This window comes from Spea bombifrons, chromosome 2 (genome assembly GCF_027358695.1).
Source record: "Spea bombifrons isolate aSpeBom1 chromosome 2, aSpeBom1.2.pri, whole genome shotgun sequence".
NCBI classification, from domain to species: domain Eukaryota; kingdom Metazoa; phylum Chordata; class Amphibia; order Anura; family Pelobatidae; genus Spea; species Spea bombifrons.
Window position 1 is genome coordinate 19,627,853 of NC_071088.1, and position 288,358 is coordinate 19,916,210.

The following is a 288,358-nucleotide window of genomic DNA, read 5'->3' on the forward strand; positions in this document are numbered from 1 at the left end:
AGCAAGATGTCTGGCTCCCAGGTGTCTTTTATACAGGTAATGAGCTGAGATAAGGAGCTTGTTACCCGTATAAAAGACACCTGTCCACGGAAGCAATCAATCAATCAGATTCCAAACTTTCCACCATGGCCAAGACCAAAGAGCTGTCCAAGGATGTCAGGTACAAGATTGTAGACCTACACAAGGATGGAATGGGCTACAAGACCATCGCCAAGCAGCTTGGTGAGAAGGTGACAACAGTTGGTGCGATTATTCGCAAAAGGAAGAAACACAAAATAACTGTCAATCTCCCTTGGTCTGGGGCTCCATGCAAGATCTCATCTCGTCGAGTTTCAATGATCAGGAGAATGGTGAGGAATCAGCACAGAACTACATGGGAGGATCTTGTCAATGATCTCAAGGCAGCTGGGACCATAGTCACCAAGAAAACAATTGGTAACACACTACGCCATGAAGGACTGAAATCCTGCAGCGCCCGCAAGGTCCCTCTGCTCAAGAAAGCACATGTACAGCCCGTCTGAAGTTTGCAAATGAACATCTGAATGATTCAGAGGAGAACTGGGTGAAAGTGTTGTTGTCAGATGAGACCAAAATCTAGCTATTTGGCATCAACTCAACTCGCCGCGTTTGGAGGAGGAGGAATGCTACCTATGACCCCAAGAACCCAATCCCCACCATCAAACATGGAGGTGAAAACATTATGCTTTGGGGGTGTTTTTCTGCTAAGGGGACAGGACAACATCACCGCCTCAAAGGGACGATGGATGGGGCCATGTACCGTCAAATCTTGGGTGAGAACCTCCTTCCCTCAGCCAGGGCATTGAAAATGGGTGGTGGATGGGTATTCCAGCATTACAATGACCCAAAACACACGGCCAAGGCAACAAAGGAGTGGCTCAAGAAGAAGCACATTAAGGTCCTGGAGTGGCCTAGCCAGTCTCCAGACTCTAATCCCATAGAAAATCTGTGCAGGGAGCTGAAGGTTTAAGTTGCCAAACGTCAGCCTCGACACCTTAATGACTTGGAGAGGATCTGCAAAGAGGAGTGGGACAAAATCCCTCCTGAGATGTGCGCAAACCTGGTGACCAACTACAAGAAGCGTCGGACCACTGTGATTACCGACAAGGGTTTTGTCACCAAGTACTAAGACATGTTTTGCAAAGGGGTCAAACACTTATTTCACTGAGTAAATTTCTAACTTATTTGAAATGCGTTATTCTGTCTCTCACTGTTCAAATAAACCTACCATTAAAATTATAAACTGATCATGTCTTTGTCAGCGGGCAAACGTACAAAATCAGCAGGGTATCAAATATTTTTTTTCTTCACTCTAGTCATTTTACTAATAATGGGGATAACTTTCTAACAGGACTAACTGCTCCCGGAGATCCAGCATTACTATACAGATGGAAAAAGGAGAAAGAGAGAAGTGATTCAAGTACTAATGACCTGAAATAGAAACAATTGCAGGTGATTATTCAGACATATTCTTTAAAGAGTTATTTTTCCCCTTTTCTGGTTGTTTGACCTGCCTTTGATGTGAAGATCAGCCCTCCAGCACTGCACCTCTGATTTATTGGGCTGTTACAACTCAGACACTGAAATTATCACTCTCTTCAAAGAGCCAGCAAAAAGTGACTGGTAATAGACAATCATCCAAAAACTAATTGTAACTGTTGATAAAACTACATGTTAGATAATCAGATAGTGTTAATAAATTAAAATCAGCCACACAGAGATCATGTTTAATCTGATAAAAGAGCAATTTGTCAGGATATACAATCACACTTTTCAGAACACACTCACTTTTATGCGGAAATGCCATTCCATGAATCAAACGCATATCTATTACTTAGAGGAAATAATAATCATAATACACGTATCATTGTAACTATACTTTTATATAATGAATGATATGTAGTTGTATATAACAACGAGCCAATCAGAGATTCAGACTGGAAAAGAGACCATATGTCGTCATGTACACAGGGTAATTTTCCCAAGTCACAGGTGTGATGACATATTGGCTCTACTACAATGACAAGGACTCCTGTGACAGCATAGAAAGCTATATCTCTTTAATGTGTTTTTTTCTGAAAGGTATATTCTGTGTAAAGTGCTAGTGTTAAATTGAGAAGAATTAAAAAACCCAATGGGAATAATTTATTGGGGGTATCTCCCATTAGGAAATTAAAAAATATTCAACAAATACATCAAAATAAATAAAATAGATACATTTTTAATTAAAAAAATTCAAGAAACAGTTCAAAAAGAAAATAGTCCCAGAATGCTTATCCCAAGTCCTCAATCGTCAACGCATTTCACCAAGTAGAAAAAAGTAGCTTCTTCGGGAGGAGCATAGAGGAAAGAGGAGAGATGAGAAAAAAAAGGGGAGAGATAATGAGAAAGAAAATAGATGGAGAGAAAGGGGAGAGATAATAAGAGGGGGAGATAATGAGAAGTGGGAGTGATAATAAGAAAAGAGAGGTGGGGAGAAAAAGGAGAGAAATAGAGAAATAGGACAGATGAAATAAAAAGACAAGTTCACTTCATTGGTTGATGGCAGACGAGCCCCCTGCTCACTTGTACAGACTGCCGCAACCGGGGGGGCCACTGAGTCGCTCATACCAATAGAGTCACTCGTACGGACCATTAACTCTTGGAGCGTGGAGACCATGGTCTCCCCAGGCCAAGTTCCGCCACCAGGCATTAAAGGGCCATGCGGACGACTCTATTGGTCGCGTGCAGGGGGGTCGTCTGCCATCAACCAATCAAGTGCACCAATTGGTTGATGCCAGAGGAGGCCCCTGCAGGCGACCAATAGAGTCGCCCGCATTGCGGCGAACTTACGGATTTCCGCTCCTGTAGGCTAGATGAGGAAGGGACCAGAGAGATTAGTAAACGTAGACAAAGATTCTTCGTGTTGTGTGTCTTCATCTTCGTATATGTTTTGCCGTCGCCATGTTCATATGTTCGGTATTCGGTCTGAACAAAGAAAACGCACCCTTCACGTTCATTTTCATGTTCGCCCAAATACGAATGCACAAGTCTAATAAATATAACTGTTATCTGCTGAAGTGTTGGACGACCTTTCTTGGTGTTCTGCCACTGTGGCAGCTTTATTGTCCATTGATCAGTCTTATTGAGTCCATTTGGAGAGACAACAGTTTAAGCTTCTCTACCCATTTATGATTTTCATTTTTGCATGTTTAGAACTTTGCAAGCATACCTTCCATTCTCTTATAAGATATACACAACATTTTCTGTACATGTTTTTAAGCAAGATGTATACTCAACATAGTCAACAAGAAAATGACCTAATATGTTATTGCTACAAAACTAAATAAAAACAATGCAACAGCATCCTATGTGCCATGAATATCTGCTAGAGCGGAAAATGGAAAAACGTAAGTTACAGTATACATATTCCATCGGAAGTATACTATTGGCTTACCTAGATTATAATGATTATAATGTCAGTAACATGGAGCATTGAGCTATACTGGTACAGGAGAGGGCCCTGTTCTTGCACAGTCTATAAGTGTTTCTCAGTTACTTTCATTATTCACCCTAACTGCAATGATTTGACTATTTCTGTGTCTTTCTCAAACCTTCGGAGAGACCAAAAAGGGTTCAAAGCATAGCCTGTTGTGGTAGTATAATGAAGGTCATCTACAAAGACTAATTGGTAGTGGCTGACTATATTTAATTGTAATCTGATATATATGGCTAAAATTACTAGTTTGTGGCAGAGAAGGAGTATCTCATCATCTGGTTAGTTAGCCAGCACTGATGAGTGGAAATTGGCTTTCCTTATGTTTTGACTGGCTGGTTCCACCAGCTTCATGTCTTACCAGGAATAAGTAAACCACGGTTTTATGACATTCATCCTTATCGTTCTGCTTAAGCGAACTCCTCTCTATTTCACACAATATCACTTCGTCACCTAGCGCGTAAGCTACTTAATCACACAGACTTTTCTATTAGATGCTGGCTTTACTTGGCTTGCTTAAGAGCCATGAGAAAAATGGCCCTAAGACACGTATAAAACACACGTAAGCTTTGTGGACCTCACACATGCTGTAAGGATCTTAAACCAATCTTCTAGTTATCTTTTTGCCTAAAGAACACGTATCTAAAGGGGGCATTCCATTTTGTCTATAAGTACTACAAACCTAAAAGAATACTTCTATAGTTAACACAACCAGTTGTACATTGGAGCTGCATATTCTCTAATGTTCTAAAAACTTGTGTTATCAATAACTGATGGTGGAACGCCCTATTTTCTGCTGCTTAAACCGGCCCTTAAGTGCAATGTGAAAATTAATTATTTCCATCCATAAAAAAATATGACAACCTATAGTGTGAAAGATCTTTATCCCATTAATTGGGGATATAATGGAACACATAATAATATAAGGGTGCATCATTTTTAAAGTGACCAAAGTTATTGGTGAAGTGTGTTATTCGGGTCCCTCTGGAAAGAAATGCAGACGTTCCAGAAACCCCTAGACAAAGCTGGATGTCAGAATAAATACATGCAAAATATTCACTGTGTCAATCACTTTAAATAAAATATAAATCAAAGTAATGAAAGAGCTCTGTAATGCAGTTACCAGTTCCGAGCATAGACTTTTAGAACCTAAAGCTATCGCTCATGTTTGATAATTTAAACGCTTGCTTATTGTGAATATATTCTAGGTAAATAATAGGAACAGAATAAGAGATTTATTAAGGCAAGAAGTGTGTACGAGAGAGAGTACAGCGATATGCTGCAAGCAATTTGTTTGAAATGTTAATAAAAAGATAATTATTTCCATGGGCTGCTGCCTGTCAAATGACTTCTAATCTGAGCATGATGAGAAATAAAGCCATAAATAATTAGACTGAAAACAGAAAAATAATTAGCCTGGAGCATGTATATATGTTTTTCTTCTAAACCATGACACCCTTACATAAAATATATATGAAATATATCCACAATGAAATTTAAATATATAAACACAGATTCAATTCTTGTTGCTCGAAGAGCATTGTTCTATGAAAACAGAAAGAGTTGATTTCTCAAAATCCATGCTATCCCATTTGGATAAGGAACAAACATCTAAAACAATCCAGCGCTCACATGCTTCCCAGCTTTGGGAAATCAATGGGGCCGCCAAATGAGTGAGAGGGGCCTTGCTAGACCCGCTAGAAAGCTTGATTGAGTGATCACTGGAGTCATCAGGAGGTGAGTGCCTTAAACTTCTGCAGTTGGACAAGAACTGGAGCTCGGGTGCCGGGAGTCATCTAAAACTGCAAAGAAAAGAAAAATAAAGACATTTAACTAAAAAGCCACAATTACTTCCACAAGCTTTGTCACAAACACTAGTGTTGATGTACAGACATCTTGCTTGCTCCTGGATATGAATTAAAGAGACTTTCGTTAGTTTTGTCAGGATTTTATTTTTATCAGTTCTCAGTAAGGTAGTTTTTTTTAATGCATTACGCAATATTTAGAAACACATTTAGTGGGAATTATTTACCATATATTCTGGTGTTAGCACAAACTGATAACTTGGAATCCCTCTTATAAATAAGCATATTTGTTCTTTGGAATGCAATTATGGGGTGTTTTTTCCCTTGGTTGTCTGATATATTAATATATTTTTAAATAAGTATATTTCAGATTGCCCATAATAAGGCAGCCATTACTTTGTGTCTAATGAAACACAATAGGCGGAGTCTTTTTTGTAACTGCTATGATTCCATGGTGAATTTACAACACCTCCACTCAGGAAATACCAATGTATATAAACTGTGGCATATAAATCATATAATGTATAGATTTTATTATCATTACATGTTCTGTATAGGACTTGGGGTTAATCTCGCCCAAGAAGCCTTAATATAGACTTTGAATGTTGCAGAGTTTGTTAAGGGCCCTGTTTGTGTTTGCCTTCATTGGCATGATATCCTGAATCTGTTTGACTACCCCCTGCAACCGGCATAGTTATAACTCAGAACTGTATGTACAGGAGATACACTTAAACTATAATTATTAACAGTCAAAAAACACTAACTTCTTTTTTTTTCACAAATTCATACATCCCCAGGTATAAGAAAAATACGAAACATTTCCTCTACCAAGAATAAGAAACTGAGAGAGTGGTTATGTAAACCTAGTCTTCTCTGTCCCGAGACTAAACAGGTTTTCTGGCTGGGTGATAGACGTAGTTCATTGGTTAATTGCATGTCAATTAGAGATATCCTAAAACGCTTATGGGATTACAGGTTTCAATTTTTTTTTTTACTATTCCTCAACAGAAGAATCAAATAATGTAAAACAACATGGTTAATGGAATTTCTACGCTTCACTTTCAACTATTCCAGTACAGCTTCTATAATAAGACCCGCTCAAGATGATTTGGCTCAGCAACGCGCTGAAATGTGGATACCCTAGATGTCCAAGAGGGGAATCATATAGGAATAGAAAGCTGAATCTAACTTGCATTTTGGATTTCCCTGTTTCAATATTTTTGTTACATATATTCAAAGTTCCCCTATGGAGCTGTCATCTTTTTTTAGAAGATGTATAAATATAATAAGGCTTTTCTATGTCTGATATAGCTGTATAAGTATGTATGTGGAATTATTATTATTTTCTTCTAGACGGGTTAAAGGTCCTGGACAACGAGAAATGCTAAGGGTGCTACAAGCTTAGCAATACACTGCTGGCCCCTCCGGCATTTCTGGTTTTAAGGTGAACACCTAAACAGATTAAGGGGAAAGGCCTGTAATTTGTTGCAAGAGGAGAAACTGCTGTGTAATTTTGCAGATCACTATGTCAAAGCACTTAGTACAGGCGCTTGCATGCTTTCTATGATCTTCTCTGACATAGCTATCAAACCAAAATCAGTCTACCTGCAGGCAGGTAATAAAACGAAAGACACAAGCTACCTGTTGGAGGCTTCATGAGGTACAATAAAAAGATAACTGGTATTTAAAAAGTAGGCAGAGCTTAAAGGGAGTGTCTATGACAGACATTAAAAAACTGTGGAGAACGCGGAACCTTTAAAAGTAGCCCTTGCTTGAGACAGAAGTACGAGATAAACCGACAGGTCTATGGAACACTCAACTACTATGAGCCTTAGTGAGTCAGAATTCTCAGAGGATGAGCAAGAACTGGGAGAGGAGCAGAATGATGACTGCAGACAGTCTCCGGACAAACTCCAGAGTAGAGAAAGTGGTAGTGAATTGGATGATGCCAAACCCAGGAAAAGGACCAGACCTGTTAGGTCCAAAGCTAGAAGGGTAGCAGCCAACGTGAGAGAGAGAAAAAGAATTCTGGACTACAACCAAGCCTTCAATGCACTGAGGCTGACACTAAAGCATGACCTGAGTGGCAAGAGGTTGTCCAAGATTGCTACCTTAAAGAGGGCAATCAATAGGATATCTACTCTCTCTATGTTTCTCCACTCAAGCTCTCAACAGAAATGGTCCTGCAGCCACAGTGAGTGCCACCTTCAATATGATGGGCACAGACAATCCGAGATTAAGGACAGCTGCCCTCAGCCTCCTTTTTTGATGTCAGAACAAATCCATCAAGTTGCGCCACCCATTTCTCCCTATGAAGAAACCAACCATTTCCAGCCGAACCATTCTCCAAATTACTCCAGGCTTTCACCAGAGACTTCTTATTTCCAATGCCAGTATGGGACCCCAGCAGAAGACAATAAAATCCCAAATTGTCCGTACTACATGCATGGGAGTTACAGCATTGGCATCAGAGGAGCTTGCTATCAGAATCGCGTGGACAGTCTTGAGGAATCATATGGTGGACACTTTAAGTCATGGCAGTTTGGTTCTCTGCAAGGACCATCTTACCAGCATTCTCTGCCCATGCACTAACATTACCCCTGTGATATCCGAGAAGAGTTTAATGTGAGTTTGGCAAAGGACTTCTAGGATCTATATGCATTTAACATCACATCCAAGTTAATGTAAAAAGTATGTCTTTGTAAAACTTTATAAAATATGCTGTGTAGCTGTGAACAGTTAGAGCTCAGGGGTAAGAATACTGTATATGACTAATCCCAGACATTGAAGGTATGCCACCAATGCAACTAGTGACAAGAGTAACCATGTTTTTGCTATTTAATTAATCACTTGTCATTTCCAAACACTTATTTTATTACAATTAACCTTTTTGTATATGAAACACCTATGCAAGACAACTTCATAATTCCTTCGAATGACTGATAGATTTGGTGTGTTGAAAGATGGTGGAGCCTCTGATTAGCAGGGATTCAATGAACGCTTTGGAGTTTATTCACTAAAGCTGGCAATGAAGATGCGTCTTCTAATCACTGACTTCCTTATACATTATTACAGCCTAGTGAGCTTGACTGACCCTGCATAACGCATAGTTGAATAAGTGAGATTTATTGAAAGTCACTGATAACTGATAAAATTATGTATTATGCAGTCAGCTCAGTCCCTCTTGCAACCTCACCAGGATTGGCCCTTCATAACCATAAAGAATTAATGAACTGAAACCATAATACTCCTCCCAATTCTCCCCTTAGTGAATAAAACCCTTAGATAATTTGACAGATGTATTGAACTTAACCGAATCTCGACTTTGTGTTAAATGTTTTCTCTGGTTTAATTTCCTGCCTCCGTATTACTGACATTTAGGTACTGTGACATAGTGTGTGTGTCCAGATTAAATATATACCTGAGAAATACATTTATATTGGATGTACAAAATCTGTCTGGCTGAATGTGATGCAATTTTATGTACAGCTACAGTGAGTTGTTCATTAAAGAGCTATCCATACTGGAAGTTTACCGGTTATCAAATTGTCTAAGCATTCATGCTTCAAGAATTACACTTGCATTGTCAACATCTTACAATTATTATTCAGTTTATGCCATGGCTAGCATAGAGGCAATCATAGCAATTGTAAGAATAAGAATACCATGTGTACAATTATTTCTTATACGCCATTAATGATTTTAACCTCTTTTATTGCTCTTGGACAGAAGTACAGAAATAACATTTGTTCATTAATTAAAATAAACCAAATTTAAAAAATGTAAAATGTAAAAATGATTTTGTAATTTTAAAATAAAGATTTTTATGTTCTTTAAACACTGTACTCTGAATTATTCTAAATCTGGAAACACTTAGAAAGTTTGCATTTTCTAGCAGCCACCTGGCTATTACTGTAAATATGCACACATACAGGTGTAAAGAGCTGGCCTAGCCACGGCACATATGGGGCAGTAGCCCAATAGTAGATAAAACTGAAAAAAGTCACATCTCAACTCAGTACAGTTTAATTGTAGGAAAAACTAGAGAAGTCATCATTAAGGGTAAGAACATTGTGTAGCGAGAGCTATCACCTGGCCGAATACTGAATTATGGATGATGTTAACTAGATGTGCTTCTGAGAAGGTGGCAATTGTGTCTACCATATGCATTTATCTGGTAAAGTATGATGCCTTGTCATGTTGGGGCAACTATTTCTTTGGAACCTCTTGTACACCAGCAGAAGATCACAAGTAATCAAGCTTGTTGAGAAGAAATATGATACCTGCGTTGTTACGATGAGAATGGGGTCCAACACAACAACATTATATCAAAACATTGAGCCAGTATAGTGATGTTTACCTCATGCTTGGCTACAAAAATACTTTTAGACTACACAGCTAAACATCTGCTTGGGATTTAACATTAGGGTTGCCATCTTTGCCATTTTTCCCCAGACATGCTTAAATGTTACATGTTGCTGACAGTACATGTAAAGTGCTGGTCAGCAGTATGTTTCATCCATATGCTCACACAATGGAATTAATTAATTAATCATGATGGCTTATATGAGTTCCCCTCTATGATTAATGTAATTGCTTCCTCTAAGGTCTAAGCATATGGATAATGCATACTGCTGACCAATGCACTACCATCAGAAGGTCCTAAAATATAAGTCTGAGTGAAGAGAACAAGGTGGCATCGCTGGTCTAGGATGTGAGATAGTGTTTCTGCACAAATGACCACCTGCCTTCTGTAGAACTTTTATGAGATTATGTCTTATTAAAGAAGCCCACTAGGGAAAGATCCAGAGCGTCTGTCAGTAAGAAAACATTCTACCCCCGCCATTTAAAAAAAACGCTCTGCATCTTTCCCTAGTGGGCATCCTTAATAAGACATAATGTCTTAAATGTTCTACAGAAGGCGGGTGGTCATCTGTGCAGAAACAAAGTCATCATTGCTTCCCTGTGGCTTTGTTATCACATACCATTATATAGCATCAAATATATCATTCCCGAAAGGATAGTATGTGAGATAGCCCAGACATAAAACAGGCCCATGTAGGTGAACATCAGATGTAAATAGCGACATCATTTTGGAAATTACAAATACCCTTAAGCCAATGGCTCTAGATTGTTAATAAGCGTAGCCAAAATAGTGTGTGGTAAAAATAAACATAGAATAGCGCTTTAAATTTCAACGTGTAAATGAAACACTAAATTTAATTTTAACAATTAAATGATAAATTATAAATGTCCGGCTGACTTGTGCGGTTTCTTTTTTGTATTACTATTAAGCAATATCTTCTTTAATGCAAAGTATCACAAATAAGCTTGATACAGAACTATATATATATATATATATATATATATATATATATATTAAACTAATAATGTATATTGTTAATTGTTTCATACTCTTGCTTTGCTTTAATTGTAGTTTCAGAAAAAAATGAAATTAGGCATAGTAACACAGACTGTCACCAAAAAATTAATAAAAAGATACATTAAACCAGTAAAGCACAAAAAAGACTCTGTATTGTTATAACTTTTATTGCCCCATAGTATGTTTTATAGTAAAAAAAAAATCGGACCCCACATTTCCTACCTCCTGGGGAGAGGATGGCCTCCCTCCTCCTGAATGTGTTCTGGCTTCACGGTTTTTAAAGTATTACGAAAAGTGATTTGGTGCCATGTTTTAAAAGCAGTCTTACCACCATAGCAACCACCATAGCAACTGCTGATAAGCCCATTCATTTGGTTGTAATGCCATCACTTTTCAACCTCAGAATCATAGATAACCTCAAAGAGTTTAAATACAGTTAGTTTAAGTATTTTATGAGAATTATCTCAAAAACCGCCAAAGATATCATCACAACACGTAGGCACTTTGTAATGCTTTACCAATTAATGACCTTTTTTAGAAAACAAAAATTTAAATGTGTCTTTTTAAAGAAAAAAAAAATCTGGAAAAAGTCTATTTAACTTTGACACCATATTTTAACGAGTATTCATCAATCTTCATCCAGTGATGACCCACAAGCTATCTCTCTGAGTCACACCTTGTTCAGATAAGTCACCCAAGGATATGAAGGTGAGCAAGTCTTATGCTCCAGTCATTACCTCCAGGGACTATGCAATTATCACACAAGATAAGGCAATACTTTTGCCCATAACCCTTTCACTGCTTGTACTTGCTGTGGGGTGTATCTTCCTGGAACTTAATGGCTGGCCAGAGGGCTTGATTCAAAGCAAAGAATAACCTATTTCTGTCTCAAAGGAAAAACCGATATCAGGTCCGCCCTTCTAGACAGTGGTGGAGACAGAATTCTTGAGTAGCTTTGGAATGAAAGGAATGGAGTCCATTCTCAAAGACGAACCTGAAAAGCGTTAGAGCTCCATGGAGGAGTCATATATTATAGTCAATACATCTGCGTAGGGTTTAAAGGAGACAAGACCTTGCACCACAAGAAAGATCATCTAAAATAGCCTGCGTCAGGTTTGGCAACATATAGAAAGATTAGGGTTGCCAAATTCAAAAAGGAAAAAGTTGCCTCAGCATGGCATATTAGTCACAGTGTCCCAGCTGCATGTTTCGCAGCCGGGCACAGACTGGCCATCTGAAAAAACAAGCAAATCCCCGGTGAGCCAGTGCCAGATGGTGCGGGTCACTTACTATTGATGCCACCCCTTTGTATCATTTATCAGCCACTGGACTTAAAGCACAAGGGCCGGTTTACCTGCCCAGTCCAGCCCTGATCACAGCTTTGGTGCCGTGCACTGCCGTACACTTTTAAAAGTGCAAAAGGGGGAAAAGTGAATCTTAAAAGTGATATTCAGATTCACTGGCTATGCTCCAAATGTCCTGTCCTTTTGATTGAAGAGTGTATCCTTTAGTATAAGACTAGTCTGTTTAAGAGTTTTAGCCTACTAATTGTAGAAGTCTGGCCCTGGCGGTGTTTCTCTGATTAAAAGAAATGTGCCTGATATTGGAGAGTTGCATGGCAATCAGGTCTGAGATTAGTGTGATGTGCGCTTAGCTAACGCTCGGACCGTGACTGTGATACTAGATCACGTGTACTTCTACATCCGTAAGCTTGATATAACGATAGTATAAATTTAATGGAAATGTAGAACATTTATCTTGCTTTATTTTAACCATGCACTCCATATGTTTTTGCCAAAGCAAATGTCAAATACTTTAAGTCTGTATTCAATCACATTGAAATAAGGCACTTTAAAAATACATTCCTGGTAAACATTTAATTTCCTTCAAGCTGCTGAATCATTGAATCCCTGCATTTTGAGCTGAAACTGCTTAAAAAGAAAAAAAAAGTTATTCAGCAATGAAAACTATTCCAATGATAATGCAAAGTCAAAGAAAACGCTTTTATTCATGTTCAAAGATTCAAAAATTAGTTTATAAAATATTTTATTATTTACATTTCTAATCACTTACCCACTTAAGGTCTACATTTGTAACATTTTAAGGTGGCACTGTATTTAACACAGAAAAGCTTTTGTGTTACGAATGTCACAAGTCCTGGTTCTAGTCTAAAAAATAAAGCCCCAATGTACCAGATCCCCTTACCAGAAAAAAACATTTTATGTTTAACTAACCTTGGGCAAATAAAGTATAGCCACGTCTTCTCATTGTAAAAAAACAACAATATTATCATTATGCATTAGAATTGTGCATTTACCAAATTTTAGTAAATTCGTATGAAGCCCTCAAAAAAGAGGCTAGACCCACCCCCCCACGAATTGGACGAAAACAAAGAAAAAAGCTCTAAATTTTCATTCAAAATTTGTGGTTGCACATTCACTTTCACTCTCTCGCATTCTTGTTCAGCCGACCGCTTCTGCATCTTCTTTCTTCTCCCCTCACTTCTCTCTTCCCTATTCTATCTTCAATCTTCAATCCTTAATCTACTATTTTCTTTCTTCGGCCGCATCTCTGCAGACATAACCCAGGGGGAAATATGGCGGCTCTTGCTGTTCACCTGAGGGCTACATGACAGCGCTTGCAGTCACTCGCTCCCCCCCCCCACCATTTTGGCAGAAGTTGCCTGACCAGCCAATATGGCAATCAAGCACAGGTTTGGTGGCAGAGGGGCCTAGTAAACATACCTGGAAACTCCGGGTGAAGCATCGCTTCTCCGGGTCAACACCTGAATCCTTCGGGTCGCGGGAGTGGGGTCTTGACATGCCTCGCTCTCCACCCATTTGCCCTTTAAATGGGGGAACACCCTCAACGTCAGCGGGAACGCCCCAGACGTGAGCGGGAACTTCCATAGACGTCAGCGGGACCACCAATCGTCGTCACGGGACCGCCCACCGTCGTCACAGGACAGTCCTGGCTGCCTCCCGGAAGGGTAGCCGGAGTGAAGAAGTTCTCAGGTATGCTAGTCTACCTTGGCTAGAATACGCCATAGCACTGCTCTATGTGTGTCTGACCCAAATTATACGAAACAAGTTGCCTAATCAGGTCAATGTGCGTGTAATAATATTGTGATATAAATGGCGTCCTGAGGGGAGTAGTTATCACTCCTCCAAAGACATTTGCAATGAGTGCATCCTGTATCGTCAGGAAGTATTTTATAAAAGTTCTTATACTTTCCCCCAGGAGAGGTCCTGTCTATTCACATATGCAAAGTATGATCAATGCGTATCGTTGCATTTGGAAACTGCTCATTCTCATGGCTCATGTTAATGCTGGCAAGGCGACATTCCCTTTAGTTTCACATTCACTATGCACAGCTGTCCACTAGGTGGCGCAACAATCTATGTCTATTGCTTTCACAGCCTCTCCATTCATGGCTAAAGTGAGTTTTTAAAATATTATTCCACCATTGATTACCGTGATAGACTTAGCAGTAACCTTTTCATAAAGATGTTATAAAATGCCCTCACAAATTCACCATCGCCACCTCACATTTGTACTCAGTTACCTACAACTGGCATGTGAGTTAAACAGGTAAGCAACTTTTATATAATAAATATTAAAAAAAAACACAAAAGAATTGGAGTTTCCCAATACCTCATCTTAAGTTAGGGGGTAATGAGAGCTTGTCTGCTACTAACTAGGAGTTCTATTGAACATGTACAAGAAGCATATTGAGGTTTGGTCCCTATCTTCAATAGAAACAGCTGGGGAGGAATTAAAGAGACAGAAGAACCCCAATAACGAAAGAATGTGTGCACCTTGCATGCAGTAAAATACACTGGAGTCCATACAATGAATATTTAAGAGGAAAATTGGGTTTAAGTGCTCCTTTAAATGTTTAATGTTTGCCTCAACAGAAGCTGTGAACGAGTGGCACTATAAGGTAAAAAGATTGAAGTCTTGGAAGATTGGAAAAGCTAGTAAAATTGCGCATTTAAACCCCCTTTAGATATATTTCCATGTACTTTGCACACAATGACTTGTTGACCACCCTCTGTTCAGAGAGATTCTTCCATCATGGGTGATGTTACTTTCCAGCAGCCAATATTACTCTCCACTGCCATTGTACCAACTCTGCTGTAACAGTTATGAGGATTTACTGCTATTGTAGACTCTGACATCGCCACCAGAACCTCAGCAAAAAGTGCATGTCTGTGTGGCATAGCGGGGACTGCAGGTATTTTGCCGATAGAGAGTTGGCAGTTCGTCCAAATACTATGTAGTCAAGGTGAGGAAGCTGAGTTGCCGTTGAGTTTGCAGCTGAGTTGGCAGTAATAAACTACACAACTTACTACAAACTGGAGCCAACACCATATCAACAGCATTTGATCTTTAGTGGATTGAGGCATCTATGTAGAGCATCCAAAACCTTCTTCTTTGCTAATTTATACACCCTAATGCATGCCAGGTACCCATGCCCATGGCACAGACAGGATGCCTAGGGGTTTAGTCCTGGACCCAGCCACATGGGAGAAGCGCACTTCTCGATATCGAGCTCATTACTGTTCGGCTTTAATAAATGAACCCTCCATTAAGACGTACTGGAACGTAGGTAATCAAATAGTGTTTCTTACTGTGACATTAATATAAAATTGATCAAGGCAGCCATTTCAAGGTGAATTTGCCGGCTGGAGCAGATCATGAGCTAAGCCATCAGTCTTTTCTATTCAGTTCTACTAGGCAGCCGACTCTGACATATCCTCATTAGATATTAACCTTACATGGATGGTTATCGGGAATATTTTACGACGAATTCTGACTTATGATATTCTGCTTAGTCTATGTAAGAAAATGAGACATACAGTTATTTATGGGAGAAATGTATCCTATTTTTATTTTTTTTTTACCACCGAGCACATATCTTTACCACTAATCATCTAAAAGATCTCATCAATTTAGCAAACATTGTGAACGTCCACCTTGTAGAAACTTAGCAGGGCAGTGCTGTAAAAGATCATGGTTAAAGCTTTAAGATAGAATGTTACCTGGAAATCAGTTTAATGGAAACGCCAACGCACAATAGCTTCACATGAAACATACTGACACTGTTCTTAATTTGCCTAAATAAGCATCATATATTTCCATGAGATTATGGGTATCTTGGTTTATTAAATTGTCTTTGTATATACAAGCTAAACGAGAGCGACTTATACTGCTTACCCACACCAGACGTAGAAGAAATATCTCACAATTGGGATCATAACACAGCTCAGACATTTAAGAGCCACAATTCAGCCTCTGAGAATTTGTATTACACTGCACATACATCTTTGTTTTAACTATATCCAAATGCTCATTTCCCACCAAGATACAACTTTTAATCATTACTTATCACTGAGTTTAAAACCACACATCTTTTAATATATACATCATCTAACATCAAGTGTATCAATTGTTCCATTACTGATGGTTCTTCCTCTACTCAATATAAAAAACCTTATCCAGGAAGCCCCACGCCCTATACATTTCAGATGGCTGATGTGGAAGCTTGGTCTTGCCAAGAAGCATGTCAACCACACAACTACATATGGTGGAAATGGCAAATTGCAGTCAAGTTGTCCATTCATGGTGCCTTGGATCATCTAACTGGTACTGAGCTAAATGGGGGTCGATCAGCAAGAGCATTCAGGGGGTTTCTTCACTAATAGCTTCACGTTTAGAACTTTGTCAATTTTGCCATAATTTTTTTGCTCAGTGACATGACCCCATGAAAGGCAAATGCACACTGACTTAATGTGGGGGGTTGTATAGGTAGGCAGCTATGGTTAAATGTTATTGTACATGAGTTCAATAGCTATACAGTAATACACATAGTTATAAGTGACATGAAACTATATAATTGCATGAAGAGAAATGAGAACATTTTCCAGATTTCGGTATAGTTTGATTAAAAAAAATATCAACTAATGGGTTCACCTTGATACAGGGTCATTTTAATGCAAGAAATATGGACTACTTCTACTTCTGTGACATTTTATTACACATACTACAAAAATTGGTACAGGTTTTAATTTCCCGGAAATAAATGCAAGAAACTAACTCTGGGTCATATAAGGTAAATATATCTGTCAATGGAAATATTAAAAAGCGTATTAAATTTAGATAGAAATATAGAAATGTTTGAAAGTTGTGTGGCTACAAAGAATGGACTCCTAGTAAGTTGATTGCATAATTGTGTTCATCCAAAGCATGAAGATACAATGTCGCTGTCACGTAAACAGCTCTGTAAAGAAATTGTTTTGCTAAACTTGCATCTAGTTCATATGTGGCATATTCTGGTTTATTCCGACTAAGCCTAGGGTGCTAAGACTTCTCCTTGCGCTGTTACTCAATGGGTTACAAGGGCGATCTCTCAAATCGTCACAATCGTCTGCGGGGTGAAGTGGGACATTTTGACACAATGCATAAGAAAATCTGTGCTCATTTAACGCGTTTTCTGTACAGTCCCTTTTGGTAAATGTGTGAGGAAAGTATCATTAATCTCTTTCACATCAGTGTCCCTGCTAACCCTTTGCATACAGTAACGCATCTCTAAGATGCTCTTTTCCCAGACTCTGTCCTGCACCCAGCGTTAGGCAACATACATGCAAAAAATAACCAGTAAATACCCAGCATGAGCACATTACAGGAAACGGGTTAATGTATCTTTAACGTACATTTTCTTTTTTGTTATCTCAGTACTTTGGGTGCCAAATTGCACGTTTTGTTGATTCTCCTGGCTGCAGTTTATTGTCAGTAAGATGCCGCTGTACACTATATTAATCCACAGCACATTGCAGCGTTTGAAGGAGGGTGTGAACAGCCAAGCATTCGGATATTAAGCAGATAGATTTTATAGTCTGCCGTAAAACGCATGGAGGGGGCATGAAAACTGACATTCTGTACGGTAGAAAAAAAGGCGCGTGCATCAAATGCATGTGAGGAATTATAATGATGGAGAGCAGCTCCTTAGAGATCCTGGAAATGAAACATACGGGTATTATTGATCAGTATATGTCTTGTTAATAATAAGATGACTCTGCAGAAGGGCTGGGAGCGGAATCCCACTGCTAACACCCAGGAGAGTCCCGGCGCTCAGTGTGAAGGCTGCAGTAATCTGCCTGTGTCATCAGACTAGAAAGCAAGTTGGTTTGTCCTGGGAGGACGATTCCACTCCAGAAGGCTTTAGCTGAGTGTGGGGCAGGGCAACAGCAGCACTCTGCAGCAAACCTTCCAAAGAGGCAGAGCTTTCTACGCCGGGTCATGCACCACCCAACTCTCCATTCAGCTCTTCATTAACTATTGCAGCTCTCCGCCGGGTAATAAACACATTACGCAGCTCTGATTACTTCTTAACATCCTCTTACGGTGTTACCTCCATGGAATTTTAGCAGCTCTGAAGCAGAAGTTTGCCACTTATTTCTTCCTGCGATAATCAGCATTAACGAAGCGGACTACTACTGCCATGGCTATTAACACAGATGCACAGTATGAGAAGGCACTGGGGGGATCAGGTAATCCATTGCCTGCAGACTCACATGAGACTGAGAAGCTACTCATATCTGCCTCTGAGATGAAGGAGGAGAATGGCATGAAGAAGTCTTTCTCAGTGACCATGTCCAGTGACAAGTCCATGGGGGACTTAGACCAGAACGGGCACAGCTTGCCCTATAAGTCGGTATCTGCAGGGCAGCTGGAGTCAGCCCCACTCTCACCCTCCAGGGCAAGTCTGGCCAGGGCTTCTTCTACAGCAACCACCAACGCCCCGGACCAGGGCAGGCCCACCGATTATCTCGTCCTGGCTATCTTCTCCTGTTTCTGCCCTGTGTGGCCAGTCAACATAGTGGCTCTGGTTTTCTCTATCATGGTGAGTATTAGGTCACCGTCGGGAATTGCTGTTCTACACTTTTGTTTTCAGTACATAATGGATTATTGCGTCTGTCAATGGTAACATTGTTTCCAACAGAATCAGGCAATGCACTGCAAGGAAGGCTTGATACAATACTGAATGATGCTTTCAGTCACAGGGATAGGCAACAATAATAGAAACAAAGAAATCTAGAATTTGATGGCAGATAAAAACCATTCAGGCCGTCTAGTCTGCCCTTTTCCACATGTACAGAATCAGCTCTTGGTCTTAAGAATCGGGATAGTCATATGCATGTCCTACGCATGTTTAAATTCCCTTACTGTATTAGCCTCTACCACTTCTGCTGGGTAGCTGTTCCACTTAATCATCATACATTCCAGTTGTTGTGGAATATAACTCTTCATTTTCTCAAATCTCAGCATGCTCACCCAGGCATTGCTGATGAGAGTTGTAGCCCGCGGCAGCAGGAGTTGCCAAATTTTGATTATTCCTTGAAGCGATCACTTTACCCCGTTTCAACCCAGAGATACCTGTATTTATATTACATTTTTACTATATGTGTGCCATATTTTTGTTATATACGTGACATGGGAATGTGATGGTATTGTATTCCTATGAATTCATCACCCTTGCTTTTCTGCTTATGTGACGTTTTCTGGTTTATTTAAGAGCATGTGCTGCTTACTGTACAATATTACAAATGCTCTCGCTCCGTTAATGAGATGCAGCCGGATCCAAGCTCCTCCTTACCCATTCCCTGCATCCACTATACTTTTGGCCATCTTGACATGTTAAAGACTGAGCCTGTCTCATTAATCAGAATGATGCACATGGAAGGAGAAAATCTTTGAAGCATGAAAAGCTCTATGTGTTATTGTTAGCTGATTAAATCTCTGCTCTTCTCGTATGAGTTATAGCTTTCATAGGCTGTCCGTAAAATTGGCCACATTCAGACACCCTACTAAAATATTAATTCCGTTACACACAAACGACGTTCCAGAGAATAGAGTTACATTAGTGTGCCTGCCTGCTGAGAATTCTCTCCTATGTACATAGGTTTGTAGAGACATCCTCTATTATCTTATAACCAGTCATCAATCGTATGTCCACCTGTAAATGTATTAAATAAGAACAAAACTGAATCGCTCTTGCTTTGGTATCTGGTTGCAGTGCAATTCTCACAATTCTTAGCCGGCTAGGTGGCCAGTAACCAAAATCCAATGGCTTATTAAAGATTGTTGAATGTACAACTGTCTTGCTTTTGATGAGTATACTGTCAGTTGGCATGTTCACAATATAACTAGAATAGGTTTTATTCCAAAAGTACACAAGTGCATGGCACACATTCCCCGATCTATATGAAGAGACAGTATGTCAGCCGTGACAGGTTTTGCAATATGTGTAGACAGGGGTAACCCCACTGTAGGAAAGTGCGTGAAACAGAGGTCAGCATGAGTGGAAGGAGGGCAAATAAAGCTGACTGTTTAACCAGAAATCCTATGCTCATGAGAGATACAATCCAGGAGCTGAAGCCGACAGGGGTTTTAATGCCCTCATAAAACACTCTTATTGATTCACAGAGAGATCTGGATCAATGCGTGGCTCTAGAATTTACATCAGACCTGCAGGCTTGGTTTTCTTGGATCCATTCATTCCTAGTCTTCTCTTATCCGATACAATGCTGGATATGTAACATTAACAGCAAATCCTGCATACAGCTTCATATGGAAGATGGATTTAGCGAGGTTTTCAGGTTTTCTATGATATTCCACATCATGTTTAGTAAAGCGAATGAGAGGGAGTTTCTTTTACTGTAGAATTTGGTGTACCTCTTATACGTGTATTGAAACATTATCAATATCACCCAGCATATAGTCAATAACGTATTAACAGAAAGGTTCTCTTACGCAGTCGCATTTAACCCTCCTAAATTCCAATTAACATTAATGGCAAAGGATGGGTTCACTGAAACAAATGCCATTCATTCCCACCTAGCAGACGCCAACGATCCGGCTGAGTGACTGAAATGAAGATTATTGAACCTACCTACTACCTACCTTGTAATTTATTTTTTTACTTTCACCAAATCTTCAATCCATTAAGGCTCCCATGGACGTTTTCTCTGCAAAATCTCTTGTGAGAAGAGATCCCTGTGTACTGTGAAAACAATTTGCTTTGAGAGGAAAATCTAAATTATTAAAGCTATTAAAAAATAGAACGGTTTAATGTACACCTTCAAGCTAGGCTGACAGAGGTAACCGTAACACTTTCCGCAGAATACATTTGGAAGGCTTGCTAATGGATTTCTATCCAACCTCATGCCAGTTTCTCACGTGAGAAGTAATGCAACCAGCTATTAAATTATGCAGATTTGTGCTGCAGAGGGTGCTACAAAGTACTGGAAATTATTTAATGTCCCTAACGCAGAGAGGGGTTAAAGAAAGCAATATTGCCTAATATTTGACATAGCAACTGTGACTGCTACTGACTCTTGTCCAGATTCAGAATGATGGCCACTATCACTATATTGGTTGTCTACAGATGTTTTTATGCATCTTTTAGAACTGGGTATGTTTTTATGCATAATTAAGTTAGTAAATTATTGTTTCATATTAATCAAAAATACAGGCGTTACATATTAATATCCCAATATATATACTAAGTGTATACAAAGTTGGCATATAACTAATCCAATCACGTGTTCCATTTTGATCACAGCTGGCGTTTCTAAGAAGTCCCCTCAGCAAAACTTTTAGTTATTTTCTCTTGACGACCCCCACCCAGAAAGCCTAAATCTTAAAAGCTACCTATGGCTGAAATCTTGGTCAATACTTATTTGTCATCAATGATTCCACTAAAATGGATCCACTTCTAAATACATTTTGTGAATGTGAGTGATCTGTTGGTCAACATTTCATGTTTATTTAAATTATGATCTCGTTACATCGCTGTAGATTACGCTGACATTCTTTGTGCAGTTCCATGATTCAAGTGACCGGTTGTATCTCATGTGGTGTCTCCTCTGCGCCAAATTGGCATCCCACTTGTCACTGGCTCACAGAACACCACCAGGTAAATATATGCACAAGACTTTGCCACATTCATGCACACACTGCTTATGACCTTTGACCACTGCCCTGTTTTCTGAACTGGCCCGAAGTGGACCTCTGGCAAACAAGGCAAATGCCTGTTGTGTTGGTGGTTGATGGAGCTGCATACTTACCTTCACTGCTGGTCTTGCCGCAGATCATGTTCTTCATTGTGTGGTCACTGGCTGGATACGTGCGGCCACGTGCTGTGAGACTGTAAAAATGTATGTCATCGGCATACACTGGCCTTAAAGTGCCAGGGCCAATTTACTTACCCAGTTTGGCCCTGCTGCCTGTTCATGACCTGTTGGAACTGTATGACTATTCTCCTGTCTCTGGTGATTTGGTGCTTTGCTTGGACCCTGTGGGTCTTGGGTTAAATTATTACTCTGACTCTGCATCTTGGGCTCCACCACTGGGTGCCCCACACATGTATATACAATAAGCTTGATTTCTGGTAACTTAGTATGAATTCTGCCTTAAACTGCAGTGTACACATTTCATATACAGCAAATGATATATCTCAGTTAATTAATTCCAACCTATGTTCTATTTCAACAGTGAACCAAAATTATAATGCAAAAATTATAAAACTAAAACAAGGTTAGGTGTGGGTGGCTGCAACCATCAGAAACAGCACGTGATCAGGGAAAGTGATTTCAATTGTATTTGGTAACAAATCTAGAGTTATCATCAAAAATATTTATTAACATGACTCTACAGCATCTTCATTGCTGTAAGAATCCCTAAGTCACGGTAGTGATTTCTGTGGCACCTGAGATCTTATTTAGCTTACTGGATATTCACAGTTACCACAAGCATGGCGTAAAACGAGATTGCAGCTAGTTCAGCTTACTTGAGCGTTTGGCTGACATTTTATCCATCCTGGTACTGCATGGGTTGAAATTTCTTGCAAAGGTAGCATATGTTCTTTAAAAATTAATGCAGTGCAAAAGTGCTGGCGTATGCTGGCAGCTATTCCCGTTGTCTAGATTAGAGTAAGTGGCAACAGTACTGTGTGATGCAGATAAGATCATTTGCATATGCTGCCACTAATTATAAATGTACAATGTTATCTTACTATAAATTTACAATGACAGTCCTGTCAATATAATTTAAAGTCTACAAAGGCATCAGAGACCCAACTGTTTATTAGTGTTTTATTGCAGGAAACATGTTGTGGTGTTTAGGAGCATAACTAGAAACCACAGGGCCGCGGTGAAAATATTGTTCTGGGCCGCCCAACTTCACCTAGCAACATGTCTCACAGTGCCACCTTTGCTCCCAAACAGCTTATCAGTGCCACTTTTGTCCCCAAACAGCATGTCTGTGTCATCTTTGCCCCAGACAGCTTGCCTGTGCTGCCTTTGCCCAAACAGAGTGTCAGTGCCCCTAATTAGCATGTCTGTGTCATCTTTGTCCCCAATTTTCAGTGCCCCCAAACAGCTTGTCTGTGCCATCTCTGTCCCCAGACAGCTTGTCAGTGCGCCCAGACAGATTGTCTGGGTCATTTGTATTTCTCAACTGCTTGACAGTGTCCCCAAACAGCTTGTGTGTGCCATCCTTGTCCCCAAACAGCTTGTGTGTGCCATCATTGTCCCTAAACAGCTTGTAAGTGCCCCCAAACAGCCTGCATGGGCCCCTGCTTACACCCTGCGTGAAAGGTCATCAAATCAGCTGTAAATGGGCAGTGTAGCTGTGGGCCTGTTAACAGATGCAACCCCTGCAACGCCAGTTTTTGTTACCTGTGTTTTATTTTAAGCTAAAAGTGCTACACAGGGACCTTCGTCATACTTCTTGTATCCCAATCAAAATATATGTAGACTACAGTACTCATCATATAACAGAACATATTGTGCCTTACCTTTTATTAGCCTGTAAAGTGTTAAGTGAATCTGTATTTAAATATACATACATATATTTCATATACCAGCACTCTGTACTGTGCAGCCGTGTGTACTGTGCTCATTTGCAGACAATACCTTGTGTCTATCTGTGTAAGCCTCCCTAGGCTTGATCTGCCTGTGGCTAATTATGGCACTGGTATGACTCACATACCTACGAAGTCACTGCCTCGGTCCCACTGTCCTCCATCTATGCCCTCTTTTCTAGGCGCTCAGTGCGTTTGCTTGGTATGAGTGTATTAGTGAAAAAAGCAGAACGTGTGTTTAACTATTATATTCTATATATATATAATACATTTTTCTTCTTAGTTATTTATTACATATATTGAGCAAATACTAATGAATTGACGCATCAAATAATGGTAAAAACCTATCCCATAGCCATACCTGGAAGCTTCAACATGGAGCCCTTACTCTTCAGAGGCAGCACCAAAAAGCTTAACTTTGTATGAGGGTGGTAGTGGGAAGTGCTTTCAGTTGGTAGGTGCACTAGAATTCACCACAGACCTTTCAAGCCTACACTTTTTGTTTTATACCCTTAAATATGATCTGGCCTATGGCTGGTGATGGAGAGGAACATTTTTAGGAGACCCTAGAAGATCTGACATTCCCTTGACTTTGGTCTGGGAAGGAAAGAAAAGGGGCTGTATATTATTATTATTATCTTTTATTTATATAGCGACAACAATTTACGCAGCGCTTATATCCCCTCATGGGGACTGCAGCTCAGGAAAAAGAAGATTGAGGACCTGGTTTCCCTGTGGCCTTAACCCACTTGGAGCACAAGCACCTTTTTTTTCTTCCCAGCGCCAGTGGAAGCTCAGTTCACCCCGGGCTTCAAAAGGAAAAAAAACTGCATTTATATAAAATATATTGGTCTTGTTGTAAATTAATAATATCCTAAGAGGGCTTACACACTGATTTTTTAAACTATGTATTATCACACCCAGGGCAGGCTGTGTTCTGCTGTATTGGAGATATGAAATGCATTGCTTTTGTCAGTGTTCTGGTGAGGGTATGATTTTATTGACCGGCCGAGGCAGACTGCACTAGGCAAAAGAAAGTGGCTGCATTTCGTTTTCTTTTTTTTTTTTTTTTTAAATGAGCATATTTAACCTTTATGATACCATAAAGTCTACATACCCAAGTTTCCATACATAGCCAAAGCTCAAGCTTGACAAAGACCCTATGGTTCGAAACATTGCCTGCTTTCACTTAATGGTTTGAATAAATAGTTTCTATACTTCAAACTGCAGTGTTATCAGAATATTTCTTCTTCAACATGTCCCACAGTCTGAATGGAGTCTGTTATTCTGCACCCAGATTTAGCTCAATAGAGGTCACAATAACTTTAAAAAGTCTAAATGAAAATATTTTTTTAATTAAGTACACATTGAAGAATAAAATAACTGTCCTTAGTACTACTTCTAACATGGTATCTAGTTGGAATGTTGCACCAGTTGTATTTATGAAGTGCAATGTATATTTCTGCTTTGTATAGCTGTCAAAGTTGAAAAATATGATTTTTTTGTGGTTGTTTCGATTTATTTATTTCTCCCTAGCCCCTCAACCACCCCCTTAGATCATTTGTTATAGTGCAAGTAGTGTGAGGCTTAGAGTATCGTTGCTACAAAAATGAATTATTATATTGATATTTTTGTTTCAAAATGGATCCATGGAAAGTAGCACCTCTTTCGATCAGGAGGTTGCTTTGTCAATACAAATAGTTACCTAGATACAGCAATACCAAATCAGTTCAGTTAATAAATATGGCATATATTTGGTTTAAAACTGAAATGTATAGTATTACAAAATATTTTTGTTAAGGATTAGGATGTTAAAACTATAGAAGAGATGAAGGTACGGAAATTACTAGTGCAAACTGATTTTTTTAAATATTCATCCACTCATATATTCTAGAAACTTTACACGTGATACCAAAGGCTCACGAGGTTAAAATAAACATTCACACGGCCACACAATATTATACAACAATAGAGGCTTAAAACACTTTGGGATATATTTACTAAAACATGACTTGGCCCAAGTCTGGGAATATTCAGCTTGGATATTCACAGTTTAAGTAGATATCTTGACAGCTTAACCAAGCTGGACCTTGACAGATCACCCGAGTTGAACAGGCCAAATTCAACTGGCTATTAAAAGGGGTAATATGAGTTACCATTTGTTGAATTCAAGAATTGCCTCCCCATTGCAGTCCATGAGCTCGCATCAACACCATAGACTATAAGACTGTCATCAGTAGTAACGGCACACAGGGAACCCATAGGTTCACTGATAAACCCAGATATCGCGATGAAATGTAAAGCTCATCAATTATTGTCCTCCCACCGTGCTGTGTACGGGATGCTGATATATGCAGCTGTGGAGTGCCATGTTCTAAATTATCGTCAATGGTGGTAGAGGTCCAGGTTTCAGATATAACTGGAAGGGCCAACTTTAATTCTAGTGGAACCTTTGTAGTTGGGTCCCTTACATATATCTCTGAGGGACAATGCATGCCCATGCGATTGCATAAACTTACCCTCATTTATCCCAAGAAGGAACTATGAACAAGGTTTACTAAATATTGGTTTTACAGAGATCCCTAAAATCCATGCATTCATATATATATATATATGTGTGTACAGTATATTTTTGTGTGTCTACATTGCGAGAATTAAGAATTTATGTTTACTGTGACCATCTCAGCCAGGCGGTACATTACATCAACTCGGGAAAAAATTATTAAGCACATTAATAATAAATACACTGCCCTTACTCACTCACCTGTATTCAAACACACATTTCAACAAAGCAACAAGTTTTTTTAATACCTGTGCATCATATATACTCGCCCTGACTCAGGAAGAAGCAGAAACAAAAAACATTGGAGCTGCCGGGCCAAACAGGGAAGAAAAAGAAAGTCTTACAGTATAGTATTTTCCATTTTCAATTCAAAGTGTAAAAAACACACTCATAAACAGAGTACTTAAGTGTTCTTTATTACTTCTGTGATGATTTGATTTAGATTCCCAGACTACAGCATAGCAGTGGCCAAATGTATTCAACTTTCCATGTGTCTTCTCTGCCTTCAATCACACCATAACACAAACAGGCAGCCAGGTCACTGAAAGACAATCCGTGGGGGAAGGGGCAGCTATGCATTGGCCCCCCGAGGATGTCTGGGGGGTGCTAGTTCCTGGTAGTCTAACAGGGAGAATTGTGACACAAAGTTAGACGTATTACCCTCCAGTGAGCAAACGGCAAAAGGCCAAGATGCTCAGGAAACCCCATGAGCAGGGCCGGCCCTATAATGGGGCAGACTGGGGCAATTGCCCCAGGCGGCACTTTAGAAGGGGCGGCACTTTGCCGCCCCAAGCGTTTTTTTTTTGAAGCGGAGGAGAGAGAGGGGCGCCGAGTGGTTTTCGCTTACCCGCTCGGCGCCCCTCTCTCTCTCTCCTCTGCGGCGAGTCTCCCTGTTCGGTCTCGGTACCGGTTTGTAATGCAGAGCGCCCGAAGTGACGTGAATTTCCGGCGCTCAGCATTAGAAGCCGGCACCGTGGCAGAGCAGGGAGACTCGCCGCAGGACTGTTTAAATGTAAGTACCGGGGGGGTTAGATGATGGTGTCGGCGAAGTTTAAAATGCCGCCCCCCCCGGCGTCGGCGCGGGAGGGGGGCGGCATTTTAAACTTCGCCCCAGGCGGCGTTAAGTCTTCGGCCGGCCCTGCCCATGAGATTCTAGTTCATCAGCAGTGAGGACTACTCTTAAACCTCCCCTGCTTGAAAGCATTCTAATTGATTTACTACATACCTATATAATGCATAAATATTTGATTACCGTATATTCCGGCGTATAAGACGACTTTTTAACCCCAGAAAATCTTCCCAAAAGTCGGGGGTCGTCTTATACGCCGGGTACTAACCGAGTACCGGGTACTTACCGAGCCGGAGAGTCCCACGAAGCCACGAATCTCTAGGGGAGGGGCGAGTGGAGAAGCCGCCTCCCCTTGGCCGGTCTTCAGGGACGCGCCGAGGTAGGTGCAAGATGGTGATCTCCCCAACTAGCCCTGATCAGCAGGGCTGGTTGGGGAGATCACGACCTCCCTCTAACTAGCCCAACATTACGGAGCTCGAGGTCTGGCACTTCAGACCTCGGCTTCCCTGCTCCCTAAACACTACGCGACGGCTTTTGATGCCGAGCGCGGTGATGACGTCATGTCCCGGGCGCTCGGCATCAATTGCCGGCGCGTAGTGATGAGGGAGCAGTAAAGCAGAGGTCTGAAATGACAGACCTCGCGTTCCCACAACTGGATGGAAGAAAGAAGATAGAAGATGAAAAAGGTAAGAGATGGGGAGAAAGGGGTGTAAGTGCAGTGTATGTGTATATATGTTGGTGTGAGATGGTCAGTGTATGGTCAGGTGTGTGTAAGAGCAGTGTAGGTATTTGTGTGTTTGTAAGCTGGCATGTGTGTGTGTGTATATATATATATATATATATATATACACGTATGTATATATATATATATATATGTATATACACATGTATATATATGTTTGTGTGTGCGTAAAGGCAGGGGTGTGTGGTGAGGGCAGTGTATAAATGTGTGTGTGTGTGTAAAGGCAGGGGTGTGTGGTGAGGGCAGTGTATAAATGTGTGTGTGTGTGTAAAGGCAGGGGTGTGTGGTGAGGGCAGTGTATAAATGTGTATGTATGGGCAGGCGTGTGTGAGTATGTGTATATATATATATATATATATATATATATGTGTGTGTGTGTGTGTGTGTGTGTGTGTAAGGGCACTGTATGTATGTATATGTCTGTATAACAACCAGCCAATCACCGGTAAGGTACATCGCTTGCTGTGATTGGCTGGTTGTTGTATGCTGGGTAGAGGGGTAGTCTTATACGGCAAGTATAGCCCAAACTCTATATTTTAAGTGGAAAAGTTGGGGGTCGTCTTATACGCCCAGTCGTCTTATACGCCGGAATATACGGTATATGCTAAAACGTGTGTTTTTATTCATATGAACTTAAATCTGCTGTTCTTGCGGTTAGCAGAGCTTAAGGACAGGGGGGGGGGGGATAATTTACTTTTTCCATGTAGCATATTTTGTCCCCAGTTATATCCCACATTTAGGGGGCTGGCTACACTTCCCAAAACACAAGGGTATGACAGGAGCCTCTATTTGTATCTGCTGTAAAAGGTAATAAGATAAACGGTAAAAACACACTTAGTTCCTTCCTCTATACGGGCGATAGGAAACATATTACCCAGTCGCTCTCATGTTCATAAATGACAGTAGGCCGAAAACTTGATCAAAAGAATGAAATCCTGTAAAGTGACACCTTTATACAATAAACATACATGTTCATCTTAACATATAGAATATCCTCTTGCATACATGTGCAAGTTACATGCCAATTCCAATAGTATCTTATATGAACACCTTACTCTATGTTATTACAGGTGAAATGATGGGTTTTAAAGGCTATTTGTCTGTTATATTAATATTTTGCCTTTTTTTTACTAGTCACGGAACAGCTTGCAGCAGGGAGACATGGATGGAGCCAGGAGATTAGGACGCCTGGCCAGGCTTCTAAGCGTGGTGTCTATTTTGCTGGGGCTTATTATCATCGTCCTCTGTATCCTCAGCTTTACAGGTAAGTAAAATGGTCTAGTAATACTAGTGTGGGAAAAGAGCTTCTTATAGCAGTCGAGCTGCTTTTGACTACAACTCCCATCATGCTAAATATGTAAATGGATACGGTATGGTTTGAGATGAATTCAGCAGCAGCTGGGAATAATCGTTCAGTCTATTGAAGCATTTGCACCAAACTACCTGGGCGTTGTTGTCCTTCCATTTGGAGGATCCCATGTGTTTAAGATCTTTGTCACTTATTACTGGGCAGGGAGCAGCAGAAATAAGTAGCTTGCAATTCTTGACTTGCGTAGCATAAACTCAATTAAAATAATTAATTTCTAATGATGGTGGTAAAAACCAAAAACTGTGAAAGCATCCACTTCATGGCTATTTGACGAAAACATTGTATTTTCCCTTCAGTGGCCATTCTGTGTTGTGTTATAGATTTCATTTGTGACAATCATAAAAAGACAGTTTATAAGGATGTGGGTCAATCACTGATGTTCAAAAGTTAAAAGCCCCCCTGTAGGGTATTTATCTTTCTCCACATTCTAGATAGAATATAGACATCCTTACACATTGCCTTTTGAAGGTATTATGAGCTGCACTCTGTAGCATAGGTGCTCCTAGGCCACCTCGTAATCCGCTGGCAGTAAATCCTTAACAATATATAAGAGAAGACTTAGTTAACCCGCTGTGGCATCGCGCCCTCTGAAGAAGTTCCCCACAAGATGGTGGTGTGACTGGCAAACATGACTTTAGAATTGATGGATCCCCATTTCTCTGTTTCTTTCTCGCCTAAAATACTAGTCTTGCACCATAGCGTTAGCAAAGGGCTGTTCACATTAAGTCGCATTATCATACGGCAAAGTGGGTGGCAGAAGAGCCGGACACATCCATTCTGTCAACAAATAATTATGAGCTTAATGTAGATAGAATAGGCAAACCCTTTCTCTCACCGGTCATCGCAATCGATATTATGAATGAATGAATATCATTATATGAAAGTGCCTTATTGTTAAGGACAGCCTGTACCATGTGCCCTGTTTCCAGAAAGTTTCTGGGAAATTAAATGCAAATGCGCTTGTGCTATGTTTTAAAAGAATGATGAAAATGCATATCACATAGATTAGTACCTCAGATGTTGAAATGTTCTGCATAAGAATCTAGATCAATAGAAATACAATTTCCGCCGAGCTCTGGAGATGAGGAAATAACTCGTTGTAGATCTTTGGGAAGCGGGGGCTGTAAGAGGCTCCTATACAAAATGAGTGCATACATTACAAAGTATTGATAGAAGCATAACCTGGAGCACATATTTACTGAAAACATAAAGTGTTTAGTGATACAAACCATTGCTAGGTTAAACCCTACCGATGTTATTAATGTTTGTGATATGAAACTATGATTTCTTTATGTTATTGTTTAACAAATATCTGCTGACAACAAAATAAGTCACATATTCTTTAAATTATTTAGGGTATTTAATAAAATAATTATTTATCATAAAATCAAAAGTAATTTCAGTTGACTTAACTTTCCGAGACGGTTACTTAAATCTGTTTAACCTATGCGATAAAATATATCTCATGTTTAGTAACTACAATAAGTAATGCGGGTAAGTGTGCCGCCGTTGACTGACCGCTCATCTCTCCTTTTCAGTTTTCCAATAGATCTTGCAGGTGGGACGGAAGTGAGAAACGGATTCGTCCATGGCCTGCCTTTTCCTTCAGACACTTTCTTGAGCCCTCACCGCAAGAGTATCTTACATTTTGGATCATTGTTGGAGGAAGGAGCAGGCCTTACTCTGCCCAACATCCAAGGGATTGCATGCAGCACTTTATACACCCTTGGGAATTGACACAGGATTTACAGCACACACAAACAAACTCACAACGTGGGAATAACCAGACACCCAGGAGGAGGATTTACAACAAATGGAGGCTGAAGATGGACACTGTATGGGAAGGCGCACTGGGACTGGTATTCAGGTGATGGCACAAGTCCTGTTTTTATTTCCAGCTTTTGTATCAAAGGAATGAACGCTATTGTCTGTATGAAAATAGTATAGCTGAAAACTGCCAAATATAGGGTTACTATTAGAAAAAGACACTGGTGCTCCCACAACATGCTGGGTGGCCTCCCCTGTTTTGGATGATGCTGCTTCCTCGCTGACAAAATGGAACAGGACTTTTAATCTCTATTTTTAGTATTTTTGATGTGTAATTTAAAAAAACCTAACCTTATGCATGTTTGCGTTTCTCTGCCACGCCGATCACCTCTACTTTTCTGCGTATGGTTGGACAGGCAGGCAAGCTGTTTTACGATATGTATAAGGGGTTACGGAAATGGTTAGGCTCTTGCAAATCTTTACAAACAATGATACATGGTGGGTTCATGGCTCGATATTGGAAGGTATTCTTTCTGTAATCTTGAGGGTTTGAGGGGCTACCAGCAGTGCACATAACTGCTACATCTCCAGAGATTCTAATCTGGGTGTCTGCTGGTATACAAACATATTATCACTAAAAAAGGCTTGATCTGAATATTTGCATGGTAAAAAAATGGATTTCCTTATTTAGAGGTGGAATCTTTTGTTGGAACTTTTGGAACCTCAGAGATATCTTCTTCAGATGGGGTGCAATTATCTTTGACTGGTCCAGATATCCATTTTTCTTATTTAGCTACAGAATGTCCAAACACAATTTCAAAAAAGTCATCTTTAATATTTTATCTTTGCATATAACCTACAACTATGTCAAGCTATAACTGTTTATGTTGCCTTTAAACACTGGGTAATAGATGGAGTTTTTACATTTCACCAAAATCTGATTGTATGCAGAAAATATTATACTAAAAAAACCCTCTGGGAGTGAAAAGCATGGTATCTGTAGGTAAACGAAACAGACTTTAGGTCTAAATTTCAGGTGCAGAGAGGAAGGCAGGCGAAGATGCCGAGTGTGGATGAGAAGTTTGGGAATCTCATTCCTGTGCTGTCTCTTAGAACTTACGTTTTGCTCAGCTTTGTTACTAGCGACTCTGGTGGGAATCTGCTGTGCTCAGCTAAATATTTTTCCAAATTTTAGCACTAATGGAATGATTATGGGGAACTGTCACATAAATGAATGCCTCACTATAGGTATTTGTTTTAATATTTTTAGCTATTTTGAATTATATTTCACAGCTCTGATATCACATTTGCCCAATGACATCCTCCCCTATTTCTAATAATCTCCCTAAATGAAAATAAGAATCTTAATTTTAGCCCAAGAAGGAAGTTGTAAAGACCTCCTAGACTCTACCTCCACTGCTGTAGCAGACTATGCATGTATCTCTAGTCCGATCCCTCTTTGGCCCTCTGGGTGCCTCTTTTAAAATTGCTAAAAGCGATTGCAAAAAATACATTTTCTGTTGGTAATGGGGCTGCAGACTGGTTGCTCAGGTGATCATCAACACCTGTCTTTTACTTCCATTGTCGGCTTGAAATGGCTTCATATTATATGGAAACCTATTGTTTACATTTAAATGCAATCAACCAGCAATGGAGGTAAAATAATGATGATGATTAGTCAGTGACCAATCATCAGCATCTTCACAAGTAAATTATTCCGATCCCTGCCTGTAAGCAGAGATTGAAACAGCAAACAGCAGCTTACTGTTACCATGACAACATGTCAAAAATAATAAAGGTCCATGCACACTTTTTAGATCAGCTGGTCAGCATGCAGTAACAATTGTCTGATCTCTCCTTACTTCCAACAATTGTACATTGTGACATAATGAGTGACTCCATCTCCCCATGCGCCTTCTAGCCCCTTCCCCCACAAACAAGTCTATCATTTTTTAAATGTTATTTTTAAATAAAAGAATAGGAACCACAGGTCAGTGAGAATGATGATGTGGCGATTAGAACTGTACCCCCCAAATGTAGGAGCCTACAATAGTTAGCCTATTCGTCAAAACATGCATTTTATGCCTAGATAATGTTTTTATTATAATTATATAAAATACCTAAATCATGTGTATATACCCTGCTGCATTTTGTGTATTATCACCTACACAATCAACGCAAAGCACTGCAATGTTTATAAGAAGAATTTTCAGTTTGGTGTTGGGATGATTACCCAAGCATTTCTAACTCAGAGTATGATGCCAAAGATTATAAAACAATACTCTGTGATTGTATAAAATGACTTTTTACCTGCCAGTTATATCGATTGAACTGAATTGGAGACTTTGTGAATTTTCATATTTGTTTGGACTGACATATAATTTCTTACCTGTAGAAATCTCTTTTTAATTAATCTAGTTTTTAATGTGTTATTATCAGTTTATATATGTTTTCTATTTATGTGAGATGCCCTCTTAGAAGAAGTCAATCAAGTCGAATCCTATCTGAAGGAATATTGGTGGCACCTTTACTTTGTATGCTCTCTTTTCCCAAAATTCTTGGTTCTATGATGGTATTCATATTGCAGTTCAAAAGGTGACTTTTTGGAATTGATCTGGGAATCTGTGCTGTGCCATAGGGACAAGTAAAGCTAATTCACACAGTCCACTGAAATGCTATTAGTGGCTTTACAGAATACTGAACTAAACTGTCATTTCTTGGGTAACCTGGTTTAATATCCAGTTATCCTGATCAGAGGAGTTCAACATTTTGCCAAAGAATACAGTAGCACACGGTTCTTCATTTTGTGTTCATTATTTAACCGATAATATGAGAGAAATCCCAGATCCCAGTTGGAATTTATTGAATTAATGGAGCACTAATCAATTGTGTGTACAGTGAAAATGGATTTAAACTTTGCGCTAGCAGAAATTCAAAGCTCTTGTATAATATGAAAAATTGGAAGGGGGTCTTATTTAAATTCCAAAATCACGAAGGGGAACCATATGCAGATTAAAAGTGCTGCTTTGACCCTTGAGCTCAGCATGCCATCTGTCCGCTATAAACAGGAAACTGGTCTTTGCCAGCGAGAGGAGACATACGCTTGAGACACGGCAGGAATGTATCTATGCCAAAGTGAGGTGCAATGCAGGCAGGGCAGAGTGCCATGCTCGGAGATGCTGCATGGCTACCGTCCAACCCTTGGTAATCAGAGGCATGGCCAATAAACATTTGCATAACACCCTATGTTTCTCCTGTAGCATAGGCAGCTGACTTTCACCCTGTGGTCAAAAGACTTTCTTAGAATCTCTTATCATTCAATGAACAATAGCATGCAAAAATCCCACACTGTCCCCCTCTTGCCAAAACACAAGGGCATAGTAGGAAGGTTCTGTATACGTAGAGGAGGAGGTGAGGGATTGACTGCATTCCATTTTGTATTTTACAGCATGAAAAGAAATAAAGTTGACAATGCATGGGACCAGCGTCGTCAGTCTGATTTTTTTATTCTTCTGTGGGTTGACAACTTCCTGAGATCCTGTTTGGCCTTTGCTTCCCAGATGTCTTTGTAAAATGGGCTTGGCACCTTCACTAGAAAAAGAAAGTACAATGAGGTGGAACAGTCTGGAAGAGGTCCAGGTTTTCAATATATTAGGGGTGAAAAATGATCTGAAACAAGGAGCAGGCTGAGAGAGAGAGAGAGAGAGAACAATTGTAAATCAAACTGGCTTTGCACACATTATTCTTTTCACCTCAGTTAATCAGGCTTGGCCAAGCAGCAATGCGGGGAGTGAAAAGAACACATTAACTCTATGAGCGCAGTAAATTGCTGTGGAGGTAGAATTCCACCACTTTGTTTGTTGTGGATGCAGGCTATAAAAGAACACTAGTATGCAATACTATCACAACGGGGAAGGTACATTAATATGAAGTACTATCACAATTAGCCAGTTCTCTTAATTATCTTCACGCATATTATTTACTATTTATTTTGTTTCCACTTTAAAGGGACACTCCAGCCATCATACGCAACTTAATGCATATGATGATAATACAATAGATCCCTCTTTAAATTGTCATGGTGTCCCTCTTGCAGATGCAAAATGCAGAATCCCTTCCCTCGGCTATTTTCCATGCAGGAAATGTATTTGACCAAACGTGTCTCCATTCACATAACATACTGTACGTAGCACCCAGTCAGCCCCAGCGTTGGCTACAGCTAGCAGTGCTGGTTGTTTGGAGACCCATCAGCATACTCAGAAAATACTCTGACTAATTGCAATGAAGCAGCCAATCATTGACAAGAATATTTGAACCGTAGTGGCTCCAACTTCTAAACCATGTAAGTAAGTGCTTTTTTATGTTTTTGAATAATGCATTGTAAAGTACTCAGGAGTGCTTTAATATGCGTTCTTCTTTAGTGGGGCTCAAGGGCCAGTAACAGGACAGGATTAAGCCTCTTATGTATCTATGATACTATGGAGTCATTATAATCTGAACCCAAAAATACTGCTTCAGAACATTATAATTTACAGTTTGCAACTCAAATGAGTCTTGCCGATAGGTAATGCGCAAGGAGTAGTATGCCAGAACATGGCTGGTACGGTGTGATGGTCCATGAACTGACACACCGTGCCACGGGGATTTACGAAAAGTAGAAGCCCAAAACTCATTGATGTAAAGCAATGCCCATTTCCCACATTACTAGTTTAAGGATATCCTGTCAGACCAACGTGAGAAAGTGATTCAGAAATCCTCGGTCATACAGGGATACCGATAAGGGTGTCTAAATGCACTCCGCAAGGGCCAAATTCAGAATAAATCATTAACGTCTTGTAGGATTATAGTAGTGCTTTCTGGATGGTGTTGGAGTTGAATTTTGCTCTGAAGCACCACAAAAGCACCAACAAGCAGACATCGAGTCGGTGAAAAACCAATGATCCTCCTGAGAGATAACATTCAAGATTGTAAGCCAGCCCGAGAAATATTGACTGCGATCTAATGTCAGACTGAAGAAATGAAACAGCCTGTCCATGCAGCAGGAATACTAGATCAGGGTACAGCGAGGCGTCTTAGCCTAGTGATTATTACTGGAGGAGGGTAATATATATATATATATATATATTATACTGTATATACAAACACACATTACATTAAAAATACATGTTCCTTACGGTCTGTCAACCAGAGGAAAAAACTGTACATATAAACAGTTTGTATGTGTATAGTGACCATATAATCATAGAGCACAACCTCAAAAGAATAAAGTCAGCAAAAAGGCATTGGGGAGACGTAAATGTAAACGATCCACCTGAGGGATAGCATTTAATTAAACAGCCCAAGACAAAATATCTAATTCCTGATCAAAGAAATGGAGCAGCATGTCCATCCTACAGGAATCACGGGTCTAACAGAGACAACAGCCTAGTAAAGACTGCGACTTACTACATTTCCCCTGGTGCTGCACTAAAGGAAAGAAGCAGGCAGCGCTCTGGTCTATTGCATTATTAATAAACTAGCCTGATGTATCGATTAAAAATTCATGGATGGGAAATGGCAGTTTCTTCTTCATCCAATCACTCTCCTCTCACAGATCGTAAGACAGAAAAATTATATTTTTTTATTTTTGTTTTTTATGGTCAACCTATTAGTCCTTTTGTATATTGTATATTGTACATTAACTGTAAAAAGGAAATTGGAGACGCAGCATTTGGATGTCTAATGTAGAATTCATCATGGACCGCGGGTAAGATACCAACAGGATAACAAACCTAAACCCACAGTTACTTCTTGTGAATGCTAATATTTCTATAGCAAACAAAGGTAATCCAGACAGTTTAATACAGATCTTGTCAACGGTGACCTTTGAGTTACTGGTAGCTACCTGGCTATCATTAAGTAGCTTTTGAGTGACCGCCACACGTATCCGGAGGAGGTAGGTGATACGTATATATATTTTATATCACATCTTATATATGACAAACACAGAAAGAAATATAATAAAAAAATAACTTGAAACATAAAATGGTGAATAAGTACAATGTTTAAAATATATTCTTAATGCCTAACATGTAACCTTTTCCCCAATACATTTTCACGGTATAGCTTGAAATTGTTAATTAGCGGTGGCTTTTGTAATATGAAAGGTTGGAGTCCTCCTATTTCATACGATCTCAACATAATGTATCTGTTTTACAGAAACACAACTGAATGATAGAAATGCTCTCCATTTGTTGCAAGCTTCAATGCTTCTACTGGTGTGATTGGCAAATTGGTTAGTAGTGGCTCTCTCCACCTAGTGTATCAGTTTGTCTTGTCATACCCCTTGAATATATGTATTGTATTAAGCGCTGCGTAAACTGTTGGCGCTATATAAATAAAAGATAATAATTATAATAATAGTAGTAGAAAACACAGAGGAACCTTGATAGTATTAAGACAGGAGTAGATTGTCCCAGGGAGCGGCTGCCTTCGGGCATTAAACATTCGGTCGGCCCCACCTGAGAAATGGGTGTCCAGAGGGGGTCATGTAATGCAATTTTATATGATACTGCACTAATGTTGGCAGTAGTTGGCATGGAGTGTGGGCAGGAGTGGAGTCAGGTATGCTGATAAAGTTGGTGAGTGAGAGTAGAAGACGATATAGAATGTAGAGGGCCTGTACTTGCCCCGTGGGCTAAAAGGAGCCAGCACTCCTCTATATAAACACCATTATCACAGACACACAGCCATTACTACGCTAACAGCATTACACAACTTAAATGGTTCAATTTAAATAACAGTTATTGGAACTTACTTTAAACCAATTACAAGATGACACAGTCTGAGATCAGCATTTTATAGAAATGGTGGTATAATGTCCAGTCAGGAGTGGTTGAAACTGCTTTAATAAACTATTTTCAGATCTGATTAAATTCAAAACACTAGGGAATTACGCATTTGTCAAAAACAGTTGATTATAATGGCTTTTTGTTTAAAGGTTTTCTACACTGAAAGGTTCTCGCTTGTAACCGGACCATTCACAGCCTCCATAGTATCACCCTTCTGAGGCAGAGCACTAGGATATGACATCATGTTTCACTACTCAGCAAAGAGGATGGTGGTTGAAGTCTGGCCTATGAGCTTTCTGTGATAATTAAAATAAAATGGTGGGCACACCCTAAAAACACAGAGAGTAGTATATAGTTTTATATATATATATATATATATATATATATCTATATATATATATAGATATATATATATATATATATATCCCAAATCTATGAAGGAGTTTGGAATCTTCTCAGCCCTTCTCACTCTTGTATTACTGAAAGGTGAACGGTGAAACGACCCAGCGCCTCATCCTTCCTATAACTGGTGTATGCAGCACCCTGCAGGGAAGTTCATCCTCGCGAGAGATAAATTCACGCATACGGTTTGCATCTAACTGCTGTCAGCTGAAAACCTACCCTCTGGATAGTATATTAACTGACTGGTAATTCACACAGCAGCACCCAGAGCTTCCCATACTGCCATAGCATTTAATCTGATGCCCTCTGGAATATTAAAGAGGTGTAACTTCTCAAGGAGCTGCTATATAACATACCGGAATTATCTTCAGGAATGGTAACTTTTTTCACTAGAATTCTCAATATGACTGAACAGATAGTGTTATATGTACTGTATAATATAGGAGACTTTGAAGGCCCTCACTATTTTACCCAAGCATTGTACAGGGCCTTCCCTTACTGCAGCAGAAGGACACTGGGGTTGGAAACTCATAATGTATTGTAAAGTGAAACGTGATTCCAGTTTTAAATGCTATATGATATAAAATGTTATCAGAAACTACATTTTGGGAGATTATTTCATACGGTTATTTACTGAACAATTGCATGTCAGGCAGTTCTGGATTCTTTAGAGAAATGTATACTGTAAGCTATGGGTGTTTGGCTGTCTCAATGTGGAGGTCCATATTCTCCATCCTCCAACAGACATCATATGTTAGCGCTCCGTGTCTTAAGGTGAGCAGCATGTCCTTGTTGTAAATGGCTGGTTGGGGAGATCGGATATCTTCCCCGTAACCATCCCGTTGAGCAGCATGCTAGGGGGATGATAGCCCTAAAGGACCATCTGCCTCCCAGTTTTGTGGCAGTAAGACCATCTCCTCCTGGACCTGCTGGTGTAACGTGCGGGCCTTGTGTACATAATTTATTGGCTGATGGTCCTAAAGTGCCAGAATTGTTTTGAATGAATCAAGTCCCCTTATTGTACCATGACCATACAAATGTAAATGGAACCTGGCACATTATATACAGCATCACCATCACAAATCTAGGGTTGCAGGGTAAATATAAGAGTCTGCTCAATACAGCATTCTGATAATAGCCTGATAATAGCCGGATACCACTAAGCACACAGAAAAGGTGACGCCATCCCAAAAACTGCTGTAGGCTCCTAGCTTATGGAAGGTTATTTCCTCTTTTCCACCCATACCCCATCCCATTCACTAGCTCCTGCAATATTCTAGCTTTCTAAACATCTGGTTTTCTATAAACTCTTTTTTTCCACTCACAACTTTACCTTCTACAAACTCTACAGCTGCTCATTTTTATTATATTATTATTATCATTATTATGTAATGATTTCTATGATGATTTCTATAGCACCATCATATTCCACAATGTCATAGTAGCTCACCACTATATTCCCCTGAATGGCAGATACCGTCTGATATTTTAGGAGCAATTGTCCTCAAACATCATCATATCCCAGCTCAGTCTTTCTCTAAGAAAGAGCAAGCAAAGAGATCCTGCTCATAACACCGTGAGGACAACTGCTAAAAATGGAGGGGCAAAGAAGAAGTGAGCAGCCAGGCGCGGATTGGCCATGGGCATTTATCAGTCACTGGCCTTTAAGTGCCAGGACCGATTTCAATAGCCAGTTTGTTCCTGTGAGCAACATAGTACTTTCAAGCTGCCACCAGAGGATTGCCAAAGGCCATAGATCAAGTAGCATCTCTGGGCTCGCTCTGCTCTTCCGTCGCCAATTAACACATTTCGGAAAGCATTTAGTGATTGTTTCCAGAAATTATCTCACTGCTGAGATCAGCAGAACAATAACTTTCGATGATGATGGCTGAATCCAAGTCCGTGTCCTTAAAGTGATCTCATTAAGCTTTTTGTGCACTGTACAGCCTACTGGGTAAGTGCATTTATTCAGTAGAAAAGCACTTGCACTAAAAGTTAACGAGCGGAGTGCCACAGAACTGGACAATGTCTTATTTGCAAGTCGTTCTTCAACATTCACATACTAAAAAGAGTTAAGATATTTCTTAAAAGGTCTGGATGTTTTCTTTTGGAGAGACCTTGGCATTGCACATCATATTTAATAGTGTGCTGAACCTACAGCTCCTGCTGGTAATATCTCCATTAGAATTATTGCTATTGACTGTTTCTTAAGTACAGTCGCTTGATAGATAGTTGCTCAAAACAAGCTGATTTTTATCTTAATGGCCTCTCCGTTGTTGCAATCAGATCAGGTTAACTCAAGAGGGAGGCCTGATATTTCCTCACGAGAACTGAGGCAGCGTCCGGTTATTTATCGACAAGAAGCTGTGTACTCAGCAGTCCCACTATAATCTTTATAAAGCAAAACTATATTCCCTGTTGGTAACTAAACATTAGATCTTCTTCAACTAACCTTAACTAATGGTTTCTGTCAGATTTTTCATTCTGTCATTATATATATTTTAGGTTTGTTGATATAGGAATTATTTCTGATCATTAGGGTATGTATTTCAGACTGTCTCACAAAAGGAGAAAACGTAATATTATTGTCGGGTTGTTTGTCGGCTAAAAGGCCACATATAGGAGGTGTGCATTTTTTTACACTGTAAAAACTGTATGGTGGTAGATTGAGTGGGTATTAGAATAGATTGAGTGGGTATTAGAACAAGCTTTGCGTCTGTGTATTTCTTTACATGCTAATGCATGCATTTTACCCTATTTTATTAATTTTGTGAAATGGCACCGTGTCTTATTCTACCAATAAACATAAAAGATATAAACAAGCATGAAAAGCTTTAAACCAGTACCAATAACATCAGATGTTATTGGACAACACTCATCATCAGACTCAGTGACAGTTTCACTCCAACAATAGCTGGCAAACTGCTAATTGTGCAAGTTATATATAGCGAGTTGAAAATTATGCAATTAGGGATAAAAAAGTTAATGCAAATGGAGGTATTTAGTAGAAGCGGTTTACACGCACCAGTTAACCTTACATCCTTATCCTCATTATTGAAACAGGGATGAGGAAGTTAAATAAGGGAAACATTTAGAAGAGAAAACGTGTTCCCCTATATGTCAGGTCCTAAGGTTTAAAGTTCTTTGAAACAAATTTATATTTTGAACAGCATCAGAAAAGGTCCTTCACAAGGCTACACTGATATCACGCCTGACAAAGTTAGTTTAACTTGAGCCTACGTGTCATTAGCAAGATACAAGTCAGATCTGTCAGCCATCAAAGAGAATCCATATCAAATATGATTGTCACAGGACACCATACGCCTGTCAGGATAAATGAGGATTAATGTCAACTTCTGAGTTTCTTATCCCACTACTTTGTTAATACTTTTAACTATATTCGATTTATAATTAGTTAGTGGCTATTTAACCTCTGCTGAAGTGCACCTTGTTTGGATGAATAAAGTAAAGGGTTGGTATAATCATGAAATTGCTGTCAAGTTGAATGCTACTGGTGGTGAGGGTTTTGGAAGGTATCAGGTCCAGGCCTGGGACGGGATGGCAGCCCCTCCGTTGTTTTAACCTGAAAAGATTGGCCTCTTGGTGCACTTACTTAATGGGTGGGTTGAGGAGATCAGAGTTCTCCCTTGTAACTGTCCCATTTGCACTACAGGAGTCTGTGTAGCACTCCTCTGCCATACCCTGTGTAAGGTGCAGGTCCTTGGTGAGGCAGCTGCCATAGGTCAGACTTCATAGAGCGTCCCCTATAAATACAATCAATCAAATTCTGGGCAGGTTTGGGTTGACTTGGCCTAATGCAAAGCCATAACAATAATTTATCTCACCAGTTCAACCATGCATCATGCAGGGCCAGCTCAGCCTTTTATTGGACCTGGTGCTTTATATTGCAGGCTGAAGCCAGACAGCAGACTTGTTAAGCTCCCTTGCAAGGTTGCGAATAGATCCAGAGTCAGCAAGACACAATGACTTAGCGTAGACACAACAGTTTTGCAGTCTTTTTTCATAACCAATTGCAACTAAAGACAGATTATTTCTAATTTCGCAGTTTAAGCTGTGTATGTAGATATCCATATCAGCAACTTCCGAAGTTCATGATTCCTTATCTTAATAATCATGTGGTGTACAGATGCCATGCACCGATAAGGCAAAATGTAGAAAGTGGCAGTAATATTAAAAGGGATATAGAAGGTAATAAAACTCACAAAATACATGTGCAATAGTTCTGTTTCCAATGACAGTTTAAACAGCAGCCAACAATGGGTCAAAAATGGTTTGGACAAATTTATCAGTTGTTTTTTAGCCCATTCATTTTTAGGCAACAAATTGCAATTCCTGCCCATTAAGTTTAGATGCTCACATTCAGTCTCATTCTCTCTCTCTCTAAGTGTTTCCCTACCTTCTCTGCCGACCACTTCGACTTCTGCCAACCGCTTCCACATCTTCTTGTTCGTCATCTCCTATTCTCTCTCTTTTCTCTTTGTCTGCATTCCTGCAGACATAACCTGGGGGAACTTCCACCAAAATGGCGGTGCTTCCCCTAACATCCTCTCGCCTGATCCTCCAATCGGGTGGGAGGATGTCACCCAAAGTGCTTCAATTTTGTTCACCTTAGGGCAAAACGGCGATGCTTTTGGTGCCCTCTCACCCAATTAGAGGAACAGACATAACCTGACACAAACTTTTGCCAAAATGACTGTGCCCTAAGGTAAACTTCTGCCAAAATCGTGATGCTTCCAGTGACATCCTCCCACCCAATATAAGGATCGGGGAAGATGATGTTACTGGAAGGGCTGACATTTTGGCAAAAGCTTGTGCCAGGTTTTGTCCACTGAGATGCAAACAAAGAGAGTCCCACCAATCAAGTGAGAGGATGTTACCGAAAGCACCGCCATTTTACCCTTAGGTGAACTTCTGCTAAAATCGCAGGGCTTTTGGTGACGTCCTCTTGCCCGATCCCCCAATTGTGGGGAGGACGTTAGAGGCACTGTCATTTTGGCAGAAGGCTGCGCCAGGTTATATCCACAGAGATGTGGACAAAGAGAGAAGATAAAAGAGAGATGAAAGAGAGAAGATGAATGTCACTGAGCTGGATAGCGCGACCGACTACCTCCGCTGACTGGTGCTCCCTTAGCCTGGGACACAGACTCTTTCCCTGGTTTCCCAGTCACTAGCCGATACTCGGTGTAGGGTATAACCAAAATGAAGACTACTTTATTTTATATACATCTGCATGGCATCTAGCTGGGAGAGGAAGGGGTAAATTCGATCAGGGGGATTCTGCAGAAGCAGGTTCTACAGGAGGATTTTGCGTTTGAAAAATGGACCACATGAAAATGTAAAGTGACCCAAGCTATCATATGCATTAAAGTGTTCCTTGTGACCTGGTGCAGGACAGCATTGGTTCAAGTCAAGTTCCAAGGTCAGCTTTCTGGAACCAACACACGATTAAACATTAGAATCATGGCCAAGGACAGCAGCTCCCAGCTTGTGTAATTAAGAAATATAATTAAAATCTATTACCATATTCCCATGAAAATCCCTGGTCATTTTGAATGTTAGTTACCAGTCTGCACCTTTAAATTTTATGTTAATCAGTACGTTTCCTTGTAATGATCTTTACTCTGTATTTACGCATATTAACAATGGTTGGGAAACATGTTGCTGTGTAAACGTGTATAAGAAAGGTAATTGATGGAAAAAGATATGTATCTATCAATCATGTAGGAGGGAAAAGCCAGGTTTAATGGTCTAGGTAGTTATTCGCGCGAGCCCTCTAAGTAGCAGATCTACGGTGCTGACATACATACATTTTTCTTTTTAGTTTTAGCCAATATTATTAATGGAGAGCATGTTTGTAGCATTGCAGCCTCATTAGCGAATGCCTAATGTAGAGGGAATTGCTGCCTCAAGACTTTGTGCGGTTGATTAATGCATCTGAAGGCCAGAGAGTGACACACATCTGGGGGTTTTTATTCGGTAATAGTCTCCTGTCTATGACATTTCACACTTACATGGGAGTTATCAGGTAAAACGCAGCATGATGAATTACTGAAATATATTTGGTTCCTAGTGGTTTGTGGAAAAGACCTATTTTTCTTAATCTAACTGGAATCAGCATTAAGCACTTTGATTAGACCGAGTAACACAAATAAAACAGAATTGCCTTTCTCCTACATCATGGAGATGTTGGTGGATGTCGTGTTAATAGATTCTGGTCACTTGCAGAAGACACCAAGACTAAATATGTATAGTTTGGAGGAAAGGAGAGTGGGGGATGCAACAAAAACATTTACATTTACAATACTTAAAGGGATTTAACAAAAGTACAGGAGGCAAGCTTATCTGAAAGGAGGACCAAAGCCTAACTAGAAAATAATGAAAATAATGCGGCACCAAAGCAATATGCACATTATCTTGGGAAATGGTGAAACACTTCAACATGAATCATGGGTGTAGCATCAACATGTTAGGTGGGCGCTTTTTATTGGACTATGAATCTCACCTGAATTTACGGTAGGATGAATACAGCCAAATACATTGCAGTTTTAATGTGAAAGGGATTTGGGACTGAGGATGCGTTTTATTCCAGTCTCAAGCTAACTCTAAGCATACAGTCACATTTCTTTTAGAAGGGGTTCAAAATAAGAACACAAGTGTTAAAATGGCACATCTATGCCCTGGACCTCAATTCCATTGCATCTGTAGCAAAAATCATAAAAAGTAATTTTGCCATGAGGATTGGTAAGTATTTGGCAACACTTGAGAAGACAACCAAATACATTGCAGCCCACAAATATTTAAATTACATTTGTTCAACTTAATTTAAATCAAAACTTTACAGAGTCTCAGACACTGTGAGAAATGGCAGGCTGAGGCTCAACAAGTCTCTCACAAAAAAAACGTCACTGTGTAACACTACAGCATGTTCAGGGGTGAAAACAAAGCGTGTGACTAATCTGGCAGTCTAGACTTTTATATCTATTTTTGTTTTGCAATACAAGTACGTTTTTTCCCAATTTTGTGTCGATCAGTGGCTAAAAATCCACACTAAATGTGTAATGGTCTAAGATGATGAATACTTATGCAATGTACTGAACTGTAGATACATTCAATAGCAAGTAAAGACCAAAAACATTAATATTTCTAATTTATTATTAAATTACATAACAAAGCTTTCTTTTTTATTACAGACAGAAAATGCAGCAGAAATGGGAAAATAATTACAAGAGCGATAAAATATAATTAGTTTCAATAAGCCATTCGTAAAATAAGAAAAGTGCCATTAGAAGGAGAAGGTTATATACAGGTAGTACTTTAGGTTTGAAAATCCTTTCATCTGGTCAACAATTTACACTGAGATTTTCAAATAAATTGCACTCCTCACATTCTAAAGGGGGGTTTCATACTAAATGGTTTCTGCAGTAAAATCATTTTACTTAGGTTTATAGTATCAGCTGTATTACTGAAGCAGTTGAAGAAAAAAACCCTGGATACCAACAATGAACGCGGTGAAATAACATATTCCCCAATTATTTATTTTTAAAAATGGCGGCGGCATTGGGATTCTCCTCCCGAGGAAGCATTACTTAACAGAAATCAGACTGACCTGAAAGAAATGGACAAGATAACCAGCAGAAGGGGAAGATCCTGCCCAATCAATACAACACTTTGGGGTTATTCACAAAAGGGAAATTTTGAAGGAGAGTTGTGGTTATACGCCTTTATCGCCTCCATTCATCATGAACAGCCAACACCAGCACGTTTCCAGTGTGAAGGGCTGAGAAGTCTGAAGAAATTTAACAGACTTAAATACACATATAACAGAGACTACAGAGCTGCCAAGCTTCTCCGGCAGCAGAAGCTCACTGAGGTTGGACCTGCATGTTGTACAGTAAAGTTAGGGGGTTTAAACTACAACTCCTCTAACTCTCTCTTTAGTGAATAAACCCGATTGTTCTTTTTTTCACCCAAACCTATTTTTTATGTTTATAGCACATTACTTTGCACTATTTTACTGCAGCTCATGCCAGACCAATTCTGCCAAAGTAGTATGTATGTGTAATCTTCATTATGCAGAGTGAACATGTATAATTAGAAACAAGTCTTAAGAGGGACCAAAAAGGCCCTTCCCAAAGCCATTTTTATTTAGGCTACATTGTATTCAGTGTTTGCTGAACATGTAAACTGTAGCTCGGCACGGGATACCAGTCTGTGAATGAACAGTATGGATTTTCACCAGTATACAATTAAGCAAGGAGCAATTATCACCAAAGACCAAATAGGATGTGCGTCTTAAAGCACATATAATAAAAATTGATTTCTCCCACATCCCGATTCAATTTGAACAGCTGTGTAGAAAGCTCTTAAAATTTTCCCTGGCCTTCTCCAGGAACGAACATGTGAAATGTGAAATAAAACTTCATCCCCCGTTACCCAAAGGAAAGCTGAAAGGATTATTGCATGGTCCCAACATTAATGTCATTCTTTTAATTTAACAAAAGACACTCATACATCCAATCATGTTTGAAAAGCATTAATGAATATAAGCAAATAATTTAAAGGTAATTGTGTTACTCACACATTTGGGATAATAGTTCAGAAGGGAATCAGCAGCAGTTGTACTTAATATGGGGGGCAAATTTATATTTACAGAACTGCCAGACAGAAACCTATGGTCCCCTGGCTGAGAATGAATATATTTACTGTTAGAATCATGATAAAAACCTTGGCATTCCAGATGGATAAGTAACTGGGAATAACGAAGGGGTTTTAAACAAATCAGAAATGATGTCATTAAGTCACATTAGTTGAAATGATTTGCAGAACTCTGACAGCGATTAAACCAGATCCGCATCACCAGGTTTTCTAGAACTGACAGAGTTCCTCTCAGAATCTCCAAATACCGAATGGATACATTAAAGAGATAAAGTGTTAAGTATGACTGGCTTGAACATGGATATTTACAGTACTATGGAGACTGCTATTATAAAATGTAAATTCTCTTAAGATATCCCAATCCCTTATCTACAGACGCTGTATGAAGAACTGAAGCTTTCACTTCTCCATCTGTTCTGTTGCTGCTGATCTTCTGGTTTGTAGCAGAGTCTGTGATGTGTCAGTCATCAATGGAAAGCGTACAGTAGCAGCAAGATAGTGCAAATGCCAATAACAGAGCCCAGAATGAGTGAATCCCGACGCTTCCTCAGATTAATCCTTTGGATGAGACTGTTAACAGCAGGAAAACGATCTGTGGGCACAGTTGTTAAGGTTTGTAACACAGTAATGCATGATAACATTACACAGTAGCAGGGAAACCTTTCTGGAGTTTCTATAAAAAGAGTACTATGTAAGAGTACATGGTACAGCAGTGTCAAAAAACAAATCTTGCACATACAAAAGGTGCTGGACTTGCCGTAATTATAACCAATGGAATCCCTGCTCATCAAGTCTACCACTGGAGGTTTGTAAAGTTGCATGGTTAATGCATTATGATACTTATACAATTTACACTTGTAACTCAAGAACACACTCCTATCATGTCCGGGCAGCCAGCACACGCTAGAACCTGGGCATGATAGGAGTGTGATTACAGGCTCCCTATGCCACCCCCCCCCCACACACACACACTCATACATTCCCTTAATCACACATATTGCTAATACACCCTCCCCCAACCCCTTACCTGAACTGCAGATCTCTCACTCGCAGACTACTGCAGGGGCCCTGCTGCTTCCTCTCGAACAACTTTTCTGGCCGTGTCCCCAGGGGAAGAAGGAACGAAGCAGAGTCACGTGATGTACATTCACGTGACTCTGCTGGGTTCCTGCTTTTCTTGGCCAAGATGCTGCTTGCACACTGTGCGACCAACGCGCAGGTAAGCAGCCCAGCCCCTGCGGACGATTATTTTCGGCCATTTTTTATTTCGGCATTTTGCCGATAATGCCATTTTCCGCCACCTATATATTGTGCATCCCTAATACACACACACATATATTTATATATACACACACATACACACACTTTTTTGCTTTGCTTATAGTTCATAAACATAAACCCCTATCTCTTTCAGTATATTTGCAGAGTACCACAGCGGTTTCCTTTTTTTCTTTTCTTCTTCCTAACACATTTAATGCAATGTTCAGCGGCCTTTAGCAGAACATCTCAGATATTTCCATTTCTCCTGGACTCCATTTTAAACCACCCAGACCATCAAATACTCACCTACATATTTTTCCATTTTAGAAAGATCTGCCTTTCGAAAATAGAAATCCTTTGTTTTAGTGTGGTGCAAAGCACGCTGATAGACTTCTACAGTGACATCAGAAATCAGGTTTCCATTTACAAGTACTAAATCTGGCACAGTCTCCTTCATTGTTGACTCTTCTACCAATTGACAAGAAAACACTCTCTGTATTAATTTAGGATGCTCCTACTACTAGTTGATCCATCTGTTTGGTTTGTTCAGTCTACATCAGGGCGATTTAAGTCCCCTATAACAATAATCTCACATTCAACATCTTAGCTATTTCTTTTATATAGTTATACTTATTCTATATATCACAAAAATGCAAAAGGAGAATAATCTAGAATCTAGTCTTGCATAAAGGGCAACCCTCTTGCTTTTCTGCCTTCTCTATCCTTTCTTTATAAAAACCACCCTGATTATTTGCTCATTGTACCAAGTCTGTCACTAAATCCACATTCTCAACAATTACCAAAGTTTGGGTATCTTATTCCGTAAACTGGGGGCATTTGAGCACATCACTCTAAAACTAGTGCTTTCTAACCTGTGTCACACAGATATTTCTTAATTCAATGGTGTAGGGGCAAGTAATGTTATTCTGTAGCATCCCATTGACCCCCTCCAGTAGTTTAAATGCTTGTTAATACAACCATTGGAAAGCTCAATAAAAAAGTATGTTCCTTTGGCAGAAAGATACAATCCATCTTTCGTTATATACTTCCTCTTTAGTGGTTCTGGAAATAAGTCACAATCCCTGTTTTAAATATAAATAAAGCAAATTCCCTAACCATGAATTAAATTCCCTATTTTGCTGCCTCTCACTATCCTATTTCCTACACACAGAGGTTTATCCTTTGAAAAGTATACTGTGGATTCCACTTGCTGGAGTTCCTTACCTAGTTTACTGGAAACATCTGATATCACACTGACCTCCTTACATGACAAATCATTTGTCCCTGAATGCATCCAACTCTCCACCCTGTTTTTAAAACATCTACCGTATTTGCTCAATTATAAGACGACCCTGATTATAAGACGACCCCCCAAAATCTGAATATTAACTTATGGAAAAAAGAAAAAGCCTGAATATAAGATGACCCTGTAGGAAAAAAGTTTTACCAGTAAATGTTAGTTCATGTAAACTATGTGAACAATTGTTTGTTAATAAAAGCTATGATTGAGAAAAATATTTTGTTTTTATTTCCTTTTTTTCAACCTGCCCCCCCAGTTATGCACATCTGCCCCATGCCTTATACCCCATATATGCCACTGTGCCCCATGATATGCCTTTTAACCCTCTAAATGCCACTGTGCCCCATGATATGCCTTTTTACCCCCTATGTGCCACTCTGCCTCCAGAAATGCCTTATACCCCTATATGCCACTCTGGCATTTAGGGGGTTAAAAGGCATATTATGGGGCAGAGTGGCATAAAAGGGAGGTAAAAGGCATTTCAGGAGGCAGAGTGGCATTAAAGGGGTTAAAAGGCATTTCACAGAGCACTCTGCCTCCAGAAATGCCTTACACCCCCCATTTAACACTCCCCCTCCCTCCTCCAAACTTACCGGTGCTTCTGAGTTGGGGGGGGGGGCGCATACCACAGGAGGATCCAGTTCCCTGCATCTGAGTCCCCCGTGCTTAGTCCGGGCTGCGTGTAGAGCTCTACGCGATACAATCGCGTAGAGCTCTACACGCTGCCCGGACTAAGCGCCGGGGACTCAGAAGCACCGGTAAGTTGGAGGGGGGGGCATAACACAGGAGGATGCAGGACCCCTGCATCCTCCTGTGTTATGACCCCCCTCCAACACAGGAGGATCCAGGTCCCCTGCATCGCTGCGGGGGATCTGGATCTTAGTCTCATAATCAGACCTATTTGAGGTCTGATTATAAGACGACCCTGATTATAAGACGAGGGGTATTTTTCAGAGCATTTGCTCTGGAAAAAACCTCGTCTTATATTCGAGCAAATACGGTATATTTCTGTCTCTGTGAGCAGTAGATTGACGATGACACATGACATGGTTTCACCCAACACCAAATGCTTCCTCTCACAGCAGTTTTCTCTTCTTACCTTTTTACCAGTAGATGTAGTCTTGGTTAATTATGTTGCTGGGTATGGGGTCTGAGAACCTCCACATTGGGAAATGTGCTAACATTGAGGCTGGATTCTGAAAGGGCAGCCATTGAACGATGAGCAGACACAGACTGTGGGACATGCTTTAATGTGCATTCTTCCAAAACTTTCCATGAGTTTGAAGCTGCAGCATTGCTGCTGAAGTCCTTGGCCGGGCAATTGTTGGTGCTGACTGGTTGCCTGAAGCAGCTAATCAGCGGCTGGAAAGCTCTCCAACAGAAACTGGAATTCTTTCCACGTATGCGAGTCGGAACAGACCCCCACTAGCAGCTTTTGTTGGGTCAGCACTGGAGCTGACAGGCGCTACGTGTATCATGGGCTCGGAAATGTGCCTGATCTAACATCTGCACAGAAAACATAGTGGGATTCTGCAAAATCTGGGGGGCATAAAATCTTAAAGGGCCGTTACAATATGCATTAGAGTACATAGGACTGCTGGAGTGCCCCTTTAATTATTTTTGAACACGCCTGATTACATTACTCTGTATCTGGACATCCTCCAAGTTTGCTCAAGAGTCAAACTAAAGCAATTATCTATTACAGCGATGATAATACTTTCCGTGCACAAGATATTTCAAGTGCACTCAGTCACAACACCATCAAGGCATCCTTAATAGATAATCATTTCGGGAACTCACCCCACACTTTGCAAACTTCAGGAGACTTCACCACCATTTGTCTAGAAATGGCATGTGTCATCTGGCTGATAGAAGAGGTGTAATACAAACCATAATATAATTATTATACAAATAAAATAGAATTTCAACCCGCATACAAAATCCCGCATCTTTGGGAGAATGTCATCTTCCAAATAACACAGATATATAACATAGAGCCTCAAACATGACAATTACAAGGAAGGATACTGGCCAAGGTGTTCATCCTGCTCTGTATAGATTTAAGTATTCCTCTCTGCGATGTCATATTTTCTTTTGTTGCCATTGCAATACTGCAAAATAAAGAATTGAGAACATACTTAGAATCAATTTGTTCCTTTTGCTACTAAACATTTGTGATGCATTGCTGGCTACTTTTGAAAATCATCACTGTGAAGCATTCTTTGATTTGTATTGAGCCAACTCATATAGCAGGATCATTCGAAACCACAAACTTTCTCACATAAAATCTTTTATATCATTGCTACAAAGACTAAAAAACAAAAGCAAATTAATTAGACATTTAGCAAGCAGGTTACGAGGTCACTCGGCCATTCACTACTCCAACCGAGCAAACTTTATACAGTTGATGCACAACACGTCTTAGGAATTTATTTACTAAACTGTGAGGTTTTGTTAGCTAAAACATATCAAACTGCCAGCCTAATGCCTAATTATTCCAGATTTTGGTAATCAATAAGAAAAACCTTATACCTCCCTGTTATTATTTCGCTATCATGGATATTAGAACAAGCAAGCAGTAAATCATCCCATTCCTCCCTGCCCGTATGTATGTATGTATGTGTGTGTGTGTGTGTGTGTGTGTGTGTGTGTGTGTGTGTATATATATATATATATATATATATATATATATATATATATATATATATATATATATATATATATATATATATATATATATATATATATATATATATATATATATATATATATATGTTACTGTGTGGTGCTGGCAGGGGATTGCTGAGAAAGACAAGGGAATTCCAAGTCGTTTTTTTCTGCAAGGACACAGGAAAAAAAACACGCATGGCGACTGATTTATGTCACTGCAAAGCAGTATTTAATTCTGCATTTTACAACTCTGCTGAGCGCTGGAACAGTAACACCGAGCACGTGCACAGCTGGAGGCAGAGAGTCTGAGCCGACAAACCTAAGCCTTTACAATCGGTTTTCCAAAACATCACTTCTGTGTCGATGAGGACAGGGCTACATGCAGCCCTTCAGGAGATGAAAAGCTTCATTGACACTCAAGTAACTCTTACAGTGCCAGAGAGATAACTGCTACCTGACATGCACTCACCATTCTTTCCAATACTAATTATCCCATCTCAATGGAAACGCCTCAATAAACCACCTTCAGGAGAATCGGTAGTGAAGAAAGGCTTGTTATATTATCAGAAGGAAAAAAAACAGACTTGGGGCTTATCTTCTTGAGTAATGAAAAGACACTCATGTTTTTAATGGTTAACAATCCAAAATATCTTTAACATGTTTGTTTCACGGGGCCCCCCCGTCTCCCATTTTTATAGTACAATAGAAAAGATTGCAACTTTTAACAATATTAAGCGGCCCCGTGTCAATAGATATTAAATCAAAAGATAAATATTGGCGTGGTAGGTTTAATTCTTCATTTCATAATATTTAGAACACCGAATATTCACTGAAACAAAAACATAAAATAGAGACATGACTTTTACTGCAACAAATAAAGGTCTGTTTAATATTCTGTTTATATTGCATACACCTGAAAATAAGAATATAAATAAAATAAAAAATAGGATTTTATCAGAGAGAAAAAGGACAGAAAAGCCCCAAATGTGTCAAGAGTAGACAAGAATGACCTATATGAAAATTCTTCGTGAAGCCTTCTACTGGCCAGCATTTATATGCAATTGAGATGGACGCGTCTTCCTCGTACTCATTACCTTCACAAACATTGAAGATGAACAGGTCTGCCCGGCTGAGATGCAGAGTGCTGCCGCTGTGTTATGCAAAGAATACCCCAGAGACATAATTATCAAACCTCATTAGGAATAGATCCTGGGAGTGAGAGCTTTTAACATCTGAAAAGCACAGCTCAATAAGTGAGAGAGGCAAATGTTAGCAGCTTTCAAGATTTTACATTAGGGAAAGGGATAGCTTTACATTCTGGAAGGGAAAAAAATGTGTAACTTCACATCAAAAAGGAATTAGTGAAGAAAGGGATGTGCTTTGTGCAGTTTGAGAATGGACCAGCGTAGAGAAGCATCCCTAATCAGCTCAGGCTTAGATGGAGCCGGATAACAGCAATGCCCAAAAGGAATTCTTGGATTTTGAAAATATGTTGACTACTCTTTGTTTTTTGAATTATAAGGTTACATACAATGACTTGCTGTTAAATGGTCTTACGACAGATGTCCTCTTCCCTTGAGTCAAAGCCCTGCTGATGATAAATATGGGAGTCGATGGCTCAATCTTTCATCTTTTAAGATGTTAGACACTACGTATATAGAACTTTGTTGACAGATGCAACACAGGCTGCCTTTAAGATTCTAATGCATACGCAGCACAATTGTTGACAACTGAGTGGTGTCAGATAATTCTTGATCTGTACCATAAAAGTCAATTTTTTTTTATTTTGATCTCACTTCAGGGCACCCTGACAGTATAAAGTATCAGAGAAAGAGCATATCTTGTGTTGCACGTGTCAGAGATTAAGCACTCAGTCTACATTCTGGACAGAAAGCAAACTGTGCAACTGGATTAAGAGTTCATTAGTCCCAAAACAGGTTATGCTCCCTTGTGTTTAGCCCATTTGCAACCAATGACTTACGTCACCAGGTACATCATGAAAAGATGCCCCTACAGCACCAATTATGTCAAAAATAGTCACCTGGCACTAAAGCAACAAGTTAACAGCAGATCCCCTGCACTTCTGTGCATGTGTGCACCTCTCCAGCCAATCACAGGCACGGATATTGTCACATGACAAAGGCAGTGCTTAGTAGAAGCATTTCTAAACACTCATCTACAGACACCAGACAAGCCATGGTGCTGCCACAACCACAAGGGATTCTGGGTAGGTGCATGCAAATAAGCTCAACAATGATCACCTTTTGCCTCTATATCCACTTTACACATGGATCCCTTGAGAGTAATTGCCTGCTGTAAAAGACAGCCTTTAGACAAAACTCGGGTTGCAGTAGCCAGATCACCACTGCCTCGCTTCTTCTCGCTGTGACTGGGAGTTTATATTTTGTCATTAGGGTGGTTACTTTTTATTTATTTTTTTGGAAACTTGGAAGTAATGGTTTCCAAAGTTATATATTCACATTTACACTAGCTGTGTGTAGTTTATATACCAGCAAAACTGCCTTAGATATATGATTATATATAGATATCTATAAGATAAATGGTTTTAAAAAGCCCTACTTGTCCCAAAAAGAAAGAGGGAAATAAAGTTTGAAAAAGACATGACAAAAACACAGCGATTTCCCTGGTTCTCGAGTGGGACATTTGAGCCATCACATGCACTATGTATGAGGTCAGAGAATATTAATAAAATCTGTAGGTGTTGTAACAAAGCATGATGCTTTTGTGTGTGTGTTTTGGTGCAAACAGATTTCCCTGGGAGTTTCCTTTGCAGGTTTATGTCGTTACTGGCACTCCTCGGGGGGACTGCTGAGCATCGTTAACATGTTTACTCTCTGGAATAATTAGCAATCTGAACTGTTTGCGTCTTCAAACAAAAAAAAGTTACTCTACCTGTTATAACAAGAGGTTGTGATATGCTATGGAAGGCTTTTAGATCTATAAATCATTTAAGCTATTAGGGAAGCTTCCGCTCACTTATGAGTTTCATGAAGCAAACATTCCCCACAGAGGCAGAAACGTACCAAAAATCCTATATAGCAAGCAATCATCTTTTATTGGTTCATGTGTAATGACTTCTGTACATCCAAACAGAGTTCAATTATACTTTAAACAAAGGAATGCAATAGATCCACAAGTCAAGCTTTGTTATGCTTACTCTGGGTTTATTGCAAAGATATCGGTTTTAATAGCATTTAAATTTAGTGTTTCCAGGATTGCTGTAAAAATGTAATTTTTGTGAACTCTTCCAGGAAAAAGGAGTGTATTTTTGCTAGTACTGGGATGCTGACATCTAGCTGAAACTGGTAATAAGACATTATTTATGTTTTATTGAGCAGAATATATCTTGATGATGGGTCAAACTTAAGCCCACTGTCATAAGATTCTGAGCTCCTCCATGCTCTGTGTGATAGACCAAGGTTTCCCCAACACTCAAATGGGCATAGATGGACTGTTCAGCGAGATTAATCAGCAAGAAAAGTATCTTGCATCTTCCGTGATAATAGCATGATGTATATGTAGCACAATATAGACAGCATGAACATAATTGTCAGTCTGATATAAAGCTGAAATGTCACCCTTAATTTATGGCCTATTATGGAGTAGGAAAGAAGGATATTTAACATGGTTAATTCTTTCATCTTTAAAACTATTACAAAAGTATTCCCTAAAATTATTTGTTTCACTTTCACCCCAAATTTTTTTTCCAAATTATTATTATTTATTGTTTTATATAGCGCCATCAAATCCCGTAGCGCTGGTGAGGAGGGCCCTGCTCAAACGAGCTTACAGTCTAGAGGGATTTAAGGTGTATTACACAATAGGTAAAAGTGCCGTTGTTAGGGATAGACCAGCCACACTAGTATTGCAGGAGAGGGACTAGGAAAGTGAGGGAGGACTTTTTCAAAATAGGAGTAATAGTAGCATGCTTGAAGGACGATGGGACAGATCCAGTAGTGAGGGAGAGGTTGAAGATATGAGTTAGAGTAGGGACAAGGGTAGATGAAAGACTGGGTGAGATGGGAAGGGATGTGGTCAAGGGGGCATGTGGCTGGACAAGAGGAAAGAAGAAGAAGAGCATGTACATTACTCTTCAGTGACAGCAGAGAAATTGGTTAATGTAGTGAAGGGAGAAGAGGTCACTGGGTGGGGGGCGCATAGTCAGAGGGAGGTGACTGTGCAGATATGTCATCTTTGATAGTTTGAATTTTATTATTGAAGAATGTGGCAAAGTCAGATGCATTAAGGTTAGTGTAAGGGGTAGTAGGGTCAAAGAAGGGAACTGAAAGTATTAAAGAGCCGTTTAGGGTTGTGAGACAGGGAGGAGATGAGGGAGGTGAAGTAGGTTTCTTTAGCAAGGCTGAGAGCAGAGTAGTAGGAACGAAGCATTAATTTATAGCGCAGAAAGTCAGACATGGAATGAGACTTTACAGTCGTGTGCCAGGGTTGGAAGCGTGAACATCGTGAGGAGCGAGTAGTAACTGATGCTACATGCTCAAGTGCAGATATGAGAGTGGAGTTATAGACAGAGGTAGCATTGTTAAGGCATGACATGTTTGAGAGAGGAGAGGGAGTAAATTGATTGAGAAGTTCTGAAGGTTAATAGAGCTGAGATGTCTGTTAGGCGGGGTTGGGGTGCAAGGGAGCGAGTATGAGGCAAGATTAGAGAGCAGGAAAGGAAGTGGTGGTCAGAGAGGGGGAATTAGGAATGTTAGTGAGAGAGCACATGCTAGAAAAAATAAGGTCCAGGGTGTTATCATCATGAGTAGGGGAGTTAATATGTTGTTGGAGATCAAATTAGAAGGTAATAGAAAGAAATTTTGAAGCCATGGGACTCAATAGGGTGTCAACTGGGATGATGAAATCCCCAAGGACAACAGAAGGAACATCAGAGGACAGGAAGATAGGAAGCCATGAGAAGTGATCAAGAAAGATGTTAGCCGGGCCAAGGGGGAGATATATAACAGCAATGCATACGGAGATGGGATGAAATAGTCGGATAGCATGGACTTCAAATGAGGAGAAAGAGTGATGGGGCAGAGGGAATAGGTTAAAAAGTACAAGTAGGGGAGAGTAGGAAGCTACCCCTCCACCCTTCTGGTCATCAGATCTGGGAGTGTGAGTGAGGTGTAGGCTACCATAGGAGAGAGCAGCAGGAGAAGCAGCGTTAGAAGAGGTTAGCCAGATTTCAGCTGGAGCGAGAAGGTGTAAGGGACTAGAGGCAAAGTGGTCATGTAGGGCTGTTAGTTTGTTACAGACAGAACGTGCATTCCAGAGTGCAAAGGTAAATGGGGGTTAGGAAGAGCGGCAGGGTACGTGGACAAGATTATTGAGGTTTCTGGAATGTTGACTGGGAGAGGATGAGGAAGAGAGCACCAAAAGGAGACCCAGGGTTTGGGGAGCAAACTAGAAGAAGTAGAAGAGAGAGTGAGAGGAGATAGGACTTGTGTGAGTGGAGAGATTTCTGGGGGTGAGGGGAGGTGGGGGAAAGAGAGCATGTGAAGTTGAGAAGTGCTTGGGATGAGAGAAGGGGAGAAGAGAGTAATGATGGTGACTGAATCTGAATAATAAAATGGTTTTAAAGTGGCATACCATGTAGAAAGCAGAAGAAAAGGCAAAAAAAAGAATGACAAGTCTTACCTTATAGTTTCTTCTATGAGACGATCAGAACTACAGAGATATAAAAATAAATACAAGATATTAATGGGTTTCAGAACAAGCAGTTAACATTTAGACGTCATTAGCAAACTGTAAATGATCTTTAGGTACATTGATACATTTGTTACGCCAATGAATGTAGATATCCATTGCGCGGATACAAACTTAGCCCTATACAATGAACATAGGGACCCTGATACCACTCCGGTTAATCCGAGAATGGCGCACGCTGATCACGTGGTAAACTCAGATACTTCATTTTAGCCTATGCTCTAAAGCATAAGTGGCTGCTTTCTGTATAAAGGCTTTAGCGATACAGAGATCTCGGCAAGTACAAAGACATTATCTCCCACAACTAAAGTTGGTGAAGCAATTTCCCCATCGTACTACTGGGAACATAACGAGCGCGGATAATGTGTTAAGTGTTTCATTATCAGCTGCAGTAACGGCACTCAAGCTGAGTGACACAAACGCTAGCGAACAAGATGGCTACTTTTGGGGAAAAAAATGACACTCCTAATATAAGCAAATATTTACACCCGCAACACAGTTATTTTTTTATAAGGGATCCTAAACATTTTATGTAAGTAGTTATGTGCAACTAATCTAATAAACATCTGCATTTTGATTTATCTAAACACAACAATCAAAAAGGTAATTGCTAAGGAAAAAAGAAAAGTGGTAATAGCATACATTTCACCATTAATCATGTGGGATTTATGCACGTACATAAACACACAATCAATTCAAGGAAGAAGCTAAAGCAGTCATGTTGTATGAGAATTGTGAGCTGGGACAATCCTTGGGGGGGGGGAGTGGTAAGAGAAAAAGGGGTCCAAAATAGGGGAAGACGAGGGATACAGATTAATAAAATCAGGAACATGAATGAAGACAAACTTAATTAATTGTGAAATTAGGACCAATGGATAATTTTGGTCATGAGGTATGGTATCACAGGGGGCTTATAATGGAAGTGAACTACTAATTTCACAATTATTTCCAGAAAGGGTTTGAGTATTGATGAGCAATGGGAATGATGGTTTTTAAAGCTACAATTTATTATAAAAAGCCTTTCTGTAAACAAAAGTAAGCACATGCTGTAAACAAAATAAAGGAGTTGAAAAGACCCTCCTGAGAACGCTGGCTCCACTTGCAGGTTGAATACAGGTTCTGCATTCAGCTATGCAAGTCAATGGAGCCTTCTAATTACAATGTAATTAGTGAAATAAATTAAGTTAACACGGGGGGGGGTGGCCACACATCTAATTTCCAATTAGAAAAATGCACACTTCTCAAATGTGGATTTTTAGCCCCCCAAACAACCCGACAAACCCATGCATGTGGGGTATCACTGTACTCATGAGATGTTGCGGAACACATATTGGGGTGTTGTGTGTGACATATACCAGGAGCTGTAAATTCATATCTAAAGTACAATGTGTGTGGGGAAAAATACACAAATCGTGGATTCAGAAAAACTTAATATAGAGCACATTTAAATATTACAGCACCAATTTAGACAAGACAGAAAGAAAAAAAGAGGGAATGAGCGTATTTGCCCATAATATCTTTATATTTCTAACTTACGTATATGTATTTTTTTCCTTTTGTTTCTATCTTTTGTTTCTTATTGCAAGGACTTAATCACTCCAGGTTTCGAGTAGTTTAACCCATTTGTCCCATAATAATCTTCTTTTGGTAGAGGTTGTAAAAGAATTACTTAACCGTTTCTCCATTGATAGTTGATATGACAGTTGATTTTTATATTGTGTCCATGAACCTAGGTCTGTTGTTTTCCATGAACGAGCGATAATCAGCTTGGCTGCCACCAAACAGTGTATTGCTATGATTTTGGTAGAAGCTACTATTTCATCCCAGTTCACAAGTAAAAGGGCTATCTCTGGGGTGTACCTGATTGTTCTGCCACTTAGATGTTTTATGCTATCAAATGCACGTTTCCAAATTGGCTTGAGTTTTTCTCAACCCCACCATTTTATGTAGGTAGGTGCCCTTAGCTTGGTTACATCTCCAGCACCCTTCTGGATAGTCTGGAAATATGTTATTTAATCTGGCACCATATACCATTTATTAATAACTTTTTATTGTGTCTCGGAACAATTTAGGCAATGGATAGCCTTTGTTGTTAAGTGGAAAGACTTGCCCCATTCTTCTTGAGAAATTTTACAGCCCAATTCCAGTTCCCACTGCGAGACAGCTTTAACGACTACCTGTTTAGCTATAGTCGTAATAACTTTCATCGCTTTAACTAATGGTTTGTTGGTACTATGATAGTTCACAAGTCCTTCTAATAAATTAATGGTATCAGAACTGGTAATAGTACAATGGGTTGTCAAAGCTGGACTGGATCATTTTCAGCCAACTATCCGGCACTTTTAAAAGGTACCATTTGAAATAAATAAGACCATTTGGGAATGATATAGGCTTGAATTGTGTAAATCCTCCCCCACCATGAGATTTCTTCCATTCTTTGCTCTTTTAACCATAAATTTGTTTGTCTTAATAAGCACATAAAATTTGTTTCCATAGTTCTACCCGCTTTGCTGGTTAAATCTATTCCCAGATAGTTTATGCACTTATTTGCCCATTTAAATCTAAATCTATTTTTTCTCTCTTCTCTATGTGTTTTCTTTACATTTAGCGAAATTGTTTTGGACTTGTTTAACTTATAATTGGACACCGCGCTGAATTTATCTATCTCCATCATTAGTTCACCAAGGGAAGCAATTGGTTCTGTCAAGGTGATCATTAGCTTTTATAGATGAGTAAAAGATTTTTCCAGTAAAAGTCTGAAAAAGTCCTTTTTTCAAAAACATTTCACAGTATTTTATACTTTTTTTTTTTAATAGTAAATGATATGATCAAAATAATGACATAAAAAAAGCCCTTCTTGTCCTGAAAAACAATATATAAATTTGTGTGGGTTTAGCAAACAGGAAAAAAAAGAAAATTACAGCTAAACGAGCACCGCAGAAATGTTAAAACAGCCGTTGTCACAAAGGGGTTAAATTCAGCAGAGTAGGTGTCCATCCATTGTTATAAACTTCTGTTAGCCCTTTTTGTTTTGTAAAAGTATGTCTTAACACACTGTTAACGTTATTGTTCATTTTCACTCGTCCTTGTGGTATTAGTAGTGCACTCCATAAATAAATGTATTGTAATAAGTAGAGAAATATTATTGAGATGGTTCATTCCCTCACAGATGGTGGAAACAAAGTGTATGATTCAGCAGTTATCTGCTTAATTGCAATAATATCAAGTGAAGTATGAGATGGAAAGGCCATTATAGCCTAGAAGCAAAGTTGTTTTTCATAGTGTGGGTGCATCAGGTTGAAATTTAGTTTAACCCATTCACTGCTGGAAGACTCACATTAAATGTAGCTAAAGAAGGATTTATGTGGCGAGCTACAGGTGAGCTGCTGTGACATTTCAATTTAGCCGTTCTACAGGGTAGGTATTTCCCAATGAAGCAGCCACATGGACAGGACTTAAAACAACTCATAACTGTAACTCTCTCCAAAGCATTCATCAGATGCACCTAAAGTCGAAGTCCTGGATTTTTTCCCAGACTATCAATCAATTACAAACAAATTTTCTATAGGTTAAATATTGGCTGGACCACCAAATCTCTCCCATACCCAATGGACACTGATAAAAGTATAGACAAACTACACTACCAACACAGCAGACCCTTCCTAACCCATGGATAGCATCTCTATAATAAGACAGACTTGGGTGACTGAGTAACGCAGTATGTCATCACATTGGTTTCACGAGGAAGAGCTCAGCCTATGGTGGGAGGCTGAATGAGGGAGATGCACGGCTGAGGGTGGACGGTCTCTACAGAGAGAGTGAGCATAAGGGGGGAATAAATTATCATTCTGACCACTCTGTCCAAGGTACGGCAGGCTTCATTATCTAGTAATACATTATGCATCTATAACACAGTCGTATGATCAAACACTGACGTTCTGAACAATTGTTCTAAATGTGGAAGTTTTGTTAAAAGGCACAAAAAAAAACTTCAGACGTCTATATAACATACACATACACATAAAACACACACACACACAAAACTGAACTGGGATCTAAAACACGGTCTATTAGTAACATCAGGGTGCAGACTGTTTCATAACCACTGGAAACCAATTAGGGATTTCTTTGCTTAACAACATCGTATGATATACACACACTCTAAAATAACCAGTCTTTATGTTTAACACACCACGTACACGTAATTGGCATTTAAGCAGAAGTTATCAGAGGGAGCAGTGCCTCCGCTGGGCTCGACATTACGGTAGGAGAGCAAAAGATGTCACAGCATCTGCACACGGAGCACTTCATCCCAAATTTCCCCTGACCCAGAGAGTCTGCTAGGATATTACCAACTGTATTTCTGAAATGTACAACTACCGTGACAAACTATTTACAGCTACTGAGTAATAGCACAATTTATTAACGCGACTATCACTCTTCCGAAGGGATTATAATTAAAAGTAACAGTTATAAAGTGAGAAACACAGGAATGTAATCTTTGTTTCCACGTAACCAATTTAAACAAATTATAACCTCCATGAAACAATGAAAAATAAATAAAAAGGAAGCCAATACCGGCTGCATACGTGTTATTTAAACTCCGAGCAGCAGGTGGCCGGACTCTCCCATGTCATTTGCTATGCAGAAGCCCCTTCTGAAAGGCAGTAAAGTAAGCAAAAAGGAGGCATTACTGAAAGTCATTAACATTAACCGCAACAGTCCCAGCTATGCCAGGAACAAGGCTAATGGATTCCCTTACTCTTTGCAAAGTGAAGGATTAACATATCTAACAGCAGCATTAGGAAGGTTTTCAATGGGTACCACAACCTGCACTTAACCTTTGAGTGGGTGAACAGACATTTTCCAAAAGACTTAACCAGATCATCAAAAATATATGCAAAGCTTCACGAACTAAAAGAATGACAATATAGTGGAATATGTTTCCTAGACACTATAGCACAATATCCACTTAACAGCACATTTCAGCAGCTCAACCTACACCACGGGTTTACAGTCTGTGCTTGAGACGCTCCAAGTGCTCCACAGTACAGTGTTTGCCTTAAACAACGGGTGTTATGAGCACAGTAGGTACAACTAGACGTAGAATTGTAGGCTTTGCTATCATCTACAAATGACATTTGGTAGATAATTCCAAACGGCACAGGGGAAGGAGGCTGTTATTGGACAAATATCACGGTGGCCGGGCTACAATGACACGGGTAAAGCCTGTAGAGCTGTATGGGGTCCATACTGCTGCACTCCCCACACAAATAGCTCTTATAGGCCAAACGTTTTAGTGTTGCGTAAATTGTAGGCTATAATATATATTTATACACACATATACACATACAAACATAATACTAATAAAACTGGCTGAGGGGAGATTGTGCCACATTTGAAATCTTAGCAGTATCAATCCTGTTTACATCGGTGTGCGTCAACATAAAAAGACACAAAGGTTCAAAAGCTCTTTTTCTAAAAACAATAAAGCTATTTAGTAATTAAAGACAGTCAGTATTAAAGTTTAATTAAAGGAATGCATTTAACCCTCGTTTCCCCACCTGACATATAAGGACACACATTCATGGAGATATGATTTTAGATACATTTCACAATGAGTCCCGACCTCCAATCTGCTTTGCAGGTTATGAGAAAGGTCCAAGGAAAGGAAACAGGAGAAACATGCTTACGAGATTCTAGCATCATTTTGTGTGGTGAATAGGATATACCGGTAAACTTCTATGCTCTGGGATGTCTTAGAATTGTGGCAGATTGATTTGGGAGTAGGGTAACATCAGCTACACAGATCTGGCATTAAATGAATTCATTAAAACAACATTTTTGTTGCCTAAAAAAAAGCACTTTTTTGTTTTAACTTGCACAGCTTATTTTTGTGTTCTAAAAGTCTCCTCATCCTGTCTTTCTAAGACAGAATTATGGGAATCTTGTAATTTCTTGTCTCAAATAAATATTTGTGTTATTTGGGGTTTTAATGACTAAACATGGAGTTTGAATTAAAGTTTTAATTTCAACTTGCAGATACCGTTACGCATTGCCTCGACAGGCGGAAATAGCATTGTATAATGCAGATTTCCTGAAAGGATTTTCTATGATGGAAGTATGCATTCTGGAAGAGCAGCTCAGTCCGTATTGAAGAAACTTGTTGGGACAGGCATTTCTTAATGTATGGTGTAGATCGTGAGCTAAAATCTAAGAATTCCTTCAAACACACCTGCTAAGAGCAGCTTTAGCAAATAACCCGATATAAGTAAAGATTTTTTTTCTCTCCCTATTTTTTTCTTCTTTTGCCTCTTTTTTTTTTTATTCCCTGCTCCTTTTTTCTCCCACAAAACTATCCAGGCAGCCACTAATGCACACCAACACGCTGCCGGTCACCCCCCTAACACATTAAGTGTCCACTCACCACCTATGTTGCAACACGCCGTCCAGCAGCACCTCACCCCGGCACAGCGCGACAGACAATTCCCACTGTGATAAGGCTATTGTATATGTACGGTTTCCGTTTCCAGTGGTATAGAGATTTCTAATGACATGGATGGGTCTAACCAGTTAAACAATTAATAGGAAAATGATTCAGTTAAGGCATTTCTGTTATGAGCACGAAAATAATTAGCTAAATGTCAACGCAGGGTACACTGAACGCTCTGTGTGACGTAGATGACCAGGACTATAACTGAAAGCGGTAATATGCAAGTAATTTCCTTGAATGTTTAAGGACAGAAGTATGAGAAAAACTGCCCTGCTGTAATGCATAAATCAGGCAGCCAGATTACGCTGTCTGGGAATACAGTTGGGTTCGTTACGCTGCAATATCTTTGGGTGGATAGGTTAGTCAGCATGCAACGGTTTGGGAAATTGCGGCAGCTGGCATCAAATGAACAATTTGAAACACAGAAGGCAGAGAAGCTTGGAGAAATACAGCCAGCTCTCATTTGTCTAGAGCACGGTGCTGGTTTCCTCGAGCATAAAACAATTGCTCAAGATGAAAGGCTTTAGCACACTCCCTTCTGGATTTAGTGATAATGTTTATCATTAGGTAGAAGTTTTCTCTCTAGAGCTTTAAGTTTCATTAGTATACGACTGAAAGGGCTACAGAGATGCCTTGCAGCAGCAAAATTGTTTCATGTTTTAACCTCTTCAGTACCGGAGTTCTTTCGTACCCTAATTACATGTCGGTTCAACCATTATTCCCCTTTTATGTGTATGGTGTACCCAGGTAAACTATATATTGTTTCTTCCAAAGAACAGCAAGAGCTTCCTTTTGATAGCATATTTATTATTCTATATGAGTAATTTATTCAGAACTTGTACTTTCTTATGTAAATGCTCACTAGTTAAATTGAAAGAAAATATACCCAAAATTAAACAGTTCAGGTCTTCTGATTTTGGAAATACCTCTCTTTTATAGAATTGCAATGCTTTTCAAACAGTTATAGGGTACACATTATCAGGAGATCATTGCTAATTGAAAACAGTGTTTACATTTAGTTTGTTGGGTTTATAACTGGGATTTTGAACAAACCACAAAAGCACACATTTGACAATCTGGACACTTGTCATGCAGCAGTTTGACCACCAGTCATTGCCGTGGATATCATTTTGTATCCTTTTCTCACAGGGTGTGTGTTATGGTGTGTTATGTCATACAAACATGTTAAGCTGCATCTCCCGATTACAGAAATATCCCACATGCATAGTTTTTAAGGTTTGTTTTTTCTTTTAAACTAGCAGGACACAACTAATTGATAATTGCTTAGGATCTCACAGCAGGTTATATGGCAATTCAAAATACACCCTTGTGATATATATACACATACAGTTGTGTGAAAATTAAAGTACACCCTCTTCAAATTCTATGATTTTACAGGACCTAACAATCATCTGTTCCATAGCAGGTCTAAAATTGGGTAAATACAACCTCAGATGAACAACAGATGGCATATTATACCTTGTTGAGATTTATTCAACAAAAATAAAACCAAAATGGAGAAGCCATGTGTGCAAAACCAAGTACGCCCTTACTGCTTCTATATAAATTAAGATTCTAAGTAGCACATAGGTGCTGCTAATCAAATGCCCTTGATTAATTGATCGTCAGTAAGTGTGACCACCCTATAAAAGTCAAAGTTTTAGCAGTTTGCTGGTCTGGAGCATTCAGGAGTGTTAACACAATGCCAAGGAGGAAAGACATCAGCAATGATCTTAGAGAAGCAATTGTTGCTGCCCATCAATCTGGGACGTATTATAAGGTCATTTCTAAACAATTTAAAGTTCATCATTCTACAGTGAAAAAGGTTATTCAAAAAAGAAAAACATTCAAGACCGTTCCCAATCTTGCCAGGAGTGGATGTCCCAGCCAATTCACCAAAAGGTCACAGAAATTGCAAAAAACCCAAGAGTTACATCTTAGACTCTGCAACACATGAAATTTTTTAAGTTCATGACAAAGATTGCGCTTTAGACAGTTTTATAAACATCATGGTATTTACATAATAAAATAAGCATTATTTACCACCTTACATGTATAGATACCATAAGGAAAGGTACATCAACTTAAACCATTAAAACAGCCAGTCCATCTAAATCACCATAAAGGGACCTCTCAACTTAACCCTGCACAATTTATAGGCCTATATAAATCATTACCTACTCGTAATGATTTTTGGCCTCATCAGTGTCCCTTTTTATCCCCTATGTGCCTCCATACAGAAAATGCTAGGTAGCTAAACACAGACCCTCATTTAGTTTTCACCCATTTCCTTCAGTCACCGGCCACAAACTTTGTTAAAATATATTAATTAACTCCTGCTACGCCCTGTCAGCAGAATAGTTTGTATTATTTAAATTGAAAACAATTTGGGGACTTTGACATATGCTGTTATAATAGCTGTAGAATAAAACATCCATTTCAGCAAACGCATTTTTAAATAAAAGCTTTCCATCAACATAGGTAAACCTAACCGGTCTGTGTCATCGTCTGTGTCATCGTTTGTCCTGTCAGCAGCATTGGGAAGCTAAATGTTATTCGCTGAAGCAGAAGTAATAAATGGTGAATGGCATGATGAAGGTACAGAAAACAACATAAAAATTGTATTCGTAGGCTGCTCACAATCATTCTTGGTGACTGAAGAAAACAGGTGAGTTTTACCAAAAGGTTATTTTTCTTATATACGCAAAGAAAATACAGACCAAATACACCTGTGTTGGCCACCAGCCCACCATAACCAACGAGCCACCTCGAGGGAGGAGGTCACGGTTAAGTTGGAATGGAGGACAGGCTGAACATAAAATATTGTTATTACCATGACATACTGTGTTTAACTGAAAAGAAAGCCTAGACTCCCTGTGACATATTGTCGGCACTGGTCTGCATGAAACTAAAGATACAGTAGTAGGCAATATAAGCTTGGCAAAACAAGGCAGCGCTGAAATGGAAGGCATAATATGCCCCTTAAAAGATGGGGACATAATATTAATAAAGCATTTAAAGGGACGCCAGTGATGTGTTGATATTATAAGGGGTACTTCTAGCAACAACATAGATCTCTGGGGTCTAAAAGGTTCCTAAGGGATCGCCAGTCTTGTTGCTCCTCTCAAAAGGAGCATTCCAAGATAAATAAAAATACACAATGTAAAAGAAAAAACAAAAATCTCCAATTAACCCATACCCCTACCAGTACAGGTATAAACAAATGCTTCCCATCAATCTAAAATTGAATGGTTTAAAGATAAATAGCTCCTCCAAATCTTAAAAAGGGACAAGCGTAAGAAGTGGTTGAATAAAAAATAGTGGAAAGGGGATGGATATCATTTTATGACCCGGGAAAACACATGTAACGACCCTCAACCTTGCTGCCTTGACCTCCCAACTGGCCAATGGCACCCGTGCACCCTGTAGTAGAAGCACATAGGAAGACCACCCGCTGCACTGAAGGACTCATTCAGTTGTGGCAGCATGCCGTCTTGTTTTATTACAAGTTTGTAGCTGTATCTTATCTTACTTTGGTACTCCACTATTGCTTTTTTTCATTGGATACCATGGGGATTTATAGCAAATGGATTCATTTTTTTGGTTAAAAAAATATATTTATACACATCTTCTTCTCCTCTTGTTATTTCCTACTAAGTGATTGCAGGAAGTGTTTCGAATACCTGAATACATTCTGTTTTCGTCATTCACCCTACCCATTGGCAATAGCAACATATTACTGGTGGAACAGTTAAAGATGTATATTCCACAAAGCAAAAAAAAATAAAAATCATTGTATTCCCAAAATCAATACACTCAAAAGGTTTTCATTTATGGCAGTATAGGGCAGCCAGAACCTATACTTTTCATCCGCGGGTAAGGAGTCTGATAAGGAATCATGGATCAGGTTGATGAGGGAGTGTCAGAGCTATGGATCTACTCGAGTAATTATAGCTACTGGGCATTCGAGTGGGAACAAAAAATGAATTTTTAATGTGCGTCCTGATAATTTAGTATTGAGGATGAAGCTTCAGTAACAATCTACCTGCTTCTTCTAGGCAGCATGCACATGTGACCTACCTTCCCGTGTCCTAATGAACATCAGATTATTAGCATCGTTATAACTGTTGTACAGCCACCTTTGTATTTAGTGTACCAGTATATGGAATTAGTGACCTCTAGCCAGGATGTTCTAGAGCTGGCCCCTAGATGTAGGATTTGTTAAGAGCTGCATACATCTGCATGTGTCTATAGAAATATGGAACTTGACAGAACGTAAGAACCATTCACCTCATCTAGCCTGTATATTCGTCCTAATCATTCCTGGGTCTCCTCTTAGATTCAGGTTACCTTTATGCCTATCCCATGCATGTTTAAATTCTCTCACTTTATCAGACTCTACTACTTCTGCTGTAAGGCTGTTCCACTTACATACCACCATCTCAGTAATATAAAACATTACATCTACAGTGAAACATTACATCTAAGACTCTCTCCTCCTTTGAAATAAACGTCCCCCTTGAACTCTTAAATCCCTTTATGTAGTTAAATATTTCCATCACATCTCACCTCCAAGCCATACATATTGCACGTTAGTCTTAATGTTATGGTCCTTTGGTAGCGCAGCATCTACACAGGCTAGTTTTACCTTTTTAAATAATGCATAAACTCAACAGAGGAAATACATATCTCTGGCTAATGGATTGTGGACCGGACTGTGTATTATACATAACTCCAGATCTATCCAGGCCCGTTTTCATTCTAGTAGTGAAAAGCTGGTGGAGCGTTGCACCAGCGCTATGAAGTAAAGTGTAGTTATATCAGCCTATACTATTGTTAAGCACAAATAAAATCACGATGAACATTAGTTACCCAGGTGTAAGATGAAACTGCAACAGATGCCACGGGGAAAGTTTATGGCAATTCAGTTTTATCAGGGTCTTTTGAAAAGGGCATTACACAAGATAAAGTATCCAGGCCCCAAATTAGGCTCAGCAGGGAAAACAACTTATGACACACTTCAACTGCTTCATATTAACAAGATGCATTTTAATTACATGGAAACGCTTTCAGAGCAGTACTGGACTGATAGCAAGAATGCAGTCACAACACAGAATATAGGCGTTTAACAGACGAATAAATGCTGCACCCTACAGGCGTTGTTGAGAATAGCAGCTCAGATTCAATCCCAGTAGTGGACTTTATTATACAGATGGTAGTGATTTGTGAAACCCTAACCGGTTTAGCTTTAAACAGACCCAGAGCATGCGAGAAACCGCCTGGAGCAGTCACCTCATGTATGATCACAAAGAGGTATTTGAAACCTTGTCCTGTTAGTAGCATACTTTAAACTTACAATTTTCACAATGTACATCTAACAATGTTTTTTTGTTTTTTTTTAATGTTTGCGGTAGTAATTTGTTTCTGCGTTTTTGGATTTCTTACAGCTTAAAGAGAATGTATACTGGTTTACTTCAGCTGTATCAATGAACTTAAACAGTTTGGCACCAGTATTATGCACAATAGGATGCCCTATTATATTCCCAGGGCCCTCCACACCTGCCTATTGGCATACATTTCTTGCCTGTATATCCCACTGTACAGAGTTGCAGAATCTGCTGGCAGCATACAAGTAAAAGATCATATTATTAGACCATCTTCACACTATTTATAAATCACTGAGCATCACAAGATACATGCATTTCAAACGCAGAAAATAACCAAGCTACTATTACTAGATAATAGCCCTTTCTCTACCAGTATCCACAACTGGCAGAAGTAAAAGACCTACCTTCTGAGATGCTCATGTTCTTTCAAAAATAGCTCTGTTCTCCTGTTGTTTACACCAGACCCAGTTTTGTATGACCTGCAACAGAAAAAAAAGATTTATACTTCTGCACAGGGAAACTTTTAAGTACTTTTTTTTTTTTAATACACCTATAGGAAAGTTGAGATGCTACAGACTCAAGGGTGATGCCTATCTCAGGAGCAAGCCTGGGGAAGCACTGGAAACAGAGAACCAATATAGTATGGGTGAGTTGGCTTGTCTTGGGGGGGGGCAGTGTCTTGTTCAGCATGCTTACCAAAGTCTAGATCTAATCTAACAGTCTGAGGATGATGAGAGCTGAGTGTCAATTGGCTTCAAACAGGTCTTACTGTGTAGCGATATTGTGTTGTTATAATATGCATATTGTCAGGTCAATGTTGTTGAATATAAGAGAAAACAGACAAGGTTTAGGACCCAAGAAGGAACAACTAACAAGCCTGACAAAAAAAACTTAAGCACCAGCTGAAATGTTACAGGAGCTTCCTGGCTCTTGGCATTTGTTGAACCTGTATGTAAATTTTATGTGACATTAATATGAATAGTGTAGTAAGTTAATATGTATCCAATATGAATTTAAATGGCAAACAAATGATCCAAAAATAAAACGCATTAAAGTATTTTCCAAGGAAAACTAGAATCACGGGGCAGCTAATGCTCTAGAGGGAATTATAGCTTGAAAAATAGAGAACAAGCTGTGTCTGAGAAGCACACAAATGAGTAAATAATCAACTACTCTAACACACTCACTCAATATCTTTCCTTACTGATCCCATGAGGTCTTCTCTTTCTCGAACCGCCTGGAAGTTGGCTTTTGTTTTGTGGAATTCGTGTGTATAATCCTGAAAAGCAACATTCACAACTACTGGTAAAAATCAGAGATGCAAAGAAACGTGTTACTTTTAAACAACGACAGAACTTGGTTTCTGCACACATCAGCGTTCACATAGCACACAAGTACACACATATTACTCAACACTTTCAAAGGCTTTTATATAATGCGTGTACAAAAATATCAGAACTTTAATAACTTGTGTAAAACTCATTCATGGTGGCAAAGGCGGGAGGAACAAAACAGAAAATATAACCAAACATGCGCGTGCCTACAGCAAACAGGCTGGCATCCTAAAGGGCCTTTCCAGGGCCTATTTTCATGATTAACATGTATAATAAATGTAAACAAGAGTTAGACTGCACACATCAGCAGTCTCTACTGAAAACCTCCTTCTTGCACTGTAATTCTAGTCAATGGTGACTGAGCCCTCACTAATATCAAGAGAAGGAGGGTACTTGCATGTATGTAGGTATGCATGTATGTATGTATGTAGGTATGTATGCATGCAAGGTGAACATGGATGTTAAATTGGCATACATGCCATTGACTGCAGCTACTACAAGTGATCTTTACAAGAGTATGTGCATGAAGTATACTTAAGTATACCTTTTTTGAGCATGGCTAAATTTGCATTGGAGAACACACAAAATTGCAGCAACACATTCACACTGTTTAGTAAAACACAGATGTTTAGTTTTTAGGCTCTAGTTACATGTTATTCCCCACTTATATCGTCCGTGAAAAGAAACATCCATGTATACTCGTAAAAGTCACAATATGTTATACTGTTTTTGTATTTAAAGTCTGTATTTCATGGTATACTTATGTTAAAGAACAAAAGATCATAACGATGACAAAAAACACACTTATAAAGTCACCTGTAGGATATCCCTATGTCTCTGTAACGTGTGCATTAGCGCAGCGTTTACTGAAGTCACTCCAGCTGTACTGCTATATTCTGCCATTTTGTCGTTCACCCCGGTGAGCTGGAAAAAAGAAAAATACTGGCTGTTAACTCTTATTGTAAGACTTCATGCCGGTGTAGCAGAGTCATCCATGACTGGTGGTGTCCTCGTCATTCATTAAACGACTAAGCCCTTAAGAAGACATTTGAAATGTTATCTCTTCCATGTAATAAGCAATATCTCACAATCATCCGTAACTACACAAGCATCATCACGCTTTTGGCATCTTAGAAAACCAATTCCAGGAAGTATTGTTCAGTTTGTATCGAACTGAGAAAGTTCCTTGAGATCATCTAGGAAGTAGTACCTTTGCCAGAAGCTGTTCTATCTCCACTGCCATTGTTTCAAACATGTGATCCTGGCTCGATCCATTCAAGAGTGGCGTTGTATCAGAACTGCAGCCGATACAGAAAGAGACATCAGTTGCAGTAGCGCTGACTTTGTTATTGTTACTGTAACACATACACGATGTCAGTATACGGTCGCATCTATCAATGTATTGAAGCCCTTGACAGGTTATTACGTAGAGCATGCTTAAACTGTCTACCGTGTTTCCCCGATAGTAAGACACCCCCGATTATAAGACGTATCGGGAGTTTCAGAGGGGTCGGCTAATATAAGCCGTACCCCGAAAGTAAGACATATGTCTTACTTTCGGGGAAACACGGGGGATTTGCCGGGTCCGCCACTCTAAGGGGCCGGGAAGTCCCCACCAAGGCCGGCCTTACGTGTCTGCGGCCGCACAGGATTTAAATTAAAACATCGGGGTTTTTTTTTAACTTTATTTAACATCCTCCATGTTAAATAAAGTTAAAAAAAACTTTATTTAACATGGAGGATGTTAAATAAAGTTTTTTTAACTTTATTTAACATGGAGGATGTTAAATAAAGTTGAAAAAAACCCCCGATGTTTTTATTTAAACCCTGTGCGGCCGCAGACCCCTAAGGCCGGCCCCTTAGAGCAGGGCCGACCTTTGGGGTGTGCGACCGCACAGGGCGCCACACTCCAGGGGGTGCCAACCTGCGGCACCCGGCACCCCTCCAGAGACGGACAGTAATGTCCGCCGCTGGAGGAGCAGGCTCGCAAGGGAGCGGTATCGGAGGTCTTTAACAGACCTCCGGCTCCCTTGAGTGATTTTAAGCCGGGTTCAACCCGGCTTAAAATCACTCAAGGGAGCCGGAGGTCTGTTAATGACCTCCGATACCGCTCCCTTGTGATCTGCGCGGCAACAGCTGTTGTGCGCCGGGGTTTCTTGTCAGATCCCGGCGCACAACACTGAAGCCGCGCCCACCGCTGTCCGTGCCCTCTGACCCGGAAGGAGACAAGAACTGAAGAAGAGGAGCGAAGAGGAGGAAAAGAAGCTGAAAGAAGAAAGGAAAGGTAGGAAAGCATTAAGTGAGAGTGGATTGGTGTATATGTGTGTGGATTGGTGTATGTGTGTGTGTGGATTGGTGTATATGTGTGTGTGGATTGGTGTATATGTGTGTGTGGATTGGTGTATATGTGTGTGTGGATTGGTGTATATGTGTGTGGATTAGTGTATATGTGTGTGGATTTGTGTATACGTGTGGATTGGTGTATATGTGTGTGGATTGGTATACGTGTGGATTGGTAGGTGTGTTGATTGGTAAGTGCGTGAGAGTGATGGGTGTTATGCTGTACCATTTCCAATGTCTTTTTCATGATCTAATTATGCTCTAAAAGTACATCATAACTCCCATCATTCTCAATTTTTTCCCAATATAAGACATACCCCGAAAGTAAGACATAGTGGGGCTTTTAGGGATAAAAAGAAAGTAAGACACTGTCTTACTTTCGGGGAAACACGGTATTACCCGAAATGTTACTTTGAATGCATGTTAATAGGAATATGCATTGTTAAATTACTGGATTAGAACATTTTAACCAAGATGCCACTCGGCCATGGCCCCTGTCAATCACATGTATGCTAGCATAACATCAGTGTTCAGACAGCATACATGTGATTGGCGGCTGCTACTCCCTTTGATTTGGCTGGGCAGAATGTGAGTTGTGCTGAGCACTATAGCAGTATACTCCCCATTTTCTAGAGACGGCTGGGGAGGAATAAATGAGACAGGAACCAATAACGAAAGAATTCCTGCAAATGTAAAATGGACTCCAACACAAATAAAACATGAAAACAATAACAATAGCTAAACATACATCGCGGTTAAACTGTAAATTCGTGTAGTTGCCAAAATTTGGGAGGCAGCTTGATATATATATATTTTTTTTATAAAAGGAAAACTAACAATAAACCGTTGCATTTTCTTTTTCCTCTCCCAATATATTCGGACAATCCAATTCATGCAGCGGTCTCAGCGTTATACAATAGCATGAGCTCACAAACTACAGACATAACAAATTAGCAACAAATGGTGACATGAATACACGATAGCTTAAAATAAATAGAATAAAAATGTGTAGTACCTATACCTGTCGCGTCTTCCGTCTCTGGTGCTGCTGTGGCTGTAGCTGGTACATAGTTTGCTAAAGGAAACAAGCTTCAGGTCCAGCTCGTTCTCCAGCTGCCTGGCCTGCTTCCTCAAGTCTGCAGACATCAAAACACCAGGTCAAACATACCCCAAAATCAGCTATAAAATACTTTAGGAAGCATGACAAGAAAGAGTTAACCCCAAATTTGACTACAATCAGTGCATTAGTGCGGCACAATGATACACTAACAGATTTTCATCATGTGATAACAAGGGCACAGGTGCCGTTCTACTTAGAAATAATATTGATTGCCCCCTCTGGTATGTCACAGGGGAACCGCCATTAGTTTTATTACAGCTATCACTTTAAAACGAGTTTTCAAAACTATAGTATTGTTTTATGTTTTGAAACAGTTCTAAGATTTAGATAATGAAAAGGCTTTCAGACAGCCGTGTATTTATCATGCACATGTGTCCTAGCTCATCCTAGCCAAATCCACTAGACAAACACGCTGACATCATACCATCTTAATATAACCAATCAAATTAAAGAATCAGCTCAGTGTGGTGTTGGCGCAGGGAAAGGCATTCAAAATATCACGTGACTGACAACAATGGCTGCCTCCAAGTCTGCAGGTAAACAAAATTTAGTGGAGCAAAAAAAACAAGAAGTTTTCTTCAACTCTAAACTTAATTACTGTATTTAAGGTTCAAAAATAAGTATTTGTTTTTCCATGAGACTCTCCCTTTAAGCAAACAAGTCGTAGCAGACATTTTTGGAACGTGTAAGAATGTATGGTTTCTATGGCAACTAACCATCATTTCCTGCTTTTCTTGTCATATGGAAAGTGCTACCCGTAAGAATTAAGAATGAGGTGGAACCAGTGGCGGAACATCCAGGGTCGCAAGGGTCGCGACTGCAACCGGGCCCTGGAGTTCTGACAGTCAGGAGGGGCCCAAGCGCACGGAATGCAGCAGCCGGCACAAGCTGCTGTATACCATCACCTAGGACAGGGGTCGGCAACTCCTGGCACGCGGGGCTGCCGACTGTCAGGGCCTGACTGGCCCACCGGGATACCTAATCTAATTGAAAGCCTCCTCCGGCGCCTCATTAAATTAAAAGGGGCCGGCGTGCATGCACTGCGCCGCCCAATGGCCGTGCCTCAGCACTTCGTCCCATGTCTTAAAAAGGGGTGGGACGAAGAGCTGAGGCACGACCATAGGGCGGCGCATGCATGCCGGCCTCCACCAGATACCAGGGAGTCAGAAGCAGTGGTAAGGGGGGGGCACATATGCCGGCATATGGCTTTTCTGGAGGCAGAGTGCCCCATTATATTCCTTTTAACCCCTTTTATGCCACTCTGCCTCCAGAAATGCCTTTTGACCCCCTATATGCCACTCTGCATCTAGAAATGCCTTTTAACCCCCTATATGCCACTCTGTCCCATGAGTGGCATAAAGAAACAAGTGCGTTGAAAATAACCATAGTCTCTCACATGACACATACTGTATATAACACCTGTCCCGGTGCAATATTCCAAAAACTTCTTAAATGAAATAACTGCTGGACACTTGAGAACAGTTAGGGAAATAAGAATAATCCAATTAAGCAAGCGGTCAGACAATAAGAGAAAAAACATGAAAGGAAACTCTGAGATAAAACTTTACATCCTTTTCATTGCCATTCATTCAATAAATAAGCATTTGATTCGTCCATGGAAGATGCACTAATCCAGCAAACCGAAAAGTGATGTAATAAAAATAACTTGGGAATCATTCAGTACAGGTGATAAAAAGTCACTACAAAGCGTTGATACTGCACATAGCACCTGCGAGCATGCATCATAGTTGGTATTGTGTAGCTTATGAAACATTAATATAAATAAAATCAGAGCCCTATTTCAATTGTGAAATCAGGCTGCCAGTGCTAGATCAATGTGGCTGAATAAACAGCGTTACTCTCACTCAGACGCCTTGCAAGCTACGAGTGAAGCACTCTACAAAATTCTGTTTAACAATCAAGTCCCAGGATGTGGACATATTCCAGAGACGCACTTATTCACTGCTCCAAAACTCATTCACGGAACTGGTTAGAAAAGTAACTTTTCACTATTCACTGTGAGTATATGTGTGTGTGTACAGTATGGAATTCAGGGATGTTTTTTGATGAGAAGATTTGCTATAAAACTAGCATATTCTATTAGCATCTTGAAATTTGTAGTCAACCTTATGTTCCTAAAATGTTTTTCATCTGAAAAGGGTACTTCGATTAAAGGATCAAGTCACACAGTTTACTGGGTGCAATATACAGGTTAGCCCTTCTGTTCTTATTTCACATTTTTACCTGGACTTCAGCACATGCAGCGTGCATCTTCAGTAACAAGATGTGTGTCCCAGTGTGTGCAGATAATCTCATAGTACTTTACAAGTAAATAATGTATATATATATATATATATATATATATTCTAAATACCACTATTAGGATGCTACTCAGTAGAAAGGTTTTTTTTTTTGCATTGTGCATTGATAGCCTGTCAGTAAAAGGAGATGAAATAGGTGCCCGCATTATAATGTTTCGCATTAGTGACAGTTTATTCACCCAGACGGAGCTAAAACCGCCAGAAGCACCGCGCAATTAGGCCAGCTGTAGATGTGACAAAGATTGTCCTCATACAGATGGAGTTATTTATGAATTCGTACTTCTGACAGAGAACTGGTGGCATTAAAAAAGCAATGGAGATAATTACAGGATGTAAAGCAGGTTAATATAACTTACATTGTGGAAGAGAAATACAAATTAAATGCAGTCTCACCACAGCGACATCAATGTGACTTTATAGCACTGATAATCTCATACCTCAGAAGACCATAACGTGTATATTGATACGTGTGTGTGTGTGTGTGTAATAAATATATATATATATATATATATATATATATATATATATATATTGGCAAAAGCCCCAGACAGGGGCTTAAATGTCAAGTTTCTTTAAGTAAATAAACTTTTCTGAACCTCAGCAAAACTGTGTGCTCATTTACTTTCGTGTGTGTGTATATATATATATATATATATCAATATAGATATATACACACACACACACACACACACACACACACACACAGTTATGGACCACTGTAATAGGTTACTGCATAAAGCCATTGTAGGTGCCTGTCCGTACATCTACTATACATGAGGCTGACATGGATGTGCTATTACAAGGAGTTAACCCTTTTTAAAGAAAACATCATGTGTGCTTTCACTTCAATCTACTGAGACTTCACACTGCATCTCAGCCTGCACAGCACAACAGCTCAAACACAACGTGAATCCACTTCTCAAGCATCCCAGCTGGAACCTCTCCGGTGTGTATCCGGTATATCCCATCCCGGAATCCGTTTCTCACCTTCCCAGTAGTTGCTGCTCCCTGCCGCCATCTTTGTTGTCCAACGTCACCCAGTCCGGTAAGTAGGGAATAGAGACGAGACGCGCCAGAGAGTCGCTGTGACGGACAAGAGAACCCTGGCTGAGAGCATACGGGGCAGCGACACCTACCGTACATTCCAAGCAACGCAGGTTTCAGTGTCTGGACGGAAACTAACGGAGGTCAAAACCTTGTGCCGAGAGAGCATTTTAACAATTGGTTTTTATAAACTGCTGTAACCCATTAGGTAGGAGTTCATCTATTAAAAGATATTCCTTATTGTTACACTAAATCAATGGAGTCTGATTAAATCAGTGATTATGAAAAGAAAAAAAGTACATAAATTCTATTAAAAAAAGGAAAGTGTACTGTGTAAAAGCAGAGAAAAAAATCAGCTCAAAATGTTGTTATTGGAGAGCTCGCCCAGAAATGTCAAAAGACCATCACTGCGCCAGTCGCCAAATATTTCAAGGCCTGCTTGGCATCTCTACTGCGGAAGCTTCAGTCTAAGGATGTTGAGATTGTCTCAGCAAGCATGTTCTGTCTCTACAACTGCTTGCCGATTATGGGCTGCGGGGACCTGCGGAAACTACTACAGGGGCAAAACATCGCCCGCGGGGATGACATGCAGCTGAAATCCATCTATAAGACTCTGGTAGAGGAGTACTTTTTGCTAGCGCGATACCTTGTGGTCCGGTCCGATAAGTTTTTATGTCACCTGCCTCTGATGAGTGACGCCCTCAGGCAGATGGTCTTCCTCATTGAATTTATGAACTAAAAAGACCTCAAGATGTTAAATGAACAAATACACTTAAATAGCCTCCTTGAGGATCTGGCCGCGCTGCCACGGTATCCATTCAAAGCAGTGATGGAGGCAGCAAAACACACCGAGAAACTTCTGGCTTCTAAATGGACTACGGCAATGCATCACCCACCTTTTCCATCTGTGGATGTCACCGATCAGATGAAAGAACCAGACGAACCTATCGCTGCATTTATCAACATGAAGGCGGCTATGGTGATGCTGATGTATTGCAGGAGCCGGTGTATCAGACATTAATAAACATTCTTTGTCTGAAATATAATGATCTGTGATGTGTTTTACCTTTCAGGAAGCTGTTGGTACAATATAAATAAATGTAATTTACATATATAAATCCCCTAAAACATATATATATATACCAAGTTATTAATTAATTATAGCAGGTCTGGACTGACCATTGGACATTACAGTCAAATAACTATTTTTCATTGGTTGGATTTAGTTTTCATTTCACATTTTGTTATTTGGTACCCCCCATGGGGCACAATGACCAGACTTATCGGGTTTATTAAAGCCTTTGATTTGTTAACCTTTTTATCATATGTATTTTACTGCTAAACATTTAGAGCCTCTACTGCACTTTAATTACATGAATTAATAGCGATTGCTGCATTCATCAGCTTGGTGATTAGACTGAAATATATTAACGTGATATATACAGGTCCCTTTAAATAGGTTACGCCATTAGCCACATGATATGTGGCACACAAAGGGTTACAAATTGTCAGTGGGGTTAAGCTAAACAAGAGAGGGGAAATTATACTTAAAGACAAGATAGCAAAAGCTCTAAAAACTCTTAAGTCCTTAAATGTAAAGAAAAGTTAAATAAAAGAAAGCAATTCAGTATCTGGTTATGTCCACAAAGCTCTATAGGTCGAGGAAGGATCTAATTGACTTTTTTGTCATCAGATGACGAGACCTTCCAGGTTGGACTGCAGATCACCACAAACTAACTTTTGAGCTGGCATTTGGCATTTTTGATACATAGCAAAACTGGTGATTTCCAAATGTATCCATGTCTCTGAGAATGAAAAAAAAGAAAGTAACTGTTCTCTATAAGCCTTATTTATGCCATTATACAAAAATCTATTAAAGGGACAGTTGAGCGTCCCATGGAGCCTCACCAACAACGAATGCATTTTAAAATACTTTATATGTTCTTCAACCTAATATAACATAATAAGTTACCTGCGCATGCATGTAAAAATCCAATAAGGATGCCCATGAATACCAGGCGAGACAGGTCGTTCTGATGGTAATTACGGACATGTCCGGCCAAGACAGTAGACAGTAGTTCTATTCCCCGTCTAAGCTCCTTCAATTTTAGCAGCGATTCCTCTGTAGGGTCCTGGCTCAATCTATTATATCCCCCTCCGCTGATAGAATATCTTTACACATCTGGAAGGATTGGCGGATCTAAAATTACAACGTTACCTCCTTTGTCCGCCGGTTTAACCCCTCATCATCAAGGCATGTGTAAGTCTGTATGTATTTGTGTTATGTAATGGGGGGGTACTTGGCTTTACATACTCATACCCACCAGAAGGTGCCAACCCTCCCCTGTCAGCGGATCATCCTTAATAGATGTCATTTAATACTTTTCTATGAAGGTTTGATCATATAAAACCAAAGGAAAAACCTTTAAGAGGCTTTTTTTGTGGTCCTGTGGCAACAACCTATCAGTGCCTATTCTTGTCGCATAATTCTTTAAATAAAAGTAAAGCAAAATATTAGTAAAGTAAAGAATAATTTCTGGTAGAGGCTTGGACATTTAGTAGTTCTAGGAAAGACGTTTTTAGAAAAGTGTAGGTTGAACAGAACATTTACTGCGGTAAGTGGTCACTGCACAATAAAGCATTCCTCATCAAGAAATCTTGTTATAAGAACATGGCCTGAATCATTAGTCCTCATTAGCTTTAGATACGTGAATACAATTAGCACAAGATCAGAGCAATGTAATCAATAGTCCCATTTAAAGATCAGCAAATAACAGTGCAGCCACGCATCAATCAGCTGCTCTGCCATTGGGCTTTATGCTTGCTCTCCAATTTAGTGATGACTGCCTTCTCTATCAGATTACATCTTGCATAGTAATGAAATAAAAGCACTCCTTAAAAAGATGCTCGTTTCCCTCGATGTTAGATTCTACGCGTAGCTCAGTTTATTTACTAAATGGTGAAATGTACATAGAATTTGATGGCAGATAAGAACCTGCCTGTTCTGCCTATTTCTGTTCTTGTTCTAACATTTCTCCTCCTTTGAAATAAACTTTTCTCCAGTACGTTGTCAAATCAATTTAAGTATTTAAATACTTCTGTCACTTTTTTGGTCTTCTTTCTAACAAACTACCGTATATGTATTGAGCACCCTTAGCCTATGGCCAGACATTATCAAGAGGCCATCACGTTCTTGGGAGCTTCTAGGGCTTTATTTGGTAAGCAGGGCAAGCCCCAGTTAGACTGCAGTAGGTCTGAAATAGGAAAAAGTAGGCTGTGACAAATGGGGGATAGGCATAACCGAAAGGACTCGCCTCAGACCCGCAAGTTCTAGGGTATGATATCACCAGTGAGATCCTTCTGCAAACAGACCTGTTTGGGCCCTGCATAGGGCTAGTAATTGTGGAAAATGCTAGATTAAGGAGCTTGAGGCCCTGGGGCACTTATACAAAAAGGACCCCTCTTTTGCATGTCCACACAAAAAAACAATGTATAAAAATACCAAATAGACTAGGGATGTGCAATTAATGGACATTATCCATTAAGCAATATGATGGAACATACAAATCTAAAGAAGTCAACCAGAAATTCACCATTGTTTACAGGAGATAATTCCCCTTTTGAGTTTACAAATGAGAGTGGATGTTTCCCCGAGTGGACCGTTTTATATTATCTCAAATAGACTGTTTTAGTAAAAATGGTTCTCACACAATAACAAGAACTGCAGAACATTTAGATGTGTACATAGAAACGTAGAAAGTGTAACCCAGTATTGAACCAAGTACTGAATAGGAACGTGCACATTCAGCAATTCACTTCATACATTTTTATTACCTACCTTATAATATCCGTACGTCTTTCAAATGTTGTCACCATAAAGCAATACACTGCTGACCCTTGTCTTAAGGGACCTGTACTATATAACCAAACACATGTGGGCACCTGACCATTACACCTATATGAGCCTGTCGGACATCCCATTAGGCATTCATATGGAGTTGCCCTCTCCTTTAGGACTATAACAGCCTCCACTCTTCTGGGAAGGCTTTCCATAAAATCACGGAGGGTGTCTGTGTTCATTTGTGCCCATCCATCCAAAAGTGAATTTGTGAGGTCAGGCAAAGATGTTCCAGTTCCTCTATCTCAAAGGTGTTCAATTGCCTAAAATGTCTTTGTATGCCGTAGCATTAACCTAAGGACCCAAACCCTAAAAACCACCCCAGACCATTAGCCCTCACCACCAAATTTTACAGTGGGCACAATGCATTCTGGGACGGTTCATCCATCACTAGTTGACACTTGGCCTGGCGAGCAGCTGCTCAGCTATGAAAACCCATTTCATGAAGCTCCTGACGGAGAGCTCTTGTGCCGATGTTGGTCCCGGTTTGGTACTCTGTGGTAGGTGTGCGTGAGCGATTGTTTTGTGGCTGACTTAGTATTAGACTCTTTCACTTCACGATAATAGCGCCTACAGTGGACTGAGGCAGGTCTAATAGTACACAAATTTCACAAACAGACACCTAAGCTTTGGAGGGGTGTCCACATACGTCCGGTTATATTAACTACAGAGTATTGTGTATTACCAGAAGCATATTGATTTCTTGTAGACCGTTCTGAGGAGGGTTACTGAAATGTCAAACGGTTTGCAGAACAAAAATTATCAGGAAAGACCAATGCATCTCAATACGTTTAGCTTGAAGGAGGGAAGAGAGAGAGGAGAGATGCGATAGAAATATTTAAATACTTTAAAGTACAATTTAAAGTACAAGAGGGGAGATGTTACATGAAAAGCCATAATCCAAAACCAGAGCCAGGGGCTTAGGTGTAACGCAAGGAAGATTTACTTTACAGAGAGGCTGGTTGATAAGTGGAATGTCCTCCCAGCAGAAGTTATAGATGTTAATACAGAAAGGAAATTCAAACATACATGGGGTAGGCATATATTGGATCCAAGATGGGGCAAATGACGGATTATTTTTCAATCTTTCTAGCAGGAGAAAAAGAAAAGTTGTCAAATTCTATGTTTTCCCATGTGCTGGAGATATTCAGAAACAGATGAGAACTACTGTCATAACAGTTTTTAAAGCAGATCATTTTTACTGTATGCCATTTACAAAGCACAAAGAGCCAAGCAAAATGTTAAATCCAGATCCAGTTTAATAACAGAAGCCATTTAAGTGACAAAAATGACAAAAAATGTAATGTTTCTTAAAGCACATCAAACCGTTAGCTTCAAGAAAAAAGGTATTCTTTGCACATGTGCCATCATTAGCATTTTCTATATCATTCAAAACGCGGCAATAAGGCACTTCAGGAATTGTTACATATTTATGTAGCATAGAAAAACGCAAAGTAAGGGTCCAGAGTGCCTTATTGTAAATGAACTGCATAAGAGTAAGCAGGAAACACATAATACTGCTTGCCCTGTCTGTGTGTTTTATACGGACAGTGGCTTGAGGCAGGAATTCGTCATCTTGATTTATGTTTCACAAATATATAAACTACATAAGGGCAGCCACCCCGTAGCACTAAAGCTGGTCTAGAACTTCATCTCCCATTAGTTCTCCAGCAGCCAGAGAGGTACAGAATAGCTATCCCTGTACTAGATATTTACAATCAAATACAGAGTGTAAAAAAATAATAATAAAGGCCAAAACAACCGAGGTAGCCTCTACGTAGTGGGTTATTTCTCAGCCTCAAATCTCACACATGAAGAAATTGTTTAATATAAATAATGCCTGCTGAGAGAGGGGTCAACCCTTCAGTGTTTTATGGGCCTTAAGCATTCATACTCAAATTTCATGTTTAAGTTAAAAAAAAATTCACCATTCTATCGGCACTTGAAGCAAAACGATGGACTAGGCTCACAGGCTGTACACCAAATGGTAGGAGAGTGTAAGGCAGTGGATTTGGCAGCTTTACATATATTAAATACCGGGTCAAAAAGAAAATAAGGAATACATTATGGATACTGCAGAGTCAGCCATTTTGTATTATTTATTCCCATAGGAATGGTAGTGCATTTTCAAAGCATGGCCTTCAGAATGAGATAGAAAAAAAAACAATAAATCCTCACCAACCTGTTTTACTCCAACATACATCAAGACTTTATATCCTTAGGGAAAAAAATATACTTACAAGAAGACATTCGCAAGTAAATTCATTTCTACATTTAAAAGTGTGCTTATTGCAATATTGATAACATTGGCAGTCTCCGTGTTTTAAATGGCTGCCAATGGAATGGGCTAGTTTCTGGGGAAAATGGATATCAGGTTACACATTTAAGTTGAATATTCACTTCATTACTGTAGATTCCTGAAGAAAAACATATCAGACAAACCATAGCATGTTCCGCAGGCTCATAGCAGTATTCCAATGTAAATAAAAAGCTTTAAGGATTTAGTGCGTTCTCTTCTAAAACATGTCATTGTTTTTGGTGGAATACATTTAAAAATGAATGTATATGGCCAAGTCTGGGACCAAATACAATAGATAACACGCAACAGCACTTATAATGTTCTCATCTGGTGACTTCACAACAGACAGATATACGGAGGCTCAGAAGTACCTCCAAAGTATTGCAACAAGGTCAGTATCCTGCTCCGGCCGCTCTGAAGATGTCCGTCTGGAGAGGCTATGCCAGCAGCTTGCTCTTGTTCGGTGCCTTTAAGTCATTCTGCACGCAGACTATGGGCCCCAGACACACACAAAATATCAAAGAAAAAGAACAAAACACTGAAGAGCACGTCGCACGAGAGTTTGAAGAAAGGATCAATGGCAAATGTGCTGGTACTGACAGAGAGTTTGCTGCAGCCAAGCCAGGGTTTAAATGCACCAGGTTCTCATGTCTGGTCCTAGGCTAGCTAGCAAATGTACTGCATATTCAATGTTTGCTGGTATACAGTGTTTCCTCCTCCGTATCGGTTTCATCCTGGAATTCGTTACTTAAAAGGGATTTCTTAGATCCTGTGGACATCAACCGGATCTCATCTTCGTAGTCATCGTTGTGCTGCCTCAGCCTATGGAAGCCATCTTTGTGCCTGTTTGACTTGATGGAGCATACGCACCAGATGATGCAGGCTGTAAGTAACAGCGCGGACATGGTGGCACCTACAGGTAACGGACAAGGTGAGATTCAGCTCAAAGGTTTTTTTTTTTTTTCTTAAAGTGTATTAATCCAATGACATTTTGTGTAGAAAGATTGTGGTGTACCAGCATTAACAGGATTACACATACCGACTGGTTAAAAAAAAAAAACAGAAGTTCTGTGTGTGTATATATATAAACTTGCATAACTTTAAATAGGTATAGAAAATTACAGAGCTGGACTATACTGCATTTTATTACACCAAAAGGTTTAGAAAAAATATATGAAAACAATTAGAAAATTCTGCTACAGATACTATTTGGAATTCTCACCTATAATCTGAAATAAATTTGAATGAAAAGATAAGCTAGTGAGAATACTGCTGTATTCAACTCATTTCAGTTGCCTCTGCTTGGACCAATAATGACAAATATGATATTTTTATTTTTTAAAAAAAGCCTGGCGATTAACTTGAATCGGCACACTCTTTCATATAAAAATCACCCATTTAAACTAAAAGAAATCCTTGGATGAGATAGTTTCAAGGGTGAACCAAAATTAAATAAAGGGAATTCAATGATAAAAAGGTAAAAAACAAACAAACAAAAAACTATCACTATTATATTTATGTGTAAAGCGTTTCAACCCAAATTACTAAACTAATTCAAGTAACTCATTCAAAATTTTATAGCCATACCTGCCACAGTTACAACAAGCTCCCTGGGCAGCCCAAAAATGCGGTTATCCATGTTGAATATTATTTCTATAGGACTGGCTGCATCGTGTCTAACAAGAACCTGAAACAGAAAAAGGCGTTACAAAAAGTACATTTCTACAGGACAAAAAAGCAGATAATTAATGATTAAGAAAATACTAATAGAATGCAATTTATGACGACAGCAAGAGCTGCATCTTTTATCAGTATAACTTCCTTGTAAAACACATACGTTACACACTGCAGGTATATACATTACCCACGATGCAGTAGGACCACTCCAGACCTATTAGATGGACATTTGAGTCTGTTATGTATGGTCTCCAATGTATTTTACTGCATACTGAGAGAAGGAAGCATACTTAAGTATACTTGGAACATATACTCAGTAACCCTTGCTGCAGTTCAAATTAATTTGGCAATGGCAACTGCATGAACATCAGGTTCAACTAGAATACATGCAACTAGCAATGTACTGGAGCTTGTGCAGAATGAACTCCAACATTTATGGAAAAGAAAACATATTAGCCCAAGAAAAAAGGAGTCTTTAGTTGAAGTGGATAACTTTTACCGGGCCAACATAGGAAAGAATGTAGAAGTTACGAAAAAAATATCAGTTTCTACTAAAAAAAAAAAATACTGTAAGTTTAATGTAGTTGTTCATATTCCAAAACAAGTAGAGGAATGAACTGTTACGGATGAAAACACCAGAAACCGAAGTACAAAAGCAGCTGGGATGTTTTAGTTCTTACGGTTTAAGTACACCTTGGTTTAATATATTTAGTGACATATATAGCCATTTTAAAGGCTATTCGTTGTACTAATATTTATTGTCAATGAAGCACCACTGTACTGTCATTTATCATTATGCTCCCCAAGCCAATTTTAGAGCTACGGCATTTACACAATGCTATCAGACTGTAATAAAAAGAGGGTTTTGTCCCATACCTGAGTGTGCTGCTGTTGATACCCCTCTGCAATGGCGTTAATGTTATGGAATCCCGGTGCAAGCAGAACGTGAAAGTATCCTCCCTCTTTGGTGTAGACCTTAACATCTTCATTCAATATGATGGTTGCTTTGGGTACTGGTTTTCCACTTTCATCCTTTACTATCCCTCGTACGCCTTTATGTACCTGGAAAGCCCAAAAAACTTTTGTGAGGGAACCTTCTTATCTTTATACACTTACACCTAAAGGCATGAGAAAAGCAAATGGATCCATCTACCTAAAGTATGACTTTAACCCCTTAAGGACAATGGGCGGTCCCCAAACCCATTGAAAACAATGCATTTTGAGCCCGTACATGTACGGGCTTTGTCATTAAGGGGTTAAACACAGATAAGTAGCTCTTGCCTGCCGACACTGCTGTGGAAAGTTCACAGAACTTCAGTCCCTACTGTCGCTGTCAGGAGGTACTGCCGCTGTATTCAGTTCCTATCATTTATTGATGCAAACCTTTATAATACTCGTTTCTCTATTACACGGTCAATTTCCATTTACGTTAGTGGTTGCTCCAATTACATGCCTTGTTTTTCCTTTACCGCATTAGGTTACAAGGCATTTCTTCTAAAATATCATGCTTTGTTACAATTATGCTACAGATATTTAATATCTAGGTTTTTTTTGTAAAATTAACTATTTAGTAAAGGTAGGATAAGCTTTTATTTATCAATTCATTCAACAGTGCTCCCATACCGATGAGCATTAGAGGCACTCAGGCTTCATGTCAATCCTGGACACTTTTTGCCCATAACAAGGCCAAGCCGATGTCAACACACTCAATTTGATGTATCCATATGCCCGGACTGGTCTTCCCCAATATGTCAATACGAACCATTAGCATTATAAAAATGTTTCAGTCCAATGCCCTTTGACCTCAGACCTTTAATCTTTGCCACAGAGACTGACATTCCCCATCTTTGCCAACATGTTCACTGGCTTTCATTCTCCTTCATTTTGTGGGGTCTTTTCTATGAGTTGCCATAATCACTAGTTATCACAACATAATCTTGCAGTATTTAAGCTATTCATGTAATAATGAGTAGTGACAGTTTTCTTAAAATTCATGAAGATTTACATTTTATGTATTTTATGGCTATCACAAACCTAAGCACCAGAAGAGCAATTAAATGCTCCTATATGCAATCAGCACACACGGTTTTAGAGCCCCCCTTTAGTTTAATCTTTATAAAATCAGAGCAGCTGTGGACAACCCTCTGCTAAGAAAAAAATTTATATTCTTTGAAGAAATCAAAGGGGAAGTATTTTATTGTCACACAGAGAACCTTTTTAATGATATATGCTCATATTTTACTAAGACCTTACTTATACTAATAATTCCATCAGGAAGAAACTTCAAACCACCGATGAAAATCAATGCATCTATCTAAAATTAGAATTACCATGCATTCTACTTGAAAGCTAGAGACTGGTGATAGAAAGTGAACACCGACAAGAGGTTGACGATCACGGAGATATGGAACAAGATCTTCTTACACACAAGCCCTCGCAGCCTGGAGCATCAGTTACTAGAGATAATAATCTGAAAAGCCTCTACATTTCATACCTCTACAAGCATGCTGAAAAGAGCTTTTTTATTCTCGTTCCAGAGGAGAGGCAGCTGGGCAGCACTGGGGAAAAGGCAGCAGCTGGTGTAAACTGTGATTTCTGGACAATGGCCGTGGGTGACGCTGAAATCCTGCAAACACATAGTGCACAGTAAATAACAGATAAAAACGTCAAAAGAAAAATCAAAGCATACTGTCCACAGTGCAGAATGATACTAAAAGAGTCAAACGTGCATTATTACCTTCATGCTGCCCTGGTGTCCCCTCCATTCAGCACCACAGATCACTCCACCAGGAATATTCTCATCTATATAACAAGAAAGAGCTTTAGTAAATAAGGAGGAACCTATAACCGCCGCCCTAGCTTAAGCATGTGCTTAGATATGTAACCAACCTGTCTTGTTTGGGCATCCGGGGTGACCCACGTGGATGCGAGGATGATTCATTGCATAGACAGTGGCCAGGTGTTTGAGAGTCTCTTTATGGTCCACTTTTCAACAGAAAAAAAACATGTAATTAACATCTGGTACAAAAACAATTACTTGCCAATAGATTATGTGAGCACTCATGATACATACATTCTGGATGTTTTCTGGGTATAATGATCTAGCATGATGCTAGCACATAAACAATTAAAGCTAATTTGTACATTTTATCGACATACACGATCTCTACGTTTCCAAGCCTTTACTTACCTGTGTGTACTGGATTATCGTACGGGTATGTGACCAGCACAGAACCACCATCTAATACAACGGAAAGGGTAAAATCCTGCTTTAAGATTAGGCCTTCGATGATGGCATTAGTTTCTTTTTCCCTCTCTCCAACTGGCCCTGAAGAATTACCTGGGAAAATGGACATCAGAAGAATTCAGTGATAGACTAGGTCAGCCATAAGCCAACTATCTACAATGGCTATTACAACTCCAGGTCACAATGAAACGCTCTAATCTAAATGTTCATCTGTAAAAACTATCATCATCATAATGACCCTGTTAGCATATTTGGGCAGATTAGGGAGCTACGGTGACAAGCTGAAGAGTAAACTACAAAACTATGCCACATGACAGCAATTCTTCAGCCAAATGTTTATCAATTTACACACAAAAATATGATGTTATCCACGCTGTCTTATTTATTTCACAAACCAAAGAAGGGGTGCAAGCCATGTTTATTCCTGCAAAAACTGTGACAACCTTATGGCTTATTAAGAAAATTCCGAAAGTCTGCAAGTCTTGGGGACTTGGGAACTGATTTGGAGAATCTGTAATAAGTGTTGTTGGTTGAAATAAATATATGATTATATATAACCATCTTTATCGGCAGATAAGCTAGATGACATTACAGATGACAGTAGAAAAGGTTTACATACACATCCAGCTAGCAGTTCCTTACTTATAAAGTCAGTGTCGAGGTCTTTGCCATTTGCATTATTCTGCCCCACGTCCGACGTGCACTCCTTCTCCTTTGCACGCTCGCGTCCATCAGGATTTACCAGAGGCACAATTACAATTCTGGTTCGATCTATAAGCTACATTAAACAAAGGAAATGTAAAAATAATATATTTATAATATAATAAATGTTTAGAAAAAATGGTATTGCTGTGAGGAGCATTCGTAACTGGCTCTTTAACTGGAATAGCACGTACGTTTCCAGAGAAAACTAGGAAAGCGAGTTTTAAAGAGAGGGTAAATGTTGCGGTGGTAACAAACAATAAGTCTGCACCATTCCTTGTAAAAGCCATACTAAACAAACTTGAGATTGCGGTTTGTATGGCATGTTACACATCGGGATCTCGTGGGGTTCACCCCAAGCGGAGAGGCGAGTCCAGACGTGGAGCTCCTTTTACTTTCTTGTGCCTAGAGGGATAACAGCCGGACCCGACTGACGCGTCCCATGAAGACCGAAACATATTTGCCTCACATTCCCTTGTGGCAGGATCAGACTAACGTTGATGGGAATTGTTCTTCTGTAATGGCTAAAGCTTGAACTGCTCCCAAGTGGGGATGCTCTGTAGGCCATGAAGCGGCTGCCCATTCTTGGTGAGCATCTCAAACTTGGTTTGTATTCTACGTATCATGTAAAGAATATGCATGGACACGCTAACTTTATGCATTTAAGTATTACCCTCCAGGACAATGATGAGGATCTCACAGTAAACATTTAATACATATATGCCAGAGGTCAATAAATATTTACAAGCGCCAGACAAACATTCTGACTGTTTTTGGAGCTGTTATAAGTTGACGCTTTTACATTTGCATGTTCTTTAGGAGTTTGGTTTTAGTGAAATTTTAAGAACAACTCACTTTAGTGATTGCGCTGTTCTTTTTGTAGTTTAGACACAGGAACTCTGCAAACGTCAGCAGGAGCTCAGTGCCAACCGGAGCATTGCCATGAACACCGGCGACAAACCTGATCTTCGGCTCCTCGGGCTCAGAGCGGTTCGGCTTATTGGAGATTTCCAGGGACCAGATTTGACGAAATTCAACACTTGAGCCCAAACTTAAGAAGCAAAAATTAAACCAAGAGTTAAAATGCATTTCAGGGTGAGTGCATAGTGCATACGATTAAATATGCTAGAAGCAAAACACGTGCTTCACAAAGACAAAGGGGCATTTCTAGCAAATTCCGCAAATGCTGGAGATGATCATTAAGAATCACAACAGCGATTTCCCCTGGAAGCGGACTTCACATCAGGTTATAATTACATGAATATCATGTATAATTGAATATTATATTCCATTCTCGTAGTTCCGGGATGCGGGAGTAGCATGACTGTATGCATGTTACCCTGATTTTCATAGATTAATTGTTATAAAGCTGCCGATTTAATGGAATTGGTAGCTTGGTGGGTGTCAGATCTTTAAAACATAATATAACATTCAGTGTAAGGAACAGGAGATATGACACTAGCACCACCTTGCATTCTGTTACTCAAAATCCATGCCAATGGTCAGAATGCAATATTTGTTCTATGTCAACTAGCGGCTGGCCAAAGCACTTAATAGAGGAATTAAACTCTTTTTAGAAGTATCAAAATTTGAACGAAATCCAACAAAGATCTCCTACTGAGGGAAATAATGCAATTAAAACTCAGAACATAGTTGAATATTTAGGTATTAAAATGAGTAAAAACTTATCAGACATAACTTCTTTAAATGTTGGCGCCTTATTAGAAGAAATGAAAGGCTTAACCTCTAATTGGAATAAAATAGAGCTATCATGGTTAGGACGTATAAACATACTCAAAGCGTATTCAATACCAAAAATATTATACCCGTTTAGAACTATACCATATGCAGTTCCCAAGAACGTACTGAAAGATTTCGACAAACTATTTTCAACATTTGTATGGATCTTGTATCTAGATGACTAGTAACAATGTAAGCAGCTATTAACAAATTCACTTTACTTGCAACATTTTTCTAAAAGAGAAAGCCATGAACTGCAGGACACAGAAGTTAACACGTACTACTCTTCTATGTTGGAAGTGGGTCTACACATTACCTGGCCAGATTTGTGATGAGCGGGTAGTTAAGGTTTAGTCCACGAAGTGACTGGGAGAGGTCCATGTAATTCCGGTAACGGTACAGATCAATATCAGCAGAGGAGGAAAGCAGGAAGCGGTTCATTCCATTTTCATCTGAAAGTTCTTTGATTAGTTTTTCAAACTCCTTTGTATCAGGATCGGGCGTCTCTGACTCTATTACTGCTACCTTTCCTCTTTCTTCTTTGTGGAAATCAGCTCCAGAACGAGCAAGGGTGAAGTTTAATACAACGGCATCTACTTCTGTGACATTCACAGTTTTGGTAACAGGCATGTACCTGAAGCAAAAAAGGCATTTGAATTCAAAATTAGCTGTGCTACAAGAGTGAGCGTACAAGTCAGTGTATAAAACATTCCCTGCTGCCGCATGTCTCGTGTAACTTAAATTCTCAAGTAACAGTAATACTCTGCATGGATGTACCTTTAAACTTCCGTTAAACGCTAAATTTAATAATAACAAAATTGCAAGTTTGTGAGACCTCCACATGACGAGCTCACAGAAGCCATCAGCAGACCTTCAATGAGTCCGGCTGGGGTGTGAGGGTGTAAATGACTTGAGCAGCCTTCTCATCTAATAAGCGTGTGATGACTATGACTATGGGCTCAGCGTGTGATACCTACCCTCTTGCAGAAGCTGTAACTCTATACTGCCCTGGAACCAAGAGTCGCCAGTAATCCCCAGCCTTGTCTGACGTGACAGTATGATCGATGTCTGCTACGCTAATAGTAGCATTTAAGATGCTGCTTCCATCAGTTGCATCAAGTACAAATCCTTTGATGCCCTTGTGCACCTGAAGATAAAAACAAGTTTTAGCCTCGTGTGAACTCCCCTGCAATGAGGATAAGGAAACAAAGCCCGCTAGCCTTATCTCACCTGCTTAATGAATGAAATCAGCGATTGCTGGTTGCTTTCCCAGTAAGCTGGAAGCTCTGATGCCACGGGGTATTTCACACACCCCAGCTCAATGGTCACTTCAAAGCAGTTTGTGTTAAGGTAATTCCAGTCTTGCATTCCACCTGGGTAGGGCAAAGGTACAAAATTAACTTTATCCTATTAATCTATACATTGAGGAAAATGCAAATGTTAGACAATCTGTGGTGCCATCTACTGGCCACATTTTAAAGTGCATGGTAAACAAAAACTATACTATGTCTCTTGCAGAAGAAAAAACATACATAAAAAATGTTGCAGCTTAGACCTTGGAAGAAAAGTACCCATAATAATTTTCTTTATTCTAAGTATCTATACTCGAGAACTAGCAGGCATTTGTCCAAGGTGAACTGGCAGAACTTTGCTTCAAGATATACCCCCTGCTCGGTGCGTCTGGTAGCCAGAAATTATGACTCTAGATTAGATGTGATGAATAATTTGTCAGCCAGGGCAGGATAAACCCCATATGCCAGGTAGCATTCAGAAAAAAAGGCTTCCTTCGTAAACCAATTGGGAGCTGTACAAACCTCAATCTACAAAAGCTCTTTATGGTTTAAGAACAGAAAATAGTTTTCTTTGTGCTCTTTGCATTTACAGTTCATCTAAATTAAAGGTGTAAGAAAACTAAATAAGACTTCAAACAAATTACTGATTACTTCATCCCATCTCAGGCCAATATCCAAGTATTACAGGAAGTGAAACTCTGCAAACAGAAGCGTAACCCTTACCTGGAACATTATACCAGTTTGCGCCATTTGTGATACCCTGTGGGAAATTGTCTTGTGGGTAGATTTCCTTGCATGGACTGCCTTTAAACATCTTTTTGTTTTCCTGAAAGCAAGGGGAAAAGCAACGTTCATTTTGTTATTATTAACCCACAAACAGCTTGATGGCATGGAGTTTTCTTGTGACGGGGGGTCTTCACTGTTTGATCTACCCCTTTACATCTCTGTAATAGTTTAAGCTGAAAATAAACATAACATGTCATGATATCCCGCTGCACAGAAGAATGAGACGGCCTCTACAGCAGAAGTTTGCCAGAGTAAGTAAACAATATTTAGCTAGGATCTAGGAGCCAGCTTTTTTTTCTTCCCCCAATCATGGTTTTATTTTCATATATTACCCAACCTGACACGCGGGTTTGTCAGGCTTAGCCATAAACTAACACACATCTTATGCTCACAAACACTAACACACTACAGTCACACACACGAGCTACCATTACACGCTCATGTACACACCATACGCCAACACACACACTCCGACACAATATGCTGACATACACACTCATGCTAATGCCATACTGTGACAAACACCATACAGGCGCTAGCACCACACTCTCATACACATACACACTGGCTAACACTATACATATTTAATAATATGGACACAAGCACACTGAATCTGGCACTTCACACGCACACACTAACTATAGAACTATACATATAGCACACACAGACTGATACTACAGTATACACACATATACATTAGAGTGACACTATAGTGCACACACTCACATACACTATTACCCCTCTCACCTGCCACGCCGCTGCCTGTCCAGCATGGGGCATCCAGTGGGGTCACGTAGCGTGCATTATGTGACCCCGCCGGGCACCTCACAGCAATCACTATACTGAATTCATGATGGCAGCCCTGCAAAACCCTGGGTGCCAGGAAGTGATTTCTAGTCATGGCGTTCTGGCGCCGACGTTTGTCGAGCCCTGGTGTGTACCCATTTATTTTCTATACTCAAGGCAAGGAGCAGCTAATGTAAGTTGTTTCTGCTAATGTGCCAGGGAACCTGGTTTGTATGATAACACTGCACAGCTGCCACTTCACATTAGGAAGCCTCTACTCCTATACAGGTCTTCAGAAGGAACTTCACATGTAATTCATTGTCACTACAGAATTAAACGAAAGGCTATCTAACCACACAAAATAGTTTCTAAACTCATCCATGTTATACGAAAGTTGGACAAGGAATGAATTCAAAGTTCAGTTCCATACACTGCCACAACATGGAGACTGCGCTAGACAATTTCTTTGTTGTTAGCAGTTGTCAATCAGGGCTTCTTGAAACAATTAAAAAAGGTAGAACAGTCATTGCCCTACTTAATATTATATATATATATATATATATATATATATATATATATATATATATATATATATATATATATATATATATATTACACATACATGTATATACACAGACACATACACTAGCAGCACTAATAAATACCAACATCTACCCCATTTAGTTTTGAAAGCAGCTGTCAAATACTTGTCAGATAAGTTGTGGCAGTGGAATATTTTATTTCCCTGAAGTACGCATTTAATCTGTATCTGCCAGCTGCTTTATAATTCACTATATCTCATGCTGCTATATATGAAGTGTTTCTTCATTAATTAGCCATTCTTTTTACACTGTAAAATGCTGAGCACAATGTACATCCAAGTAACCTTAAAAGAAAATTGGTCATAAAATAGGCAATTTTCACAATTACAGTAAATGCTGGATTTAAACAATTATATTAAAACCATAACAATATTAGGACTATCTCCAATGTATGCGTAATGAACACGTGTACACAACCCCTTTCCGCTTTGTGCATGGCTGCGCTAATCCTTACCTTAGAATAAGCCAAAGCCAGTTGCTGAAACACAGTATCATCTGGGGATTTACTGTACATGGACGCACCTTTCTCATCATCATCGTACGGGTAATTAACTACAAGGGAGCCTGACATCAAAAAAGAAACACACACTGATAAACCATACAGAATAGGGAAAAAAGAAAAAGTTCTTGGAATCTTTGCGCTCTTACTAATAAAGTAAAGTTTAGCTTTTTTGTGTCTGGAGATGCAGCAAAATTATGTTACTAGATTTTATTTTAAGAATAAGTAAATGGATGTGTTTGTGGCCATACAGGTACACAGTGCCATGTTAAAACATGATGAAGCCCAAACTCGTATGTGGGCACATCCCAGCCCATCTGCACCTTACAGCACAGAACCCACCCAACGCCTCCATTGGTTGTCTGCTTGTGACCTGCGGCTTGAGATATGATGTCATAGCCCAGCGCTCACAAACAGGAGACTGAGCTCTTAGTGGGGAAGTCTGTGCTAGAAGCTCCATAGACCTCTGCCTCCTACCCAAGTTAAAAACCCGGGCCCTGTATTTTTGTTTTCTTCCAGATATAGGCTATTGGAAATATATGTCAAAATAGCTAGGTCATGTTTTCATGAAACATTAACAAGTGTTAATAGAAAGTTGAAGGGTGGAGTAATATCTTTTCAATTATTACATCATTGTTGACATGAATTTATTAAAGAATCACGTGAGGACAGTCACGTCTTCACCCATAATTTTTTTAATAAATTGCATCATTTCTGTTTTTGGCCTCTATGAATAGAGTGAAGAAATTGGGTGAAGAAATTACATTACATAAGAAAAATAATAAAATTCCATACCTCCATGCAGATTCGCAGATAGGACAAATGGATAGGTTTTTAACCAGTTCATAACCGCTAAAGTCTCAAGTTGTGGAGGATCTGTGATCTGGAAAAACTGGTCGGGGAAGTTACGATTCAGGTCGTAATTGTTACTATTGTTCCTGCCAATTACACCATCACGGTCCCCTGAACAAAATGCAATTAACAAGGTTTAGTTTGTGTCCCTACTGTAACTGGAGAACAGTAATTTAAAGATAATTGTCAAAAAAATTTCTCCTGGGAACAAAAAAAAAAACAAAACATTATAGAAGCTGAAGTTGTTCTAGTTCTCTGGAGTACATTCAGAAATCAACTATTAAATAATCTACCCAACCGACCAAATACAAACACAGCAGAATAAGACTTAATAAAATACTATACCATGCATCAAAATATTCTAATACTCAAGTGGCAGCTATCCATTTATATACGTAAACGCACATCAAACTATCTTCAATGAGTTCACCTACAGCTCCCAGAGCACCGTTAAGCTCTTCTACAAACAATTATTAAACCAGTGCTTCCCAAAGTGGACAATACCACCCCCCCCCGGAGGCGCTGTAACGATGAGGGGCAGTAGAAGCATTGGGTGCACTGCATAAAAAAGGGGGAGATGGAAGCATAAAGAAAGAAGACATTTCTGAAAAACAAAAACATCTGTACATGTTAAACCTGTTGTATAACAGAGTTAAAGTTGTAGTAATTACATTACTTTCTAAACACACGCACAAAATGCAAGTTATAACTATAACCCAGTGCTTCCCAAAGTGGGCGATAATGCCCCCTGGGGGGCACTGGAACGATCCAGGTAGATTTCCCAGTGGGAGGGCAGTAAGCCAAATAGGTTTGGGAACCTCTGTATTAAACAATATTTGGTAAACATTTATCTACTCAATTAAACAAGAGATATCATAGCGCCAAAGGAACATACATACTATGATTGTAATGATGATGTAGGATAAATATTAAAATATGTATAAAACTAAAAAAGTTATATTGAAGAGATGGATCAGATTGCCTGGGCAACGTCAATAAAACGTAATTCTCTTACCTTCTTGTGACTTTTCATAACCATCAGGATTCATAGACGGCATGATATGGATCCTAGTGGTGTCAACCAGCTGCGTGACCTCAGCATCAGTTCCATAGTTCTTACAGAGATACTCAATGAGGTTCAGAAGTAACTCACGACCGACCACTTCATTGCCATGCATGTTTCCAATGTACTTAAACTCCGGCTCACCTATATCAAAGAAAAATGAGAGTCAGTAGAGAGTCAGTAGTCAGTAGCAATGTTTTTCTTACCTGCCGTTACAGGCATTCTTTATATTAATACTGCTAAGCATGGCTGGAGAATAACCCCAGGCAATTAATAAGTGTACAAACCTTTAATAGCATATGAAATAATTCAAGCAGTCACTAAGAAAGCATATTAAAATGAAGTATGTGTATCAATCCTGATTAGGTATCATCTTGAGAGGAATCAATTTACCCCTTAGTTCAGTATAGATTCTGATTCTGACAAATAACAGTGTAACATGTCACACAGGCTGAAAACATGTAACTCTATAAAAGATTTGTCCTTGATAAATTAGCCTCCAGATTGCAAAGGTAGCCGTTACCTGGCTCATGGAGACCTGGATTGTCAGATATCTCCATCACATAAAGCTCCCTGGATTCCACAGACTTGCCCACGGAGTACAGACGCGTGATGTTTGGGTATTCGTTGTTGTATCTGCGAAGGAAGATCTCCATGTCGGGGTAGTGATGATGCCGGAAATCTCGTGGCTGGATGGTCTTTGGTCGAGGAGGGCGATTTTCTGTTTCCATGGACGACTCAGTGACAGATACTGGGCTATCCGTCGTCTCCTGCCCATCAGAGGGTGTGATTGATACAGTAGGATGTAATGAAAAATCAAGTACTGTTGCTGGTCCTTCTTTTACTTCAACATCACTTATAGTCTGCGGTAGGTACCTGGGAAAAGATACGAGTACAGAACAAATGCAAATATTTCTGAAGTAACAGCTACACATGCAGATTACGTATACCAGGGCTCGACAAATCCCAGGCGCCAGGTCGCCATGGCGACAGAGAATTTTGTCCTGGCACCTAGGTTTTGTCAGACTCTTACATCCAGAAAAAATTGTGGATGTAAGAGGCTGAGTCACCACACGAGGGCGTTGCTGCTGCTGTCTGCCCAGGAGTCAGACAGCAGACAGCAGACAGCACAGCCACTCAGAGCCCGCCCCTGAGCCTGAGATCCCTCCCATGGAGTGAGCCTGTAGGCTGAAAACGCAGTTGCTGCAAAACCAGCAATCGGGTTTTCAGCTGCCCCAGGCAGCTTCAGGGAAGGGGGTTGTGTGTTGATTGGGTCCCCACACAAGTGTGGGGACCTGACCCAACACCCCCCCGCTGCCTGATCGCTCCATGAGAGCAACAGTGCAGCGTTAACCCCTTCAATGCCGCGATCGCGGCATTTAGGGGTTAATTCCCGTTTTGTACGGGGCTCTGCTGCTGGTGGTCTGCTTCAGGGACAGGGGAGAGGCTTCTTCGGTCTCCACATGAGTGTGGAGACGAGCCCCAACACCCCCCTGCTGCCTGAGAGCGACAGTGCAGTGTTAACCCCTTCAATGCCGCAATAGTGGCTTGTGGGGACTAAATATCAGTCAATGCTGTGCTCCAATCGAACATCAGCATCGAAAGAGTTAAAAAAAAATAATAATAATAAAAAAAAAAACAGCACTTGACCTGGAAGTCCAGTGTGCTTCCAGGTCAAACGCTGTGAGTTTAGTAAGTGGGCTGATGATGATCAGATCACTCCTGATCCATTAAAAAATCCTGGCTCCTAACTTTTTTACCTGGCGTCTAGATTCCCAACAAATTTGTCAAGCCCTGACGTATACTATGTTCTAATAACCTATACTTTTAGCATCATTCTAAAACCTAAACATCGGACTTCCATTCTTTTTTAATATTTGTTACATTTTGTTCTGCCTCTTATGTTTTATCTAAACTGTCATGAACAGAAGTTAAAGTGGGCAGCGTGGAGGATTCGCCAAGCCAGTTTATTCTGAAGTGAGCACTTTATGTGGTGACATCACACCCACAATACACCACCGAGCAGATTTAAGTTTCTTTCTTGTCAAACACGGTAGGACATGTTTTTTTTTTTCCTCAAAGTAAAAAGCACCAGAACACATGGGGTTTTCCATAGATATACATGAATTATTTCCCTTCCAGCAAGAGGCCAGTAATAGCCCAAACTAGAAGGCAGGGGTGTAGCTCACATTTAGCAGCACCTCCAACGTTTCAATGCCGTACAAATTCTACCTTCACCTCTTCTATATTCAACCACAAAGCCTTTTATGCAATTTTTGGGGGCCTGTGAAAATCAATAGTATTTGTGCTACTGGGCATCTGAGCAATAAATCAAACCTTATCTATTAAACGCTATGGTTTTAAGAGCATATTTACCCTATGGCCGATGCAGTGATTTCATACTTCCCAGGAGCTAGCAGCCTCTGGAAGTTCCCCAGTTTGCCAGATGTGATATTATGATCAATCCCCGTGACAGAGATGGTAGCGTTCTCCAATCCCTTCTGGGTAACGGAGTCTTTCACAAACCCCTTTGCTCCGATGTGCACCTAAACATAACAAAACAGAGAATTAACATATCGCAGAAAGGATAGCACATATATTATGGACAGAAACACAGAAAAAAAAAGACACTACAGAGATCATATGCACTTTAATGCATATTACAGCAGAGAGTCCCCCATTAGATACCAATTCAATGTCCACATAAGAAAATCCTACTTCAAGATGGCAATCGTACCTTTACTATCATCCATTATCTACATTAATAAAGAAAAGCTTGAAGTATCCATGTATAAGTGCAATCCTATACTACCTTCCTAGAGTCCCAGAGGCATAAAAGTCTCTTATCCAACCACACCTGTATATCCACAAAAACATTAAAAACGTTACAATGGTACTTTTTCCACAGTACACAGTAACCTTTTTTATTACTAGAAAACTACACCCGACACCCCTGCAAAGTGAGCGTGTACATTAAGATGCATCTTTTCTGACAAGGATCAGTGGTGGCAAATGACTTTAGGCGTGTACAACCAGTAACTAATCTCTTTATCTAAGGCCTGAGAAAATCTCCAAGTAATGATAGAATCAGCGTAATACATTAGAGTCGTTAATTATGTTAAAGGTCTATGTGTAACACGTCCCTCCTTTCCTTTAATGCACCTTTCCTATGTACATATCAGTGAAAGCACGGCCCTCCAGACATACATTGCAGATCAATCGAAAGGGGAAAGAAAAATGTGGCAGAGCTCGTATATAATCTGACAACCCGCCCTGATCTTCCCTATAGGGGCAGTAACTGGTTAATGGAGAGAAACAGCCATAACAGGGATTTAAGATGTTTGCTCCCGGTGGCACACAAATAACGTGAGTAAATAATACATTTATTGACCATTACTTACGTTTATTTTTTAAAATCATCACCAAAATACCGGCTTCACCTACATTACGGTGGCTGTATGAACGTAAAAAGTACGCAAACTTTCTTTTCTGTGCAGTACAGGTTAAAACTATGTGATGATAAAAAGGTTTAAAACCATTTAAAAGTTTTAAAAGCATTTCGGGAATTGCTTTAAGGATCTGCCCTGGAGTACATAACGTTTACCGCGCCGGTTTTAATTGTGGTGCAATCACAATAGCAGCCGACGTAAAGCTGCAGCCATGCTTTACCGCTTGGCGCTTCTCTCAATAGCCTCCACTGAACATTAATTCCACAAAAGGAACTAAAGCAATAAACAGCCCAAAATACTGCACGCTTATTATTGAGACAGAATCTTTGCGCACCCAGTTATTAGTCTGTAAATTCCCAATTTAATAGGCTGGATTCATTAACCGGAGAAACGCGTCTCGCTCCTCCGTAGGCTGCAGTACACTTTGTATTACGGTGACGTTCTGTATCGCCGTTATTCAATGTGACATAATATATCCATTTTATCCCACAAGGTCACACTGCTGTTCAAAAGTGGATTTCTGTTTAACTGGGATATATTTATCTGCGGTAGAACTGAACTCAGTCCAGTAATGGTTTGGCCAACATTGGTGCAAAATCCTAAAAGATAGTTTCTTATTACCAAAAGCATCCTGTATGCCTGTATCCAGCAGCAGGTAAGATAAAGGTGCTGAATTTAACCCTTCTGTAAGGAAGCCGTATACTCTATCAGCATACATTTCTCGTTAAATACTTTTTAGCGGCACTTGGTACGTCGGCAGACATTATGGGAATGCTCGGTCAGAAGCATACAGAGAGGGATTATCCTGTAACCAATTTTATCAAAAACCATGTGATCCATATAATTTATAGGACAATTTTACCATTTCCATAAATTTCATGAGACTCTCCCGGTTGTTTTCCCACTCCTTGTGAAGTTCGGATGCCATTGGATACTTGCAGCAGGATAACTCGAACGTCACCTCAAAGCAGTTTCCCCAGATATAATTGTAATCTTGCATGCCGCCTGAAAAAAAGTACACGAGACACAGTTAGGATGAATATATGAACATCGTATGTGACGGATATGAAAGGCTTGTGAAAAACTATGAATCACGTTGACTTTTAGCGGTATTTACTTTGCATACAGGTAATACCTAAAGCTTGTTGGGCAAGACCACAATATCACATCAGATCTGTTTGGCCAATGACTTCTATAATTACTTACCATATAATCTACCGGAAGAGGAAATAAATCATTCCCTATAATATACAGATACATATAGTGCTACATTTCCTTATACACTGCACTGTGCTTTTTTCATGTCTTATCAGTCTAACGCATACATTTCTCCATATTCTTACGAATATTCACATAATCGAGTCAATGTTGTGCACTTTGAATGGTTATATTTACAAGGAGACATTCTGAAAAGCATTATATGTGAAATGACAGTGCTGAGGGTGTTCCCTGATCACATCCATTTCAAACTATTCACCACGACACGTCCGGCAGCATTCAAATATCCTCACGCGGTCAAAGGGGAAAACAAATACGTGACTGCGAAATATAACGTAACGTTTTACTTCATTTATCTGCAGGCTGCCGTTGTTGTCGGTTATATGTTGGTAATGCCAAAGAAGCCCTGCTCATCAAATGAAACACTTTCCTCACGGGGAAAGAAAAAGGTGAGAGGCATGGAAGCATATCTGTGATCCTCGTAATAAAAAGCCATATGCATCAGTGCTTACTAAGTGAGTGAATATGCAGTCGTTGGTGAGGGTGTTTGGGGGCCACAGACTGTCAGCCCTTTTAATAATTACAGGAAGGGAATCAATGGCTTCCAAAATTCCCAGGACAGTCACCGTTACTCCGACTTGCCCCGTCTAATGTGATACTTAGGGGGAACTGTGCACAAGCCAACGCAGAGAAGATGGGGGTCTTAATATAACGGCCCATGCAGCGACGTTATAACCTTACCCTTTTAAAGTCGGCAGCCTGACACGTGATGCCACGCTCAGGAGCAGGAACCCAAAAGGAGGTATTCGGTTGACAAAGGAAAAAAATGTAATAAAAACAAAATAGGACAATGGAGCCCAATGTCATTAAAATGGAGCCGGCGTGTGGAAGATTGTGTTTCTTAAAGGTGACGCAATGCGTGACGGGAAAATGTCACCAGCGAGATGAAATCTTAAAATTAAATGATTCATAAAACACTTAAAATACCTGGACATTCTCTCTATCTTCGCCGGGGGGGTTTAAAGGGATATATTTGAACAGGTCCTAATTGATTTTTTTCTCTTTCATGCCACCCATTGCGACGTAACAATGACCCCAATTCAAAGCTTAGGACGGGGCAGTAATGGTCGGCGTGCCTGAACCGCCGGGCAGCCACAAAGCAGCGGATTGTTTTAGCTTAACAAAGCACAAGAAAATCTATCAGAAACAAAAGGGGTTTTGTAACTTGTAGGGTGGTGTCGTGTAGTTTGTGGGTTTTTTTTCTTGCTAATGGCTATATTGATGTGGATTTTTGCACAGTTTTAGTTGCAGTTAGCACTTTGTTCGGGGCGCAGACGTTCACTTTGCAGAATTACTGGTTCCAGTCAAGTTCAAGAATAACTGAAATATACATAGTAGGGTTTTACGGGTAAAAGAGAGCGAGATTAAATAAACCTATTGAAAACGTACAAAGACACCTTCTTAACACTGATTTTAAACCTTTTTTGTATGTACGACTATTGTTTCTACTTCTATCACCCCAAACTATAAAATCCCACAACAGGCTACAACCCGCTCAGATTAGCCTGGGAACCGACCCCTGCCACGTCTGCTGGTACCCCACCTGCTATGATCACATTATCCCTTTTGGTACCCTGTATCTAGTTAAAGAGAAAAAACTGCACCTACAGTGGCCTATACCCTAAAAGCGTAAGTCACTGTTTTCAGGAGAAGCGGAATTCAAATCATTTGTTGCCACAATAACCCTTGCAAAAGCATGGAGGGATTCTGCAGAAACCCAAATTATGCATTGACCTTTGTCTGGGTTCCTCAGCTCTGGGGGGCATATGCTCCATACTCACGGCCACCAAGCGCCAGCGTTCCAGGGGGTCTAATGCCATTTTTAGAGGGGTTCACAATAAGGTACAGACTTCAGGAGATGAAATTCATTAGATAATATGGAGTCTGCCTCAGGACGCCTCTGATCTTTTACACTAAACAATTATATTGATAGACTATTGATAGACTACAAAACCACAACCTACATGTAGTTTAATCAATGTAGCTTTCCTGGAAAGCGTGGTGGGGACATGCGCTCTTAAGAGGGCCATTCAAAAGTTTAACTTCTAAATTTCATTATTAGGCCAAAAAGGTCTGAGCTCACACAACAGTGACCGACATCCCACATCTGGGTGCGTTTATCCTGCGGTATATATAATATACCGTTCCGATGGTAACAGTCCTAGTACCCGATGCTTCAGAAGCAGCATGCTCTAGCATGTCTATATTGAAGGATAAGAGGTATTTTAGAAGGTTACTTTTAAAAAAACAGATCATAAGAACATAAATCATATTTTTACCAACAGGCATGAAGGCATTTACAGGTTGGAACAATTTGTAGTTGTTCAGAAATGGCATTATCATGCAAGGAAATCTTCAGCTCAACACAATACCTCTTGTAACCGCATGTTTTTGACTAAGGGAATGAGTAATAATAATTGAAGTTTGAACGACCCTTGTCTCATAACTTCAATGTGCCAGGAATCTCCTCACTCATCTCTAAATACACTCCTAACCGGTCTCTCCGCTCTTCCAACGATCTCCTTCCTTCCTCTCCTCTGATTTCTAGCTCTCATGCCTGCTTACAAGATTTCTCAAGGGCTGCTGTTTCTGTAAGTCCTGTCTACCCATTGTACATCGCTACAAAATATGATGGCGCTATATAAAAATATATATAATAATTTCTACATGAAACACACAAATTAGATCAATCATAAGAGATCCTTGAATTATCCTATATTATCATCACGGGGACCTGGCAAAAAAAAAAAATCCATGGCCTGTCCCCAAGTTGGCAAATAATGCCCAAACGCTTCTATAGAAAACACTCAAAGTACCAGCAGTGATATTTCTTAGCAGCTATGGCTCTCAGGCCACTAAAGCTTATCAAGTCTGGGCCCATGTACCACAATAGCTCTATCAGTACAAAAAAATAAAACAAAAAAACTTAACTCAATGAAGCGTTACAAAGCATTGTAAAACCAGCATGTGCCGTCTTCGGCAGGTTCCAACAAATCTGCATAGATCTATTTGATTTGGAAGATGGCTGTTGATTGATTTAAGCAAATGTGCCCTTGGAACACGTAATATTGCACTGTTGCAACTGGATCCACTGGGATAGCAATGAAACCGTTCAAAACGCGAGCTCAATACTCCGGTCACAAGACAAATAATTAAGAAAAAAAAAAACATACAAGAGACGTCTTTCATTTCATAAGCAAGGCAAACAGTTCCCAAGCTTGAGTAAATATAGACAAGGAGGACAAAAAGGAATTACACAGAAAACCACCATTTAAACATAACCGCCCATTATGTACACCTACGTTTATACAAGTTTTTCTTTGCACCTTGATTTTTCGTCAAACCATGTTAAATGCGCTACATGACTGTTTGCCAAATAATTAAAGGTCAAGTACACAAGGCAAATTCACAGCCCACGGGACATCATGCCATCAGCCTCCTGACTCGAAAGGCTGTAAGCTTTAAAGGGGAACGGACTATCAGGGTTTTTGCCACATTTGGTACGTTTATTCAAGCTACCTACAACTCAGGCTTTATCTCGGGACAGCAGAGATCTGGGTCTCATTGGAGCAGCATTATATAATCAATGTCACGGCTTGAAGACCTCTGCCTTCCCCTCACCCCGACAAATGTTTATGCCAACGAGCGACAATCAGCAACTTTAATAGGGGAGAGAGAATTTAATGGGGAAACGTTATTTTCCAAATGCACAACTCATGAAAAGTGACTACTTTAAAAAGGCTCTTTATATTACCTACGATTTATAGAGAGCATCACATTCCAGGGCTATACAATTTGGAATTACAGAAACAAAAGGCTGAGTCCCGCTCAAAAGGAAACGTAACATTTGACAGATATTAGGCAGATAAAACCAATTCAGCCCATGTAGTCTGCTCATATTTCCTGATGTAAAGACATCAGTCAGCCCATGGTCTTGTCTTAGACTCCATTGTCTCACGCAGCCTTCTGAACAGTGAAATGCATATTAAACTACTTATTATGCATTTTCTTTTACCTGTCAAAAGAAAAACGTTTAGGAGAAGCTGCAGTGCTACACCACTCGCTTGTCTGAACTTTGCTTCCTTTAAATGAAGCCCCTAAATAATAAATAATATTTATTTATAACAATAATAATAATAATAATAAGAATACATAACTCACGGGAAGCACCTTTGAGCAAAGAAAGCTGAAAGTATCCATCTGTGATGTTACAATGAGAAAACCTCCTTAAAATAAAAGGACACGTTGTGCTACAGGGTAGAATGATTCAGAGTTTAAAGGCGTACTAGTGCCTACTTGCATTACCCCACCTTATTCCCCGCATGGCAGAGCCATATAATTGCAGAGCTTTTCTTATCCTAGATATCATCACTCCCAGGGGTGCCATGCAGACAATGAACCCTTCGCTTGTACGTTTTAATTAAGCAGATCTCAAGTTTCAGATACAAAAAAGAAAGCATTCAATTTATGTTCTTTTTTGATGAATGGCTCATTGTACGCTCGCCACACACCGCAAACAAATATTACTACACACAGGAATTCTTTTCATTTCGAGATTAAATGGGTTCATTTTTCGAATCTCAAGCACCACGTTAAATGTAATGGAACATGTCTGAATTGGTTTTGCCTTCCCTGCAGCGGTGCGTGTATTAAAAGTCATCCTTTAGTGCTCCTGGAACCTTCACTGAGCCAGTACTAGAGCTGCCTAGCGGTGAGTGTGTGACGTATGCAACAGGGACCACTCAGCGGTCACAAAACACGTGCTTATGATGGGTGGACACAATAATAGGTAATCAATTCATTAAAACTACCTGTGGATTGTGTGTTTTGTTTTAGCCGTATCTACCATAGAGGGGGAAGGTGCGGTAGATGCCGGCACAATCCTCCATCATAGTTTCCTTCCACTCCTCACTTACTTTTAAAAAAGGAGCGCCGGGATATGAAGGGGGTGGTGGGAAGCGCTACCTTGAGTCAGGCCCAGGGCAGCTCTGAAGGTAAATACACCACTGCTGACAGGTGATCCCTGAGATCAGGTGCCAAGCATGCTTATAGAAAAGCTCAGCACCTGCTGTCATGCAGGGATCAGGGACTGTTACAGGCCGGCACCACGCTCCCACAATTAAAATAAAAAAATAAATAAATAAAAAACAGCACTCAAAGGGTTAGAGTCGGGTTGTTTGTAACGGATCATCCAGGAATTTCCTTTTAAAACATAACAGAATTTAAGTGCCCCAGCAGAGAAGCAATACTTCACACCACTGTGGTATATTTGGGACACGGTCCCGAGCCCCGCTGCACTCACGGCTAAAACAAGGTAGGTAATTCATGTTAAACTCTTAACTACTGTAGTAAAATGGCTATTCTAGGCAATTCTAGTAAAGTTGATAGATTTTAATAATAGATTTTATTTTTGTCTGCATCACAATAAGTTAACTGAAGTAGCAAGCTCGGATAAGACAATATGTAATACCCTGGCACCAAACTAATAGTTTCTAATACTAGAATTAAGGAAAGCAAACTGTGTATGGGGGGTTACTTTAAATACATAGTATTACGATCAGATGAAAACATGCCATCAGACTTTAGTTGATAAGGTTAGGTATATGACTACCAGATTTTTTTTATGGAGCTCAGATAAGAGTGCACGTAAACGGCTCATATTTTCTACCTGGGATGTTGCTGATTGGCAGTGATAACAGAAATTGCCTTAGTGACCTCATTAGTTAAACTTCTTTCAAGCATAAAAAGGGTCAGACTATTTACTAGAGGCCGGTAACTGCGAACCGGTCATCCTTTTTATAGGATATCCTGCTTTGTACGAGGCCTTCGTTATCTTAACGTCCCACCCAGTTTGCAAAAGTCAACACCAAGCTATAACATATTAGTAATCCGAAATTGAAGCAAGCAGGAAGAATAACAGATGGCGTTACAGAAAGGCCTATTCTTGCCAACAGAAATGATACTCTACAGATGAACAGGCGATGAAGTCGTGTTATGCCAGACTGCGGATTCACTGTATATCTACACTTACCTGACGTTTAAACACAATCCGCAAATTGCGGTTATTACTAAATCTTCCACAATCTGCTCTGAAATCAGGATGGAATAGCAGCCATCTGTGATGAGGCAGACAGCACCACACTTCTGGATAAGCATCTAATGCAGATCTACTGGACTTTATTCTTTTTAAGAAGGAAAGAAAGAAAACCACTAATTTCCACTGACAATCTAGAAGGCCAGATGTGACTCCAAATTATATGTATACAACAACCTGCCCCAAAAACCCATGTTTCAGTTATATGATGAATTTAATTTCAGCCACCACCAAAACTAAGTAAAATATCGACTGCTACTGTATACGACACAGAATCTGATTTTATGATAAGATTGTTACATCAAAAATAACAGATTACCCAAAAAATAGAAATCCTTCCCATTTCATATATTTAGACTATACAAAGCCTTGTCATCCCAAACGCTTGTGCTTTAGCACAACTGTGAATTGTACGAGCGCATGTGCAGGGTCTTCCACAAGCTTCATTATTCACAAAATATTTAAAAAAAAAAAACCGCAAAACCTTAGCTCTCCCATGAAGAATGTCTTCCCATTTCGGTTATTTTATGCTGTACTAGTTAATATCGGGGGGCATTTTTTGATGATGGACACATAATCCAAGAAGCAGGCAAATAAATCTACAGTATATCAATGCATTGCAAGAACGTTTAAACTTTCTAAAATGCCTTAATAATATTCACCATTAGACTTTGGGCTCCTAATCAATTACTGTCAGATGGATTTGGATTGCCGGAATATGAAGCTATATCACGAATTCTGCACAGTGAAACAATTATCCTTCTTGCCCCGTGTACAAGGGATCCAATCATAGAGATATGTACTGAACAATGCACCGAGTTCTGCACCCTATTTGGCACAACTAAATTAGAGAGGCAGATGAACTCATTGGCCACATCAAGAGTAGACAATGACATTGCTATAGCATACCTTGAACATCATACCACTGAGCACCATTTGTGATTCCATCTTGAAAGACTTCTTCTTCCTCGCCTTTGCAGGAAGGATGCCCAGTCTTCATTATCGGATGATTCGCAGAATAGGCCCTGGCTAGGTATTGAAACACCTTGTCATCTGATGATTTACTATAGACCCCAGAAGGCTTGTGTGTGAGGGAATCATCGTAAGGGTAACTTGCCACCACAGAGCCACCATGAAGGTTCCCAGAAAGGACAAACCTGGAGGAGAAACGGGTCATGGTTTTTAATCGTATAGGCTAGATACATCCAACATGAGTAGGAGAGCACTTGAGAACACAAAATTAGAACATTATAATGCATTGGATTTTATACAAAAAAAACTAAATTAACCATAACGCATCCTACTAATATACATTGTATTTAAAAGCATTTTGGATGTTTCTACTGAAAAAAAAAAAAAAAAAAAATCAGGTCCGTCATAAAAGGTGGGAAACTTTCATTTTAAAGAAAACATTTTGAGCTGCAGGTTGGTGACTTAAGGAATCTGCTCACTGGAGGAGACTGGAGGAAAGGTCCACAACAGCACAGAAGTTTGGTTTGCACAAAACAAAAAAAAAATATATATAGATAGATTAAAGTAAGAATAGAAATAATGATTCAGTTTAGCTTTGCTAGTAACTTGCCAAGTACAATATATACGTGAAATTTTATTTCTAAACATGTGCCTTTAGAGTCCGTTTTAAGAGAAAAGTGCCACAAAACAAGTAAACGTAAATAGCTTGTTTGTGTTAACTGATCGCTGTTTCAGTTTTTGAGCTGCACAATACTACAAAGCAAGGAAATAAGTAGCAACACTTTATTTAATGTACCCATTCTTATATTTAGATGGCGGATTGTTTTGCTCTATTTTCCGGCTAACCTTACATATGTATACAAACCTTAAAAAGGCAAACCGGTCTAGCTGCTTGAGGTCGGATATTTGGGGACCATACCAAAGGATGGAATGACAGCAATTTGTATCTTTAATAAAGGGATCTCCTACCTTTGCCTTAACGAGGTAATAAATATAAAACATTTTGAGAGCTCCTTCAAAATGTATTGAAATGAATGTTTTATTTTAATTAATAAGAATGCAGAGCATTTTATGGCTTTACTCCCTGACATCTGGTAAGCTACCTGTTGGAGACAGCTGTCCTAATGTAACAAAGATAAGGTTTGTACTACCTAGAAGATAACAAACATATTGCTGTATTAGCCCCAGTAAAAATGGAGTCTTCAGTTTTTATATGCCTGCCAAAAAATGGCATCAACTTCTACTATCTCTAAGGTAATCCTCTGCTAAAGTACCATTCATTGCAACGAGCGCAGCCGTGTATCTCAGACAGCATCACCTGTATAGACGATCCATAGCCTCCCTCCTGGCTGTAAATGGCCAACTTAAGACATCGAGGCCACCGTCAATAAGAGGAACTTTGCGTTCGTATAAACCAGAATTTCAGCATCGATGTTTCCCAACGTTTACATTTTCATGAGCTATAGCCATTTCTGGCTTTCCGGACCCATTCACTTGTACTAACGCGAACAGAACCAGGCAAGCGGCAGCGTTCGCTTCCTAACAACCCCCACTGATCGAATTCCGAGCTGGCAAACTCCGATCCAAGCAACTTTTACCAAGTGATGACAGCTCTTAAAAAAGTGCAACTCACCGGTTTTCAAGGATCCACTTAATCATAGCGACTGTCTCAGGCACCTCCTTAGCGTCAGGTTGGTGCCCCGGGGAGAACTGATCAGGGAAGCTGCGGTTGAGGTCCTTATCATTGGCATTCTCCCTTCCACCTCTCTCTCCTCTGCAATCGCCCTCCTTGGCTGTCTCGAAGCCGTCGGGGTTAAGGCTGGGCATAATGTAGATGTCTGTGGTATTAAGGAGGAGGGAGATGCGTTTGTCGCGGCCGTACCCCTCTACAAGGTGCTGGATTAAGTAGATCAGCACCTGTCGGGACACCGTCTCATCCCCGTGCATATTACCGACATACTTGAACTGGGGCCGGTCCGCGGGAACTGCGTCCGGCTCGGCTGTCAGCCTCATGACCCACAATTCCCGGCCTTTTACTGAATGCCCCAGACTAGAGAGCCGTGCGATGTCTGTGTGGTCCTCGGCAAGCGCATGAAGCAACTCCGTCAATTCCTGGTAGTTATAATAGTGGTTATAGGTCTCATGCGTCTCCTCCATGGCCTTTTTGATGTGGGCCGGGAGTACCGAGGGAAATAAGTTAGTGACAAACAGAATAACGGGGAGAAAAGACACAACGCGGCAGAAGCTCGCCATGTTACCCCTGCCTGAGGTAACTAACATTGCTTCTGCCACCTCCGTCATTCTAACACCTTCCCACTTCCTGCCTGCGCCTAGCAACCGTCCCACTCGCTTAGAGACGCCGGCTTCCGCCCTTTCATCCACACTTCCGGCAAGAGAAGACTGCTTTCTTCTCCGATTATGTTTCATTTACCCACTTCCGGTGCTATCCCGGCAGTCGTGGAATGATCAACAAAGAAACATTAGTTGCTGCCCCACTTCCGTCATGTGTATGGCAAAGTTGACCTATCCGTAATCGCTTAGCTGTAACTCCTGCAGTGCTCAACCAATAGGAGGAGGAATCATTCACTGAGGCTCTGAGACTGTCATCATCATAAATAGTGATGTCTTTTTGCTACTAGGTTCCGCAAAGATCTGGAGCTTAAAACCTAATAGTGAATAATGACCTGACATGCAGTTCCCCAACATCTACCCATTTCTTTCAGCAATTCCATTTTGTATGTATGTGATGGTACATATTATTTGATAAGTATTGTAGAAATATTGTGCATGTTAGAATGAAGCTAGATAAAATAACCCCATCTGTAGTTATCCAGCTTCTTTCCATCTTACTTGTGTGCTTATGGCTTCCCTTCTTATATAAAACAGCATCACCTGTATCATAGGCAGTCTGCAGAGGTATCTACAGCGTGTAAAACCACACACTTACACATATATACACATTATTTCAGTCTCGCTGAATATCGGACGCCGCTAACCCAAGGCTCACCCCATGACACTCTAACACCATAAACTGACACACGCTCATTCTTACACCATAACATATACACACACACTGCCGACTCCATACACTTATGGAATCGTAAGTGAGAGTTCCAAGAAATCTCATTGATTTAACAATACATTTTATACATAGCTGCCAACAGTCCTGAATTCCCTGAGACAGCCTGTGTTTTTTTTGGGGGGGGCTGTCCCTTCAAATTCGGGTCTGTCCTGGCATAAAAATACTGCCTATGCACAGCACCAACAGCATTACGTGTTAACTGTGCATGTCAAGACACACACAGCTTAAACGCTTACAAATGAGCTCCAAACTACCCAGTACCTGTCTGGATTGCCTAGTGCTCAATGCAGGGTCATCCAGAGTGTGTGACTCTGCGCCCATTGGGCCCTGCCTTCTTTCTCCCAGAATCCAGGAGGGAAATGTTGGTGAGTATGCATTATACAGGGGCAACCAAACTCCTATTACACAAGAACCTTACTAGGGTTCATCCTTCAAATAATAAAGTGAGGGAATGAAAGCTTTCAACTCTGCTGCAAATTGCTGCTTTAGTGAATACACCCCAACTTCGTGACACACTTTGCAGGGATGCTTTCCTCTGTCCATTTCATTGGCATGCCACATTAGTCAGTTATTCTACTCCACCATCTCTTTTGTTGGGGATGATCAAAGTTATTGGGGGGGTAGTTATAAAAAGTTATTCTGGTGCACTGAGTGTGTCCTCTGCGTCCTCTGCTTCGGCTCACCCAACGACCCTGCGCCCGTGCTCACCATATATACTGCCTTGGCCCCTGGAGGTTTTAGTTGCTTACCGTCCTGGTGGTGATTATAGCTCGCATGTGCTTAAGGGAGCAAGAGGTCACAGGCCACATCGCCAGTATTCTCGCACCTTCCTTCATAATTCCCCCATTCCCTGTTTTTTTTTTCCAAATCATCCAGGTGGTCTCTCATTCTTCCCAGACCCTACGTCTGTGGAGGAAAGTATGTAGCATACTATGGACTCGGCATGCTTGGTGAGGAGAGATGGCTGCTACTTTAAAGTGGGTTACCAATGTGCATTTGAATCTGTAAGTGTAATTACGCAGGTTTATATAATGTACTAAGCTGTAGAAGTGACTTGTCCTCTTTAAGGCTTATTGAACCACGTCCCTACATAGTTAATCCTCACCAGCATTAATTCCATGCTTTTTTCTCCTCCCGAACATCATGGATCAGGAAATCACTGGTGTTATACGACGGACCATGCCAGGACAGCATTTTTCCAAATTCATGCTCCCAAACCCATAAATTATCGTTATGCTGCTCTGTCTGTTATGTGGACCAGCAAACCTGAAAAAAAAACAGTTAAGTGTCATTGTTTCTTTTGTGCGCTTTCTCAGAAAAAATTCTATATGTTTTTCTAAAGAATAAAATACTGCCTGAAGAATAATTCCTGTTGTCTTATTAAATGTCACCATAACAGGTTTTTCCACCTGCCCCAAATACTTGAATTGCATGATTACTGGATTAATGGCATTCCTCAAATGAATATATAAAAGGAATACTGCATATGTGAGAGCTGCACCAGCATACCGGGGAATACTCAGAGTTTCACCCCGAGTCTTATGTTTTTTGCCCCAATCTCAGGGTGAAAGGGCAGATTCTCAGCGTCACGCAGTCTGGAGCTGACTCCTTAGTGTTATACTCTGCTGTGATCTTACCTAAGACTCCCAGTTGGTGCTTAATCTACCAGTATGGTGTGGTTGATATTCCTGCTCGTGCCTTTAAATAATAAGTCAAGGTTTCCATGATGACCGGTTTTAGAGCCGTTTGGGTAACACATCTGATGAGTCACTACTTCTTCACAGTGGGCTATTAAAAGGTTAATATTTCTTAGTCTCGGGTCATTTTATTTAGAAAGCTCCCAAGTATTTGCATCATTCAGGGTGTCCGTTCCAAACTACAGTCCCAAAAAGAAAAAAGAAGGAAAAAAACCATATACATTATCATTTAAAAAGTTATTTAGAATTATTATTCCATATTAATCACTTAATATACAATAAAAAATTTAGAAACTAAAATGTCTATTTCTACAGTCTTGTATTTCTTGTTTTTCATATTTCGTCATGACAGCCAAAAGTGTTTTGGGATACCTAAGAAATTTGCAACTGAAACGCAAAGTTGCCACGGTGACGTTAGATACAAAGTTTTCCATATGATTACACAGCACAGCGTATATTACACCTTGAGCCGTATATCTGAGAATAACCCAGGAATTGCTGTAAAATGAAAGATCTACGATGAAAAATATCGGTCGCATACAGAATTTGAAAAGGCAAATAAAATGACTCTGTGAATATTTTCTCACATCATATATTGGCACCTTTTTCTGAGCGGAAAAGTGTTGAAAACTGATGACAGTGTAATAAGCTACACAGATGAATGCTTCTGTCTTATATTAACCGCTTAAGGAGAAGGGTTTTTTTATTACAGGAAATTTTTGGTTGCTATCTTGTCTCACTACATGAACCTCCTCATAGAGTGTAAGCTTACAAGAGAGCAGCCTTCTTCTCCTTCTGTATCAGAATGTTGTCCTTAAGGGGTTAATATATATATATATACATATATATATATATATATATATATATATATATATATAAAAGAATATAACGAGTGGCACACCAATAGTTAAATAGTACTATATAAGGCCAAATGTCTTGGTTATGGAATGGTGCAAATACCTTTTTTTCAAAGGTGATCCGATATTAAGAAAATATGTTATTGATAATTTTGTAAATGGACATATAGGAGGGTTTTTTTGAAACCACGTTTTGATATGTAAAATAGATCATCATCTAGTATAAATAATATATTCACATTAGAGGGGAAAAACACAAAACCCCACATACACAGGTTTTTATATTTTAGAGAGAATCCAGAGGCTCTAAAAAAATTCCGAAAGTATATAAGAATGGTAGAAAGTTCTTAAATTTGCAGAAACAACAGGAAGTACAGCTGCAGTTTAAGGGCACAGATGCTTTTATATATATATATATATATATATATATATATATATTTTAATGGATGTCCAATTTAAATTTGTGATTCGATTTAAAAGTGTAATATTGAATGATTTTTTACAATCTTTTTTTTTGCCAAATGAGCAAAGAATAATAATCTAATAGCCCCCTCTAGCGGTAAAGCTTACAAATACTCGATAAAGAATGCACTTTGTTACACCCTGGAGTATGATGTCAAACAGCGACGATGACTCGACTATGACTACTACATGTTTATGACTCATTATAGGTAATGCTGGCAGCACTTTCACCTCGTCAGTCACAGCCGTGGATAATGCTGGCTGCGCCTTCACCTGATCAGCGAGTGCAGGAAGACGTGGGATACGATGTATATTATGTGTTATTAGGCTTCACATTTGTGTTCATCATTCCCAGGCTTGGTGTTCTATCTTGCATTGCTGAGTCTAGAGAAAACACAAGATCAATCTGTGGGATTATTATAATCTATAATAAAGAAGCGTTCAATTGCTGGTAATCTATATGGATCAGTTTGAAACAAAAACAATATATAATACCTATAGCACAAAATTTGCAATATGGATTTCTTATACGGTACAAGCGGCAAAACAACATATGAATCGACAACACAAAGAGAACATTAAAAAAATGAAATGATAAATACAATAATCTACCTGTGGGTGGGGGTGTCCAGCCAAGAAAAACGCTCATTAAAGCTATCCAAAACTTTCATAATTTAACTATCTTGTCCTGTAAAACAAACAGTCACCAAATATCACTGCATACACCAGCACAGAAAGCATCCAGACCGGTGTTGGTCCTCCATTGAAGGAGTAAGGCCCCTAACAATAGCAGCCACCAAATGATGTACGCATGCTTGCTGGCAGCATCCGTGTGGCCGTGTTACCTGCTCGGATGCCTTTACATTGTCCAGACTGAGAATAGGATTTTTTTCTTGACACGTTAGCCTTGTTAACCACAATCTAGACCTTCAGAATTGATCTTACAGGTAGTCCTCTGGAATGTATTCTCTGAAGCAGGAGTTTACAGGAGCGTTGAACATAAATAGATGTTCAAGAGATGCCCCTACATTAACTATGCATTATCGAGGGCTTACTCAGGCAGGGGAAGCAAAGTCACAAGAAGTGGTCTTGACGTTTCCTTCTGCCGCGTAGAGGCATGGCTGCTTTACAGCATATATTTATTACAGTCAAATTAATTTGTACACAAAAAACATAATTTTTATGACTGCTCGGTATTTCGCAATACAATTGCCTCACTTTTTCCAATGTAATAGGTGATAGATGAATATAATATAGTTGTATAATGATGAGTAGTTTTATTATATAATTTGGTGATAACAGTAAAATGTACCATATACTTTACCTTCATTTGTCTCAACAATTTTGTGAAGGTTTCGATAAACCATTCAAATGCTAATTTCCCGCTTTCCTTCATAGGGTCTACTATAGCCAAAGTGGTTTATAACTTCCAAAGGAACTACTACGTCACACTTTACTTTAACATCATTTTGTTTCTCGATCGATGTAGTTAATAGTAATTAAATTGAAGTCTAGCATATTAATTAACTTCCTATACTTACTTACAGGCAGATAATGTAAAGCAATGGGAGAAATGGGGAGGGATAATCATCCAAATCCAGTGAACAAGAAGAAGAAGAACGTTGCAGCTCATGGGGGTATAAAATAAACGCTCCTTCAGAGCATGTGGGATGGGGGGGCAGATTTGTCAATTTCTATCACTATAGTTTATCTTGTTCACTAACATACTTGTGATTATACATGTTATTCCTTTGTTTAATGTGTATTTATTAATTGTAATCAGTTGTATTTAAGATAGGCCCCCTAAAATCCTTCTTTGTCTAGGGCCATTTAAAGCCTAGAGCCATTCACGTTAATTAATGACAATACTAATGTTTTCAAGCACCAGGTTTGACATTAATTTCTATAGTCTAAGAATAGATTAAACTGAAAACAGATATTAATGGTATATTTCTTAACCATGGGAAAATGGTTTATCAGCAAATACTATTTTACAGAACCAGTGGGGCTTGTGAAGTCGGTACTACTACTTACTGGGTACGTTGATGATATTTTCTCTCTTTAGACATAATATAATGACTACTTGATAACTTGCCTACTGCCTCATTGTGAAGTCAGTGAGAAAATCATGCTGTAATATCTCGTAAGACGGTGCTCAATGACAAAATACAGAGGTGAACAACATAGATATGTTTTGACAGAGTGAAAATATAAATCTCAGTGAGCTAAGGGCCTCACCCAAGACCGTTAAAAACCCTGAAAACAGGTTTTCCTCCACTTAACAATGCAGATGGATTTTCTTTTGAGAGTAGTTTTATATTTACTCAGAATCCATAAAACTCGATAGACCTTGACCTGTAACTTCTCAGGCATTGAACCCGACATCCATAAAGAATTTAACGTGAATAAGAATAGCTTTTGACACACACACACCATACTCATTTCTTGGGGATAGCTAATGATAAGAACATCAGAGCCATCAGTACGGGTAAGACTCCATCTTATTGCATGTCTGATCGATACACTTAATGGGCTTCTGAAAGGCTAGCATTAAGAGATCAAACTTTCCTTGAGTTATATATTTTGGATATCGTATTTAACATTTTATCACACAGTACACCTATAAAGGAGATGTGTAATTTATAGAGGGATAACATACGTAACTTCTAATTTTTTACCCAAAAATGATCTCTAGCAGAGTATGCTGAACCCAAAGTTTTGATGATTTTTTTTTATAATCTATCCATTTGTTGTGCAGAGATACTGCCTGACGGTTATAAGGTAAAGAGCTTGAGAGAGCAGTACGTCTGCTTTTTTTTTTTTTTATGCTTCCACTGGACTAAGAATGACATTTATGGAAGAGCTAATACAATCTAAATATAGAAATGAGTGAATGTTAATGATATTATAATGCAAATAGAATAGTTGGTTAAAATAATTAAAATAGTTTGTCCTATTGATAGTTATCCAGCTTTACAGTCCAAGAAGCTATATACAGATTATAAAACGGTTGATCGGATCAAGTCAATTAGCTAATTCCCATGAAACCGATTAATAATGGCTAATCACTCCCGATGGATTGATATATGTGCATAGTTATTAGGTAGATAGATAAAAAAAATAGATAGAATTTATCATTATTGAAGTAAGTCTCATAAACAAAGAGACGTAAATGTGTACTTTATTTTAGAATGCTGAATTATAAAAGTATGGCAAGTTTGGTAAAAATGTAGAGGGGAAAGGATAGTAATTAAAAAACAGTAATATAAATCAGCTGAATAGACAGAAATCAAAAAAGTATCATGAAAGTGCATAAAAAATTCCAGCCTTAAGGGCTAAGAGAAACATATATATATAACACAAGCTTTCAGGACACAGAGGTCTCTCCTTCATGCATTATGTTTAACTTCATGTTTAACTATGCCTCAGCAGCCAGAAAAATTAAGTCAAAATCACCATCCTCTACGGCTACGCAAATAAAGGTATCATTTTTTTACCCAATTAAGTGATTTTTTTTCTATTACAGGAGTACCTTGAATCCTGGTAAATACGTAGAATCTACTTCTTATTTTGTATTCTCCAATTACCATTTCCAATTTGAAACAATTGGTGTAACCCTCTGTTTTGGGTTTTTCTTAACGACACTATATGTACTGAACTTAATAGTTCCAGGCAATGCACGAGACAATGTTTTATCGGTTGGCCTGATTAACTTTTTGGATTTCTTTTGCACCACGTTTCTAATCCTGTGATCAAAAGAAACATTATATGAGATTTAGAACATCGATTTAACGGAAATGTTCTTACATGTCTTTCAATAATTCCTATGGTAACTGTTAGTTATATTATTCAAGGCAGTTCTGGAGCAAAGTGTTAAATGGTGCACTCTATTCGTGCATTGATAATTATTTAAACATTTTTATCATTAGATGATGGTACAGCGATATGTCTAACGTGGCATAACTGCTTAATCCAGACTTAGTTTAAAATCTAATGTCTGTTAATATAAATCTTAGAACTGAGTTACATATTATTATTAATATCTGCAAAATAACGATACTTATATAATTTTTCCCCCTGAACAGGACTGGCCCAAGGCAAAATGCCGCCCCCCCCTTATCTACCCTTTCTCTCCCTCCGTCCCTGCCGCCCTCCCCCCATTATCTACCCTTACCCCTCCCCCCCTTGTACTTACCTTTCAGCAGTCCTGCGGCGAGTCTCCCTGTTCGGTCTCGGTGCCGGCTTGTAATGCTGAGCGCCGGAAATGAGGTAATCTTCCAGCACTCAGCATTACAAGCCGGCACCGAGACTGAACAGGGAGACTCGCCGCAGAGGAGAGAGAGAGGGGCGCCGAGCGGGTACTGACAGCTTGGTAAGCGAAAACCACTCGGCGCCCCTTTCTCTCTTTCGCTTTAAAAAAAAAAAATGGCTTGGGCTGTCCCTGTTTATTGACTGTGCGGCCATTGAATTTTATGTCATATGTTTTTGCTTGGTGACCACTGCTAATAAAAAGATTTAAACAAAAAAAAAATGGCTTGGGGCGGCAAAGTGCGTGGAGCGGTTGCCCCACTCGGCTCCATTGTCGGGCCAGCCCTGCCCCCGAAAAGTAGTTCCAAATGAAGGTTTATACGTAAGCAATGGTATATTCTGATCTGGACCAACTTGGCCTACCTGTCTCACAACTAGGGACAGAAGATCACCCTTTTAGCAGTAATTTTTGGTACTTGAAGCATTATACTAGGAACATCTACATGAGGTTTTGCTGGAGGTCCCTTAGTCCCGGTTTCCTCAGTTTTCCTAGCTGGACTTCAGATCTTTTAGGACAGTAAGAGCTCGAGCTCATCAGATACGTGAAGTCAGAGTACTGCTGCAAACTAAGATTCGTTTTGCTATTTTTGCCACAATGCGTGGCTTGCGTGGGGGCATTTGGCCCTATTTGAAGAATAAATATTGATACTATAAAATAGTATATATAAATATAACAGTACCGAGATATATTAACACAGTGCCATGTTTTAGTCTTCAAAAGGCTTCTAGGTTGTGAAAATTAGCTTCACAATCGTGGGTAGCTGAGTACACCTGAGAAAACATAAATAAATGATAACGTTACTACCTATGAGACTTTTTTGCAATAACTATTATTCCTTACAACCATAAGACAATGAGTAAAATATATAAAGTACTGTGGGGGTTTACCTTTAAGCCTACATACTGTGGTAAATGTAATTCATCTTTCTTTAGCTTTTCTTTTCTTTCTCAGGCTACGCAGACATTTAAGAATGAAGTACTTTATCCACCTGTTTGTGCTTCTGTGTTTGGCTCATGAAATCTCAGGTATGCACCAGAAAAAGCCAAAATTGCCCGATAAAGGGAAAATAAAATGTTGATACTGTTTACCAAAGAATAACAATAAAAACAGCCAACACATAGTAATAGAAACACATTATAGCTCATTAATTCATTTAAAAACCTTATGACTATAGTAGTGTTTTTGATGGGTCCAATGCTTATTCAGTGTTTACCCATTGTTCTCAGCTGTGGTATATGATGGTGCTATATAAACCCAAACTAATAATACTGATAGTACGCAGACCATTAGACCTGCTTTTCCAGAGGGCTAATGGAGGAACTGGACAGGGGGTGCTGACATTAAAGTGTGGCGTGCAATTCTATATAAATATCCAGCCATGCTTCTGTAATTTTGTGGCTCCAGCCCTTAATATGTAAGAGGAAATCTTTATTCCCAGGGCGGTCCTCTAAAACCTTGAGATTTCACTGTCAATAATAACAATAGTAATATAGATGAAGAACAAATGTTTAACTTTAAGAGCTGGGGACACAAGCCCAAAGGTAATTTGTCCCAGCTCATAGAGAAAGTAGGCCTGCAAGCCATTGTGGTACGTTATGGTGGACATGTCCAATTTGAATCTTAACCCCTTAATGACAAAGACCGTACATGTACGGGCTCAAAATGCATTGTTTTCAATGGGTTTAGGGACCACCCATTGTCCTTAAGGGGTTAATGTGATAACTAACCACAATACAATATTCATCTCTGCAGCTCTGGTCAAAACCAGTCAGGGGTGTTCTAGAGGCAAACGAGAGACACCTTAGGTATATACAACCGGCAATATTTGGAGAAATGAATGACCGCTGACTTTGTTTAAATGTTTTTTTCATAGCTGTTGGTGTGTCGATCAATAAAAACACCAACAATTTTAAGTTGACCACTAATGTCAATAACACAATTTCCCTGCACTGTGAAGTATTCAACAATATTGGGAACGAAACTCTGATCTGGTATCGCGAGAAGAGTCAGGTGGACATCAAACCTGAAAACAGTGTGAACTCCAGCTACGTCTGCATTTCTCCAGCAACACATAAAGACGATGGAGTCAAATTTACATGTCTGTTACAGAGTAACAACACAATCAAAGTGACAGCAGTGTTGGACATCAAATGTGAGTTGAGTCCCTTCCTAAACGCTTTCTCTAGTTATTTTTCTGTGTTCATGAAATTGTAGAAGAGTTGGGGAGACCAGCAGGTGTGTACGAAGCTCGTCCATGTGGGAGAATGTTTTTGTAGAGACGTGTAGGTCTCTGGTTAAAAATACAATCTATGATGAGGAGTATGCTTTTGGTTGGTGGGACATCATAGAAGCTAAGGACTACCAATATAATACTGTGGTGTAGATACAGCCTGGCTTTCTGTCTCTAGGATCAAACCCTGCAGCAATTCACAAAGACCCCATACTATATATTATCATATAATTTACATTTAATGCTGGGTGCTTTATTAAGGCAAATTCCCGACATCTCAATAGCTCAATCCCTTCCATGTTTTCATCACTATTTGCACGTGTATTGGTTATTTGTTACATATTCCACACAATGGTGTCAGTATTAAGTGCTCCTGTACATCTTAGAATTATAACAATTCTAGCGCCACGGTGTCCTTGATTAATATTTTCTTAAGTTGCAAGACCACACCAAGGGGTGTTCATACTGAGCACTTTAACTTGCAGCTATAATGATTAACTAAAGGTTGTACTCATACGTCAACATGCGGTCTTGACTAATAAAAATACTTCTACTCATACTCAGATCGTAACTAGAAGATCACACAAAGGAACAAAGCACTCTTACCATGTATTAGATACGTCTTGGTTCATCTTTCTCTTCCTAATGTTCATTTCTGCAATATTGGTTGGTTTATACGTAATCTGTAGCAGAACGTACCGTATTTGCTCGATGTGGGGGACCTGGATCTTAGTCTCCTAATCAGACCTCTATTTGAGGTCTGATTAGAAGACGACCCCGATTAGAAGACGAGGGGTATTTTTCAGAGCATTTGCTCTGAAAAAAACCTCGTCTTATAATCGAGCAAATACGGTATATCCCCTTAATGACAAAGCCTGTACATGTACGGGCTCAAAATGCATTGTTTTCAATGGGTTTAGGGACTGCCCATTGTCCTTAAGGGGATATTATAAAGGTGTTTCATTTGTGTTTCATCATTTGATTTATCAGATAAAGTGTTGTTCCTGAGAAGGTGCCTGTTGGGTAGGTGATTAAAATATAAAAGTCCCAATGGAAAATATTTTTTGTATACATTGTAACACTTTTTGGCATACAAACTATGGCATATCGGTGCAAGTGCTGCTTGGGTTCTTGCAGCTGTGACCTCTGTAGCTTATTTACACAATTCTCCCCCATACTTTTGCAGTTTCTCCTATGCTGAGTGGAGATGACAATGTGACTGTGGAAGTGGGGAAGACAGCAGAATTGACTTGTAATTTCTATGCCAATCCTCTGGCTGACATGTTCTGGAGGAAAAATGGAAATATTATCCCCATGGTGAAATCCCGCTACACACAGTACCTGACCAGTGACTCCCTGAAGCTCAGCATTAGCAATGCGGATAAGAGTGATGGCGGGATATACACCTGCCTGGCCCGCACTAGCATGGAGGAAGTTACTAGAGATTTTATTCTGGTGGTAGAAGGTAAGTTGGAAACAGGGATTGGTAACCAGTAGCAGTCCAACTAGTGAGTTGTTTCCCTGAGACAAGTGGTTAACTAATAACTGTTGGGTACAATACAGGGCTGGGCAGAAACATGGCTTGTTGTGGCCAATCTCATAAGGATACCATAGCCACAAATGACTGGTATAGGCCTTCTACAAACAATGTGTCTGCTTCTGGATTCAACGTCCACAACCAATTGTCAGGTGTTTCCTACCCCTGAATGCAAATCAGTTCAAAGAATTTCAATTTAATATACTAGCTTTAGATTTCATTTTCTAATGCAAATGCATAGTCTAATAACAATGGAGATGACAATCAAACTGTTTTTTTTGCTCTGATTCTAATCATATGAGGGAGTTATAGAGATGCACCGAGAAAACCTCTGCCTATGCTTTGTATAATAAGGTATTCATGACTATAGTGCATAAACCACTATTACAATACCAAAAGCAGAAGCCTAAACTATGCTACTTGGGGACCTAACATTCTCTGCACAATTCAGCCATTGCTTAATAGAACTCTTAAATGTGGCTGTTTTATTCTGTCTATCTATTATTTGAAAAATGAGGCATTCTCCCTCTAATCCAGATAGGAAGGACGTGCTCCCAATAGAAGCGATTGCAGCTGCGGTGGTGGTGGGAGCCCTTATCATCCTTTTTGGAATGTTTGCACGGAGAGAGAAAATACTGAAACATGTAAGTATTGGTTCTGCAAATAAAATCTTTAAGTGGTAAAATACTAACTGTGCAAACAGTAGCTTCATCTACTCAGAGCTTACTTGGTGCAAGCACATAGGCAGCCATCTCCGTAGACAAACAGTGGCAGTAGAATGGGTCCTACTGAGAAGCTCAGTGACTTTAAACACGGTCAAAGGATGCCACCTTTGCCACAAGTCAGTTCATGACATTTCTGCCCTGGTCCAGCGTGCAAGCATCTAAGAGTAACAACATCTCAGCCACAAAACGGTAGACCATGCACACTCACAGAAGGGGTCTGCTGAGCGTACAAATCGCCTGCCGTCTGTAGCATCACTAACTACAGAGCTCAAGCTGCCTTGGGAAGCAACATCACAATAAACACTGTCTTTTTTCATGAAATGGGTTTTCCATGGCCAAACACCTGCAAACAAGACTATGTTCACAATGCCACGTGCCAGCTGGACTGGTCTAAAGGTGACCACCACTGGAGCAGTGGAAACACGTTCTCTGGTGTGATGGGTCACGCTTCAGTATCTGGAAGTCTGATGGTTGAATCTGGATTTGTCAGATGCCAGGAGAAAGCTATCCACCGGAATGCATAGTGCCTGCTGTAAAGTTGGGTGGAGGCATAATGATCTGGTGCTGCTTTTTAGAGTTTGGCCCCTTAGATCCATTGAAGAGTAATTTTAATGCTACAGCATACAAATACATTTTATTATTATTATTTATTGTTTTATATAGAGCCATCAAATTCCATAGCGGTGTACAATTTTAGACAAGCTCCCAAGAATAATCACAATACAATAACAAAAAGTGTCTGCGCACCCACTGTACATACTCTTATTGACAAACCAAAACATACAAGTGCAAAGTTTAAAACCTAAAACAAGGTTGGAGCCTCAGCTGTTCCTGTATACAGTGCGGAATGTGGAAGGTGTGACTTTTTACAAGCCCCGTGAAGGCTGACAGTAGGTAGACTTTGACAGCATTGAGTGGTGATGTTCTATAAACATTAACTTGGTGGCAATTTTGGGGTTAGTGTACAAAAGATGAGATGCCTCCTTTTACAGGGAAGCTTGTAGAAAATATAAATCGCAGATCTGCTTTTAAAATCTCTAGCGCCCTGTGGAACATAGCCTGTGCACCCGGTTAAAAGTGCCATTTGGTAACCCAACTTGAATGTCTAGTTCACAGCGGATTCATAATGCCTGGTAAGAAAAAGACAATATAGTTGATATAGTTATATATAGAAGCTCACTGAGGTTGGCCCTTCATAATGTTTTGTGAATAACATCCAAGAAGACTGAACTTTTGAGAACAAAACATGTCTATCCATTTACTTGCATCTGCCTTGATTTAGCTTGAAGAGGCACATTGGACAGTTGGCTGCAAGTGCTTTGGGTAACACCAATGCCACAGTTAAGGTTATTTGCTCTGGAGGTTTCTTAAATTGGATATATTTAAGTAAATTGTGATCATACAAGACGTAAAAACTGAATACTGATTAAAAAAAAAAGGAAGTCTGCATTCTTCAACCTGCCCTTCCCCAGAACTCAGAAGCTGACCGGTGGTGGCCAGCAGAATATAAGTTTGGCCAAACAGACAATCTATAGCGAGGGATTTGTGGATTTGCAAGCGTAAACAAATATTATTTAAAGGAGCCACTATGTGAATGATTGCTGGACGGTCCCTATAATAGGCCTTTGAGCTGTTTGCTGTACATGGAGATCCTACAAAACATGTGTAGTAGTCAGAATAAATGTGGTTATAATAACACAGTACCATACGCACATATTATTTGCTAATGTGGCCACCAGAAAAAAAAAAAAATGGTTAAGCATCACCGATCACCGGAATGTAAAATCCAAAGCTGCTCAGCACCGCTCATGATTTATAACATTAGGTGTGTTTGTAAATTGTAACCTTCAGGTAAACCTCGACTGATTAGAAGCTTTATTTTTTCAGTGCATGAAAACTCGCGAGAGGTCTTTTCAGTAAGTATTCACTTCCCATTTCCATAGATCAGCGTATTCCGTACCACAAAACTCACTGTAATTACCTGGGCGAAATCCGAGAAATACAGGGGAACCCTGCTGCTTTCATGTGGGCTTTTGGTTAAATGCAATCATTTCCATCTTGGCTTTATTACATCAGTTATGATGGCCTATAACAAAAAAAATGTCCTCCGACAGGACTATTAAATCAAGTTATAGCTATGTGATTGATTTATAGGGATTTACAGCCCTGCCTGGGGTACTGGGGGGGGAGGCTTTATGGGGTAAGGAACTATTCACGCTAGTTATTTAAAAAAAGATGCCTTTGCTAGTTAACAATTGTAACAAAGGATTTTTATTGCACTGACCTATACCACCTACTGCAAACCCTTGATCTTTACATACCTTTTCAATTCTATTGTTACTTTGGATCGAAAAATTATTTATGTTCTAAAAAAAAAAACTTCTTATAACATCCATTAATACTAGACTTATTATTAATAATAGAACAATCAATGTGCAGATTTCTGAAAAAGTAAATTTAACAGCAATGTTAAAAATAAGTTATTTACGTTGACTTCTTTCCTAGGCAAACGGAATAGTGTGCGTCCAGTTGACGAGTGGATTTGGTGGATGTTCACAATACATTTATTGCCATTTCTCCATTAACAAAGCACATTGTGTGTAGATACAGAAGACCGTTTTTATATACGCTTTATAATATGAGCTTAAAGGGAAACGGTCACTAGAAGCTTTTAACAAAACTAAATTAATTTCTAAGATGCTTTTTGTTCTGCAATCTGTATAATTAAATTGAGATATTTAGTTTGACTATTTTACCTCTTGAAAGGTGGTGGAACTATTAAATCATAGTATCCCAACTTACTAAATCCACCTGACCTAAGCACCTAACTTAAGGCCAGGCGAGAGAAGAAACAGGAAAGACGGCTATTTCGTTCGTATACAATCTTATTTTAATCTATAAACACCAGTTTTGCATATAGAACTGTTATAGATGCCATATGAAAAGGTTTTTTTTTTCTTGCATTCTCCCTTAAACATATTGTACATCTCTATCCAACCTCAGTGAGGCTTGAAACCCTAAAGAGCATAACGGTTATTTGTACAAAATGTGCCAATGTAAATTTTATGCCGAGTGGACTTTGATCGTTATTTTATTGTGCATAAAGACGCAGATCCTTTAATCCCTGTATAGTACCCAATAAAAGAAATCAGGTGGAAACTTTTACAACGCATTACTTTGCTTTATTTCTGATGCTCATAACACTAGCTTGGCTCTTGATTACAGCTGACATAACTAGATGGTCTTCCGATGGACTTAATATCAATATCAACAACTTCTAACTCTACTCGTATACCATAAAATCTCAGGTATAAAACGCACCTGTGTATAATACACAGGTATAGCTTTAAAAGAAGTACTTGAGTATAATACGCACCCTCCAGACTAGGTCACTGGCTGATGATCAGCAAGACTGGTCAATGATCAGTGGCCTAGAGACATTAACCCCTTCTTGGCAAGGTTTTTTTTTTTCTTTTTCATACCCAATGGCTGTTTTAACATTTCTGCAGGGTTGAGTTCAGCTGTAATGTGCTTCTCATTTACACAAATTATATACAGCCTATTAATACGGGGCCTCTAAATGTGCTAGGTGCACATTATGTTTCTGTGACAGGAAATATTGGGAAGGGAAGGTAGGTGCACATTATGCTTCTGTGGCAGGAAATATTGGGGGGGGGGGAAGGTAGGTGCACATTATTTTTCTGTGACAGGAAATATTGGGGGGGAGGGAAGGTAGGTGCACATTATGTTTCTGTGACAGGAAATATTGGGGGGGAAGGGAAGCTAGGTGCACATTATGTTTCTGTGACAGGAAATATTGGAGGGGAGGGAAGGTAGGTGCACATTATGTTTCTGTGACAGGAAATATTGGGAAGGGAAGGTAGGTGCACATTATGCTTCTGTGGCAGGAAATATTGGGGGGGGGGAAGGTAGGTGCACATTATTTTTCTGTGACAGGAAATATTGGGGGGGAGGGAAGGTAGGTGCACATTATGTTTCTGTGACAGGAAATATTGGGGGGGGAAGGGAAGCTAGGTGCACATTATGTTTCTGTGACAGGAAATATTGGGGGGGAAGGGAAGCTAGGTGCACATTACGCTTCTGTGACAGGAAATATTTGGGGGGGTAGGTGCACATTGTTTCTGTGATGTCATGCATATATAATTATGCAAATTAGCATGGCCAGTATTTTTTATTGCAAGAAAGGTGGCAACCCCAGTCAAGTGGTGGTGGTGGCAAGACCTTGACAAGGTTACGACTCAATCTTTTACAGTAGCAGATAGATATTCTGGAGAAGAATAAAGGGCTTCAGCGTATGGCAGAAAGATTTCAAAAGAGGAGAAACTATAGGACAAGAGATTAATCCACATTCTATAACTTGAAATCTGGAGGTTTAGCTGTAATGAAAACCATGTTTTCTCAGGAATCTGTTTCTAAAGTGGCATATGTATCAGTATGGCAGATGTTACAGGTTACTGATGAAGAGCTTCTTCAGCAAGGTCCATGTTGGTCCTTCACAATGTATAATACATTGGCCATTTTTTGCAGAAGACTCTTACAGGGGTTTGCCACTTGTAATACAGTGATAGCATGAAGGCAGAAATGTTCAACTCGCCTGTAAAGTCCTAGTTTTGTGAACTGTATTGTGTTTGCAATCTAAATTTTGACTCAAAAGCGTCACAATCAATTGGACATTTTTTATGCTGCTGATGGGACAGAACAAAGAACAAAACCACATTTATATTTTTACTCGTTCATGTTTAATATTCACAATGTAAACAATAAATTTCCTCAACCACAGTATTTTTGTAGAAGACCAAAGAACAACATTTATACAAAAAATGCCCTTAAAAAAACAAACAAAAAAAAAAAACAACAACTTTGTGGGTTTTCCATTTTACAAAACATGTCAAGACTAAGTGGCTACGAGTGTCTGTGGTGTATGCTAATACTAATGAACAGGTGACTTGTGCACAATTATTCTGTTCGTCAACGAGACGGTTAACAAGATCTCTCCCCTTTAACTGCAGAAAACGTGGCAGTACCTAAAATGAACTGCTTCCAATTGCCAGTTTATTAAACACCACCTATTAACTCTTACTGCATTGGAAGCTGCCTCTAACACAGAAAATCCTTGACTTTAGAATAGTAAGTATATGGTAAAGATCAGGCTACTTAACCAAAAATGGTTAAAATAGTTTATTATTGCGGAATGCACAAATTGAATATTTTGGTGCTCTACATCAGTTATTCACCCTTTATTTATACTCATTTATGGGTAGTCATTTAATGCAGAACCGATTCACTGCATGGGCCAACCATGCGTATGTATCTGTTAAATATGTAGAATGTGTACATTTTTGGGTAATGTCTTGGTATCCAGTTACCTAGGGAAGAGGCAGCCTGTAGCATTAAGGGTTAATGGTGATGTTTAATTGTACATCATTATTCTAATCCCGGGTTAGATGTGAAAGGGTGAGCAAAGTGTAACAAACCATCAGGCTGACGTAGCCAGGAGCTGGGACTGTACAACACTAAGAAGTTAGGACGGGATTGTTCAGATTGGCGGAATTTTCTTTATCCTGAAATTTTTTAAAAGGTCTTTTTGCACAGTGAAATTAGCAGCAAATTAAAAAATAAAAATCAATCAACTGCTTCAAGGAAATGTGGGTTTCTAGAACATTAAACTGAAGGGGTCGTTCCAGTTTGCAAGGAGTCTTGCTTTAAAAAGAGTAATATATACATGTAAGTCACACAGTTTATAAGACAGAACACCGTTCCAGGAAGGACAAACTTCTTGGAGAATAGAACTCACACACTATGTAACATTTATATTGTGTTAATTAATAAAAAAAAGTAGGCAGCACTGAGAACCACTGGTTTAAAACCCTTTAAGTGCCAGGAGTGTGTACCAGATGCAATGCGCTTCTAGTCTGTCACTAAGAGAAAGGGTATGAAGATGAACGTTAACAGTGAATAGTAAAGGCGTATGGAGCAGAGAGAGATGGGGATTTAAAAAAGCAAGGCAAACGATTAGTATGGCCATAAACTCTGAAGGTCCACAGTAGTATTCAAGTAATGGAAGGACTGACCCACAAAATGTACTTAAAGGTGCACATCCATACAGACTCGCAGGTTTTATTAAATATTCCATGTTAACCCTGTACATGCTGATACTGCTAAAGGGACCTAGCAAGGCAATGATTATCCAAGCAGACTACCAAGACAGCCCCAGACGTACGCGATTGGGCTTCCATGATGATTTGTACTCCATTTATACATGGTCTCGTCATTAAGTATTTTTTGTAACTGCACAAAGGTGACCAGATCAGTCAAAAATAAGTAAGGCTGCCCAACACGGCCCCTACTAAGCCCATGACAATTTACACGAGCGGCCTTCTTCTACCCATCCTGGTGATATGATACCATGCGGAGACACCCTGACTTTGCATATGACTGGCCATGCCAATAAATGGGTGAAAATGCATTAGAAGCATATTTTCTGTGAAAGCTGCCTCATCTAGCTTTGAATGACATGTCATTGAAGGTCATGCCATACCAAATGTGCAAAAAGCTGTGGTAAGTCTTACAAAAGAAAATCAACAGTCTTAAGTCGACCTAGATTGAACCCTCTTCAACTTAATGCCCCGATGAACTGTTGACCCCCTCTTTCTTTTCTTTTTTTTTCCTTCTTTTTTTTAAAGGCATTCGGTTCAGAATGCAGAAACTTCTAGTCGATCCAGGGATATAAACACTATCAAAATAAAGACTCTTAAAAACAGGTATATGAGGAACTCTAAAATAACTTAAAGCTGTAAAAATAAAAACGTTATGTACAACAGAAATGGCGACTGCAGGACACCGCAGCACCAGCAAACTGACTGCTAAACCTCCGAGAGGTGTTAAACATTTTGCTTTCACAGTTGCTGTATAGATCAGGGAACAGTCTGCCTTTTGGCAGTGCGGAGCAGTTTTGGGGGAGACCCCTGAGACGCATTGCATCCGAAGGTGTGCTGGGCCCCCACAGCATTGAAACTGCCACTCAGAGTAGGACAAACTAGAGTCAGCCACCTTCTTTTACTAAAACGTCTTTTTTAAAAACAAATTTGAGGTTTTCGAAGATTAAAAACAAGAACATGTATTTATATATTTATATATATGTACACCGACGTGTGCAATCAGGAGTCACGTACAAAGGGAAGGAGGAGAAAAGGGGAACCCATACCTTACATGCATCAGGAACAGTAAAACAATGTCAAAATATATAAAAATTAACCAATAAAGTGCACGTTCCTCTCATATTACACCTGCCCCTTTGTAAGAACAATGCATAACAAGTCCAAAAGATCACATGGTGTTGTACAGTGGATTGGTTGTCCTCTTCTTCTCACTGGTCTTTTTAAGCCTCCTCAAGGGATGAGTTCTACCATGTTCATGCCTGGGGGACACTGTGACCAGCGGCGTGGAGGCATCTAGTAGCACAGGTTGGGGAAGGTGTTCCTGTGAGGCTGTTAATTCAGTACTAGAAGATAAACCCTGCTGAGCTGAACCAAACTCTTTGGCATACTGCACAAGAGGCTTTTCCACCGGTTTGCTTTGCGCTACACGCTCTTCAGTTTTTATCTGTTCAACAAAATGTTTAGTTGGCTCTGGTTCCGAAGAAGCTTGTATAGAGATGATACAGAGTTTTTCTGGTGGGTCTTCCGATTTGATCTCCGAAGTCACGTGAAAGTTTCCTGGCACAATATGAAGGGAGGACTGAAGCAGGTCAGGATAAGTTTGGAGATCAGATGAAACGGATTCCCTCTCAGACAAATCGTCTTTAGAAAGTTCCAAACAGCCTAGCTTTGCAAGAGAGGCAGAGCGTTTCATCTGGGACGGAGTGGTAAGACCTGCTTGCCGAATTCGTGCCTCTATTTCTTTAGCTCTCTGCTTAACAACCCCAGGGTTGTTACTCATGTCTTTGATGCTGTCACTACTTGCGCTATGGGGAAGGCCAAATGAAACATCTAGAACTTCTTGTAACTCTCGTATATTTTCTGTAAGCTTGTTAATTAAGCTGAGGTCTTCACTACTGAGCTGAGACAAGGCACTGTCAGTTTCCCTGTGTAATTCACCAAGTTCCTCATACCCATCGTTACGATAATGGACTGTGCAATTCAACATATCACCTAGATCCTCATCTATATTGGAGCATTCTTCAGTGACCCCCTCTAAGGTGAAAGAGCACGGAGTACCCTGGTAATGGGGGCTGATCAAACATGTATCTGGATCTGGAAGAGTATTTTTTCCTGTGTTCGTGATACTGATGTCATCTTCGCAAGGACTCCCATTTGAAGAGGACATAACTGGTAATCCCAGATGAAAGCTACTGGACAAAGAAATATTCTCCACATGTGCAGAAGAGTGGTCTAACACATTTGAGCAAACATCTAAAGATGTTTCTGCATAAAGATTACAAGTTTTATTTGCTAGAATCTCCTGTCCACAGTTAGCTTCGCGAGTGTTAATATCATTGTCATTGTCATCTGAAGATCTAGCACCCTTGTTGCACTCCATTTCTGGGCTCTTTGGAAGTTGCGTTGGCTCACTTTTTTCCGGGGATTCAAGCGGGAGCGTCCCATCTTCTTTTGCAATCTCTTTTGTTTTTAGTGAAACTTCTGAAAAGGGGTACTCGTTTTTGAATTGCACAGAATGCATGTCAGGCAATCGATTGGATAATAAATCTGTGGATGGCTCAGCTCTTTGAGGTTCCGTGGTCTCCGACTCAGAGATTTTTATTTTGACCTTCCTTTCCCTTTCATGATCTCCATGTATGGCGTCAAATGAAGTTTCTTCAAGCTTTCCCTTTGGAGCAGCATCGCAAACCGAATCATTTTTTGAGTTCTTCCTCGTTGGCACGGACACGACGTGTTGCTGTTCCTGTTCCTGTCTTAAGCGTTCCTCGAACTCCATTGTGGCTCTCCGGACAGAGCCGGAACACCACTTGGGTGCTGGGCCTGAGAGTTCTTGATGCTCACTCGCATCATATATTTCACAACTTTCCTGGCAAGTCTGCTTACGTTCCCGGCTTGGACATTTTGGGTCTTTTGACTTGTCGTGTTGCGCTGGGCGCCCCTCGCTCTGTTCCTGTTTAAAGTTTGATTCCAGATCACAGGCAGATTCGACTGGCAGCTCGTGGATTGTGTTTCTCTTTGGTGTTTGTGCTTGGCTGGGCAGATTGTCTGATTTCTGTTGGCACTGACCTACTCCCTGGTTAAACGACTCAAGCTCTGTAATAATCTCCTTCACAGATATTGCATTTTCAGTGTGTGGTTTCAGAATGTTATCTTGGTCTGTCTGTCCAGAAACCTCCTGAAGATGAAAAGAAACAAAATATTTAAGGTCCAACATTTAAACAAACTCTATAGCTCAAAGACGTTCAACTACTTTTTTTTTGTTAAACGAGTTTATCTTAAAGTGGAAACTTTCATAATAGTAGAATATCGTATTATTGTAACGATTAACCAACATACGTAGATTTGCCATTTTAATGTAAAATTAGCGCCTTTTATTTACAAAATAAAGTCAAATTACAGTCTGCTTTCCATGGAACATACGATGAACTCTTACCTTCAGCTGATCCTCATCAGTAGAGGACTCTTCGGAGCCTTGTGGTGTATTTCCATCAGAACTCAGCCTTGTGTTGTCTTCTGGGCTTTCGTTTAAGGATGTCTCGGGCCAGGAACCTTTTAAGACACCATTCTTGACGCTGGTTGTTTGCTCGTCCACCCGGGTGGCGCAGCATGCGCGGGACCGATTCTCCTGAGATAGTTCCACAAACTTTTCCAGTGCGCTAAGGAAATCAATCCTGTCTGCACTCATATCCTCAGACTGTGAAGTTAGGAATATTTGGTCAGGGGACTCTGGTAAGTCTCTCAGATCTGCTTCAAGTTCTTCCATGGGCAAAAGATGGCAGTTTACCTCATTCTTCAATGCATCTTTCTCCATGTCCTCTAGAGTCAGTTCAGGGATTTCAGGTGGGTCATTATAGGACTCCGCATGCTGCGTCAAATCATTTAGCGTGATTTCGGTTCTGCAATTGTCAAGAAACTGGGATTCCTCAGAGCAGCAGCGTGCAGGGCATCCATTCATGGTGTTGAGATTTAAGATGTCCTCTATTTGTCCAGCGTGGAAGTCACAGGGCGTAAACTCATAACGTGCTCGGGATTTATTACACAAAGTGCTGTTAGCTGGGAAATCAACATTCTGGTTTTCAGTCTGAGAAAAGGAATGATGCATGTCAGAGAGCTGCTCTGCTGAAGATGTGATGTCCTTTTTATTCACTTCCATTCCAGTTTTCCCAATGGGTTCATGATGGTCTGACAGGTCGCTTTCGGAGTGAGAACGCCACAACTTGTTGTGTCTCTGCTTGCTGCAGGGATAAAAATAAAATAAAATGTATCATTAAGATATTCTTCTTACTTTGTCTTTAGACAAAGATCTTTATACAGCATATTATCACCAGATAAAAGGAAAACATATGCGCACATGCTCGATAATGCAAGTACTACAAGTCAAATATGGAAATTAAACAGGCGATTCTAGCGCTGGCAATACTGTTCACAAGTCAACACAATTTGTAATCAAGCGCACATACTTTCGAAAAGCTTCAGGTTTAAAAAAAAAAGGAATGTTAATGATGTGACGGAAGTTCTAATAAAGATATTAAGGGAATAGAATGGCCTTTCCAGACAGGTAAATGGTCTACGTTCCCAGCTGCATGGTGAAGATGACATGTTGCTTTTCCATGGACAACGGGCTAAAAAAAGCAACCATCACATGATTAAATACAGATGATCAAGGCCATCTGTTCTGTATGTCATACATCTAGGTACTAAGTTTCCAGGAAAGAGACTCGCTGGGGTACACGATGCACCTTGTAGGTGTCAGAAATCCTATAGTAAATAGATATTCTATCCAAATGCATTTCTTTTGGGCTTCTCGCATTCCAACAGCAGAGGGAGCAACACTACAACCAGCAGAGAGCTTAATAAAACGGGTTAGAAAAGGGAAATTACGAGACATGTCTTCTGATATGGTGTTCTAAAGCAGAGCCACCTAAACACAATACTCAAACATATGGTGTTGGGGTTCACTACAGGTTAATCTGAAACTCTTGTAGGATCACGGTCTGTAATGGCTCTAGTAAATAAATTACAACTACAGGTTCTTTATATATATCTATCTCAAAAAACCATATTTTTGTTAGTGGTGGTTACGAAGTTAATAGGGTGAATTTTATTTGAACGTGATACAGCAGGTACAATTCAGGTCTAAACAAACCAAAGCATGCCTCACCATAGGTATCCCCTTCCTCGGTTTTAGGCAGACACGTGTTACCCGGGGCAAATCTGTAGGGAAAAACAGGAGCCTATGGGGCTATAGCGGGACTAATTGCATTATTTATTCCCCTAATGCCGCCTAATATAAGGCTGAATGCACATATATATTCTGTCATCAGAAAGTTCAAGAGTTTTAAAACACCCTTGCTTTTCTCAAATCAGGGGAGAGAATGTGAAAAAAGGACTACATCATTCTTCCCTATGTCTAAAAAAAAAAAAAAAAAAAAGTCTAAAACTCATGGAAAAGCGAGGAGACCAGAAACACTATGCCCACTACCCAGAATTATTAAAAATATCTGGAGCAAATCCATGCAAAAAACATAAGATGGCTCGTGCGAGGCTCGCTTTATCTGCCAACAGATCACAACCAAAAACCAAAAAGAATGTATACAATCCATAAGGGTCTTCCATATACTCCGAGATATTTAAAGCAGTGCAGGGGGGATTGCCAAGCTTGCCAATGCGGAAATTACTCAAAAGTAGGCAACAGGTCTTCAGCAGTTTCACCATAAATCCCATAACCTTCGGCAACATGCGGTGCTACAGAACCCGCGAGAAACAGGGCCGCTCGCAGTGCAGAGAAGGGACTCACCTGGCGAGCAGAATGCCTTGATATTCCTCAAGCTGCCTCATGAAACTGGGGTTGGGTTTGGTAACAGTACGTCTCTCCTTCACATAATCAAAAGCTCTGTCCAGGTTCCAACCATATTCTTTCATGGCGTACGCAATCACAGTGGAAGCCGATCGGCTGACCCCCATTTTGCAGTGCACAAGGCATTTAGCACCGTGCTTTCTGTTTGAAAACAAAGACGATAATCATTAACAAGAAAACCAAAACAGTGAGAATAGCGTCTGTTTGGCCCAATTTTCACCAAAAAGGCTAGCGGTTATCGGTATTCCTATGCTAACGTGTTTTGTGCTTGAGTGTATTTAAAAATTCTGGCCAATATAATGTGGACTGGGCTAGCCATGGAGATTGGAACATGCCAGCCCTCCTTCCGCAATGATGTTGGTCTTAGACATTTAAATACATAGCACAGTGACAGAACTAAAGGGGTGTTCAACAGACAGATGTAAGTTAGCACTCATGGAGTAGGCTGTATATATTACACACAATCACAAGGTGGGTGTCATATGCTATTTATTCACTTGCATGAGAATCAGCAAAGGACTGTATCTGGCCTGCATGCACTGATCGATTGGTTTATACAGCGCTGTATGATGGGTATATGTCCACTTACTTTGCCTTAGAGATGAACTTGTAGGTGTCATTCCAAAACGCTAGAAGGTCCGTTTCTTCCTCATCATACACTCGTATATTGTGATACTCAAAGACTCCTGGGAAGAAGTTATCAATTTCACGCGTCACATTCAAGATGTACCTAACCCTGTTCAAAACAAAAATAGGACAGATTAATGAGAGTGGAAGAGCCGGTTTGACTCAAGTCTAATGTTTTTAGAAAAATGTCATGCCTGGCAAGATTCATGTGCAATCCTGGCCATGAAAAAGGGATAGCAAAAGGTGAAAAGTTAAAGGTCACTGACCCCTGCAGAGCCATCTGATGAAGGGGCCAACCACAACCACTCATTCACATCAAAGGGATGTGAGATCAGTAAAACTGTAGCAACTCTACTGATGATTGGCTAATAAATGGTAGCCAGGCAGCAAAAGGTTAAGAAGCGGCTGGCAGATGCCCCTGGAATAAGGAAAGTGTCTTTCTCCCCCTTTAAATGGCAAGAAGCCGAGATAAACAAGACGGATTGCTTTAAAAATATCTTTGTTGCCAAACCAGTCTGTGGCCTAACAAGACACAGCGGCAATCCTCTCACGGGGCTCTGAGATCAAAATACAAACAAACTATTCCTGGACCCACTGTAATGTGAAACAACAAAACCTCCAGAAACCCATTCTGACGCCGCAGGGCATCTCGGGAAAAGCAAACGGCTTAATTCCTGGACAGAATGACTCCAAAAGATAACTTTCCATACGCAGCAATTTCACTCCTATCTAACTTAGATACAGGTGTTTTCAGCCAATACTTAGATTATCAGGAGAAGTAATCAAAGTACCCCAAAACAGACACAGAACCTTTAACTATATAACCTACAACGTACACTATTCCCATAACTTGGCCGTTTCTCAGAACTGAAGATAGTCTCCAAAGTTTATTTTCTAACTTTCCATGCATATTTATTTATTTTGCATGGACTCTAGTGGATTTTACATCATGTAAATCAGTGCATACAATCTCTGGTTAATGGAGTTAGAAAGGGACTCATTCACCCCCCCCCAGACGGTTTCTTTTGTGCTCCAAATGGACATCAATGGAAGCTGCAGCAACCAAGTGCCGTTCTCAGCTACCATACATGAACCGTTCACCTGAGACTGTACCGCTTTCAAACGCGTATAAACATTTTAATGCATCTAATACAGAATTTGATGGTGCTATATAAAACAATAATAATAATAATAATAATCCATGTACACACACAAGCAGAGACTGCAGTTTGACATCTCTGGAACTCATGCTAGGCTTCTTTGTTTTAATTCATAACGTATTTTCTTACCCCCTGTTTTGCAAGTCTTCAAGATTTGAAGCATTCCACTCTGAACCCTGGAAAAAAAGAAAATAATTAATGCAGCAACAGAAAAAGAAACATGAATTCCCTAAATGTCAGCAAAAATACATAAAACAGAACTCGCTGAACAATTTCATTGTTTGGCACCAAAAAAGGTCAAATTACATCATTTAGACAATGATGAGAGCTACAAAGCTGTTTGCAGTACTTTGACTCATTTTTAAAACTCACGTTTCACATTCAGCCTCTTTTTTTTAATTGCTGAAATTGTATTTTAGAAATGAAACATTTTTTGAGCATAATATAGCAAAACAGCACGTGTGAGTATGGGAAGGAACAACTCTGACGGCAACTGAGATGTTTAAGATCTCCAGATAACATCAGTTTGACAGCTTTGGGTTTAACTGCAAGCAAAAGGCTTTGTCAGGTTGGGGTAATACACACAACTGTGACATGAACGCAAACAGATGATTTCACTCCCCACGCCGTAACTGAACCCATGTGAAAAGCCCTTCCCAGGGCGGGGAACAACTTGTCAAACCAGGTATATGTAGCCGTTCTGGGGATCATATGGCCAAGTCCTGTTAACTGTGCAACGGCTGCAAGAGTAATAACCCAAAACTTGCCGAAAATGTTTAATAGCAATCACATACAGTAAGGTTGGCACAAAACTTCCATCTATACACCTAAAGTCATGTGGTAGTCCGGGCTAAGATAACTAGCTAAAATGAGCTAGAATGCATATGAACGGTTAATATGCACATGTATGAGATTTTTTTTTTAAAACATGGTACTACAAAAAAAAAACAAAAAAAAAAAACCAGTGGAGGAATACTGTGCTTGTGCCAAGAAGCACCACCTTACCAAATCTGTCCTAAACTATAGTGTTATACAAAGTGTGTGTGTAAAATATATCTCCTTAATGTAACTCTGTACAGGCTAAACAATAGAATGGCCCGGTCTCAATCACCCAGATAAGTGTAGAGACAAAGGGGTTTTGTAGGACTAGAATGGCTTCATTTGAATTGCCGTAAGGTTTGTTTCCATTGGACAGCATCTACTACACTATGTGACATCATGAATATTAAAAAACATTATCTTTTCTCCTCACATGATCAACGCTAGGAGGCCAGCCAGCTTCCATTAATGAACAAAAAGCATACATTCCAGACCCCAACATCAGTCTCAGTGATCTGGTTTTGGCAGAAATGTGTCATTTTTCCCCCATTAAGGAAATCTCATAATTTGGGTGTAAATTAGTGAGACCTCATTCTGTTTAGGACTGTTTGATCATAAGCAGTGAGGGATCTCTCACCCCTGTAGTTCTAGCTTTCGGAATAATGCCTGCTGCCCCCACAACAGCCCGCCACTTGTCCCCCCCGTACCCAACATTAATTCAGCCGCTCATGGGGCTCTGATGATCGACCGCCATTAACCCCACACAGCTTCCAAACGGCTGCATGAAATGTAAATGCCCTCCTGAGTAATGTAACAAGCCACAGGCCCCGCTCAAAAGAGTGAAGCCACCTGAGCTGCGGCCATTTCTGCTACCCTACATTTACAGTAAAAGGACAAAATGTGTATGCGTGAGTGTATATGCACGCACAGCATCCGATCACTTATACATACATTATATATAAATACACACCGGTGATACGTTCCTACGATTTCTCCACATTTAGAGCTTTATTAATATAAGGCATTGTGACTCGATTAGTCACCTGTAAGTTTTTTGTGCATCACATTGCATATGATTTTTTTTTTTTTTATATGTTTTGCGCATGCTGTACAGTTTGATAGAATCCTTGGCTTCACCTCCCATATCGTACAGAAAGATCTGTTTCCCCGGGGTGAAGGACACGGAATAAGACTTGGATATTAACGGCGGCTGTAGGTTTGAACGCCCAGGTCAGGCGTTTTGCATAACTCATCTCGGTGAAATATTTCTTCATGTCACGCACTGATGTCGAACGTGCCTGAACAGAAACCTCAAAAGGCAAGGCTGGACACCTTTTTAAAAACTTTCCAAAGTGAATGACGACACAGGTAATAACAGGACGCTTACCAAGTACACGTGGTCGAAGATTTCCGTGGGGCTATCCATCTGGCCCAAGATCACAATCATTTCGTTGTCAATAAACTCTTTAAACTCCCTCAGGTTACACACCATCTGCATCTCCAGCTCCGTCCGTATCTAAAAGGGAACAGGACAACGGTAAGAAAAGCCCCTGGATAATAAATAAGAGCAGATGAGAATCATCTGGCGCGGACTTCACATCAGTATTGGGCGCTTGGCTTATTGGCATCCCGGGTAACATGTTAATGCTTCACACACTGGACGCACTAAGCCAGGTGTGTCCAGAACGCTGCCGGAACACATCACATGTCATTAGATACAAGCGTTAAAGGGCATCAAAGAGTTTTGCAGAAGACAGCGACAACAAACTTCAGTCCTCAAGCTAAGCAAAAACCAGCGAGTCCGAGGATCATCGAGAGAGGTACATCATCAGGAGATCACAAGGAACCCTGGACTCTAGAAGGGCCGAGCTTAGCACCAGTACTGCTTATACACACTTGGAGGAATGAAACAGCGGCTTGTCTCACCTGCTTAGACGTAATATTTTCCAGGTCTTTTTGCATCATGATTTCTCGTAATTTAATTTTAATTAAACGCTCTGTGCGTTCACGTTCTGTCGGCCTGGAAAAAAAAAAACAATTGCAGCACTTAATACACTTTATTTTGGAGGCAGCATAACACGTCACGCGAATGCTGTACACGCCAGAATCACATTCTCCTAGAGAAATCTGCATTAGAACTCATCAGGACCTCTCTGCCCCTCTACCTTTTCAGGGATAGTATCAACTCTTTGAGTCCATTTATGGTTCTGGATTGAAGCCCCACACCACAAGCATTCCACTGAGCCCGATGCCTGCCGCCTTATCGCTGTCTGCAAAAATAGCACGGCTAATCACCCGCAGGACAAAATATAGAGGCGTGCAGCTTGGCTACTTAAATCATGTCCTTGGACTACAATCCCATTATCCTCAAGCAGTATCGGCATTACAAGACCTATAGACCTGTTAGCAGGTGTAGTACAGCAGGCTCTCCAGTCCCGAGTTAACCAGTAGGGCTGATCACCGCAGGGGTTTACTACGCAGGAGGTCACGGTGTAACTTACACGTCTGTAAAGAGCACCGGTGAGTCCGAGCGGTGGGACTGGACATCTTGCATTGCGTTCCATTCATTGACGGATAGCTGATCGGAGTTGATGTGGCTCTCATAGTAACTAACCCACGTGAGGAAGAGGCTGCCGGGGTAGTAGTTGTTAGCACGGGCTACCTCGCAGGCCTTGTGCAAACTTTGCAGTGCGGACCTTCAAAAGCAATTTAAAGAATTAAATGGCATTTCAAAATCCCGAGAGAGAGATCTGGCAAACAGATTACGAAAGACTAAAAGAAAGGCTTACCACATGGCTTGAACGGATACCGGCTTGAATACGTGAATTCTGTTATCAGTTGAAACACTAAACCCCCTGCAAGAGAATTATTTAAAAAAAAAAAAAAAGTTATTAAGCTTAACTTATTTTCAGCTTCAACTGTTAATAAGCGTGAGAAACATTCCGTGGTGAATACGCAAATCATCGCAGATGCCTAAAAATACATACAATAAATATGGTGGTGAGAGGGGGCCAGAATTTGGCACACAATATGCTACTAAATACATGCTTGTCAGTTAAGGTTTCCAGGAAATTAAATATTTAAAAAGAAATACATTGCCCCAAATGTACATCCAAATCATCTGGGCACACCTATAGTTATCAATTTAACGTCACTGTTGGATGGTACAGAAACACTTGGAAGGGATGGAAACAGCGGTGATGCAAACCGACATGTGGAGAAGAAGCCTTTTGCAATACAATAATTGCTGTGTTTATTCAGCTTTACTGACAAGGATGCTGGAACCGTATGTGGCGGACAGGCCGGGACACGGCAGGGGTCACATGAGGCGCTGCAGAGCACCGAGCTGTGCTCACGGGGAAGGTGTAAAAGGGCAGAGTGCGTATGGAATGTTACAATAGATACTTGATTAAACATTACTGAAAAGGGATCATATTTACCCATCGCCATCCAAATGAATGAGAGTATCGCTCCACAGAGGAAGAACAAGTCCCATTGTGCACGTACTGCTGAAAAACAAGGGAAAAAATAGTTACCCCAAACAGATTACACACAGGAGCCAAAGGGACCCCCCAACCAGATTACACACAGGAGCTAAAGGAACCCCCCCAACCAGATTATCACACGCAGTAATAGTGATAAAGATGATGGAAATCATAATGCTGATAAATAACGTCAGACGAGCTGTAATTTTACTGGTATTGAGGAAAGGATGCATATTCACTTCATACCTAAAGATCCCAGAAAGAACAAAGAAACCCCTAAACATGCATGATAATACAGACACAAAACATACACCATAATCATACGACGCTGGACTTATGTCATATTTTATTGGCTTTATTTCCCCCGCAGTTGCATCAGATGACATTAAACTGAAGTCAGGTCAGGACTGCGCATGGATGGAATCAAGTCCCACTACATACGAGGGATATTTTTAGTGAGAACTGATTAAGGAAGCCTAGCAACCCATCTACAAACGTGTCATAAATATTGAGGGTCATACGCCTAAGAAACCCGAGCCATGGAGCTAAAAATGGACCCGTCTCTGTGCGTTCTGTATTTGCCCTGTTTGCTAAAACATCTGTCATCATAAAGGACACAGCTAAGACCACACGACCTATGGTGTGTGTGTGCGTGTGTGTGTATGTATGTATGTATGTATGTATGTATGTATGTATGTATGTATCTCGATCCATTTGAGATTAAGTTGTCTGATTTAGAACGGGATGCAGACTTGATCGTTCTAGAATTACTGAAAAGACAAACCAATTGGTAATGGTGTCGCCAGGAAGATGCATCAACCAAGACAAAGGACCCTACATATACAGGACGGCATTAACGCTTCCACCTATTATTTACTACAGTAGTGAACCCACAACATACCGCAGGGATTGATAAAAACACTGGATTTCTGCCTATGTGATGCTATGGGCCAGTTTAGTTTAATCTCGCACTTATAATATTGCTGCCAAAAACACGGAATCGGATAGAAGCTTAAATTACTGCAAGACGAATGCATGAAAAGACTCATCCAGGCTGCATTCGGCAGAATATCTGCTGCCTTACCGGCCCAACATGAAGAATGGGGGGGGCTTTAAAGGGACACTTTAATGCACGACAGCTCAGTGGTCTCTTTAAATGTTCACGTTGTCCCTCTTGCATGGGGAGATTCTGCAGAATAAGACACTTGTCCCTTTAACAGTTAAACATATAACAACTTATATTACGTATCTGACTGGTAAAGGGACAAGCATCCTCCTACAATTTACTGAGGGACTAACTTTCAATATACATGGTGAACGATCTGTTAACCGTTTCCTCTCTGCTCTCCCCAAAGTCCTGCTTAACACCAAGGACCGTGAATTTGTAGCGGCCGGGCCGACAGGGCTGAGAACGTGAAATCTAAACCTCTCGTGCAGCAGTCATGGACGTGCCGGTAAATGTGGGTGCTGGTGGGGAGTCAGACCCCCACAAAGGCAAGGTACATACCAAAACTTCAAAACTATTCTTACATAAACAAACGGCAGCATGCTTTGATAAGTGATAGCTGGACATACTGTACCGCGAACCGAGGGGCCGGGTTACAATACCTGAACCAAAGCCAAAGCATGGCCGCTCATCACAGCTGTGTCCTACTTTGCAAACACGACTGGAAGCCCTGTAAACCCAGGCGGTCTCTTTCATGTGACAGCAGACACTTTAAGCTGCTTTTTCACCAAAACAAAGAGGACAGGAGGAAAGGGTACATGTGTGTGTACTCGCTCTGTACGTAAGGGTACATGTATGTAGATACTCGCTCTGTATGTAGCGCATGTTGGCAGGAGACAGAGCTTAACCTTGGAAAAACTCCCAGATCAAGCCCTGCATTGCTTTGTGCAACCAAAACATTTTGTGTGTTCATTAACCATGAACGGGGCTGCAGTTCCTGGTAATGGCAACATTGAGTAACGCTTAAACACGCACATCAAAAGCTGCTTCCTCTATGAAGGGGGTTAAGAAACTTCACACGCCAATCTTGTGTCCGAGACAGGAGGGGAGCACATATTTCGCCAGACATAGGTGGGATTTCTAAACTAGCAGAGAAATATTTTCCATAGTAACGCGACTGCTTGCCTGCAAATAACATTGTGCTTGAGATTCCTGGCATAGCAATTCCCCAGAAAAAAGGGGGGGTTGGAAGCAGAAAGTGACAAATAAAAGGGAGACAAGGCAATAAAATATGTGAACAATATGAACAGAAATCCAGTAAGTAGAGAAATGGGCTCTATCTTCCTATAATCAAAGATCACACTAAATCTGAGTGTGCGTAAGAGAGTGTGTGTGTGTGTATGTGTAAGAGTGTGTTAGGGGACAGGGTCCCGTAAACCAATTCCCTGGGGCCCTTCACAATGCATAGTTATACTACAGTTTATTGGATTCTGCTCAATATTTATGTGTAAACCCCCATAAAACAATAATGTATCAATATCAGTAAGTATTGGAACTAAATATTAGATGGCTGTAGTTACATGGAAACAAAGGTCGAGCCAGATTAAAACAGACAATTCTTCTTATTATTATTATTGTTTTTAAAGATAAAACAGCGACGTACAGACAGCAGCTACTCGGCATGCTAATAAAAGGTCGCCGTACCTGTCGTTGTAAGCGAAGTCAATCCCTAGAACGATGCTCTCCTCCGTGTCTTGTCTTCCATTGGTAGAAACGACGACCATGTAACGTGTGCGGTTCTGACAGGTGCTTTCCAACTTCACGGCCTTAGGAAGAAGAAAAAGATTGCGCGGTCACTAAATATTCAGCAATTCTGCTAAAGGAATAAAGGCTGCAGGATTATCACAGGTGTTTTGCACATCTTATACATTTTATATTATCTTATATACATTCATATTGCATCGGAGAGCCCAGCGCACCTTCTCCACTGTAAATACATGGATGAGTCAGAACTGGTAAGCCCTCGCAAGCTCCTCCGTGGGTCCCATCGCTACAGGAATCCGCAGATTTCCGTCTCTGCAGTAATTTATCAGAAAGCTGACAGCCCCACCTCTATTGCACAAAACCAGGATTACTCCAGACAAACCGCGGTGTGCGTGAACAGCTGGCGCGCTCACGTGTGTCTCCAACACGGCATGAAAGGGCAGATGTTAATAAACGCGCATTAGGAATGAAGTCCGTATAAACCTCAAGCTCTACTCCGCTGCAAATGAAGAAAAAGCAGGGCTGAGCGTCAAGGACAGTTTATCCAGGTCAGTGTTTGGGGTGTTAAGAGACATCTCGTGCACCAAGCATGCCAAGAAACACACACGACTCTCTAGACGGGTCACAAGAAAGGACACCGATGTCTTTCAAATGCAACCCTTGCCGGGTTGTGTCAGCCAGGTGCGACCTTGATGAAAGGCAGTACGGTATATTATCAATTTACACCGTGACTGCTTCGTACATAAAACTGCGTGTTCAACGGGACCACATTCCTTAAAAACATAAAAGTTACACATTGAACACGAAAGCCACCGATGCTTATACAACTATTTTTGCACAAACATCCAGAAGGTAGACTTAGAACTGTCACAATCTAGAAAGCTTATAGTCTAGAGGGACTCGCACTTCACCTCAAATTGCTTAAAATAACCCAAAACAATACTGTGCTGTTAAAGGGTTCAGCTATAACGGGGTGCAGGGAACGTTAGATATCCCACGTGGACCTTACTCCATTACGGGTCATGGTTGCAGGATCTAACACGGTAATACTGTAAAGGTAACCCCAGTCTACATGTAAACTACACCAACTCCTCTCTTCAGAACTAGATTTATAGTGCTGGTTACACTGTGTGCCATATCAAAGAGGACATCTGCAGAGGGGACGCCGCAGGGATTACAAGCTATTGTTTGCTCACATTCAACATAAGACATCAGCTGGCTAAGCTCTGCCTCAGCCAAAGCGTGCCCGGTCAGGGCTGACGGCGCAAGAACAGAAGCTGCCGTAAGTCTGCCAAGACTTCGGGAAACCGTATGTAGCCGGCTTGGGATTCCCTGCATTACTTACAGAACGGGAAGCTAGAAGGGACAAAAACATTGGTGAGCGGAGTCATCGGAGCCAGGCGTGGGGTCTCAAAGGCTTTAACACCAACCAAAGCTTGGGGACTTCTAGAAGTGCAACGCAACAACTGTAGTTTAACATTATCTGTTATCTAAGAGAGTAAATGCTGGACCCGGGGGCAACTTCTGGTGGGGTAGGTGCAGCAGCATGCATATACCAGAGAGATAACACAATCTCTTTATTTAGACAGAAAGTATATCTTTGGACAGATTTACAGAAGTCTAGGAGTAGGTACAGTTCTTAGAAGGTGGGGTGAATCTGTATTTGTGTAGGAAAAGGATTAAGAATCATTATCAGGCCAGTGTCTCCATAAGGTGGCAGATATTTGTAACATGTGGCATTGGGTGAGTTTGGTAGCTACATTTCTGGGAGGGATTAGATTTTATAAAAGATCAGTAATTCAATGACCAGTACAGACGTTCTTCGGTCTTTTGAGCCAGCTTCCCTCATTGCAATCCAATATGTACGGCACATTGCACCACTTTCTAGTTACGCTACAATTCTCATAGTACTTAAAGTACAGGTTCAAGGACCGGTCTTGATACTCTAGTTAGTTCTTATTTGCTGTCAAGTTCTATGTTTCTATCTAATCTGCCCATTTTTCTTGATGTAGAGCCCTTAATCAGTCCTTGGTCTTTTAAATTCAGTATATATTTATGTCTATTCTATGCATGTCTAAATTCCCTCACTGCATTGGCCTCTAGCACTGATGGCAACCTGTTCCATTTATCTACCACCCTCTCATTAAAGTAAAATTTCCTTACATTCCATCTAAACCTATGACCCTCCAGTTTTAGATGATGACCTCTTAATCCTGAACCCCTTGATCTCCTCCTTTGAAATAAAGTTTCCTCCTGTACTTCGTTGGAGAAATATATAAATAAGCTGTAACACCTCCTCTCCCTCTTACCTCCAATATACATGGTGAGATCCATGCAGTTCCCATTCAACCACAGCCTACCCTTCTCTAGCCAAACAATGGGGTGTACAGTCCCAAGGGGCAAACCCAAAGTAATCTGGATTAGATAACATTTCATGTGAACATCTCCTGCACAAAAGATTTGAAGTCAGACTTATAACTAACTTGGATAAAAATAGTTTGCAACCTAATACTGGAGCAGAGGGGAACAAATGGAGATGTCAAAGGCTTTTTCCCCCATAAGTTAGGTTCACAAAAGCCTTCCAGTAACACTGGGGTGATGGCACACAGCTAGAAACGCATCCCCTACCGACTGCGGTCAAGTCCGACTCGAATACACTGGTGACCCGGGGTCATAGAGAGACTGCAGCTGTAAGAAATGCATTTCAAGACAAAAAAAGTTGTGTCTCTCGCAACAAAGTTGCTTCTCATTTGTAAAAGTAAGCATTTTTTCAGCAAACCACACAATACAGTCACTGATCTCAGAGAAATGACTCAATGTATCAAACATGTGCCTGGTTTACAAGTGAAAGGAAGAGATGTTATCACGCACACACATCGGAGGCATCAGGCTTGGGGATCACGTCTTAGACATGGACAGCGAGGTGGTGATTTATCGGGGCATGAAAGGGCCATTTGTAACATTCCCCATTAATTCAAGCATCTCTGCTTCTAAATGCCCACTTACTACCCGCAAACAAACTCACAGCAGATGAATCTATACATATCTTATTACAAACAAAAGGAATACAAACAAAGTCTATAATATATGCCACCCAAAATCTGCAACGCCCACCATCCCCAAAGTCCCGCAGACATATTGGCAGCGGAGGGGTAAGCGACAAAGGTGAAAGCAAGCGTTCTGCAGGCACGTTGCCAAGAAATGATCGCCGACCATCGCTGATCAATACTATGGTCTAATTTCCCGGTGTTTGCCAGTCATAAAACGGCTTGTTATCACGCAGAGGAGCACATGTCAAGGCAGCTGAGCACACAGGGCTGCAATCACCAGCTGTCACACCTTTCTGTAAAGCAAAATAAATAAAAAAATAAGCTCCGTGGTTATGGCTGCTGTAAAAACACCGGTACGGCGTGTTATCTGCGATTGCCAGCAGGAAAATCCCACAGAGCGCGCGAGCAGCTGCAAGACGTCTGCGTAACCTCGGGCAGGTTTATGTATCGGTGAAGTTCCAACGCAACCCTGCCACGTGAGTCTGAAGCTTCAAAGGCATTTCTTTAATAAGGAGAGATTATTTCAGTATGATGGCGCTTTAGGCAGGGATTCCAGCCCTCTATGAATAAGATCCAGTACGAGCCCATTCACAGAACAGGTGTGACAAACGCCTGCATCGTCTTAAAGAACCAAGTTTAATAAATTGGTAACATTTCTATATAATGTCTACCCGAACAAAGTGAACTATATAAAATGCTGTGATTCACGCAATTAGACAAGTGCAAACATGGTAGCAATTGAGATGGGAATTAAAAAATAAAAAAGTATATTGATGATTTGCATGTCTCAGCGTAGGATCCTTAACCTGTGTGCGGCTTCAGAGTAGGGTTGTTTCTAGATGTGCATACATAAGCATTTTATTGGCTACATGTAGAACATATAAAATGTTTCTGCGCAATAATGTTACATGGACTACATCATCATACTACCGTATTTGCTCGATTATAAGACGAGGTTTTTTTCAGAGCAAATGCTCTGAAAAATACCCCTCGTCTTGTAATCGGGGTCGTCTTCTAATCAGACCTCAAACAGAGGTCTGACTATGAGACTAAGATCCAGATTCCCTGCAGCGCTGCAGGGAATCTGGATCCTTCGGTCTGGTAACCTCAGCTGCTACCGGGCGTCTAGCAGCGAGCGCCGTGAAAGCGCGGGCTGCAGCGTACCTTTATCTGCATAGTGTGCTCTCAGCATGGGGGACGCCTCCTCAGCGCCGCGATAGCCGGCCCACTGCCGGGGAGCAGAGCCGGTTGAGGGAAATAATTGATCTTGGCACGGCACTCCAGAAGCAAGACCCCGTGGGACCCGGGCGGCACTGTGCCGTCCCAAAGTCAAAGGCGGATCCGGTAGATTTACCGCTTTAATTCTCTGCAGGAGGCGGGGCCTAGCGGGGTCACAGCGCGTCATGCCGTAATGCCGTGGGAGCCGCAGTATACTAAGCGCCTGCTGAGCCATCGCGGTGAGTGAAGTGCTTTAGTGCGTGTCTTGGTTTGGAAGTGTGTCTGAGTGGGTATATCAGTGTCTGGGTATGTGTGTCACAGTGGGTATGTAAGTGTCTTGGTATGTAAGTGGGTAAATTAGTGTCTGGGTGTGTAAGTGTCCCCCTATATGCCACTCTGCCTCTAGAAATGCCTTATACCCCCTATATGCCACTCTGTCCCATGATATACCTTTTAACCCCCCAGAGTGGCATATAGGGGGTTAAAAGGCATATCATGGGCAGAGTGGCATATAGGAGGGTAAAAGCATATCAGGGAGGCAGAGTGGCATATAGGGGGTATAAGGCATTTCTGGGGGCAGATGTGCATAACTGGGGGGCAGATTAGCAAATTAAAGGACATGAAACAAAAAATATTTTTCTCAATCATAGCTTTTATTAAATATGAAAAAAATAGTTTACATGAATTAATATTTTCTAGTAAAACTTTTTTTCCTATAGGGTCGTCTTGTAATCAGGCTTTTTATTTTTTTCCTAAATTAATATTCAGATTTTGGGGGGTCGTCTTATAATCAGGGTCGTCTTATAATCGAGCAAATACGGTAATCAGTTAAAATGTTTCATCCATGAACCCCATTTAATCATTTCTGCAAATCCCCCAGCCTTCTTATAACTTCACAAAAAAGTCTAAGTATACGTTTACACAGTGGTGTCTCATTCACGGCGATGGGAATTAAACGAGGAGGGGCAGATGATTTGGGGTGTTGGTACTCACCAGCCGGATGTTGTCCTCAGGGCGGAGGAGTGTAAACATGGCCTGCAGGTGCTGTTGGAGATCCCCTGCAAAGACGAGAGAGAACAGAGTAATGTTACTACTGACCCCTCATAATGATAGTTTGCGGAGAGGTCTGGGACCGTTTCTGCGAGTTGGGTACATGTCTTTGAAGGTATATTTTTACCCAATGTGGCGTTCTAGGCTCTAGAACGCATAATCAGGGGGCGATGCGGGGTCGCACTCCGCACACATGTAGACATACTTCAAAGGCAAAAGCTGCTGGCTACTAAGATTTTATATCTGCAATTGAAGAAGTTTAATGTTTACCAAGTTAAAGGGGCACCGCAGCCACACACACGGTCCACCACAGCCGGGTGTCCCCTATCAATTCTTATTTTCTCCTACTTGCAAATGCATGGACGAGCACATCTCCTGCTAACAGCAGGCCAGCTCTAAAGAGACCCCCCTGCACGCATGCGCAGAAAGCAGGCCCGTCGATTTCAATTAGTCACGGATTGGTTGCTTCAAGCAGAACTGGACTGCAGAGGAGGGATGCGCTGCAGCTTCTCCTAAAGTCGACTACTTACAAAGTAATGTAATACGCATTCTTTATTGGTGGGGACGGATGGGGCACCAAAGCACCCCTTTAATGGAGATACTCATCTTTCAGGGCTTCCCCAGAGACGAACACAGCAGCATAGTTGCCAGAAGTCTAAACATCGTTTAGCTTCTTTGCCGAAATTATGGTGACCCCCACGCCAACCTAACCATGCTGAAGCTTTAACTCTACAACACCTAAAACAGTGCCCATTTACTGGCATTCAATGAGTTAACAAAGAGACTTAAATATCACTTGCCTTTATGTGAAGGACCCGATTATATATTAATGTAATTGTATTCCTTCAGGCCAGAAAGATAATATGTATATTGAGCCCTTGAAACACAATATTTCAAAAGAGAAATAAGCAGGCAGCTTGCAGAACTGGTTCTTGTTTGGATACGTCCCACCCTAACCACCGGCCAGAATCGTCCACTATACCAGCCGGTGAATAACAGGCCACATGATTGCTTAGTGCGGGAGGTATTATACGGTCAAGAAAGACCTGAAACGGATCACAATACACTATTCTGTAACAGAACAGTAGAGAGGGCCACGTATCTGACACACCTGTCACTGCTTTAAAAGCCAAGCCACCGGATTCAACACGGATGGGAAACATACCGGCTCACCCTCGAGCACGACAAGGAGTTACATCAAAATGTGTTTTACTAAAGATCTCCTTAATCAAAATACATCTAGTAAAGTGCTGTTTTAAAGTTAGATGTATCCCTTTCTACACATAAATAATTACATGTATAGTTTGAACACAGAATGTCAAAACATCACGTGTGCTGAACATATGTGTAATGCCAGGTTCTCAGAAACATTAAGTGGATAACAAAACATGATGGTTTGTAAAGGGCCACTCCGGCCATAATACACACTTTTCTCCTCCAGTCTCCTAAGCTTGCAGGAGATGCATGTAGCCAAACAGTTTACCAAATCAAACACGCGCAATAATCACCGCCAGCCAACTTGAGTTTCTGGGAGTCTAACAAGACACCCCCCACACACTCATGTTAAGAAGGTGCTCCTATCGATGTTAATGGCAGTGCTTTAATGCCACTGATTGACTGCTTCAGCTGCTAAAGGGTATGGCAAGAAGGGGACTGAAGACAGCGTGGGTTTGCTGCATCTTCTCTTAAATGTAATTACTTTTCCCTTACAGGCCAATGCATGCGAGTACTAAGTATTGTAATATGCATTCTTCATTGGTGGGGCAGCATTGGACAATGGAGTGCAGAAAATGTAAGGAGATATGACAGCTTCCTCTTAGATCACAGCAGCCTAACACAAACTTCCATACGATCTTCATAGGTGGATTGTAACAACTCCTTAAACAGCTGACCGGCCATGGTGGGGACGAGTAAAACAACGGCTGCGTATACACAAAAGAAGTAGTGTGTTTGTGTGAATGCGCGGGGGGGGGGTTACGTGTCCTTAAGGCACCGTATGCAGACTACAAGAGACCAGATCCCCAAACGACACACTCGCATACGCAGAACGGACGCCCAGATTAGATTTGTAAATGATCATTTTCATTGGTTCAACATCGTGAGATTAAGTTCAGGTTCACCGACCAGAACTATTTCACTTTCTGAAAGCAAATTCAAGTGCGATTGAGAACAATGCAAGCAGGTGCCTGAAATGCAAATAACTCAGACTGAAGTGGCTACGAGTGGGTGCAGAATTCTTTATAATTTATTGTTCAGATTAAGCTCTGTTGGGTTCAGCAAAAGTTAACACCGTCCTGAGATCATCAGGCATTTCTTTTATCACTAGTCTTACATTAGTCATGTTTAGGACAGTGTACAAGCCCTGGGCTTGCTGAAACGTGTATTAAAAACCATCCTTCATTTGGCCAAGGATTGGTAAATTAAACCGTGGCATGTTAAACATCACACTAAATCAATGGGGCAAAAGTAAAAGTATCGGGAATAGAACTTTGTATTAAATCAGGTACAGTACGAGCAATTCTTATGGGCAGAAGTTTCACAATGTCGGACCTTAGTGCAGTATTTATAAGCATTCAAATTAAATGGGTTAACATGTTACCAATCCCCCATAGAGCATTCTACCCGGCACAGCCAACATCTGCCGTTCTGAGGTTTGGTTTTGCTGAGCTGACAGAGGTTGGTAGAAGATCGTTAATCTCTGTGCTCTTGATATTCTACAGGAATGGGAGATCTGAGACTAGACAGAGCGTCTAGGATGTAAATGTGATAAGACACTATTTACAGCCAGCGTGTGTTCTCTCTTACTGGGTTATGACTAGCGTCACCGTGCCTGTATTGTTCAGGCAGATAAGTTATTTGAATTAATTATTTACTGAATGCAATACTTCAGCTGTCAAAGACTACAAAGAGCACTCACCTGCATGTTTGTTGCGTCTATGGCTGATTCTTGGGGTAGACGATCCATTTCCACGCGGGAGGAAGAGTGCTGCGCCTTTTACCGTCAGGAAACTTTCACTGATGCTGTTCAAAAAAGACATAATTGATGATTAACAATAATTAACATTAACCAATTATGTCACAAATAAATGAGTCATGGTTTTTTATTAAATATTTTTTTTATCCGATTAATCGATTAATCGAAAAAATAATCGGCCGATTAATCGATTATTAAAATAATCGTTAGTTGCAGCCCTACTCTCGTGTTTACACAACAAGCCTAGGAGGATCTGCCATTTGGATTAGCGACTCCTACAGCACGGCCCGTATGGGCCTATATAGGCTGTAGCACAGACTCCTGCGAATGGTGTGGAGTATTGAGGAATCGTGTAGCCTTTTCTAGTTTAGAAAATAACTTACATTTCAACCATCGCATGTAAAGGACAAGAGGAATACGTCGTTGGCTGAAGGGATGGTTTTGTGTTTCTTTTTAAGGCATGAATGAAGCCAACTGTGTTTGCTTTACTAATATTGCTCTTCCAGAAAAATGAGCGATTTAACCAAGATTATAATATATATATATATATATATATATATATATTAAAAAAAAATAAAAAGGGCCACCAACTTCTAAAAATAGAAACTTAAAGATTGAACCTCAACAGGTGAGGTAAACAAGTGATCGCCGTAACTCACAGGTGTTATTGGGAAGAACTTTTAAACATTAACCTGACGGGCTTTGTTTATCATACGTAATTCAAGTGACAATCCTCCTACGACATCGGGCTCTCCCAGTGCTCGGGGCATCAGAGTTACAGAGCAATTACTGAGCGGTATTTCGTGTGTCTCAGCTTTTATTTATTATGATAAAACATCACGGCAAACCTTTCCCAGTTCCACGAAGTCACAATCTTTCACTATAAAACCACAAAGAAATCTGAGAAGTAAACTAAAGATAAAAATATTTTCTCAAACATGCATTAGAACAAATCCACTGACCCACGATATCCCAGCATCTTCTACGAACCACCCCCACTCTTGAAATGCCCCTTTTCACATTTTCCTTGAAACAATGACTAGCATAAGAAGCCAAGCGTCCCAGTCCGCATGCTTAAACACAGAATTCAACAGCCCATTTAGTCTGTAGAGACCCAAACCAGTCCTTGGTCTTGTCCTAGATCCCCTGTATTAACCTCTAGAACTTCTGATGGGTGACTGTTCCATTTATCTACCACCATCTCACACTCTAGTTGTGGATTATGACCTCTTGTTCTAACATTTATCTACCCCAAAACCCTCTTAGAAAGAGAGATGCACCTCAACACAAAGCTAAATAGTAACATGAACAGAACAGCAGTTTTTCATTCAGGAATATAAAATCTTTTTCACCGCAACCAAAACAAAATTAAGTAGCCACAAAATACGAGGACTCTTGTAATGCGAGATACCGGCTCCTCTAACCACAAAGAAAAACACGGCAAATACAATCTTTCCCAGGCCGTGGAGTTAGTCAGGGAGTCCTGGACATGAACCGCTGCAGCGAACGGATCGCAGCTGCCTGGTGATTCACAGCAACAACAAGCAGCAGCTCTCCTTCATCGCTAATCACGCAGAATCAATCTCAGAGCCCAATTCATTTCAGACACCAGCAGATAAACGCGGCAGGTGTCAGCCACATCGCACACTACTGCAAAAAGGCTTTATTCATGTATCATTGGGAAGAAAAACAGCTGGTTATTCAGGATAAAGAAATCTCAGAGAGTCAGCTTAAAAAAAACTATTTTGTTTCATTATATACACTAAATTTAAGAGTCGCCGACAGCCCCACTAAAGAATGCATAGTAAAAAATGAAAACGCAGCCATGCAGCTGCCCTGCTCACGTCTGTGGTCCAGCGATTCTTGCGACCGATTGGCTACTTAAATCAGCCAGTCAGAGGCAAGAAAGCAATCCCACTGAAATCATCAGGAGGTCTTACCCACATCTAAACAGCCCCCCCCAACCCAAAGCATTCACCGAGCCAGTGATGGAGCCAACTGGATCACGTGCCAAACACGTGCCCTCCTGCTCAGAAAATAGCTGGGGTTGGGGAACGGGGTAAATGCATAGAGAAATTCTGCAGAATCCCCTCCATGCATTTGCACACGGTAAACATTTAAAGGATCCATTCAGCTAGCATATACTTTAACATGCATACGATCGCTAGAGTGTTCCTTTAAGGGGGGGCACAATATAGATTAGAATCCAGGCACGAAAAGTATTAATGCTCCTGCTTTAATTATATGTTGATTTCATATCATGTACAAGGCCCTAACAGTTAATACTCTGATTGCGTTTGTTAATTTAGCAAGAGAAAGAGTTTAATTTTCGTAGCCACTTCCTTATTTTAAAACCCACACCTGCACCTTGCGTTTCCATAACCTGGAGTTCAACCCACAACACAACAGGCAAGGGCCCAGAAATGATGCATTTCCGTTACACTGTTCCGAAGAAAAAGGAAACCGATTACATTATTACTTAAAAAAAAAAAACACAACATGAAAGGGTTCCCATATCTGATTGCCTCCGAGACGGGCATCGGATTGGTGCAGCTGCAGAGGAAGCGATGTGCAGTGGCGCGGTGCAGGCACCTGGGAGCTCGCTTTCCACAGAACCAAGCCAAAGCTTAGCGCATAGCACAGCGCGCAGATATATCGGGCCAACATCTTCATTAAAAAACACTTCTGGCCCACTACTTGTTGCCCTGCAGAAGAAGGACAAAAACAGCAGAGAAGCAGAGATTGGGAAAACCGTCCAGGCTCCCCCAAGCCTTTTAAGAAACCGTTTCACGGCATAAAACATTTTGCAGTAAACACCAATTGGATCAAATCTGTGTTTTGCAATCTAGGTAATCATGCAGGTGTCTACAAGGACAATACTTCCAAATCTTAACTTGTGGTCAAACCGGACACTTACACAAGATGCTCCTCCGTAAGCCGGGAGCAGAATTGTTCGAATGCCTTTTATTCCGCAGAAATGATGATAAGCAGGTCATCGGCCTGCTTCCTCTCTAAGGGTTCACACAATGTTACAGAATAGTATATATTTTTCTGCTTCCGAGGCCTGGAGTCTGGGTTCTTCCTGTGGTGTTAAAGGATTTCTGGACAGTGTAATCTAGACCCTGCTGTGCTAGATCTGTTCCGCTAGTACACGATCATCAAGGTCTGCAAAGGGTTAATTAGAAATGTGTATGTATATACATGTTCTTTTACTAGTGTTGAGGTTGCGGTCACTAACGCAATCCTATATAATAATGCTTTGCGCAACGCGTCTCCAGCCTCAAAAGGTCTGGTGCGACCAAAAGATGACATCAAGGATGATGAAAAGCAAAGAGTGGAGCGGGTGAAGGAGAAGAGGGGACAGTCTATTGTGCAAAGATTATGAAACATCTTTCAAAAACCCAAGCGTGGGAACGTACACTGTACAGAATACTAAAAAAAAACCGAAACATCTGTGAGCCAAAGACCTCAGCATGCGAGCGAGAGCTGCGCTTACAAAGAAAGTTCATCTGTACGTTAACCCTTTAGGGGTTTAAAAACACCACTACATATTTTAAACGCCCAGACGATATCAGATGAAATTCAGCACAATATTTATACTATATAATGCCCCCATTTTCTTAGAATTTGACACTTTGATTGACATGCAAAAATCCCAAAATCTTAGAAATCTACAAGTTATCTATAAATTACGCTGGCATGATGTATATGGATCAATGTTTAGATAAATGATACCGTGAGCTCACAAGCCCATTTAAAACGAACAGATGCCACCGCGGTCCCTAGTTTAACCGAATCACATTCCTGTACCGCGTCCAAGACATTGTTATTAGATAAAAGTTTCTTCAAGGTCACACGGCAGGCAAACTGGACTAAAGTATTAGAAAAAGATATCGCTATTGTTCTGGGCAGAAACTCGTTTCTTTCTTGCGGACTAACACTGCTTGTTCAACATTTCTAACAGCGAACAAGTATGATAAAAAAAAATAAGAAAAGCTAAATGGATCATCATTTATTCTACTTAATGGCGTGACATAAAACATAAAATAACCCTTAGCTTCACTAAATGCATTAAAAATAGATTGCCGGGGGGGGTAGTTGGGTAAAAATGTTCATCTCAATATTTGCATTTCAATCTTTTTTATTAATGTATTTTACAGGAAACCCAGGACAGCGTGTGAAGCTCTTGGGGGGACAAGAGACCGAATGTCTACTGTACTCTGCATAGCTGTGAATGGCTTAGATCCATATACTGTCCTCTTCCATATTAGTCGAGTCTAAGGAGGCTAAACTTAGCCATGGTATGTCCAGAACGTCCCTGATGAAAAAGGAATCTGGCCCCATTGACTTTGTCTGAATTAGGCGGTGGGCTGTCTTCACGGCTCCACGGGGCAAGACTAATACTGTACAAGTCCTAAGACGGCGGGCACGCCAATATACTTCTCATATACTATCAATCACAGTCTTTTTATAGCCCTTACAGTAATATAACTAAACTTTTTCCACCACCACCGCCGAGCCCTGACACCTAAAGGAGGTTAAAGAATGCACAGAGGTCGGTAATACCGTCCACAGCAATTGAAAAAAAAATGAAATTAAAAAAGCATATATATATATATATATATATATATATATATATATCTTTTAAAGGGGTACCGTAACACTTGAGCCCATTTCTTACACGTATACATACAGCAAATTAATCATATTTATTTTCCATTTCATGTAGCTAGCACAGGAACTTTCTGCTGTTTGCGAGCATTGCCTTTTTCCTATAGCTTTGCACGCCTGTAAATATGTAAAGCACCGGAGGCTCATGCGCAAAGCGAATCCGGACAGGACGTGTGCCGTAACTTCCAACTGTGCTGACAGTAGGGTTCAAATCCTCACCGAGGGATCATGCGATAAAGGACAAAAAAAGAAGAAGAATGTGTAAAGGGCTTCCCGGTTTAGAAATCATTAAGACCAAGGGGACTTGATCTATTATTATATACAAATAAATCAGAATGACATGAGAGCGTTCCATACTGAATGAATTATGGACTGCTTAACATTAAGGTATAACAAAAGAGGGAAAAACTATTTTTAAAGATGATGAAATATGAAATTAAAAAAAGAATTGTGATAACAGGCTGGGAGAAACCCAAACGCCGCATAGCCGAGGCTCCTAATATTTCATTGCTTGCGGCCAACTTTGTGCCATTTTATATCTATTTCTACAGTTGTATCCAATTTCTAAATATATTTGTCCGCCCCTGCCTAGCAGGGCGTACCGCTGAGACGTTTCTTTCAACGTGCCATGTTTCTGTATCATGCGTGCTGGCCTGCTTCACCAGGACTCAAAGGGTTAAGCCCTATAACTTTCCGATAATCCATAAACACCCAGATTTCATGGCGTTAAAATGTCTACAGCTGTGTATCCTGTATGACGCAAAAATAATCTGCTAACAGGCAACAAGTCACATTTATCACGGTGCACTGAGCTTACTGATTGACGAGGTTAACCCTTAAAACACAACACCTATCTGAACAATGGTCTCCTCGGGAATGATGGTCTAAAGAGGCAACTGACACATGATGCGGAATAAAATGCACAGATGTTAATCGGCTACAGGAGACACAAAGCAGTCCCTGCAGCCGGTACAGACCCGGACGAGGAAAGCCTAGCTGGAAAAAACAAATGTCATCCCTTAGTCACCAACCTGCTGAGTCCCCATTATTACACTGTTCACATGCAGGAACAATAGCTGGAAACAGGCTGAAAACAGACACTTGCAGGAGAAGTCTAACAGCTGGAGGCTTTCACGTCTCCTAACCCTACTTCAGCAAATTTCACAGCAGAAAAAAAAACACTTTATACCTCAGGCAACAGATGAGCTTACACACCAAAGTGACCCAGAGAAACCGGGAACATGAAGAAAATAAAGCAATGGCCAAACTCGCTGGGGTAAACACTACAAGCCTGCCACGGGAAATGTTATTGTATTTAAACCATGACTTAAATGTGTGCCTGGGCATGGACAGGAGTAAACCTGGAGATCCTGAGCGAAATGTCATTCCACTTACCATACAACGCTACGGATCAGGGCCGCTGGAAAGAGCAAGCTCTCAAACTCAGACATCCATAAAACCACAAGGGAGTCAACTGGTTCCGTGCCCTTTCAGTAGCTAAATAGCAAGCGGGTGAACCGCGCTCAGGAGGCAGGCTGAACCGCGCTCAGGAGGCAGGCTGAACTGGGAAGATTTTCACTAAATGAAGATTCTAAACATCGACAAAGTTCTAACACAGTCAAGAATGAATACATAATGTGGTGAGAAGACATAAGAACATTGTCAATGTGTTCAATTACACCAAACTCCACTGTATCTCTTCACAACGTACAAGACAATAAAGATTTTTTTCTTTCCCAAAAGAAACAAAAAGGCATTGTTCAGACACTAAAGAGTCTCCACAGTTCACAGCGACGGACGGGTCTTCAAGTGGAATCTGAAACGTGGGTTGGAGTGTTGGACAACCCAAGCTAGAAAGGGCAGTTTGTGAGCAAGTGTGAGTGGAAAAACACCCACAAGCCATTGTGCTTTGTACAGTGCCCACTCGGACTTCTGAGTATATCAACCGGCTTATTGACCATGAGACCAAGTGCTACACCGCAAGCAGCCTACTGAATCAGCAGCTTCCAGATATACAAAAGTAAATGACAACTAGGATTTAAGACAAAGGAACTTTCCAAAACTTTTCTTATGAATCCTGTAGGTTCTCCCCTATATGATAAGATCCAGTCCCAAGATATTAACACGCCAACCCCATACAGTGGCAGAAAGGTGATGGGTACTAAAAATAGCTTTTTTTGTTAAATGAAGTTTAAAGACAGTATTAGCCATGCCTGCTTACACTGTAATAGTACTTTACTGGTGCCAACACAATTTCCAAGTTACCCCATGCGGGGAAATAAATAGAATGTAATTTTAAGGTTCACTTTTTCTCTTTAATAGTAACTACTTAATAACACTGCGAGGGGACCTCTGGCGACCTTGGGGGATGACAGATTTCAATTAAGTCCATACGGCCCAGCCTGCGTGGCCAGGGTCACATTTTTAAGAAAAGGAGAAGAGAAAAACTTTAAAGGGATCTGACATAAATCCACAATTAAATGCTGACCCTGTTATTTAATCTACACACCAAAGCCCTACCTGAGAACCTTGCAGATGAACTGACCCTTTAGCAGTTCGCCCCAAAGCAGCGTAGTGGATTGCTAATGGCGGAAACGTCTTTCTTATAGAAATGATCGCTAATCAGAACGTTACAAAAGGTTGGATTAAATCATCTCTATTCATGCAGGAGGCTCTTCTGTGAAATCACAGTGAGACGCACCAGTCGGGATGCTCAGATATCATCACATCATGGCGGAGTATTAGGGAGTCTTCTACATCCTATGTTCTCCAGAACTTCCTTTTACTCCCTGAGAGACGGTTCCAAGGTAGGGTCATGACATGTAAATTATGGAATTAGCCTCTAAACGTCTCCATCTTCCAGCCTGAACTACTAGATGGAAGAAGGGACTACACACAGGTCTGTTAACAAAGAACCTTAATTACGACGGTCACATAATCACTGGAAACGGTTCAGAAAGCTATTGATTTCTTATCCACCATGAAATAACGTCAGTATGTTTGGTGTGTGTTGCTTACAAAGGATGACCAACACATAACTGCAATCACTTTCCATATTGCATGGTAACAGAAGACATCCGGGAGACCGCAGGGCTGGGGGTTACAAGTGAAACGTCCTTAGACCAGACCTTAAGTCAACAGGTCTCTGTAAGCGCTCAGGACACGGGAGATGACCAGGCTAATAGCATCTCAATAGATGTCAAGTGCAAGGGAACGGACAGACAGTTTTGTTTACTTTAGCTGTGTGCCAACAACTTACGTGTCCCTCATGACAACTCAAAGTGTAAACACCAGGCCCGAGCGGAGACCGGGGTGACTAAGAGCCGCCTAGAACTCGCACTCGAGGTAATGCCTTTCACATGAAAAACCAACTTGTTTGCTTTCAGAAGGAACCCAAGTCAAACAGGCTGCGTGGAGATGCCAGTAACAGTCACTATATGTTTTTACGACCTCACAACATCCTCTTTCCTACAGCAACCACTAAACACGTCTTTGATGTGGCTCTTCAGTAACCCGCTAATTGGTTCTATTGCACTTTGCCTGCTAAATTTTCAGTATCTGCTTATTTTGTGCACTCACTCCGATGGATGACTCTCTTAAATAAACAAAACCCCATATATCTCAAACAACCTGTGGTCCGAATCTGACAATTCTATCCAGGAAACAAACCTGTAACATGTAATTAGAATATTCTACAATGGGACCTTCATTATTCCTTCCCGTTACATTATTTCTGCCATACTGCTAACACGCGGGTTGGTTCACATAGCTTTTTGTACTGGTGGGGTGTGGAGGAAGTTTCAGAATTATGATAAAAGCTGCGATGGTAACTGTTTCCCTTTAGCTTAACAAGGTCTGCTATAGCAAGGTGAAAGTTTGCATACACAAAAAACAACTTAAAATGCGATTATATATAGGAATACTGAAATAAAAATGGTTTTAAAGGAGCTACGCGTGACGTCTGATGTTCACGTTACCAGCTAGGTCGTTTGTCATTTAAACAGAAATCGGTTAGTGGAACGCAGCATATTTCTAAGTTTATGAACACCCGTTCTACTGACGGAAAGATTTTGATATTATGAACACAGGTATATCAAACTGACCACCTGTGAACAGGCACGGTATCATTAACCCTTTAAAGGGAAACCATCATGTACAGCTTTCTGTGTGACTGCTTTGCATATCAAATTGTTTCCTCTTCTGAAATCCTCCTTTCACCTCACCCCGCCGGAGCCGGTGACACTCCGATTGAAGACATATGTGGTTACTCAAAAGCCATTAGAGAAATGATCTGAACCAGTTAAAGAGATAACGTTTCCCATTCATACCCCAATACTCAGTGATTTGTATGTAACGGTCATTGGTTCTTGCACTGATGATACGGTCATGATCAGTAGGCGTCACTGACTTTTTTGTCCTTCATAAAGTTTTGGAATGACGTCCTTGTGAAAATGCTTGACCACGGGTTGCAACAGAAAGCACGGACAGAGCATTACACAAGCCAATAGATTGCAAGCTCATAAGAGCAGAGCCCTGTCCTCCTTCTGTACCAGCGTGTGATAATGCCATTGTGATTTAAATTATCCATTTTACTGTCCCCTATAGTACCAGCGCTACAGAATCTGCCGCCGCTGCTATACAATGTAATGAAAGGTTTGATGAACGGAAGAGCGTGAGAAGCGGGTATTCTCTATAGAGGGAAGATGCCCCGTTGATTTTCCGGTTCCTAGACAATGCCGACTGATCGCACCTGACGCAGAGACCCCCGTTTCCTGCACGGGTCAGGATGGTGTCCGTTTTGCAGCTCATTCTTTTGTTAGTTATGCTACAGTTTTGACACCTCAGAGCCGATCCCACATAAAACAAAGATTACCGGCAGGTGTTACCTGGATACGTGATACAGGTAACAGAAACGGAGCGCAGAGAAAACACATGTAAACAGTGCGCTCCTCCAGCGCCAGACCAGCCAACGACTCGCAGACCCACAAAACATGATGTGTCAGTGTATACGTCACCCGCACATCCAATTCACCCTCGCCTTGCCACCATTAACTCTTTGCTTACTTCCTTGGCAAACTGCAAAGGGCACAACGCTCTCCCTTACAGAGATATTATTATTATTATTATAATAAAAAAAAAACGGCCTGTGAAAACTCAAGTGAATAATCCCAGATATTATGAATCGGGAGCGGATCTAAAACTCCAGGGCTGCAAAGTGCTTGATAATTTATTGTGCTTTCAATCTAACAGACGCTAAGCATCCCGCTATGAATTCCTCACTTGTTGCAAACTCCTTGCGGCACACCAAGAGTTAACAATAGCATCACATGTACCGCTATTGCACTTGAGACAAGGGGGGGGGGCATTAAAAACCCAGATAGTCAAGGAAAGCCGGGATCCCTATATTCTACAGCAGAAGCAGCGTTTTGTGGGTGTCAGTACACGCATGGAATAGCCTTCCAGCAGCTTTGGATATACTCATAATAGCAGGAAATGTACTGTGGCACCTCACATACACTTCTTTCAGGCAGTGAGTATACATAACGCCACCTCAATCCCACGGACGTGATTAAACGCGAGAAAAGCAAGGTCAGCTTTACCTGTCTGCTGGGAACGAAGAAGGAACATCAACAAGATACTACTGCTTTATGTATAAACACACATTATATTATATACACACACAACATACACACACTATATTATATACACACACACACACACTGTCCCCATGTGCAGGAAGGAGGAAGTCTGGTGTAACAAAATTCTCAGTTAGGTAGAAAGAAAAGAAACCCCTGCCGGGCTCCACATAAACAGGAAGCTGGGGACAGATAAGGACGGCTGCCGGGATGTTAGGCCGCCTGTGCTGCCGGCTTCTCTGTGCCTCAGCAATGTCACTAATGCCCCGGGAACAGGTCAGGTCACTGGGAATGACATCAGATAACGCGGGTGACACCAAACTGCAAACAAAGGGCTGTACAGGAAACAGGAGGCTCACACATCTCTGGATCAGAAATAGAAAACTAACACGATCTGGAATTATTCAAACAAAGAAACGAAAATTCACCCCAAATAACATACCTCCAAAACTATCCAAATAATAAATAAAGCAGATTTCACACGCTGCCCGCCTCGGGGTATAACACTGCTCATCTGCCGCAGGCAGAGTGACCTCACGCTACAAAATGTTCCCCAGATTCAGTTATGACTAACAAGCATGATGGGAGTTGTAGTCCTTAAATTACCCATTCACCCACTCTACGGTACAAACGGCATCAATGTATCCCTGCTTATAGCTTTAGAAGGACTAAACTCCATTTTTACAGCTGCTATAAGGATACCCACTGCTTCATGTAATCAGATGCCCCACTCACCGGAAAGCATTGCAGTGTTTCTGGCACTGAATGGGTTAATACAGTCCATCTGAGCAAAAGATACCAGCTGTGGTATAACACAGACACAAAAAATGAGAGGAACAAAAAAAAAACAGTACACAGAAGTCTCAGATATCCTTCCCATGCCAGAGGGGCCAGCGACACACTGATCAGGCCACAAAGGAGTTAACGCGCTCCCGAACTTCCGAAAACTGCCTGGAAGAGTTCTCAGAACTTCAGTGCGGCTCGCAGAACATCGCAAGAACACTCGCTGCACTGAGAAGAAGAACCCCAGGCTGGAACAAAACAGCCAATAAACTACTCAACAACAAAAGAGACAGCCGCCAGGACTTCAGAAGCATGTACACTAAAATGCAATAACCCTTATATAGATATATACACACATATATATTATATATATACACAGACACATATACACAGACTCCTGGCATAATGAATGTCACATTGCTTGTTACAGCGCTTCTCAGCCTGTTTTGTTGTAAAAGGATGGAACAAGCAGATCCATTGAGTAAAGCTGTGCATTAACACTGCCTATGGCAAGAGTCCCTGAAGTGGCACAAAGGAGCAGCCCTCCAGCAGAGAAGGCATTGTGTTCTATGCTTAGAGAGAGGATGGGGCAATAGCCCATTAAGTGAAGATTATCGAATAACCCTTAAGGGCATGTAAAGCGCTATACTGCGCCCAGCGGGGTCACATGCCCACAGACTTTCCCCGATCCATCAGTCAGTTAAATGACTCGGGCTGATGGGAGTTAGAAGCCATCAGTTTTTTAAAAGACCCTAAAGGGTCCCTGCAGCTCCGATGCGAGCAAATCTTGCGCACACGAGTAGCATGTCTGCGGCTGAGGGATTAATCAGTCGCGTTAACCCCGTGAAGCCCGGGAAGTTGGCGAGCTCATCATGAGCCGTAAGAACACACGGTTTGATACTCACAGCTGGTTGATGGTGTTTTGAGATATTACAGCATTCTCCGAAAAGTGAGGTATCATTTTCACGCCGCAACACGCGCAGAATTCACCGCTTCCTGCCTTGCTGTCCCCGGCAGAAGTGCTCAGTGTCATCGGGACCCGGCCACTAGCGCTGCCCGCAGTGCACTCACCGCACCGGCACATCCGATCACTCCATGAGCCTTAACCTGCTCCACTTATCCGAGTGAAAACGGGGGTTCGCGAGTTAAAGGGCTCTGTGTCAATCAAAGCAGTCCCGGGTGTCTGTCTGTCTGTCTGCCACCTCCTGTAGGTCAGTGCAATGACTTGTAATGTAGCTCCTTGAGGTAGCCGTGTGCTTAAAGGTGTGCCTTACGGAGGACTTTATTACACCCGAGCAAAGCCCCTAACACCCCATGCCAGCTGGAGCCCGGGTCCCATACATACTGAGCTTCCTGCTAACCCAACTAACAGCTGCCAGCTTCCGCGCATGCGCGACTCCACATGTGTGTCCTAGCCCCGCCCCTTTCCTTCTGCCTTTATCGCCGCCCGAAGGCGGGGGCCGCCGAACAACGTGCTCCTCAAAAGCGCCGCCCCTTTAACCCTCTCTGTGCCGACTGTGAGCGCTGCCTAGACATGTTCACTGGGACCGTTAAAACATTCCACTACCTTTCAAATCCACAATTATACATTTAAAATTATTTATTGTATTTTTTTTTCTTCATATGCTTTGGTTATATTTAAAAGTATTTCTTTTATAAAATGATACATACAGTGATACTACTTAGTAAATAAAATTGAGATACATATTATCAGTAGGACAAAAACTTTTAAAAAATTTTAAACAATTAAAAATAAAACCCATGCTATTTAAATTTAATATAACAAAGATAGTTCTGTTCAAAATGACATTTAAGTACACAGAAAAAAAATCACACTCATAGTAGGAGTCTCCAATTGTCCTGGGCCGGCCATCTTTAAGAAGGCCGCTCACCGTCAGTATAAATTACTTCAAATGTAAAGATAGAAGTAAATGTTCCAATGGAATAGTCTACGTGGTAGAAAGACGTTAACGGATATAGATATATTTGTATATTGGTGAAATTTGACGGTTACACCGTGTTTGTGTGGCTAATCTTGGAGAAACCATACAGTCTCACAGGAAAGTTCTGAAAAATGAACCAAACCCCCCATGTTTGGCTGCTTTCGGGTAACAGGGCGGTTATTCGGAGGCTCCGTGATAACACGTTACTGATGTTTCTGTGTTCGGTGAGTGGATTAGATCCTTTTAGTAAGTTTAGTAAGCCGGTACTATTATCCCTGTAAAGGCTGTTTAATTACAGGAGACTATTGGATTGTTTCATAAACTGCCTGCTGTGGAGAGGGGGAGGGGGGCAGATAGAAGGGCTGTGTTCTTCTTATCTAAAAGAGCACTGTCCAGCAATATACGGCCCTCAGGCTGCACGCCTTCATTACCGGAGTCCACCCCGTCCATAGGGGACAGAAACATACACAGCCGCAAACACCTGCATCCGTGTATTAATGTATAATCAGTAGGCACAACACTAGTTTAGGCGATATCACCGGAGAACGGCGCTCTCTGCCCTGTCTCATAGGGGTCTACTTAATAAAGGGCGAGCTGTGGTTTCGACTCCTCCATTGTTCATTGCGAAGGGCCAACAATGGCAGGTTTCTCCAGCTGACCAGGCCCTGTATAATGTATAATTCAATGGGTGAGGAGACTGAGGAAATCTTGCTGATAATTATACATTATACAGGCCCTGCCAAGCTGTTCCAGCAGCAGAAGCTCGGTGGGGATGGTCCTTCCTCATTTATCGTGACGTCAAGGAGCTGAGACACAACTCTCCTGTAGACTCATTACAATGAATGAACCCCAGACAGGGCTCCGCCATCACACCCACCTCAATGCCTATGGCAGCTGACTGGCCCCCGTTACAGTTTTGTGACGTCCCCCTTGAAAAAGAATGGAAGGATTCATCAAAATCCAAACCATGCTGGAAAAATACCCCCATTATGTATTTGTGCCTGTGCCATAAACTCATTACCCGCCGGCTCACGCAAGAGTGCCAGAAGGGTGTACCGAGACCCCACATGCGGGAACTCTCTCCTGTGAGGGGTTCTGCAAAGTTCAGATCATGGGCCGGCGTACTTTAACATGCATTCAGTGGAGGTATGGGGCATTTACCGCACTAAATGACTTTACACGGTGGAACCAAATGTTACAGATCTACACAAACCAAGGCATCTAATTCACTTTCACTGTATCTAAAAATAATTAGAAGGTGATAATTGGACTCCACAGTAGAAGAGACTGAAACTCGTCCCAATACACAAAGACTGCAATTCTGTCTCTGCCGGCCTGGGGAGCGGGGGTCCGGGGGTCCTCAGATCCACCACCAAGGAATCAGATAATCAGCACCATAGGGGGCCAAGGTAAGATCATCAGTGCCAAAACCACAGCAAGTAAATTAGTTTGGCTAATTCAGAATACCCTTAGAATCTGACTGATTAAAGGTGCTGTTCAGCTGAATTTTACACTTGTATAACAGCAGCATTAGAAACAAACTCTTCCCAGGAATACTTAATAATTGCCTCAGTATTTTTCAGGGAATGTTTAATTGTCATGTGACACAAAAGCAACCACTGGTGGATTCCATTCAGAAAAAAAAACCTTAGTAAAAGTTTCTGTGTTTTTTTTTTTTTTTTTTTTTTAAACAGGTTAAAAAGTGAAGAAACACTGAAATGACAGATTCACCGAGGTTTAGTTCAATAACATGCTGGAGAGCACAGTTAGTATTTTAAGTGGAACATCATCTTTAATGGCTGGAGAACACCAACTTTGGCAAGTGTAGATGGAGACTCTCAAGGCATTCAAATATAGGTTAGCACGATCCATACATACGTCCTACAGAGAAACGGGCTGGGGTATGCCTCAGCCTGGCTCATCCGGGGGGCAGGGAGCGCTTCAGCTTAGTGAATGTTGGAGTAGAAGGATCTTGTTTCTATCGACCAATTATCCCATCTCAGGATATCTAACTGTGTAGGTCTATAAGTCAGAGATTGGAGACATTCTATCTTCCTCACTGAAATATAAGAAACTCAAAAACCCATGCTGAATAACTTTCAGTCAATCCAAAGGCTTTTGTCGATGTGTCGGTGTGGGTTTAGGGCCAATACCCACCCTTCTAGCGTTCAAAAGGTTAAACATTTTGCACCCTGTGAAAATGTGTAGCCAACAATCGGTAGAAGTACAGAAAGCGATTGCCTGCAGAGTGCGATTCAATGTTTTTAATCAGCAGCCGCTGTGGGTATTAGAAGGTGACGTTGCCGATGGCTGGCAGGCGCTGTTCTTAAGACAACCATCTGGAAGTTATACTGGATTTGCACAGCATCGTATCACGTCCCTTACAGAATGCACCGGTCCGTAGGCAGACGACAGACGCTGTTTTAAGGCAATCTGGATTTTTATCCAGAAATTAACCACTTAGAACACTAACGTATTAGAATTTTGCGGCGTGTAAGAACCGTTCGGCCCCTCTAGATTGTCCATTTTTCTGATTTAGGGACAGGATAGCTTCATCCCTATCCCCTGCACGTTTAAATTCCCCCCATCTGAAGATAAAAACATCCTAAAATAGAATTAAACCACTAGAATTAAAGATGGCTAAAGGGTCATTAGGCTCGCCTTTTGCAAGGTTCAAAACAAATCCTATTTCGCTTTGCGTTAAAATATCCGTGTGTTATGTGGTTTCTGCCAGCGCATGTTTAGCACATGACCCCAGGCCGGACTCTCCCAAATAGCTGACCCTCCCCAGATCAACTTCCCAGAGAAACGTCTTCAATGCACCATAAAATAACGGTGTATTTGCAGTTTCTTTTGATAATTACTCTTTAAGACAGTCCGGAAGATTTTTTTCCCCAACGGCAACCCTCGTGCAATCGCTATGAGAAAAGGATGGACATGCAAGAGAGATTCCAGTACTCTTTCACACTTGTATTTGGATGCTGTCTGCAAAGGATGGCCCGAGAGTGGTCATCCAGCGGGGTGCGAGGCATGCCCGAGCAGGACACACTATACACGTGGATAACATGGGGCTACCTAATAGGAAACGTAAGAGCCACTTGTCCCCAAACAGGCCTGCCATTTTGGAGTCTGGAATCAGCTTTAGCACAGGTACCCATCCCATCACAGTCCATCATGCTAACCCTCAGCACAGATTCCCCTGCCCATATCTTGAAAAACATGCATCAGCTTTCGAGGTAGGAATATGGGGCTGTGGGGGCTCCATACAGCTATACTAGATTGCCATCAGGGAACCAAATCAAAAATGTAGGGACGAGACACTTGTGAGTCTCCACTAAGCGACTAAGTATCTTGCCCCTACCTCCCAACTTCTACCCCCAGAGAATCAGGAAGCCAAGCTTGGCAGGTAGAGTGTGCACTGGTAGCACAATATGTAATCCCCGCTGTCCCAGACACCAGAGAACGAATCCCAAATCTTGCTGATAGGTGGAATAGAGTGGAAAAACGGGACAGTTGGGAGGCATGAATGTCTTACAGACCCCAGGCATCATAATACTTATCCAAAAACCCTAATAAAGCAAAACCCATTATTAGTGGGTAATTTTCCTATTTATATATTGCCAAAGTTACACAAAGTGGAACAGCCAGTTGTGTGGGCTTTGTTAAAATACGAATGGAACTGGAACAGCTGTTTGTCCTTAAACTGTTAGCATGAGCGTTCTTCCAGTTACAATAACACAGGGCTTCCAAAAATGCCACACTCGTTACATAATGTGGGTCAGATATCAATATTAATTTTCAACTTTTAAGACTCTTAATCAGGACGGTGATCGCGGAAGAGCCTATTATATACCATTATATATAATACATGCGTATCCGTGCCTCTGACCTATACAGTGCCCCGTAGGAATGCTTCATATTATATGCACACTTGTCAGGGAAGACGGGAATGTAAAGTAGTATGACTATGATGTAACACTGGTCACGAGCCCAGAAAAGCAGACTTTTCCTGGAAAACTGGTGAGCACAAAGTTTTTAAAAGAAAGAAAATATATATATTTTTTTAAAAAGTTGGAAGCACCCTGGGAACAAAATTTTTAACAATATTTTAGCAAATCTGGCACATTACTACCATTCACAATGAAGAAAAGCTATAAGATAAATTATATGGTTAAGTCGCAAGGGCCACTTATTCTTCTGAACCAACACGTCTCTACATATTAAAAAGTTATTATCAATGTTAGATGGTGTTTGTTAAATCTTTTCACTGTCCTATACTGGATCAGCACTGCATGAAAGAACTTCCCTATGAAAATCTGAGATTAAGTGTTATATTAGTAACATGTAGAGATAGAAGTCTTGTAAATAATGTTATGTTATACGCTAATTGTTAAGTCCCGATTACCCACTGTACAGCGCTGAGGCATATGATGGTGATATAAATATTAATAATAGGTGTAAACTCTTAGTAAGGGGGGCATGTCGTTCAGGGGCGCGCTTGAATCAGCACCTGATTTGCATGTCATATGCCCCTAGGCAGGGGATCTTGGCACCCCCTCTATTTTAATGCATGAGCTTTTTTTGATGGCAAAAGCGAATGCAAATCTATGTTAACACAAATTCATGGATGACTATTGTTATTCACTAACACTTATACATTAGCATATGTTTATAGGGGGGTCCAATCCTAAATCTGGAAGACACACCGGAACATTTTATTCCTGAAAAATCCTTATTTACACAATAGTACTGATCACCTTGGCACAGAGCCTTTAGACGGCACGGTAGGACAGTAGGATGGAATCAGGAGTTCGTGGACTACAATGTCCACAAGAGTCATCCGTCCTTAGTTTGTGGCAGGCGAAGGTTCTTGGCTACCTGCTCTAGTGGACCATCTCTGGAACCGTAACACTGTGGGAGGGCAGTATCACAAGTATTGAGAATTTATCTAATTTAGGTTAGAGGTGCCACGGGGTAAATTGATTAAAGTAACCGTTTATTACAGAGGTGACTAGTACGAGCAACTCCAAATTCCTGGTCCCAAATATGTTTATAGACTGAATTTTTAGGTTCATTTATATTGTTTATTATATTATGCAAAGAAGAAAAAAAAAGTGAAATGCAATTCATTGGCTTGTAAAGCAGGTGGTAATTAGTGGAATAGCCTTCCAGCAGAAGTGGTAGAGAGTAAAACACTATTTAAACATGGATGGCATAGACTTAAAGAACTTATCATGAACATAAGACAAGGCCGATGAGACTTTAACAGGGGGAGAGGTATACAGGATAGGAAGACTGGTTTTAACTGGATGTTATACGTTATGCGTTTTATTTAAGGCTGTGATAAGGTTTATGATAGCACAACCCAACAAGAACACCGGATACATAACACAAAGCTTAACATTGTTAAACGCCTTATAAAAAGCGTGCTATAGCAACAAAATATAGTACAAGCAGAACAAAAAGGTGCAGTCAAATTAAAATGTAGCTACCCTCTGTACCTGGTGTTCTTCTGCTTAGAATATTAGTTTGTTTAAGGAATTAAAGGAACCTCAATACCGATCCATAATAACCAGAGAAACTCAGAATTTCATGGCAGATAAGAGCCAATCATCTCATCTAGTCTGCCTATATTTCCTGATTCAGAATAGCTTTATGCCAATCGAATGCATGTTTAAATTCTCTTACTGTGTAAGCCTCTACCACTTCTGCTGGGAGGCTGTTCAATTTATCTAGAACCCTCTAAGTATTCCTTACATTACATGCAATATTGCTAATTCATGTGTTGCATAACAATGTATATAAGGTCAACACCAATTAGCATTTCTTTTCATATAATAATGCTATTATTTTTTATTGTGAATCCAATTATCACACCTCACGCTTCTATTAATCCACCCGATGCATGCATGTTGTTAACAGCTTTTCCCTGTAAACACATCCAGGCGCAGATCCCATTTGCAGCGGCATTAACCATTTGGTCTTGCTGTGATTCTCTGGCCCTCCACTGTTTCCCAGCATGAAAGGATGGCACCAGAGACATGCGCTCTGACGTGAAATGACTGTCTGGAGCGTGTCTGGCTGGATTATCATAGTTTTATCTCTTTACAAACTAACATTTACATTAAGACAATACAGGGATCAGCAGACATTCAGCCCGGGTAAACACCGGGTCACAGTTTGATCAGTAATGAATGCTTGGACTGTTCAGTTATTATGTGATCATTCCAATCTTACGGGCTGCAAGGCACTGGGGGCTTCACACACGGGGATTAATAGCGGCAGACTTAAATCGGATCACAAAATCATTTCTGCTTCTATAGCGCCGTCACGTCAGGATGGCTCGAAACCCTAATTCTGGGAAAAGGGTGTTTTTTTTTTTCCTCCCCATTATTGGTGCGGTAACACACCCTAAACCATTTAGCCGTAAAACTATAACAAAACTTAAAAAAAATTACCCTCATCAGTTGGCGACTTGCAGGCATTAGTATATACATGCTATATTTTATTTGTAAGACGCTATTAGATTGCGTAGCGCTATTACAATGGGGTAGAATACAAAATAAACAATATACAAAATGAACTATAACACAAAAAACATAAAGGATGCTTGGCCCCCGTCTGCTACGGACTGCCGCTGTCTGTCACAGTATGATGGGCTGTTTCCAGGGGCTGGACTGTCAGAGGTTGTCTGTCCTTACTGATGGGAAACAGCGACAGTTGCCAAGATTCAACGAATGATCCTTAAACATATAAACAAAGTGACAATCACATCCCCGGACAAGAATGAGCAGCTGCCGGCTTCTGGACGTTTATTGATCCTGTTTTGGCTCGGGGCTAATAAACAGGTGTGTCTGGTGTACTTACTGGTATATCGTCCATGCAGGTGCACCTGCGCTGATGGTGTGAGTCACATCGCAAAGCAAGAAACACTCACACCGACACATTGTTTGTGAACGGACGATTTGGTCAGAGTTTGAGATTTCACGTTGATAATTCTGGTTTTTGGAGAGCACACTAAGCCACGTCCCACTCGACGCGTGTCTATGACCCATCTCTCCGATAACGCCGCATGGAATCAATATAAACGAGAAGAAGGGGAGGAATGGGGTTAGGACTCTAAACCGTTCCTTCCCACTAGGTCAGCTGGGTTAGTGATTCACTCGGAATTATCAACAAGTTGCGCTAACCTCATGTTAATATTACACTTGAATACTCTACGTAACTAAAACGTAATATGTCTGAGCTCAAGCACTGCCACACACACGGATCACACATATTCATTTACAGTTATTTATTCATTCAAATGAGCTAACACATTTTGCAGGGGTCAAAGAACACAAATCTGTCACGTGGCGGAAACAATTGCCTCAATGAATTGATTTTTCATGGCGGTACTGCCTTGACAAGTTCTTCAGATGATCTGTAAACAGTATTAACGTTCCGCTCGGTCCGAGCCCAGGGGCCACGGCTGAGTCACTGAAAGATTACAGGACTTCCTGAACACTACTTTTATGTCAACTGAAACCAGTGACTCAACTGTCGTGAAATAAACAGGTTTTCCCAGGCTCCATGATGGCCATGAAATAACAGGACTTTATTTCTAGCCACCAACCTGCTCTAACATAAGCAGTACCAGAACCAGTATTTCTGATTACCAAGATCCATATGTCACACATGCAACAGAAACCGAAGGCCAGACATCTCAAAGTGGCTACATCACACTGTACTGCGACCATCTGCATAAGAAATAGGCTTCCATCAAGCAATGGGTCAACAGAACAACGCCACTCTTGTAGCTCTCTTTAAGATACACCTTCAGCCCAATTGTTTTACACAGAAATGTGGAATTTGATTGCAGATAAGAACCATTCGGCCCATCTGGTCTGCCCATTTTTCCTGCCGTGAAGACTCGGACCACAATCAGTCCTTGGTCTTGTCTTATATTATTAAGCATTACTATGCATGATTAAATCCACTCACTGCACGGCCACCAAGCAATATATGGGTTAATGGTTTGAAATATCATGAACAAAGGGTTTTTGAGGGACGGGGATCTATTTACATCATGTAAGGTTCACTTATTACTGTAATTACATCATGTGAAACAGAAGTCCTTTATCACGGGTATTCTAGTCTAACACAATGGTGGTCTCCAAAGCAGTTGACATTTCTGATGAATGATAATCTGTCCCTGGTGGGATAGCAGTGATCACAGGGGAAGCTTTGCTGGTTCCAGAGAGTCTTTCTGGTGCACAAGTCTTCTCCTATCTCGGTGTTAGCTGTAATGTGTAACAATATGTTTTCATTCAGATAAATCGGTAGAAGAGAATGTGTAGGCTTCTTTCACAAGATACTTTGGTTCGAGTGGGCAGCGGAGCAGCTTCAGGAAGAATATCTCACTATCGGGCGATTTTTAAACATACAGAGGTTGTTTCAACGATTGAGCCAGAACTGGAAATTCATCCTACAAATAATGGAATAAATATGTCTTGTTTTAACTGTATGCAACAGGGAGTAACTAAACAGATGAACTGGCGTGCTATTTCTATAACCCCGTCTTTTAACCTCTACAACCTAACTGGAACGATGGTTATCTAGCTTAAAAAAGGCTGAAAGGATATTAAAATGGATTATTACTGTACTAATTACATTATGTATTTTTTCTTCCTAGGCTGCTGCTCCCCAGGACAAAAAATGTTTCCCATGGAGATTTAAAAAGAATGGTAACCTTTATTGTAATCACTTCCCGGTTCCCCAATGAGGAGTCTCCGCTCTGATGTGATGACATTGGGCTACATGAGGATATCCCAAAAAGTGCCTGGATTGTACAGGAAATACCCTGCAAATAACAACAGTGATGGGAGACAGCGAGGAGTTTATTCACCAAACTGTGATTTGAAACATTTTAAGTCATTGATAAGGTCTACCACCCCCTGGCGATCGGCATCATTATATTTGTGGTCCATAGTAAGTATCCTATAAATATACCGCATTATACAAATACGTTTTGCAGACTGACTCTCCCTATTGTAACGTGCTCTATAAATGTAATGTATAGATCATGCATGCTACTGAAACGGAAGGGTCACTCGATCTTTCTATTATCAGCCCTTCAAGTATCGGAGATCAGCCCTAGAACGTGGTGTGTTGGGATTGTTCGGAGAAACCTTAGAAAATATTCTTGATCTTTTAGTTGGGTTCCCAGTTGGGTTCCAGATCTACCTGGGATTGGGATGATTCCCTATGAGGAGACGGCTGGCACAAGGGGCAAGTAAAACCAAGCCCCACTACCCTCACTCACTCAATTATATACATATATAAACGTACCTTGTGTGGCATGTGGCTTTGGCCTTGCTCCCACGTAACGTTGTATTATGTGAGCCCAATGCAGAAAACCCCAACTGCCTCCCTGCACACCAGACCTATGGCACTATTCTGATTTAAGCGGCACCAGTTATATCTGCCGGGATATACAATAGCATAGAATCACTAACAAGATGTTATACAGGGAACATTAACCAAGATAATGGGGCCCTGTAACGACTGAATCACCACACCTCCCGTCTAGCCTCCAGCTAATCTACAAAGTCCTTTTATCTATGCTAATTGTATATCTATTTACACAATACACTTACAAGCCCCACATTATTCAGTTTTTCTTAACTAAAAGCAGTACTTTGGATAGCGGCAGATTCAAAGCCTCCAACTGCCGACGCAGTTAAACATTTGCAAATCGGCAGCAAACGGAAACAGAAAAGCCAATTAAACCCAATTTTATTACTACTATTTTTTTTTATTTTTTTTTTATTTCTAGGGAAGGCAGAAAGATCAACAAACAAAATCCGAATCCTTATCAGTCTTTTATCTGAGCGATGTTGGCCCACCACCCTTAGCTGGAGCGATTGTTATTTAGCTTAAAAAAGGCTGAAGGGATATTAGGATGGACTGTTACTGGTGTGTTAGCTTTGTATTGTGAGATGTGTGCGTTACCCGCGTACGCGGCGCACGTGCAGTTCTACGTTTGATGCAGGTGTAGAAATAGCATGCTATGTGGGCACGCATGATGCCACGTCACTATGCCACGTAACACGATGAGGCGGGGAATGCGGATTCTGGTGTTTTTTTTGTGAGTAGTCAGTGTATTTTTGCCACCGATTGGCTGCTTGAAGCTGTCAATCAGTGGCAGGAAGCTACACTCATTGAAATCAATGGCGACACTTTCCACGTGCATGCATCGTTCTCCATTGCTGGAGGTGAGTATATCACATAACCACATCTCCTGCAGAAAGATAATACATTTATCCTACCGACTATAAAACGCTACTGAATCTGCTGGTGCTATATAAACAATTGTAATGTAATAATGCATTTTGGGGGGATTCTGCAGAATCCCTCTACCCATGCATTTGTAAAATGTACCACAAGGGACCACGAAGCTATCGTACGCATTAAAGTGAATATGATGGCTGAAGTGTTCCTTTAACAATGATAAGCATCCAATACACCAGTGAACATATAAGAACTCCCCTTCTGGCTGTTCCACGTTACCAGTAATGAGCTGCAGATGTCTCAACGACAATTAAAAGCTTGATCTTATTAGACACACATGTACTTGGAAGATGGAAAGAACATATGTGCAGAGTGTGAGATACACATGCTAAACGTGTATATGCACAGCATCAGTTAGCTATAGTTATTAATTAACTTATCTAATATTGTATTAGCATTGATGTAACATTTAAACAAGGCGATGATGGACACCTGACTTTGTAATCCAAGTTCCCTGAATTCTATACATGATCTGCACTGTTAGGAATGGTCTTATTCTCCTCACACATGCCCTAACTATCTGGCCAGATAACCTCATTAGTGAAGGAGAAAAGATACCTGTATAGCCCTTCAAGCTCTAATGAACATAAACGTGTTTTAATAATTGCAACCGTGAGAGGTTTGAAACCTATAGACATATCGAAAGGCCATTTTTTTTCTTTTTCTTTTACATGTTTGAATAAACATTATTTTTCCGACAAGCCTTTGATAAATCTTTGCTTTAATCAGGAAGAACAAGAAAAACCACAACTCAACATTTACCTTGTCTGTAATAATTTATTTCTGTTGTTTCTTCTCACAACGGAGAGGTAGACACATGAGCAGACTTGGCAGGAGGCGATACAGGCAGAAAAGATCAGTGCCCCAGAGGACTTTGGGCTCTTCTTTCTCAACAGTGGACTAGATCAACAGTGGGCATGAGAGTGGGCAAATTCAGCGTGGAAGTGGGACCTGAGATATCGCACAGAGCTGGTCCCGTCACAGTTCTCCTACCTTAACAGTAGATCAACGGCAGAAATGATATCCCGTAATTCTCTATACCTCCAAATATCAATAAATGCCTCAATGACTTTAATGCCAGAACAGGTCTTTATACATTTTGTATTCCTTATGGTGCCAGAATCCCATCCTCTTGGGCCACAGACACCAGGACTTACTTTGTACAACAGATGTCAGCGGTGCACACTTTGACAGATTTTATGTTCCATGGAGGATAATAAAATGCTGGCAGGATGGCAACAGTTAGAAAGACTTTACAATTCCTAAAAAGAGTGCTCCGCCATGTCACAATGCCTAATATTTTAATGCGCTGCTAAAACCAGTGATTACAACCCATAAAAATATTTTACACAGATCTAGCACATCTGGAAAGTATCCTCAATATTGACCCCACATTCTTGTTGTGATGCAACAGTGTCTTCTCCCACACACACACACAATAACTTGTGACCCTGGAATATCAAGTCGCATCCTGTCTGGTTACCCACACCCATAAAAACCACCAAGCCGTCCTGACTTTGAGGAAGCTCCATGTTCCAGAGGAAATAAGGGTTTCACGGAGGTTAACTGCCACACTTTATCACCGAGCACAAGCCCTGCTAGATGCAGATGGACCTCTGCACTACAAATGCTCTGCAGATGCTTCATCTTGGGACACACGGATACATATCAGAGATAAAAATAATTTGGAAAGAGACTTATTTATGAATACCACAATGGAAAAAGCTGTGGTGGCCTCAACTATTCATATTGGAAGTACGGAACAGAATTAGAAGCCAAAAGCATGGCCGGATTTTAAACCCCAGCCGAGGCTCTCTCGCCGAAATACCACTGCAGTGATATAACCCGTGCCGTGATATCGGCTGGCCATTACTATAGCAGGAAGAGCGTTAACCAGGACACACAACTAACGCACCAACAAAACCTCCTCACGTGATTATAGAATCTACAGTGTGCCACCCTATTCTCCTACAACAGCAAACACTGGCCCTAACCAGACACTGAGGAAGCCACAGAAGTGGTAAACTTGCCCTAGTCAAGGCAACTACTGTATTAACTTACATTATAATCCAGCCCTGGTCTTAAATATTGATCTTTAATCACAGTAATGGAGGACTTGCCCAGCACTGACGGTTTCCCATCTGTATTAGTCTAATATTAAGATGATGCAATGCTCTACATTAATGTAACGATCCCTCAGACACATGTCATTGGATGCTTACATGTTCAGACAATGCAAAACACATACCAACTTCATCAAGGAGGAATAGATGATTTTTGTCATCAATGTCGCATACGACATTCACAGGCTGATCACAGAACACACATGTCCCATTTACCAGTGCAACTATTACCTTGGATTCATACCTTTTGTAATGTACCGGGTACAGCCACCATTGTGGCCCCAAAGATGTCACAACATGTTACCTTTTCTCAGATGTGACATGGGGAGGATGGCAATGGCCAGCGCCCGGGGCAAGTCCAGCCAACTGGCCCAGTAATAAAATAGCTCAAAGCCTACATGGCAAGCAACACACACCTGTCCAGTCCCTTCCAACACCTATAATATAAAGAAAGGCAATTCATTGAAAAATCATAAAAGGAGCACTGAATGGATCCAATCAGTGGGTAAATGCTGCCTGAAGCCCTTGTATCGCTAAACAACCTGGAGGGTTATGCATCCTTCTCCTTGAATCACTCCCAGACATGATTGGTACAAAACACCCTAAATTTGCTCCAGATATAGGTTATGCAAATACAGTACCACCTTACCACCCATTGGAAAGAATAGAGCAAATGTCATTAAATGAGCTGCACAATTAATGATGTATAATAATGTGTAATAGACTGTAAGCTCGCTTGTACTAGTGCTATGGCATCTGTATCGCTACATCAATAAATGTAATATAATCCAACCCAAGTCTGGCAAATGTAGAAGGCTGCCATTTATTAACCAAAAACAAACTAACCCATTCTCCTATTGATTTATATTCATAATGTATATATTCTGGAAACAACACAGCGTAGACAAGCTGCTTATGTGCCGTTCGGATCTACGCTTCTTGGTGTAATTAAAGCCGGCACAGCCTGTTTACCAAATGAATGACTTCATTTTCCAGATGCAAATACTGTAAGGGAATTTCTTCTTTATGTACAGAAACAAAATGGGGTGGAGAGAAATTATATGTCTGGATATACCGCAAACTAAGAGCAGTATCCTTGGGGGAATAGGAATTATTCAATGCCGTTTCCAGAGCGTATCCCATTCTGGAAATGACAGAAGCGCATCTGCTTTTAAGTCAGACACCCTGCTTGTAACAGCAGCTTCGGTTTTTGTAAATAGAGGCACGATGTACCCTGAGCAGGAGAAAAGTATCAAATTTATGCAAAAACAAGCGAAATGAGAAGCGCTCGGTGTCAAACCTCATTTACAGATATCTGTGGTCTGGCCGAGCCGCAGAACATGGGAGGTGACTCCAGAATGCAGCAATGTAGGCTTAGAAGACCACATGTGAGCCGCTGATAAGATAAAGGAATGAGAGATGTATTTTATTCAGTACAGGACACAAAAAGCAGAAATCCAGCAAAACACCAGCAGGAAAAGCAGGCAGGGAGTGTAACCATTTCATCACTGGAGCAGAACGCACAGAACAGATTTGCTGGCCTATCTAGAATCAAACAAGGGGGTTGCACAGTGCTATAGAACACTTTAAACTCGGGAAATATGTCAATTTCATGTCAAAAAGCAAAACATGCCAAAAAAATGCACTTCCTGCACTACAAGGGGCTTTCCCGAGAGAATGTCTGACCTTCAACAGAGGAAGCAAAAAAAATACAAAAAAAAAAACCTAAACACACTGTGGAAAAAATGCAAAAAAAGTTCCTTATTTGGAGCAGGAACTCGGCTGCTAAAATTTCAGAAAACAAATTGTACAGGTATGAAACTCATCGTGACGTATCGGAATAATGTATGTCTCTGGTCCTCTATACGTTTAGCCGCTGATTGTCTAAGAAGAAGAAGGTTTGGGTAGCGCCGTGATCTGCGGCAGTTCTTGGTGTTATCTCAGCTGGTAATCAGCGCTTCTTGGAATAAATGGCCAAAAGGAAGGCTATGTACTAACTCCGCTTCTGTGCCGATGCCAGTTCCCAAGGCATGCCTTCCCTTGAAGGAGCACAGCAAGTGTTAGCGGGGTCTGGCTGTTTGCCGTCACAAACAGGGGGAGAATACTAAAGTACAGACCTTAACAATGTCATGCACACGCGGCGTGTGCTTTCATAACTCAATGCGCTCTCTTTGCATATTCAAAGCAGTGTTTATGTTGTGATGGATGTGCAGATCGGACTTTTCTTCCTGTTTCACCTTAACCACAAGCTTCTTTCTGATTCCATATACACAACGCGTGACGTCTGTCTGCTCCCTTTGTGCAAAACAGGAAATGTAAATGCAGAGTGTAATTATTAGCTCGTATTTTGCAACCGGTAAAATATAGTAGTATAGATAACGTTCCCTACAGAGTTTTCTGCTCAAATGCAACATAAAACAAAATACAAATTAGCCAATCATCTCCATACAATAAGGGACATGTCCCACACAAATATCCCTCAGCTAGGACACGGGTAAGAAGCTGATGGTTGAATTGTAGTCTCCTAGTTGGAATTGTAGGACCAATAGATCATTTGCTTTCATTCACAAAAAGCTGTAGAATGCTGGCCTAGAAACTGCATTCCACTATTACTCATAAAACGCCAACAAATGTCCTACAAGACACCAGACTCAAGCTTCCGAGAGCTTTCAATCTGTAGGTAGCCGCTGCACGTTGGCACCGGGGGTTGGCTCGTGGAAGTCATGGTGAGCGATGCACTTGTCTGCTCTCCGATAAACCCGGGCAAGACAAAGCAAAAGAAATCCACGCACAACAAATAGAGAGAGTTTCCACCTGTTGAAAAGCAGTTACCGAACATCACCTTGCTTGCGGGCTGTTCTTTACTGGAGAAATATATAATTAGTGGTGGATTTTAGGTTTCACCTCCTGACTGAATGGTTTATCTCCAGCAGTTTGTTTTGGAGGTAGAGATAATAAGTGTTCTCTCACATGTAGTCACAAGGCTTAGACAGGAGAGGAACGGTCTATTGACAACAGAGTAAAGCTCACCGTGCTGTAATGGCGACATAAATCATATGCTTCTTCTTCATTAACGGCACACTTACACAGGTGGGGGCAAAGCATTCACTCAATCAGCAAGTGGAGAGGCAAGTCCATTAAGAAATCATTTAGGAGTGGACATGGTGGCACACGCTGTATTTACAACCTGTTAGAAAGGTCACCCACAATCTACATAACATACTAGTGCTAGAAGAAACATACCACATACATATCACACACCATACGATTTATACAAATCTCCTAAACTTAGATTTCAGGACTGAATACAAATACAAAAAAAATGCAAATTTAGAAGCCACAAGGTCAGGTACACGATGGTAAATAGATTACGCAATTTGATGCCAGAGATCCCTTTTGGAAATGATAAACTTGGTTTGGTGCACTCGTCCGTGGCAGCTTTCATTTCAAGCTAAATATGTTTCCCTCGGCATGAGTCGGTTTATAAAGGTTGAAAGATACGGTATGGCTCGTCCCAGTAACCTTGGGCAAACTGTTTTAGACTCAAGATGGAATCTGAGGAGGCGATGAGGATTACAGATGGAGACAGCCGAATAACCCGGGACGTTCAAACTCTTACAGAAATAATTGGACACTCCTTGTTGGGTTAAGTTGCTGGATGGTCTGAGTCAGCAACAACAAAATAAAAACAGACAGTGCGGTGAGGGTCCTGGGAAGAAATGTTTAGTTCAGCGTCAAACGAAGTTCACGAACATTCTTCAAATCCTCCAAGGGAAGAAAGATCTCTTTTGCATGTCTGCTTGGTTGACAAAGATGGACAGAAGGAGTGCACGATCTTACGTGTTCACATCTGACCATTTCACCCTATGCCCTCAGAAGTATTTTCCACTGCAGGCTCCTCAGGGCCGAGGTCAGTGACTTTTCTCTTCATATACTGTAAATAAATATGGGTGGTATGCTCAACATCCACTTTTTTAAAATGTATTCATTATTTTCAGCCTTCTTTACCGTTACTGCAGAAGCTTTTGGTGCTTCCCAGACATACTAGACTTGACAAATTTCCAAGAGGAAGCTACACAACACTTAAACAAACATAACTTAAAAGACAATTAGCTTTGCCATGTGTTTGGAAAGTGGGTACTTTCATGTTCCTCCAACAATGCAGATTATTGTTCTGATGAAATGTGTTCAAGTAATTTGTTTTACTACTTGTTACAAATATTGGTGTCTGGTGCCAGTGGGACATTTCACCTTCAAGTTACAACGTTTTTTTCATGCATCTCCTTACCCAACGCTTAGCGTCAACAACACAAGTGCACAATGCTCCTCAGATCATCTAGAAAGAAAAGGAGGACCATCAGATCCTTTGTTACCGCTGGTGCCTTGACTTTAAAGTACTTTTATATAAATATCTAGATTTAGTGCAATGCATGTACATTTTGGGGGAAGTATATATATATATGTCTTATTGATTGCAAATAATAAGCACGTGCTTGCGATCCTGCGTTGCATCTTCAGTAAATGGTTACTGGATATTAACATGGGGTCTCCTCTGTGATTACGGTTAGCGATTGGAGAGACCAATAGGAAGATTTGTGTGAAACAAAACCAACACCCCGACAAACGTTTTACAGGGGAATTCACAATTTCCTTTTCCTTTTCTTTATTACTAGCACCGCATTTAAAATGCTTTTTTTTCTGTATAGTTGTAGTTTTTGTGTAATGTTTCCAGGCAGCTGCATATCAGACATTTGTCCACATTTTAGTTCTGCTACCTTAGGGGAGCGTCCTAGATAACCACCGCGACTCCTTATCATACTATAGTATAGCTCAGTCTTAATCACCCACGTTGTCACTCTGATGAAAGTTTAAGGAGGAATGGACTTCATTAGCATGGCCATTAATAATCAGCTCAGTGTGATTACAGGATGATCCAGGTCTGTAGGTAAAGGAAGTTTATTGGAACAAACGAGGGCAAAAAACTGTATCTAATAATTTTCCATGAGAATTACACTTTAAGCTCATTTTGTAGTGGCTGTTTTTCTAATCACATAACACCGGAGTTACAAAGTATTCGATTTTCTGGCTGTATTAGCTATTGGCACCAAGTCTGTCTGCTTCAGTAACATTCCGTCTCCCACACAGCAAGGCCACTAGCAACAGGTAAATAAAGTCACACCAGAGTCACTGACGGGGAGGGGGCGCGTGCAGAGAGATCCGGATATATACAGTATAACAATCAATATGTGTAGGGTGAGCGGTGCGATTTCACTAAGAAGTAAATGTACCGATAGACTGTAATTAACCCAAAATTAATGGGAAAGTTAGCTTGGCCAGCGGGGTGCGGAACATTCCTGTGGGAATCCAGCGTGCTGAGTCAAGCCTAACAGATGGAACAGCATGGCAGGGCCTGGTGCCAGCAGCGTTAATAGGTGTGCCAGACTCTTATTCATATGCCGCTGCCTTTCAGGGTTCCCCAAGCTTCACTTACCCGGGGAACAGAAATGCTGACACATCAGAGAAATGTTATATCACCCCCCCATCCCCCACTGTGCTGATACAACAAGGCACAGAACAGTTTGTGAAACACTCCTAGACCCTGGCACCATCATCGTTAACTCTAACGGAGCTACGGGCATGTCTCGCTTGGTACACCTCACCACCATACATGACGCAATTTACAGTGGAAATGAAGACTTATAAATAAGCTTTTTCCTTCCTTTAACTATAATAAAAAAGCCTGCATTTTGGTTGAAGTATTAAAGGGGTTCAATGTACAAAATAGGTGAAGGTTACTTTATTGTACACAAAGGGCAAAATAAAAATTTGGGAACCCCTAAGGCTCGTTGGAACAAAGGATGGGCTTATATTACGGCCTGTGAAAACCGTAACGCCACAACAGCTTGTAACTGTATTTAATGATGACCTGGAATTATAATCTCTCTGCATTCAGAGAAACTAACTTCTGGTCCATGGACCATAACCCCAACAATGGCCAATCCTATAGTTTTCATACATCTATTCAGCATTAAAAACAAAAACACACAAAAAAGGAACTAAGAGGAATTATTCAAGCCAGACCAAGTACAGAAGGTTCTTGATTTATTTTTTTGAGGCAGATTTGTTCTTTAATGATCATCCTCTAAAAACATCAGTTAATTGCTAGGTACACCAAGAGGCTGCCTAGTCACTTAAGACCTGGAAGCTGTCAACTCAACTGTTACTAGGCTCTGACGGGCTAATGGCCACACAAACTGAGCAGACATAGGAACCTATTCACCAAGTTGAAGTTTGATGGATCCTATGCCTCACAGCAACACAGGTGTCCTCAGCTGAACTTCACCCAAACAAACCTTCAGACACTTTTGGATAAAACTAGACAAAGCCCTCTAGACAAAGAATTCTACAAAAAATTAAGGATTTACTACGCAAGATAAAAACTACAAATGCAGTAAGCAATAAACAGTTATCCGAGGCTGACATGTAATCTAATCCTGATTTCCTGGACACAATGTGAATCCTCTTGGTACACACTCCTGATTTTATGTTGTAATACCTTGGCAAACAACATAACGAGCTCACATGATGATATTCGAACACCCGACATGTGTGAAAACTGGAATTAGTTTTTTGTTTTGCTCAGTTTGATACGACTTACAAAATAAGTAAATATAAACAACAACAACCACAATGTTTTTTTCATATTAGAACATATTAAAGGTAATTCCATACACTGGCTAAACAGTTCAGACTTTTAGGACGTTCTTGCATGAAGACGTAAGGATCACTCGTTAAAGTGGAATATTCCGTATGTGTTACTTGCTCTGAGCTTCTTACAGGAGACATTCTATAAAGGTTGGTGCTTCATAATGCAAAGTCATACCGGGGAGATCATGATGGAATCTTTCATCTCTTCCTAAACGCTCCTTAGTGAATAGATGCTCTCTAAATGGTACGGGAACATAAATTGGGGAGTTGGGGCATAAATATCGATATAACGTCCCTCAAACTGTAGATTTAAAACCACTGCTTCCATATATCAGATAAATCTCTCTCTATATATAAGGTTCTTATACAGCCCACACGTTCAGGCATTTCCTTAAATCCAGGTTTGTTATGGGGTCCTCAAGGACAGGTCGGAAATGGATCTCTAGACACCCAAAAACAAAGATGTGACCGCTAATTAAGCATGCCCGCTCACCAGAAATCTAGAAATGAATGTTAATATTATTTTAATTAAAGTTTATTAAAGTAGTATTTGACATTTTTAAGTATGCAAGGCCTCCATCACTGGGTGTTATTTCACATTATTACATCTCACAGACACAAAGTGACTGAAAGCCCAGAAGGAGAGCCTGCGATGATCAGGCTACATGAAACAATCATGCCATCTTGTGTGCCTTTAAAAGCAATGAACAATCAAATAATTACATTTGACGTGAAACTTATATTTATATGCTCCTTAATGGTCTGTGCCAGCGTATAGATAGTAGAGATAATAGATAGAGTACGGTACCAATTCACGAGAGGGACATAAAGATGCACAAGGAAGAATGGCAGCAGGCATCTGCTAGGTAGTGAACAATCATTACTTCTCGCTGAAACGTTGCTAGGAAAGTCACGTTTCTAGGAAAAGGGATTGTCTCTTTAACTGAATGCTGTCGCTGTGATAGCTTTCAACATTAGGGCCCGTCATCAAATTGTTATGTTACATACTACTTGTTATGTCCTGTTCACCCGTTGTACAGCGCTATGGAATTTGATGGCACTATATAAAACAAATAATAATAATAATATAATAAAAAATAATGTAAAGAATCGATAGCTTGTGCTTTTGTTTGCAGTGAGTGTAATTTTTTTAAAGATAATTTAGTTTAAAGGTTAACCTGAAAGCTACAAACTGCAGACAGAATTATCTCATCAATGTTTCTTCTCCCCACCCTACAAAGGCTGCCTGACCCAATCAATAACAATTGGCAAGTTAACTAAAGGGGACAGATCACCTTCATGCTTAGAGATATCCACGCACGGCCGCTGGACACAGCTACCGGGGTCTATATAGAGAATAAAACCCAGTGTGAAATTTTATAAAAGAGTATAAAATGTAAGATTTTGGGTAAATGATTGATCCCCTTCATGCACGGCTGTTCAAGCTGAATTATCTAAACCTGTAGCTAAACAAAAGAAGAAGGGTTCTAGGTTCCCCCACCCTGCCCCAAGGGGCCCAGACAAGACCTACGCACCTGACTGTGCAACATGATACCTGCGATACCTCTGGCAAAGGGTACGTGTCCCTCTGGGCTAAAGAAACTAGGAAGCAGATCTGCCAAGACTACGACACAATGGGTACAAAGGTGTCCAAAACTCCCGACAACCTCAAGTTAAATTTAAATGTAGCTATTTTTTGCTTGGTGCTAACATACCATCCAGATATTACATTATTACATAGTTAACTCATGTAGAACACAATATATAGTGCAGCTATTGTGCTAGTCTTATAAATAATACAAATAAAATATTACAGCCTACATTTCTGTAAAATAGCCATTCAAAGAGTTAACTTTCTTAATGCTGTTCTTTTTAATATGTCTATAAGCTATACTCTCCTGAGACAAACAATTCAAATGATATCTGGGGATTAAGCAGAAAAAGGTGACTTCAATCCCAAATATGATAAAGTGGTGTTATTGCCATAGCAACCAGCGGAATTCTCAAATCGGATGGAACATTTCATTGGTTGCTGTGGTCGTAAGAACTTGAGGATCGACTACCTTTACAAACATTCGGCAGCCCTCCATTTATCATGAAATGTTGTAATTAAAGTCAGCTTCTCTTACTGCATATGAACGGGGTTGATAAGACGGATTGCGTGTCTGCCCCCTCCCGTGCCCATCAGCCCCTCTCTGGTCTTCTTTTAAGGATAAATGCGACCGCTGAGCCAGGGGAACCTTTTTTGACAAAATATATCGTTTTTGCATATGATGCACGGTTTAAAGTTGGTTTAAACTTGGAGCAAATGCGCACAGCTTGGACAGCCTAAATTTAGAAAATACTTTTGATCCCCTGAAGAAAAATTCCATGAATGTAAAGAGACCAGAAAAGCCATGAGAACGGTGAGCCGTGAACCGGAGGACACCTTCAAACCGCGCAACAAACCGGCAAGTACAGAGCTTTTATCAGGCTAAGGAAATGTGTTTTAAAGCAAAGCTGATTTATGCATTTTAGAAGAAGTTGTTAAAGTAGATCTTTTAATGGGAATCCCTTAATGAAGTTAAAAATAATGTATTTTTGTTCAAGTTAATGTATAAACACACTGGGGCTTTTTTACTAAACCGTTTGCAGGAGAGCTGTGGGCTTAGTGCAATGACTTTGCTCTCCGTTATGAAGGGCCAACTTCAGTGAGTTTCAACTTACAACCACTGGACCTCACAGAGTAACAAGGACCTCAGGCAACAGTTACACAATGACTGGACCATTCTATGCTCCTTCTATGAGTGTTGAATGCATCCTCTTGATGTAATTGTGGGCTAGACAACACTGCAAGGGGCACACTGAATGTCCTGCCTGGCAAATATGTTTTATCCCGCCTTATTCCTGGGCCTGTTCGCTGGACTTGTCCCCTGTGCCGAATGACACCAGCCAGCCGTGAGCGCATCTTACCGTTTTCCAGACCATTATTCCAGTTTTGCCCTTACAGGTGGGACTTCTGATCCAGAGACCGGCTGAGATAAGAGGGCCTGGTGTTTATGAACTACCACGTGGTGTACATGCTGAGGATACTGAGAGTTTAATCCAAAAGCTGCTATAGAGCCACAGGCTGTCCAGCCCATACAGATACGGTTACCACGTTCTTCTTCTTTCCCGAAAACAACTACCCCCCCATTATTTTCTTGTTCTGTCCTTTACTAAACTGAACTTCCATTGTTTCCTTTTTATTACAACACGGAACAAAAAGTACAAACGCAGCCTCTGGATTTCTGAGAAGCACCTTTATCACCTGGCATGGAATCACGAACAAAAAAAGTGATAATAAACAGGACAGGAATAACACGGACGGGTGATGTTTGGGCGTTACGAAACCGGAAACTGCGTGAAGCTTCTGGTGGTCAGGAGAGGACAGTCCATGAACTAAATCACTACGCGGTACTGGCGGCTCCAAAACTCCCAGACAAGAACAGGGAAATATTAACCAGACAAGATAACTCACACCCCAGTCTGATAACACACTCACTGAATCAGCAATTCCTTGGATTATTATACTTTTTATCACTAGTTCCTCATAGTAAATATATATATATATATCATGAGTACTTAAAGGTGCAGTAACCATTAACATGAAAAATAAATATAAGGTGACGTATACTCAATACGACAGCACATGTGAGTGAAACACAAACTCACGGGATTTGTGTTAGAAGTTATGAGTTTTGCTTTTTTTTGTCTTGCTCCTTTGTTTGATAAATAACTTTAGCAGCTGTATACATCCTCCATGTATCTGCAGTCCCATTAAATGAACAGGGGCGACGCACAATGGAAGCAGGGCTTGTTCAAGGCATTCTATATCATCGTGACACTCATACCGGGAAGTCTCTGGGTTTGACCCGGAGTCTCCGAGTGATGCGCTGCTTCCATGGGCTGGAGAGCTGCATTTCCTCACATCAGGTCCCTGCTCACTTCCTGCCTACTCCTCACTCACTTCTTCTGGACTTCCCATCCATTAAAGGCCATCTGGGGATAGCGCTGCCCCTATGAGAAACTTCTCCTACCCCTTCACATGTCTCTTCCCCACAAGAGGAGACCCACCCCATGGGAAGGTTCCACGTATGGCGAAGGAGGTTCTTACAGCAACAGGGCAAAGAGAGGACACTGAGGAAAACTAATCTTAAATGAGGGCCGTTCGAGGCAGCGTTAGGTGTGCCAAGTCCTGGAGTTATACATTAACCACCTATTAAAAACAAACATATACCACACATAAGGCCATGCCTTAACGCTCTAAATACTCGTCTTACCTTCTGGGCTGAGACCGGCACTCTTCCTCTCCACTGTCAGCCTCCTGCATCAGAAACACAACAGTTAAATATGTTACTTTTATTTGTAATAGATACATTATCAGTGAAATCTAAAAGCTTCTACAGAGCTCTCTCTTTCTAAAAACAAGAAAGATTTATAATGCGGTTCATTATACATATTACTGAATAATACTGGCCATTAACAATAAATACATAACACCCACTATTAACTTTTTCTGATATAATAAACCCTTTACACAGTCTTTCATTGTCAGGTACGCCAACAAGAACCTTACACTTCTCCTTCTCCTAACATTGGCATCTGTGGCGGTCGACCCCAGGCACGGGTGTATAATATTCACCTTCTACTCCTTATTCAAGGGGATGGAAGGCTTGTGTTCCCTCAACCAAGAGATGAGAGCCAAGAAGGGATCTCTGCCAAGTTCCATCTAGGACGGCCATTTTGGATTACTTGCATTGGTGACATCGCATGGTGACATCACATACATGTCACAGCTTAATTCTATAATTGCTCTATGCATTGTAGTACACAGTAATACCTTTAATACTGGGCTAATGTATAATTCAATAGCTCATCAATCAGCTGAGGACTCCAGAGTGCAGAATACAATAAATGAATTACCTACCCACACCTACTACCTTCCCTTACTTCCCATACCTACGCCTTTTCAAGTCATTTTCAGAAACCTAAAATCTTATGATAATTCTAAAACTTCCAGTTACCAATTATCATTTGTACACTTTGTTGTTCATCATCATCATCATCATCACTGGCCATGGAACAAGCAGCTCAAAAACCCTAAACTACTCAATACCACAATATGGAAACGTACATGGAGCAATTAAGCTCTACAGCAGCAATCATTCGGAAGGTTTACTTTTATCCGTCTCAGAAGGCATCACATCGCTTCATGAAAGACTTAATTCTCCCACAAACCCCTTCAATTCGAGTAAATGAAAAGACTTTGTAAGTGAAAGAATAAGATTAGAAGCTTTAAAGCATTTGAATAATATTTATTCATTTATTCATATGTACAGCGGCCGCTAATGGACCGAGGAAGATAGTTGCGGTAACAGGTAAGGCGGCAAATACGAACATGCGTTAAACTCCCTTTTTGTGGTTCGGCTTACGCCGCGATTGTCATTAAAAAGATGCAGAGAGGAAAGCGGAAAAGATAGGAGACAGGAAAGAGGAAGTCAGCAAGAAAGGTCCGTGATGTTTGTCCAGGACACGTATACATCCTGCGGACTGCTGCCCTGTCTCTATGAATGACTCGGTTTTATATCACACATAGAGCGGGGCAGCACATGCTCATCACAGTCATGTCAGATGTATGTACGCGGAAAACGGCTGATGTGATCAGCACGCAACATGGAATCCAGACCATCGCCCATTTAGAGGCACCATGTGGACACCATGCTTATACTTCACCTATATTTCAGGCGTCGGATACAGCTGCTAATGTGCCTCCCGTGTCCCTCCTAAAGGGCAAATATTTACTTCTTTGGGGTTTATTTTTTATTTTTTTATTGAAAGCAATGTAAAGCCAGACCTGGGGTCATATTAGGTACAAGTCTATAACCGTCTCCTCATTTCTGTGCGACTTCCAGAGCAAGTAACAGAAAAATACAAAGATAAACAAATGGGACGCATAGTATAAATATTTCTAAAAAATATATAAAAATACAATCTATTAAAAAGAGAAGTTCAAACAAAATGCATGTGTTCGTTAGTGTGCCCCCTCTCTGCGGTTCATGAAAAGAGTTCTACAAGTGCACACACAGACCTTAATATATTGAGGCACAACTCCGGTCCACACAGGGAAAAGAAAAAATGTCGGTGCGCTAAGCTAGTCTCAGGCTCAAATAATGCAAATGTATAATACGAGGCCTACCAAAACAACTCCGGTCCACGCATAGGCGTCTCAATAAAAAATCCATTTAGCCAAGAATACACAAAATTCCGCCCTGTTTGTGGCCCTCGAGATGCGTAGCCCTGCCTCAGTGGCACTACTTACCGACTATGCCTTTAATAAGATCCATTTAATGGATCTCAACTTTCACCGGCTCTACACCCACTTGCGTATTGGTCGCTCTAGCGTGCCTCGTCTGCACTTACAGGTGAACTTGCCGCCAATTTATTAAGATTAGCGTCATACCCGATTAATGAGCCGCTGGATTAGCCATATATCTGGTTAAGCACATTAGTGCAGCTCTTATCCCTTGAACATTGTGCAATGTATATTTAAAGCGATACTCCAGCTGTCATGCTTACTGTAATGCATATCATTTCTGTTGCGTCCCGACAAACGCCACAGGCGGTGGTCTATACACACCCCTGATTTCAATGGGAGTGCTTACCTTCCACTGATCGGCCGCTTCAAGTAGCTTCTTCCCCAGGTAAGTGGTTTCATTTTATAAGAATATAATATGCATTTTGAAGAAAGAAGTAGACAGGTAGATAAATGTATAGACCAACCAACAGTGCTCCCACAGCTTAACAAAAGTTTAAATATCCTAATGATGACTGCTTAGATTCTTCTTCTTTAAGTCAAATTGTTACATACTACTTGTTATGTCCTGTCTACCCATTGTACAGCGCTATGGAATTTGATGGCGCTATATAAAACAATAAATAATTAAAATACTAATTTCCATATCATTACCTGTTGCTCTACTGAATATAGTCATAAGATGTTTTTAAAGCCATATGATTTAATGCCATCTGCATTAACAATATGTATATTCAGCTTCTCTGTAATTTCTCAGCTACATAAACCTCATATATATTATATATATATATATATATATATATATATATATACACACACATATATAACGTTTCACATTTGTACAGTGCTAATAATCATTACACTATTACAGTATATTGGGAAGCTGCACATTTATTTATTTCCACTAGATGGCAGCACTATACCGTACTACAGAAGTCCAAAAACACTAGCACAGGTATCCCCGCTTTTCGAAAGCTTTATGCCACCTCATTTTTACGAGAAACCTACATTAGCACCTGGTTTTTTTTGTAACTGAAAGAAATCTGAAGAGGATTTTTGCTTTTACAAAAAAGTTGTAAAGGAACATTCCATTTTCGCATAGCGGGCTACACCTGTATAGTATACTCTGTACTCGATAGATAGATAGATAGATAGATAGATAGATAGATAGATACCTGTCTTCCCTGCTGTATGTGCTTCCAGCAGAATGGGTTTTCAAATTATTAAGAGTGTTGCTATTAAATGTTTTAAATAGCAGAGGGCTAAGCAATGCATTTAGTTGCCAAGTCCACAAAAATATTATTATTATTTTTTGTTTTATATAGCGCCATCAAATTCCATAGCACTGTACAATGGGGTAATTACCCAATATATGGGTAATGGAAATACATCTCGATCAGTAGACAAACTTAACCAACCTTTGGTTCCTTTTCAAATGGCATTACTAAAGGGACATTACATGCCAATGATCAGTTAATATTAAACTACTTTAAACATCCTTTATTTTACATAAAAGCTGACGCAACCCACTACTGTCTGCATTTCGCTCCTGCTTGAAGCAACCAATCCCTGGTAGAAAAGCGTTCCCATTGAAAACAGTGAGGGTGCTCTCTGCGCATGCACAAAGGGGATCTTGTTAAACACCCTAAGACTCATGCGAGCCAGCTGGTGAGGAGTATCCTGCGCATGTGCACCGCTAAGCAAAAGATGTAATTTGGTACTCCGAGCTTGCAAAATAAGGACAGTGGAGGGGGTGGTGTGCTTGGATGAATCCCACTAAAGATTTGTATGCAGAAAAAGGTAAATCATAAGGTGACAACCACAGCTGAACCAGGAACAGAGCTAATCCGTAGAACATCTAAACGTAAGGCAAAGTTATTCTTGGAAACATTAGAAGCCCCCTACCACACACACTTACAAGCAGATTTTTCTGACCATTGTAGTGTCCCTTTAACTTGGATAGTCATCAGACAGAAGATCCACTTTGAAGAATTACTGATAAAGGTTTGTGTCTTCCCATCAGGGAGAATGGGCAGACCAGATGAGCCCAATGTGTCTAAACCGCCATCAAACTCTAGGTTTCTAATCTCAAGCTCGGTAGCTGCAACTTTGGGGAGACTCAACTGTAGGCTCTTTAAAAGTTCTCATTTCATCAGCTCAAGCGATGAATTCTGCCGTGGGTTTCTCTAGACTCTGTGTAAATAAAATAAATTTTAGGTGATCATTATCTAAAAATCAATCTCACTGAGCTCTGCAGCACATCCAACAATTCGCAGTTCATGAGCAGAGGTAAGAAAAATAATTATCCAGCGATTAGATTTCTGAGTCTTAAAATATTATTTCCTTTCAGGATCCCGTTTCCATACCAGACCTGTGTTTTTTTTTTTTTATCCTATACACAACATGCTTTTTTACTGAATATTTTCCAAGTACAGATCCATTATCCTTGGAAGTGAAATATTAGTGTTCAGGATGGGCTGAACGTAGCTGCTCGCTCCAGAGGAAGAAAGGTACAGTGTGCGGCTCCGCGGTCGGCTCTGTACACAGTAGACGGCTCCGGCACACACGCCAACTAGCTCAGAAATCCCACATTCAGCTAAAAATGAGAAAACTGTCCTTTCACAGGAGACCACAACATGCCCCGACTACAGAAAGGTAAATACTGCCTCTGGAGATGCCCAGTCTGCATTACCGTCAAGATTCAGCACTTTCCTTCTAGAGTTCTTCATGAGTTCTCTTCCTATAAATTTCATTTCATATATTTCATATAAAATACGGTGCTTTGCTCTTTACAGAAATACAGAGATAGTCTGAAGCTAATGTTAAAGATCTGTGCCTGAGACTGCAGTAGCTTTTACTCATCATCAGGTGACATCATCGTGCACCAAGATGACCTGCAGGAACAGTATCCTACAAGAAAAGCATTTGCACAAAAAATAAAGTCGTGTGAGGTTTATGGGTATTGTTTGAGATTCTGCTCTTGGCTGCACATCAGCCAATTAACCAGTATATACCAGACGCGGTGGAGACGGACATCACGTTACGGGAACGCCTCTCGTCAGCAGGAGAGGACAAGGATCTGCGGGGAAATCCTTAGGGAAGAATCGGGTGGACTGAAAAAAAGAGAGCGTCAAAGATAACACTGACAATGTCTGGTAATTTGACATTAACCTGCCATTAAAGGCTGAACAGAAAATACACCTTGCCATCTTGGTTAACAAGGTGTTATTTTGTTGGAGGTTTTTATTATTATTATTTTGTTATAAAGATAAAACAATGACACACTTAGACAGGGCTTGTAAGATTCCATGAGTTATGCAGAAAAGGGTTAATATTTGGTTCCTTTACAGGATTTCCTTAAAAAAAAAGTTAAAGCCGGGTTCTAAAATTCTCTACTTCACTCCGAGGGCAAATCACAAAACCGTAATCTCAGAAAAGAAATGTATATAGATACCCTATCCTTTCAAACTGTGAGGTAACTTTATTAGATTGTAAGCCTGACAGCTTCTGCCCCCTGTAGGCCCGTCTGTCTAGGAGAAGTGCGGCAGACACCTGGACACCTAGATCCACACTTGAAGGCATCCCCAAGAAGCCACCTGAGATCTATTATCCGAACACATTTGGAATTCAGGAAGTCTTTTTACCACCGCAGCAGATATGATCCTCCATTACTGGGAGGCTCTAAAAGATGAGGCATGGGGATGATTACGATTCAATGATGTACAAATAGTAATAAAATGCACTGAAATGGAAAACGGGATCCATGCTCATCTATGATTTCTTATTTCACAGACAGCCATGCAAAAGGTCAACCGCTTATATTATCAGCATTATAGTAACCTACATCTCATCCTCATTACACTATAGAAGAGGTTATATATTCTATAGAAGGGTTATAGACACTATAGCCTCACACAAACTAAAGACTGTGTAAGTCGGGTTACTTTGCGTATTTATTACAAATTATTAAATAAAATGATTATTTAGGATTATTTTCACAGAGAAGCACTGATTGTTCTGACTGCGGTCATCTGATCAGGGTGCAGGGTAATCCTTCCTTAGGGATTTCAGCGCTGAGACAGACAGGAGTAGATCTGCATTTCTCTAATATTCTTTTATCCGCTGTCAATACTACAGTCACATTAAATGAGTATTTATTAAAGGGACACTTACAGCATACGAAAGTACTTTGTTAAGGAGACGTTGCAGTTGCAGCTTCCGGTGGCGTAACTACAGGGGTCGCAGGTTGGCCCTTTATAATGCATAGTGAAGTCAGGTAGGTAAAACTCATCTAAACTCTCCTGTAAACGCCTGGCTTAGTGAATAAACCTCTCTCTCTACGTAATTACATACATACATTACCACTGAAAGTTTTGCGCTAGTCAATGTTAGCAAAACATGGTTCAAGAGCGCACCCTGCCGTGACCCTTCCATGCAAGGTCCAAGCTAGCCTGATAGAGCAGCTCATACTTTGTAGGGTATGGGGAGTTCGGGGGGATTTATCATTATTATGTTTTAGCGCTAGCAGATTCCACAGCGCTACTAAAAGCAGGAGAATACAATATGAACAACGAGTGTTGCGTGCTTCTTTATCAAAGTTCAAGAGCTTCTTCCATTGTTTCCGTGTCACCATGACACTGTCCACAATACAAATATATCCTCATAGCTGAAAAGCTACCGTGTAGGGGAAGCTACATAGTAATTTTTAAAACATGCTAAAGCTTGCATACCATGCCTTTTCTGGATAGAATGAGGCCCCATTTCCAACAGGAGTGACGTCAAGCACTCCCAGGAACGTATATGCCGTCGTATCACTGGGTCCGGAGCTTAACGTCTCAATATATAACGGCAACGTAAAATCATATACACACACGTATGGAGTTTGCTGGTGCTATATAAATTATTGCATTTATATAACAAACTCACAAGCTCTTTTTGGGGGCCATGTTTTGTTACAGATATTTTCACGTGGAATGAATATCTCTGTAAAAGATGTAAAACTGTGATGACTGCCCAGAACATATGGTTGCATTTTACCGTCGCTGAAGAAAACACGAGTATCTGAGCAACAGCGTTCCCCAGAGTAGACTTCTCGCTGCTGAGCTCTGGTGTCTTCAGACCATTATAGATACAAATGTATCCAGTGAAAGGCTCAGGTACAGGCCTGGTTGTTCTACCACCATCCTTAATAATTTAAGCTCATTTTCAAGGTGCAGCACTGGTAGGTTTCTCCTGCATGAACGGCTGAGATGGCCCCGCATAATGTATAGTTCATTGAAGAAATCTCACTGACTTAACTGTACATTAGGGCCGGCCAAAGCTGTTCCTGGAGCAGAAGCTCACTGGGGTTGGACCTTTATAACTTAAAGGAGCTGAAACCACAACTCTCTTGCAAACTCTCCCTTTAGTGAATAAACCCAAACATGAGTAATGTTTTGTCTAGATGGACAACCACCTTTGCACAGAGTCAAGTACACTAGGCATGTTTTATTAGGGTGAAACGCTTTGCTGTTTCTATACCTCTACAAGGAGGCCTTAGGTTGCGTTACCTTTTGTGTGCTCACATCTGGAGACCAAAGAACGTCTACTAAACTGGTTAAGGGTTAACATGTACTTATCTAGAAGGACTAAAAGGACAGACAGGAGGGGTTTGCCAGGAACCTGTAAAACAATTAAACGGATTTAACAAAGATCAAGAGTGAACTGTATTGAAATGCAGAGAGTTAGGATAAGAAACCTCCATATGCAACACTATCAGGCAGCAGGAATGGGGCGGACAAAATGTTATCCTGGACATATGATGAGGACCAAGTAAGGTTTGAGGTTTCAAAGAATGTAGAATGAAATGCAGGCTAGGTGCTGCACACAGCTTTTATCTGCCATCAGTTCTTAGACACATACATTATTTCAGATTATGTATGGATGAGTGAGAAAAGCTGGTGGAACAGGAAAAACATCTATAATAGCCGACGATAAAATATAAATTCACAGAAGCTGCTCTGTCCAGTGGAAATAAAAGCAATCTCATTTAATGATGAACTGGCATAAAAATTGTATTGTCGTTCATTCATGCGCCTTAACAAGAGTTAAGTGTCCACAAAATGGTGTTCTATGGCAAAGGAGCACACGGTGTACAGTGAATTGTAAAATAAACACAAAGTTATTTGATTAAGCAACAATACTTATGGCCCAATGACCTTGACAGAGACAGATTAGTACAAAAGGTTGTGCTGATACTCCAATCACCCAAAATAAACTCCAACCACCCCATTGAGCAAAACCCTTATGCTTACGGCTGCATGCAAAGCGGGACTGTTTTAAATGTATTAAAACAGAGTGACAGGTGTGCAACCGGAAACCTCTCGCAGGAAAACAAAGATCCAAGCAACAGGTCAACAGAATTAGCTTAACCCCTATTGTTCTTGAGTCAGCCATAGCGTGTGTGTTATCAATATAAACTCACAATGTAATCTCTTTATGAGAATAACAAATAAAGCAGGCACACTCCAACAGAAAGGGAAGAACAGTAGGAAGAATTCAGGAATAAAAAAGGGATATTTAATGTGCTAATTTTTATTTATATGGCAGCATTACTAGAGGGACCCTCTGACATTAAAAAAGAGCAGATACAGAGAACTGCTAGAGCAAGTCTGCACTGAAGCTGCAGCGTACAGCAGAGAAACATACGGTTTCTAACCCCCTAGACAAACCACGTCTCCAGTGCCGCCTACTGCATGTACTTGATGGCTAACATAGGAAATAACCCAATGCTGGCACCCTCTACCAGCCCATCGCCCTAAGCAGCCTTCTAATTGACCTATATGAAAGGCCGGTCCTAAACAGGGGAGTTTGTCCTTACAAGCACATTAACATCAATGGGTGACATTCGAAGAACATGCAAAGATACCCCTGTGTCAAATACCTGGCTTTCATTAAAATGAGTAGTATTTCACCTAGAATTGCTGGTCTTTTATTTGGATGCTTATTTATACTTAGACTTGGTGGACTGCCTGCCATAACAGCAGCAACCACAAAAGTAATGTTACTCAGCTAATCAAAGGGAAACGTGACCTCATGGGGGAAAAGCAAAAGGTTGGGGATCTTGTAGGATATGTATTATTAGGGATCCCATATTGCAGAATTATACGATTGTTCTACAAGCTGCATGGGCCTACTACTAGGATGGCATGGGCCTTCTACTTAGTGTAACCGGTGAGCCATGGCTAAGTTGGCCAGAGTGGAAGTCCGGTAGTTACTAGATCTCAGGTACACGTTGCCGTTAATAAGTAGCCCTGAAGGCATATCTTTAAAAAAAAAAATATATAGCATAAGGACTACTTGACTAACATAACATGGAATGCTTGATTCCTGGACATCTTATAGCAAGAGCCCAAAGGACTGTTTGAGGTCTATAGTATACATGCAATGGTAAAAACAACACATTAGCACTTCTTTCTCAAACTTGGAAAACTTCCAGGTCTGAAGACAATGAGAACTACTCTGTAGAGGAAAAGGAAAGCCAACTAACAATCAAAACGATGACAGCATTGACTAATATAGGGTATGTCCTTACTAGGCTCCTATAGGAAAGACACTAATCTTTTGGTGTTGGCTGATAATTGTTCAGTTCTTAGAGTAGAGAAAGAGGGGAGAGGAAAAATTCACTGTCTCACTTCTTCTTGTATAATGCGGCAGACTTGCCCAAAGACGGAAAGTCTGGATCCAAGAGGCAGAGTCTTGAATTCAAGGTGGGTCTGTACATTCCACCACACCAAAGACTTGCATTATGGCGCCCTGAGCCTAAATCACACAAGAAGTTCATAAAATGACACAGGCCCATCAGGTTTAACACTGATAATAAATATATTATAACAGGGCTCGACTAATCCCAGGTCGCCTAGGTGTTTGTCAGCCTCTTACATTCACAAACAATTGCCCCCGCATCACCATGCGGGGGCGCTGCTACTGTCTGCCCAGGAGTCTGTACAGACAGCACAGCCACTCCAAGCCTGTGATCACTCCCACGAAGTGATTCTGTAGGCTGAAAACGCGGTTGCAGGAAAACCAGCAATCGTGTTTTCAGCTGCCACAGGCAGCTTCAGGAAAGGGGGTTGAGTGTTGATTGGGTCCCCACACAAGTGTGGGTACCTGACCCAACACCCCCCAGCTGCCTGATCGCTCCATGAGAGCGACAGTGCAGCGTTAACCCCTTCAATGCCACAATTGTGTATGACACATTCGTGGCATTGCAGGGGTTAACATTTGTCCCCACAAGCTTGTGGGGGACTAAATATCAGTCAATGCTGTGCTCAAATGGAACATCAGCATTGAAAGAGTAAAAAAAAAAAAAAAAAAAATTAAAAACCAGCACTGACCTGAAAGTCCAGGGTGCTTCCAGGTCAAATGCTGTGAGTTTAGTAAGTGGGCTGATGATGATCAGATCACTCCTGACCAACCAAAATCCTGGCTCCTAACTTTTTTAGCTGGCGCCTAGATTCACAACAAATTTGTCAAGCCCTGTATTATAACCCTCCTCTGTCCTCCGCACCAGTGAGTGAGACTACAGAGACTTTCTTTTGCCAGGGAGTGGTTACATTGTAAAGAAAGAAGCACATGTATATATTGAACGTGTATGGACAGAAGTCTGCAGTACAGTTAGAGAAGGGGACAGAGATTATTTTTTCGAATTCTCAATATGAGATACAGAGAATTCCAACAATTTACTAAATAAACTGGACAGTCTAAAGACTTCCCTTTTATTAATGCAACTGTAAGCAGGCGCCCTAACCATATTACAAATGTAATTGTAAGAATATATACGGTATATTCTAAACATCCCTTTGTAACACTATACTACTGGAAAATCCATTTAATTGTAGACCCATATCCCCTTTTCCTAAATGACTTGTGTTTGATCTTTGCATGCAGTACTGATCGCTTGCAAGCAGCCAGGAAACCAGCGCACATGAATACACACCGCGGAGCGCCAACAAAAATAACAAAGGAATTCACGCTGGACACCACTGACAACATGACTAATATTTTTGTTTTTGGTAGATAAGCCACATATTAATTGGCTCACAAATATCTTATATAAAATTCTAAATACTGAGTTGCAGATAAACCAACAGAAGACTAAAAGCAGTGCTAGGAGGCCACTTAGATTAGAAACAGCATTTGTCTTTATTGCACGGGCACAAGACGGTTCAATATGCTTTTGTGGAACAGGCAATGGCTGGCAGAGCACTGTAGGAGTTGCTGTTCAAGCGCATGTTAGCTGATGTATGGGGTTTGTAGCTGAATCGGAGACACGTATATATTCCTTTTTTGCCATGGATCATCGGAGATGTTACAGCTAGAAAGATAAAACCTACTATTATTTATTGCTTTATATGGCACCGTCATATTCTGTATCGCTGTACAATGAGCAAGGACTAAACGAGACATAGGCAGTGGATCATGTAACAATTCGGTACCGGGGGCTTATCACAAAGGATGACGGGAGCTCAGGAATCCTTAATACTGGAGGGCTCCCGGCTTCCATTGTATCTTACCAGGGAAACAGTGACTTCAATAAGGAACGAGAAAGCCTATACCTCAAGAATTATCAAAGCACATTTGACGTGTTCCCCACCCCGAAACTGTTGTTTTATTTTCACCTTGTAATCACGTGACCCTAAAATATATTACGCACGCCCACCATTATTCTTAAAGGAGAGCCGCTGCTCCACGCTGGCTGATCATCTGATCCTGAACCATCTGTTTCCCTAACGGCAACCAAACCATCGCATGCAGTACAATCTTAATAACTATTAAATGCCAAATCATTAAATGACCTATAGAGGATATTTATTAGGTAGGATTATTTATAAAAGACATAAATCACAAATATAATTAATTACCCATTTAAAACGTGAAGACTGGACAGATATAAGGTCAGAGAAACAAATCCATGTTAAGCAGATGTGCTATTAGCGGCCTTTTAATATATGCCTTCTGCCTGGCCCTGCATCACTGCAAGGACTCCCCCTGCTTGACTGCACATGAAATCAGGCTGCAAGAAGGCAGGTCAAACCTTTAACACATGATTTGCTATGAAGACAAATGAATGCTACTGATCTACACAATGCAAGAGAATCCAGAACCGTAAATATAAGCACAAAGGAATGTTAAACGGCACACAAAAGATCATTTTATATTCTCACCGCTCTTTAAGAGAGCAAGACTTTGTATTAAATGTCAGTATTACGGAATGATTATGATTACGGAATGATTACATAAATGCAGGATTTTATACAAATAATAAAAGGTTTTTATGGAAAAGATAGGGCTGCCCCTCCAATTCTTGAGGAGTTGATACATTCAGCTACTGATGCAGTTGGCACCAAAGAACGTGGTTTCCTGGCTGGAGCTTCTCAGATTTGCTCCTTGTTAAATGCCCACCTAAGCGATGGCGCAGCTGGATCAGAGGACCTCCTTTGGCTGTTCTGCAGTTACCCTTTCCATTTCTTCCCTTTTTTATGTACTATGTTGTTATACAGCTATATGAAACCGCCATGTTTATTTTGTGCTCCAACCATGAAGAATGTCCTTTATTAGGGTCACCTCGCTTGGTGACTTATCTTCCTTCTACTTTGATTGGGTCTCATCCCCCTTCCCTTTATTCCTTTCTGTACCCCTCATACTTGAATATTCAAAAAAATATTGATTTACCCTAAAAAATAAAATACTTGTAAAATGTAGCTAAATTGGACCAACAAATAAAATAAAATATTTTAAAAAACTGGATTGTAGAACAATTTTTTGGTAGTGATTTAAATGCATGGGTGATATTGCTGGACATTTTGAAAGCAAGTGGTATAAATATTTTAGAATATTTTTTTTTAAACCATGCTACTTGGTGGCAATTTTCTTTGTCCTTGAGCAGCATGGAATTAATGACATTCTCCGGCACAGAGCTCGTTTTATTGGACTCTTTATGGAACCAGGACATGACCTATGATTATGAAAAAAGAAATCTATGGCTACTTACAGTAAATCAGGAAGAATTGTGCCTTCCCCAAACAGTGGGCATCTAGAAAATAATATGATTGGCATGGGTATCATGCCAAATAATGCCACATCTGGTCAGACACAAAAAGTCCCTTTACTTTTTTCTATTACTTTTATTTTTTGTGTGATTGTGTGTTAAATTGTACACGCCTTGGGGATTTTATCCCCTAAAAGATTTAAAATCACAACTGCCCTCATGCATTAAATGAGAAATAATTCACAGGACAGGACTAGGCAGCATAGTTTTTAATCTGCAATCAGCCTTTAGTTTCCTAATCCCGTAATCCTTTTCGCTTTCCATTTAATCTGGTTATAAACTTTCCCTTATCCACCTCCCACCTTTGCAAACCACCTGCTTTATCTACTGTGGACTCCCTTTATTTAAAAGCTTCTACCTGACTTATAAAGATGGAATACAGCACAAAACCAATATAGCCCTGACAGTTTTCCTAATAATAAGAGAATATTCCAACAAAGCTCCCATTACAACTGTTTGGCCCAACAAGACATTCTAACCCATTTCATTTTAGCCATAGAAAAGCAAGCTTTGATAACCCAAGACCCCGCATCTCATAGGAAAACTACCTCAGTCACTTAAAAACAGAGTTTACTATTATTACCTTTTACTTATATACGCAGCGCTTCTTACAATCCATACATTCACGGGTATGACAGAACTAGAATAGACAGACTATGACAGCCCGATACATGAGATAACTAGGGTCCTGCGTGGAAGGTTACTAGTCTCTCTCTTAAAAGGTATCTTAAATGTACTCTTTTCAATATATTGCAGATTCAGAGTTCAGTGGGGTTCTAGGGCCCTGCCAAGGCCAGAGAACATCCAGCTGATTGCTAACGAACTGTAAATGAGTCCATACATTCTATACTAATCCTCGCCATGAGAAGTCACAAGATGCAGGAGTTCCCCCAAAAAAGGAAAATGTAGAAGGCTTACTATAAGCTTGTGTGCATGACCCCTTTCAAGATATGTATTGTTTTTTGTCTATTCATGTTGGTGCTATATAAATAAATGATTTGAGAAGAAGGCAGGAAAAACCATCTGGCATCTCTCTGGCCCAAGGTACTGGTACCCAATGGGATAATGTAAAAAGGAGAAATGGTCCAGAAGACATGCATTATCTCACTGTGTGTGTGTGTCCAACCAGACGCATGGTAGTAAATTACGGTATAGTCTATGAACTAGCATCAAGTCAAGATATGGGAACCATTTTGAATCTTGAGTAACAAGAACGGATAAAAAAAACCAGTCCAACATGTTAAGAACATTTTTTATGTAAACACATCGTAAATAATAAATACACTGATTACCCCGCTTGTGGCCACTGAGTTCTAACAAGATTAGAAGGCCTTTTCCTTTAAGTCTTGTTTACTGATAAGTGTCTAAACTTGCACTGAAGAAACGTGAGAATAAGATGTCATCAGCTCACAAGAAGAAGAACAGCCTACAGTGTATTTCATTAAAGTCCTCTCTCGTTCTCTGTTTCTTCCACGGTTATTGCAACTGTAATTACAAAATTATACTTCAAAGCAAGCAAGAAATATGTATGCCCAAAGGTTAAGGGGGCCGGTGATTTTTAGAGAATGATATAATTACTTCTGTTATCGCAGGCAAACGGTACCCCTTTGTTGGACAGAGATATGAAAAATGCCTTGGAGGTCATGTCTGGGCCTCTCCCTGTAGGATCTAAAGACGTTCTGAGACCAAAGGGAGCGGAGGAACAGACGTATCTCTGTCTGCAAGCAATGCGCTAATAAGAACACATCCAGACACGCAGAAAATAAAGATCCTTGTGTCAACTTATTGATAGAAACCTAAATTACAACAAGTTAATTCTCCCAGTTTTCCAGTCCACCTAAATAAAACCCGAAGAAAGTCCTCATACAAACCCTAAGCATTTCAACATTTGCCATTTCACTTATTATGATGATATTTAATGCACAATGTTTTTTTTTGGTAAAAAGAATAGTTATTTTGCATTATTCCTCTTATACCCAAAAATCTGATATCTTTCTATTCCAGCGCAGTTAAAAGAAAAAAAATGCTTCCTTCATTGTTTGCATTCTACTTACTCGATATCTGTTCATACAAGCCCCGTGTCCTGTGGATCACCCCATACGACGCGCAAAGCAAATACTTGTCATTAATTCTAGGGTGTTAAAGTACATTTTACAGTTCTGTACTCGAAATAAACCTGCGTGCTGGTGCATACAGATTAAAATAAGCAACCTATGTGAGTTGGAAGAACACCTTGCATTTATAACCTTGAAGCAGCCAGGATCTAGATTATCATTCCTCCCCATTACACTTTACATGTATAACCTTGAAGCAGCTATCTTCTTAACTCTGGGTTTTTGTGATCTGTATTATTATTCCTCCCCATTACGTTATCTCTCAACATATTGTAAAACTGCTCATTGTTTTTGATTCAGGCAGCCTTTCAAAGGTGGGGTGGGGCAGGAAACTATATACATACACAATAATAACTAAATATTTCCAAAACAATTATACAGATAACCAGCAATAGGCAGATGTATTAAATCAATGTATGCCTTTAATCCAGGTTTACGGTCCTATCCCGTATTCTTGCTAAAATTCTGCTGCCACAGAAAAGCTCATCCCATGAATTTGACAATACGAGCCAAGGTCACCGGCAGAGAAGGGTTGGAAGGTCACCGGCAGAGAAGGGTTGGAAGGTCACCGGCAGAAAAGGGTTGGAAGGTCACCGGCAGAAAAGGGTTGGAAGGTCACCGGCAGAAAAGGGTTGGAAGGTCACCGGCAGAAAAGGGTTGGAAGGTCACCGGCAGAAAAGGGTTGGAAGGTCACCGGCAGAGAAGGGTTGGAAGCTAACGAAAGCCAAGAAATATTATTAAGAAGATCAAGGCAGGGGGTTTAATGCAAACAATGACAAGCCGCTCACACTAGCACTGTATACTACAACATTCGTATCGTAATGTAGATAGCATTATGTATGTTTAGGGTATGCTGCTGCTGCTGCAAAGATGTGTTCACAACACTATCTTTTAGTTTCCATTCCTGCGACCTCACACCTTCAGTGTAGTCTGAAAACTCCATCTGTCTTCGCAGCCTCTCCCTGGATGGCTGAAAGATGCCGCATTTAGTTTTCCAGAATCCAAGCCGTTTCCAACACCACCCACATCTTCCTCAATAAGGTTCTTTCACATCACGGTTTCCATGATGTGCGTCCAATATTCCCCGGGCGAGCTATGTGATTGCCACTATGTGACTGCTCAAAGTCTATTTCTCCAGCTGGTGTTGAAAAATAACTCCTATGATCCTCTGCTTACTAAAGATAATGGGAATTGGAGTCCCCCTGCAGCCGGAGTTGATTCATAAAAAAAAAAACAAAAAAAAAAAAACAAAAAACTGCTTTCTTCTGTCTAATTCCAAAGCAGGAGGGGAAACAAGAACGGGGATATTAATGGCAGCTGTCTATATGGCACATTAGCTTTTATTTTCTAATTAGTCGACGTATCGGGTTCTGCCGAGATGATGTACAGATCCTGCTATATAAGTTTAATTAGAGGGGCTTTTCACAATTTGTCACATCGGCGTGACACCCCATAGGGAGTGTGGAGGGAGGGTATGCTAAGCCTGAGCAGGGGGGTATGGAGTGTGAAGCCTAGGACAGGAGGCAACCTAGATATACATCAATGGCTAAACTAGGCATTTTCATCTTGAGTACATGGCATGTGCTTACATTTGGGCCTAACACAGCTTTCTGTATTTAAATATATAATATATATTTATTATATTAAATATTATTATGTACAATGATAAAAAGTAGCGCATCTCATAACAAATAGGACTTATAATGCCCAAATTATATTAAGAGGCTTTCCCTATTTAGGTCGCTAGCACAATTTTAGATGATCAGCCAAATTCTGATCCTTCTAGTGCAGAACAAACTGAAGGAGGGAAAGGTGTGCAGTACATCTCACCAAAACCTTATCATTTATAACCTAATCAAGCACTGTAATACATCTTCCTAAACATAAAAATATCATCTAATCAACGGATACATTCAAAATACACACATTAGCTTCACGTTTACTACCGTCTCAAAATGTATATAAAAAACTATTAACAGTGTAAAAAGAAAGCACTTCAACACCAGTAAGGTCAGCAATCACTTTAAGAGTTTGAAAAGAAACACCTAAACATTAAGCGTATTTTATTATCTGTCAAGACAACGTTGATTATAAGAGGCACAGTTGTTCTGGTTGGCCACTGGCTCCAAGAACTTTAAATCTGCTGGACTTGATTGAGAGAAAAACATACAACTATTCCTTCCCTTTTTTTAAGAAAGCTCAATTATCATTTTAGGTTCTTGAAATGAATTTACACTAAAGTCAAAAGAGACTATAGAAGAACATCTCTCTATTACCCATCCTAATATTACATTTCCAAGCACCAAACCCACGAAGCATCAGACTTTGGAAGATGTAAGCAATATCATCCATAATTAATGCACAAACACATAACTATAAGAAACAAACTAAAAGACACTCGGGAGGAGATGTGTTAATCAAGGGGCTTCCATTCCATACCGTATAATGTTAAAGTGTTAGGGGGGGCACTACAACGTTATATACCTACGTACATTGGTACCATTTACGTGTTCTGAATCTTCACACTGACAGCAGAATACTTCAATTTCACCTTCTTCCAACTGAGAACTCTGTAACGCAAACAAAATAACATCAACATTGCAAGGGTCCGGCTTGGAAGCAGATGACGAGAGGGGAAAGGCCCAAAGCAAGGTGCAAAAGCATCTGTCGCCAGCAGAGGTGAAGCAAAGGTGTTGGTCAGCCAACTCAGATCATAAGAAGGTAACATTACAGAGAACATCCCAGAAATCCAAGACTACAAGTCTGACCAGCTTCACCCAGGCAGAAGATGACACTGGGGATTATAACCAGCGGCTCACTGCATAGTAGCATGGAGTTTATCTTAGGAACCAAAAGTCTTATCTAGTCCATAAACTCATCACCTAAAACTTACTTCTTGAATCCTCCCACCATATTACCCCATTACACCTGCTGGAAATATACTGTATAAAAAAGTATTCGTCTACGTTTCACATAGCACCTGATTTCTTGTTACAGATCTGGCTTCTCACAGTTAACACCATCACAAATGTATTCAGATATTCACAACAGTTTAGAGATTGCTACATCCCTCTTTAAAAACTAACAAATCTACTGGATGGTGGTTTGTATTTTAGACAAACATTGAGTTGGCATATCCTACTTGCTCTGGCAAGGTATACGGGCGGAGATAGGGACTACGTGAACGGTGGTCCGCATAACATTCAACAAGTGTCCCCTATGGCAGAACGTATTGATCATTTGCAGTGCCAGATGCACCACGGGCTGGATTTGTTTCCAGGTAATAGACATTGTGAAGCTCTGATGGACACCGTTTCTTGAAGAACTTGCTGCTATGTCCTGCCAGTCTAATGGCAGAGAAAGAAACATTGTACAGCAGGCTAGTTATAGACATCAAAGCAAAATGCTAAAATGAATCATTGTACACTACAGACATGTAATAGCATAAAAGCTCTGTGTCCATAATGACTTCACGTGTACTACCAACACAGCATACGCCACTCACAGGTGCAACAGCTCGAGACTACAGAATTCAGGATTCACTGACACAATGACATACTTGTGTTTCAAAAAGCCATCCGCAGCGTACCAGAAAACTTGTAGAAAATAGAAAAGAGGACTCTTTCGATAAAACTGAGGGATGTTTTCATCCATAGCAGACGGTTAGATGGCAAAACCTTTTATTGAATAAAAACATAGCGTCACATAAGGTTTAGGATGTTTCTTCATCTGAAGAACAAACCTTATAGACACAAGAGCTACCTATAATGGCAATATCCATTTACTACAGAATTATTAATTAAAGCTGTACCCAGTTAAGGATCCCATCCTCTTAGGACTGTGTAAGATGTAGTTTGCCAAGCCACATGGGCTCTTTCAATACAAGACTCAAACTCTACCTGTACTGTCCTGTAATAGTCCACATGGAGTGGGCAACTCTGGCTCAACAAGCTAAGCCCAGAACCTGGCTCGCCCATGAGCCAGCTCACCCCATCTCAACTTCTATAACTGATTTAAGCAGACATGGATGACATATGAAGTTCATATGCCGCCCCTGGTTTAGCGCTGAGATTATTAAAAGGTGCTGCCCCCCCCCCCGCACCAGGTTCCAGGAGCCAATATAGTTGTGCCACTGGCACCACCATTCTGTCAGAAGTGCTGGTGTGCCTGGAGCACCGGACACAGCATACTCTTTAAGGCACGGGATGGCAGGCATAAAACAGCATTATAATAACCAATTACTTCACCTTCAACCAAGGATCTGAGATCGGTACTTATATTGCCAATCAGTTTTAAGGGCTGGAGCATCCCCTACTGCTACATAAAAGATAAAACATAATAAAAACAGCGTAGATAAAAAAAGCTTTTATTGATTTAATGTCACAGTCATTGAGTTGCCGCCTAGACCTAGGGCTGCATCAGCGACTCCTGCAGGCTCTCACACACAAACCTTCAACGCAAGAATCCACGTCTATACTACTAATCAGGTGATAAACATTTATAAAGACATGGTGTATCCTGCTTATTTATATACACATAACTGGGAAGGTTCGTGGAGAAGCCGCATGACGTGACCTCCTACAGACCTAATTAGCGAGGTGGTACAGTTACAGTAGTAGCCGTGGAAGGGGTGAAAGGACACATGGCGGGGGCCGTGATGCAGTTTTAGAACTGTGGATCCGTGCCGTTCCACCCATGTTGGCACTTTCCACACGTGTCCGGTACAAAGCAAGAGTCCTATGAACCATACAACACAGAGGTTCTGCTGGCTGCCTCGGATAACCTTAACGTTTGGAAATTTTACCCATCGCTGCCAAGTAAGTGGAATCCAAAAAGCAACACATTTATAGACCGTCGCCAAAGTCAGCCATGAGAACGTGTTCTTCCTGCCAGCTGCCTATTTCTTCCTCCGTGGAATTCCACATCAGCCACTTAGCAATTTAACAACGAAAATATCACACAGACAGCCATGAAAACAGTGATTTTATGTGTGGTCCGTGAGAACCGAACACCACAGTGTGTCAAACCGCAGAGCTCGAGCTTCATGTATGCTATGTAACACCATATTTACAAAGAAGTGCTCGGGGATAGAGTGCTAAACGTGGAGCAGTAACTATGGAAACCAAGGGAATGTTCCGGCTGATTACTCCCCCTTTAGATTTGTCATATTTAAATATGGAAGCCAACAACTTCTGTTACCGCAATATGTAATTCACTGCCATGATACACATAGAAAGGAACTGGCAAGACCTGCAGTGATCTGAAATGTTTGCCTTATTTCATAGCCCATTAATAACAAACAAGCATCGGCATCTTAAATCAACTACGTTTCTGATCCTGCTCAGTAATTACATTGTTCGAATCTTAGTAAATAGGTTAAACAATAAAGCCCTAAGATGACCTCCCTTCGCCCGTATGCATCTTCTTGCTACGCTGTAGAGTCCACTACCCGCTAGGCAACTGCCATAGTCAGCCATGAACATAAGTATAATAGATACTCTGTACACAAAAAATGATACTTCCAATTTTCATCAATGTTCTATTTTTTAAAGTGAAAAAAGAATGGGAGCCTGTTGGGGTAATTAACCCTGTTTGTGCCATAAGTACTCAAGGTCATCCAGCTCTAGTGTATAGAGCGGGGCAGCGTATTTGGCTACCTGTGTGCAGCTCCTGAATAATTAAAGGGTATAATCCTGTGACTGTAAACGCCTACGGCAGACACAAAATCTGACCTCAAAAAAACCTAAAACCATCTTGTTTTGGTAATAAACTCTGCGGTTTTTTTTGCTGTGGCTTATATTTTAAGGCGACCAAACCACTAAAATTTAGACAAAAAAAGCAGTGGTGAACAGCCGAATCTGCCCGTGATCTATAACAACACATGACGCGGATAAAAGCATTAAGGGGGTGAGAAATTATTCTACGATATTTATAATACATTGCAAGTTCTCAAGAGCGGGGCCATCTTGCTGTCACTTTTGTATATTGTCAGCCTAACAGTTATTGTTAATTTTCACCGACCCTATTGTACAATCTGTCGGTTCTCTATAAATATAACGTGTGTAACGAGCTCGGACGAAGAACTGCACGGTCGTAAACCATCCCTAGTTCAGAGTCCATGGAAAAAGAAATGCAGATATGGCGTGGAATCTCAAAGCTCCTTTCCACCAAGAGAGATATCGTCTTCACTACAGCGCCCACTGTACTCTTTAGTTACCGACATTAGAAAACGAAACTGACTGAAAAAAACTTTTATTAATAGAATCAATTAGGAAATGCAGCCAATACAGACTGAGTATGGTGGCCCCACCGCGCAAGCCGCCTTACAGATCCATGTTCCTGAGAGGGCTGTTCTAGGCATATTAAATAAATGCCCACAGGACAATGGCAGGGACACAGTGGAATAAACGATAGAGTAATATGAAGAACCACCATCACCATTCTGTCTGTAAGAACCAAGTCTATAATTTAAGTTAGGAGGATTCCATACTGCCAAAATAACAAGTAGTTATTCTTGAGACTACTTGGTTTAACAACGAAAAAAAGACAGCCAATTATGATTAACTTTCCACATGGGTTACAATTTAAGGCAGGTCCACCAAAACCGGAGAACCCGGGCCACAGATTTCTCTGCTTAGGTCTGAAGGGCAGCACCGCACAGTTTCATTTTTGTTTAGATATCATCGAGAGGCGGTGAAGTCATCCAATAGTACGGAAATCAATCTCACCAAAATCCTCACCCAAGACCTCATTATCTGTGGGATGCCGGATTATTAAAAGTACGGCATCACTTTATCTGAAAAACACTTCTTAATCCCAATATGCTTTAATAATTTCAGTCCAATTTACTATTGCTTTTGCATAGCTTCTGAAACAAGGACTTGAAACAGAGTAAATAATACATACCTCTCCGTCAATCAGTAGCACTACATAAAACATGAGCTAGTCTATAAATCCGCCAGCACGAAAAGCAAACTATAGGCGACCTCAGAGCCTCCGGCTACTATATGTTATGATTCCCATGACCTGTCAGATGGCTAAAAAGAAGAACATGGGAGTCTTTCCCACAGCAGCTGTAGTAGAGCAGCGTGTAAGTGCTTGATCAGAAGCAGTCGTGGAATACAGAAGCGTATAGCAAGTGTGGACTTGAACTCATTTTGTACAGCCGGACTCTGCTAGCTAGGACCAAACAGAAAATAAGAAGAGGAGTAAGAAGCGGCTTGGCTTCAGCTTGCGTTCTCACAGTGTCAAGGTAGAAATCAGGTGTCTGATATGCAGGATTGCTGGTAAACGTGTGAATGCAGGAACCCAACTAGCCACACAGCCGAAGTTGAGCCGCAACTGGTGTGACACCAGGGAATAGCGACCCCACTACTAAAGGATAGCCATACAGACACACTGCCACTGGTACTGAAAATAGTATGCTGGACACACAGACACTGGTACCAGAGAAGAGGATCGTCAGTTTGAGAGCCGAGGTCCAGATTGGGGAGGTTGGATCAGTGATGACAAAAACCAGCTTCTGGATGATGGAGGTCAGCGAGGCCAAGAGTTCCAAGGTCACCAACGATAGATCAGACCAGGAGAGGAGAGAGAGGTCAGAGGCAAGCAAAGGTCAGGTACCGGGTAATCTTAGGATGCAAAAGCCAATGCAACAGAGATAGGGACGCTCCAGAGGACACATAACCAGTCTGAAAATCTGAGCACAGGTAGAAGAGCGAGATGTGGTTTTAAACTGCTCAGCATGGTGATTACGGAAGTTCAGCCCCCTTGATGTGACACTCTGAGTTTACTTGATGGAGACAGCGCCATCATTCATGACCAAACATACTGTACTTGCTGGACAAGCTCACTGGCGCTGGACCGTCCTAATGCATTGAGAAGTTGATCTCTCCTGTAACTCTCCTGCAAACTCTCTCTTTAGTTAATAAGCCACAGAGGTGTAACTTTGATATGCATGGCTAAGGAAACCCAAAAGGGTACTTATCAGCTTCTGCTATATTTCATATGATCTTAAAATATATTCTAGAATTTGTTTGAAGGTTCTCATTTTTTTCTGCTAATGCATTCAAATATTTTACAATTCTCTTCTATCACCAAAAAAATTACAGGGTTGGATCACCAGCTCTTTAATGTCTACAACAAGAACATAACTGTATAATTAGTGCTGAATATTTTATATATGTGCAAGTTATAAACACACCAGACAATGGCACCACATAGTGTCTGCTCTCAATTTCAAACATGCCTCTTGGCTACAAGAAACTAAACAAAGAGCAATACAAAGACAACAATTTTCCATGAACATGGAAGGGTTTCAAACCGGTGGTACTGGACGCATGTGATATTAGCCAGGAGTACTACGATACTTTTTAAATTATATTTTAAATATTACAGTAAATATTTACATATACAGATGGAAAAGAAATTGAAAAACGAGCTTCAGTTTGAATGATGGACTTTTCTCTTGCGACTCCCTCATTGTTAAGAGGGAAAATGAAGAAATAAATGATCTAGAGAGGAATTTCACGTGCTCTCACATGGTCACGTCATGAGATGCCAGTCCGACCAGTCCTCGCACCCGCGGGCCTCCAGGTACAAAGATACATTGAGCAGGGAGGAATTCAGAGAATGAATCTTTGAATGCTGTAGTTCCTCCCCATAATATCCCCAAGACTCTCAGCGTAGCTGGGTTCTTCCACCCATCTACAATTACGCTTACTGGAGCCCATACACAGTTCAATAAACTAAACGGCAACCATGCTCAAAGAGCATGGAAGGAAAAGTCATCCACAAAACTGGAAGAAGAGCTTTCCCTTTAAATTTAAACCACATTAAATCTGCTAAACTTTATTTGGTAGAAATCCTAGAAAGCTTAACTCATGTTTTGTCTAAGTGGAAAAGCACCTTTAAAGGGACAATAGCTCCGGATATCAAATTGCACGGAAACGGTGTCGTAATTGTAAATGATCCGTATAGCACAGAGATGGCAGCGCTTAGTAACTAGATTCAGAACTACGTAAATATGACCGCCGTATAGCACTATGTACCACTAATTAGTGAATGTAATTAAGACAGCAACTTGATTAATCACAGGGATCCCATAGGAACAGACACTGGAAGCTACATAAAATTGGCTACTCTTGTCCTTAACCCTTTGACGGACATCCCTGCTGATAGCACTGGTACCTAATTGATTAAGAAAGTGACTGATTAATTAATGACTGCTGGATATCAATCAGGACAAAACGGCAGCAGCTAGCAGTCACCGTTTCTTGTAAGTATTGTTGTATTATGACGATGTTATATTACCTTCATGTATCGCTTTAAAAGGTACTAAGTGCTGCGTAAATTGTTGGCGCTATATAAACAAAAGATAATAATAATGATAATAATAAAATCATATAAACTGATGAGCATTGCCGAGGAATATGGGAAGAGGCTGAATATAAATCAAGATTTTTAATCAATTAAGATCTAGCAGTAGTCACATTAAGGTGTTTTGCTTAAACTGTGAGGTGATGGACAGGACAGGGTTCCTTCATAGGACAAGCGTGTCCTCTCTATTCCACATGTGTGAGAAGCATGTCGGTTTTTAAATCATAAATCATCAAGAAAACCAGACTTTGGTGTACGCAGCCACCTACTGGGCCACACTTAGGAAAGATCTGGACCCAGGCCTGTCTGGATTAGTATCATCATCATCAATAACGACAAACCTGTACTGTGCATACAACCTTTACACATATGTACTGAGAAAGGCTACGAGACACCTCTTGTACCTAAAAGCGCCAAGCTTTCTTTTCTTTTTTTTTTTTTTTTTTCTTTTTAAGATGAGACAATCATGGAATGAAAGGAAATACAACTGACCATCTAACGACAATAATTTTTACTCCGTGACAACAAACCTACTACACTACTTAAAAGAACCAACGCTGTGAAGGTCACAAGAGAGCAGAAACATGCTGAGCCAACAAACTCAAATATTTACTCAGTACCCAGCGGACTGAGATCTGTCAACCAACACAAACCAAACACACCTGGAAATCCTCTCCACAGACAAATAACAACCCAGCAGCACAACACACAGCAAACTTTGTGGACTGTCGAGTAAATCGCCCCATCCCAGTTTTGCTGAACATTTTCCTATTAGACATCATTGTAGGATCTGCACCAACTCCAAAAGGGCCGAGTTACAATATGTATGGAGCTCCAAAGAAGAAAACGAATAACTCCTGCCATGTCCGATTAGTCAACATTACTTAAATGCTTTCAGTCCAGGAAATAAAAGAAAGATTCAGCTTGTAGCTGATTTCCTCCAAGAAAAGCCTTCGATCTTCAGCTAAACACAGTCCAAAAGTGCATGGAATTCATGGACACATTTACAGAACAGATGCACAGGCTAGATCAGGTTACTGTGTGAAAAAGGACAGATGGGTAACGACATGGTGGCATGGAACGAGAGATATGGAAGAAGAATGGATAGGAGAGAAGGGCAAAAAAGAACACACTAACCAGGCAAACGTGCTGCATCAACTATGTATGACCGACTGCAGACATGTGAAACCAGATCTAATGACAAGAAATGGTAGCTTTTCATTGGAAGCTCATGTGAAACCCCAGGTATCATCCAAGATAGTGGTGGACGTAGATTGTTACAGGGACGCTCTTCTTTATCAGGGACTGAGGATCTCAGCAGGTTAAAAGAGCAAAAGAAACGGTACATGGTGCAGACAAGGTTCTTGGGAAAAACCTGTTTGAGGGCCAAGATTCCGCGATATTCTGCTCTCAGCGGACAGCAAGCCATAACACAAAAGCCATGACTCACTAGTGTTACGCAATAAGAAAATTAATATTTGTGGGTGTAAAGTCAAAGGTCCTTCTAGAAAGTAATTTGAGGATTGCACCTCGTAGACGGCCCCTCCCAAAAAAAGAAAAATATATAATCAGGTTGAGCAATAAAATGATGCAAACGGATGTTGTTTTGAATGTCATGTTGTTTCCAGCAGTTTCATTCGGTGGCCATATGTCTTACAACATATGCCATAAAACACGCTTTTGCCACAGAGATAAGCGTTACCAGGTGGTAGACATGTCACAGGATACTTCCTCAAGTGTTTCTAAGGACACAAGCAGTGAACAACGCAACGGTGAATTTTTACTTACTGGCCCTGACCAAGACCTACCAGTCTAAGTGTCGGAATGTAGAACAAGTATTTTGTCTTTGTTTTGGGTGTGCATGGTGTGGTTTCTAGTTTCTATACATATACCTGCTGGCTGGGAATGTGATGCGGCTTTAATGCGCTTACCAGGTTCTCATCACACCTGCAGAGAAATACTAATTTTTATCTGAGAACCTGCAAAACACATATTTACACCAGGACTGGCAATCATAGCCTGGACCAACACCAACCATAATATGTTTATACTACACGGTACTCGATAGACTTGGGCGCCGGCAAACTCTTCATGTTCATCTTTGTGTTCGTGGGGAAAAAAATCTTCTTATTGCACGAATATTCGCCCGTTCCTGTGTTTGGTCTTGGTATACGTTTTGCCTCCACCATGTTCGTATGTTCGGTTTTCGGGCTGAACAACGAAAACGCACTCTTTGGGTTTGTTTTCATGTTCACCCAAATACGAACGCACAAGTCTAGTACTTGACGACGGAATAACTATTATCCTGAAGTGACTAACGCCACATATCTGTACAGTATAGCAATAGAGCTTAGATGGATTTCTAGTTTACACCTACCCTTGTGTATAATGCTATTATTTATTAATTTACATAGCGCCATCATATTCCGCAGCACTGTACAATAGATAAGCATGCTGTTACAAGTAGTGCATCGCATAACAACTTGGACTTACAGAAACAAATGGTGTGGAGCGCGCTGTTCAAACGAGCTTCTGACCCTTATATGTAGTATGGAAATCTAGTTCTACACAGGGCATTACAGTACGCACGCAAGCATAACTGCGCAACATTCAAACGGCTGGAAACCGGAAATACTATTTGCATGCACAGATACATGCGTGACCTCCCAGCGTCCATCACCATAACACTCTCTTTGCATAGTATGCTTAAATAAGGAGGCTAAAAAATCAACTCTCGTTACCGATTAGTAGGATATATTAGAGTGTTTGCCTGACAAATGTCTAGAATGCAGAGCTATGTCTCCTATACTTTCATTATTTTTCTGTATACTCCTACTGAATTTCTTAAAAAAGGCGGAATCTAAATAGGCCTCTTAAGTACACAACGATTTGCCGACCTGAGGTGTAATAACATCATAAAACATTAATTTCGGGGGGTATTACACGTCACGGGAACCACAAGTCTTGAGCCGTCACGTCGAGGTCCTTGTCAGGTCCTCCGGGAATGAAGCACCAAGGCAGTGGTACTCAATCTCCAACAGTAGAAACAGTCGTCTGGGGGGCTGTAGTGAAAGCAAAATAGCTCCTTTCCAGGCACTTCTTCTCAGCTTTTCCCACCCAATAAAGTGTAAATGCTAGTACTGTGACAGCAGCACTCTTTATTAGGGACAAAACCAAGTCTCTTATACACCGCAGAACAATGACGAGGTGATAAAAAGTATAATTAAGCTTTAGAACGAATAAACCAACAAACAGAGGGGGCTTACAACAATCAACCAATCAGAAGCAGAATATTATTGCACACCCTTGGGACAGGGATACGGTGGCTCATAGGATTTCCTCCAATTACAGAAGCTCCTACCGTCTTCATGTTATCCTATGGCGAAAGCGACCAATCAAAGAACCTGCTGCCTCTCCATGTTATTCCATGGATTACCGGCACAGACAGCCCGATTCGACCTTTATTGTATTGCTGCTGCTCAATGGAAATCCTGGGATGATTCTTTCCATCCCTTACATTTGCCCCCCCATCCGTCTCATATACGCCACAGTAGTAGTAATAGTAGTAATACAATCCATTTAACAGCACAGTCTAACAAGTAGACTCTCTACGAGAACCAATGGAAATATAATCTGGCTAAATTATCACTCTATGTTCATTTCATGCACAATTAGGTCAGATTAATACTTATAAACTGCCCCCGAGGATCTTCTAAATATTATTTTAAAAAACCATCACAAAGTTTCCACCGCATCAATTGATGCATCTATTCAGACTATAAAAGCATGACTGTGATGCACAGATACGAGGGGCAGCACCAGACCATCCACAGAATCTGCCATTTTACATGAGACTGGAAACTGGATGCCACCTAAATGGGTGTTTATGAAACCCAAAAACTAGATAAAGGAATGACTGCAGTTAGTCACGTGTCTATTAAGCTGTATCAGATAAAACATGTTTTACATGCAGATGACTACATAATACAAATGTACCATTTTTTTGTTTGTATACCTAATACTTTACCTTTAAAAAAGTGAGGATATCTGTGGAAGCTCCAAATTATTTAAAAAAGACATCAGCAACAGAAAAGACAAGTTGTCTCGACAAGTCTAGTGGCTGACTCCTCCGTGTAAAAAATGGAAATCCAGGAGCAGAGCCAACAGAACTACTGGTTGGCACACGTCACAAACCATTTTCACTTCTTTACCGCTGATTTGGCGGCTGCTGCTGCGTGTGTAATTACTGAACACGCATAGTAACCGCTTTACATGGTATTGGGAAGGCATGATTAGTGACTCAGCTGTGTGTACAGGGACAATATACGATGGGCTGGTAATATTTTCCGCAGCAAGGCTGTAAGGGTTAAATATGGTAAGGACAATGGGATGTAATTAAGGTAATGCACTTTCTGTTCTGCACCGAGGGACATTATTCCAGTTACATAACAACCCTTTTCAGGATTCCCCACTTCTCCAGCATGCTGATTTTATGATAAATCAGAAGTATTTACCAAACGACTAATCGGGTCTATCTGGATTTTTTAAACTTTTTAAGAAATGCCTTTCTAGCAACACAGGTTCAGCAGCGTTACAACCCTTTACATTTAGCTTCATAATATTGAGTCAGGGGAAAAAAATGTTAATAATGATTTTTTATTTTTTCAGTTTTCTTTTTTAACCACAGTAACTATGTAAGAGTTAGGTGCCGTTAAAAAATAACAATGATTTTAATAATAAAAAGAAACAAAGTAATTAATACACGTCATATTACGATGATACTTTCACCAGCGAAGGAATAAAATGAGACTTGCTATATATTTTTAGAAAAAGGTTGTTTCTTTTACCTTAAAAATGAAGCCCCAGAGACGCTTGGCCCCTCTGCCTTCGACAAGCTGACATTTGGGGACAACAACATGCCATGGCTGGATTCAATAATGAACTCAGTCACTGGGGCAAACGCATTGGGGGCATTCTGTGCCGGTGTCTGTACGGACGGCTTAGAAAATAATTTATTATTATATATTTCTGTCAGAAGCGTTCTGCAAACAGTCTAAACAAGTCTGCTTTGCTTTACGCTCCCTTCTCCAAGCCTGTCTGAGCATTTGTACGGAGGGCGCGGTCACGGTGCACCTGGGTTCAGGTGAATGAAGGTAAGCCATATGATAACACATGTGGAGGCCTTGGCCTTCTGGGAGTTGGTGAATGAGCGACACGTTACATCGAAATGTACAGCACAGGGAATGAGGGAATGAAACAGTCATCAACCATCAGCACCATCAGCACCAAGAAGACATGCCGGATGTTCTCCTTTTTCCCCGGTTATTTGATAAAATATAATAAACACGAGCAGTAAGTGAACCTATTAAATCATTACACGTGATGAGGCCAGTAATTAATCATCTACATAAGCAATAAAGCCAAAGAGATACAATCAACCCCTGGAACAAGGCAGCCTTCAGAACCAGTTCAGCTGTGCAGACGGGACTGGATGATCATTGTTCCCAGACAGGGATTCAAATTATAGGAGAATAATTGAAGGCTATTAAATCGGTGGCCTGTGCGAAGGCTGTACACAAAGATCATACGCACAAACAGCCCAAACAAGAAAAATAAGGATGCCTTGTGTCCAACACGAGCATGCTACTAACAAAAAATACTATACAACACAACACAGCTAGATGCAAACGTGTCGCGTACAGAGTTACAAGATCCTTGGAGTCACCGGTGACACAGATTGCCTTTAAACCCCTTAAATCTTTTTGACAGTCAGCGTTGCCACCGAGCACAGCGTGTTTGCCGATCCATGCATCGCAGTCAGCTGTTATATGTTATAGAGGAATCATTCGCCTACATTCATACTACAGGCATTATGCGTGAGCCAGAACGGGTCGGATCGCAAACAGCTGTACGTAAGTGGAAATCTCATGTATTTCCATAAAAGCGTGGTTTTTTTCACGGAAAGCAGAACACTTTTTTTTTTTGCTTCTCTCACCACCCAAACTATTGGTAACCAGGTAAAAAGCAGGCAAAAGGAGAAGGTGTAAAGCTGCTGTTCCACTAACTCGTCGGAATTTAACACTCTTCTAACTAAATCCAACCTTAGAAACATCATTTCTAGTACTATGAAATTCCTGGACTTTTCCAGAAAACAATTCTTGAAATCATAAATTTAACTGCATACCTAATTTTTCCTGGGGGCTCTTAACTCTCATAGCGGGCACTGATCCGAAACTGAAAAAGCTTTCTAAAAGTTGTACAGATGTACCAAGGTTTATTTCCTTAACACGCTGGACATTCAAATTAATGATTTGTCATATAATCTGAGAACCGATAAGATTTATTTAGTCCATCCAGTCTGCCTCAGACCATAATCAGTCCTTGGTCTCATCTAGATTCAGGATAGCTTTATGACTATCCCATGCTTTAACCTCCCTCACTGTATTAAACTCTACCTCTTCTGCTGGTAGAGGCTAATTCCATGCATCTACTACCCTCTTTGGTAAAGCACATTACATCTAACATCCTAGTGGAACAGCACCTTTAAAATCTGCATAGAATAGTGTAGCGTGACACCGCAGAAGGGTGTGTTTTGTCTCCAATAGTTATATTACGCTGTGGCCGCTGACACGGAGCCCTCCATTATAGATTATTATGGCATATTTCACAAACCACGAGGAGCTCATTTCTTTAGGATGGACTTTATTTAGCCACATTAGTCATTTTACCCTATTTAGTTCCCGTATAATCGGATGCCTTGTGGGTTTAGATCCCAGAACTGTAAGGCTTATTATACGACAGCGTCATAAAATATGCTTTGTATACATATCTAGCAGCCTGGGGAACAATAAGAGATGCAAACCTAAATGTATAGGAAAAAGTAAGCTATAGATTTAAGGTGGGATGTTTGGAGAAGAAAAAACAGCACAAAAAATATCGTATAGAACAAAACAAACCAAAAAAAGGGTACATTTATTTTATTTAGTAGCCCTGGATATCTTTTTAAAGAATCCGCGGCTTTCCATTAACCAAAAAACACAATTATAAAGAGAGTAATGTCCAAAGGATAGACTGAGGTCCGATGGCATTACAATAATGAAGCGTCTCTCAGACAGGACACTATATCTAAATGCGGTATCTTTGACAATGCACTTAAAGAAATGGCAAATAATCAAATTATTGTCCTTTACACACAAGCGCATAAAGTAAGGGGGTTTGGGAATTCTGAAGGGGTTTCGCAGAGTGGGATATAAAACGCTACAGCCACATCTCGAGGGTAACAATTTCCCTTTAAATGAATCTTACTAAATATACAATATTCTGCAAGAGTCGTGATTGAATCTCACGTCTTTCTCTTTCATTAACGGATCTAATAGTAACATTTAAATAAAAGGGGACGGAAACGACAATGCATTTTTTTAGATGTGTTTTTGTACATGGAATGCAGTTTTTTGGAGGGGAGGAAGAAGTACCCCCAGCTTCCAGAAAAAAACACTTGGAACCAAAGCCCCTTCCCTTTCCGATCTAGGCCTGTCGTTAAAAGCATGGAGGGGTAACGGCGACTTAAAATTCTGAAGCTAAACGCCCAGAGGCTGTGCAAACACATGAAATGTCACAGGGGCTGCCCCTCGGAAAAGGCTCTTTATGCTGAAATACTGAGAATTCCTTCAATTCAGTAAGTGAATCCAGAACACAGAAACCGCCACAAATATAGAGTATTAAAGCCATATTTCATGTGAAAAAAGACCATTTTGAAGCTGAAATGTCCAACATCATTAAAAGCTTAACAACATCTGAATTTCTAAACCTAGCAATGGGCTAATCCTGGGTACAAAACCATGTCCACCCCAACAATACATGACGAGGATATTTCTGGTGGCCGATCCCAAGCTTCTCCTCCTTTAGTTCTAACTTGTCTCCCTACGTGCCACGGATCATTGGCACAGCTTCGTAGTTGGCTCCTGGGCATTGCACTTTCCCAAGATTCTGGAACATTGCATTAAACGTCTTACATTAACTGGGAAAAAAACAATGTCTCGCATTATTTTACCAACTCGTCGTGCCGTCGCCAACGATTGGAACCAAGACCTGATCCCCAGAAGTCATCTTGACCATTCATGGAACGAAGGTTTCTCCTTCCTGAAAATCGGCTCCCTTTCTTCATCCTCCACTCCACGTTTTAAGAGACCTACGCCGATGGACACCACTGGGGAACCCAGGCTTTACTGTTCTTCCTCTTTCTACCAATCCCCCTTCCCACCATATTTTAATCTTCTTCTCAGCTTATATTTATCTGCATTAGAGGTTTTGTATATTAAAGCTTTACTGTTTTACTCATAAACATATATAAAAATATATATATTAAAAACAAGCTACATTAATGTACAGAATCAGTTAAGACGGCGTACAGCCATAGCCAAATTTTATCTCTGCAAAAAAAAGAGAAAATACTCCGTACTACAAAATAATGGTTTATTAGAATTTGCTTCAAAATATCAAGGATTATTTTGAGGCGTACCAAAATAAAATCTAGGTTGGAGAACACAGAACCTTGCGCTGTATTAATCAATTTACTACACATACTTGGTTGTCATGGCAATACTAGAACGTATAGCAGAATGAAAGCATTCACTCGGATCTGGAGCACTGCTCTGTACCCATTCCCTTAATTACAGCAAGTCACAAGGATGGGGGTAAGCATCGATCTAGTCTTTATCATCTGGCGCACAGCAAGTCCCATCATCCACAGGATGAGACTGATGGAAGCTGTAGAGTAAGAACGAATGGGATGGTGATGGGATGCCCCCCCTGCCTTTCATTATATTTAGTAATATTATTATTTTTGAAGGACTAGAATGTCAGACGCATATACCGTACTTGCAGCTGTCTGCTCAACATGCAAATGTACAAAATGGAAATTAATTTAGAATCGCAAACAGCTGCGGAGAATGTAATTCTAAAGCTGCCGGATGCTGATTAGACAACACACGACATAAGTTATTGTAACCTAAAAATACTCTTCAAAGCTACGCTGAAAAATAGGTCCCCAAAGTCCCTTTCAGAGTCTATGCAAAACCTTGAAGAAAAAAAAATACATTTCGGATCAGAGGACTAGCTGTTTTTTCTATTTACTGGCCCCTCAAGAAGGGGAAGGGCAAAGCAAGCACACGAACACAATATGTCTAAAAACAAAGACAAGCGTGTTTATTAATGGTCTGCACACGTCTCACCAGTAAGACCTCATCCAACCAGTATGTAGCGGAACCGCTCGGGGAGCAATCAATGACACAACATCGCCAAACCCCATTTAGATTTTTTTTCTATTATCTAGCAAAGCCTAAAAAATCTTTATGGAATTAAATACAGAAATGACCCACTTACTGTAAGCAATGCTATATTCACCCCAATGCAGCGCTACGGACTCTGCTGGCGCTATATAAATAAATGTAACGTCACTTAATTCACTGCATTTTAATGGCTTTAAAGGGACACTCCTGCCAATATATGAACTTTAATGCATTTAGTCCATTTCGCTAATGCACCGGGAGGGGGGGGGTCATTGCGCAGAATGCCCGTATTCATCGTGCCTTCCCCATCCCCTGCCGGGGATGTGATTGGCTGAACACATTTCACCTCCAGCAGGGTCTCTGGGAATGCTGCGGACGGGGGGCTGTCCTGTAAACTGTCCCTTTAACAGTCATTACTGGAACATAAATAAGGAAGATCTCGACCCCACTAATTCTCCCATTACTGAGAAACCCGGGAATTTAATGCCCCAGAGAGACATGGAGGTATTTTTTTTAAAAACTTCCTCCCATTGTTGCATATGAAATTGAAGGCAAATGCATTTAGTAACCCTTTGTGCGCTGAATCAAGCGCCAACATGCTGCGTTAATCAGCGTTAGCAACCTTAAAGCAAGTTATTAACCATTTAAAGGACAAAGAAGTAAGCAATATCACAATAGCCTTACTGCACCAAACATGTTAACCAGTAAAGGCCTGGTGATCTTCACAGTTGGTCGTCTCTTATATATCAAATTAAAGCCATTGTCCTTTAAGATCCATACTGGAAGGAAAGCTTTATTATGGGAGCCTTTGGGCTGTAATAAAACCCAAGCTTATTACAATTAAACATCTTGTTTGATATACAGTCAATGCCAAATTGCATATACTATTTGTTTCCATAGCAGACGCGAAGAAGTGATTAGATGCCAAGAAACTACTTCTGTAACAAAGAAGTAATCATATGAAAGCAATAAGCAGAGCGTATAAATACACCTATTGATCAGAGACAGAGATTTCCAATAGCCTTGGAGTTCTTATATTGATGGCGTCATAAAGACCGGGAAGAAGAAGCGTGACGGGCGCACAGACAGGGATGTCAGCAAAGCAAAGTTCAAGAGAATTAAAGAAACTCCTCAAACGCGACAAAACTTTTTAAAAAGAAATAAACAGAAAGCGCTAAATTTGCACTTCTTATTATTGAAGGTAACCGACATGCGCATGACAAATAAATAATCAATAAAAATGTATTTTCCTTAATGGAGAGCTCAATGTAAAAGACCATCCATGCTGGACTAAGGTGATAACTCCTTGGCAGCATCATTCACTTAGTACATAGGAAGTCAATTAAAAGAATTATTTACTGCATTTCTGTACCACTTTACTAAATAATGTTTTTAATATATATATGGTCCTTGCTTCAAAAACCTTTTGCAATTTGATGTTAACCCTTAGAAGCACTGCTCCTTTTTCCACCGTTCTACAACTTATGGGTTCGGGGTCATCAATACCCTACAAAGAAACAATGTGTGCATCCCTTTGATAGGTACTTGGAGCTAAGCATTTATCTGTATTTTGTATACAATTATGACATCATCAGATGAGACGTATCCGCGGGATGAGCTGATGCCTTTTGTACCAAGTATCTGTGATCTCAGAGAGTCAGTTCTCTTTCTAAGTACATAGAATTACAAAGCAGACCTAGTAAGGTTTGTATTCACCAAAATTAGGAAAATTATGATGAGATGCAGCATTTCCATTGGCCATACTATGTATTGCGAGCACTTTCCGCAGGAAGGGTATGGCAGGGTTCTTGATGCATAATTAATAAGTAGAAATTAAATTCTTCATCACGCTGCAACTCACTGTCTAGTGAATAAACTCCCTAACAAAGGTTAATTGTCCCAAACCACTTGACAGGTGTACCTATTGAATTTTAAATATATTGTACTTGTACCCGATAGAGAAGCCCTAATCATCCCACATTGAGACTAATAGTAAGCTCATCTACCTAAGAAGACACCTGGAGGTGGATGGAGTGTGAAGTACATGAGCTCTACATAGAGATTTTCTGAAAATCTAGTTCTAAATTAATCAAAGGCTCATCATACAGCAACATTTCCCAAAAATGGATCAATACGCTGAGATCGCATAAATTAGATTTAGACGCTTTTGATTCCAACGTCACGTTAATACTGCTTTAAAATAGAACCATAGCAACCAACAGCATGCTGTATGCCCATTAGGGAACGGCGGGCGAATATTTCTAAAGGGACTTCACATCTTTGACCAGAATCACATTGAGGAAGGGCCAGATTAAATGTATGTGCCCGCTAGCCACCAGGAAGGGCCACCATATTGCCAGTGAATAATAAATGCAACAAAGAAGAGTATTTCAGGCTAACAGCAAAAGATGTCACATATGCAACAACAGCCCGAGGAGAACTAGAACCCCAGCTGCTGCAGAACCTCTTTTGACATTAAGATGACTGGAAGTCCCACCCAGTCTGGAAGGAGGAGAGTGACAGGCAGCTGTTACCCCAAGGTGATCTGCTGCACCTGCCTACTTCCCAGTACCAAGCATGGTGATGCCCATCAAATTACAGCCACAGTGGTACCCAGGGCAACCTTAACATTATACCAGGGGCCAGTGCTGCCAGGATTAACCCTTCTGCCACATGTCACTGTAATGTCACAGGCCCTAGAACACCAAGGGAGGAAGCAAAGGATGGCGAGGAGACAGCAGCAGCTCTTGCGCATGCGCAGTAAGGCGCCGGTGGATATTAACAGGCAGGAAGACCTAGCTTTATCAGACAATAGAAGAGACAGACCATCATCATCATCTTCATCACTTACCGACACGCAAGGGCTGGAGGTGGTGCTGGGGGTGGGGGATCTCTGCACCGTTACCAAAGCCATCTAGAAGGAGGTGGACGAGCAAGGTAGTCGCGACAGGTCTGGCATTATTATCCCAATGAGACAAAGCGGGTGTCGTTGGTTCTCCCCGTATAGAGAAAGATGGGGGAGTGCTCGCTGAGCTCGTTAATACAGCTCGGGGCTCCGATCCCTGCGATGGTTTAGACAGGAAACCCCTCGGCAACCGCCGCCTCTCCTCTCACACAGGGAGCAGCAGCAGCGCTGTGTGTAACCATACACTGAGCATGCGCGCCTCTGACAGCCGTCACATGGCCACACCCGCTCTCACACCCTGTCACTGCCGGAACCACCCGCGTATTCTACAATGGAATTTTATTAATGGGGCGCCAGCATTGTCACTTTGGCCTGTGCTGGGGATGAAAGGACAATATATGATGTATATGTAAATATATATACACATATACAGATTCTCTACCCATATATATTATTTATATATAATATGTATATATTATATAAATTAGCATTAATACAGTAATAATTGTTTGAATGTGTGAGGTGTATGGGATCCTTTTATCTTTAGTACTATTTATAATTATGTAGGATTAATCTAATTTTCATAGCCACCATTATGTACATATGGGAAATATTCATGAAGTGTATTATTTAATGAGTCTCTTGATAAAAGCTCTGTGGGGAATAATGAAACACTGATTATTCAGTAAAGATTAGGTTCAGCCATATTCTTGTTATGAGCCTTAATCATTAGCATTGCATTGTACAAGGTGCCCGGTGACTCGAGTCCTGGTTATTAAGTCGCTCTCATGGGCTAAAATCATGAACCCTGAGTTTAAGCTGTGCAGGATCCAGCCACACGTTCAGCCCCCATACAGCCCCTTTTATAGTCCATTTACTAACATTTTAATCCCTTTTCCCGCCATGAAACACTCTCATAAAGCGCAACATAAGCCCAATTGTCTACCACAAAAAATGGTAGTACTATAGCTGGGTGAGACAGTCAAGTCAACTGCCTGGCCCAGGGAGTGTCCATTATTATCGTTTATTTATATAGCGCTAACAATATACGCAGCACTTCTTACAATATATATATTCATGGGGTCTGACAGAACTAGACTAGACGGACTATGACAAGAGAGGAGGAGAACAAGCCAAGCCAGTTGAACCTCCCATGTTGTAAGACCTGTGTCTAGTCAGGGGGTAGGCAAGTCATTGTTGCTTATGGGGCATTTAGTAAAATGTCCTTGACGAAGAAGGTTGCCGCCTGCCCCTGTTTCTCGTGTGTCTGATTCGGCTTCAGCAGAGCTCGCCAAGGCTGGCGTCTGGTTCGGTCTGCGCTAATACAGTGCGAAGGCCATCTCACCCACCTCTACCTAATACCTTCATAAAAACCACCAGTAGCTTCTTTATGAGGTGTTAAGATTGATTTATACCACCAAAAACGACTGTATTTTATGGAATTTTATTTATTGAGATATATCGCCATCATGTTCTGCCGCACTGTACAATGATATATAAGGTATATATAAAACTGCTGTATTTGGGTTTTCTTTATCCTGATATATAGATATATAGATATATATATATATAGATAAATATATATATATATATATATACACTACTGTTCAAAAGTTATGGGTCACTTAACTGTTTTCATGGAAAACAAGGAATTTTCCAGCTGTGATAATAATTGCAAAAGGGATTTCTAATGATCATTTAGCCTTAACCTGGATTAGCGAACACCATTGGAGCACAGGAGTGATGGGAGTGATAAAAGGCCACTTTACGCCTATGAAGATATTCCATTAAAAAACAGCTGTTTCTCGCTACATTTACAACATGAACAACGTCTACGTTGTACTGATCCATTTTATGTAATTTCAATGGACAAAATTTGCTTTTCTTATTATATCAAGGACATTTCCTTGTGATCCCAAACTTTTGAATCATCATTTAAATGATTATTATTGTGAAATTCCTAATTTGTTAAATGTCGATTAACATCTTTTGCAGTAGAAACACGATTACAGAAAATAAGTTGTTTATTTATTTAATTCTTTGGGGGGGGTTAAATCCAGAAAAGGAACCGTTTGCAGTGCCCATTGCACACCCTTCTATCCTGGCCGATTTCAATACACTCATCATGATGAAGCTTAACATAATAATAATAATCTTTACTGATATATGAAATTATTTAACAACAATCTCATTACTGGAAACAAATTCAGTCATACTAGTTCTACTATGTCTGTCATAGTGAGACATAGTAATTGTTTTAATTTGACAAAACACTAATATCTAAAAGGCGTTTATTTCCATTTTACAGGTTTGCAGAATATGATGGTGTTCTATAAAATATAGTAATAATCAGGTAAATGGGTACTAGTCACATTTATTGTCAGTATAAAAACACAGACATCTGTATAGTAACAAGAGAATGAGTATCAAGCATACTATCTCATTTACAATCTGCCGCGCTCTCTAGTTTAATTTGATTATATTTGTCTTCCTTTCTTTCTAGTTACGATTGCCTCCGTTCGTAGGAGTATTAGTGGGGGAATGGGAGCCGTTATGGGCCACAGAGATCACGTGCGTAAATGCTCAGTTTGGTCGCGCAGATCGATTACATGGAATTTCATCTTTTAGCCCTTAGGTCTGGCCTAATCACCTAAACCACCCAAAACACAAGTTGGTCACTTCATCGTGTTTCTCCTCCCGTCTTTCCCGGTCCCTCGTCTGTTTTTTCATTTCCCCTCTCTCTCACCTTCCCCTATCTTAGGAATTTCTGTTTCTTATATCATGTATCTTCCTCTATTTTCTGTGTTCATTCTGTCCCTCCCTCATCACCATATCCATTCCAATCTCTCCTAGTCTGTTTCGTCCTGTACCCCATGTCCTTTTGCTCTATCTCCCAGATATATTTGCTCAGCGTTCCATGCTGCCTCTGTAACTCATGTCTTCTCCCTGTTCATTTTCTGTGCTCCTGTTATCCCATCCCTTTGCCCATTAAGTCAACTCAACCTGTGTCCCCATCCCTACCCTCAACGTAGCCATACAGGCCAAGGATTGTTCTTCTACACTCTTAAGGGAACTGTTCTGCAAATCTTTTCTATTTGTAATAAGTAATGGTTTAAACAGCGATGCGGCAGCATGATGACAGCTCAGCAGAAAATAAAACATATCAATAATATATGGTATATCAGTGTAAGAATTAGGAATAATCTGAAATGCAGCAGTGCCCTTTTATTAAGGCGTCAAGAAATACTGTAATATGTTTCATTCAATTCTAATTCAGTACAGCTTATACAATGTAGTGATCCTTATTTGTTTAATTTCTCTAATCAGCAAAAATAGGCCTCTATTTATAGACTCCCCTCGTTTTTATTCCATACTGGATACGCGTGACATATAGACATGATGTATGTTTTACCCATATCTAGTGTACATGCTGTATGTGACTAAACACCCCACCTCCAGTATCTGTAGATGAACTTCAGACAACCAAAGCTGTCATTGAGAACTGCAAGGTAAGTACAAAGGATGTGGTTTCAGGAAAACTACTGGGAAAAGAGAAAACTATAAGAATATATCAAAAAGGAGAATTACTCTTATACATTACTATCTAATATATTTGGTTAGATGGAAGGTTTGTTCTGAATGCTATTGATATACAGATAGAGACTGCAGAGTAGCCAGCTGGGCTTGCCCATTAAAGCCCACTTGTGAATGCAAAGTGCTTGCAGCCCAGTACTTGCCACTGTATTAATACATAAGATAACAATTTGTTTCCCTATTCGTTATCAATAGTATCTCTCTTTGGAACCGGACTCCTAATGTCACAGTGTTTGTCACAGTGTTTATCACATTGTTATACAGCCCTAAAAGTCACAATATTGAGAACAACAATAGAAACAACATTTGGGTAAAACGGGCATGACAACCATTTAGCAACAAGGCATTAGTCAACCAATTGGCAATCAGAGTATAACGCCAGATGCAGTAAATTCATATTGCTTTATATCTCATTTTGCTTTATTTACAGATGTCCCAGAAAGATGTTACAGAAAGTTCTCCCTTCTCCATTAAGGACTTGTTATGTTATAGTAAAATTACTATCTGGACTCCTGGGGACAATGGAAACATTACATTTTTTTTTATCTTCAGTTTTAGTATTTAGTATTGTTCATTCTTCTGCTTGTGTATGTTGTGATAGATGATACATGCCCCCTGCTGGTAGTCAGGAGTACAGTTGATTTTTTTTCTATATTTTAAAAGGTGTTTAGTCTGGAAAAATGGATATACTGGAGGCCATTAAAAAATCAACATATGGAAAACTCAACCCGTCAAAGCCGCAAGCTGTCGAGGGAGACAAATCTACTTAGCAAGCTGACATCCCTTTTTGTGTACTAAGAAAGTTTACTTCTGGACTATGGGTCATTACTGTTGAATTTCTATTGTGACACCCCATCTGCTGTGTTTCCATAAGGAGGTGACACACTATATGGGGCTTCACCTATATCCACCCAGCAGGAGACCATTTATGTTCTTTGATGTTGCTTGAAGTAGGGGCTCTGTTGCTTGGCGGGCCATCAATTGGGAGAGATGACTCAGTATGATATGAGTTTCCCTCCCAGAACACAACCTTGAGAACAAAACTCTCAAAAGAAAGAGATGTTAGACATATTTACCAACACAGTAGCAATACGGTGAGAAAGCAATCCAATCGGGATAAGCAAGATCATGTGAAATAATGACAGAAACCCAGCTAAACAGCACAAACAGGCGATAACTGGTTTCTTCCACTATACAAGCCCAGGAAACAGTGAACATTAAAGAGTTAAATTATATGTAAGATGACCTTGAATAAACCTGAATAGGAAAAGAAGATATAACCGTATTGATACAAAGAATATGAAATCTTTTGTTGATATCTTTCATTGGGCCAACATAGAAAAATATAAGCTTTAAGAACCTTGGAAGTCTTTTTTTCGGGATGGATATGAATAGTGGGAGTTTATAGGCAAGCATGGGAATGAATGGGTAAATTCTTGGGACTGCAAAATCTGATGTTTGTAAAGTGTAAATTTTGTCATACTTTGGCATTCTCACTGGTTGCCCTGCTGGCAACCTTTGCACCATGACTGGACATTGATATTTGCCCTGGCACAATAACATAATACACGCTTACACTTTTGTAGTGACAATTATACACAAAAGGACGGGATTTGTCACATGTGCAGAATTAAAGGTCCGTGGGAGGTGACATCAGCCACCCGTTTACCTGGTGGTCCCTAAGGGCCTGCTTGGCACCCCACCTGTGACAAGTCACACTGCTCACACTGGGTGTTTATTCAATGTACAATATGTTACAGACACATTGGCACGATACGTAGGAAGTGTCCCCTGGCCTTAATTCTATTAATTTCTTGACAGCTTCAGTATTTTATGATTCAAGATAACTTACATTATTTTAAATAAAGGAAAATTAGGCACATTCACCATTATAAATGTTTGTGTGTATATATTTATATAATATAAACTCATATGCATGTATCCTCACATGGTACTCCCTTCATGCCATTCATGTCAGGCCCAATTCTTCATGCCTGCTTAAAAGATGTCAGACTTCTGACAAGGCGGAGGAGGCTGGTGCTGCTGGTGTAATCCTTCCTGTACAGACGTGACATATTTATGCATTTTAAATCTACTCTTTACGTTGGTTTGTTAATCAACCTGCGCAGTTCCTGCATTATTCTCAATTTGCCAGTATAGATTTCCTGTCATGGCACGTCTTCTAGACCTTATTAGATTCAACGACTCTTACATGTTGTGCCTGAGCTTCTGAGCCTTTGAGGCCTTTATAGACCTACAGTTTTAGGTCTATAAAGTTTTTTTTTTTACTAAACATTACTGAGGTCCATTTATTTGTTAGTTTTTCATTTTCTTGTAGTTTTAAAACATATATTTGTTTCTCCCTTTGAGCCCTACTGCAGCTGATCACAGAGTGATCCACTAACAGGGCTCTAAAGCCCCTCATTGCTGATCACAGTCAAAAGAGATCCCATTATAGTCTAGACAGATCTTCATGATTTTCTTAGTGTTTCAGGCACTTTGGGCACTGACACCATCACAGGAGAGTTCCTGAAGCACAGTTACACCGTTACACTTCAGCAGAGAACTAGTGATGCTCGCTCCTGCTGACAGGGGAAGACAGGCTACGAAATACACGCTATTAGATGTTATATGATATATACTATCAAGTGCTAAGGGTTATTTGGACCATTTATCGTTAAATGTAATACTATGTCCTAACAGAATTCAGGGTTTTAGATTACATTACAGCTTGTAAAAAGTAATGCATGCCTGTACTTACTGTATTTGCTTAATATTGAGGAATCTAGGCATATGAGGTGTTTCCAAGACAAGTAAATAACATTTTTTTATTGCATAATTGAATATAACTGTGAAGTATAGTTTTATTCATTTTCCTCACTTTATTATATTTTAGTCTTAAATATTGTATTATTATTATGTATGGATACGGCCAGCCGGATGTTCCGAAAAAATCAATATATGCGTGAGCAACCTAAATGATGGAAATTATATTTAAAGAAATTTAAAGAAATACATAAAATTTAAAAATATGCAAGATAACCTTCATCGCTACCGGGTTAGACATTAGGAGCTGCGATCACTGTATACACAAACATTTACAGGCAGCACAGAAACTTATGAATGGCCAATGAATGAAACAGCATCTTAGCAACAGAGAATTCTTCTTCCTGAATGATCGCTTAGCAACCTGGGCCTTGTAAACATACAGAAGGATCTTGCCAGGCCTAGGCCCAGAGCAGGGATATCCTGGGCTATTTACTAATAAGCAAAGCTGGCTCAAGGAAAAAGGATAAACATCGTTTTTACGGTAAGTCTGAAACTGAATGCACTTTCCCCACGTTTATTACATATGCTGCCTTCATATAGCATGTCATCCACTACAACTCACTCTAACAGTCTCAAATATGTGTGTTATGATCATTATCTGAAAAACCTGCACTTTTATTGTAAGATTACAATTAAATTATCCTCGAGCATTAATATGATGACATTGGATTCTGTACCTCAGTATGCTATATAATAAGTATACTTAATTTATAATGTATTATAAATAGCTGACATCCCTGTATAATTTGGGCATGATCTCAGTTGCTTCATTCTTCATAACTTGTATATCATGAAATTCCCTGGAAAAATTGACCAAATAATTTATATGTATGTATACACATATAAGCAATTGATGCACTTATCATTACTGGGGAACAGAGAAAAGTGATTTATTTTTTGTCAGACAAATGAAATATATATATACATCCACAAAAATAAAAAACTTTTTATTACAACAGATTCAAAAACTTCATTGACGTTGATGATGATTTCAAATCTGTTGTAATACAAAAAAGTTTATTTTATAAGAAAAAAGACCTGAGGGTGCCCTTGTTTTTGTGGATTTCCATATGATCAGCTGGGCAGTTCTTAAATGCATTGGACTGAGTGCAAGAGAATGGTAATATATATATATATATATATATATATATATATATATATATATGTGTGTGTGTGTGTGTGTGTGTGTGTGTGTGTGTGTATATATATTCTTCAGATAACAATTTGTTTGCTTCCTTAGTGCAACTTGTTGACCATCTTAGAGTGTTCTTCTGATTAAGAAGTCGGTAGCGATGGAAGATATGGGAGAAAATGTATGTAAGTCCAATGAGACAGATGCTGGGTGGAAAACAATATTCACAGACAAAATGCAAGAGCGAGGCTTAAAATTGCAACAGAAAACCATGGAAACATTGAAGCATCAAAGAGCACAAGATGCAAAACTAAGGAAAACAGATCCACCAGACGAGCTGACCAAGGAGTGGTTCAGCCAAGATAAGCAGTCTGTGGACACCAGGGCTTACATGCTTGAAAATTTGATGCCATCTGTTTTGCCTGGGTTGGAGGCTCTGCTTAAGGAAGTGGAGAAGAAGAGAGTTCTGGAAGATGATTCCACCAAATTTGACCCTGTCAATTTTCTTGGAGAATATTTAATGAGAAATAACCCTGAGTTTGGGGTTGGTTCTCATTCTCATCCCTACGTCCGAGGCCTGAAGGAAGTAGTTGCAGATCTCAAAAACAATGTGTTTGATCTACAGTATAATAGGTAAGTTTAAAATATATTTTTTACGTTCTTCTATATTCACTAGTACAGTGCTTCCAAGTGACCATAAGGTTAGCAAGTAAACATTCCTATTCTTTGATCTGAGTATACAAGGTCTGCTAGTCTTATTATCCAGTTGAGAATGAGTAGCTGTTACTTGCTGAATGATACAATTTCCTATGTTCCGATACATCGCAACTCTCTTTGGGGTTTATTTACTTAACAGTGAATAGGTGATTAACTGTGCATTGGGAAAAGCCAACTATATATTGCACAACAAACTTCCTAATTCATCACTCCTTTAACACTGGAGATAGTATAAGATCTTAAGGGCCGTAGATCTGATACTAGAAATAATCCAGACCTATAACTTCAGATGTGGCGTTCACATCTGCCTGGTTCCATTGATGTCTTCTTCTGCAAATACTGGAACCTCAACAGTCCGGGTTTTGGTTGTTTTACCTAATAAAGCAGTCTTTGGTATCCCACAGTTATGTTTGAAACAGAGTGTCCCATTAGTCTGGAATCATAGGAGAAAAATATCTGATTACAAAATCTGTTCAAATCTCTACAGGTGAAGATGATTCTTCCACCCCGCCAGAACATGTGTGATCACATCCACCTATTAGCCAGTGTCTAATTAGGTCTTATTAAGCGCCATAGTTTAACTGTAAAATAATAAAAGCATCAGCATAAGTACTACGGTTGCAGACTTTTGGGACTGTATAAAATAGTATAGGTTAGGCTTTAATACATAGTTTGGTAGGGTTCTAAAAAGTGAGGTGCGGGAGATTTGTTCTGTTTTTAAGCTAATGTATAGGTGATATAGAAAAATATATATTTGTTTTTACCAACGTGTTACATATTAGTTACATGTTGGTAAATCCACCTCAGTGCCAGTTTATGATTGCCGTACTTGTAACAGGCTTGGTCAGCTAAAAGAAGAACTGAGTGAAGCCCAGAACCAGAGAGTACAGGTGGCAACCATTCAAACTCAGGTGAAAGAGAGAAGAAAAGAAGCCCTATCTCTTCAGTTCCAGGAATGGACTTTGGATGTCAGCGGGAGGATCCCTCTAGCTCTGGTGAGTACCTTTAACAATCAGTAGCACAGATGTATCAGAACATGCAAATACATTCATTTACCTATTTGCAAAGCTTCTTCAGCTCCTCGTGTGAGCCTGCCCATAAGGAATGTTATCCAGGAATGGATACGCTTATGTTGTGAACTATTGTGTATAGTTGTTGAGGAGTTATACACATTGTATGTACCCATGAATGCAAGGTCATGTTGCTTCCATAATTTGATGTTGGGGGTTCTTTTGCAGGTTGTGCCAGCTATACAAATACGATACAATATATTACACAAGAATGTATTTACCCATATGTTTCTTTGCAATGTGGTTATGTGCGTCATTCTGTCCCTTTCTGTGCAGATACAAAGTGCTGTGATATCATTTCTAGAAGTAGTCCCTCAACTTCCACAGTCAGGTGAGAGATTTAAGCATCACCAATGTATATTCTGCATTTAAGAAAATAACTGGTATAGTAAATAGAGCTTGGTTATAATGCTCACTAACATGTACATAGGCGCGTGTCCGGCCGCCGAGGAAGATGGCTGCTTGACTTGCCTGCTCTGCCGCCGCTCGCACTCTGTTTGCCATTCGTCCCTCCTGCTGCAGCATGGGTCGCTCCAAACGGTCGGCCACGGACCCCTCTACCCCGGGGGACCGCCCGCGTTCCTCTGCTGCTTCCCTCCGGGAATATTTCTGGACCCCCGCGGACCTGGCCTCCCAGGCCCCTGGAGACCGTGAGGCCTGCTCTCCGGCGAGTTCTTCCTCCGTGGAGGAGCCCGCCTCGGCGGCGCACTTACCTTCCACGTCTCATCCCCCGGAGGTGCTTCAACTCTTCTCCTCTGCGCCGTGGAAATCGGACTTTTCGCTGCTCATCACGGAGATCAAACAAGTGATCTGCGATGAGGTCTCTGCACTTCGCGCGGATTTATCCACGTTGGAGTCACGTGTCCTGACCCTTGAAGAATCGGCAGTTCAGCAGCAGCATACCAACACACAAGCACAGCTGGTGAGTGATCATCACACTCATTGCCTACAGGACCTCCGTCGCCGGGTGGAGGATCTGGATAATAGGGGCCGCCGGCAGAATATTCGTCTCCGCGGGATCCCTGAATCTGATGGCCCGGAAGATGTGCTGGCTCTCCTGACCGGGATCTTTAATGGTCTCTTGGGCCGACCTGCGGACTCCCCTGTGCCCATAGACAGAGCGCACCGTGCTCTTCGACTGAGGGGGAACCCGGGATCTCCCCCTAGAGACATCATTTGTCATCTCACAGACTTTCGCGTTAAGGAAGCGATTATGGCCCGGGCGAGGGAAGTTGGCACATGGCCGCTTAATGGTCACCAGGTTTCGCTCTTCCATGACCTCTCTGACCTGACACTGCAAGCTCGGCGTGCCCTGCGTCCTCTCACAGCGGAATTGCAGCGGCTCCGCATTCCCTATCGCTGGGGGCACCCCTTTGCGCTGCACATACGCTATGACAACCGGTCCCTCACGCTCAAGTCTTTCCAAGACGTCCGAAACGTGGTACATCATTTAGGTCTCTCTGACGTCCACATTGCGGACTGGACCTCCATGGAAGCGGTCTCCGGTCCGAGTCGAGATCCACTATCCTCTCCTCCTCCTCGGCGGCGTCATCGACTTGCACCTGAGAGACGAACCTCTCCGAGTAGACGGGCACTACCTCCTTCCACCATCCTGGCTTCCCGCCGCATAGGTCCCATTGAGGAATAGGTGGTTGTGAGTATGGCTCCCTGCTGATGCCACCGCCTGTCGTCTCATTTTCCTATGCACACACACCAACATCAATTATCTTAATATTATTCATATATATATATTTTTTTTTTTTTTTTTTTTTTTTTATGCACGCAATGTGCGCACCGGTCGCTAGCTGTGACCCTTGCAACTGCCCCAGTGCCATGGACTCCAGTCTGGCCTTGCTATGTACTTCTTCTCGCCCGTAGCCATACATTCACTGGGCATGTCTCTATATATCTGTTTGAGTTTTTTTTTTTTTTTTTTTTTTTTTTTCCTCCCACACTGTGCACGCCCGGCTCCTGACTACATCCTGGTACGGTGGACTTGAGTATGGACTTCCTGTTGTTCTCTTTGCCACCAGCATTGTATTCTGTTGTTCTGTTATTATATTTGCAGTTTCTCTGTATGTTTATCTGTCTGCACGCTGTTCACCAGATATGGCCCTCGGCGCCGTCCCGATGCCATGGTCTCCGGTGTGGCCTTGCTATGCAGTCTGTTTTGCCACCGGTGTTGCATCTTGTTCATAGGTTATTGTGCTGGGGACGCCGCCCCTGTCTTCGTGCTGTTTCTTCTCACCGTGGTCATACATTCACAGTGTATATCTCTTTATGTTTGTGGTTGGGGTTTTATATATTTCTATATCCCTTCCCCCCCCCTTTTTTTTTTTTTTTTTTTTTTTTTGTATATGTACACACTATGCACACTGGTCATTGGACGTGGCCCTCGGCGTCGTGCTGGTCCTCGGCCTTCTGTTTTGCCACCGGTGTTCCATTTTGTCACTCTGTGATTGCACTGGGGGTGCCCCCCCCCTGTCTCCATGCTACTTCTCTCACGTAGCCATGCATACATTGTGATTATCTGTCTATATATATTTGTGGGGTTTTTTTTTTTTTTTTTTTTTTTTTTATGTACACACTATGCACACTGTCATTGGACGTGGCCCTCGGCATTGTGCTGGTCCTCGGCCTTCTGTTTTGCCACCGGTGTTCCATTTTGTCACTCTGTGATTGTACTGGGGGTGTCCCCCCTGTCTCCATGCTACTTCTCTCACGTAGCCATGCATACAATGTGTTTATCTGTCTTTATATATATATGTTTTTTTTTTTTTGTTTTTTTTTTTTGTTTTGTTTTTTCCTTGGTGTATCTCCATGTACTTGGATTGCCCGTGTGGGCGGTTCTCTCTTCCCGGCTTCTGATATGTTTTCCGATTGTGCTGTTTCATTGTATGTACCTTTTCGTGCGCTTTCCTGTTTCCATACATTATGCTGTTCTGTTTTTCCTCCTGCTGCATTATGTGTTTCTTTCATGGTTGCGAGCGGCGGCTCGCGTTTGGTTTTGTTACCTGGTTGTTCAGCCTTCCCTTCCTCTTGGGTAGGTCCTCCCCCCGCACAGTGACGCCCTCGTGACACCGGGTTACGTTCTCCTGGTGGGCGTGCTTCGTGCCTTCCCTATTTCGTGAGCACTTTGCTCTTCTCTCCACCTCTTCCCTTCTTCTCCCTCCTTTTGTTGGTGTCACCCTTTCCTCTCCCCTCTCTCCCCCCCCTCTCCTTTTTTTTTTTTTTTTTTTTTTTTTTTCTTTTGTTTTCTCTTTCTTTTCTTTTTTTTTTTTTTTTGAGCGACTGTGTACGTCCGCCATGTCTACGCTCAACTTGCTCTCCCTCAACGCTCGCGGCTTGAACATCCCTGAAAAACGTACGTCTCTGCTGCGTGATCTGAGACGCGGGCGAATTGATATCGCCTTTGTGCAAGAGACGCACTTCCTGGGGACCCGTGCCCCCAAATTGTCAAACGGCTCCTACCCTACCGGGTTTTTTAGCAATAATATGACGGCTAAGTCTAAAGGGGTGGCCATGCTCTTCTCCCGCCGGGTCCCTTTCCAGTTGGTTGATACTTGTACTGACCCCGAGGGGCGGTTCCTCTTGGTGAAGGGGAGGATCCTACAGCAGCTATACACCTTCGTCAATGTCTATTTGCCTAATCGGGGACAACATGTCTCCTTGCGTGCCATTCTCCGAGAGCTCTCGAGCTTTCAGGAGGGGATTTTAGTGCTGGGGGGGGATTTTAATGTGGCCTTGCACCCTACTCTTGACACCTCGGTGGGCACTACGTGTACGCCCAGACATGTGTTGGGTAAGATCTCTAGCCTCCTGTCTGACCATAAACTGGTTGACTGCTGGAGGGCCTTACACCCCGCTGATAAGGACTTTACCTTCTATTCTGCGCCGCATAACTCCTACTCCCGTATTGATTATTTTTTCCTCCCCTGTCGCCACGCCTCCCTCTTGTGCGGCTCTTCTATAGGGGTTACCACCTGGTCGGATCATGCTCCGATTTTCCTGTCTCTGGCCTCCCCTCTTGCCCGACCCTCTGAACGCTCCTGGCGTCTTAACGAATCACTCCTCTCCGAGCCTGAGATCGCGACGGAAGCTTCTGAGCTTCTTAAATGTTATTTTGCTGAAAACTCCCTTTCGGAGACTCCCGGGCTCACTGTATGGGAGGCCCATAAATGTGTGATCAGGGGTCACTTCATTAGCGTCTGTTCACGCCGAAAGCGTCTGGAGTTAGAGAGGGTCGAGGAGCTTTACTCCCAAATAGCTAGGGCTGAACAGGCTCATAAGGCCTCCATGTCGGGAAGTGACTTGCAGCTCTTATTGACTCTTAGGGGTGACCTCGCTTCAATTCTCAATCGTCGGATGCATGGGTCCTTCCTGCGCAGGAGGGCGTTGTTCTATGAACATGGCGACAAGACGGGCAAATACTTGGCTAGAGCTCTCCGCGCTGTTCGTAAGCCTACGTTTATCTCTAGGGTTCGTTCCCCTGCTGGGCAGGCCCGGTCCCTCCCCTCAGACGTCTCTGCCTGCTTTAAGAATTATTACGAACAGCTTTATAACCTTCGATGCGGTGCTCCCTGCCCGGCACCTCCTAGTGAGATTGGAGAGATCCGGTCTTACTTGGAGAGGACCATTCGCCGGAAAATCACTGCGACTGAAGCAGCCTCCCTTGATTCTCCGCTTACCTTACTGGAATTTATGCAGGCCCTCAAGTCCTCACCGCCGGGAAAATGCCCCGGTCCTGACGGGCTCCCACTGAAGTACTATTCGGTGTTTCGGGAACTTTTGGGTCCCTACTTTGTGGACGCTTTCAATTCCATCTTAGACGGTGGCCGGATACATGACCACACGCTGCTGGCCTCGATCTCGCTGATCCCCAAGGACGGGAAAGACCCTGAGCAGTGCGGTAGCTACCGCCCTATCTCCCTTCTCAATGTGGATCTGAAGATGTTTGCCAAAATCCTGGCCAACCGCATCAAGCCTTGGATGTCAACTCTGATCCATCCTGACCAGACGGGGTTTGTCCCCGGTCGTGAGGCTCGGGATAGCACTATTCGGGCTGTGTCTCTGATGCATTACGCGAAAATTTCCCGCACCCCGACCATTCTGCTGTCCACGGACGCCGAAAAGGCCTTTGACAGAGTAGATTGGACCTTTATGCTATCCACCTTGACGCATATGGGCTTTGGCCCTGGTTTACTCACCTGGATCCGCTCTCTGTATTCCACCCCCATGGCCCGGGTCCGTGTTAATGGCTTCCACTCCGACCCCTTTCTCATTCGGAACGGAACACGTCAGGGCTGTCCGCTGTCCCCCTTGCTGTTTGTGCTCTCCCTGGAGCCGCTCCTCCAGGCCGTGCGGATGAACCCGGACATCAGTGGTCTCCAGGTTGGAGACGTCCGGCAGGTTTTAGGCTACGCAGACGACCTCTTGTTTGCTGTCACCCACCCCAGGGTATCTCTCCCGAACATCCTCCGGGAATTTTCCCTATATGGCGCCCTCTCGAACTTCAAAATTAACGCCTCCAAGTCTGAAATCCTCAATGTGACTTTACCCTGTAGTGAAGCTACTTCTCTCAAGTCTTCCTTTTCCTTTGCCTGGTGCTGCCCTAGACTTATAAATATTTAGGGATCTGGCTCTCTCCCGATTTTTCGCAGCTGTTTCATTTTAATTTTTCGCCTCTGCTGTCTAAGCTGCAGGCGGACCTTTTGTCGTGGCGGAAGTTAATGATTTCCTGGGTGGGCAGGATTAATGTTATTAAGATGTCTATCATGCCCCGTGTCTTATACCTATTTCAGACTCTTCCCATATCCATTCCTCCCTCTTTCTTTTCATCTTTGCGGGCTATCCTTTCCCGATTCGTCTGGGGTTGCCGAGCACCGCGCATCCGCTTTGCGACGCTGACTCTCCCCAAGGCCAAGGGCGGCCTAGCGCTGCCTTGTCCCCGCTCTTATTATAGAGCATGCCATCTACTTCGAGTCCTGGAATGGGCTCATCGGCCTCACCATAAGCTGTGGGTGGGGGTCGAGTCTGCTCTGTTGGGTCTGCCTATTGGGGTCTTGCCCTGGTTGTCGATTTCGACGGCTAGGGGCTTGGCTGCTCCGCATCCCTTCATTCGTGCGACTCTTGACGCCTGGCTGTCGGTTGTTCGGAAGACCCGGTTGTCCACTATCCCTTCCCCCTTGACCTCCGTCGGGGACAATCCTGATTTTCCTCCTGGTCTGAGTGCCGCCCCTTTTTGTACCTCTCCCGCGGTCCGGACCACGACTATCCGCTCCTATGTCTCCTCGGCGGGTCTCCGTTCCCTGGCCCAACTTTCGCCTAACTCTCTCCCCACCCTCTTGGATACCTTCCAATATGGCCAGTTGCGCAGCTTTTATCGTTCGCTGCCCCAGAAGCATAACTTGTCGCGCGACCTTACGGCGTTTGAGTGCCTTTGCGACGCGCCTTCCCTGCCGACTCATGGCATCTCCCGTCTCTACGGACTTCTCATTGAGGCCCTCAACCCTTCGCCCCCAGGCTTTATGGGGAGATGGGAGTCCGAGCTGCAGGTCACTTTCACGAAGGAGCAATGGGACAAGATCTGTCTCTTTAATCGCCACTGCTCTCGGAGCGCTAGGGATCAGGAGATGTCCTATAAACTTTTGGCTCACTGGTATCGCCCCCCCGCCGTCATTTCTATGTATCGGGCAGATGTTCCTAACACGTGCTGGAGATGTGGGGCCACCCCGGGCTCCCTGCTCCACTTGTGGTGGCACTGCCCTTCCATCGCCTCTTATTGGAAAGCTATTCATTCCCAATTGCACCATTTTACTGATGAGATCCTCCCCTTCACCCCGGAATTCTTCCTACTCCATCACACATCCCACTCCATTAAGTGGTTTCGAAAGTCGGTGCTCCGTCATCTCCTGGTGGCGGCCAAAGCTCTGATCCCCCTACATTGGGGTGACCCGGCCCCCCCCACTCTTAAGGAGTGGATCCTTAGAGTTGAACAGATTCGTGTGCTGGACGAATTATGCCTCTCGGCTGACAAGGGAACTGACCGGTACTTATCTACGTGGTTCTATTGGCTTTCCTATGTGCAGGGCCCTCTTGTCCGCCCGCTGCTTGATTGAATTTCCTTTTGAATTTTTTTTTTTTTTTTTTTTTTTTTTTTCTTCTCTTCTTCTCTTTCTTCCCTTCTAACCCTCATTTGCTCGCCTCCCTCCCGTCCTCCTGAGTCGCCCCTCCTTCCCCCTTCTGCCCTTACCTCCTTTCCACAGCCTGTGTCTCCTGTGCCCTGATGAGCTCCTCACCTCAGGTTCTGCATGGTCGGGCCGGGCCCTTGTCGGGCTGTGCTCCCGTCACACAATTTTTTTGTACGTCGTTGCTATATTATTATCTGTTATTTGTCCTCCCCCCCCTCTTTCCGAATCTGAAAATACTATTGAAGTCTGATTTACCCTACAAACGCAACATATACCTTGGATGAATCAGGCTGTGGACTTTTATTTAGTTTTACATCACATACAACTCACTTTCAATCATAATTTGGAATTTTATACATGATACATATCTAAACAGGATGCTCCGGCGCTTGGCACAAGCCCCAGACCACATCTTGACCACCACATCATCTCGCTGACCGCCCTCTAAGCCATCTGGCATACCTCAAATATCAGTTCGCGCCAACCGCCTCAAATGGTTCTAAAGATAAAAGGAAAAGAAACAAACTAAAAGGAAACATTTGAGGCCCCTTCCCATAAAGCCACGGCCTGTTTCACCATACATTGTATGTTAACATTAAAAATATTGCAACCATTCTCCGTATTTCTGTCTATCGGACATATGCCTGGTCCCGTGGTTCGTTTCTATATAACGTGTGTCATTACATGGGTTGCTCTCTTTCGTCGTTGCTCCCTTTATTGTTACCATTGCCTTTTGTTTCTTCTTTGCGCAATGATGTTTTGGGAGTTGCTGATGTACTTCACTGCACTGTTCCTTGATTCCCATCCCTCCCTTTTTTTTCCTTTCTGTATCCCTCCCCAAAACGTTTGGAAAAACAATAAAATTTGATTTACCCTAACATGTACATAGGCTGTATGTGGACAACCCTCCTAATTATTGGGTTTAGGTGTTCCAGCCAAACCCATTGCTAACAGGTATATCAAATCAAACACATAGACAGCCATCTCCATAGACAAACACTGGCAGTAAAATGGGTCGTACTGAAGAGCTCAGTGACTTTTAAACATGGCACTGCCATTGGACTCCACCTTTGCCACAAAGTCAATTCGTGAAATTTCTGCCCTGCTAGATCGGCCACTGTAAGTGCTATTATTATAAAGCGTTTGGAGTAACAACGGCTCAGCCACAAAGCTGGTATATAAAAACCATCTGTAGCAAAACAGGCTCACTAAACAGGCTAATGTGAGAGGCAAAAACTGGAAGTAGAAGATGTTGTTAGGTTACAGAAAAAAGAAAAGGACTTAGATTTGCAAACTAGCAAGAGAAAAGGAAATCCAAGTTATAATGACATGGCAAGGGCATAGATCATAGACAGACAAATTAAATGCAGAAAAAATAACAGAAAAAGAGGGACTGGAAAGAGATAAAATAGTCAAGACAATAAGAAAGATAAAGGAGATCATCATCTGGGAAGAAAGCTTTTCGCCTTTCCCTTTTTAACTTTCTTCATAGAAAATGCAAGACGGGGAAAGAGTATGAGACGCACAAGCAGGGGAAAGAAAAAAATAATGGCCAATATGTTTTACCTTTGATATCCAATCCCTTTATCCCTCTAACCATTTTCCTTAGGGATACATAGAGCCACAGGCAATTCTGTCTGATAACTAAGCACATGCTGTTGTCTGGGATTATATTGTGTTATGAGCTCATGAGTACAGGAGTTAAATGTCAGTATAACCTCATTTAGCCCCCATCAAGTGCAACAGGGAATGTTCTCATCAGGAAGGGAATTACAATTATTTGCCGTTCATAAAAGAGAATATCTTTGACCTTGTAGAGATCGACTTTATATGCTTCACTGCCTGCAAGTGATAGCTCTTTTACGAGACATCATGTAGCTCAAGTCCTCCTCAGTACCACAATAAAATATGGATGCTTTGGTATCCTTATGCCTTTCAGGGTGATGGAAATATAGGGCAATGTGCAAAAGCAGTTGATATTAGAAGCGTTTCTCAGTCTGTGGTACACGTACTTTATGGGATGATGATGATAGGGCCACCGGATGCTTCAATACCTAATTAATTCAGAAGTTGCTGCTATACTATATTATACAATACTATACTATACAATACTATACCATACGATACTATACAATACAATACTATGCTGGGTACTAGGTTTGGGAATAGGTTTATAAACACAGCTCAACATATTAACAAGTTCTTTTTATAATACTTGTTACTGAGTCTGCACTCCTCAGTCTTAGTAAATAACAATACACTGATAATTTAGCATGAAATATGTTTCAGCACATGACTTCACAAGACCAGCCTAGAGTAAGCAGGGCTCCCTAAACCATCTGTCTATCTATCACAATGGCACAAATATGTGTGTCTCCTATGTGTGTGGCTCCCATGTGCGTGTCTGCTGTGTGTGTGTCTCCCATGTGCGTGTCTGCTGTGTGTGTGTCTCCCATGTATGTCTCTCCCGTGTGTGCGTATTAGGCCATGTACTTTGCTCAGAATGTCTATTCTAATTTCTGGTCCTTTTTCAACCCTTGGCACAGGAGTGGACTTTGACACAGTCTGTACAATGGAACAGAAGATAAATCAGGATGAGTTTGTGGAGGTCAGAAACCAATTTAGGAGAATTATTATGCCCAAAATTGCATATTGCATATATATATATATATATATATATATATATATATCGTATATCTATGGTATATATATATATATTATATTATAACAGAGGTCCATGTAATTTTTGCTTAATGGACAGAAAGATTTCTATTTTGCCCACTGTGGGACTGTATCCACTGACCAGGTTGTTGCACCTTTCTAAATGATAAAGATTAAAAATATTATAATATATAAATATTATAAAAAAGACAGAAGTATAAAATTATAGCTATTACAATTTTTGCTATGTTTGGGAAACGTATTGCCTACATATTACAAACCGTAGAACAATTCCATATGCATATGAAAGTATGGTGGGGGTTCCCCTTCAGAAATTAAATGTTCGAATGTTTCTGGTGTGCTATACTAATATAATGTTAACCTTTTTTCCCCTCCATGCAGTACGTTTATCCCTTTATTTGTGACTTCAGCACAGACACATTCCGGGAATTTCTGCATCACCTTGCACAATGTGCAGACATGTTTCGTGAAACCATTCGACATGGCATCTGGAGGAAGAAGTTTTCAGATCTCTTCCTTGCATGTGACACAGGGAAGGTTAGGGGTCCATTTTATATTGACTGTTGAAGGACAGTTCACCATATCCTATAGAACATTTTTATGGGTGTTAATGGGGAAGTAAAATGGGAAAAGAATACATTTTTAGCCTTAACTATAAATGCAGGATAGTATTTAAAAAACCTGGTTTTATTGCATTTTGTTCCACAGGACTTGGAGAATGCCATTGTAGGCAGTTATGTAATACTTTGGGCTACTTCCCCTACGCAAACACTACACTGAGCTGCTTCTTTACGGCAGTGCTAATGAAGTCCATTTCTCCATAGACTTAAGTCAGGCTGTTAAGACTGAGCCATTCTATTGCTTACCACATTCAGTATAATAAAAAAGTCAGGGTGTTTGCTTAGTAGATTGGAATAAGGTACCAGAGCTAGAATGCATACAGATGGCTTACAGGCAGCTGCTTAAAAACATTATAAAAACGTACAGCTGTTTTAAAACAGCCTGATACCAGTAATAAAGTATTATTCCTTTAATAACTAAAGTGAGTAATTATTAGTAAGTATTATTAATAAGGGATTTAAGGATATTATTTTTCATTAAGAAACTGCTAGGATTTAAGGATATTCTTTTTCATTAAGAAACTGCTGTTCTGTACATGGATTGTATTTTGACACAAATAGGGATCAAAGTTTGGAATTCATGATGTTTCAAGAGAACTATTTCAAAATCACATTTAGTAACGATCGATACTCTTCAATGTGGCATCTTATTAACTTTACTTTCTCTTGTGGTTTCCAGGTGGGCTTCCTGGACAGACAAAGGGTACTCGCATTGTTGGAGACTTTCTATGACAGCATAAATCTTGAATCAGAGGGGTGGCAGTTAAGAAACCCAAGGCAATGTGAGAATTTGATAGTATTTATGGTTGCAGAAAAGCCTTAGCCTTGTGCAGTTGTTGGGTTGGTGTTATGGCCCTCCAAATTGCAGGGAAATTCAAATTTTAATGGCTTTTCTGTTGACTTAGGGCCAGTTATTGAACTGGATGAAATGGACCCATCAGACTTCTGGAGTGGCTTCCAGGAAAAGCCTTCAGAGAAGGATGAGAAAGATGATGAATCTGGAACTACAGCCTTAGACACAGCAGCAGGTCATATGCCAACAGAGATCCAGAACACTGGGGAGGAATTTACAGCAGATTCAGGGGAAGGTAGGAGAGAAAAAGTGTCAGGATGTCTCAATTTAAGCATTCTAGATTATGGATTTGTGAAGTCTGACGTGTGACATCTATAAGAGAAAGGGCAAACTACACATAAACAGGGGCTGGGGATTATAGGTATTGTAGTACAAGCAGAGGTGCCTTATAGTGTTCAGCAATGATCTGCTTTGAAAAGAGTTAATCATTTTGAATGACTCCTTATATGCAATATATGACCAAAAGTATGTGGACACCTGACCATAACACCTATATGAGTGCAATGGACATCTTACACGCGGTCAGATCTAGCAGGGAAGAAAATTCATGTGGCAAAGGTGGCATCCTATGGCAGTGCCATGTTTAAAGTCACTGAGCTCTTCAATACGACCCATTCTTTCTTTTAAACACTTGTTAACAATGGGTATGGGTGAAAAACCTCAACTCAATAATTAATAACCCACATACTTTTGGTCACATAGTATAGTTTACTGGGAACTAGTGGCTTCTATGTGCTACCAGCAGCACATGGAATGTACTCCCTATCTAAATATAGCAGGCCAGAATTAATGTAATGTATTTATCATGATGGTTCCTGCAAGGGTCTTGTCACAACTATCTTTATACTCAGGACGATAAAAACATTGTAAATACATAATTTTGATGACAGTTTGATGTTTTTTAGGCTCAACACCCCAAGCCACAGAGGCCAGGACTCCTGAAAAAGACTTACACTACTTTGAAGGAAAACCCTGGTCAGGTGTGTATCCTAATAACAGGCCATCTAAAGTCTGTGTCATTCAGTGGGGAACACTTTAATGCACTTGGCGACGGGATAAAGGAAATATACTGGACCTGCACATTTAATATTGTGATGCGCAATAGAGGAGAATTAAGCTAAATAAGCGGTAGCAAATTTAGAGCTAACTTTTTAAATGTTATCATTCTGGGATCCAGAGGAATCACAATTTGAAATTACAGAGGGGATTTGGCAGGGTTAATAAAAGTAGTACATGTTTAATAAGGGCTGTGGTATTTTAGATTCACTTAAGACAAAAGATCCAACAGTGAAGTATTGCACCTTTTTATTGCCATTTTAAGGAACACAGTCGTTGTATGTGGTTATTTACAGGCGACCTTATGACTGCTGACCTGGCAATCAGATATAGCTCGTATGGTGACAGAAACCAAGATGAATGCAGTGCAGCAGCCTCAAAATTCACAGGTACTTTATTAACTATCATATATAAAGCTGTGTTACACTTATTATATGGCCCTTATGGCCATCGATATATATGCGATATAACAATTTCTTGGCTTATGCATTGTATTATAATAAAATGCATTTCTCACTCAAACAAGAAAACTAGAAATGATCAATGTACACATTTTTGTTAATGCTCCAACTTAAAGGATTCTATATAGGGCTGAAACAACTAATCGATAAAATCGATAATAATCGATTATGAAAATCGTTGGCAACGAATTTCATCATCGATTAATCGGATCGATTTTTATCGATTACAAAAAGAGGTTTTTTTCAGAGCAAATGCTCTGAAAAACCCCTCTCCTTATATAATCCGACCTCAAACAGAGATCGGATTATAACACCGGAATCCAGATCCCCCGCTACGCTGCAGGGGACCTGGATTCCCCTCACTGTCGGCCGGTCTCTCACTTCCGTCTCTCTCTCCCTCCCATCTGCCTCCTCCCCCCTCCCATACGTCACTCTGCCTCTCTACCCGGCACCGTTACTGACAGGAACTTTCCCTGCAGCTTCATAGAAGCCTCAGTGTAAGTGAAGGTGAGTAACGGAGTCTGTCTGTGCGATGCAAACCCCCACCGGCTAACAGAGAATCATCCTCTCTGATGGCCGGTGGGGGTCTGCATCGCACAGACAGACTCCGTTACTGCCCTTCACTTACACTGTGGCTTCTATGAAGCTGCAGTGAAAGTGCCTTCAGTAACGGAGCCGGGTAGAGAGGCAGAGCGGTGTATGGGAGGGGGGAGGAGTCAGAGGAGTGTATGGGAGCCACCCTCCAATACACCACCTTGGCTCCTCCTCCTCTCATACGCCACTCTGCCTCTCTACCCGGCTCCCTGGTGTCTTGTCAGAAACGGAGGTTCACAGGAGGCAGAGTGGAGTATGGGAGGGGGGAGGAGGCAAAGTGATGTATGGGAGGGGGAGGAGCCAAAGTGATGTATGGGAAGGGGAGGAGGCAGAGTGGAGTATGGGAGGAGCCAGAGTGGAGTATGGGAGGGGGGAGGAGCCAGAGTGGTGTATGGGAGGAGGCAGAGTAGAGTATGGGAGGGGGAGGAGCCAAAGTGATGTATGGGAGGGGAGGAGGCAGAGTGGTATATGGGAGGGGGAGGAGGCAAAGTGATGTATGGGAGGGGAGGAGCCAAAGTGATGTATGGGCGGGGGAGGAGGCAGAGTGGTGTATGGGAGGGGGAGGAGCCAGAGTGGTGTATGGGAGGGGAGGAGCCAGAGTGGTGTATGGGAGGGGGAGGAGCCAGAGTGGTGTATGGGAGGGGGAGGAGCCAGAGTGGTGTATGGGTGAGTTATAGTGGTGTATGGGGGGTATTATGAATTTTTAGGGCATATAGGGGGTATAAGGCATATGGATATTAGGCATATCAGGGGGGCATAAACATATCTGGGGGTAAAAGGTATATCAGGGGGCTCAGTGGCATATAGGGGGTATAAGACATATCGATATTAGGCATATCAGGGGGGCATAAAACAAATCTGGGGGTAAAAGATATATCAGGGGGCTCAGTTGCATATCACTGGCATATAAGGAGTATAAGGCATATCGGGGGCACAGTGGCATATCAGGGGGCACAGTGGAATCTGGCATATAAGAGGTATAAGGCATATATGGGGGCAGAGTGGCAAGCTGGGGGTCAGATGTGCATAACTGGGGGCAGTTTGGTAAATAAAAAAATTTAAACAAGGCTTTTTTCTCAGTTTTTATTAAATATGAAAAATAGTTAACATATGAATTAATATTTACTAATAACTTTGTATTAAAACCTAGTTTGAGAAACACCTTGTTTGGGTTCTTGTAGCTTTTATTATTATGTCAGTAAAATAAGAAGGTGAATAGAGAGAGGCCATTGCAATAAAGAGATGAAAGTGTAAATTGTACGTTTTTTATTGCAATTTTTCTTCAATTTAAAATAATGTATTTTTTATCCGATTAATCGATTAATCGACAAAATAATCGGCCAACTAATCGATTATTAAAATAATCGTTAGTTGCAGCCCTAATTCTATACCATATTTAGCCCTATGGTCAGACATTTGACATCACATGCCAGATCACAGGCAACAGGCAAAATTATAATTATTATTGAACATCATTTATCAAGTGCTAACATATTCTTCATCACTGTACAATTTAAATCAGGTGTGGTTAATAAGTACCTTCAAAAAAATACTCATAACACATTTAATATGTGGAAAATTAAATATGTTTAACAATAGATTTAAATTAATAAAAAAAAGAATAAATGTTTATACTGCGTTAGAAAACCAGAATTTACATTCAATGATCACACTTTATCTCAGCTGCTGGACCAGTATAGGTTAATGCAAACTTGCATCTGGAAAATTACATTATAAGTGAATTGGTAATGCACATCCTTGTAGGGGCTTTGTAAACATTTTGTTTTTACGGTAATTATTCTCTTGTGAAACATTTTTGTTACATTTAGATATTTCTTAACAACCCTTACGCTTGTTAGTGTACAATATCTGCTAAAGCTGAGCCTTATTTCTGCACCCCGTCATTTCCTCATTGATTTTCTGGTCTTATAGGCCTCGCATGTATTATTCAGAACAGTGTGATTAGCGGAGCTGTCACTTTATGCTCCAAATACTGCAGAATTGCTTTTTATCTTAAAATAGATCATAGGGACGTGGCTCTCAAACAACTGTTATCGTTGGTGATATCACATGTTTAACCCAGAGCAGTTACAATTAATTCAAAGAGAATCTATTGCAAAAGAAATTAAAGGGGCAAACCTGTGTCCCAGATATGTCCCTGCAAATAATGCATATTAAAGAACTTTGTACTTTAATCCCATTCTTTAAAATGTTACAAAAATAATAATAAAAAAACTTTTAGGAAAAGCTCGGGCTCCAGATATGCATTGCACTCCCTTCTCCGTGGTACAATGTTTTGCGCCACTGATCGGCTGCCTGGGAGCACTGGGCAATCACATAAGCAGTCTTGTAGCCGAGGCTGACAGTGAGGGCATCACTTGGTACGAGGGGGCATGGAATGGGGCAAATGCATATGTGGAAATCTGCAGAATCCACACGTGCATTTGCAATGGAAACCACATGGACATTTAAAAGGACCACTTAGCTATCATATTCATTAAAGTACCTGGCTTCACTATGCTTTATCAAAGACCAACTTTCAATAAGTCTCACTGATTGAACTATGCATTATGCAGGGCGCGCTCAGCCCTTGCTGGAAAAACTGACCTGCTAACTCCTGCTTTAATAGATGTTCCTGTGTATAGTAGAAACCTCTTTGTCTGTGGCGTTATCTTTACTGTAGATTGCTTTTTCCATGTATAAAACCCAATCATAAAAATCACATTAAGGGGAATAGTTCCAACATTGTGTGTCACGAATTCTGTATTGGTGCTGGATTGTAAGCTTACAGGGCTTTCTTTAAGTATTTTGACTTTATTTTCTCTACCGGTAGATTTATGCCCAATCATCACGGATATCAGTTCTCGTGGTCCCTCTCACATTGCTAGCGCTTTTAATGGCAGCTCAGTGAATTTGCCCCAGTTTGTGCAGCTGATGGAGACGTTCTTGAGTGAGGGAGCACCCTTACCAATTGTGGATAAAATCACCACTTTTGTACAAAAGGAATACGTTGAGACCGAAGAGGAGAAAATGACATTGTTGAATAAGGTAATATAAAGCACATTGTGGTTGAGTATCATGAGGGTTTTAGTTCTGACAATAATTTTAACAGAAGATAAAGTCGTTAATATGCCTGTCTGCTGGAAAATCTCGACCTGTTTCCACATATTATGTCTATGTCACGTCTGTAACAGAATTAGAAAAAAAGTATCTAACGTAAACACTGAGGTTAGTATACATTAAGGTATAGTAGTACCGTAATTGATGTGGCCAAAATGGACAATCAGACCAATGATTTACTCTTACTAACGGTAAACATTAGTAAATGTAAGTATGAATATAAATGTAAGTGTAAATATAAATGTAAGTGTAAATATGGCCGTTATTTCCTGCTGATTGATTAAATTATTTAGGGAATCCCTTATTAAGAGCTCTTACACCCTTCCTCTTGCTTGGCACAGAGTAATGTAGTATAATGCTGTTAGGTAGAAAGCTGGGTAATGTAGGATAGGCAGCAGAAAACACAGGCATACTGGTCATACTGGCCATACTGGTCGTTACATGGATTACATGCTTGTTTATGATCTTCCTAACAGGTCCGACATGAGGCTGTGATCGCACGGCAGAAGTTGGTGCTGCAGGCTCTTTTTGAGAAGTGGGACAATGAGGGCTCTGGTTTTCTGGAACTCGATGAGGTGGAAGCTGTGCTGTCCAACTACAAGGATGGAACAGAAACCGAAGTGATAGTCAAAGGTGAGAAAGTGTTTTTTTTGCTACTAAATTACACTTCAAGATTTTAGGAAAAAAATTAGGGTTAATTTATAACACACTGGTGATTAATAGCAAATAATCCTTCTTAACATCCTAAACTAACCCAGAAAGTAATTTAAATGGACTTATATGTTCATTGGTGGGTAAAACGTACATGTGTGTGTATATATATATATTTTTTTTATTTTCAGGAAGGGAGTCTTTGAGTTCCTCACAGTCCCAGCGTGGGAAGCTTTCAGCCGCTCAGTTCTACAGTTACATCATGGGGGTGGTCAGTGAATTGCCCGGACCCCATAGTGAGGTCTTTGAAAATGTGGTGGGATTCCTGACGTCCAGCATGGAACGAACGCAGGCTGAGAAGATGCGAGGGTTATCTCGCAGAAAGTGGCTCCAACAAATCCAATCAGCTGCTGAAACGGGTGGTGGCAATCTGGATCCAGTGTATAAAGCTGTATTTCAGGCTCTCTATAAGGTAAATCGCAGAATAGCTACAGCAAAGTTGAGGTCTCAGCTCAAATTCTATATACAGTATGTATCGATCCTCAGCAGTACATCCAGTGATTTATTTTCAATGAAGTCTTTAACACAAGCAACAAACACAAAATGTTTTCTTTAATCACAATGTAAATGTCATTAACACACCTTATATTGTCTCCAAGGATGCCGAGGCTCATGGGAATAACAAAAAGATAAGTGCCAGCATTGGCCTTCTGGAACAGGTCTCTACTGACGGAAAGTGGACGGAGGTCCTACGTTATGTAGCATGTACCTCTGATGATGCCGTGTATGTATTAAACAAGACATTGCATAAAGAAATGAAGAACGTAAGGTAAGAAATAAATTAAAAAGCTGTTTAAATTATCAGTGGCGGCACACTCCTGTCGGTGTAATGTCCAGCCCTGCTAAACATGTTAGTGCTCCATAAATAAAAGATAATAATAACGCTAGCAAACATTCTAACATCCTCAAGAATCAGTGTTCCCTATGGCTCATGGGGACATTTTTCTTTTGTTATTACTTATTGACTTAATTTGCTTAACGTCTGGTTGTAGTTTTGCGGCAGTGAACAACGGGCTACCAGTGCATGTCCCACGAGTTCAATATCACGGACACATCCACTTCTGGAATACAGCGCGCCCAGCAGAAGAGAGAAAGGGGTCCCTCATTGTCCTTCCTCTTATGGATTGCCAACAGAGGGTGTTCGGTACCCTCAGCATTGATACTCTGAGAGAAACCAGGGATCGAAACATTTTCCTTACCCATGAAATCAGCTTTTATCAGGCATGTGTTCATGTATTTGCATGAGTTAGGCATGAGGTCATCTGCTAAGTGTCAAGGATATTAATTTCTATGATTTCTGAATAATAACTCCAGAGTTGGGAACTTTTAGTACTATGGATTTTGTTCGGCTACAGTTCCCACCACTCTTCTCTCCAACAACACCTGGATACATACTGGTTCCTTTAATCTTGGGGGCTTGATCAGGATTATTATTTATTATTTTTTTATTCAGCAGTAACTGTAATTTCTTTCTTTCACTTTACACTTTGCAGGGGGTCACGCACATGTTTAGTAAAGCGTACCACCACGTCCAGATGCAGAGCGACATTCTCCAGCTTGTAAGCAGCGCACTTGCTTGGATCTACCCTCGTGCTCCCAACATCCATATCATCAACACTTACCTCATGGAACCCAGCGCAGACAAGGTAACCAGCAGTTCAGTGTTATTATTATTTATTGTTTAATATAGCACCATCCTATTCTGCAGCGCTGTACAGTGAGTAAACAGGACATAACAACTACGCACATAACATCCCAGTGTTTAATTTACCTGCGCAGCTTTCAATAAATGAAGTCTACAGATGAAGCAATCTGTAGAATTTTGGTGAAATAAATCTTCAAATGCTTTTCCTTATTTGCCAGGCACAAGGTTATGTGTTCCGTAATATGATGCGTACAGACAACAGTACAGGGGCGTCTCAGACATACAGTTCCCCTGCCATACTACGCAGGCGTGATAACCTTTTCAGGTCAGTGCATTTGAAGGAGAATTTTATGTCATTCCTTCATATCTATAATGTATTGTTTTATATAGCGCCATCATATTCTGCAGCGTTGTACAATGGGTAAACAGGAAATAAAAAGTAGTGTATAACGTAACAATTTCACTTACAGAAACAAGAACTAATTTGAGTGATTTTATTGTTGCATGGAAACTAGAAAACTAGAAACGAATCATTTTTATATTCACACATTTTTTTCTACATATGAAAACTCCCGTGTGTATACTTAGCAAAGTTTCACATATTTTCTGAAGGTAATCCTCATTCCTGGGCTTTAGTTATAACACATGCTTTAAACTACAGGTTCTCCGCCAGGCACAGTGTGACAGATCTCTTAATCTTCAACCGTTTGTTCTTTTCTCTAGAGTTTTCAGAATAAAATGAGTTTCTGTGGCAGATTTTAGTTAAAGTTATAGTTGAATATAGAAATCTGAGTTACTAAGAGATGTCAAATTACTTTGGTAACTAAAGAAGACAACTAAATATCAAGTATATAATATAATATGTAGATGTTTTTTATTTCTTCTAATTCTGTTTTTGGCAGGGTTAAGTGTGGTGTTGTTCTTGCATGCACATATTTGCACCAAATGGTTAAAAAGGAAAATACACGTGTACCTTTCACATATACATATATAACTGGGATGACTTCTGGAGAAACCACTGTACTAAAACAATTTAAGAAGCACTATGTTATTTGTCGTTACATTTAAAAGGCATATTATATATTAACATTTTAGTAATAGCGGAAGAAAGTACTACGATGATATAGGGGCAAAAGACAACTGGAATATTCAATAGATGGAGTGTTTGGCCTCTTTATCTTAAAGTCTAAATTTATGCCAGATTTGCTCCTATCATACTGACTTTATTAAAAAAAAAAAAACTTTTAATAAAAACTATTTGCGCAAAAAAATAAAATAAGTTGGTATATTGTGATCTAGTAGCTTTTTATATGAACACTACTGTTACTTTAAGGCAAGTACATGTGTGGTAAGCTTCGAATCGGACTATTTGTGTGCATAATGTTAGGTTTTACAGGAATGTCATGGCTTTTTGAGGTTTGAAACTTTGTGTAGCTGTAACTCGACAGTTCCTTGTTATATGAAGAGGCCAGCTGCGGCTGCTCCTAACATTGTCTTTCATTTTCCTCTTATTTCTGAATAATTCACAATTTATGCTGAACAGCTGCTAAAGACCACTCCTTATACAAAATACAGAGGGTGACATTAAACATGTAGACATTCTTTCCTGTAATCAATCATTTTAAACCAAATGTATATTTACACTAAGACATTATATATCATAAGAAAATAAGTATGTCTAATTGATTATTTTCGGTATTTAATCTGTAATGCTTAGCGTTATTTCCCATTTTCAGTAATGTCTCTTTAATGTCCCTCTGTCGTTTTATCATGGCTCCATCATCTAAAATTATCTTGTCATTAAAGCATTTAAATTGCCTATAAATTGCGATGACGTTTTTCAGCAAAGTGAAGACATTTGGCATTAATGAATTTAATCCAGCTGAACCTCCCTCTAGTCCCGTCCTCTGTAACTCTCATAAAGCATGTTTTAAAAACATGTAAAACTCTGTTACGTAAAGGAAAGACAATTGGACTGCTGAAAGATTGCAAGACCAGAGTAATCAAAGGGCACATGGGGAAATCGTTCCAGGGCCCCTGAGTGGTAGAGGGCCCCGAGACCCCCATTATGTAGAAGACTTGCTTTATAGTAGCCTGAGCCAGTGGTCAGCAAGGTGCGGCTTTTTCTGGGGAGCGGGTGGGTAGGTTAAAGTAAATTTTTAATATTGAACAGAACTTGATATAAAGATGAAAAGAAAGGAAACGTAACGGCAAGCAAGAATAAAAAGAGTGCAGCAAGAGAGAAAAATTATAGAAAAAGAGCAGAGCAATTTGAACAACAAAGAAAAAAGGAAGATAAGTCATTAAAAGAGTTGCAAAAAAAGAGATATGTTTGCTTGTCTGGGTATGTTAGTGCTTGTGTTTGAGTATGCTAGTCTGCATCTGGGTATATTAATGTGTGTGTTAGTGTGTGCGTTTGTTGGTGTGGGCAGGGCCGGCCTTAGGGGTGTGCGACCTGTGCGACCGCACAGGGCGCCATGGTTGCAGGGGCGCCTGACCGGGACTTAGATTAAAGCATCGTTTTTTTTTTTTGTTTTTTTTTAAACTTTATTTAACATCATTGATGTTAAATAAAGTTTAAAAAAAAAAAACGATGCTTTAATCTAAGTCCCGGTCAGGGGCGCCGAGCGGTTGCTCGTGAAGTTCTTGGCAACCGCTCGGCGCCCCTTACTCTCCGTGACTCCGTCGCGGTGCCAGCATCTCATGGGGGGGGTAGTTTGAAGGGGCAGAGGGGGGGTAGTTTGAAGGGGCAGGGGGGGGTAGTTTGAAGGGGCAGAGGGGGGGTAGTTTGAAGGGGCAGGGGGGGGGTAGTTTGAAGGGGCAGAGGGGAGGGGTAGTTTGAAGGGGTAGAGGGGAGGGGTAGTTTGAGGGGGGGTAGTTTAAAGGGGCAGAGAGGGCGGGTAGTTTGAAGGGGCAGAGAGGGGGGGTAGTGAGGGGGGCGCCAGAGGAGTAGTCCGCACAGGGCGCCACAACGCCTAAGGCCGGCTCTGGGTGTGGGTGTCCAGTTGTGTTAGTGTGTGTTAATGTGTCTGGTTATGTTGTCAGTGTCTGGGTGGGTGTGTGTGAGTGGGAGCATCTGCGTGTCTGAGTATGTTATTGTGTTTGGATATGTTAGTGTGAATGCATGATAGTGTGAGTGTCTTGCTGTGTTGGTGTAAGTGTCTGAGTGGGTGCGTTTCAGTCTCTAGATAAGCTTGTTGTGTGAGTGTCCATGTTAATGTGAGTGTCTGGATGTGTGCAATAGTGTGAGTGTCTGCATGTGTCTGTCTGTGTGGTGTCTGTGTTACTGTATATGTTAGCGTCGGTGTGGGTGTTAGTGTGAGTGTCTGCGTGCATGTGTTGATGTAGATGTGTTAGTGTGTGTGGGTATGTTGATGTGCGTGTCTGTGTCTATGTGTGTTCAGTCAGGTTGTCAGGTTGTGGTAGTGTAAGTGTCTGTGTGCGTCTGAGTTAATGTGTCTGGTTGTACTAGTGTGTGTGTTAGTATGAGTGCGCCTCCTGACATCAGGCTGTGGATCTGCCCCTTTTTACAAGATCACATTTTTATTTTCTGTAATTATGCTTTAGCTGCACAGCAACAAGATGGCAACCCTTAGGTTTTTTTTATTACTCACAGCAATATCCTAAAATGCTTAGTTTTACAGCATGTTCATTACTATTTAAGTTTTGGGCATTTATAAAGGGAAAAGAGTGGTTCTGTTATAAACACATTTTAAATGATGAGCCGTCTGTGTATTAGTGCTCCAAGGTTCTTAATCTGGCCTTGGGCGAATAGGTGGCACTTAGAGAATAAAAGTCTGGGCTCTGTGATGGGATACTCTGTAATGTATTATAATGTAATATCGTGTTCTCATTATTATTTTATGTATTAATTAATAGCCCTGCCTTCCTATTATAGTGTAACGTATTTGTAGCCGCACTTTACTTGTAGTTTTCAATATGTCAGTCGAAATCATCTGACAATACTTCACATCAGTTGCATGCTTGGATACATCGGCGTTATGGAGAAAATGTGATTCTGGTAAAAAAAAAAAGTTTTAAAAAATGGTTTTATCACCACAACGTCGAGTGGGAAGTTTCGGCAAAATTGGGCTGCTCCATTGGCTGATTCGGTGACAAGACCACTTTTAAAATTTTGCACTAGAATAATTTAATATACAGAACCCTCATTGTGCTAAAAATCAAAAGGTCGGCACTTAACGATTAGCACCAGAACTACTCGTTATAAACATGGTCCATTACACTGAACTGTAGGTGCATTTAGTTTATTAGAATTAACTTCACAACATATTGATGACCAGAGCCGGCCTTAGGTGTTCTGGCGCCCTGTGCGGACTACTCGTCTGGCGCCCCCCCATCCCAAAAAAAGAAAGGAATCAAAACTTGTAACAAAACCCCAATCACTATATACTACGCCAAACATTGATGTGGTGTAGGCCTACCACTTCATTGTCTGGCTTAGTAGTAGGGATGCACCGAAACGAATTCTGGACTGAAACCAAAAGTGCAGCATTTACCTGGCCGAAACCGAATATGACCCCCCCCACACCATAACACATAACAAAACAATTAAATAACAATATTTATATATATATATATATATATATATATATATATATATATATATATATATATATATGATTAACAGCAATCACATTCTTATCATGCCCGCAGATTCCAGGATGTACTCGTAGACTACTTGGCATGATAGGAGTATGATTGCCCTATGTACCCCGCCTGACTCCATTCTCCCTATCTACCCCCTCCTAACTATCTACCCTCTCCCTCTTTGAAGTTCACTTACCTTTCAGAAGTCCTGCGGTGAGGGTGCAAGGCCTCTGCCTCCCAGCTCTGCCACTGTATGGAACAGTATAGAGTGATGGGAGTTATGATGTACTTTAGAGCATAATTATATATGTTACGTAAAGGAAAGACAATTGGACTGCTGAAAGATTGCAAGACCAGAGTAATCAAAGGGCACATGGGGAAATCGTTCCAGGGCCCCTGAGTGGTAGAGGGCCCCGAGACCCCCATTATGTAGAAGACTTGCTTTATAGTAGCCTGAGCCAGTGGTCAGCAAGGTGCGGCTTTTTCTGGGGAGCGGGTGGGTAGGTTAAAGTAAATTTTTAATATTGAACAGAACTTGATATAAAGATGAAAAGAAAGGAAACGTAACGGCAAGCAAGAATAAAAAGAGTGCAGCAAGAGAGAAAAATTATAGAAAAAGAGCAGAGCAATTTGAACAACAAAGAAAAAAGGAAGATAAGTCATTAAAAGAGTTGCAAAAAAAGAGATATGTTTGCTTGTCTGGGTATGTTAGTGCTTGTGTTTGAGTATGCTAGTCTGCATCTGGGTATATTAATGTGTGTGTTAGTGTGTGCGTTTGTTGGTGTGGGCAGGGCCGGCCTTAGGGGTGTGCGACCTGTGCGACCGCACAGGGCGCCATGGTTGCAGGGGCGCCTGACCGGGACTTAGATTAAAGCATCGTTTTTTTTTTTTGTTTTTTTTTAAACTTTATTTAACATCATTGATGTTAAATAAAGTTTAAAAAAAAAAAACGATGCTTTAATCTAAGTCCCGGTCAGGGGCGCCGAGCGGTTGCTCGTGAAGTTCTTGGCAACCGCTCGGCGCCCCTTACTCTCCGTGACTCCGTCGCGGTGCCAGCATCTCATGGGGGGGGTAGTTTGAAGGGGCAGAGGGGGGGTAGTTTGAAGGGGCAGGGGGGGGTAGTTTGAAGGGGCAGAGGGGGGGTAGTTTGAAGGGGCAGGGGGGGGGTAGTTTGAAGGGGCAGAGGGGAGGGGTAGTTTGAAGGGGTAGAGGGGAGGGGTAGTTTGAGGGGGGGTAGTTTAAAGGGGCAGAGAGGGCGGGTAGTTTGAAGGGGCAGAGAGGGGGGGTAGTGAGGGGGGCGCCAGAGGAGTAGTCCGCACAGGGCGCCACAACGCCTAAGGCCGGCTCTGGGTGTGGGTGTCCAGTTGTGTTAGTGTGTGTTAATGTGTCTGGTTATGTTGTCAGTGTCTGGGTGGGTGTGTGTGAGTGGGAGCATCTGCGTGTCTGAGTATGTTATTGTGTTTGGATATGTTAGTGTGAATGCATGATAGTGTGAGTGTCTTGCTGTGTTGGTGTAAGTGTCACATCAAACATTGATGTGGTGTAGGCCTACCACTTCATTGTCTGGCTTAGTAGTAGGGATGCACCGAAACGAATTCTGGACTGAAACCAAAAGTGCAGCATTTACCTGGCCGAAACCGAATATGACCCCCCCCACACCATAACACATAACAAAACAATTAAATAACAATATTTATATATATATATATATATATATATATATATATATATATATATATATATATGATTAACAGCAATCACATTCTTATCATGCCCGCAGATTCCAGGATGTACTCGTAGACTACTTGGCATGATAGGAGTATGATTGCCCTATGTACCCCGCCTGACTCCATTCTCCCTATCTACCCCCTCCTAACTATCTACCCTCTCCCTCTTTGAAGTTCACTTACCTTTCAGAAGTCCTGCGGTGAGGGTGCAAGGCCTCTGCCTCCCAGCTCTGCCACTGTATGGAACAGTATAGAGTGATGGGAGTTATGATGTACTTTAGAGCATAATTATATAATGAAAAATACATTGGAAATGGTACAGCATAACACCCATCACTCTCACACACTTACCAATCCACACACATACACCAATCCACACATATACACCAATCCACACACATACACCAATCCACACACATACACCAATCCACACATATACACCAATCCACTCCACACATATACACCAATCCACACACATACACCAATCCACACACATACACCAATCCACACACATATACCAATCCACACACATACACCAATCCACACATATACACCAAACCACACATATACACCAAACCACACATATATACCAATCCACACATATATACCAATCCACACACATACCAATCCACACATATACCAATTCACACACATACACCAATCCACACATATACACCAAACCACACATATACACCAAACCACACATATACACCAAACCACACATATACACCAAACCACACACATACACCAATCCACTCCACACATATACACCAATCCACACACATACACCAATCCACACATATACACCAAACCACTCCACACATATACACCAATCCACACATATACACCAATCCACACATATACACCAATCCACTCCACACATATACACCAATCCACACATATACACCAATCCACTCCACACATATACACCAATCCACATATATACACCAATCCACATATATACACCAATCCACATATATACACCAATCCACACATATACACCAATCCACACATATACACCAATCCACACATATACACCAATCCACACATATACACCAATCCACACATATACACCAATCCACACATATACACCAATCCACACATATACACCAATCCACACGCATACCAATCCACACACGTATACACCAATCCACACATATACACCAATCCACACATATATACCAATCCACACATATATACCAATCCACACATATACACCAATCCACACATATATACCAATCCACACGCATACCAATCCACACATATACACCAATCCACACATATACACCAATCTACACATATACACCAAACCACACATATACACCAAACCACACATATATACCAAACCACACATATATACCAAACCACACATATATACCAAACCACACATATACACCAATCCACACATATACACCAATCCACACATATATACCAATCCACACATATATACCAAACCACACATATATACCAAACCACACATATATACCAATCCACACATATACACCAATCCACACATATATACCAATCCACACATATACACCAATCCACACGCATACCAATCCACACGCATACCAATCCACACGCATACCAATCCACACATATATACCAAACCACACATATATACCAAACCACACATATATACCAAACCACACATATATACCAAACCACACATATATACCAAACCACACATATATACCAATCCACACATATACACCAATCCACACATATACACCAATCCACACATATATACCAATCCACACATATATACCAAACCACACATATATACCAAACCACACATATATACCAATCCACACATATACACCAATCCACACATATATACCAATCCACACATATACACCAATCCACACGCATACCAATCCACACGCATACCAATCCACACGCATACCAATCCACACATATATACCAAACCACACATATATACCAAACCACACATATATACCAAACCACACATATATACCAAACCACACATATATACCAAACCACACATATATACCAAACCACACATATATACTAATCCACACATATACACCAATCCACTCTCACTGTCACTCTATGCTTTCCTACCTTTCCTCTTTCAGTTTCTTTGCCTCCTCTTCGCTCTTCTTCTTAGTTCTTCTGTCTTTTCTTCTTCCGGGTCAGAGGGCACGGAGACCGGTGGGCGCGGCTTCAGTGCTGTGCGCCGGGATCTGACAGCAGACCCCGGCGCACAGCAGCTGTTGCCGCGGGGATCACAAGGGAGCGGTATCGGAGGTCTGTTAAAGACCTCCGATACTGCTCCCTTACGAGCCTGCTCCTCCAGCGGCGGACATTACTGTCCGTCTCTGGAGGGGTGCCGGGTGCCCCCATACTGGCGGCAGCGGACCCCGCGGCGGCAGGGGCGTCGGACCGCGCTGCGGCGGACCCAGCGGCGGCAGTGGCGTCGGACCGCGCTGCGGCGGCGGCGGACCCCGCGGCGGCGCCCCCTGGAGTGTGGCGCCCTGTGCGGTCGCACAGGTCGCACACCCCAAAGGCCGGCCCTGTTGATGACAATATAGGTAGTTTATCATGCTTCATCACCAAATGGATTGGGGTTTTTTTCACTTGAACGTTAGTTCAAATGTATTACACAGCAGACTTTCACCTGACTCTTCTGATTCAGGAACTTGGAGAAAACTCAGTCAACTCCTGAAACTGATTCTGACTCTTTTAATAAGGATCCGTGATCCTCAAAAAACAGTGAAATATTTATTTTCATGTCCATTAAAACCTACACAAGGAACGTTGTTACCGTGTTTCCCCGAAAGTAAGACAGTGTCTTACTTTCTTTTTATCCCTAAAAGCCCCACTATGTCTTACTTTCGGGGTATGTCTTATATTGGGAAAAAATTGTCGAATTTTTTGTTTTAACCATAAAATTAACATTTATTAACAACCTGAACAGTATGACCACGTGATGGACCACGGAAAACATTATTGCTGCTCCAGCAGAGGAGAACTGTAAGCCCACACAGCCCGGTATGTTGGGACTTGTAGTCCTCCTCAGCTGCATCTTGCGGTTACAATAAGAGCTGCAGAGAATCTCTTCACACCCCCCTCCCCCTCCTTGGTCTCTCTCTGTATGACCAGCACTGACCTTTTTCCGGGAGGACACAGAGCCAGTGACACCTGTCGGCAGACTGATCAAAACGGCGCCGTCTTTTCAGTCGGAGGGGGAGGGCACTGGCCTGGCACCCCCCCCCCAGGGTGCGGCCCGCACCCCCAGCCCCACTCTTTGTACCGCACGTCACTGGAGGCAAATCCCCCGTGTTTCCCCGAAAGTAAGACATATGTCTTACTTTCGGGGTACGGCTTATATTAGCTGACCCCTCTGAAACTCCCGATACGTCTTACAATCGGGGGTGTCTTACTATCGGGGAAACACGGTAGTTGTTATTGGGAGCCTCCATGTCTCGGTAAGTAGTGATGTAAATCCTCAGATATCCCAGTTATTTATAATGTTTGGATCTTGTTTAGGGGACAATTGCATTAAAACGTGCCCATGATATTATTCACAAACTGGAGGTACTTGTAAGTAAACACTTTCCTCTGCTTTCATGTATAGGGATTACCTATTTAAGTGTGCGGATAGCTCCGAAGTAATCACAACAGATGCCTATGGAGAGCGCCACATTGCTGTACCCATTCGTGACCCAACAGGACGGGCCATTGGCGTGCTGGATCTGAGTACTGGGCAGTGCTGGGACTTACCGGCCCATGAGTATCAAGACCTACAAAAGATGCTACAGATGCTGCAGGAAGCTTGCGTTGAAATTCTGCAGCAGAATAATGAGGAAACCCAGAATAAAGTAGTCCTAGGTAGATGCCCATATTTTGTTTAATATTATTTAGTGGGTCATTGGATCAAGAAGAGATTCGCTGCTACCCCCTTTTTAGAAGTTTCTCACACATGTTCTAGATAATTACAGTATTGTGTTTGCAGGGTGTATGGGAATATCTGTTTGGGAAAAATCTATTAAAATGTATAATGAAGGCACATTTGCGGTGCAATGTTTAATTTTACCCACAAGGTGGTGCTGTTATACCCACAATGTGAATTAAAGTAGACTGTGAAATTTGCAGAAAGTAAGAGATTTTCTTTGGATTCATTTTCAGTCATTTTAAATTAAAATTAAATTTAAAACACATAAAAAATATACTCAGCACATCCACTAGTAAAGTGATTTGATTTATGTAACCGAGGTCCTGTCAGTAAAAATGACGCTCAGATGCTCCCCTAGTTTTCTGTGATCACTGCGATTTGCCAATTGCTATAATTCACTGACTCTAAAAGACTCTGTGAATACATTACATTTTTGTAGGAGACAATTTCTGTAAAGGTGCTTTTTCACTTAGATACACCATTAATTGAACCCTCTGGTATAGAAACCAAACAAACCTCAGCAGATCTGTCATGTTATTCTTTCCTCTGTATGATTTAATTACATAGAAAGGAACAGAGTAACTTTTTAAGAAGCTTTTTGAGTTTCAGTGGCAACGATCTGTAAGTGCCTGAGTTTGTGTCACCTGCTTCTCAAACATATTCATGTGAAACGATTAAAGAGTTATTTCTGTGAAAAAGGTTTAGACATTCAACAGTACGCGGAATGCTTCTAATGTATCATCTAGTTTATATTTTGTTAAATTCAGCAGCGTAGATGCAACAGCACCTTTAAGATGCAATTGGCCCCTGAATCACGTTCCGTTACTTCATGCTAGTGGTCTTGTATAGGTGACCTCTGTTAATTTGCTCCTGTCATATAATGGTGATCTCATTTTCTATGGAAGCAGACGGAGTATGTCGGAAGTAAAGTGAAATGTTATATAACTGTGTGGTTTTGTGTTTGCAGAAGCAGAGCAAGCGCCAGGCCAGAAGAGAATGGGAGTCCTGTTTCATCGCTTTATGCTGCAGGACCTGCGCCAGTGCGTCAGCAAACTGGACCACCAGTCCTTTGCGGAGCTGAAAAGTTACAAGGAACCACCAGCCATGGTTCATAGTATCTTAAAGGCTGTCCTACTCCTTTTCAGCCCTGATTGGACTGATTCTGAAGAAATTCACAGCTGGAACCAATGTAAACTGGTAGGAGGAAGCATTCAAAGATAATAATCTAAGTCAATGAAACGGTTCATGTACAGGAGTTACTGAAACACGCACAATAAGCCTGTTGAAACATGTTCAATTTATGACATAATTGGTAAGGTTAATGAGAAAATACATGGAGGGATTAATCAGAATCCCCTCTGCTGAACATACCTCCGACTCACCTGTGTTCATGCACGGTATACTGACCACAAGCCACCTCCATCGCTGGCTCACACAAGGTGTAATTTGGCCAAAACAGGCGCCAAATGCAGACAGCAGAGGGGGCTGTGCACCGCAGCAATTTTAAGATGCAAGTCCATGCCTTTTATTTCCACCCTACATTTACAGAATGCACATTAAAGAATTACAAGATATTATAATATGCATTCTTCTTTGGTGGGACTGGATGGGACATTATACTGTCTCTTTAAAGTTCAACCTTTACAATACATTTGTATTAATTCAGATGAATACATTATTAAATGGTAACCTGACCAGATTGTTCAAATTAAATCTGACGACAAGAGATACGTATATGATGCAGATGACCAGCTGTGCTGAACCATTGCATTCAATCTATTTTTTTTTAAGTTATTTTAAAACCTTAATGTCTTTTTAAAAGAGATGCATTTTAGTATCAATCATAGAAATGTGCAAGCCCCAAGATGCTTCATTCAATTCATGTTTACAAGCTTGATTTTTTTCCTCTTTGAATAAAGAATTAAATATTTATATGTAACCTGTACAGGTGAACCTTTAATAAAGTGGTCTTATCTCCTGCACATACCGTAATCCACTTTGAGCACAATCACTTACCATCAGTACAGCTCGTGATCAACTTCCAAAGCTGAATATGATTTTAAATATCTTCATTCATCTGAAATTCTAATGTCTTTTCAGAAAGTTAATAGTGATTTGATTCGGAAGATTTTATCTTATGATCCAACAGCTCGATCCGTGCAGGTCAACCCTGAGATCCTCGCTAAGTATATCAAAGGTAAATATCTCCGACTTCTCACTTATTGATGTACATGTGTGCTATTTTGACATTATTAAAATAGAGCTGTATTCATGTAATGTTAATATATTTATTCAACAATTCAGCAGCACTTTGGATAACATTTACTAATGAAAAGGTAAACCATATATATTAACATCATCCAATAGGATATCCAGCTCCTAGGGCCCCACAAAGGTTTATTGGTGCAAAAAGTAGATCCTTTGATGCCCACATTTTTGACATAAGTGCTAATACATTTGGTAATTATTATTTTTGATGATTTCAATGATAACTAGGGTTTATCATCTCTAATATAACTGCACCTAATTGCGTTTTGACTTGACACATATGGAATGATGTACTCATATCTACAATAGAATAGATATAAGGAGAGGGAGGCCGTGCACAGCCTGCAGGGCAGTCCTCACATTTTGTATTTTGTATCTGTGACGCTAACCGGTGCACACGCGTGTTACAGGTATACCCAGAGGAGCAGTCTGGAAGCATGGCTCCATCCCAGCCGAGCACCTCTATAACTGGGCTTTCACCTGCTTGTCCCTACTGGAGCTCACTCAGAAAATGCAGAACACCCATCCACCGTCCCTGACTTCATGACAAGCACATGGAATGTCTGACTAAATGTGTTTTCATAGTTTGTTTCTTGTTTGGGTTGAGGTTTAGAGGATGTAAGAGTGTTCTTGGTATTATACACCATAAATGTCGTACTGAGATGATAAGCCCTGTCTCGGAATGTTAAAAAACATTAAAAACATAAAACAAAATAAAAACAAGTAGAACTTGTGGCTTGACTATGGACATATTCTGGGCTCAAAGAAGCCCTCTAAATTGCCCTCAGTATTGGTGGTTAGTTAAAGAATAAAAATTAAAAACACAAAATGGCTTTTGTGCTGTAAATATGGCTGTAGAAATATTATATATATATAATATATATAAGTGACCTTTTGACCTCCGAGAAGGCAGAGACAGTAACTCACTGGAATGCAGTCTTTGCAATGATAGGCTAGCCTTTGGCTTTCAAACTGTTGAACTGTTGGGATCTTCCAGGCAACTAAAGGATTTGGGACTAGCCACGTGTGCAGGAGAAAGGTAGCATGTAGGTGGAAAGAGTTGGAGGTAGACAGTAGTTAATGCCACTCCCTTAGCAATACGTTTCGGGGACGTTTCTTTGTATGCCTATAACACCCAGTCTTACCAAGTAACTAGCCAAGCATCAAAGAGCAGCAGTCCACAACACTGAAAGTGCCAGAGGCCAGCCATCACTGATTTAAACACGTGCCAATGTATTTTTTCATTTGCCAAACAATAAACTCATAAAGCCATTGCATGGTAGTTGTGTCTATTCATTTTATGCATGCTTCTTGGCTCCTAAACATGTCCGACATTGCTTCTGTTAGTCTTATTAAAAAGGAAATGTGTCACATGTGTGACATGCGCTACTTAAGACCTTGGCTATGCTGGCCAAAATGGCACCAGAGGCACCACTACAATATAAGCAAAATAGGCAGTTCTTTAAGGTGCCATCCGCCAGGTGCTTGTGGCCCTCAAACTCCTCAAGCAATATGACAAGTGCTTCAAACTGACATCTTAGCTAGAGATAAAAAGGCAGGACCACGGGTGACCTCGGACACTATGGAGTCTTTCCACCAAAGGAAGTGTAGTCAGGAAAATTTGCAGGATCAAGGGTTTTAAGACGTTGACTTCACTGTATTTATGAAGGTCTAACCCCAGTGAGCTGTTGCTGTAGGAAGAGCTTGGCTGGACCTGTATAATGTATAGTTATATCAGTGAGAGTTCTCCAAAGTGCCCTTACACACTGAAACAAGCATTATACAAGGCAGTGCTCACATCTTCTTACTCGCTAGTGATGGCCCATCATCAAGAATGCAAACTCTACTCTCTAATTAGTAAATAAACACCATTTGGCTACCATATAGTAAACCTCTCATTAAACCACCAATCTGTGGTTTACATGCACTTGATTTAATCCCTGGGGCAGTGAAATAGTTAAGGTTATTCTGTATTCATATTGAGCAGGGCATCATCTCTCACTGCAAACAAAGATTGGATCTCTGTAATAAAGCATTCCAAGCAACAACACTTTTTTTTTTAATAAAAGCAAAATTTGGGAAATTACATTTCTGTGTTATTTTATGGAGCTGATAAAACGCTGTTTCACAATGCCAGGTCAGAGAAGTAATGTTGATCTTTCAATGATAAGATTCACTTGTTATTATAGCGACTCATGACAAGGATAATTTGTAGATGATTTCAGTGAAGGAACGATGACACTGGTCCATTCAAATTTCCAGGAACAATGTTCCAAAAGATATTAAACTGGCGTGCACAATTTTGTTCTGTATTTCCTCCAAATTTCCCCCTAAATCTCCTTTCCTTCTCCTATTACTTTTTTTTAAAAAACATTTTTCAGATGGTTGACAAGCAGTATTGAGCAAACAATGCAGATAACTTCAAATCTAACAACTGTCTATGGAACAAGTTCAATAATAAAAGGAAATGAAAGGTATCCTGCAGCAAAACCCTTGCTACAATTAAAATGATACTACAGACAACAAATTTCATTGTTACTGGAAACTGACTGCTTTAGCTTTCTCGAGGCTTACAATTCATACAAATAGGCCTACCGTTCCAATACTTTTACTACAATTACCATTAATTAAAGGGCACACCTAGGAAAGGAACCAGACCTACAGGTACAGCACATACTGTCTTAGTTAAGGGGTGAGTTAAGGGGTGATCCCTCATCGTGGAGAGGTTTGCCGCCTCGTCGCTCACTGAGCTGTGCCTGGGTACTTCCCAGAGTAGGCTATTGCTTTGGGGTAGTTGCTTTGTGTAAGGTGAAGCTAGATGTGCATGGGTGCAGGGCTAGCCCCAGGCAGCCTGAAGAAAGAAGAAACTGATTTGGAGACCAGGGGAAACAGGGCTTCTCCTGGAGACTCCAGGTCAAACCCAGAGTTCCCAGGTGTGCCCTGAACAGATAACTTCTCCTGGGAGGCTTTCAATGTAAACAGCTCTCAGTTCTTTTGGAGGCTTCCTGTACCTGATTAACACTTTAAGTGCTGAGCTGGCAGCTTCACGCAGGATCCCCATAAGGCAGAGCGCCAGCACTTACTGTGTTAATTGAGGAGCTTTAAGCCTCTGATTGCACTGATATAATATTTCTTTGTTGATGTTCCTGGCGTTTTGACATCATCACCTGACCTCTTGTTAGATCTCCCATGAAATCACACATTCTTATTGGCTTTGCTGACCTTAGGGGTATTTAAGAACACATTAGCATTCAGCTGACCTCCTCTGCCTCACTCAAGGTAATATTTATTTTATATTCTACTTTATTTGTTTATAGGCATTACCCTTGTGTGACAGATTGGTGTGTAATAATGCAATCTGTTGCACATCTGTACAGCACTGTATGTATATTTAAAGGACAGTGTGTGTGTATGTGCATAATGGCAGGGCTTGATTGACATGTCTCTGCTAAAGCCATGGAAACCACACCCATGTGGAGGCCACACCCCTGTCCTGAATTACAATAAGAAAATGTGGTCACCTAATCTTGGTTATTGGTGTTAAATGATTAATATTCAGTAGAAAATCGGCTCAGTTTGTACAGTTTAAAGATATTGTTTATGAAACAAAGTGCCATACGGGTGGCTTGTGAGAGACATACGTGTAGAAACACTTCGTGACTTTGTTGCCTGTGTTCTGGTCTCTGGCATCGCTCCATAGTTAAGTCTTATGATGCAATCTCAACTTCAATCCTGAGGCCTGGGGGACGTCATGGCTTTTGCAGCTGAAACTGAGGCATTTACGTAAAAACAATAAATAAGCTGCTAGCGAGTGATTTGTGTATTTATTGAGGAAGAGTATCAGAGATTTACAAATAATCATATATCACCTTTTTTATCCAGTGGAAATGACTTATAACATTATTATCACTCTTTGAGTCATTAATCAACAAAAAACATACAAACTGTCGTTTGGAAGAAATGTAAACATTTCACAAGGGTTACAACAGCCTATCCACAATTCATTGCTCATCCGAATAGGACTTCTTGTAACAATAGGGTACCAAATAAATTGCCCCCCTTTAATTAAAACCAATCACACCAGCCACTGTTTTTAGGTGAGGGGAGCCTCATCCTGAATGTCTAGCAGAAGAAGCACAAGGTCCGAACCTCTGCTGATGCAGACCTCATTTACTCAACCATTGCTCCGAGGAGCCTGACAACCAGCAGAGGAGCAGCCAGACCCCCTGTGTCCTTAGGGCCTTAAAAGGGAGCGCTTAGTAGGTAGGTATAGAAGTGAGCTGGCAAGCGTAGCTGAAGATTTCCATGGCGTCCTTAGTTCTTGGTTCCGTCAATGTGCACAGCCTACAGTCCCTCTTTTCTTCAGCTCCTAGGAGACTTCCAGGTCACGAGGAGTAGCTTGATGAGAGCCTGAGCACCATGGGTAGGTGAGCACTCACATGGAACATGTAGGTAAGAACAATAAATTAATTCTAGATTACATAATACGCTATTTAAAAATATTGGACAGGGTGGTGGGAATTCTGCTTTAACAGTTGCCCAACAGGTAATCCAATTTATGTAAATTGGGATGAGATGTGTTTTCTACCCTCCTGAAAATGGCAAAAGCATCCATGTAATATAATTAATGTAAGTATTTTTATGGATGATTTATGAGAAGAAATTAAGCCAAACCACTAAGAGATTGAAATACACTTAAAGGGATATTTTATTCTGCCTGACATTTAAGACGAATGTATATTAAATTAATCTCAAGTGCACATTGTAAATCTGTAAGAAAAAAAAAGAAAAATTATAATCAAAAGAATAAACTCACAAAAGTGGCTCCAAAACCAAAGTGGAGGTGCATGAATATGCTTCAATGGGAACTCCAAGTCCTTAAACAACAAAAATAGTATAATTTATTAATATATATCCAATATATCAAGGCTTAAAAGTCTCATCAGATGTTAGAACAAATGACGTTAAGTCACGTTGAATGCTTTCATGAACCCCCTCCGTCTGGGTGTTCAGCTGTACAAATCCTGGGAAACTTTGGGACAGAGGAAAAGTTCTAGTATCCCAAAGGAGCCAAGTCCTGATAACCCACAAACGCGTTTCGCCTTAAGAAGACTGAGTCTCCAGCAAAACGTGCCTCAATACTCTGGCTTCACATGTGGTGGTTCTGAAGGCCAGTGCCACCCCTTATTGTCCTTAGTCCATAGACATAGCAAGTAGTGCATCACATAACTATTTGGGTTTAACATAATTAAAAGGGATGCCGGTCCCCAAACAACCAATAATGCCTAGATATTATTTTTTAAAAAAACTTTAATAAGTGCTTTAATAATTAATAAATGTGATGTCATGTTAATAACTATGCATAATTGTGTAAGCAAATTTTTCATCTGTGTGGGGTACACTGAAGCCCACCTACTGAGCTTTCACTAAGCTGTATTATTTAATTTACATAATTAAGTTTACATAACCGGTTAATTTAGGGGGGAAACTTGGAATTATAATAGCGGCATTTTCATTTCATTCTCACGAAGCATTGCATCAAGTACGCTTGATTCTAAACAGCAGATTCGTCACATTTGTTTTGGTATTGGAGAAAAAAAATCGTAGAAAAAAAAAATGTTGCTCTACCCCAGCGCTTATCATGCACAAAGTCAATCTGAAACTCGGGCATGTATAAGGTTTTTACATAATAATGTGTATCGAATGTGCTATCACTACTTAGTGAGAGTGCGCATGCGCATTGTTCGGGCAAGATGGCGGCTTCCGGGAAACAGTAAGTAGAAAAGAAGTACATATGTATCAGTGCGTTGCATATTACACTAAAATTCTCAGTATTAGCCAACTGAGCCCCGAGTTTTAAGCGAGTTATGAAACGATGAACGCGCTTTAAACGAACCTCGTTAATGTGTCCATATGTAATTTTCTATTGGAAATTGCTTATGTATTTTTGTGAGGAAGGAAGGTTGCCCCAGACCTTCAAAAAAGAAGCCAGATGGACACCCTAACTCCTCTTCAGACTTTACCCTCGGTAATGCAGATGTGCAGAGTGCTCTTCGACTTTAGGGGGCAAACAAATAAAAAAGTGCTCGGCTGTAAAGAATTTTCTTGCATGTTGTTTTACCTTTTAATGTTTTATTCGACAGAGACTTTCTCTGAGGAAGAGTATAGAAACATAAAAACATAAGATTTTTTAGCTATTTCCTTCATCAGTTTTTTCGTCTCTTTGTGTATATGTGTATATATGTATATATATATATATATATATATATATATATATATATATATATATATATATAATCTCATTCCTACAGGTACATCATAAAATAATTTAAAAAAAGCAAAAGCTCTATGGGGGATTGATGTAATCAGGCGATGTTGCTGAATATAAATTTGGCTATTGTTCAGCAGTTACCCTTGGAGAACACGCATGCAACAATGATATTTGATAAAAGTATTTTTAGATTTTAATGCATGTTGGGGTCCATTTCTCATGCACTCCTATGCATTGTACTGCATGCATATTGCAGCAAGAATTCTTTAGCCTCATGTAATTCCTCCCCTGGCTGCCTCTGCTGAACACAGGACACGTATGCAGGAAGGATACTTTCTGCTCCTACACTTTTGCGCTCCGATAGAGGGCCGTTGCATTTGAGCTGCCATTGAAATCGGTGGCAATAGCAACAGTCAATTGCATGTATGCTAGGAAAGCATGTGTTACAAAAGCATACCTGTGAGGATATGCAAGAAGTGAACATACAAATGTTTCCTGCCTCCAACAGAGCAAGTGGTGAGATGTTAAATAAGTAAAAAGCTTTAGTTTATTATCTCCAATAACTATAGAATACCTGCACCAATTTCCATGCGGAGGGTGCACTGAAATCCATGCAAATTGGAACCCAGTATGCTTTTAACATAAAAACAGGACAGGTTTATTTAAAAGCTTAAATTACACATATACTGTTAATGTGGGTGATGTTTTGGGATAGGTGCTTGTTACTTATGTATTCCTGTTTTCCCTACTACTTTAGATATGGGCTTATTATGCCAAAAAAACTGCCACAGAAAAATGCATTTCTGCCAAGACATTCAGCGTTTGCAGATGATTCCGATGAGGAGGTAAGGTGTAAAATGTTTTCCTTCTCTTACAATCAACAAATATTATTATCATTTTTATAGGTCAGCAATTTATACTGCACTATATACACAATCTGCATGGAGTATAACAAACTCGAATTGACAGTCCGCTATAGATTGCGACGTAGGCGCTTACAACTTCATAACCTGGTTCTTCTACTTTGCCTAAAGGCGGCAGCAGCAGCAGCAGCAGCAGCCAGGTATATGCTTAACGCGTTGACTCCAAATAATGGCTATATTCCTGAAAAGCCAATGACACGCATACCATACTATATTTAGGAAAGTGAGCACACAGAGATGGTGCTTGCTGATCGTCACAGGTTCCAGTGCTGCTGGCATGCGCGATCACCTGGGCAGACCAGTCCTTACTGTTGGAAACTGTTAAACATTTTTTTTCAGCTCCATTCAAACAAATCTGTACTTTTTATAAACCCAAATGAACAGTTAGATCTCTCACAGTGGGTGTTTTTCATGCCCCCAGTTGGTGGCACTGTATTCACATGGTATTTACAAACTGAACATATACAAATAACAGTAACCCCCAAAAATTAACAGTCGATATATTTTAATCAGATGTGGCTTTTTTTAGTACAGTAGTTTAGGGCTGCAACTAACGATTATTTTAATAATCGATTAATCGGCCGATTATTTTTTCGATTAATCGGATAAAAAAAAACAATATGCAAATTTTTCGTTTATTTAAAAGAATTTAATGAACTGGATGTTAAAAAACAACTTAAAATTTACATTAACATTCTTATTTTGTTATGATGTAATAAAAAACAATATTTTCAAAGTACAAGAACCCAAACACAATATTTATGAAACAAAATAACCCCAAACATTCTGAAAAGAGGTGGACTATTACTGTTCAAGAAACTTTGCCCCAGCACTTTGCACTTTGCACCCAGCACTTTGCACCCAGCACTTTGCACCCAGCCCTGGCACTTTGCACCCAGCACTTTGCACCCAGCACTTTGCCCCAGCCCTGGCACTTTGCATCCAGCACTTTGCACCCAGCATTCAGCACTTTGCACCAGCACTTTGCACTTTGCACCCAGCCCTGGCACTTTGCACCCAGCACTTTGCACCCAGCCCTGGCACTTTGCACCCAGCACTGGCACTTTGCACCCAGCACTTTGCACTGTGCCCCTGCACCCAGTCTCTAACTCTGCCCTGCACCCAGCCCTGCCCCCACATTCTGCCCTGCCCCCACACTCACACTCTGCCCTGCACCCACTCTGCCCTGCACCCACACTCACACCCTGCCCTGCATCCCCACCCCCACTCTGCCCTGCACCCAGTCTCCCACTCTGCTCTGCACCCACACTCACACCCTGCATCCCCACCCCCACTCTGCCCTGCACCCAGTCTCCTGCCCTGCACCCCCACCCCCACTCTGCCCTGCACCCCCACCCCCACTCTGCCCTGCACCCCCACCCCCACTCTGCCCTGCACCCACACTCACGAACCGCTCTGTGCGAATGGAGCCACTCGCACAGAGCGAACCGCTCTGTGCGAATGGAGCCACTCGCACAGAGCGAACCGCTCTGTGCGAATGGAGCCACTCGCACAGAGCGAACCGCTCTGTGCGAATGGAGCCACTCGCACAGAGCGAACCGCTCTGTGCGAATGGAGCCACTCGCACAGAGCGAACCGCTCTGTGCGAATGGAGCCACTCGCACAGAGCGAACCGCTCTGTGCGAGTGGAGCCACTCGCACAGAGCGAACCGCTCTGTGCGAGTGGAGCCACTCGCACAGAGCGAACCGCTCTGTGCGAGTGGAGCCACTCGCACAGAGCGAACCGCTCTGTGCGAGTGGAGCCACTCGCACAGAGCGAACCGCTCTGTGCGAGTGGCTCCATTCGCACAGAGCGATTCGCTCTGTGCGAGTGGCTCTGTGCGATCCGTGCACATAGACATGAAGAATACTTACCTCCGGAACGCGTCACATCCGTCACGTAGCTAGAAGGCGGAGACTGCAGAGCGTGTAGCAGAAGCGGGGAACGCTCGCGGAGGTAAGTAAAAGGAGCCGAGTGCTCCAACAACGAATTGATCACTCGATTAATCGATAACGGAAATCGTTATCGATGATTTCCGTTATCGATTATTATCGATTTTATCGATTCGTTGTTTCAGCTCTACAGTAGTTTGATGTAACCTCAAGTGACTAAAATAAGACGTATTAATAAGCAGCAATTATTCTGCCTTCCGAACTGTCACCCAGTGAAGGTGAGCACTTGTTAAAAGCATATCTGTTGATTTCAGTTTTAATTATTTTTATCCATTTCTCAGTGCTGACCTTTTTTTTTTTTTTTTTATTTATTTTTTTTAATGACACTGGTAAGTGTGAAATCCTGGCTACAGAGATACGCACTGCCAAGTGACCTTTATATTATGCCTGTTTTTTTTGTTTTTTTAGGAGAACTACAACAGAGCATACATGAGTACTGTTAAAAATAGTGGAATGCTATATAATAGTTCTACTGAGTTTCCTTTTGTAGGCCCATCCTATAAAGGGATCAGAATATGTGTGAGGGTGGACATCACCACGCTATTGTGTGGAATCACATCATAGTGTAATTAAGTGACCCAAGGACCTCAGTCTACTCAGCAATCTAAAAGTACTATCAATCCAATCATCCCCTTTCATGTAACCTACAAATGGGAAAATACAAGACCAGAGAGTATATCGCTCTCTGTCCAGGAAAGTTATCCTACCAAAAGACCACCATCCATAATGATGATTGTCTTTATCCAAAGAACTTTGTTTAAACATCAAGGCATTGTTATAGACCGAGAAAGTTACGGCTACTTTTCTGCCCATGTGACAGGATGGTTTTACAAATCTTTATAGCGTGCCAGAAAAATTTTGGGAAGATTGTCTTAAAGAGGCTCTTGTAAGAAGACAATTACATGTAACAGAGAGATTTTCTGTGGATGACTTAAAAATATGGCTTGCCATTTGGAATGGCCTCGTAAGGTACTGATCTAAACCATCCAAATATCTGTGGTAGAACTTTTATTCAGTAGCCAATAGAAGAAAACCCACTAATGTCGCAAAGCTGAAAGAAATCTCTACCGACTGGGTGTGGATGAGCCACCACTGGGATTAGACTGATTAACCTTATGAGAGATACTTACTGTGCCATTTCCACCAGCTATTGAATCTAAATGTTTGCATACTTTTTCACACATGCATATTGAGTCTTGACAAACATATTTGCCTATTGTTTTATAAAATTATTTGTATTAGTAAAGCTAAAATAGTACTACTGTTTAACTTTTTGTTATAATTCCTCTTTATGGAGGTATTGGTTTTTTTTGCATTTTAAAAGTCCTGACAAGCTCCATCCTACAGTCTACATAAATGTGTCTTGTTTGGAGTATCAACACTACTAAAGAGCTATAAGCCTCACACCTTATTAAATTTAACATTTAATTCATAAAAACCAAAGCAGGAGATAGCCAGCTCAAAAAATAAAGTATGTAATCTGCACACCAAACGATAGAATATTTTTAATTTTGTTTCCCTCAAACAGATGAAGCTTCGTGTTTTTATGTGTAACACGGATAAAATAATGTTATGTTGGTTCTGACAATTTTTAATTTTTGACTTTGAAATGATATTAGATGTGCTTTAGTTTTAGTTGAAGCATGAACACTTTCTGGCAGACTACAGCATTAGACTGGTATTCTCTTTTACAGAAAACAGCCCTGTAAGATGACATTTGAAGAATCGTTTATTCTGCCTTGTGCTTTTGAATAAAGAAGGGAATATGGGGTGGAGAAAGGGGCATTTTTAAGACCTCTGAGCTGTGAGGGATATCTCTTTGTCATAACAAAGGTGATGCATTGCTTGGGTTTAGGCCAAAGTAGGGAGGTTTCGGAGTACTCCGAAGCCAAGTTTGTTTCAAGAGAAATCCCAATATATGACGTTGTTTGTTAGCGCGTATTGCTTAGAAAGTTGAAGGATTTTCCATTATCAATCTTTTCTTGTCGAGTTGATTATATTTTATTGATCAACAGCATTTCAAATATAAAGTGTTGTTGCAGCATTAAGAGAGTTACTTTGAAACATCTGTTTGTTTTTATGCAATTAGCACAATAATGTATCTTTCTGTCATTCTCTTGCCCCTCTGGGGATGGGTTAGTGTTTATTTATATGTTTTTATTATTGTTATAGATACTAGCTTGATCTAATTAGGTGTCCAGTGCAGTTGCTAGTAAGACAGAACCACTGTCACTCGCTCTAAATTGTAATGATTGACAAATTTGGTCATCTTACTTGGAGCCAGGCAAAAAAAGTTTTTATTTTCATATACCAACATACATTTACACGCTTTAACTTCATACAGTGACGCACGCTAACATCTTATGCTCGCTAACACACTTTGATAACACACACAAGCTGCCATTATATGCTCACACATGCTAATACACACACTATGTGCTGACATACACACTCATACTAATGCCATACTGTAATATAAACAGTTTATCAGTCTCTCACATCGTTGTTGCTTCAGTTCATTGAGGTTTGCGGGCGTTTGTTTATGCACAGCTCTCTTAAGGTTCTGCCACAGCATTTCAATTGCTTTGATGTCTGGACTTTGGGCCGTTGCAGCACCTTTTTTCCCCAGTCACTCTGTTGTAGATTTGCTGGTGTGCTTGGGATCATTGACCCAATTTCATCCAAGCTTTAGCTGTCAGACAGATGGCCTTACATTTCACTCTAGAATATTGTGGTATACGGAGGAGTTATGTAGGCTGAAAAAAGACATGCGTCCATCAAGCTCAGCCTTTCTTATATCTGTTAATTTGTTGCTGTTGATCCAAAAGAAGCAAAAAAACCCAGTTTAGCTCTTTCCAATTTCCAATTTTGCACTAACAAGGGAAAAAAATCCTTCTTGACCCCAAAATGGCAGTCAGATTTCTCCTTGGATCAATAAGCTGTTTCCCCATAATTAAAGATTATATCCCCGAATATTATGTTTTTCCAAGTATCCATCTAGTTGCAGTTTAAACGTCTGCAGACTCTGATAAAACTACCTCTGCAGGCAGAGAATTCCACATCCTTATTGTCCTTACTGTAAAAAAACCCCTTTCCTCTGCCATAGACTAAATCTCCTTTCTTCCAGTCTAAACGCGTGACCACGTGTCCTATGCATAGTCCTGTTTATGAACGGATTTCCACACAATGGTTTGTATTAGCCCCCAATATATTTACATAAACTTATCATATCCCCTCTGAGGCGCTCTTTTTCTAAACTAAACAGATTTAAATTAGTTCTTCATAACTATAGTGCTCCATTCCTTTTATTCATTTTGTAGCCCGCCTCTGCACCCTTTCTAGTGCTATGATATCCTTCTTTAGAATTTTTTCCTCAAAATTGCACAGCATATTCAAGGTGCGGCCTTACAATTGATTTATACAGAGGCAAAATTATATTTTTATCCTGCGAATTGATGCCCCTTTTTATACACGACAATACCTTACTGGCCTTAGCAACTGCTGACTGACATTGCACATTGTTGCCTAGTTTGTTGTCTATAACTATTCCCAAATCCTTCTCATTTGTCGTTACCCCTAATTCACTACCGTTTAGGGTGTAGGTTGCTTGTGCATTCCCTACCCCGAAGTGCATAACTTTACATTTATCTACATTGAATTCCATCTGCCATTTGTGTGCCCAGTCTATCTAGATCACTCTGCAGCACTGTAATATCCTGCTCGCCCTGTATTACTTTACCTAGTTTAGTGTAATTTGCAAACACGGAAACATGACTTTCAACGCCTACTGCCAGGTCATTTATAAATATGTTCATGGTAGACTCAAGGACTGCAAAGTTCCCATGTTCTTTGGCTACAAAGCCAGCCCAAATCATCATCCCTCCACCACCAGATCCAATATCTAAGATCTTTGCTGATGTCTCTCCTCCTTGGCACTGTTAATGCATTTCTGAATGCTCCAGACCAGCAAACCGCTAAAACATCAGCTTTAATAGCGGCAGTCAAGGGCATTTGATTATCAGCAGCTGTCTGCTACTTGGCATCCTAATTCCTATGGAAGCATTAAGGGTGTACTTAGTTTACCAAACATGGCTTCTCCATTTTGGCTTTATTTTTGTTGAATAAATGACACAGTGTAATATGTTATGTGTTGCTCATTTGAAGTTGTACTATGCTTTCCTGCCAGTGTGCGATGAAGCAGTTGACCTAAGGGCACACTGCGGGGTCATATAGCACACATTATGTGACCCCTGCTGGGTGCCTAGCGGCACCCACTACTCCAGATTTATGATGTTAGCCCTGCAAAAAGTGGTTTCTTGTCACCATGGCACCCGGGGTATAGCGAACCCTGCCGATTACAAAATTAAGGAGTTTGTTGTTAGTATGTTTTCTATGATAAATGTTCAGTTCGAGAAAGCTCAGCAATGTTTTATGAAATATAAAATCTGCACACGCAGACACACATATATGCAATGATGGAACGTTGCTTGTCTTAAAAATCTACTTAAATACTACCTGCCTCAACTTTGTTTCAATCACGGAATGATCTCTTAAACCCGCTGCTGTATGCAAGTCAGTCCAGCTTTTTCATAGAAATCCTTTATTAAAATGTACGTAGGAATGGTATTAAATGAAAGGTAATAAGTCGTCCTGCTCTCCATACCTTTAACAGATGAGAAAGCTTGATGCTATCAACCTCTCTTTTTTCCATTTGCTTACACAATATCACATTCTTTATTAGGTAGGTATTAATTTCAGGAGTTTAGGAGATAAGGGGCCGCGCGGGGAGACATTCATTTCCTGTGACTTATCAGCAAGAAAAGCATCTCGGCCTCGCAGCGGTATATTTAGAACGAACTCTAATAAAGTCCAGCCAAGGGACCCTCACACTTTAAGATGATCACAAAGTGAGGTCTATTATTCTGTCTTGGAAGTCAGGCTTTCTGTCTGCTTTGAATAAGGTTTCTTGGTTTATATACAAAGTAGGGGCTAAGATATTTATTATCTTTAACCCTGTCATGCCTGACACAAGGAATTCAATATGTAGCTGCTGTTTTCACACGTTGGGCTCCTGTTTTACAGCAATGCTGTGCTGCCAGTCACTTAAGGCGAGTCACTAAACCTCGGTCCTCCGATCAGGAGACGGGATGGGCATTGCAGAATCTGTGTCTGTCGGACTACACTTCTAGCTCCCACACCCAGATAGGCTAATGTGATTAGCAGTCAGAAGTCCGTATATCTCAAAATATAGATGGATTGTAAAAATGCGTTTTCAAGTTGGTATTTTAAAAAATTATAAGATTGACGTAAAAACTACTGCCATATACCCATATCCCTATGTGCCTTTACCACCGAACGCTGTAGTTGGGAGAAACTGCCCACATGAGCCACATTGTCAGCTTTTCTTTCCCAGTCACGTCCACATATTGCACAACATGGAAAACAAATTACATCCTTCCCTGAAACATAAGATTTCTGCAGTTTTTCTTAATCCGGACTTTGCACATTCTACACAAACCTGTCAAAGCACTTGATACAGTGATCTTTCTGGGCCTGAACACTGACATAACATTGCATCACTTTAAGGGCCAAAAAATGGGTGTTTGAAACTTATGAGAAAGCTTAGTTCTATTCTGCATGGACAATTATATATATATATGGTTATTGTGAGGCAAGGGGGCCTTCATCTGAGTGTATAAAATGCAATAGTGCAGAAGGAAAAAATTGGGGTGTATTGAGAAATCAAAGCAAGAGATGGGATCGGAAGCAGACAAGCGGAGAGCTACGAAGACGGGGATTTCTAGATCAGTGGTTATTAGACCAGTGTTCAAGGAACCCCTAGAGGTCAGGGCTTTAGGCGGTCTCTGCTACTATGATAGTCAGTCAGAATGACTGAGCCGATGATTGATTCACTTGTGCTGGTGAACAGATGTATCAAAGTCCAGGCAAGTTAGGGGAACCCCAGGGCTGATGAGAACGTTTCCAGTACGATTAGGTGCCTTGTCTGTGCGAAAAAGAAAAATAAGGAACGTGCTGGTAGTTGAAAAAGCTGTATAAACAGCAAAAACATTGAAGTTTTGATGGTTAAAAGCAAAGTATAAAAAGAATGAAGAACTTAGAATAGCTTAACTTTTTATGTCATGCAATAGAGGTTACTCGTATATTTAGTTGTACATTGTGTTCAGTGAGTTTTTTTTTAATTATGGGAGTGAATATCGTAAAACAGTTTGCTCTTTGTGCTATCAAAGGGGATTATCCTGGCAGAGAATTGAAGCTTGGTGAATATACAGCATCCCCTTTTCCAAATACTGCGACATGACTCTTAAACCGTGGTACATTTCCAGGACGCTGCCAGCCGACACATCTTGGCTTTGTTTTGGCATGATACAATTCTTTGCCATAGGCCTCCAAAAATCCTTTAATTATTTCATTTTTCTGCCGAAAACCGCAAGACACAATGTTTTTTTTTAATAGTGCAATTCCTTTAAGTGATGACATCACAGCAAAAGTACCACATTCCAAAATGATTAGTCATTAAATGTGCGTTTACAGGTAGATTGCCGTGAGTTTTAACTCGCTTTGCCGTCTAATAAGAAGAGCCAACACCTGTGAGCTTCTGGAAAGAACGGCCAATTTAGTTCTTGAATGCATCTCACCGATTTAACCATGCATCGTGCTGGCTCAACTCGGCCCTTCTTGCTGGCAAATTATAACGCAAACTGAATTTGGAGAGTTGACACGTTTCAGCTCAAACTTTGGGTATTTAATGGTTAAACAAAGAACCTGCGTATGTTTTATTTCTGGCTGGAAAAATTGATTTCAGTTTTACCTGCGCTGGTATCGTCAAGCATGTATGTACTCTTACAGTTCACATGTATGTACACTAACCTGATGCTCCTGTCCAGAGAGAACCTGTGACTAAAATTACATTGCTATACAAATTCTTCTTAGGCTAGGTTTCCATTTGGTTTTTTTTGCTAAAAACGCCAATAGCGCCACCTGGCGTTTTTTTAGTGGAAAAACGCAGCAGCCAGATGTTAGCTGTTCATCAATAGGAAATCGCAAAATGCCATTTCCACTTGGCGTTTTTCTGTCTGGCGTTTTTTCAGTCCTCTTTGGCGTTTTTCTGCTTTTTTGGGCTCTGTGGCAGTTTTTCAAAATCGCAGCATGTTGACACTCTGGCGTTTTTTGCAAGGAAATCATGGCGTTTTTCTCCAATAGAAGTCTATGGGAGAGAAAAAACGCCATGAAAAAGCCATGTGGGTTTATTGTCCTGGCGTTTTTTATGGCGTTTTTTCCACAGTTACAATGCAGAGGATGGACCCAGTATCTGTGTGTCCTACGAGAAATAGGCTGAAAACAAACAGTTTCACACAAAACAAAGTCCTGGACTGGTTCATATTGAATTTTACACCATTTGGAACAAACATGCCATTACAAACAAACATACCCGACGCATCAACTGGATCCTGCGTGCCAAAAGCAACAGCAAACAATTTGCACCATCATTTGGGGCCAATCTTCCCAGAGGAGCAGACATTCGAAATAAAGCATGCCTTACAAACCACAGAAAAGAGACAAAAGGGTCTACCAAGTAAATGACATCAGGAGATAGCAGATACTTGCCATTTATCCTAATCCCTTTTAGCTGGGTGAAACTTCTAACTTGTAAAGGCTGGAAAAACTGCCTAAGGTCAAAAAAAGCAATTTCCACAGAAAGGCTAAAACGCCAGAAAAAACTGCAGAAAAAACGCCAAAACGCAGGTAAATGCAGTGGCAGTTTTCTTGGCAGTTTTCCTGGCGTTTTTCATCAAGAAAAAAACGCCGGACAAAAACCCAAGTGGAAACCTAGCCTTAGAGATACTAAGAGTGAATACAGAAATATATAATTTAGCCAGCTGTTGATAATGTAAGATTTAAGGGGGTAAGTATTAAAAGGGCAGTCCCTGACACCCTTACCATATAGAAAAATACTCTGCTTTAGGTAAGCTGTCTTTTTCCTCCATTATCTGACTTTATTTTGCCACTGATTGGCTGCTTGAAGCTGTCAATCACTAGCAGAACTTGCACATGTGCACTGGGGTCTAAATAGAGCACTGCACCCAGAGACCGCCGGATCTGACTGGAGCCGAGTATGTGATGTGCAGGGAGATGTATTCGGCCAAATGCAACCCCTGCAGCTGGGGGTCGAGGAAGGGGACAAAAGGGACTACATGAAAATGTAAAGGAACAACGCATATGTGTTAACGTGTATATGATGGCTGGAGTACTCCTTTAAGGGACAGTGTTGTTTTTTGTTTGTTTCATCTGCCCACCTGGAGGTCTCCACTGTGGTTTTAGGGCATTTGAGAAAACGGTGATGAGTTCCTGGCAGATGTTACCCAAGTGGAAGCTAGAGACATAACACACGAGTGGCAAGTGATTGGAGACAGAGCAATCACTTCCACAGTTTGTTTTTGGAAAGGGTTGTTATTGAAAATATCCAGAAGGTTCCCATATTTTCTTGAATTTGCATACTATTTATGAATGCAGCTAGTACTCTGGAATGCCAGCGGACTTCTTTCCCCCGGATGTTTGGGATAGAATGCAGTTCATGCTGACTGTATCTTTCACTTGTTCCCAATGGTGGTAATTACTATGTATATATGCAACCAACCAGCCTACGATCAGATCCTTCATGAGACAAAATGCAGTGCCTGGTTATTAGATTATTGGGTGATATTCATTTTTTTAATATTTAAAATAATCTTCTATTCATAGAGAGCAGAAATCTCTTCAATTTGGCCATTTTTCAGTTGACATTTGAAGTCTTTAAGCAATTGCAATGGGTGCCTACATGTTTTACTTTCTCTTAACCAGAAGTGGGTATAATAATGGCGGGTGAACTTTCTGTAATAAACAAAACTTATTGTTGTTACTCAAATTATTTGAGCTATAATGTTGGACCAATTGCAATTTTAAAATATCATTTTTCACATTTTAATAAAATACTTTAAATATGTACACAATGGAAAAAAGTAGGAATGAAAGTGGTTTTTTTCTTAAAAATACAATAGTACATCCCGCTGTTTACCTTATAACAGCGCTAAATCAATGTCGTATGATACTGTGGTCTGGCTCAACAAATTAATGGCTTCTGTGTGGAATAAATACCATTTCCCCTTATCTTCAATAAATACCATTTATTTTTAAATTAGTTGGTTATATAAAAGGTTCATAATAAGCAGAGTGATAATCTATTCTGTCTACTGGCATATCCCAAACTAGCATTTTTTAATAAAACAAAACTAACATAGGATGCCTTATTCGTTAAAGGGGAAGTCCCATCCGGCATACAAAACAGTTCTATATACAGTAGCATTGACAAAAAACTTTATTTATTTTTTTAATCATTTTGTCCCTATAAGCCTCCTTTGTCTGCAGCCCTTCTCAGGTTCTTTATGGTAAAGCTTATGAAGTCAGTTTCTTTATAGAGGTTCATTAGTTAGAGTCTAGCTGGGTGATTAAGTCTAAGCCATTCTATTGTTTACCACAAAGCACTATGATAAGGAGTCAGGGTGTTTGTCTAGTAGATTGATCTGAATTAACAGAACTAAAAAATATACAAACTGGTAATATGCAGCTTTGTGCAGACGTATCATGCCAAGAGACTAGAATTGTTTTAGAAAACATTATTTTTGGTAAAACAAACTTTTTAACCTGATACTAGTTAAAGGGAAACTCCCACCATGTTTTATATTTTGAGCGTGACTTCATTAGCACGTCGGCCTTTTGTGCAGATTGAATCTTGGCTTTATGTCATGTAATATCTCTATAAACACACAAGTTGTGTAGAGTATTGTCTGCCTTCCATTTATCAAGAAGGTGAAACCTGCATAGAACGTGTTAAACGGAGTTGGCACAGGAATAGACTGCAAGGTAATTTGTGTTCACTTTTACCTCCTCCTTTATCTGCGGCTCTCTTTTTACTAGTTTCCTTTCATTCAAAAGAACTGTTTGCTAACGCTGTGTGTCCACATAGTAAAAAACAAGCAAAAGCTTTCTTTTGTAGCGAGTCGTACCAGATATAGTCTTTTTTTTAATCAATGCAAACCGGCCACAGTTTATGATATAATCAGACCTAAACTGGAATACTGCCCCCCCCCCGAGCATTTCTGGTCCATTATAAGCTTGCGATCGGTGTCCTCTTTTACCTAATGGATCGGCTCGTCTTACTCTGTCACACACTTTCAATGTATGTATTGTTAGAGGTGAGGCGTAAATTGTTGGCGCTATATAAATAAAATGCAATAAGTAATATTATTTCCAAAGCGAGAGTTTCACCTATCCACCTCGCTTAGACCAGTGCTTGACAAATTTGCTTTGAATCTGGGAGTCAAGTTAGGAGCCAGGATTTTTTTTAAACTAACAGTTTTATTTTCAATGACAAAAATTAATGATGTCCCAAGGGAATTCCCCCCTCAAACTTATTTTTTTTTTAATACTTACATTTTCACTTTTCTTTTTTTCCCCCGCTCTCCTCCGACGTGACGATCCTCTCCCCGTCTCGAGGAACTCTTCTGTGAGCCCCACCCCCTTGAGTCACATCTTGAAAGGGGCGGGGTGAAGAGCCGCGCTGAGGTGTGCAAGCCGGCCGCCTAACGCCTAATAACATTAAAGCGGCCGGCGTGCCCACACGGCGGTCTTACCACTGGTGGGTCGGCAGACCAACGTTCATGGTGCGACCGTGAGGTGGTAAGACTGGCGTGTGCACGTCGTGCTGCACCGTGAGCAGGGCCATTCCGGCTTGCCCGGGCCGCACATTGAGGACAAAATTCTCAGTCGACGTGGCGCCAGGGATTTGTCTTAGACAATATCGTATTGTGATCTGTTGTTCGTTCTCCGATTCACACAAACTGTGTGCCAGTACACCTAGAAGAATCGATGCTGTCTTGAAGGCACCAGATATTGATTTACATTTTGGTAAATGGTAAAAATGTACTATTGTGTGTGTGTGTGTGTGTATATATATATATATACCGTATTTGCTCGATTATAAGACGAGGTTTTTTTCAGAGCAAATGCTCTGAAAAATACCCCTCGTCTTGTAATCGGGGTCGTCTTCTAATCAGACCTCAAATGAGGTCTGACTATTAGACTAAGATCCAGATCCCCCGCATCGCTGCAAGTGACCTGGATCCTCCTGTATGGTAACCTCAGCGTAGGTAAGTGTCTGGGTGGGTAGGTAGTGGCATATAGGGGGTTAAAAGGCATATCATGGGACAGAGTGGCATATAGGAGGGTATAAGGCATGCCTGGGGGCAGATGTGCATTACTGGAGGGCAGGTTGGTAAATAAAAGGAAATTAAAAACAAACAAATAGTTTACATGAATTATTATTTATTTGCTAGTAAAACTTTTTTCCTATGGGGTCGTCTTATAATCAGGCTTTTTCTTTTTTTCCTAAATTAATATTCAGATTTTGGGGGGTCGTCTTATAATCGGGGTCGTCTTATAATCGAGCAAATACGGTATATATATATATATACATATATGTAAAAATATACTTGCAACAGTAGTGTTGAATTGTAAGGCCTGTCCAGTGCCAATGGATGACCTGAATGACCAGATTCACTTACAGAACTAGGGTGACCATGTGATTACTTTAAACGTGGAAACTTAAAGTAACATACTTCTGGTTGTGGACTTGCTCTTGCCTGCGTTTTTGTGTCGCTGGTTCAAGGAGCCATGTAATAACCCATGTAATGACTTTGGAGAAATAGATTTTATTGAGACTGGGGCAATTAAACCGTTCTGGATTTGTCGTGTCTGCCTCTTTGAGA

At 40.8% G+C, this 288,358-nt stretch overlaps 7 protein-coding genes across 12 annotated transcripts in view; 4 read left to right on the forward strand and 3 right to left on the reverse strand.

Moving 5' to 3' along the window:
- The first annotated feature begins 7,120 nt into the window (after window positions 1-7,120).
- On the forward strand, window positions 7,121-8,116 carry BHLHA9 (basic helix-loop-helix family member a9). Its single transcript, XM_053457398.1, has one exon. The coding sequence runs from the start codon at window positions 7,123-7,125 to the stop codon at window positions 7,888-7,890; it is 768 nt and encodes a 255-aa protein (XP_053313373.1). The 5' UTR covers window positions 7,121-7,122; the 3' UTR covers window positions 7,891-8,116.
- Window positions 8,117-17,961: 9,845 nt separating this feature from the next.
- On the forward strand, window positions 17,962-31,117 carry TRARG1 (trafficking regulator of GLUT4 (SLC2A4) 1). Its single transcript, XM_053456863.1, has 3 exons — window positions 17,962-18,587; window positions 29,118-29,247; window positions 30,891-31,117. Exons 1-3 carry the CDS (start codon window positions 18,186-18,188, stop codon window positions 30,899-30,901), a joined length of 543 nt encoding a protein of 180 aa, XP_053312838.1. The 5' UTR covers window positions 17,962-18,185; the 3' UTR covers window positions 30,902-31,117.
- A 15,727-nt stretch (window positions 31,118-46,844) lies between these two features.
- GOSR1 (golgi SNAP receptor complex member 1) lies at window positions 46,845-78,029 on the reverse strand. 2 transcript variants are annotated; one of them, XM_053457026.1, is made up of 9 exons: window positions 77,970-78,029; window positions 74,563-74,677; window positions 72,412-72,499; window positions 72,018-72,125; window positions 71,055-71,146; window positions 70,272-70,346; window positions 57,919-57,948; window positions 51,616-51,698; window positions 46,845-47,619 (listed from the first exon to the last, which is right to left on the reverse strand). In XM_053457026.1, exons 1-9 carry the CDS (start codon window positions 77,998-78,000, stop codon window positions 47,495-47,497), a joined length of 747 nt encoding a protein of 248 aa, XP_053313001.1. In that variant the 5' UTR covers window positions 78,001-78,029; the 3' UTR covers window positions 46,845-47,494. The 2 variants fall into 2 exon arrangements, with proteins under 2 accessions (XP_053313001.1, XP_053313000.1); XM_053457025.1 differs by having other exon boundaries at window positions 74,557-74,677.
- Window positions 78,030-84,292: 6,263 nt separating this feature from the next.
- CPD (carboxypeptidase D) lies at window positions 84,293-111,913 on the reverse strand. Its single transcript, XM_053457028.1, has 21 exons — window positions 110,896-111,913; window positions 109,200-109,447; window positions 101,781-101,923; window positions 99,846-100,015; window positions 97,993-98,345; window positions 97,422-97,613; window positions 96,350-96,517; window positions 95,510-95,619; window positions 93,605-93,707; window positions 92,820-92,962; window positions 92,567-92,736; window positions 91,906-92,223; window positions 90,705-90,900; window positions 89,790-89,925; window positions 89,091-89,240; window positions 88,790-88,885; window positions 88,638-88,702; window positions 88,395-88,526; window positions 86,777-86,962; window positions 85,811-85,910; window positions 84,293-85,136 (listed from the first exon to the last, which is right to left on the reverse strand). Exons 1-21 carry the CDS (start codon window positions 111,687-111,689, stop codon window positions 84,910-84,912), a joined length of 4,200 nt encoding a protein of 1,399 aa, XP_053313003.1. The 5' UTR covers window positions 111,690-111,913; the 3' UTR covers window positions 84,293-84,909.
- Window positions 111,914-117,803: 5,890 nt separating this feature from the next.
- On the forward strand, window positions 117,804-127,329 carry TMIGD1 (transmembrane and immunoglobulin domain containing 1). Its single transcript, XM_053456675.1, has 7 exons — window positions 117,804-117,848; window positions 120,602-120,694; window positions 121,543-121,821; window positions 123,086-123,364; window positions 123,974-124,080; window positions 126,049-126,077; window positions 126,667-127,329. The coding sequence occupies exons 2-7, from the start codon at window positions 120,640-120,642 to the stop codon at window positions 126,677-126,679; spliced, it is 762 nt and encodes a 253-aa protein (XP_053312650.1). The 5' UTR covers window positions 117,804-117,848; window positions 120,602-120,639; the 3' UTR covers window positions 126,680-127,329.
- Window positions 127,330-130,879: 3,550 nt separating this feature from the next.
- On the reverse strand, window positions 130,880-226,820 carry SSH2 (slingshot protein phosphatase 2). Of its 5 annotated transcripts, none has more exons than XM_053457030.1 (16): window positions 226,540-226,820; window positions 207,516-207,593; window positions 189,788-189,831; window positions 153,234-153,337; window positions 150,260-150,324; window positions 144,939-145,060; window positions 142,244-142,309; window positions 141,593-141,658; window positions 141,305-141,499; window positions 140,730-140,823; window positions 140,191-140,319; window positions 138,114-138,160; window positions 136,787-136,933; window positions 136,138-136,338; window positions 133,774-134,575; window positions 130,880-133,515 (listed from the first exon to the last, which is right to left on the reverse strand). In XM_053457030.1, the coding sequence occupies exons 1-16, from the start codon at window positions 226,600-226,602 to the stop codon at window positions 131,509-131,511; spliced, it is 4,230 nt and encodes a 1,409-aa protein (XP_053313005.1). In that variant the 5' UTR covers window positions 226,603-226,820; the 3' UTR covers window positions 130,880-131,508. The 5 variants fall into 5 exon arrangements, with proteins under 5 accessions (XP_053313005.1, XP_053313004.1, XP_053313008.1 ...); XM_053457029.1 differs by having other exon boundaries at window positions 142,244-142,312; XM_053457033.1 differs by lacking the exon at window positions 207,516-207,593.
- A 46,280-nt stretch (window positions 226,821-273,100) lies between these two features.
- The window catches only part of NSRP1 (nuclear speckle splicing regulatory protein 1), a 25,453-nt gene continuing 10,195 nt past the window's right edge, over window positions 273,101-288,358 (forward strand). Inside the window, exons 1-2 of the mRNA XM_053457034.1 lie at window positions 273,101-273,162; window positions 274,418-274,505. Of these exons, the coding sequence (XP_053313009.1) occupies window positions 273,143-273,162; window positions 274,418-274,505 (108 nt within the window). The 5' untranslated portion in view covers window positions 273,101-273,142. The remainder of the gene's footprint in view (window positions 273,163-274,417; window positions 274,506-288,358) is intronic.

Coding starts and splice junctions, on each gene's coding strand:
- BHLHA9 (XM_053457398.1), top strand. CDS start 7,123: ATGAGCCTTAGTGAGTCAGAATTCTCAGAGGATGAGCAAGAACTGGGA.
- TRARG1 (XM_053456863.1), top strand. CDS start 18,186: ATGGCTATTAACACAGATGCACAGTATGAGAAGGCACTGGGGGGATCA. Junction 18,588..29,117: donor CTCTGGTTTTCTCTATCATG/GTGAGTATTAGG, acceptor TTTTTTTACTAG/TCACGGAACAGCTTGCAGCA.
- GOSR1 (XM_053457025.1), bottom strand. CDS start 78,000: ATGGCGGCAGGGAGCAGCAACTACTGGGAAG. Junction 72,500..74,556: donor GGAAGACGCGACAGGTATAG/GTACTACACATT, acceptor TATCGGCTGCAG/TTCTGATACAACGCCACTCT. Junction 47,620..51,615: donor CAGGATGAACACCTTGGCCA/GTATCCTTCCTT, acceptor CTGTGCCCACAG/ATCGTTTTCCTGCTGTTAAC.
- CPD (XM_053457028.1), bottom strand. CDS start 111,689: ATGAAACATAATCGGAGAAGAAAGCAGTCTTCTCTTGCCGGAAGTGTG. Junction 88,703..88,789: donor CGGATGCCCAAACAAGACAG/GTTGGTTACATA, acceptor CTTGTTATATAG/ATGAGAATATTCCTGGTGGA. Junction 85,911..86,776: donor ATCAACAGCAGCACACTCAG/GTATGGGACAAA, acceptor TTTCTGTTTCAG/GTTCTTGTTAGACACGATGC.
- TMIGD1 (XM_053456675.1), top strand. CDS start 120,640: ATGAAGTACTTTATCCACCTGTTTGTGCTTCTGTGTTTGGCTCATGAA. Junction 121,822..123,085: donor AGCAGTGTTGGACATCAAAT/GTGAGTTGAGTC, acceptor ATACTTTTGCAG/TTTCTCCTATGCTGAGTGGA. Junction 124,081..126,048: donor GAGAGAAAATACTGAAACAT/GTAAGTATTGGT, acceptor TTATTTTTTCAG/TGCATGAAAACTCGCGAGAG.
- SSH2 (XM_053457029.1), bottom strand. CDS start 226,602: ATGGCTTTGGTAACGGTGCAGAGATCCCCCACCCCCAGCACCACCTCC. Junction 189,832..207,515: donor AACACGTAAATGGTACCAAT/GTACGTAGGTAT, acceptor TTTCTGATGCAG/GAGGCTGACAGTGGAGAGGA. Junction 136,934..138,113: donor GAAGACTTGCAAAACAGGGG/GTAAGAAAATAC, acceptor TGTTTTGAACAG/GGTTAGGTACATCTTGAATG.